The following is a 205,961-nucleotide window of genomic DNA, read 5'->3' as shown; positions in this document are numbered from 1 at the left end:
AGCAGAGTCCCGCAGCGCCAGCTGTCAGGGCTCCCCGTTGGCTGCACGCGTCCACCAAGCCTAGACGCCCTGCTCCCCACCCCCTTCCGCTCGCCCCACAAGTGCCCACCCTCTTTTTCCCTGCCTCTGATTGGCCAGAGGTTTCTTTTGTTAGCAGCTAAGAGAGCCTGCTATTGGCTAGGGAGCAATGTCCATCCGATCCTGGAGCAGCCCCCTCCCCTTTCCCCTCTTCCCAGCCCGGACCCTGGGAGCGCGAGGGGGTTTGGGGTGGGTGGGTTTTTGTGTGTGTGCGCGTGCAACCATTTGCCTCTTGCACTGGGCGCAGGGAGCGGCGGTGGGTGGGTGCGTGCGTGCAGGGGGGGGGCCCGGCTGCCTGGCCCCCAGCGAATGCAATAAACAATAATCATCATTAGAGGGGGGAGAAAGAGGCGTTTCCTTCGGAGCATGCATCCATGGGCGGACTGAGGCCGGGAGGAGGCGGCGGCGGCGGGGTCGGTGTTGCAAGAAGACCCCTTGGCAGCAGATGGGATTTGTGCCTTATTTGAGGATCTCCTGGGCAGTCCCTCTCCCCACTTGTGCTGCTGTCGGGGGGAGGGGGGGGGAAGAGAGAGGAAGTTGCATTGATTATTTTTTGCTGCTGCTTCGCTTTCCCGGATTCCCACACGCCGAGGCGGTTTTTAAATCTGGATGATTATGCATGGAAAATCGCCCCCTCCCTCTAAGGAGCCAACCCGTGCGGGCAGCCAGCTCCCCCTGAGCCTGCCTGCAATTGTGCCTTCACTTATGCGTGTGTGGGGGGAAGGGAACTGAGCTGTTTTTCTTGCTTTTGACCCCCCCCCCCCCCGCCGCTCTTTGGAGGGGAATCAGTGATCATCTGGGATTTCCACCTCCAGCGAGTCAATCCTGCCCCGACTGCTGGATTTGCTCCCCTTGCATGGGGAGAAGCGGCGAGCGGGTGAAGAACTCTCGGGCTTGGTTTTTATTATTATTTTTTTTTGAGGGAGGGGGCAGTTGCTTTGCGCCCCAGCCCGGCTTGTGTGTGCGCCTTCTACACCGTCCCTCCCCCGCTCCCTGCCTCTGGACATTGGGATGTGACCAGCTGAGGTCCAGGCGACGCTGACCCTTCGCTCCGGGGGCTCGTGATCCTGGAAGCGGGTTGAGAATATCGCCGCACAACTCGCCTTGGAGGGATTGTCAATTACCGCCCCTCCCCGCCGCCCACCCGCCCGTCAGAGACCAGAAGCCTGGGATCTAGTTTTGTTTCGCTACTAAACAAAAGTGGGGACAACTGCTTGGGGTTGCAGGGCCACAAAACCATGTCTGCTAAAGAGAACCCCTGCAGGAAATTTCAAGCCAACATTTTTAATAAAAGCAAATGTCAAAATTGCTTTAAACCTCGGGAATCCCATTTGCTCAATGATGAAGATTTAAACCAGGTGAGTCTCCTTCCGGTTTTATTCCACCCCTCCCCCTCTAAATTCACCTTGGGTTTTCAAGTGAACTGTTTTCATAACTGCACTTGGGTCAACAATGTATCTTAAGTGGGCCAGTCCGGCTTTCACGTGGACTTAATCGGTGCCGCTTTAAATGAGAGGAAATGGGATTTTTAAAAATATTCCCCCACTTTCATGGCTACATTAGGTCCCGTTACACATACGCGATTATTTGTTTTGTGATTGCTTTAAACCGCTCTCGTTTTATTTAGACCCGAGTGGGAAATACTGAAAGGCGAGAACTTGGGATGGGGGGTGTGTGTGTGTTGGGAGAGAACGATTTGAAGTTTTAAAAGGAAAAATTGAAGATCGCAGGGGAAAATAATTTGGATTTTAAAGCCTTTCTTGTAAAGTAGGGCATGGCTTTTTCTTTGCATAGCTGGAGGGGTTCCCTGAAAGGAAGGAATCTTAAAATGTAATACACAGAGGTTTCAAAGGCAAGTTCTACCAAATCAAAGTCACTCCAGGCGCCTGGGAGAGCTGCTTTCCTTCAGTAAAACCTTTGTAAACTGATGGGCGGGGTCCGTGCTGCACGCCTGTCTGCTCTGGAAGTTTTACATTTCAGTTTTCTAGGAGGTTTCTTTCCTTGCATGCCTTTCATCTGCATATTCCCGCACGATCGCTTGGAGTTAGTAGAAAACGCGTCTTAAAAGTATGCACCCAGCGCCGTTGATCCGCCCTGAATGGGGTGTGTGTGTGTGTTTTCGCGGGGCTGGGGGGTGGGGAGGAATAGGAGCGGTGATAATCTAGCAGCATTCTCCCATTTTCCCCTCCCACTGCACTAGTTCTGACATCTAGGCTTGCAATCCTATTATGGAAATGAGATCAGACATATTGCTGGCCGAGATAATGAAATCTGAAGGCTAATATGGAAAAAACGTAACTAGGAAAACGAGTGTGTGTCTATAGTGTGTGGGGGGGTGTAATTGACAGACAGTGCTTGAGCAAAGGGAAATATCCTAAAGTTTGCCCCCCCCCCCCCAGCTCTTCTCTGTTTCCACAGCTTAGCAATGTGATTCATGGGGATTTGTGACTCAGAAATGCCTGATGGCTTTGTTACTTTCGAGAAAACTGTGTGTGTGTATGCGTGTTGTCCAGCCAGGCTACTATCTACGTGGAGAGCTTGACTTTAACCCGCCTCACACAAGCCCTCTTTTGCTTTGTTGCTATTCAGTCTCCTCCACTCCCTCCCTCCCCCGCCTTGGGTGAATTTCAATGTCCATTGGAAGGTTGTCCAGGGGCCCTGCCTGCGCCCTGGATTTGACTTTATTGTGGGTGTCCTGACTTTTGTGTGTGGAGTGGGATGTGGGATTCGGGGGCTCCTTCTGGAAAAGTGGGTACAGTATGGATTGCCCAAATACTTTCAGGAGGTTTGGGAGGGGAGTGGATGATTCCCCCCCCCCACCCCCTTGTGGAGTAGGGTGTCCTGATTTTATAGGGACAGTCTCTATTTTTGGGTCTTTTTCTTATATAGGCTCCTATTACCCCGCCACCCCATCCCGATTTTTCGCATTTGCTGTCTGGTCACCCTGTGGAGTAAATTAGTTTATACTAAGTATAGCTATGAGATCTCATTCTCAGCAAGGGAGAAATAACTCCACTTTAAAGATAAGGGAAGGTGTGTGTGTGTACGAGATACACCCTTCTTTAAAGTATTTTACTTAATGATGGCCTCAGTTTCTGTGATCTTACATGTCCCCACCTCCACTCCCCCAAACTGAAGAATCTCATTCAGTGGATACATTAGCACAGACAGCTTGGTGTAGTGAAGGAAGGTTGCTGTAAGGAAGTTCCGTGTCCATGCATTCTGGCCATATGTTGGCTAGTTCTTAACGTTAAAGAGAAACTCATCTGACCAGGAGGCTTTGCTCTTGAAAAAACAGCTAAGGGCGTGTGTATGGGTAACACCAAGATGTAAACATGAATAGCTTTTTCATCTGGCCTCTGTGGTTAGGTTTTTTTGCAGTCCTGTTGGATGGTTGTTTGGGGTGTCCCAGAATCCTAAACAGTGGTTGGAATGAGACTTAATCATGCTTATGGTACTGCTGCCTTGGCAGGTCCCATTTACACTGCAGAATGGAACCCATGCTTTCCCCATATTGTACAGGGACAAAGCTGTTGCCATCATACCAATGGGCCTATAGATAGCCAGGCTAGAAAAGTCCTTTTGAGTCATCCAATCTGACCTTTTGCTGCTTGGCTTGAGGGGAAGATGAGGATACTTGGCACTGAAATGCTCACGTTTCTGATTTTATATAAAACTGTATGCGCTCGACTGTATCCATCTCCTCCATCCTCTGCATGTCATGTGTCATCTGAGATTGTAAGCTCTTTGGGACGGGGCCTGTCTCCTCCTATGTATTTGGCTAGCACTTGGCACAGTGTGGCCCATATCCTGCTCAGTGCTACAACAGGAGTTGATACTTCTCAGTATCATAGTTAAATCAAACAAACATCCAAACTAACACACTCAGAGTCCTTTACTCATAATCGTACTTAACACTTCCAGGTTCAAAGCCTGGCGCAAATGCTAAACCGTTAATCCTTGGAGTTCTACTCTCAGGTTCACGAGTTGTTTTTCTGTGTGACTCTGTGTTAGTTGAGAGTGAGCTGTTACAATTGACGGTGGCTTCACTTCTTGTCGTGCTCATTGAATGCACAGGATCTCCGCACAGCCTCTTCTAGATCTGTATCGACGTATGCAATGGACTCCTTGTTAGTTTGCAGTCGTTGTGGATGAGGTGGCTTTCCTATCTCAAGGGCTCTTTTAGACACTAGTCCGGCAAAGCACTTAAGCAGGTGCCTAACTTTTAAGCCTGTGAGCCGCCAGGCTGACTTCATTGGCTGCTCCCCCCTCGAATAAAACCTGGTAGTTTGAGTCTGTAAAGTGTCAAAGCTCCCACGCCAGGTCATGTCAAAGGGCTTAGATACAAGCTGTTCTCCCGCTTTCCCTGGCACATGTGGTGTAGTTGGGGGGGAAGCAAGAGGCGGGTGGATTTACTGAGGTCACTGTTTGGGCTGTAGCCTGTCTAGACATTGATGGTTCCTTCTGCGTCATTGCCCGTTAATGGCGTGCCTCAGAATGGAGGAAAGCCGAGTTCCGCTTCTTCTCCTCGTGCTGCTAACGGTGCTGGTGTCTTCTCTGCTGCGGTGGTGTGACTCGGGAGTGATGCTGTCGGGGCCAGTGGTGTTACTCCATATTTCCATCAGTGTAACTGAGAGCAGAATCTGACCCGTTTGATTTAAAGATACAAGTGAGTAGTTGCCCCTGACAGAGATGTCACATGGCAACTGCTGTCCATCCAGAAGAGAGCATCTGCGGTATTTTAGGACCGGAAGAAGTTCACAGGGGGCTGGCCCACAAAGCTACTTAAATAGTCCATTGTGCCAACTTCCTTTGCAGTTGGCAGTAGGTGCCCCATTCTAGGCAGCAGAGAGGCCAAGGGTTGAATGGGTTGGGAAGTCCCTGTCCTGAAAAGACCTTTGCACCCAGAGCAAGGATGTTGCTGGTGTTCTGTGTTTATATAGAGGACATCAGCTTTTCAGAACTGCCATTCTTTCTGCCACATGCAGTTAAAACCATCCTTATCACTTAAAATATTAATGGGACGGTGTCAGGACAGATTTACCCTTCAGATCAGGTTTTGTAGACAAGCTTTTTAAAACTCTAGGCCAGGAAAGATAAATGTTCCCGTGATAATTAAAATTAATTCTAACAACTCTTTGCAAGGAGAAAACATTCCTCTGCTCTAGTAGAAATCCAGATTTTGCAACATGGCACAAGAAATGATCCGTTTACTGGTCCCATCCTGCGAAGCTTTATTCACATTGCCCTTAGTTGCACGAAGAGATCTGTTGCAGTCTAGGACTGGGCTGTATCTTAAGTGCATATCCTTTGGTCTCTAGGAAGAAGGAAACCTGCTCCTGAAAATGAAATTAACTAGAAACTGACTTGGTTTTATTTGAATCTCTGTGTTCCTCTGGGCATTATTGCCTTCATCTTAATGTTTTGGATGATAGTAGACATGTGGGTTTGCCATCTGTGTGCCCCTCTGCCCATTTACTCTCCACGAACTGCCTCCGCTCAGATGATTTCTGGAATGTTGGGAAGGGGTGCAAATCTTGTTCACGCGCAGTCTTTCATTGTGCTTTTGCCCAGGTTGTTTCTATCTGTTAACCCTGTGACTCCTTAGACTGTTGGTAACTTTCTTACCTCCCTCGCGCTTGCAAAGAAGAATGTTCAAAGTGGTGGGTACCTTTAGCTCTTGGCTTTAATAATAAAAAATAACGTCAGTAAATGGGGTTGTGGTCTGGCAAGTTTATAAGGGTAGCCAGTGTTGGGGCAGGAAAACGGAGAAGCTGAGACCTCGCGGTGGTGCTGGTGACTTTGGGCGTACAGTGAGTGGGGAGATACAAGGGAAATTTAGGGTGGGATTTGGCTTAACTTTGCTTCCATTGAAGTCACTGGGAGTTTTACCAGTAGTAGGAGTACAGAATCAGGCCATGGCTGACAAGTGTAGGGATCTCTTCCTATTTGAAGACTTTGTCACACCATAAAGGGCTCAATTTTGCTTTAGTGAAAGCGCAGCTTAAGGAATTTGTCAGGGATCTCCTAGGAGATTTACGTGCCGAGCCCCACTCAACGGGAAAAACACTTGTAATCTGGTTTGGTAGAAAGTGGCCCTGTGTGCTTGTTCTCAGGGAGGATGGGTGAATAAACCCAATTTGGAGATCTGCATGCACTGGGCATTGCAGTAATGCAGAACAGCATGGGCTGTAAGTCGGATGAGACCCTAGTCTTGTTGCTCCAGACTGGCTTGGCCAGTCTTCCTCTGAGACCAGAGTTTTTTGTCTCTAACAGTCACTTGTGCAAGAAGCTGTTTTCGCTGCTCAGCTCTGGGTAGTTTTCTTCTGGCCACCAGTGGCTGTTTGTTGGGAATCCTCTCAAGTCCTGGCCATGGTTTCCCATGCAGGATACAGACTAGTGGCAAAATGAGACTGTTCACAAAAGTAATGAGAACAGAAAGGAGAGCCTTCCATGCTGTTTATACTGCACTGATCTAACCATCTGGCACTGGATCAAGGCAGCCTTCTTGCTCACTGGATGCTAGGTAGCGCGTTGTGTCCTTCTTCCTTTACCCACCCAGAGGAGCAGTGAGGCTGACTGATAGGTGCACCATTATCTAGTTTCCTCTCTGTTTTCCCTTTTTTTTTTCTTCTTGGGAAGATCTAATCTTTCCTGAAAAGCTTTAGCCCTGGAAAACAGCTCCTGCTCACTTGCTCACATTCTTGACTCCCTGACTAGCTGCATCATGCTGCAAAAATCCAGCTGTAATTGACTAATTATTAGGACCAAACAGGGGAAGAGTCTCTGAAAATGTCAAACCCGCCTCCATCAGCTGCTGCAGTGGGAAGGAACTGAGGTCTGTAGGATTCTCTTTTGGGGGCTAGAGGGAGTGGTACAATGGAGCTAGCTCTGCTTGGTTGGGGGCAGGGGGAGAGGCGTTTAGGGAAAAAGATGTAATTTCTTTTAACTTTTTTAAAGACTTTCCTTCTACCATCCTTGCCCCACAGACACAAAGCAAAAGGTCCCAGAAATGCATGCTCCACGTCAACATGCCAAACAAAATCATGCACGATTATAAGCTAGTTGCCTAGCAAAGAAGGATGGAGGGCTTCGTGGGCATTTTTGGGAGCGTGGGGAAGGCCTGTTGCGGAAATACAGATGACTGGCAGAGTCAAAGTTAGGAATAAAATGCTTTGTTGGTTGCAGTCTGCATTTCCCCTGCTGTTGGGTCCAGGGACAAGGTCAGGATTCATTCTTCAGTTGTTCTTCTGCCTGAAGTATGTCCTACCTTCTTGTCCCGCTTGAGTTCTCTGGAGAGTGAAATTCTCTTCTCACCCCATGACCAAACGTAGTGTGGGCTGCAGCCCTGCACGCTTCCCCTGCATCCTGCAGTGTTTCACCCCCTTAGCTGCAACAGAAAGGTCCGTGTGTTTTGTCTGTCCTGTGAGACTGCTTAGATGCACAACCATCCATTTGCATGTACAGTTGCCAGATGAGTGTGTGCAAAGTAGCTGAATGGTTTCTTTGTACAAACCCCTGCTTTTGGAAAATCCGCCTCCTTGCATTCATGAACTGGTTAGCTGCCTTCATTGGCCATGTGCATGTCTGTCATTGCACCATAGCTGTTGTCTGACCTCCAGAGAGGTGATCCTCCTCTCTCAGCAGGGCCCTGGTGAGATCTGTTGGATGCTCAGGGGAGTTTTTGGACGCTCCATCTCTTGGGACATTTGGAACAAGAGTGGCCAGAGCCCTGCAGTGCGCTACAGGGCAAAGCCTGGACTTGGTGTGGACTAGATGATCTAACAAACCTTTTCTGCCCATTTCCTCTGGACTGACAGGCTGAGGGAGGTGAGTAGAAGGGGCTGTTAAAGGCCACTGGTGCCCTCTCCTCTGTTGCGGTTGTCAACCAGGTAAAACAGGCCTTTAGATGGAAGCATCGAGGGGCTGTTTCAGCTCTCATTGCTGCTGGAAGGGATGGAGGGGGAGTGGTTAATTCCCCACCGTGGCACTCCGAAAGGCTCACGAAGGTGAGTACAGGTGGGAATCAGGGGCAGGTGCCCGGGGTGGAGTGTTGGGCTGTGTCAGGGCAGCTTTGGGCCGAGGACAGATTTAATCTAGCCCCTTCTTCCTCCTGGGAGCTATGAACCGCTCCTGTCTCCCTGGGTGACTGCACAGAAATAAACCAGTTTTGGAGAGGAAGCCCTTTTGTTCAGGGGTCACGGTAGCAGTGGGTCAGTGCCACCGATACCCACAGCAGAAAGGTGCTATGAGAACTTCATGTCATGTCACCTCTGCCACTGGCTCTCAATCCTGACCTGCACCCGCGGAGCTACCTGCCGTTCCTGTCCTAGGAGCCCCACACGCCTGGTCAGAGCTACCTGGTTGGTCTGCTCTTGGTCTCTCCTGTGGTGATGGCTTTTTGTGCTGTGGGGCCGCATTTGCTGCTAAGTTGAGATTCACCAAACTTGCAGTGTAGGCTGCTTGTGAATCCTGGTCTCCACAGGAAAGCAAAGCTGGGGTGTGGGCAAGAGGCGAGCAGCCGCCCGAGTTACTTCAAGTGGGGGAAGATACGAGCTTATTGACGCTAGGAGGGGGTCAGCACATAACTTTGCTTTGGGCTGTTCCTGGCCTTGAGGGAGGCTGCACTGATGCCAGGCAGGCCAAGTTCATGGCATTGATAGCACTAAGCACCCAAAATGCTGCTGGATGTCAGGACAATGCATATTTGGGGTGGAAACTAAGTCTGACTGGATCCTATTAGACCCCCAAAGCATTAGGACTCTGTGTGGGGTGGCTTATGGCTTCAGCTTTTATTCAGTGTGTCCATTATCGGCAGCAGCCAGTGGCTCTCCCAGCGACATTTCCAAGGCCTGTGTTGGGTGATATATAAGGATCTCTTTCTGCTCGGGTTGCTAGTGATGCTCCATATTAGCGCTTCCTAGGCAGAGCGGCTGCATGCTGGGGAATCTGATGGCACCCTTCAGACTTGGCTCTGCACTTCCCACCATCCCTCTCTGCCCTGGCATTTGGTGGGTGTCCAGTTAGCCCCAACAAAGGCAGCTGCTGCCAGGCAAAAGGAGTAAGTTGTAGGGGTGGGTTTGCCTAGAACCTTCTCCGGGATGAGTCCTGAATGTGGAAATACAGGCCTTTCTCTGCCCCAAACTCTCCTGATCCTGCTGTCTGCATTTCCAGAGGGAAATAATTCCAAATCCCTGTCCCCCCAAGGGTCGCCCTGGGTTCCATCTTCTGTGAGGTTTCTTGGCTACTCCCAGGCTAGAGGTGGAGTCAAGGCTTCCATCCCCTGGGAGGGGGAGAGCCCGGCCTTTGGGACCTGGAGCTTGTGCTGTGAGCGGTTGCAGGGTAGAATCTAATAGCCTGGCTCCCACAGAAAGGTGCAGGGCGCGGGGCGGGGTAAGAAGCTATTGGTATGTGACTTGGCTCCTCTTGCAGCCCGTTGAGCTGGCATCCAGAGGGCAGCCCAGAGCACGTCTGTTCCAGTCCATGCTCCCAAGAGGGCTGGGTACCTGCTGCCCTGTTGGCTCAAGCCATGTCACTGAGTGACTCTGAGGCTCCCTGGCTCGAGGACAGGCAGGAGCACATCAAACAGAGAGCAGGTGTCTGGTGCCGAAACTGCTGGGGTGGAGGGATTAGCCTACAGGACCCTGCTCACTCCCGAGGGACCTTGACCCATTCAGACTGGCAGGGCCCGAAAGAGCTGGGGAAGCTTGGGGTGGGTGCTGTATGGGGAGGAGGAACCTGTCCAATCTCTCCCCTGGCCCCCAGTGAGGGGAGGTGGCAGGCGGCATGGTAGCTCCCAATAATGAACATCCCGGAGCTGAGGCCAGCCTGGAGAGCCTTCTCTCATCCCTAAAAGACCCTGCTGATGCCTGGGTTCACCCCTCTCGCTCTGTGGGAAGATTTGCCCACTGGTGTCTAAGCAGCAGGATGGAAGCCCTGGTCCCGTCCTGCCCTGAAGTACACGTGCTGTGCGGGAGGGGTGGAGTGCATGAGTTGGTCTGAATGGGGAGCCTGTGTACTGAAACCAGCCCTAAGGAGCCCACCTCTAGGAGGTGACCTGCGGCTTCAAAGGATCCCCGGGTGGTTTCCCGTACCGTCGTGTTCCCCCATCTACAGGCCCCTTGGGAGGGTGACTTACAGTAGCATTTGGTGCATGTGCACATAGTGGGGTGTGTAGGCAGGCAGCACAGAACGTGCAGCAATAATGTGTGGCAAGCCAAGGATGGGAAGGGCCAAGTACCAGATAAAGGGGGTCAGTATAGTTAACCTGCATTTGATGGCGAGGGCTATTGAGACACAAGGCGCTGAAATGGCTTGGGCTGGGGATGGAACCTCTGGTGCACAATGTCCAATACCAGCTAGAATCCCAGAGGCAGGAGGTGGAGAATTTGCCTCCTACCCGGGACATGCGTCATGCTCTCTTACTGGATTCTGCAGGACCTTCAAGAGAGATGGGCTCTAAGCCAGCGGAGATGTCCGAGTGGCTGATTCAGGGCCCTCCTTCCTGATAGGAGGATGCGTGACATGAAGAACATTAAGTAACAACTGGTGTGTTCTTGCGAAGAGTTTGCAGAGAACCCTCTGTGCGCAGAAGGCCTGGGAGTGAAGTACAGCCTGTCTCTGCTCCATTGTTCCTTGGAGTGAGGGCTGCCCCAATCCTGACTGGCCAGCATCGCACCCAGGTTCTGTTGGGCTCGTGTGCATCCAAGAGCTGAAAATGTGGGCTCAGATCTGCCTTGTTTTGGGGTCATAATCACAGAATTCCGTGTGGCTTTCACTAGAGCCTGGGCCCAAACCACCCGGGAGGTGGGGCGGTTTCAGATCTGCCTCTCTTGTAGTGGCTTGGGGCACCTGGAACCAAAAACTGCCCAAAGAGTACAGTGTGGATGGTGGCTTGGACCCTGACAATCTGATGCCATTCCTGGCTCTGCCATGGCCTAACCAGGTGACTGTGGGTAACTGCTTTGGCTCTGTCTGCCTCCATTTCTCCAGCTAAAATGGCGTTCTCACCAATCCATGAGGAAGTGCCGGAGACGCGAGTGAAGAGTGCTAGGTTCCACTATCATTTTATTGTCTGTCTTAAAGGCCCCTGGGCCTTGATGATCCTGCTCTGTACATTGGGTCTATTCTGCAACCTGGTGAGTTACCTTTAGCTTCCGTGACAAGGAGTCCGCCTGCCTGTAGGACCTCCCTGTGCATGCTCAGACCTGAGAGGCAGAGACTGAGCCTTCCCTGTGCTTCTTTCCTGTTTTTTTTTTCTCTCTTTTCCTTCAATTGCCAAGATCAACTTAAAGTGAAAAACTCCTGCCTCAGCCCGAGACAGGCTGATTACGTCTGCCGGCAGCCTAAACAGATGACCCCACCCCAGCACGCACATGGAGCCAGGAATCTTTCTCCGTGACTAATTTGAACTTTCCCCCCCGAGCGTGCCGTGATGGGTCAGAAATGCAGCTCACGGGGAGTTCTTCATCCTTGTTTTTGCAAACGTTTAATCTCCCCAATCCCTTTGGTGTCACAGTCGATGGGGTTTTCTGACAGGTCTGTTTGGGTAGGTGGCAAACCTGGCTTGGAAATAAGGCTTGGTCAAAGTTCCAGACCTGGGAGAAGCCGTGTAGATACGCCCTGTTGTCAGACCTACTCCCGGGGGATACGGCCCTAGGAGGGTGTTCCTCCCCACAGCACCAGGATGGGAATGCTTCGGTCATATAACTCCGCCTCTACGATCTGCACCTCACAGAGCCCAAATTCACTGTAGCCAGGCACGCAGTAAGTGTTCAGCTGGTGCCAATGAAAGTCACCTCAGTGTGATGCATTTCCCTGGGGCGGTTAGACTTGTACTTTTGCGGCGCTTCCTAGTCGTGGTGGGTGGACAAAGTGGATGCCCCAGTGGCGGGTGCTGGTGGTCCAAAACCAGGCTGTTCAGCTCGTATGTCCTGATGGCGACTCTTCTTACCCCAGCTTACAAGTTCTGTTTGCTCTTAATTGGCTCTTCTATTAACATGCTGTTAGATGGCTCCAGTCATCCCTGGAGTGTGGGTGATCAGGTTGGCCCGTGTGCACCCTGCTCCTGGCCTGTCCTTCCCCCCTCACTCTGGGGAGAAGTGGAGATCTGGTGGGCTCTTGGCAACCTTTCACCTTGAAGTCACCGGTTCAGATCCACCGCAGGTCTGTTGTTCCTGGGAGTTACAAAACGCCTTCCCGCTGTGGGTGGCCCTGCGTGTAATGGGTGGGTGGGTGGGTCTCGGTCCATTTCCTAACAGACTGGCGGCTGCAGCCCGAACACCCCTGACACCCCTAGCAATCTGAGCAGAGAGGCCAAGCACGACCATGGACACCAAGTTCCCCTCTCGGACCAGCAGGAGGCTGGTCCGTAGCGGGGCTGATGCTTGTGCTGGAGTGAGGCTGGTACAGCAGTGCTGTCCATCCAGTGCCTGTGGCCAGCACAGTACCCACAGCAGCACCTCTTCAAAGCCAGTATCTGGTAGCCTCCGCCCCTCAAAGACTGCCTGTGTGGTGGGTGAGGAGTCCCCCTGCAGTGCCAGCTCCACTCCCCACCCCTCCATCCCAGCTGCATGGAAGCCCCAGGCCTCTATTCTTAGGAGCTAGTGGGGGCTGGCTGGATTCTGTCCTGGGAGCCAGTGATTCCTGCCTAGCGTCAGCGTGGCAGCTTGACAGCCTTGTGTAAACCTCGCTGGGGCCATTTCCTCCTCCTCCTCCTCTTCCTCCCCCCCCGCCCCTTGCTAACTGGCCCAGTTGGCTGGGCTGGAGGCAGCGTGTTCCTCTGATGCAACCCAGATTTGAACAGCCAAGAAAATAAAACCCAGGAGTAGGACTAACCGGCTCAGCTTGTGAGCTCTGCTCTCTGACGCTGAATTACAGGGGAAGAGGAAGCGACCTGCAAACCCCAGCGTGGGGGAATAAATGCTCTCGTTGAAGCACAGCTATTGACCTGAAGCAGGAGTGAACACAGGGATTCTCCCTGTCTTGTGCAGGTCAAACTAGATGATCACGATGGTTCCTTCTGACCTTAAAATCTCTGAAATCATGGTGCAGGTATCCGACCGGGAAGCACTGCAAGAACGGCCCCAGTTGAGGCTTGCTTATTAAGGGCCGTCTTGGGGTAGGGGCGGGGAGCAATGAGCATCTTTCTGTGAAATAAGTTCTTTGACTAAATCTGGGGTGAGCCCAGATTGGCTGAGGGGGGTGCCCCTGTCTAACCGTTGAGCCCATGGCAGAGTGCTGTGTTCCCTGCATTTTGTCCATCGGGATTGGCCCGAATTTTCAACGCCGAACGTTTGGAAAGTTCAGCTCCCGAGCTAAACAATGGGGCTCGGGCCTAGCTCTCGTTTGGCCAGGGTTTTGCCTCCTTGGCTTGTTGCGTTCTGGCCCAACTGTTGCTATTAGCAGATGGTTTAGTTTGAATTCATATTTTAATCCAGTTGCATGAAAGGAGCATGTCCTGCATCACATCTTATTGAGGCTCTTGTCCGGTCACTGAAGCTAAGCCGGGCCAGGCTGAGTCAGCGTCTGGATGGGAGACCTCTGGGGAATACCAAGGGGTTGCAGGAAGTGATGATGATCTTCCTTCTGAGTCAGTTTGCACCAGTGTCCCAGCATGTTGTTTTGAGGGTGCTGGGCTGCTGGAGACACCTTTCAAATGGATATAAAACCAAAGCCCCATTTTGCTTGTAACCATTTTTTGGAAGAATGGGGAGTGTTGGAACCAGTTGAAAAGTAATGGGGGTAATAACATTTTTCCAACTTAGTTCATTGCACAGTTTCCGTTAGATATAGTGTCCTTCATTTCCTGCCCTATAGCGGGTGCTCTCCCATCCCAGAGATGACTGCTTGTGTATCTGTACCTCCCTGACCTGAGTGTTGTTAAACAAACCATATGTTTGTAAAGTGCTTTGAGATTCTTGGGTGAAAGGTGCTAGAAGACTGCTAAATACTATTTATAGTCCCACCTACAGTGAAAGCTGCAAAGTGACCAGATTGGCCCGTGTGCCAGGGGACCACCAAAAATAGTTCACCTAAGATCAGCTAGCCTCTGCTTGGCCAAACAAACCTATTCTGGGAACCTCAGTGTTGCTGTCGAGTGGCCTTTTACACAAGGGGTTGTATAAATCCCATTACAGAACAAGAGTATTGTCAAGCTGCCGTTTGGCACTTGTGGGGTTCTTGTGAATTCCCAAGTGCGAACTGTGTTCAGAGAAAACAAACTACATGCGTAAGTCTGTGCTTCCTTCCAATGTGTTTTTTCTATCCCCTCCAGAAACCCTCCTCTTGTGTGGGAGAGTCAGGTGTCATTTATTTTAAATCGTGTTGCGGTGAGGGGATTAAAAGGTCAGAGCTGGTTTTAACTCTGAGGCCTTGTCTACACACAAACTTGCGCCAGCCTAGTTAAACTGATACAGATCCCTGTGTGGCCATTTATTTGCTTTTAAGAGTGGCTTGGTTTGGCTTAAAATAGACCTAAGGGCTTGCAGTCACCCAGAGTTCTTGTAATTCCTGCTCCTCAGTTTGGTTTAAGTCTGGGTGGGGACACTGATTTCAGGGTTTGAATGCCTTTGATTCAGTTTAGCTAGTAAGGAATTGATTTAAAATTTATATTGAAATAGGGCACTCAAAAAACAAAACCAGTGTTCCAACTCACGGATTTCACAGGCATGAATTATAGCTGATGCAGTCATTTTGCTTCCACTTACTGTGTAGACAAGTCTTAACTGATTTAAGCTAAATCAACATAAGCGTGGTTTAAACAGATTCATAGATTCATAAATATTAAGGTCAGAAGGGACCATTATGATCATCTAGTCTGACCTCCTGCACAACGCAGGCCACAGAATTTCACCCACCACTCCTGCAAAAAACCTTGCACCTATATCTGCACTATTGAAGTCCTCAAATCGTAGTTTGAAGACTTCAAGGAGCAGAGAATCCTCCAGCAAGTGACCCGTGCCCCATGCTACAGAGGAAGGCGAAAAACCTCCAGGGCCTCTTCCAATCTGCCCTGGAGGAAAATTTCTTCCCAACCCCAAATATGGCGATCATCTAAACCCTGAGCATATGGCCCTGAGCATATGGGCAAGATTCATCAGCCAGATACTACAGAAAATTCTTTCCTGGGTAACTCGGATCCCTCCCCATCTAATATCCCATCACAGGCCATTGGGCCTATTTACCATGAATATTTAATTACCAAAACCATGTTATCCCATCGTACCATCCCCTCCATAAACTTATCGAGTTTAATCTTAAAGCCACATACAGATCTTGGCTTCCACACAGCATCTTGTGCCAATTTAACTAAACCCATTTAAAATCACACCATAGGTTAAACCAGCACAAGCCCCTGTGTGGGCCCTCTGAGAGATTCTGCCATGAAATGGGAGAGGTGTGTATTAGGGGCTGGGTTTTCAGCTTTCGGGGTGGCAGTTATGAATGGGGAGGTTGGCTGTGGCCCCTTGAAACCTTTCTTTATGGCCAAGGGTGAAGGGCTTTTGAAACATCTTCCAGTTGGAACATGAGGGCCCTTATATGGGGGAAGCAGTTTATTTGTTTTATAGGGTGTTCTATGTTAGCTAATTAAAATTTCTCCCTGCACTTGCAGTTAAATGTGGTATTCTTCACTTCCTGTCCTAAACTGTTGTGTTGTGATTACTCCTGGGGGAATTCGGTGGCAAAAAAATAAATTCTGCACACAATATTTTAAAATGCTGCAAGTTTTATTTGTCAGAATAACATGACATAATCACGCCAGTTTCAATTATTTTGGTAGTTTATTTCAAAATACCTGTCAGCAAGTATGTCTATAACAATATAGACACACACAAAAATTCCCCCAGGAGTAGAGTGTTAAAGAAACCCCTGTGACAACCCAGTTTCTGCTTCTCTGCCCCCTTCCTCCCCAGAGCCCAGCTGGGGGGGGGCAGACACTCACACCCCCTTTCCCCTAGGGCCCAGCCATGGAGGCCCCCCTTGCCCATATACCTGCCCTGCCTCCAGCTGTAGGGTTGCCAACTTTCTAATTGCACAAAACTGAATACCCTTGCCCCACCCCTGGCCCTTTTTTCGAGGCCCTGCTCCCACTCACTCTACCCCTTGCTCGCTCTCCCCCATTTTCACTCACTTTCACTGGGCTGGGGCAGGGAGTTGGGGTGCAGGAGTGGGTGTGGGCTCCTGGGTGGGGCCAGAAATCAGGGGTTCAGGATGCAGGAGCAGGTTCTGGGCTGGGGGTTGGGGTGCAGGAGGGGGTGTGGGCTCCAGGAGGGAATTTGGGTCTGGGAGGGGGCTTGGGTTGGGGTGTGGGCTTTGGGAGGGAGTTTGGATGCAGAACGGGGCTCAGGGCTGGGGCAGGGGTGAGGGGTGTAGGCTCTGGGTGGGAGTTAGGATGCAGGAGGGGGTTCTGATCTGAGGCAGAGGGTTGGGGTGCAGGAGGGTGTTTGGGGTGCGGGCTCCAGCTGGGCGGCGCTTAATGCAGGGCGAAGGCAGGCTCCCTGCCTACCCTCGCTCCATGTGGCTCCCGGAAGCTGCTGGCATGTCCGGCTCCTAGGCGGAGGGGCCTGGGGCTCGGCGCGCTGCCTGTGCCTGCAGACACTGCTCCGGCAGCTCCCATTGGCTGCGGTGCTAATGCTCGGGGCAGGGGCAGCACGTAGAGTTCCTGTGGCCAACCCTGCACCTAGGAGCCAGTCATGCCTGCCGCTTCCGGGAGCCACGCGGAGCCAGGGTAGGCAGGGAGCCTGCCTTAGCCCTGCTGCACTGCCGACTGGACTCTTAGCAGCCCAGTCAGTGGTGCTGACCGGAGCTGCCAGGGTCCCTTTTCAGCCAGGCGTTCCGGTTGAAAACCGGATGCCTGCCAACCCTACCCAGCTCGGGGGACCCCTTGCCCAGATACCTGCATCCCCTCTCCGCTCCCCCCCCCAGACCCCAGCCATGCCACCCTCAGCCCAGACACCCACCCTCTACCCCCTCAGAGCCCGGGGATCCATAGGGAGAAACAGACAGATGCTCTGTACCAGGCTTGCACAGAGTTTCCTGCGCGCCACCCTCTCCTTCTCTCGGGTCGTATGGGGAACTGCAACTGCCAGGAACCCTCTAGCTTTCTCCCCCTTTCCCTGGCAATGTCCCCATAGTGGCGGCCAGCAGCACTGCATCCCATTTCTGTGGGGGAAAGGAAATTCTGCACAAAAACATTAATTTTTGCAAAATTGCGCAGTGGCGCAGAATTCCCCCAGGGGTAGTTGTGATCTACTAAGCAACTGCTGCCTTCCACCTTACAATGTCCCCTGAAAGTGGGAACAGGCGTTCACATGCCACTGTTGTAGCCAGCGTCGCAAGATATTTACTTACCAGATGCACTAAAGACTCATATGTCCCTTCATGCTTCAACCACCATTCCAAAGGACATGTGTCCATGCTAATGAGGGGTTCTACTCGATAACGATCCAAAGCAGTGCAGACCAACGCATGTTCATTTTCATCATCTGTTTCAGATGCCACCAACAGATGGTTAATTTTCTTTTTTGGTGGTTCAGGTTCTGTAGTTTCCACATCGGCATGTTGCTCTTTTAAGACTTCTGAAAGCAAGCTCTATACCTCATCCCTCAGATTTTGGAAGGCACTTCAGATTCTTAAACTTTGGGTCAAGTGCTGTAGCTATCTTTAGAAATCTCACATTGGTACCTTCTATGTGTTTTGTCAAATATGTAGTGAAAGTGTTCTTAAAATGAACAACATGTGCTGGGTCATCATCTGAGACTGCTATAACATGAAATATATGGCAGAATGCAGGTAAAACAGAGCAGGAGACATGCAATTCTCCCCCCAAAGAGTTCAGTCATAAATTTAATTAACGCATTATTCTTTTAATGAGCGTCATCAGCATGGAAGCATGTCCTCTGGAATGGTGGTCGAAGCATGAAGGGTCATATGAATGTTTAGCATATCTGGCATGTAAATATTTTGCAATACCAGCTACAAAAGTGCCATGTGAACACCTGTCCTCACTTTCAGGTGACATTGTAAATAAGAAGTCGGGAGCATTGTCTCCCATAAATGTAAACAAACTTGTTTTGTTTTAGTGATTGGCTGAACAAGAAGTAGGACTGAGTGGACTTGTAGGCTCTAAAGTTTTACTTGTTTTGTTTCTGAGTGCAGTTACTTAACCAAAAAAAAATTCTACATTTGTAAATTGCACTTTCACGATAGAGATTGCACTACAGTACTTGTATGAGGTGAATTGAAACATTCTATTTCTTTTATGATTTTTACAGTGCAAATATTTGTAATCAAAATAATAAAAAGTGAGCACTGTACACTTTGTATTCTGTGTTGTAACTGAAATCGATATATTTGAAAATGTAGAAAAAAATCCAAAAATATTTAATAGATTTCAATTAGTAGTCGGCTGTTTTAACAGCACGATTAATTTTTTTGAGTTAACCGCATGAGTTAACTGCGATTAATCGACAGCTCTATTGCAAATTTACTTAATTTCTGCCAGTGAAAGCCACGTATTGGACTGTAAAGCATAATTAGCATGCAGCGCTGCTGGGCACTGTGAAACGTCCCTCTGTGTATTGAAGTGCCCCGGTAGGGTGCAAGGTGAATCGCCATTGTCAGTGTCTCTGCTAGTGTCTGGGAGATGAACACTACTGTAGCGTTTTCTGAGCAGCCAGGCTTGGATCTCCCTAGAGCTAAGATTCCCCATTCCATAGTGCAGATCCAAGTGTCCTTTTTTCCAAGTGTGCTGTTGCTAATTTGCCTGGCTGATTGCTTTCAGTCTTCCTTCTGCTGCTATCCAAAGGCATTTGTATTTGGCGGACAGCTCTTCACCTACCTGCTCCCAATCCCGGTTCTTCCTAACTGGTTCTGTGGTTAGATCTAATGCAGTCTAGCTGCCACATAAGCAGATGTGATGCCCTGAACTCAACATCAGGACATCCCTGGGGAATGCCTGGCAAGGGGGAGAAATGGACTGGGACCACGTGTGGTGGTTTTGCTCAGGAAGCCATTCGCCTGCCAGCCTTTGTTGTTCTCTTCCCTGCTGTGTTGGTTGAAGTGAAGAAGCAGATCTAGGTGACTGCTGTGCAATCAGGTACTTCTGCCTGCGCCAATATCTCTGTCAAATCTCAGGCAGAGAGATTCTCAGGCCGGAAGGGACCATTGTGATCATCTAGTCTCCCCTCCTGTACAACACCGGCCAGAGACCGTCCCCAATATAATTCCTAGAGCAGAGCTTTTAGAAAAACATCCCATCTGGATTTAACAATGGACGGTGATGGAGAATCCACCACGACCCTTGGTAAGTTGTTCCGATGGTTAACTACCCTCACCGTTAAAAAATGTATACCTTATTTCCAGCCTGAATTTGTCCAGCTTTAACTTCCGGTAATTGGATCATGTTATAGGCGAGATAGGAATGACAGGTGGTTGGGTTAAAAAAAAAAAAATCACCCTTTTTCAAGTAGTTTTTTTTTATGGAAGAACCAGGGAGAGACTTGCAGGGCTACAGAATGGAGGCACTTACAAAATCATGGTACACCTAGCTCAGCAGTTACTGCTCTCTGTATAGAGAAGATATGAAAAGGACCGGTGTCACACCTCCTAATGCGGCTGAATGGACTGATACTACAGCTGTTCTTCTGGGCGAGGAGAGTTGTTTGACGTGGGGTACAATTCTTGCCAAATATCCGCATTCTACTGTGATAAAAGGAAAAAATTCCTGCCTTGTCATTACTATCCATCTATCTTGGGTGCTTCACTGCAGTGTCTGAGTACCTCACAATCTTCCATGTATTTACCTGCCCAACCCCGCTGTGAGTCAGGGCTGTGTTGATATCCGTTTCGCAGGTGGGCAGCTGATGCACAGAATAAGTGACTTGCTCAAAATCACACAGGAAATCTGTGGCAGAGCAAGGACTCAAACTTGGGTCTCTCAGGATCCACACCAGTGCCTGACCACTGGATAATCCTTCCTCTCTGCTACTAATGAACACTTCAGATGGGTGGAGGGTGGAAATTAAAACTCTAGCTTCCATTCTGCCACTTTATTCTTTCTGTCCGAACTGGGAGATATTCAGAAAGGAAAGTAGGCTGCTTGGTTTTGCACCCTTGTGCTCTAGCAGCCCAATCTGCAGGCAGTGTTTGGGTTGCAGAAACTTTTCCCTGTTGGTAACATGCCCTGGGTGGTCACCATGCTGGGCCGGAGGCAACAGGTGTAGAACAAATCAGAATCTCTGTCCCAAAGAGCTTGCATGTGGGAGAGGGGAGCGGAATGGGGGATGGGGGGACATGCAGTTCATAGGCTGGTTGTGGCCTAGAATTAGAACAGGTGGATCGTCAGGAGATATCTCTGGGGGAGGGTGCCTGGCAGACTGTGTAAGGAGTGGCAAGAAGGGGAGTTACGAGAGTCAAGGGCGTGGGAGGAGATTGGGAAAGAAGTGTAGGCTGGGGGTGTGGCTGTGCAGAGTTCTGCAAGTGAGGGGGCACGTTTAGTACCTGCTGTGGAAGGAGAGCGGACGCTGCAGTGACAGGACCTAAGAAGCCAGGAGACATGATTGGAAGGAGAGGTGGTTTTGGTGCCAGAGCTTTGAAGGGGCTGCAGGAAGGGGGTTCAGGAATCCAGGTATGGCCCAGGCTTCTGCTGAGGGGAGGGATGGTTTTAAGGCAAGGAGCACCGGGATTTGGTCACAGCTTGGCTGTGGGGGGAGAATTTCTAGCACTTCGGTCGAGGTTTTCAAAGTGCTTTCCAGAGCTGGGTACATGCCCCGCTTCATGAATAGGGAAAGTGATGCACAGAGGAGAAATGATTTAGGAAAGTTCTTGTCCTGCAGGGAGGGTGTCGTCTTGGCATGGCACGAGTGCCCCATCGTGCTAGGTGGTGTACGAACAAATGCGGAAGAAAACAATGGTCCTTTTCCCGACGGCTGCTGAGCACTGCCTCTGTAAGGGGGGTGGTCCTGGTAAGCTGGAGTCACAGGTAGAATCCTCAGCTGTGACTGTAGGAAAATGGGGAGGAAATTCAGGAGCTGTGTCCCAGATGTTTAATTTGAGGCTGCCCCTCAGCAGGAGAGCTCGGGAAGGCAGCGGGATGCTGCAGAGGAATGTTTTAAATTCAGCCCTGAAACCAAACTGTGCGCTTTGTTAAATTAAAAAAAATTGTATTTTGTTTTACTAAAAAAAACACAAAACAACCTCTTAAAGGGATTGTCACCTTATTTTCAGACAGTTGTGAGATCTTGTTTTCCCTGTTACAAGCAACGCCTGATGTTTAACATGCCACTGAAGGAGATTGGAGAAGCGATTATCTTTTTTTCAGCTCATTAGCAATTAAGAGGCGTCTTCATTTTGTTTCCCGTTTGCTAACTTTGCGGACTTCATGCCTTTGGCAATTTTTCCTGTCGTTTGTGTGGATTTTTCCAGAGGGGAATATATATCTATTTAAGTGTTGCAAAACCACAAAAACTCACAGGTGGCCTATGGGAGTGTTGGGCCTGAAACAGTTTAGTCTAGATTTCACGTTGATGTCACTTGAAAAGGGTTTGAACTGCCTCTTAGCTTTTTTTGGCCTAAGCTCCCCTCTGAAGGTCAGGAACTGTTAGTGCACATCAGCAGGGTCCCCGTGGACAGTTAATACGCGGCGGCAGGCTAGTGCGAGGTAGATATACACCCCACCTTGCCGTGAAGTAAATGTTTGTGTAGACAAGACCATGTTTGCTGTGTAGTGACAATGCCCTGGCCCGTTGCTCACCATGGTTCTGATGTCCACCATCTTAGTGTCCAGTAAGTCACTCATGGTCTGGGAGTAGCATATTCAGCTGGTAGGAGGGAAAGTGGGGGAAGGATGATGCAGGGGGGGGGGGGGGGGGGGGAGGGAGAATGTGTTTTGCAGCCTGACCTTTCTGGCTATTTGCTAGTGGGGTGACTGGCCTTATATGCTGGGGTTGCCTGTGATATCAGAGGCCTGGACTCTGACCCAGGAGGTCCTTTCCAGTCCTATGGTCCTAAAGGCAGTGGAACAAGGACTTCCCTTTGGCAGCGTGTAGTTCCTCCATTAAAGAAGAAAATTCTGGGAGGGGAGCTGAGATTTTCTTTTGCTGATTTCTGTGATGGTGCAGATAGTTTTTCCAGGTTTCAGAGTAGCAGCCGTGTTAGTCTGTATCCGCAAAAAGAAAAGGAGGACTTGTGGCACCTTAGAGACTGACAAATTTATTTGAGCATAAGCTTTCGTGAGCTACAGCTCACTTCATTGGAGCATCCGATGAAGTGAGCTGTAGCTCACGAAAGCTTATGCTCAAATAAATTTGTCAGTCTCTAAGGTGCCACAAGTCCTCCTTTTCTTTTTGTAGTTTTTCCAGTTATTCTTTCCCCTTCTCTTGCTGTTATTGGCTAAATGAGCCGCTTCCCGGTGTGAAATGACTAGGAGCGGCCCTCTTCTGTGCCAGGTTGCTGGATGTTGGAACTGACAGTGGAGAAGAGCGAGTTTAGGGAACGCTGTTCTGTATAGGACCTGGCCACACCGGTAAAGCGCTAACGCCGAATATTCTCTTTTGTGAATAAGAGCGAACTGTTCAGTAGAGCTTGGTTTTATCTGATTCCGGATGGGCTTCTTTGATGACTGTCTTGCATAAGAACTACGTCAGGAGAGGGTCTTTATATAGATTAGCCTACTCAGGGCCAAGGAGTGTGAATCGCAAAGCTGCTTCTGCCCTGGGTCTCCAGACAAGCAGGGTTGAGGGCGTGAAAACTTTAACGGATGTGTCCAGTGTTCCGGACGTCCTGAGGGCAAGCTGGGTCCCATCCAGAATTCTCTCTTTACCATGGACTCACCATATTGGAGGGAGTGGGTCTGTCTCCTTAAGGTGGTTTTTCGCCTTCCTCTGTAGCATGGGGCACGGGTCACTTGCTGGAGGATTCTCTGCTCCTTGAAGTCTTTAAACCACGATTTGAGGACTTCAATAGCTCAGACATAAGTGTGAGGTTTTTCGCAGGAGTGGGTTGGTGAGATTCTGTGGCCTGTGTTGTACAGGAGGTCGGACTAGATGATCCTAATGGTCCCTCCTGACCTGAGTATCTCTGAATCTATGAAAAAAAAAAAAAAGACTCCAGCTGACTGGTTCTCTTCTGCTCCCTCGTAGGCAAAGCCCATCTACGGCGGTTGGCTGCTGCTGGCACCAGAAGGGACGGACTTTGACAACCCTGTGCACCGTTCCCGGGTAAGGAAAGCAGAATCTTTCTCCTTCTACTCTAGGTGTTGTGGCAGATGAAGCATGGGATGGGGTGGAGGAGGACACATGGGAAGCACAGGGAGGTATTCCGGGAGGTTTGTTGCTCCTTCGTTATTCCAAACTCCTCTCTCCCACATATTCAGCAGTAATCCAGTCCCACTGCACGTGCCCCGGTTTGCTAGGAGATGTGTTGGCTGATGCTTGGCGTCCCAAGGAAATCAGGCCAAAGGGCAATGCCCCCTGTGCGTGGTGTAGATAGTAATGGAATAGTCTTCTGTCGGTGGGAGAGATCCAGCAGCGAATGGGTTAAGAGACCTTCCCACGTGCTAGAATCGGAAAGGTAACAGCTGTCCTGCTGGCGGCCAGCAGAATGTGTGCTGACTTTCCTTCCTTCTTTCCAGCTGCAGAGTTGTACTGAGAGCTCTAGGTACGGTCCTGAGATCGCTTCTCTAGGTAGGCGGTTGCTGTAGTTGCCAGTATGGTGCTAGGGTCTCGTGCCCGGGAAGGGAAGTGCTGTGAGTGGGACGGTGTCCAAGGCTATGTTTGTAATGTGAGCCATAATGATAAATTATTACTGAGTTGGGCTCAAGCCACAGAATCTGGATCCCAAGTATGAAACCTCCCCCCGCAGTTTAGAGGGAGTTTGGAGCGTTGGTGGGGACCCAGCTTGAATGATCATGTGTCCCTTAGTCAGCATTGTAAATCATACAGGGCAGTGCAGGGCCAAGCAAGTATCTGGCACTGATACTACAGACAAATGGCATTGATGTGGTGGCAAATGGCAACACACAGACATGAGACCTCCTAGGCTGCCCGCAAACATGTGGGGTCTTGGCAGGTGTTTGATGGAGTAGGTGGCTCATGCCCATGTCTGCCTCACCAGCCTGGAGACTCAGAGCATTCTAGTGATGCCATTCAGGAGGGTGGCAATCTTGGGGCAGGCCAATTGTAGTTGGCTAGGCACCCCACATGACTGTAAGAAAGAACCATCTTCGTGTTAGCGAGAGACAGTCCAAGTGAGATTCTCCAGCTCCCAGCTGTGTGAAGGCTGGGGATCCGGGGCTGAGACATCCCTGCTGGAGCACAGGAGGTGTGAGACTATAATTCACCTGGGAGGGTGGGGTGAGGCTGCCTGAGATCTGCATGCTGAGAATAAGGGTGGGGTGGGGGAATCTTCCAGTTTCCGTGGAACTTCTCTGGGCCCTAGGCACGCTGGATTTCCCCTAATGCTGCAGGCATAGGACATGCTTGAATAAATGCAGGGGAGGGGGAAGAGGGGGCTGACAGTCAGGTAGGCTGGGATAATGCACCCTAGACAGAGTGGAGGCTGGTGGTGGGTTTCTGGGGGAAAGAGGAGCTTTGCTGGGGGAGAGAATCACGTTTCCAGTCTAAGGGGCCGAGGTTTGCACCAGTCTCTTGCTTCTCGGCCCAGCGTCGGAGCCTCCGCTCTTCCCTTTCTCTGTACGTCTGCCTGGCACCAGCATGTGCTCCTCTAATCTTTGCCACCTCGCCTTGGAGCAAATCCTTCTGAGCCACTTCCTGTGTTATCGGAGATGCAGCTGACATAACTCGGGATCTGGCTGCAAATAACGCAGCACTTCTTTGGATGCCCATGTAAGGAAGTCAGACAGTAAATCAGCTTTAGAAAACTCAGACTGGTGTGAGCGAGGGCCTCCCGCGGAGCCCTGGCAGGGTCACCCGACGGGGAACGTGCTTTCTAGAGCCGCTGCTATCCACCCGTCCCCCCCCCATTAATGATACTGTGCCATTCTTGACAACGCCGAAAGGTAATGCATGCCAAGGTATGCTGGGCGGTGTTTGCAGGGCAAACCGCTCCCATGGCCTGATGCATGCCTGAGAGTGTGTCGGTTATAACATGGCCAGGCTGTTCCTCGGCAGGCTGCTGCGCGAGCAGGGTTGGTTTCAGGGGAACCGGGCTCCAGATGGCCAGCTAGATCGCCTTTGAAAACCAGGGCAGCGCTAGTCACCCTAGTGCTTGGCCAGAGTACATGCATGCTCTGGCAGTGTCCCCCTTCCCTAGGAGTCACCTTCCGCTCCCTGGGAACCCCATGCCGGTTCTGGTTCTGCAGCCCACCCCCCACCACGCTGGGTCCCTTCTGCTGCTGATTCGTATACGGCTGGCAGCAGAGCATCCTGAGGATGAAGAGGACGCTGGGTTGTGTGATGTGGCAGAGCTCTCCTTTTGTGGAAGGATCCAGCTCCTTTCTCCCAATGGCCAGACCTAGGAAAGGAAGCTGACTCGATCCATAGCAGTGTTCTGGCCAGCGTGAGAGGGAAAGGAGCTCTGTTTACCAGCCTTGGTGTCTTCTCTTCCAGAAATGGCAGCGCCGGTTCTTCATCCTCTACGAACATGGTCTCCTGCGCTATGCCCTGGACGAGATGGTAAGTGGCACCTCCTGGAGGTGGGCGTCCCCTGCTCCCTGTTTATTTCCCTGGTGTGCTGGCTGCCTCCTCCGTGCTGCTGAGAGGGAGGGCTGGAAACGGGCCGCAGCCCGCCCTGTGGCGGCTGTGCGAAGCCTGTGGCGGCTGGCGCACTGAGGACTGTGATCGCCGGGAGCGGCGTTGGGTATGGCTGGCATGAGGCCAGGCTTTGCCAGACAGTTGCGGAGCGTGGCAAACAGCCCTGTGCCACACAGCCTGGGGGCCTGAGGAGCAGAGTGGCTGTGCTGGGCTTTGGTGCGGGGCTGGCCTTGGCGGAAACGGGTCCCTGAGGCAGGGCCTGAAGCGTCAAGTCTAGCTTGGTCAGGGTGTATCACAGTCAGTGTCTGGCCTGGCCCTAGAGATTCCAGCCTTGGCCCCTTCAGGCCTGAAGCCATTGCTGCTGACCGGCAGGTCCCTTACTGGGTAGGAGGAGGGGCTGGCTCAAACGGGAGCTCTGCCCGTGGAGGGGAAGCGTGTGTGCCTCAGGTTCTCACAAGGGCAATGGGAAAGGGATGGTGTGCCCACCCCCCCCCATGATCCCAAATGTTGGAGGCACGTGGGAAACGTGCAGTGCCTGCCCTCCGGCTGGCGGGAGGGGAATGGGTCGCCCCAGGAGGCCTGGCCTGAGACAGCATGGCCCCGTTCCAGGGATCCTTCCTGTTCCTAGAGTCTCTTGGTTTCCTTGCTGGGTGTTTTGGGTTGTTGGAGGATTGTGGCTGTGAAGCATCAGACCCTTCTGTAGCAGTGCCCAGAAAAAGTAGGTCAGTTGGGACGTTTCCCTGCTTCTCTCTCCTTCTCAGGGACTTGGATTCCTGTGATCTGGGCGGCAGGGCTCCATTCACCATGAAAACCCGCTCTTGTGCGAGCGGAGCTGCAGCTCTGGGTCGTTTGGCCAGCTCCGGCATGATTGGCTGGGGCTGCGGCTTTTATCCTCCAGAGTTAAACAAGCCCGGGGGTTTTATGTCTCCCTGTGCTGGGCCTAGTGCTTTCCTGTTCCAAGGGGGAGGTGTTCTAGGGGGTGTGTGTGTGTGTGCGACAGGGCTGTGCAAAGGCAGGCGTGTTGGGGCGGTGTGTGCAAGTACATGCATGTCGTGGGGCCGGGTCTGGGGGAGTGTGTGAGAGGCTCAGTCACACTATGTGTCTGGGGTGGAGGGCGCCTTTTAGCTTCCCAGCTCTCCCCTGCCCCGGGGCAGAGTGGGCTGGGTGACGTGCTTTTACACGATGGCTTGTACCCAGAGGGAGCGGATCCGTGCTCTGAGCCTGCCTGTGCCCCACTTGCTGTCTGCAAACTGGGCTCTTCGCCTGACCCTGAATTGCTGCTTAGTGTTAGCTCCCAGTGGCTGCAATAGCTCTGAGCTGGCGTTTCCCTGCCCTTCTGGGGAATGGGCCTTGCATTCCACACTCCCTGCAGACACTTCACCTCCCCACCCATGGGGCGCTGTCCTTGAATGGCTTCCCTGCCAACGCCCCCTCGTTCCATGTCGGGACATCCCCAGGGCAATTATTTGCAAGAATTTGAGCCTGCATGTGAAAACAAAGGACGCAATTTCCAAAGCGAGTCTCTGTCTCGCTCTCTTTCTTTTCTCTTCTGGGGGTTGATCCAAGTCCCCTAAATAATTTACACTGCTCAGGCAGAAGCAGCAGAGCCTTGCAATACATTTTTAGTATCTCGGCAACCTGGCTGGGGTAATATGTCAGGGGGGATACAAACGGAAGGCTATGCTCTGCTGGCTTATAGAGAAGAGACCAAATCCTAGGAAGGCCCAGGAGGGAGGATTAGGGGGATGCTGGGAAACTCTCTGCTTGCTTAGTGGCTCCGCTGGCCTATTCAGAAGGCCTTTAAAAGCTGTATCGAGGCTGGTTTATTTCCATAGGCCCTGTATAGGGGTGATCCCAGTGGACTGGCGCTGCTGGTGGCAGCATGGCCTAGTGGCTATGCTGCAAGGTGTGTAGTCTCTGAATTTCTTGGTGGTGTTGGTGTCTCGAGAGCTCATGTAGGGCTGAGGGTCGCCCATGCTGGTTTCCTGGGAGCAAGATGCAGCCCCACGCTCTCTGGGATGCTTAAGAGAGTCCACGTAACTGAGGCTTCGTCTGTATTAGGGCTTCAGCTTCCGATGTTAACTGTGCTGGTGCAAACACTGTTTACACCGGCCTGGTGTAACTTGCACCAGTGCAGCCTACTCTGATTTGTACCCGTACACGTCCTGGTTTACACCGTTTGCTAAGGGTTTGCTCTGTTGCAGCTAGCTTAAGTTCTGAGTAGCTGAGTCCTGAATGAGGCTCCTTATCTGTGTGGAAGGGACAGGCCCACTCTAGCCAGCATGGTCCATCAGAGCTCACCTCTTCGGGCACTCTTCCCCATATGAGGTTTAACATGCTTGGCCTGAGATGACTGGGGTTCCCTTCCCATTGCTGTGTTAGTGGCTCTAGCCAAAGAGGAATGCTCTTTAGTCATGGGAGTTGGTTGCAACCACAGGCTGAACAAGCAGCCCTCTTTGCAAAGAGCATGGGAAACTGAGGCACAGAGGGGTGGCGTGACCTGCTCAGAGGTCACCCAGCCAGTCAGGAACAGAACTGCTGACTCCCAACTCTGTGCCCTGTCCTGACCCTTGCTGCCCCTCGCGACTGTGCAGGAGGACGGTAGGTCTGAACTCCTGCATTCAGGTGCTGAAGGGAATTGGGTGTGCAATTGCTAACTGGAAGTGCTGGTGGCCCAGGCCGCCCTATGCTGCAGGGGAACAGTGCTTGATGAAGGGCAAAGAGGTCAAACCACAATTCCCCAGGTACCTCGAGGGCTGGCAGAGCTTAAAGGGAAAAGATGGAAAAACAAACAAGTAGAAAGCGAGGGAAATGCATGTGAATGTGTGTAATAGAAGTCTGGGTCTATGGGTAAGCTGGATCCCTCTGCGCAGACCCAAGACAGCTTCCCACATGCAAGTGTCTTATCGGTTCTTTGGCTGGCTGGCTTTCCTGCTCTCTGCCAGTTCTAAAACCTCCCTCTTTGCAGGAGCAGAGGAAGGGCTAGAGGCGAAGGCGCCAACTCGGCATGAACTCCTGATCCTGCTCGTACTCTATGACGGAGTTCCTTAAAACTGACCGATGGTGCCTAATGGAATCTGCCCCAGACCCTTACTTTCAGCAGTGTGCGTAATGTCTCTTCTCTCCGGAGTGGGGTGAGCTCCAGGTCTGTGGAAGATTACTTTAGCCTTCGGATTGCTCTGCTAACGCGTCCTGAGAACGAGGATCAGCCTTGGCAGTGGACAGAGCACTGGCCTAGGGCTCCTAGGTTCTATTTCCAGCTCTGCCACTGGCCTGGTGCTTGACCTTGGACAAGTCACTTCACTCCTCTGTGCCTCAGTTTCCCCATCTGTAAAATGCAGGTGGGGATACTCCTTAGAAAAGATCTATAGTTGAAAAGCGCTCTAGAAGAGGCAGCTTTTTTATGTTGAACATTCATGTCTTGCTTGATGGCCCCAACATGGTGCGGGGGGGTGTGTCTCCCCCTGCAGTGTCTGGTCAGGCTCTGGGGCTCAGTCTTCAGTTTTAGGCTTTGCAGCAGGAGGAGCACCCCTGGGAGGTCTGTGTCCAGCATGGAAAGCTCTGATGGGGCCGGCAGTACAGCGAGCCAGTGTCAAAGGGAGCAGTAGGAGCCAAGTGGTGATTGCTCTGCCCCATGGACAGAGCGTGCTGGCTGAGTGCCTTTGGTGTGGCTAGGGCAGCATCACTTATCGTGGGGTATGAGCAGTCACAGTGCGTCCTGCTAAATGGTGGGGCCTGTAGCTGTGACTCTGTGAAGTAGACAGAGGGCTGTATTCCTCCAGGCTCTCAGCTGCCACACAGTGGGGAGAGGGGGAGCCCTATGGTGGGGGGTTCTTGATGGGAGACCTTGATTCTGGGTGAAGGGGCTGTGTCTTGCCCCACATCTGGGATGTGATGTTCCAAACCCCCTGAGGTCAGCAGAAGGAGGTAGTCCTCTCTCTTCTCCCTTGCCCTGGCTGGTTCAGAGCCCACCCTCCACCTTGTTCTGACACGTTCTGCAAAAATACCCCGCCAGCCTTTCCCAAAGAGTAACCCCTCTGCACCCTGGCTGGCATTCAGACTGATTTAAAGGTATCGCTGCTTCAATGCAAGAGCCTGTGGGTGGCTGCCCGGTGATTGCCATCCTGCCTGGTCTGAGCGTGACCGCTGGACACAGCTGTGGTGGGGAGAGCTATGGGCCAACTGCAGCTCTGCTAGGATCTCCTGCCGACTGTCTCTCTCCTCTGCTCACCTGGGTGAACAAACATGGGCAGACCTCTTGGCCTGCTGCACAGCGCCCCCTCCAGTTAATTGGAGTCTCTGCATGCACTGGTCAGGTGGGTGTTCCGGTGTGAGAGAAGGTGGTTTGAGGCTTGACTCGCAGCCTGGCTGGTGGATATTTTGCAGGGATTGTGGAGCAGAGGGACTTTCTGTCTCAGGACAAAGCCATGGCCAAGAGGAGACAAAGGAGTTATTTATCTCGTACGCCAAGGTCTAAAGGCAGGGAGGAGATGTGGAAGAAGAGGGTGATCTTTCTCCCTGTGCAGAGTATGGGAAAACCTCATGCTGAGCATCCTCTGCTTGACCCTGGGGGAGTTGTGTTTGCAGAACGGCCAGTCCCTGAACCTTTGGGATCCAATGCCAGATCTGTTAGCGCATGGACTCCGAGGAACAAGGGGACCCTGCCTCCCCTCCCCTTCCTTCTCACTCCAGTCACACCAGTGCCAAAGTGAGCTTGTTCTGAGCTGGCCCGTCCTGGAAGCTACGGGGGTTCATGTAACCCTGGAGCCCTCGTTCCAGAGGCAGATTTATCCTCCGTGGATCAGAGCTGGGTTATCTGGGAGTCAGAACATGCTGAGCTCTTGGTCTGGTTTTGTCTGTCTTGCGTGCTGGGAGGCATGTTTACAATGGGCTCAGATAATTCCTGCAAGGATTTTCTGCAGGTCGCGCTGGGTAAATCCCGTGCATCGCAGTGGAAGTTTCCATTGAGTCCCCTGCCCTGTGCAACTCATTCTTGCAGGGTATTGCCAGAAAAGGCTCTTTGCTTGGTTGCTCGGACAGTAGCTTTGTGGGGGGCGCACCGAACCCCTTTGAGTCAGATACATGGGACTGAGCGTGAAGCATCATTCCTTGGAGGCCTCTGGCTAAGCCACAGGCTGGAGCTTCTAGCTCCTTACTTAGCTCAAGAGAGACAGATTGCACGTGGGTTCCTCATTTTATTCTTTGCTGCTTTTGACAGTCACTTATTTTGCTGTGTCTCGTAGGCTGGGCTGTTTCCCCTTCCTTTATACCATAAGGCCACTAGCTCACACCTATCAGTAAAAACCGTGGTGAGGAAAATAAACTCTCCTTGTCTATGCAAGCTCTCTTGGTATTTGAGCCAGGATCCCAGGCTCATCTGGGTGGATTCTGTCTTCCCAGTAACCAGGAAAATCTGGTGTGAGCTGAAGAGGGACTGTGCAAATGGGAAATGAAGTACTAGGGCTGAAGTCCCCGATTCAGCAAAGAACATAAGCAGGTGCTTTACTGTAAGTTCTCTGCTGAATCAGAACCTGAACTGGTCCTTCTAACATACCTCTGGCTTTACTGATGCTCTGCGAGGGTTGGCTGGAGTTGCGGGGGAGGGCAAAGGGGAGAAGGCAAACAGAGAGTGGGGTCCCCAAGGAGTGCAGGTCTATCAGACTTGCTGTGGTTCTTTGGTAAGTTTCGTGTAGTCTTAGGTGATTCCCAGACTCCATCACCAGCTGTGTCCTGGAGTTCCTCTGCATGGGGAGCTACGAATGTCGCTTGGATTTTGAACCCAAGCCCCCCACCTGTGTGCAGTGAGACTGGCATGAGTGTGAGGAGGGGGCAGAATTAGCTTCCTTCATTAGTCAGGTGGGTTTTTTCCTCCTTGTTCCCCAAGGCTCGGCCAAGGCCCATCTTTTCCCTGGCTGTAGGGGAGAGGAAGGAGGAACCTCAGTCGGCAACAGTGGTTGGAGATTCCAGCTCCTCTCTCCAGCAGCCAGGCTTGGAACGGGCCCAAGCGGGAAACAAGGGCAACACAAAGGTGCTGTCTTTCATTCAGCAGAACTTGGCACAGCTCAGGGGAGCGTAGGCAAGGGGGGTTGGAAGCAGGGCCAGAATCTCAAAGGATCAGGAGTCGCTTACAAAAAAACCAAACCCACCAAAAGATGAGGTCCGTGCTCACTGGCCCCCCAAGCAGAGTAAATGATCGAAGCTGCATCAAGGCCTCCAGATGTAGCTTGTTTATAGCAGGATTGCAGCTGCACTGAGCCAGACCTGCTTGTTGCAGGGCTGAGGCAGGGAGGATGGGGGGGAGGGGTTGTTCTCCTTAGCTGCTTGGTGCTTGAGAAAGCAGAGATTGTGCTTTCCTTAGCCTCGAGGCAGATGCTCCAGGGGCAGTTGAGACTCCTGTTCTCAACCTGGAGCTATCCCCCCCCCCCGTTGCAGAAGTCATTTAGATTCCTTGATGGCCTGTGCAGATTCCCCCCTCTAAAGCCTTTCCAAGGACCGGATGCATGTGTGTGTGGGTGGTTGGGTCCTTCTAACATCCCTCGTTTCCCCTTCCTCCCCGCAAAGCGCACCCTGTAGTTAACACACGGGTGACCCGTGTACACAGGACTGGTTTGCAGCACCGCAGGCTTGTTGGCTGGGGTGATACCCTGGCGATGGTTTTGCATCCTGGCTGCAGGCACCCCGTGCATGGAGGTGGGCTAGCGTTATCAGACCTGCTCCCACTTGCCTGTTAGGACCCTTTGACTAGCCCCAGGCACTGGATTCCCGGGGTTATGGAGGGATCTGGTGAGATCCTTGGAACCCAGAGGTGCTAGCCCGGCCGTGGGAGCAACCTGCTTTGGGAGGAAGCTGATGCAATGTGGCCTCCAACCTCACCATTGAAGTATTCAGCAAATTAAGGAGCTGCCGGCTATGGAGCCGGTAACTGAGTCCAGATGAGGCTCCCGCAGGAAGGGAAAAGAACCCGAAAAGTGGGCGGCTCATTGGCAAAGAGAAGCAGATGCTTGCGGGTGATGCTGTGGTGTTGCAGCCCTGGATCGTGACATGTTCTGAGGTGCTTTGTCTCTCCTCCGCAGCAGTGACCTGGGACGGGGCTCTGGGGAGGGGGTCAGCTTCGCACATGTGCTCCGTAGAGAGAAAGATGGCTGCAAAGCCGGGGCGGGGTAGCTCTCCTCTCACATGCGTGCCATGGGAAGGTCCATGAGTTGCTGTGAAAGGTGCAGGTACTGTGGTGTTCATAACCCTCATCACTGAGAGAGCTGGTTAACTCGCTGCTGTAAAGCATTTCTCTGTTTAACCTGCTACATACCCTGTTCTCTCCTGCTTTGTTGCCTGGCCTCAGCCAGCTGCCCTTCGAGCGTCTCCCGAGCACGTGGGTAGAAACCTTGGTGGTGTGTATTGGATTCCCCTTCCTTGGCCTCCACCTGGCCCCCTCCCCCTTTGTCTGTGAGGCCAGTGCTGCTGTTTGTTTGTATTACCGCAGCCCCTGGGAGCCCTAGTCGTGGCCCTGGGCCCTGTTACGCTAGGCGCTGTACAAACCCTGAACAAAAAGATGGTCTCTGCCCCCAAGCGGCTTTCAATCAAAGTATGAGATAAGAGACAACAGATGGATACAGACAGACTCAAGGAAACAACAGGATAGTTTTGTTCAGTGAGATAGTCTCTGCTCTCAGCACACCAGCTGCCTTGCCATTGTCAAGTTTTTCATAGGCCTCCTGGCAAAGGGGAGTTTTCAGGAGGGATTTGTAGGTGGATAATGGAGGTAGCTTGATCATGCCTGTCTCCGACACCTCCAGGCCCTCCGCGTAGGGCCTAATCTGCCCCACTTTGCCCCTCGTGTGTTTTTATTATCCCCTGGGGGCTTCCTTAGCTGGACTGGCACTTAGGGGCTCCCAAGGAACGCAGCAGCTGTGGGACGAGTGGGACCCACTAGCAGCTGGACTGAGACCTCCCAAGCAGTTGCAGGACTGTATTGAGTTGTGCTAACTTGAACCTTCTAGACATGAATTTTGTGGCTTTGGCAATTTCTGCTCTTATTAGAAGTGTGGGGGGTGGAGGGGGAGGGGCGGTTGCAAGTGCGAGAGGAGCCGTTACTTACAGAAGGTGACGGCTGACCTCACGCTTGGTTTGGGGGAAAGAAGTCCCGATCGCTTTGTTTTGGATCACTCGCTTTTTGTTCTTAGGGAGCTGAGTTATTTATCCAGCCTCTTGACAGAGGAGCTTTTTGCAAAGTACACTCTTAGTGACCTTCCTGCAGCAAAGGGCACATCTGTTTCGGAGCTAGGGTCAGCTCTTAATGAGACATCGGCCTGTATTCGGAACGGCTGACCATGATCTTTGTTTTGGGGCTGGGGGTGCGAAGGGTATGGGGGGTGGAGAGCAGGTAGCGTACATGCCAGGATGTCTGCTATGGTTCTCCCACAGTTCTCAGGATGCGTTCGTTAGGCTGGGCTGCTTGTTGAAAATGTTGGTGATTTGTTCAGCTGGCACTTACCTTAGGAATCTTCTCTTTTAATCCCCTGTGTAGAGACCGAAATACCATGTGACGGCTGCCAACGGGACAGGGCGTGTGTGTTGGGGTGGGAAGGCACTGCTTTTAGAAATGGTGTTGTCTCGAGAGTACGCTCTTTGGCACTGAAGCTCTGACAACTGGCCTAGCTAGGAGGCAAAACAAGTGCAAATACTCCGCCTTGCAGCAGCGGCTGAATGTGGACAAGCTGTAATTAGACTTGACTGAAGAGGAGAATGTCTGATCCTCCAGGGGGGTGGCTGGCTGGCCCCCAATTCTTTGTCTCTTGTGAGCTCCCAACAGGGAATGGCATTGCAGTGGGACAGTGTGTGCTTGGCCTCTGCTCTCCTGCAGACCTGAGCTGGAATCACAAAGTGAAAACTGAGCCTTAATAGCCTTCTGGCCTCCTCATAACACCTACCACTGATTTCAGCATTGGTTGGCTGTGTCTGCTTAGGACGAGAATAGCACACGGCTTACGGGTCAGGGTTGGAAGGGCATTGACTTGGTTGCATGAGGGAAGCTAGCATGGTGCCTGACCTTGCTGTGCCCCACTTTGGCTGGTACTGTTGCATGTTCTTCACTTCCATCATGGGCACAACCAAAAATGAAGGCATGACTGCTCTCCTGTTTAATGAGTGGGATTGGAGATGGGGTGACATGGGCTAGTTTAAGGTGGCTCTGTTCCAGAAATGTAGTCCTGCTCCGTTTTGCACTGGTTTTGTAACATAGTCTGGTGACCACCAATGGTTGATGTGGCCATCAAAAGCCTTCCCTCTGGTGACCCAGGTCCCCAGACACAAAAGGTGTGTTTTGAGACAAGACCAGTTTGGTGCTTCACCTTTATCAAAGGGTGAATATAACTGTCAAGGTTGTAGCAAGGCTTATAGATTCCAAGGCCAGAAGGGACCATTGTGATCATCTCATCTGACTTCCGGCATAATGCAGGTCATGGAACTTCGTCAGACTAATTCCTAGAGCAGATCTGCTAGAAAAACATCCCACATTGATTTGAAAATTGGCAGTGATGGAGAATCCACCAGGATGGTTGGTAAATTATTGTTCGCTTGTGTGACGTGTCAAACATTTCACTGCAAGGGTCTAAAACTCCCATGGCTGCTGGCTCTGCGTGGCTTGAGGACCTTCTCTGATGGGTGACTGCTCTCTCTCGAAGATCTGTCAGTCTGACAGATATAACGCACGCTCCATAAGGCCCCTTCTCAGATCCGGATGTGTTTTTGTTTTATAGGATGAGTTTCATAGTGGACTTCAATAAAGCAAGAAGCCAGCATGCTGGCTGATGTAGGGTGGGCTGGCAAGGGGAGACCCAAGAGTGTGTGTGTTATCTGGGTGATTCATCGCAAATGCTCTCTCTGGCCCAGTGGACTGTCCTGTTATGGCTGTAGCTTAGTAAGTCGGGGAAGACCGTGAAACGTAGCTAAGCAATTCTGGAATCAACCCCTTGCAGCATCTCTAGCCACGTGCCATACAAAGATGAGTGCCCGAACTAGTGACCTTCTGGTTGGATTGGCTGTGTGGAATCATAATGTTTTGGGTGCTCTGATTCCTCTTGATTCATTCCCTGGCCTTCCTGCTCCAATTCTGTTACCTTTTTTTTTTTTTTTAAATGCACTCCTGAAATTTGACCAGGAATAAATTGCAACTTGTTCTTCTAGAAGTCCAGCGAGTTCAGCTGGAAAGTAAGTTGAAGGAGCCAATAGCTGTGGGATTGGAGTGGCTTTGTGGATTTGCATGCCGGCATGGCATGTAGATTTTAAAACTTCTGCCTGTCTCTCTGGTGGTTCAAGACAGTTCTGTCTCTGCGCTAAAAGGCCACCAGTTATGTAATGGTCTCATTGTTGGTGATGGGGCCACAACATGTCTTTCAAAGCATCCTCTGTCTGACCCTGTGGCTGCTGGATCTCTTGTGGCTCTGTATCAGAATGGGGCTGTTGATTTTTTTTTTTTTTATTTTAAATAAAGCCTAATTCTGGGTGTCGTGATCTACAGGTTACAAAGAGCACGCACCTGCAGATTCATAGCTGCAGGCTTTAAGTAAAATCCGCATCACCACTTGATGTGGAGTGTGCCACCAGCTTTGACCCAGGCGCACCAACCAATTCATCTCCCAGGCTTTAGCGCGGTGAACTTGAGAGGCTTCCATGGTATAATAACAGTGTCAGCATGCCAGCTGTAACCGCAGGGCAGGACTGCTCGCTGCACTGAGGTTTGGAGGGAAGAGGCTGCACACAGAAGGACGCGCTCACCTCTGGGATTGGTGTTGGTGGCACTTCTCTCTTGGTGAGACCCAAGTAATGCTCTCAGGACTTGCCTTGAGGACTGTCTTCCAAATGCAGGCCTGGACCTGGGAGGAAATGGCACCTTGCCTCCCCTGCCCCAGGCTCAGCCCTAGTTTTTGTTCCAAGCACTTCTCCTGGGCTAGACTCCAATTACGCTCTGGTTAGCTCCTGCTTGGCCTTCTTGCTGCATGGCTGTCCTCGTAGGCCGCTCTGATGACCCGTCCTGGAGCAGCTCTGAGACAGCAGGTCCAGCCTGTGGATTGCAAACCAGCTAACAAGTTCCATGCGGATTTTCCGGGCCAGGAACGGTGCTGCTGGTGCAGAGAGGATGCCGATGGGATTGAGTGAACTGTGGGAGGACGGCTGGCTGCTACTGTGGAACCGCCTCAAGGCCTGTTTGGGAAACAAGGCCTTGTGGGGAAGCCAAAATGTTCCAAGCGGGAGATGTTTGTGACTGGGCCTGGCTGCCATTGTCAGTGGAGAGGCCAAGGATGGCATGTGCATGTCGGGGCACGTAGGGCGAATTCCTCCCGCCCCATGAAGAATCCGTGCAAGGCAGGGTAAAGGAGAGCAGGCAAGGTGTGGTGTTGGGAAAGGCGCGCCCTCGTGCTGCGGACAAATTGCTGGCACTGCTCTCCAGGGCTGTCGGCACGGCCCTGCTCCAGCACCAAATACACATGATGTTGTGGAGCCCTGGAACGATGCTCTGTTGCAGTCTCTGTTTTTGGTGTGCCAAGTGACTGGTGTAGATTTAATGCTTTTGTCAGGTGATTGCTGGTGCAGCAGGGAGGCGGAGAGCATATGCTCTGTTCTGGATGAATGAGAGCGCAGCTTGGTCTCCATGCCCCAGTCAATCCTGGGACAGTACGTGCTTACTCTTCATGAGGATGACTTTCTATTTATCTTTTGGGGACAGAGACACCTGTCCTGGGGGACCTGGGCTGAGACCACTATACTTACTGCACAGGGTTCTGTGGCTTTTTGTTTAAAGCCGAACGTCGCTCTTGCAAATCACTCCAGCCATGTTGAGTGATCAGTACAAATAAAGCTTGTGCAGGTTGTGGGAAATAAAACTCAGACAGTCCCCTCCCCCTTTTTATCTCAAACTAAATCTGTTTGGTGAGCTTGCCAGCGTGGTGCTCCCAACTCCGCAGCCCTGGGTATACAGAGCTTGTTCAGACATGCAGAAATTCCTTGGTCGAAAACTTGGGCATATGCAGAGGTTGTGCTGACTTAACCACCCACCCCCATGCTGCCGCCTTCTCTTCTCGCCCCCCCCCCAACCCCTTTCTGCAGCTGCGGGAGGGAGGGGGGTTTGTTCTTGAACAATTGCTCAGTCCTGTTCCCATGCTAAAGTGGCCACAGTGATTATCCCTCAGTGTTAGCTTGCTCATGCCATTTATAAGCCTACACGCTGGGCCAGATGATGCAAAGGATGGAAACCACTAAAGATTAATCATTTTGGGGGGGGTGGGAGGGGGAAGATGGATGACTTATTGCTTGTGAATCCGGCCTCTTGGAGTGATGGGGAGATTCTGCAGGGGAAAGGAACCTCTGCAGCATCAGGAGTCTGTGTGGGTGAATCTCTCTTCCCCGGTCCCTTGGCCAGATGCTGGTGCCACTCTAAGTGGCAGCAGTTGATCATTTCCTCTGCTTTCCTCCCTAGATTAATGGTTCACTAGCACCCGCGTTCACCCCGGCTCCCTAACGCTCTTGTTTTCCTAGGGCCACAGTCCAGCCAAAATGGCTGTAGATCAGGTCCCTGCAAGCAAAGGCCTGGCTTTTGAGCTGTACGTGTGGAGGCGGTTGTCTTTCTAGGGGGCTGGTCAAACTGCAGCTGGAATGCTCTGTATGGTTTGGGGCACCATCAACTAGAGGGGCTGCAAACGGGATTAATAATCTGCAAGGATTGACCGGGAAACTCCAGGGTGGCGGGGTTTGGTTAAGTGCCCATTAAATGTGGAGCGGATAACTGGCTCCAAGTACTTGTAAGGTCTAAATAGCAGGGGAGGAGGGAGAAGAATCGTTTAGAGTGGTCCATGAAGGTGTAATTAGGAATAATGGGATGTAATTGAGCAAAGGGAAATTTAGGCTGGATATCGAATCCCCCTCAGGGAAAAGTCTGTTAGGCTGTGATTAGCCGCCCAAGAAGAGCGCCAGCGGTCCCGTTGCTTATGACATGTCAAACTAGCGAGGGCAGAGCGTTGGCCTGGAGAACAGACTGTATGGTATAGTCCGGCCCTGGCTGGGAGAGGACAGATGAGATGACCTGAGAATGCAGACAAGGGGACGAACCCCAATCCGTTTTGCAACGGCTGTCCCAGATGCAGTACTATAAACTGTTTCCTATAGGGTTTTCGACTGTCTCATAGTGTGGACTGGCCTCAGGTACGGTGACTTGCCCAAAGTCCACTGGAACCTGACACCTGTCCAGTGCTGTGTAAACACTAAACTTCCTTGTGAAATACTCTGCACACCCCAGATTAAACCTCACTGCCGTCTGCAGTGCATAGAGCACTCCTAGGGGCAGTGGGTTTAAGGGCCGTGTGTACAATCCTGTGGATGAGGTGCTGGGGTTGCCAGGCCCGCAGTGGAAATTGGTAACTAGTTACGCCAGCTCTGTGTGATTGCTGCCTATAATTAGGTGTCTAGATCTCTTTATAAATAGATCATTGCTGAATGGGAATATCATTGTAATTCCTACTGGCTTGCAAAGAGAGGAGACAAGTGATGTATGGTTCATTCCTCTTCCTCCTTCACCTGCACGGAGAGGGTGGCTAATTTCCTTACCCCTATCTGGGAAGGTGTCTGATCTGGCTGTGACGGTGCCACATGGGGAATTATTAGTTAAATTGGAAAAGATGGGGATCAATATGAAAATTGAAAGGTGGATAAGGAATTGGTTAAAGGGAAGACTACAGCTGGTCATACTGAAAGGTGAACTGTCAGGCTGGAGGGAGGTTACCAGTGGAGCCACCGATGTGATACAGCCATGAAAAAAGCGAATGCGGTCTTGGGATGCATCAGGCGAGGTATTTCCAGTAGAGATAAGGAGGTGTTAGTACCGTTATACAAGGCACTGGTGAGACCTCACCTGGAATACTGTGTGCAGTTCTGGTCTCCCATGTTTAAGAAGGATGAATTCAAACTGGAACGGGTACAGAGAAGGGCTACTAGGATGATCCGAGGAATGGAAAACCTGCCTTATGAAAGGAGACTAAAGGAGCTTGGCTTGTTTAGCCTAACCAAAAGAAGGCTGAGGGGAGATAGGATTGCTCTCTGTAAATATATCAGAGGGATAAATACCAGAGAGGGAGAGGAATTATTTAAGCTCGGTACCAATGTGGATACAAGAACAAATGGATATAAACTGGCCATCAGGAAGTTTAGACTTGAAATTAGATGAAGGTTTCTAACCATCAGAGGAGTGAAGTTCTGGAACAGCCTTCCAAGGGAAGCAGTGGGGGCAAAAGACCTATCTGGCTTCAAGATTAAACTCGATAAGTTTATAGAGGAGATGGTATGATGGGATTACATGATTTTGGCAATTAATTGATCTTTAACTATTCATGGTAAATAGGCCCAGTGGCCTGTGATGGAATGTTAGATGGGGTGGGATCTGAGTTACTATAGAAAAGTCTTTCCTGGGTATCTGGCTGGTGAATCTTGCCCACATGCTCAGGGTTCAGCTGATCGCCATATTTGGGGTCGGGAAGGAATTTTCCTCCAGGGCAGATTGGAAGAGGCCCTGGGGTTTTTTTCCTTCCTCTGTAGCATGGGGCACAGGTCACTTGCTGGAGGATTCTCTGCACCTTCAAGTCTTTAAACCATGATCTGAGGACTTCAATAGCTCAGACGTAGGTGAGAGGTTTATTGCAGGAGTGGGTGGGTGAGATTCGGTGGTCTGCATTGTGCAGGAGGTCAGACTAGATGATCATAATGGTCCCTCCTGATCTTAATATCTGTGAGTCTGTTAAAGCAGGAGACTGGGAATTGAGGCTTCTGGGTCCTGACTCTTAGTGACTTGCTACATGTTCTTGGGCAAATCATAACCTCAGTGCAGTAGCTGACTCCTCGGTCTGGTAGAGATAATACTCCCCTTTTTCACAATGCGGCTGGAGTTTATAACACACTGGGTGTGAATAGTGGCTTGCAAAGGCATGTCCTCAGTTTTTTATTCAGCCCTCTGCAGTGATGGTGACACCATCATGTTAACTGCGGTGAAGGGGGCAGGTGACATGCTTCCCTGGGGTTTCCTCCTGCCATATAAGCGTCCTTTTCTGTAGCTGCCTGGGAACCTGCTGTAGGAGAGGATTTGATTGTCAGCTTTGTCAAGGTGAGTCACCATTGTTTCGGTGGTGGATGCGTCCGTGACCTGCAGAACAAATCCAGGAGCAACAGGGGATGGGGGATGCCTTAAACTGTAAGCAGGTACCTGATATCCACTCTGGGAAGGTTCTGCTGTGAATAGCCTGTTAAGTAATGAACTGTCCATGCTTGGGCTGATGTAGATGGAGGAGGAGAGTGGGCCATGTTGCTCCGAGGAGGAATGGAACTAACATCTGGGCGTGAACTTAGTGTGGCCTGTTTGTCTCCTGTGCAATATAATTTTCTAGCTGTCCTTTAACACTGTTGCAGGGCAGGCAGTGGCCTAGAGCATGAGCTGGGAGTGGGGGGACCTGGGTTGTGTTCCTAGCTATCCCCCTTACTTGCTGTGTGACATCACATCACCACTCTTCCTGAAAATGGAATTGGGGGTGTGTGTGTGTGTGTGTGAGTGTGTGTGTGTGTAACACCTTCATTTGAGACTTCCAAGATCTTAACAAAACAGGATGTATTATCCCCATTTTACAGAAGGGTTCAGGAGATTGGAGTCTGGCACACAATAACACTCAGCTACCTCTTTGGAGCGTTGTGTGGATTAGTGATGTGCTCTGTAGATCAACCAAGCAATCGACGTGCCAGGGAGGACAATTTTGAACATGCTAACAGTTGCAGCTTCTCTTACTTCCTTTGGTCGTGAGTTTCCCAAGTTATGAGTCCTCTGCACCAACAGACCAGGCTCTGCATGGTCCTTTCTTAGCTTTGGTTTTTGTCCTCTTGGTTCCAAATCTTCCAACTTGGTAGATGCTTCTAGGGAATGTTTCACTTTCTTTCTATGCCGTTTGTCTTGATGGCTGCTTGTAGAGCATGGTCGTCATGTTTCAAGCCAGCTGTGCCCCTATTGAAGTCTCATGCAAGAAAGACTCCCACAGGAGTCCCATCTCTAGCCGTTCGTGCCCAATGAATCTGTATGCCACACTTAAAGCACAGTAGCTCAGCTTGTAAATCAGGCTGTTTTCAATAGTGCCAATATAAGTACAATCAAACCAACCTTTCTACCCATGTTTGCCGATGACCTGAAAGTGGGAGGGCAGGTTGGACACTGAAGAGCCCAGAGGGAAAAACCAGGCCAGCTCAGCGTCTGGCAGCAGTTAGGAAAGTAAATGGATCACTGGGATGGATGTATAAATAGAAGAACAGAGGCCGGCTTGGAAGAGGGAGTTCTGGCAATGATCAAAGGGCTAGCGGGGTCACATCTGGAGTCCTGCACACTGTTTGGGGCACTGTGTCACCGGAAAGAATACTGAAGAATTGGAGAAGATAAAGAGGTTAACAATGATGCTCAAGGGTTAAATACACCCTGAGAGAGACTGTAACCTATAGAGATACATAATTAATGAAAAAACAACCCTTTTATTTAGAAGAGCAGATTTAAAAATGTTACTGTAAGCCGAGCTACACTGTTAATTCTCATTATCATTCTTGTATGCATCATGATGCCTCGTCCACAATTTTTCTTTTAAGAACCCAAGAATTTGAGTTTGAGTTTTTAGATCAAAGCAGTTTTCTTCAGTCCTGGCACAGAAAGAAAACTCTTTAGAGGGGATTAAAAACAAGCCGTAAAGGTTTTAGTCTGTCCATCCTTATTTTTTCCAGACATTTCACCATCTAAACATTTCGCAGCGCCCTCCTCCCAGTCTTTTGAGGAAATACAAAGCTTGAAAGCTTTGTCCAAAAATTGCTACAACTGAGTGTCCCTTGTAAGTTGCTTTTGCCATGCAGCTTGGTTTTCCTGCTGCTTACAGTTGCCAGATCTCATACTTTCAGTTTCTGTTTAGCATAAAAGCTTTTGGCTTGACTCAAAGCATGTTTCACATTTAAAACAAGCTGAAACAAAAGGGCTTGACTGTAGTGGCTGTGAGAAAGGGTCAGATCTCTGTACGGTAATTCACTGGGCCCTCCAGGATCCCTACAACTTGGGGGCTTTTATCCACTGCCTACTTCTTGTTTCATGGCTTGCATCAGATAGACTCACTTTCTGGACTCCTAGGCTTCTCCAGTTTAATTCTCCCCTGTCCAAAAAATGGAGAATATATTCTCTCGCTTTATGCAGAGGAGGATGCTACTGTCCGGTAGTGATTTGTCACTTCAACAAGCTCTGCCTGTACTGAGCTGACTCTCTGCAACTTCCAGCCTCCATTCAAATACAGAGTAAGTAACGCAGAATAACTTAAACTATTCCAATACATTACTGGGTTCTATGTTAATAGTATCAACTCAGGGAAAAATTCCTGGTCATTATTGTGGAAAGCTCATTGAGGACCTTTGCTCAAGGGATGGTTCTTAATCCTGCCTCAGCACGGTAGAGATGGTCTAGATGACCTGCTGAAGTCCCTTTCCGCTCAACACTTTTGATTCTGTGTGCAGCAGCACTCAAAATGATCAGATACATAAGGAATGAGATGGAAAATATTATGCTATTGTACAAATCCATGTTAAGGCCTCACATGGAATAATACAATGTGCTGGCTGTTGTAGTCACCTCATCTCAAATCTTAGTCTGCAGAAGAGAAGGATGAGGGGGGATTTGATAGCTGCTTTCAACTATCTGAAAGGGGGTTCCAAAGAGGATGGATCTAGACTGTTCTCAGTGGTAGCAGATGACAGAACAAGGAGTAATGGTCTCAAGTTGCAGTGAGGGAGATCTAGGTTGGATATAAGGAAAAACTTTTTCACCCATAAGCACTGGAATGGGTTACCTAGGGAGGTGGTGGAATCTCCTTCCTTAGAGGGTTTTTAAGGCCTGGCTTGACAAAGCCCTGGCTGGGATGATTTAGTTGGGGATTGGTCCTGCTTTGAGCAGGGGGTTGGACTAGATGACGTCCTGAGGTCTCTTCCAACCCTGATATTCTATGAGTACAGCAGAAATTGACAGGTGCTGAGAATGATTAGGAGTAGTAAGAGGGGACATAAAAATATAATAATGAAGAGAAAAAGCAAATTGGGAGGATCTGTTCTCCTTGTCTCCTAACACAAGGACAAGGGTTCAATGATATTCAAAGGTGGCAAATTCAGAATAGGCAGAAGGAAATATTTTTCATGCAGTGCTTAGGTAGCCTGTGGAACTCATTGCCACAAGATGTAATTGAAACTAAGAGTTTAGCAGGATAAGAAAAGATTAGCCATTAATATGGCTAATGAGCATATCCAAAGTTGTTTATAGTAAATATTTTTTTAAACACCTTTGGACGGTTATAAGCCTTCATACCTCAGAGTGTAAGCCAATCTTTAACTATTGGGAGTTAACAGGAGACTACCCTGGAGTACGTATCTCATAACTGCTGACTGCAGGGTTCCTGGCACTTTCCTCTAAAGCATCTGGTGTTGACCGCTTTTGCAGACAGATGCTGGAATAAATGGACCACTAACCTCCTTCATTTCTGGTGATTCCTTTACCAGTCAGTGGGTAAAACTTCAGCAGCAAACAGCTATTTCAGGAAGGTAGAGCTCTAGCCCTGAAACCCAACATGACTGGATTTACTAGATGCCCATGTCACTGCAGCTGCTGTTTTCTTTATAAGCATCTGCTCTGATACTCCATCTGTATCGTGAGATTTAATTCCAGGCCCTCAGCTTTCTGTAGTCTCTTAAAGATCCATTGGAATGTAGTGCCTTGTTCATGCAGTTGATAGATTTCCACTCCATACGGCTAAATGCAGTGCCTTGTAGCTCACGAAAGCTCATGCTCAAATAAATTGGTTAGTCTCTAAGGTGCCACAAGTACTCCTTTTCTTATTGGAATGTAGTAAGTGTAGGTGAATTAATCTTAATGTTTTGGCCAAATTCTCTCTCGGACAGGTATATTTTTACTTTCTCAAATTCTCCATTTCTAGCTTCAGTTGGAAAAGTTACCCTTCACTTCCCTGCCTAACAAAAGAATTGTCTAGCATTTGAAGCACTATCTAGAAACTCAAGTATCTTACAAATTAATCTATAGGAGGAGATTTCACTGGTTTAACGGAAGACTACAGGAAAAGTCCGGAATTGGGAGAAAGCAGTTTATCTAACCACCTCCTAATTAATGGGATGCTTTGATGATTTGGCCCAGTCTTACTTCCTGAAAACAATTCAGCCTTTTGTTGTCTTCTGTATGGCAAGTTTCAAAGCAGAGACTACTGTTACAGTGGTGGGAGGAATAGCAACAGGTTAAAATAGCTGTGTTCTTATTTCCTCTTCCCTTTTAGCTTAGTAGGGAAAGTGTGTGAGCTACAATGGATATATTTTTGTTTCCATCACAAGCCTTTTTCAAGGGGACTGAATAATGATTTTGTTTGGAAAAGTGGGTCTTTGATGCACTGAATAAAGTCTTAAGGATTTTGAAAACCTGAACTTTCTAATCAGACTCCCTGGACATCAGAATAATTAAGCAGCCATTTGTTTAAAAAATTGTATATATTCTTTAAGTGGAAGAAATGAAGCCACTTATAAGGCATTTATTGCCAGTGGAAATTTCAGAGCTGGTGGTAATGGCTCAGGTAATTGGGGGGTGGGGTGTGTGTGTGCAGCTATCCTCGGGTGGCTCTTTGGGGCAAGGACTGTTGTTTACTATAAGTCTCTACAGCACTGAACACAACAAGGCACAGGCCCGGTTTTCCTCCAGGCGCTATTGCAATATAAGTGGGAGAAAGGCAGAATAAAACAAATGAGAAAACTCTGCTCCACTCCCATGCCCTCCAGCCTCTACAAGCAGACACAACTGACAAGGGGTCAAACCGGTTTCCATGAGAGAACCTGAAGTCTCCATTCCCCACCCCCAGTTGAGTAAGCAGGGTAGTGAAGATACTAGAGCAGGCTAATGCTCTAATAGAAGATATCACTTGGGCATGGCCCAGCTGTTGGTTGGTGTCTGTCTGGCTAAGGCCGAGTGATAGGAACAATAAGTGATCGTAAAGAAAAAAATGGAAAGGCTGTTTTACTGGAGTACGCTTAAGGAGGGAGAAGCAACAAAATGAATACAACGGGCACCATTCATTGCTTGTCCATTCATCAGCGACCTGCTTGCCGTGTAAAACTGGGGGGAAGCCCAGCGCTGGAGTGACTTAACCCGGCCTCGATGTTCTCCCATCCGTGCTGCAGAACAGCTGCATCAAAATGACTTTGAAAACTTCAAGGTCAGATCCTTGGGCGAAGGGGCAGATGCATGAGTGGGGAAAATGAGATTCCAAGAGGGCATTTGGCAGCTTCCCCTCTACATTGCCTCCTACTGTTCCCAGCAAGCTAAGCTCATCTGTGCAGAAACAGCCTTCTTCATTGCCTTCCAGCTCTGCTGAATCTCCGGCTACCTCTGTTTTGGAGGCTTGTAGCTGTTGATAGCGTCTGCTTCCCATTTGAAAATGGAAGCATTTAAGAAACCATGTTCACTTGGCTGGCGTGGTCCTGTCTCCTTTGGCATTGTGGGTCCTGTCTACAATGGAGAGCGCTGGGGAGTTGTAACCCCATGATAGATATCCTGGGCTGGGAAAATGGAAATTACTGTTGCAAAATGCAGTGGTCTTCAGTGATTATTCCTGAGGGAATTTTGCGCCAAAACATTTAAAATTCTGTGCACAATATTTTAGAATTCTGCAAAACTCTAAGTTTTGTCAATAAATGAATGTGGAGGCTCAAGCATGGCAGTGGGGAGCACAGGCCATGCACCCCCCTCCCTCCTCCCCAGGACACAGACTCAGCGGTAAGGCTGCACCAGACCCTGACACAGCACAAGACCTGAGCCTGCCCCAGAAACACCCCAGGCCCTGCCCGTCTGCGCTAGGTGCACCAGGTGTGGGGCAGGCAGGCTCAAGCAGGCTGGATCCAAGTATGAAAGGGCTCAGTGTGGAGAGATCCAGGTGTGGGGTGAGAGGTTCTGTGTGGGACAGTCAGGGTGCAGGCAGCTCAGTGGGGGGTCTGTGTGTGGGGATCTGGATGTACATAGGCTCATTGGGGGGGTTCCAGGTGTAGGGGCAATGGGACTCTGCAGGGGCTTCCAGGTGAATGTGCTCGCGGCTCAGTGTGGGGGGGTGTCTGGGAGCTAGGGGCTCAGTGGGGAGTCTGGGTGCAGCTAGTTGGAGGTTAGTGATGGTCGGGTCTGGATGTGGGGGCTCAGGGTGGTTTAGGGTGGTGGGGTTCATTAGGGTGGGTGTTTGAGTGCAGGGATCTCAGTGGGGGGTGGTCTGGGTGCAGGGGTGGAGGTCTGGAGGCAGAGGGTCTGGGTTCGGGGGGCTCTAGATGCAGGGGTTGAGGTTCAGTGGGGTGGGGTTCGGGTTATGGAGGGCTAGGGGGGTTCTGGGTGTACTGTGTGAGGCTTGGTGGGGATGTCTGGGTATGGGAGGTCTAGATGCAGGGTGGTTGAGTGGATGGGGGTGCAGCCCCCTGTACAGTGACCCCTACCCCCGCAAATGAGGGGGGAAGAAGCAAGAAGCAGGGCAGGATGCTGAGCTTCATGCAGCTGGGAGAGGTTTCTGCGGGTGGGTCTGACACCTTGCAGGGGAAGAGGAAGTCCTGTCCTCTGCAGCCCAGCTGAAACTAGCAGCTGATTCCAGTGAGGGTAGGAGCCACTGGCTGGGGTGTCCCCAGCCCCGGGGTGATTTACCTCTCCTCCGACAGCTCCAGCTGCCTGAAATGATTTGCCTGCCCTACTAGGGAGGGGTGCGTGACCACTCTTGCAGCTTTCCTGTCAGAAAGTCAGTTTTCTGTGGGGAAGCAAAGAAATCTGCGGGGGACATGAATTCTGCGCATGTGACGTGGTGCAGAATTCCCCCAGGAGTAAGTGATTGATCCAACAGGAGGAGGAGGGGGTGGGTTAATTGCGACGCAAACTTTATTTAAATTTAAAAGTGCCTTTCAGAGGCCACGTTTGCTCATCATTGACACTTAATGTACATAAATTGGATACATGTGACTATCTTTTGGGATGGGAAGAAAGGGAGAAGGGGGAGTGTGTGGGGGTATCCATTAGACAAACTGCTGACTAGCAGGGGTAGTGAATAGGTTGCAGCTGGCTCCTCTCAAAACCCCGTTTGTGACACTTACAACTGCTCATTTGACACAGCTATTTTTAATTTCCCTAGTGGACGGTTCACAAACCCTTCGCATCTCCCTTTCCTGTCACCCCCATTCTGCTCCTCCCCCCAACCACGCATTTTCCAACATCCTCTCCATTTCCCTTGGGTCTAGAAGGGGGGGCAGCCCCCTTTAGTTTTTTGGGAGGCTCTGGGAGTATGTGTAGGCCTTGACCATTCTGGGCCTGTGTGTGTGTACATAGAGCTGGGAAAATGGAGAGATAAATAAATACTCAATTAGGCAGGCGTCCAAGATTCGGGGAGGGGGAGGGCACAAGAGAGGGGATGTCCAAATTTTGGAATGCCTGAGAAAACTGCAGGAGCCTAAGGCAAGCTCTGAGGTTGTGGGCTTCCCACAGACTCTAAGGCCTACACTGAGCGGGGAGGGGCAGAGGCCTGGGAGCTGAACTCCATTCCCACATCAAATGTTAATAATGTGAAGCAGGAACATGTGACAAAGGAGTAGCTTCCCCCTCCGAGCCTTTGTCCTCATCCCTGAAGGAAGGGGAAAGATCCTGTCAGCTTGGGCAAAGAAAGGATCCCCTGTCACATTTATTTTCTCTTTGAGGGGAGAGAGCAGCGTTTATTGCGTTAAATACTGTGCTGGGGGGGAGGCGGGAGGATGGCAGATCTCCAGGCTGAACAAAGGCAGGGTTTGGGGTTTTTTCCCCTCCCCTTTTTCCCTTTGGAAATGCTGTCTTGCTCTCTGCTTCATTCTGAGCCTTTTAGAAATGAGATCCCTTTTTCTGCCCAGAGAGGGAGAGCACAGTGATGATGTCTGTATCATTTTATTTCCTATTCAAAGGGAGATATGCATCGGCAACATCTCAGTTTCTGAACTGATTCAATAGTTCACACGTAGTGGCTGCTGTCAGGGAAGCAGAAATGGGGAAGGCCCAGAAGCCCTTCGTGTTTGACGCTGGCGGGAGTTTGGATGCTTGGAGGTGGTAGGAAATAGAAGGTGGGATTGCAAAATGACTTCCCTGATCAAGCCACTTCCTCTGTCCCGTGTCTGTGTGATAAGTCGACTTGGTTTAAATCACTGATTTTTTTTAAAAAAATCACTGACTCCTTATGGTTCCTTTTGTAGTTTACTAATGAAAAATTTTCATTCTCGCTTTTGGATATGAAAGCCAAACTGCGTACTCTGTTCAAGCTACAGCATGGCTTGGGTTTAATAAATCACTTATTCAGAGTCTTCATTTCTGTGTTATGGTAACCATTAGTGAATGTTATATTTCTGGTTTTCCAGACATAAATTATTCATCAGATTATGTGGAAGGTAAAAGTTTCTATTAGAGTTAAAGGGACACTGTCAGGTTTAAAAACCCTGGTTTTAACACACAGATGTTTTTGCCTGCCCTATGTTTTATGAATAGGTTTGGAAGGATTAGTTTTTTTTATCAGTAAATGTTAGTAAGCATCAATTTCATGATCTGCACACAAATGGTTGTAGTCACTAGATATCTACGTGCTTGACAAATGAGGTCAATATCATTATTCCCATTTTACAGATGGCGAAACTGAGGCACAGAGGTGAAGTGACTTGCCCACGGTCACCCAGCAGGCCAGTGGCAGAGCCGTGACTAGAACTCAAGTCTCCTGAGTCCCAGTCCAGTGTGCTCTATCCACTGGGTCACACTGTCTCCCTGGTTAGATTGGAGCTGTAAGTGGCTCATGCTCCTTTTGTGGTCCAAAAATGGATCCCTGTGTTGCATATAAACCTGGCCACGCTTTGTCTCTTGTCTCTGGAGGGCCAAGTCTCTTTATAAAACTCCTGTCCCTTTAAAGGGTTACTTACTATGGTTTCTTCTGGATAAGGCCAGTGAGCTAGCGTGGGGTGAGGAGAGGGGCGTATGGGACCTGGGTGTCTCTACTCTACAGTCTGTGGGTGGGTGTGTCAAATGTGGTGTTGGTGAGTCATGTCCTCTCCAGTATCAGCAAGAATGTGTTGTCTTTTTTGGCACACATCTCTGTGTTGCCCTATATATCTGCTGCTTTTTGAAAAGGGCTCCTGGTTTTCTGTTCTGATGCTCTGTTGCTACAGATGCGCGAGCATCTGTTCCCCTGAAGCTCTTGGCATTCCCTCACCGCCCTTTAGGCTACCTGAGGGGTGTCCTGACCTGTCGGGGAGAGCACGCTCCTTCCAGCCACGCCTCCCAGAAAAGAAGTGATTTGTGAATAGTATCTGAACACTTGTGTCGATGTTTCCTAAGGAAGGTAGAAGACAGTATGCAGTGATCTCCTGGCCCGATTGTGTGTCTCAGTGAATGTGCTGAAACAGATGATGTTTTGTGGGGAGGAGGGGTGTCATTAAAGTAATTCAGCACCCTGGGTACACCATGCCCCAGGGGCACCCCTTGTCTCAGCCCCAACCCTTCACCATGGCCCTGCACCCACTCGGTGTAATGGCAGGGGCCCTTTTTATTCCCAGAAGTGGCAGCAGGTGGTCTCTACTCCCCCCAGGAGAGGTAGGGGTGGCAGCAGCCCCTCCATCACTCAGCATCTACCTGTCTGCTGCGGTATCTGCTTGGGTTGGGGGGCTGGTCTCTTCTCCCGCTGGCCCGCATGGAGTCCATGGCTGGTGGGGCCCTGGAGGGTCGCAGGTCTGGGGATGAGAACATTGATCTGACCCAATATGGCCATTCCTATGGTCCATCTAGCCCTGCATCTTGTCTTCCACCAGTGGCCAGTACCAGATGCTTCAGAGGGAGTGAACTGAACAGGGCAATTATCAGCTGATTCATCTCCGGTCATCCATTCCTAGCTTCCGGCAGTCAAAGGTTTAAGGACGCCCAGAGCATGGAGTTGTCCCTGACTATCTTGGCTTATAGCCATTGATGGACTTATCCTCCATGAATGTATCTAATTCTCTTTTTTAACCCAATTAACTTTTGGCCTTCATAACCTCTCCTGGCACTGAGTTCCACAGGTTGACTGTGCATTGTGTGAAACGCTTCCTTTCGTTTGTTTTAAATCTGCTGCCTATGAATTCCATTGGGTGACCCTGGGTTTTTGTGTTATTTGAAGGGGGGAATAACACTTTTTTTCACACTTTTCATGATTTTATAGATTTCTATCATATCCCCCCTTAGTTGTCTCTTTTCTAAATGAATAACCCCACTCTTTTTTTAATTTCTCCTTATATGGAAGTTGTTCCGTACCCATAATAAATTTTTGTTGTCCTATAATTTTTCTAGTTCTAATATATCTTTTTTGAGATGGGTTGACCGGAGCTGCACGCAGTATTCAAGGTGTGGGTGTACCATGGCTTTATATAGTGGCATTATGATACTTTCTTTCATAATTATTCCTAACATAGTTAGTTTTTTTTTTTTCAATTGCTGCTGCAGGTTGAATGAATGTTTTCAGAGAACTATCCACGGTGACTCCAAGATTTGATTCTTGAGTGGTAACAGCTAATATAGGTCCCATCATTTTATATGTATAGTTGGGATTGTTTTCCAGTGTACGTTACTTTGCGTTTATCAGCATTGAATTTCATCTGCCATTTTGTTGCCCAGTCGCTCAGTTTTGTAAGATCCCATTGAAGCTCTTCACAGTCTGCTGTGGAATTAACTATTTTGAGTAATTTTGTGTCGTCTGCCAACTTTGCCACCTCACTGTTTACCCCTTTTTCCAGATGACTTATGAATAAGTTGAACAGCACTGGTCCCAGTTCAGATCTCTGGGGAATACTGCTATTTATCTCTCTCCATTCCGCAGACTGACCATTTAGGACACAAAGGGTAGCAATATCTTTTAACCAGTTACTGATCCATGAGAGAAAAGGAGTACTTGTGGCACCGTAGAGGCTAACCAATTTATTTGAGCATAAGCTGTGGCTCACGAAAGCTCATGCTCAAATAAATTGGTTAGTCTCTAAGGTGCCACAAGTACTCCTTTTCTTTTTGCGAATCCAGACTAACACGGCTGTTACTCTGAAACCTGACCCATGAGAGGACCATCTCTTTTCAGCAAAATAAGGAGCTATGGATAAAGACCCTTTGGTGAGGGACCTTGTCAAAGACTTTCTGAAAATTCACTACATTGACTGCACCACCCTTGTCCCCATGTTACACCTTCAAAGAAGTCTAATACAGTAGAACCTCAGAGTTACGAACTGACTGGTCAACCACACACCTCATTTGGAACCAGAAGTATGCAATCAGGCAGAAACACAAAAAAATAAAAGAGCAAGTACGGTACTGTGTTAAATGTAAACTACTTTAAAACTCCCCCCCCCCCTTTTTTTTTTAAAAACAGATTTGACAAGGTAAGGAAATGGTTTCTGTGCTTGTGTCATTTAAATTAAGATGGTTAAAAGCAGCATTTTTCTTCTGCATAGTAAAGTTTCAAAGCTGTATTAAGTCAATGTTCAGTTGTAAACTTTTGAAAGAACCACCATAACATTTTTTTACAGAGTCAGGAACAACCTCACTTCTCAAGGTTTTTGTAAGTCTGAAGTACTTCTGTAGCTTGGTGTGGCATGATTTCCCTTTACAAAAGCAGTGTTGACTCTTTTTTCCCAACATATTGTGTTCGTCTGTGTGTCTGATAAATCTGTTCTTTACTGAGGCCCATTTGAGACTTATGGGGCAGTTTGCCCCTCTCGGAGTGATTTGTTTCAGGTTCTCTGCAGACTCAGGCAGAGGCTACTGTATCAGCTACACTCAAGCTATGCCTTCAAATTTATCTTTGCAACCATGAGGGCTTAAAATTTTCTTCTGGAGTGAAAGCTGCGATTGTGATGTAATCGTGATTCTGGGAGCTGGAACCCTAGATCTATGCCTTAATCTGGCCCTCTGTATGTATAATATGTGCTTCTCTGGAAGTAAACCTAATGATGTCCATTGTGAAGTGCTTTTCACCCATAGAGCTGATTAATATATCCCATACCCAGGTCTGCCCCACCCCCTGCTTTAAAGAACAAGGGATTGCATGGGACCAGATAGAAAGCACTTAGCACCATCGCAGCTAGCTTCTGGCTGTCTCCATACTGGAGGAGTGATGGCTTGTTGTGTGTTTAGCAGATGCTCTGATCTGCAGGGCCAATGCCTGCAGTGCCTGCCTGTCTCAGGGAGCTGCCTCCCAGAGCAACATTACCAGGTGTCACCTTATCGAATAGGTACCACGTGACCTGCCTTGGAGACCAAAGCTGTTGTCTTTGAGTAGTTTTAAGGCAAGTGTGTATCTGCAGGACATGTGACAAAGAGCGAGCAGCTGCCGGCAGCTCCTGGGGCTCCCCAGCCCCAGTTTAGACTCTCCCTCCTGGAGCTTCTGGTGGTCTGATGCTTCCAGCAGTTTTCATAGCATTTGCTTGCCATGGGGAGCTCTGTGGATCAAGGCATCGCGGGGGCAGGCGGAACAGGAAGGGACAAGCACACAGATTGATCTCGGATGTCCCCTCAGCATCCTGCCAAGGACAGCAGCAGCTTACATAAGATTTTCATCAGTTGTGTGGCTGCAGCTGGCGTGAAAGGGGATGGTGGGTGGGTGGGAGGAATGGGGGGAGGTGGCAGTGGGAGCAAGTACAATTTACCACCAGTAAAAATGGCATTACAGAGCCCTGGGGTGGCAGGGAGCCAAGAGATCTAGTTAGGGTTTCAGTCCCCTCTTTCACCCACTCTCCCTTTTGGGGGAGGGCTAGCAGTGGTTATGGACTGAGCAGATGTCTGCAGGATGAGGAAGCCTCACGTGCCCTGCTGGGTTGTTGCAATACGTAGGCCGATGCTGCCATGAGGAATCCACTGGCTTGGCAGGCTCACATCATAGGTCATGCATCCATTCTCGTGGATGCTGGCGGCAGAAAGGCCCTGTTGGCTCACTTCTAGTCTATTCTGCCTGCCAACTCAGGATTGTTCCCCCCGGCTGTGTCTAGGCTAGTTTTAAGTGTCTCTCTTAATTTCAACTTCCAGAGAGTCTCCAGAGAGTCTCCAGAAGTCCCTTTACTAAAGGGCCCTTCTACAAAGGCAATGCTAAGCAATGCGGGTTGCCTGGTGAGAGATCATGGGGCCTTATTTTACAATAAGGCCTGGGACTCTGTTCCCCTCAGTGCAGTTATCTGTGAACTGTCTTGACCTCTCGGGGGTGCAGGATGCAAATACTGGCTGGGTTCTTGGGTAACAGCAGGAAAATTCCAACCCGGGATACGGGGGGGTAGTTCCTGTAATTGGGACGTTACTCTTGGCCTTCGGGTAATAGACCATAATGAAGGTAACTGGTTTCCCTTGGGGCCAGTTCTCTATTGCTGTTGTCTTCCCATCAGCCAGTACTTGTTTCCGTGTGGCTTGAAGTGTATCTTTTCCCCCTCCCCATTGCCTTCCCAGCCATCTGTATGTCTCTCCAGTCCTCCTTCACTAGCCACACGTCTCTTCCTTCACCTTCCTGGCTACTCTTTGTGGCCACCTTCTTCAGCCTCCGCTCCCTAAGCAGCAGGTGCCCACTGCGTGCCGCTCCCCTGACAACTAGGGTGGTGCTGGGAAATGCGCTCAAGTGCCTTTGAGCTGGTACTAGCCCAACGCTCTCTCGCTGCCGTGGCCTTTGCCCCTGCTCTGGGGTTGGTCCCTTGGGCACGAACTAAAGATGTTTCAGACCGATTGGTACAGAAACCAGCTCCTCACTTGTCCCTCCTTCCTGCATCTGTAGACTTCCCTTGTGTGTCCTGTCAGTTGGGACTGGCAACTCCGAATGCATGGCAGTAAAACAGAGCACTGATTGTTTCAGCTCGGTTTCCATGTTGTCTCACACCCCGACAATAGCCTTGTGTGCTGGTTGGTTGTCAGCCAATTAACTTGCTCCTGGGAGCTGCCCTGTGTATTCGGATTGGCCAAAAGCATCCCATAATTGTTACTTTTATCCTGCTGCATAGTGCTGATGGGCCGAAGTTAGAAAATTCCTTCTGGACAACGTTCTTGTGTAATCGTTTGTCCTGGGTCCCCCAGAAAGGGCATAGGTTGCTACATGGAAAGACATAGGCAAGAGCAATTGTCTAGATGCTGGTTTGATTTATGCTCTGAGTAATATAAGAGTTGGAGTGGGAGTAAATGCAGGACATTGTCTACCAGCTTCTCTAGACGGTGCCAGGGAGTAACTTTGCATGTAGCCGAGTTCTTACCTCTTCTCATAATCTCCGCTGTCTTGTGTTTTTCCACTTAAGCATTATGTAAGCCTGGCACAAAAGCCCAGAAACGAACTTTTGTCGTACACTCTAATCCTGTTTAAAGTAATCGCCTGAGATAGATCCCTCCCAGTCATGCCACTGACGAGAGGAGTTGTCTTTTGTCCTGTGGAGCATCCAGCATTTAATCCTGCATGTTAGATACCGGCACCGCTCCCTTCCGCTTGATGCAATCCTGCAAGCGTGGTCCTTTAAATCAACACGTCCGCCATTGAGCCATTGTGTTACTTTGAGACATGAGAGAATGAAGATGGCTTGGAGAAAACAGGACCTAAATGTCTGTCCCAGACTCAAACTAGAACCTGGAAAAGTGTGTGTATCAGGAGAAACATTTTTTCCCCTTTGGGAGTGCCTCTTTTCTTCCCAGCTCCAGCTGGAGACCCTGATTCTGAGAGACTGGCTACATGGTATTCCCAGCCCAGCAGGAAGCACTGGAAATTTTGTAAGGCAACTGTTGGGATTAATGAGATTTCCAGCCTGATTTAGAAGAGGCAAGAGCTTTCACTTTAAGCATCTGAGCTTCTGGGACAGTATCCGAACTTCTGACCCATCGCTAATGTGCACAGATGTCGATCTTTAGATAGTTGCTTTTTTTATTTTATTTTAAAGTGAAAGTAGTACTTGTGAAAGATGGTGCACAGACAATACTTGAAACAAGACCTGATGTCCTTCAGCCAGAGGGGGCTTAAGGAATATTACTCCTGGGGGAATTCTGCACTACTGCACATGTGCAGAATTCATGTCCCCCGCAGATTTCTTTGCTTCCTTGCAGAAAAATGACTTTGACAGGGAAGCTACAAGAACAGTCAGTCACCACTCTCTAACAGTGCAGATACAGCCGGTGCAGAGGGAAATCACCACGGGGTTGGGGACACCCCAGCCAGTGGCTTCTATCCAGAGCCAGGATCAGCTGCTAGTCCCTGCTGGGCTGGAGGCAGGAGAGGAAAGAACTTCCTCTTCCCCTGCAAGGAGTGGCTGGGGCTGTGTCAGACTCACCCCTAGAAACCTCCCCCAGCTGCAGGAAGCTCAGCATCCTCCCCTGCTTCCTCCCCCCCATTGCTCTTCAGCTGTGGGGGGAGGGGTCACTGTACAGGGATCTGCTACCTCATCCGCCCAACCCCCATGCATCCAGACCTCCCATACCCAGACACACTTGCCAAGCCGCACCTGGTACATCCAGAACCCCCCTAGTCCTCCATACCTGAACCTCGACCCCTGCGTCTGGAGCCCCCCTGCACCCAGACCTCCTGCCTCTGGAACCCCACCCCTGCACCCAGACCCCCCCCCCCACAGAGCTCTCTGCACTCCAACTCTGATACCCTCACCCCCTGCACCACCCTAAGCCCCAACATCCAGACCCCCACGCCACTGACCTCCAACTAGCTGCACCCAGACCCCTCCGCTGAGCCCCAACCACCTTCACCTCGAAGCTCCTGTAGAGTCCCATTGCTCCTGCACCTGGAACCCCCCCCCCGCCCCAACGAGCCTCTGTGCATCCAGATCCCCCCACACCTAGACCGCCCCACTGAGCTGCCTACACCGATTGTCCCACAGAGAATCCTCTCACTCCACACGGTGCCTTTCCACACTTAGATCCTTCCACACTGTGCCCCTCCACACTTGGGTCCTGCCTGGTTGAGCCTGCCTGCCCCACACCTGGTGCACCTGGCACAGAGGGGCAGGGCCCCATGGTGTTTCTGGGGCAGGCCCAGACATTGTGCTGTGTCAGGGTCGGTCGCAGCCTCACTGCTAAGTCTGTGTCTCGGGGGTGGGAAGGCCGCAGGGTGATCTCCCGCCTTTGTGCAGCCAGTGGTCTCTGCTCCCCGCTGCCATGCTGGAGTCTTTGCATTTATTTGACAGATAAAACTTGCAGAATTTTAAAATTTTGAGTGAAGAATTTTTAATTTTTTGGCCCTCGGGAGTAGAATATGCAGCAGTTTGGGAGATGGGGTCAGCCCAGGGTCTCTGCTAAACCATGTGTAGTTGGTAAAGCCAACCATGTAGTAGCGGCTGCTCTTATCTTGGCAGCCTCGTGATAAAGTTCCTTTTTAGATGAGGCTTTCTGAATAACACTGAAAGCTGTTTCTTTGAGAATGGGTGGTGGCCATCCATTGTGTTCTGCTGAGGTTGCTTCACTTCTGTACCACACGGACCCACTCTGACTTCTCCACCTCTGCTCATGGGAATACAGTACTTGTTTAGTTAGCATCTCTTGACCAAAGCTCTCCAAGCACTTGGATGCCTCACACCATCGCTGTGGGATTCAGAGAGTGTGGCCTGAAGCCAATCACCACAGTGAATTGGGGGCAGAGCCAGAAGTGAAACCCCAAACTTCTGACCTGCAGCCCTCTGCTCTAAACAGGAGGTGATGCTTTGTGCTCTAAACTGATGTGATGCATTGAAGTTTGGCCACAGTGACTCTGTGCAGGCTGTCTAATTCATCTTTTCATTCCCTCTCCTCTTAGTGCACATTCCCTGCATGCTCTGTTGATGTAAGCTGCAGCCGCTTTCCTAAGCGTGTCATGGTGAGTAGGGGGATGATGTGGTACTACAATGATTGCACATTGCATCAGAATTAGGGCTGCTGATTAATCAGTTAACTCACGAGATTAACTGAAAAAAATTAATCACGATTAATCACCGTTTTAATCACATTGTTAAACAGAATACCAATTGAAATTTATTTAAAAATTTGGATGTTTTTCTACATTTTCATATATATTGTATTCTGTGTTGTAATTGAAATCAAAGTATAATTTTTTATTACAAATATTTGCACTGTAAAATGATAAACAAAAGAGTATTTTTCAGTTCACCTCATACAAGTACTGTCTTGCAGTCTTTGTCGTGAAGGTGCAACTTACAAATGTAGATTTTTTTTTTGTTACATAACTGCACTCAAAAACAAAACAGTGTAAAACTTCAGCGCCTACAAGTCCACTCAGTCCTACTTCTTGTTCAGCCAATCGCTTAGACAAACAAGTTTGTTTACATTTACAAGAGATAGTGGTGTCCTCTTCTTATTTACAATGTTACCAGAAAGTGAGGACAGGCATTCACATGGCAATTTTGTAGCCGGCATTGCAAGGTATTTACGTGCCAGGTATGCCAAACATTTGTGCGCCCCTTCATGCTTTGACCATCGCTCCAGAGGTCATGCTGATGACCCTCGTTAAAAGAATAATGTGTTAATTAAATTTTTGACCAAATTATCCCCCAAGTAGTTTAATGTCCCCTGCTGTTTTAACTGCATTCTGCCATATATTTCATGTTATTGCAGTCTTGGATGATGACCCAGCACATGTTGTTCATTTTAACAACACTTTCACTGCAGGCTTGACAAAACACAAAGAAAGTACCAATGTGAGATTTCCAAAGATAGCTACAGCACTTGATCCAAGCTTTAAGAATTTGAAGTGCCTTCCAAAATCTGAGAGGGACTTTCAGAAGTCTTAAAGAGCAATACTCTGATGCGGAAACTACATAACCCGAACCACCAAAAAAGAAAATCAACCTTCTGCTGGTGGCATGTGACTCAGATAATGAAAATGAACATCCATCGGTTCGCACTGGTTTGAATTGTTATCAAGCAGAACCCATCATCAGCATGGACACATGTCCCCTGGAATGGTGGTTGAAGCATTGAAGGGACATACGAATCTTTAGCGCATCTGGCATGTAAATATCTTGCAACGCTGGCTACAACAATGCCACGAGAACGCCTGTTCTCACTTTCAGGTGACATTGTAAACAAGAAGCGGGAAGCATTATCTCCTGCAAATGTAAACCAACTTGTTTGTCTGAGCGATTGGCTGAACAAGAAGTAGGACTGAGTGAACTTGTAGGCTCTAAAGTTTTCCATTGTTTGTTTTATTTTTGAATTTAGGTTTTTCTTGTACATAATTCTACATTTGTAAGTTCAACTTCCATGATAAAGAGATTGCACGACAGTACTTGCATTAGGTGAATTGAAAAATACTATTTATTTTGTTTTTTTACAGTGCAAATACTTGTAATCAAAAATGAATATACAGTGAGCACTGTACACTTTGTATTCTGTTTTGTAATTGAAATCCATATACTTTAGGATGTAGAAAACACCCTAAATATTTAAATGAATGGTATTCTATTGTTTAACAGTGCAATTAATCGTGATTAATTTTTTTAGTCGCTTGACAGCCCTAATGAGAATATCGTTGTGCTGAGATTCAGTATCCCTGAACACACAGCCTGGGCAATCCCTTATGAGGCCATCAGGGCTATTCCCACAACCACTAGGAGGAGTGGTAACCCTGCCTCTACCAGATCCACCCTCCTCCTACTTCATGATGTGCAGAAGCTAGCATCAAGTGTCATAAACGAAGAGCTGGGGTTACTGCGCTGTGTTCCAGAATGAGACCCTTCCATCGCTTTCTGAAGTGTGAAACAGAGCCCGTGTATCACCCCCTCAGAATGTTTAATTCAGTCCCACCCCCTCTTCTGCTAGTAGAACTTTCAGGTAAACGTGGATGTGAGGGAAAACCTTGGCTGGAAGGAAATGGCAGTATCTGCTCTACAGTCCCTTCTGCTGGGGCTCAAACTGCATGTGCTCCAGACTAACTTCGTTCAAAGGTGGCTTGGCTGGCTGGTTGCAGATAGAGCCAAACCATGAGTGAACCCACTAAGAGGCAGTTTCTACGTTTTGTTTTCAACAGAATTTGACCCAGCCTCTGCTAGCTGGTCCAACAGAGTTACCCTGAATTGGCTGAAAACTGTCTTTCAACTGGTTAGGAGAAGCTGGTCAGAATTTCCCATCAGATTTTTCTGGATCAAAGCTGGTGCTTTTAATTTATTTCCCATGGAAATTTTCATTTGGGAAAAACCTTTGTTCCATTAGAAAATGTCTGGCTTCTCGTTGAAAAAGAGGAAACTTTTTAGTGTGTGAAATGTGAAAACTGGCTTTTGTGGACAAACCAGAAAACCTCACTGATTAGAAAACCAGCCAAACGAACAGGAACCTTGCGTTTTGTTTTGTTTTTTTTAATAGTTTTGCAAAAAATAGTCACTCTTTCCCAGGTAGTTCTGCCTGTCAGTAATCATGGTGCCTGGCCTAGGTATCTGGAGGCCCAGCTGTAAACAGTACAGTTGATGGCCCATTGCAAGTGGCTCCAAACAGCTAGAACTGTGTTGGCTGTGCTGTAAGCTGTAAACTGGCTTACACTTGATTTGGAGGAGTGTGTTAGCTCTTTTCTTCCCTCCATGGAGCTTCTCAGCTGAGACACCGCTCTGGGACACCTGGGGTGTGGCGGGGGAGACGATCCACTGAAGACGCTTGGCTTCCATCCGCTATGCTTAACATGGCTCATTGCTACTTCAGCCTCAAGTTCTCTCCATCCAACCGCACCCTACAGCCCGGCCGAGCTCCCTGGCCCATTTTGTGTGGTGTTGTGCTGCCTGTGCCCTGTAATCCTTTAGGCGGTGATTTGGTTCTGGAATGCCCCTCCTCCTCCTGGGGGACTTGCGTCAGGCCGGCCTGGTGCTGGATGAAAGTCTGTCAGGTGTTTAGCGAGTGAGCTTGCCTCTGCGTCTGGGTTTTATTTCCTAAGCTGATTCTTGGTATTAAACATTATCTCATTAAAGTGCCTTTTGCATCTTTGCTTAGCAGCCTTAAGAGTTCCGAGTTGGGTAATTCCACATGCCAGATTTGTTACCGAAATCTGGCCCAAAAAGCCAAGTTCCCCATGGACTCTAAAGGCAGCCTGACCTGTGGTCTGGGGTGCTGAGAGCCATTGAACCAAACTGTAAACCCTGTATAAGATGGAAACCACTTCAAGCCAGTGGGAGTGGCAGCCCCCCTACTTCCAGCATCTCTGTCTCTGGTAAGAGCGCCTTTGTGGGCACATAGTGTAGCCTTATCCACCAGGTTGCAAGTAGAGGGTTGCCTCTAGAGCAGTGGTGGCCAAAATGCAGCCATCCTAATGCATCTCTGGCATGGAGTTCTGTGCTGTGGAGAGAGGTTTCCATGGAGCCTTCTGCACAGCAGCTGTTCTACTGGATAACAGCTGCGAGCGTTTGCTCCTGGCAGGGCTGAGATTACCCTGCTGAATCAGTTCCATGGTCTATCTAGTCTGGCTTCCCTTTGCCAGAAGCAGCCAGTTGTTATTTCAGAGGAAGGTGAGAACCCTGCCTCTGTGATTCCCTTAGTTTGTGATGTACCAGTCCGTAATGGGGAGCCCGGACAAGCTGGCAGCTGAAACGCTGGAGCATCAGGTGATCTAGGATCCTATGGATTCTCTTGTTTCCATAGGGGCAGGAGATGGGCTCTGGGACAAGACTGGGTGAACAGAGAGTTGATAACCTGTGGCAGTGAGATGTCAGTGAGAGAGCAGCAGCCCTAGGAAAACTGTGTCCCAGATCTTCTGTGTAACGAACGCGTAGCTCCCTCAGTAACTATGCTGTCCTCCCCACCAGGCGCAACACAGAGATGATCACAACATGCTTTGTCAGTGTTAAACCTCAGTAAATCTTACCCACAGGGGTGAAGGGGAGGCACAAAGAGGCAAAGTGGCTGATTTGCTCAGGGTCACAGCGAGCTAGTGGCAGAATAGAACTCAGGTCTCTCATACTCTAACCACTTGGCAGCTCAAGCCCATCTCTAGGCGGTGGGCAGGAGACAATCGTGTTGTACGAATGGGGCACAGCTGGATTGGTGATCTGTGTGGTTCGTTGTGTCCTCGGCTGACGCTGGGCGGTGGTCATGGGGTGTGGAGCGGGAAAGAGGAAGCCCCCCAAGGGCATTCCACAGCCCCTCTGAGCCGATTGCTCTGTTCAGAACTTGTGTGGCTCTCAGGAATGATTGGTTTGCTTGGCATGCTGGTGCTGAGTCCAGGGATGTTGTGCTTGTTGCTCTGGGCTGACTCCAATTATGGGTGTTAATCAGGGGCCAAATAGTTCAGATTTCCTTCTCCCATCCGCTCCATCGTGTGTGGGGATGAATATACCAGGGACAAGTCCTGACTTAGGCTCATCCAGCTCCCTAACGTGCACAGCTGTCCATAGACACATCTGGGGAGGTTTCACCCCGCCTCACTCATTTTCTTTCCCAGTCCACCTGTGACGTTATCCAATTAAAATATGACCATAGAGATCATTGTTGCAACCACTGTTATATATTTGCAGCAAATCTTGTACAAAGGTTGTCAAGTGAGGTGTCTATGAAAAGATTATGATTTGCATACAGATGGCATAATCATAACCAGCATGTATCATTTTTGTATTTGAAGTTATGAATATTGGCTCTATACCTGGATTTCAAATGTTTGCCTCTGGGGTAATGCCCACAGAGTAGTTAGCCAGCAAATCTCGGAGGGACTATTCAAATTGAGTGGCCCATCTAAAGGACACTTAACTGACAATGGACCATAGGAGACATCAATCTAAACTGAGTGAACTGTCCTACCTGCTGTCTGGAATATAGGTAATGGCTTCCTGCAATGACTGAGTGAAATTGGGCATGAACATGTGACTTGCCCATATGACTCCAAACGTTATCTGGTCACCTGCGATTCTCTACTACCTCTGCTGAGGTTTTTGTTTGAAACAATGGGTTTCCCTTCACATGGCAGAGGGTGTAAATGGCCCTGGAAACTCCTCCATTTTTCCTCTTTCCTGCCCAAGCCCCTGGGCTATGAACTTATACTAATGGGAGCATTCTAACCAAGGAATTGAGGACCTTCCAATGATTTGGAAGCAGCCAGAGACTTTTCAAGCCAGCAGTTTATTCCATCATTGCTACAAACCTGAACCAAGAACTTTGCCATTACTGTATGTATTTGATTTCTTTAATCAGTTTTAACTCACCTTTCTTTTTATGAACAAACCTTTAGATTTTTAGATACTAAAGGATGGGCATCAGCATGATTTTTGGGTAAGATCTACGTTATATATTGACATGGGTGTGTGGATGGCCCTTTGGGATCAGAAGAACCTATTATTTGATGAGACTGATTGTAAAGAACCACTCATCTCTGAATCCAGTGTTTTTGGTGGTGATAGAAGAACTGGAATGCCTTTGTTTTCTTGTTAGCCAGTATGGTGAAACAGGAGTTTACTTTTTGTGGCTGGTTTGGTGTATCCTATGGGGGATTAGCCACCAGTCTTGGGGTGTATCTGCCCTATTTCTCAGGAGTGCGTCCTAAATTGGGCATCCTCAGTTGTGACCCTCTGAGACACGGTTACGCCACCCCTTTTTGGAAGGAGCAGGTGAATCTTTTTTGCCATGAGGTTCTCAAGCCATGGGTTGTGGGCTGCAAAAGGGAAACTTTGGACAGTGCTGGTATCTCCTGGGGCCTCATGTGGACCAGACGGGCAGCCCATGGCCAGATGGGGCTGGCTCAGCTTCTGGCTGGAGTTTTCGAGAGCTACAGCTATATGGTTTCAGGACAGTTCTAGGTTACTCAAGGAGGAAGTTTAGAGGGCAGGCCGAGAAAATGCTCTCCAGTGGGGATGAATTGTGGGGCTGCCAATGGGCCCTGTCAGTCTGGCCCACTTTCTCTGTGGGTCTTGACTGGAAATTGCCCTGGGACCCGGGAGCTCAGCCTGTATTGGTCTGTAATGAGAATTCATGGTTGCTGGTGACTTACGTTCCATCCAGAGAAGAGTCTGGAGCTGGCAGTTTCATTGACTCCCTCACTATACCCATTGGGTTGGTGGGTTTGCAGGGAGTTTAGTTCCTCGTGGGCCTTTCTGAGCAGATGGGCCATTGCAGCTAGCTCAGTGTGAGGCGTGCACTTGCTGTTTGCCAAAGACTTATGCAGGTACATTTTGGGCATGCTCCCTTATCAGAGATTGGAGACTTGGGGGGCGAGGGGGGAATTTCACACCTGTCCAAGGCTTGCAGGGCTGGGTCCACTGTGGGGTCACTGAGGGGCCAGGCACCTGCCCTGCTGTTTGTTCAGGTCCTGCACTAACTAGGACCCAGGGGATTTAACCAGGGCCACAGGGTGGCTAATGTGCAGGAGCCCCCAGTTGGGAGGGTCTTGGATGCTACACCCAGCCTCCAGGGGCCCCGGCCAGTGTTGGGGCTGCCCCACTCCCACATTTGTTGTCTCAGAGCCAGCCCTGCTCAGTCACATGGTCCCTGCACAGCAGCTGGCAGAGCTGAACCAGTCAAGTGACCTCAGAGGCTGGGCGAGCTGTGCCCTACAGGGAGAGGCTGGAGCAACAGCTGGATGCTGCAGGGAGGGACTGCTGCTTTTTGGGAGGGGAGACTTTGAGGGTAAGGGGTTGGGGACAGGGACGCTGTGACTCAAGCTGTTTGGGGGACAGCCGAACCTTTAAATTGTGGTGCCCACCCCCCTCATCAACAGTTCTGTGTCTTCTCTGTTTGAGGGGTTGCATTGGAGATAGTGGGAGTTCCCTGTCCAGGTCAGTTAGCATCCCCCATGTGCACACCCCCCATCCCCGCCCCCCGCAACCGTCTGGACTTCTTGTGTCTGGATTGCTCAACGAAGTCTCTTGGTACTCCCCATGTGCCAATGGCGGGCCCTGGTGGGCGGCCACCCTGCTGAGATCAGCAGGCATAATTGGAATAGCTCCTCCTTTGCGCGACTCTGAATCACTCCGATCTGGGCCTGCATCCATCCCGTCAGAGACTGAGCCGGGGGAGGTCGGTGCTGCTGCTGTGGTGGGCCAGGTAGTGGATATTTTCCTTTTCGCTGAGCTCTCTAGTTCTCTGATGCTCTGTCTTCCCTCACCCATGGATAAGAAGCCACATCATGGGTGGTGGGTCCCGTAGGCCAAGGGAGGCTAAGCCTCCCCTAACCCAGGCCGTGGCCCTGCCCATGCTCTCCCGGGAGGGCCCCCCCTCCCCTGAAGCTGGTGGGGGCTCAGCTCCAGCTGGTGGCCAGGGACTGGGGTGGCTCAGGCCAGCCTTGGGGTTGGACCAGCGGCCTGGTGCTGGAGCCGGTGCTTGGGTCCACCGGTGACCCGGTCTCGGCATCAGGCTGGTGCTGCAGCCATCCGGTGGCCCAGGGGTCTTCTGGCCGCAAGGCAGTGGGGGCTGCTCAGGCAGAAGGGGTGGGGCCGACAGGCTAGCCTCCCTGAAGGGAGGGTTCACCTGCCGCCCATGAGCCCCATGTCTCTCTGAGGACTCAGTGGCAGGATCTGGTGGTGTTTACTAGCCGGTACAAAGTCGACTCTCCTTTTTTGTTACAAGATTTATTTATTTATTTTTCTTCTCGTTTTCTCATGTGGTTTGGGTTGCACCCAAAACAGTGACCCCTAAGCCTGCCGTGGGCGCTGTGTACCAGCAGCCATGGGGCTCTCTGACATGGGGAGCACTTGGTTCATTTTCAGTGATTTCTCAACCCTTTCTCTCCCCCTGGTAAGGTGAAGCCGGAAGGGTGCCCCCTAGTGGTGCAAGGGAACCAGACCTGTTCAGTGCGGTGAGACTGCTCGGGTTATTCAGGTCACCTTCTGCACTGGCTGGGGCATGGGGAAGCTCACCAGGTCAATTTTTATATTTGAACCAGGCAATATGAATTTAAATATCCAGACCAAATCATTTGGACCTCCCCCCCCCCCCCCAGCTGAATTTTCTTCCCCAAACTGCTATCGAGCAAGAGATCCCTGAGCTAAAGTCTCTGTCCGGGTTCAGTAACGGAGCGTGAGCTCCCTGGGCTCTTGATAGCTCGCTCATTACCATGGCAACCCACTTGCATGTTACAGATATTGTCTTCCCTTTGGACTCTGTGATTGTTATGCCTAGATCTCCTGTGCTCCTGGAGATGCCATACTGGCAGCTGTGCACAGATGGGCCTGGAATTTTTTCCCCCCTCAGCTGTTTCTGGGAGTGGAGAACATTTTGAACGTTTTTTGGTGTGTTTGATCGGCACGTCTCCGCAATGCTGGAAGCGTGGCTTGTGTAACATTGGAGTGGGCCCAGGCCAGCCTCTCCTGTGCAGTTCAGGGGAAGCCTCTGTTTCTGGCGAGCCTGTGCCTTTGGTTTAGTCCCAGTTCCCTGCTAAACTGCAAGCGCAGGTTGTGCTGTGTTGGAGCAGGTTGAATGGGAACTCAGTGAGGAGGTCAGTGTGGTCCAGTGGATGGGGTGCTGGACTGGGAATCGGGACACCTCTCTTCTATTCCTACCTCTGCCACTGACCTTCTGTGTGACCTTGGGCAAGTCACGTCACCTTTTTGTGGCTCTCTTTTTTTCCCCCTCCCACCTTCTTTCTCTTGAGACTGTAGGCAGTGTGAGGTATGGGTTGTGTGTGTGCAAAGTCTCTAGCGCAATGGGGCCCTGATTTCAGCTGGAGCATGTAGGCCCCTGTAATACCATTACTGTCAGCTACAGACTAGACTGAGACCCACTTGATATGCCCACTTGATTTGGGACCTAAGCCAGGATTGAAACCTAGCTGTCTGGAGGCAAAAGGCCAGGGACTGCGAGCTCCCTAGGCCACTCAGTTGCCTCACTGGGGAAATGTCAAATTGTGCTTTCCTTGGTGTTTCTTTCTGAGCAGCCTGCCTGGAGGAACCCTCCGTGCCCTGGCTATTTCAGAGACCTCTTGGGTCCCACTGCTGGGAAGGTGGTAAGGGGGCGAGGTGGAATCCTGCTTGGGCAGATACCTGCTCGGCCCATCCGTGTGTGTCCCCGTGGCAGCCATTTCAAATAGGGCGGCCATTTATGAAAATGCCAGGAAGTCTCCAGGTAGGTTGGTGCCTCAGGGTGTGCGTGCACATGCTTTGCTGCTCTATCTTGTAGACCATTCAGCAGGAAAGAGGTTAACTGGAGAGCAGCAGGCAAAGTGCGTGAGTCCACTTTGAGGTGGATAACAGCTGAAAGCTGTGTGCTTGACATGAGGATCTCCATATAAGGCCAAGACAGCTGCAGATGCAGCCTGTTGTAACACCCGTGGCTGAGCCCTCTTGAGAAGAATGTTCCCATCTCCAGCTGGGCTTCGTCTGTAGCCGAATGCTGTACAGTTGGGGACCTGGCTGACGCTGAAGCCCAGGCTGGCATCCAGGGATTTGGGTCATCGTTCCAGTTCTGACAGATCCTGTGAGGATTGGGGTGAAGGGAGTGTAGTGTTTGTGACGTACATTCTCCCATTTCAGAGCACTGTCCCTGTTGTACAGATGTGGGATCTGAGGCGCAGAGGTTGTCTTGCCCCAAGCCGTCGAGTTGGCTCAAGACTTGGGAATGGAGCCTGGCTCCCAGTCCTGTGCTCAGGTCGTTGCTCTGCCTGCTGGTGTGGGTCTCGCTGGAAAGGTGTTTAGCCCTGCTCGGTGTTTGGACTTGCTCTCTTGTGAAAGTGAACATGGGCTTTCCTTAAAGGGGACCCCTGGCTGGACTCGGTGCCCCCAGGTTCTCTTCTCCCCTTTCATGTCCCCACTCCCAAATGCTAACCATTAAAAATAACCCTTTTCTCCTGGAGAGGGTGAGCCGGGAATTATTTTTACTTCTGCTTTTACCTTCTCGGAAGTCTGCTGCTGGGGCCTAGTATGCAGAGACAGGCGCGCAAATAGCCAGCGTTTGCCTCTGTTCTCTAGCCCCACTCATCTGTTCACTCAGAAGCCATCGCCTTCCCACTGTTAACTTAGGCCTTGATCCTGGCATGGGCCCACACAGAAGTACCTTGCATCCATGCAGAGCAACTTGCAGGATCAGGGCTGAAATTTAACATGGGCATGTTGTTCTGTGATGGACAAGCAGCTTGGGGGTCAGAGCGGAGGACAGGCAGGCAGGACTCTGGGCTCTACTACAGATTTCCTGAGCTTGGGAGGTGAGGCCTGATCTCCCATCAAACTGGGCCACCATTTTTGCAGGCCCAACTTTGCACCAGAGTGACTTTCCCCTGCGGTTTTGTACTGGCAGTGAATTGCTGTGGGAATCGTCAATGAACAGTGAGTGTAATTCACCGCGGGTGCACTACTGTAACTGCAAAAGCAAAGGCTGGGTTTGCAATTCAGAACTTTGGTGCCTCAGTTTTCCTGTCTAAAATGAGGATAATGCCACCTCACAGAGGGTGTGAACATTCTGAATGTTTGGAGGGCATCTGGAGCTAGTGGGATGGCGGGCAATCGCTGTTGGTAAAGGCCATACCAGAACAGGCCCCGATCCGTAGTACTTCTGGATCTCCACCGTCTGATGCGCAAGTCAAGGCTCTTTGCTTGCTCCCTTACCATCCCAGGTGGGCATGGAATGGTGATACACAGGGCTGAAGGGAATGACAGAACAGCGAGGCTGCTGGGGATTTGCTCAGGGCCTCCACCTTGGCGTACCAGAGAAGACGTTGCACTTCCTCGCTGCCAGTAATAACTTACTTTTCGATAGCCTCATGTGAAGCCCAAGCAAGTTGGAGTCTGCTCATTGACTCCATTGAGCTGTGGTCAGACCCTTGGTGACTGGCTCGTTGCTGTAAATGCTAGGCTCCACACTAAAGATGTGGGATAAATTTCAGAGTATCATGCCAAATGTGCTGTGCTTGCTTCCCTGTTAAAGGGGAGGGGGCAGTGATCAGGGCACTGGCCTTGCACTTGGGAGACCTGGGTTCAATTCCCAGCTCCCCCATAGGCTCCCTGTGTGACCCTAGGCAAGTCACTTAATTTCTCTGTGCCTCAGTTTCCCCATCTGTACAATGGGGATAATAGCCCTGCTTCTGCCTCACAGGGGTGTTGAGAGGATAAATACTGTAAAAATTGCAAGGCGCTCAGATTCTGCAGTAATGCATGCCCTTAGAATGGATATAGATTTAACTCTACAGAAGGATTTAAATTCCTGGGAACAGTAGTTTAGGAGCTGCTAGCAGATGGGGGAGAGGATGTCTTAGGATGGTGCTACTGAAAGGAGAGGATAAGGGCAGGGAGCAGTGACCACATTTCATAGGCCAAATCACTTGGTTGTGGTATGGGAGAGCAGCTGCCTGTGCTCATCGCAGATGGAGAATGAGATCTGGGAGGGGCAGGGTGGCTAGCTTTAATTATGTCGGAAGGAGTGGGGAGATGGTGGTTTCCCTTCCTACTTGATGAATCTATGGGTGACAGCTACAGTCTATTCTTTTATTGAGCCAGCTAAGGTCACTTTCAAGAGGCTTTTGTCTAATGAATAAATCTAGGATGATAAGCCTGCTGGATGATCTATAAGAATGTAATAAAATCTGCCCAATAGAGAGCACTGGTTGCATTGTAGCCATATTGATAGCATTGTGTCTAGTGGCAGGCAGTATGAAGTGCTCATTAAGCCGTGCCATTGTCCTGCTGCTGATCACATGGCATCACAGAGGATTTCATTGCAAGGGCAGCAAAATGACCAATTCCTTCAACACAACTAGGTTGCAGCTATGCTATACAGAGCACAGGGTTTAGATCTTACGGGGTGGATTGAAATCACTGATTTTAATCATGAATTAAATCAGCAAGCAGGAAATCTTGATGTAAATAATCAGTTTTAATCTTGGTTTTGCATTTGTACTTTTTTTTTTTTAAATCTCTAAAAAAGAGGTGGAAAGTGGCTCATATAACTTGGTACTTCATTTTTACTAACTACTAGGGTACATTCTATCTGTACACATCTATTTAAACAATTATATAGCTTAACATGCATGTAAACAGTAAGAATCTGAATAAATACATTTTTGTTAGAAAATGGTGAATGATGCATTTCTTTACTTGATTGACTTTTTTAGTTGTGAATTGTGTCCAGATGTATTTGGATGGAAACTGGAAATTAAATTAAAATGCACAAAAACAGCATTTTAATTTTTTTTAAATAAAAACTACCTTAAATGTGCTGGGTACATAAATTTTTTTTAAAGTAAGTTTATTCAAACATACAAGTAAATTTAAATGCAAAACATGTTTTGCATTTAAAACTGATTCATTAAACAAAGGAAGCTTCTTTAGTTAGTGAATTGGACTTATTGTTCACCATGGCCTTCAGAATTTTAGAACTAGTAGATCTCATGCTCTTTCACCTTGTTTTTATTCAAAGGTTGGAGGAGGAAAGCAAACTTTACAGCTTTTTCAGCTCCCAATTGGTTTCTCAAATTTGAATGACCTAGGAACCGAACTAGTTGAACAAACTGAAATGAAGAAAGTATTCTTTCTGCACTGGCAGAAGAGGCTCCTGCTGTCAAAAGCTAGTTTAGCACATCAACAAACCCAGATTCCAAGTGCTAAGCCTGTGACTTTCACCAGTTCAGTGGTTTGGCTTTCTTTAAAATTCTAGCAACAAACATGTAGGGCTTGAATGTTGTTTTGGTATTTACTTGGTTATTTTAATAGACTGTAGTAAATTTAGGCCTTAAAATAGGTTGCATTAATCTCAAATTTAATTGTAAATCAGTTTATTTTTACAAAAATAAAAGCATTTAATTTAAATGAAAAAATAAGATTTTTTTTTTAAAAAAAAAAAGTAAATTGATTTTTATCCACCCTGCCTTCTTGCCATCAAGGTTTATGGGAGACATCCAAAAAGCCACTGCAAGGGCTTTTCGTTACTGGTGTCCTTCCACTAGAGAATTCTTTTTTTCTATTATCCTGGTGCCAGATTTATCACTCTGGGGGTTTTGGTTTTATTTCTCCTCCCCAGGCTTTGTCTGTTTCTAGTGAGTTTCTCTTGGATCTATGTTTTTTGCATAGGAGGCTGGGTTATACTCTGTTAGAAGCTCTTTAGTTCAGTTTCATAACGATATCCCCTTTTGGATAAAAGCATAGGACTTGGAGCTAAGAGATCTAGTTTCTATTTACCACTGATTTTCTGGCTTTGGGAAAGTCACTTAACCTCTCTGGGTATGTCAATGCTGAACAATAAGCTTGGGTCTGTGGGACCCAGACATGTGAATTCAGTGGGTTTGTTTACACTATAGCGTAAGACCAAGATTAATAGAACTCGAGTTAGCAGACACTGGGTTTGTTAACCTAGAGCATGAGCGTCTACACTCATTTGTAACCCCAGGTTAGGAATTGTTGAACTCCCTGCCCCAAGCTGGGTCTCCAGCATCTACACTTCATTATGTGGGCCAGAGTCCAACCACCCATATCCCAGACTTTCTAGCAGCCTCCCAGAATGTGGCCACTCTAGCCCTTCGTTCGTGGTACAGAGTGGGAAAACTTGATTGTCCAGCAGACTTGGCTTTCCAGGGGACAAAGAAAGTCAGCCCATGGAATTGAGATACTTTTGGAGGACTCCCAGAGCACAAGTCTAGTGGGCCTGCATCTACACTGCAAAGCAATAGGGCTTGAACCCTGGATCCTGGATTGACTCAGGTTGGGTCCTGGCACCCTAGATCTGAGTCCTGGGTTAGCACAATTTGTGTATAGATGGAAAGGGGGTTAGTCTTGAGCCTGAGTTCAAACCCTGGGCTCACGTTGCAGTGTAGACATATTATGTGTTTCTAAGCCCATGCTTGAGCATCCACACTGCATTGTAAACCTGACTTCACAGTTCCTGGACCCTGGACTCCTAGCTGTGCTGATGCATCTATACTGCACTGCACAGACCTCCAGACTTGGGTCTGTGGCTTGACCTGCATCCACACTGCAGAATGACAGGGTTTGGACCTGAGTCACAGAGGGACTCCCTCCTCTCCCTCCCCCCTGCAGGGTCCTGAGTGCTTGCTGATCTGACTCGTGGACAGAAGTGGGACTTGGGCTCAAAGCTGAGTCAGAACCCAGGGTTAATGTGCAGTGTAGACATAATGTCCGTGCCTTGTTTTTCCCCACTGGTAAGGTGGGGATGATACTGTCCCATAGGAATGCCGTGAGGCTTAATTAATGAGCGTAAAGGACAATGAGCTCCTCAGTTGGAAGCTGCTATAGAAAGGCAAATTAATATTATTCCTATTCCTTTCCCATCCCCTTCCTGAACGAATAGAGTCATGGAGTTTCAGGCTAGAAGTGACCACCAGATCATCTCATCTGACCTCCTGAATAGTACAGGCCACCAACAATACCTCTGCATGGAACTGCCGTGCTGCTGGAGATGCCGGATTCTAGTTGTCCTGGAAAACAGAAATCCTGATTGCTTGTGGCCATTAACGATCCTGTAGCCTCTTAATTAAGGGCTCCTAGGAGCTGGCCCCAGTGCTGTGTCCTTGCTGCAGTCCCTATGCCATGGTCACCAGCACACTGAAGTATTGCAATGGAACCTATCTGGAGTTCTCTTGAACACCACATGGGAAGTTTGGCTAGCGTAGAATATAGTGGCTCAATCACAGAGGTGTTGCAATGGCTGCCAATTTTGTTTTCAGTGACGTTCAGGGTGTTGAGTTTACATTATAAAGCCTTGCTTGGTTTGGGTACTGGGTAACATCAGAGATGGCCTCTGGTCCAGCTCACCCTCCCAGTGGGCAAGGTCAGCTGGTGCACTGTAGCTACCAGTCTCCAGGTTTGAATTCTGGAGGCAGAGTGTTAGCTGGGAGCCCTCTGCCCTGGGATTCACTTTGCCTCTTGGTCTGGCAAAGCTGGTGGTGTTGATCTGAGATCTGTGTGCTCGTTTAGGCTGGTGCTGAATTTTGTTCCTGGGCTGGAGTCTTTGGACTGACACACAAGCTAGTATCTCTTACTGGCTTAATACTGGGCATGAACCCATACTGCTTTGATGGGCACGTGCTGTGTAGGGAACCACAACCACAGCCTCGTTACCGCCGTTCCTCCTGCGTTGGGTTCACTTCCTGTCCAAAATGGCAGCGTAGCACTGGTGTTAAACAGCCACTGCTTTGTACTCCCGAGGTGGCTGCATTTCAGCAATGGCTGAACAGATGGAGCCCTTTGTATAATTTGTGGATCACTTTGCAGAGTATTGGAGATCCTTCAGGATGAGAATCTCTCTAACTTTATTTTTAATGAATATTTTATATTTGAAAATATTTGAACACTAAAATGATGTGAATTTTTCTTCCGTTTGCTCCCTCGGTTGTTTCAGCCCCATTGGAAATGTAGAGCAGAGTAAGAAACCCTCTGCCCATGATCGTTTTTAAGGAAAGCCTGTACCAGAGACACTCTCCCAGCAAAGTCGTGCAGCATTAAGGCCATCCCTCTGGTGTGAGATTGCAGTGGGTAACAAGCCTCGATTCTTCCAAGCAGAGTGGCTGGGCACTAAGGGAACCAGTGTGGCATGGGAGGTGCAGAAATGAATTTTCTGGTTCTTGGCAGAAAATAAAAAGCCCCTTTTGTTTGTTTTCAGCTCCCTCCCCTCATTGCCCCTTTTAAATGTTGTGTTCCAGATTTAATCATCCCAGGTTATGTAAGAGCGCTTGGCTGCTGCAGAGGGCTGGAACGTGTCGGAACGAATACACACAGTGCCGTGGCACCTACTCGGAGCAGATCTAGAGAACATGGCACTCAAACAATCCCCCTGTGTGCTCTTTGCTAGAGCTCCTGCTATTGCTACCATGCTCAGAGCTGTGGTGGTGTTGGCAATAGTGGCAGAAGTTCAAGGAGAAAGACCAGCGTGGGTCAGGACTAGAGCTTGACAGCCTCTGATGGCTGCTAGACAAGTGTTTTAAGCCCCAAAAGTCCCCAAAACATTCATAACCCTGTGTCCTTTCTCCCCCCCAACATCTAAAAAATGTACAGAATTCAGGGTCTGGCACAGATGAATCCTCTTTGTTTATAGGACCCCTATGCATCCTAAAGATGAACTTATCCTTGCAGGATCCCACAGAATAAACACAAAACAGTCAAGGTCTCTTCTCTTCTCTCTCCCTTCAATACCTTGCTGGCTGGCTGTGACTTCTCTCTTCCACTACGGATCTCAAAAGGGTTACTTTCTTTCCCTTCCCCCCACCCCCCAAATGGCTCTGTTTACTCGTACACTGTGAGGAAGCAAGGATTGGAAATGGGACATGAAGCATTTGGTATCCAGCCCAGTGGCCATAAGTAATTCAAAGGCCTAATTGAAATGAATTGGTGGGTCTCAATCCAGTTCCCACGGGACAGGTGCCCATGTCAACTGGTATCTATTCTGGGAGTGGTTTCTTAACACCCTTGGCAGTTTCCCTAGGGAGGCAAAGGAGAGGATAAGTTGCAGAGGCCGAACTTGGTTCCTGAGGTGCTCACTCCAGGTCAGGGCTGAGGCAGTGTAGAAGAAGCATGTGTTGGTGTTCCCCATGGTATCTGCTGTATGGGTAAGACTGGGATGTAGCCCTCCAGGGCCATCTGGACAGTGCCCTTCACCAGCGCTGAGTTCTTGGGGAAGTATCAAGCTCTGGAGAGCTGTAGGTTCGAAAGGTGGCCTACGCAAAACTTGGCTTGAGCCCCCTTGCCACAGCACTCCTTCCCCTACCCTTGCTCAGCCTCCAGCCCTGCTGTCTCCTTGTCAGTCCCTGGACATACGGAATTGTGGTCACTGCCTGTATCTCATGGTGGTCCAGTAGGGACCCAGCCTTTAGTCAGATTTCCTGTGGTGTCACATAGTGATTGGTATGGACTGTGAACTGGCAACCTCTGAATTCTGAGCGGGGCTCGTTGCTCTGCAGCTTGTGGCTTCCCAGCGAACTAAGCAGCTGTGCCAGCTGCTAAAAGCCCTTAAACGCCAGCAAGTTAAAAATCAAGGCCAGTCTGCCACGGGTTGTTTGTTGGAATTCCAGGGTCTTTCCTGGGGTGTTGGGCACTGTCCTGTGCTGCTCTCCTGGTGTTTTGAGTAGGGATAGGCAACTGGGTTTGATTCAGACTGGAGCTACACCTTGCTCCACCAGGAACCTTCCCTCCCACCGCCCCAAACGCAGACTGAGTCGTTGAGAGCTGAAGAAATTCAGGTGTGCCTCCACCCCACCCAGCTTGTTGCTGTTGTCTCAATTGACAGATCTACGAGGTCGGACTGATCCTTGAGACTGAAGCTGCAGATCTTGGGGTTTTCCACCCATCGCAAAGTGTTACCTGGTCCTCTTCCTTCAAGCGTGCATTAAAAGGGCTGCCCTTGACCACAAGCCATGCAAGTGACTTGGTGGCGACTGCAAAGGCTCCCTGATAGTGCTCTCCTTGGCAGCAGAACCAGACAAGAAGGCACCTTTCCACCCTCATCTCAGACTGCAGCTTGGGAACCCAGAAGTCCCTAAGGGGATTGTTGCTACTGAGGGATGGACTGTTCTATCTGAAGGCAGTGGGGCATCCAGGGGCAGTGCCCCCGGATGATGGTTGTGCTGGGCCAGGTCTGAACTTGGGCTGCTTTACACAGCATCTCTGCTTAAGGTTCAGCTCTGTAAGGTGTCTAATGGCTTGGCTCCGCTCCCATCGATGCAGTGGTGCAGGGCTGAGCCCGGAGTACTGTTGCAAGTCTTACTGGATCTGGACAGCGGATTAGGCTGGTTTGTAGAGAATCCTCTTTAGGCTGACCTGGTATTAGGTTGGGGTTTTTTTTGTTTTGTTTTTTTTTTTTTGGGGGGGGGGGGCAGATAGTGAAGCTGCTTTGTTTAATTTCCTGTAGAGCACAGAAATCGGAACACTTTATTCCTTTCCCGTTGGCTCTGACGTTGAACTCTTTTCTGCATTGTAGAAGATGGAACCTCATCAGGAAATGATTCAGAGCTTGCACAAGAGAGGTGGGAGGTGAGGGAGAGACAGACGTCTTCTCTCCAGTGCTGCTTGTGTGCCGTTCTCTGTGAAAGGTCTCTGGGGTCTAATCCAAGTTCACTGGGAAGACTTGATGGTGAGGTTATAGAAGTGGAAAGTCAAGCACAGTGCGTCTTGCATGTTTGGTAACCCCAGCTGGGGAGTGTATTCCATGGGCTTCGTGTTGGAATCAGAATGCATGCTGTAGGCATGTGTGTGTATAAATACTATCTGTCCTACCTAAGGGAAATGCTAATGCAATTCCTCCTTGGCTTTTACTCCAGCATCTAGATCTGCAATTGGTCATACTGTGCGCTTGCTCTCCTGCGCCCTCCCCTGGCGCCAGCATGTTATAAACCGAGAGAATGGAGGGTACCATTTTGTGCTTGCCGTTTTCACTGGATAGTGACTGTGGCTTTGCTCCCTGCCTCAGCAGAGAGGACATAGCTAAGTCTTGTCTTTCCGTCTCCCACCTCTTCAAGCTTTCTTGAGGCATAGTGCCATCGCTCCATGCAGAGACTCCTGTTCGATTGGGGCGGGGAGAGTTGCATGTGTGGAGCCGGGATTGAATCTGGCCCGGAACATACAGGATAGGAGCTGATGCTCCACCTTTCTTGTCCATCGTGGGGATGGAATGAGGAGGATCACAGGCATTGAAGCGTGAGGTGAGATTGGAGCATCAGCCTTGGCTCATGTGTGCTAGGCAGGGGCTGGACCCAAAGGCTTCCACTGACTGCAGCAGGCTTGGGATCTGGCCCTCAATGAATATTTGCATGTGTAGCTTTATATCACATGTCTGAAGGCTTAACTGACATTGCCGCCTTGTGATTGTCTCTGGCATCCCTGTGTTAACTCCTCCTCCCTGTATTGGTATTTACTTTCCTTTAAAGAATAAAAAATTTAAATGCAACTGAGCACTGCTCCAAAGGAATGTTTTTAGTATAACTGGGTGACTCCTGCTGGGAGAGGTGCTGGGTTTCAGCCGCTAGGACCCGACGATTCCCCTGCTCTGTTGTTGATACTGGAGCCCGGTTAGTGCTAGTTGTGATGGTGCAGACACCTGCCTGGTAGGAAGTGAAGGGAGACCCTCCCACAGCCCTGTGAAAAACCACCAGAGTAAAACCTTCCAGTCACTACCGGTCAAGCCCGCATCCTGCAGGTGAAATGCATGCTCTCAGGGGGCTTCAGACTCTTCCAGAATGGGCCCCACATTTGAATAGAGAGGGTTTAGTAACTACCTACCTTCCTATTCACAATCATGGCCATGGCATCCTGGTGGTAACTGCAGCATTGGCATGGACATCTAATGCATCTGCAGCTTCCTTAAGTGCAGTCTAGGAGGTGGAGATAAGGAAGCGGGGCGGCCAGCACTGTGTGACTGCCCAGCACTCTGCAGACAACCAGCAAGTGATCTGCAGTCCACAGTTCAGGAACCTCTGCGCTATCTAGAAGCTTTTCTTTCTGTACTCTACAGTACAGTCGCTAGCAATGAGCAAAGCCGCCCTGGCCCTCTCTGTGGAAAGTCAGGTTCCTGTAGAAGGTGATTTTCTGCTTGTACTGTGTGTGTGTGTTTTCCATTTTGTGGTATAAAGAAAAGGAGTACTTGTGGCACCTTAGAGACTAACCAATTTATTTGAGCATGAGCTTTCGTGACAGCTACTGCATCCGATGAAGTGAGCTGTAGCTCACGAAAGCTCATGCTCAAATAAATTGGTTAGTCTCTAAGGTGCCACAAGTACTCCTTTTCTTTTTGCGAATACAGACTAACACGGCTGTTACTCTGAAACCTGTCATTTTGTGGTATGTACACTTACATAGCTTCAGAGTGTCTCCTCTGACTCCTGGGCTACGCAGGATAAGTAACTCCTGGGTTAGACCCTTGGTGTGCCAACTTTCATCTTCTCCCAAGAGGAGGGTAAAACTCTGGGGGGAGGGTTATTGACAATTGAGAAAGGCCTGCGAGGGCTGGGTATTTTCTGGTAAGTTGTCACGTGTCTTGTGTCCCTATTTATCCTATGACAGGTTTCAGAGTAGCAGCCGTGTTAGTCTGTATCCGCAAAAAGAACAGGAGGACTTGTGGCACCTTAGAGACTAACAAATTTATTTGAGCACAAGCTTTCGTGGGCTACAGCTCACTCCATCGGATGCATAGAATGGAGCATATAGTAAGAAGATATTTATACATACAGAGAACATGAAAAGGTGGAAGTACCCATACCAACTGTAAGAGGCTAACTAATTAAGAGGAGCTATTATCAGCAGGAGGGAAAAAATGTTTTGAAGTGATAATCAAGATGGCCCATTTCAGACAGTTGACACCAAGGTGTGAGGATACTTAACATGGAGAAATAGATTCAATTAGTGTAATGACCGAGCCATTCCCAGTCTCTGTTCAAACCTAAGTTAATGGTATCTAGTTTACATGCCACAAGTCCTCCTTTTCTTTTTGCGGATACAGACTAACACGGCTGCTACTCTGAAACATATTAATTCAAGTTCAGCAGCTTCTTGTTGGAGTCTGTTTTTGAAGCTTTTCTGTCGCAAATTTGCCACCTTTAAGTCTGTCACTGAGTAATTAGAGAGGTTGAAGTATTCTCCTACCGGTTTTTGAATGTTATGATTCCTGATGTCAGATTTGTGTCAGTTTATTCTTTTCCTATGTGGTTTTCCCTTTCCTCTCTCTCCGTCGTGCGTGGGTCTGCTCTGCCAGTTGTGTGGCACAGGCATCTCCATGTTCAGCTGGACTGGCATCGGGTTAAGTAAAGCCCATTCAGGGTTCTCCTCCCTCTCAGGTCTGTTGGCTGTGCCACTGGTTTGGAGAGTCGGTGTTTCACCTCAAGGAGACTGCTTGTTCCTGACTCTCCAGGTTCCTGCCCTGGACTGGCATGGGTTGTTCCATCAGATGTTTACCTTTGCCACCTTTCGCTAAAGAGAGTCCATTTGCCTGGCTCATTCCCCCACTGCTTTCCCTTGGCGGTGTCCTGTGTTTGCCGGGACCCTGTGGATCAGATTACACAGCAGCAGTGGAAGGGCGGTGCCCATACTTGCTCAAGGTGTGTGCTTGTTTGCACTTCAGGTGCGGGAGACTGTGTGATTTCCCCCTGACCTTTGCCCTGTACCTTTTGGCTTCAGCTCCTTCGAACTGGCTGCTGATGTTTAGGGCTGGGCTGGGGGGCCAGCTGGCTGTGTGAAATCCTGCCCATGTCGGCAGAGGTTACTCACTCAGCGCTGCAAACTCCATGTTTAACAGAGCCGCTTTCCAAGCCCAAGTCCTCACTCTGGCCTCATCCATTGTAACAACATTTAGTAGGTGTGTACTTAGTTAGGTCTCTGGGGTTGCTAGCCCACTCCCATAAGAACAGCCACATTGGGTCGGACCAAAGGTCCATCCAGCCCTGTATCCTGTCTACCTACAGTGGCCAATGCCAGGTGCCCCAGAGGGAATGAACAGAACAGGCAATCTTCGAGCGATCCATGCCCTGCTGTCCAGTTGCAGCTTCTGGCAGCCAGAGGCTAGGGATACTAGAGGATGGGGTTGCATCCCTCACCATATTGGCTAATGGCCACTGATAGACCTATCCTCTGAGTTGAGTGGGATGCACTCTTACCGGTGCAATGATGGGCGAGGGGACAAACCATGCCGTACGATTGCTGTCTTTGCAGCAGCGTCCTCCCTGGGTGTTGACACAGCCTCAGCCATGCTAATCTGCCAAGCACGTATTCTGGTGAGTCTGGATATTCCCTCTCGTGACTGGCAAAGGGGAGGAAGGAATAGGAATAAAAACTGCAGGTTCCCTCCTGTCCTGTCCCCTCCAAATAAACGTGCCAGCGGTCTATTACCTGAAACTCCCCCCAGGAGACTGCAGGGGGTGTCTGCACTGCAATACAAGCCCAGGGGTGGTAGAACTTGAGTCACTGGACCCTGGGTTGGAGAACCCAGGGCTAGGGCCGCTACACTGATTACTGACCCTAGGTTGAGAGTTTTTGAACCCGGGCCCCAATCCAGGGCTCCAACATCCACCCCGCAGTACGCAGGCCTGAGTCCAGCCAACCGTATCTCGGGCTTCCTGGTGCCCTCCTGTAATGTGGCCGTTGTAGCCCTTCGTGGGAAGACTTGACTGGTCACCCCACGCGTCACGGGAAGTTTGAGCAGCCTGCCAACGCATCCTGCTGAGCTGTCACTTGGGCCCATGTGCTCCCAGCAACGTGGCGGAGCCGCCATTTGAAGGCCTTCTCTCACTTGGGCTTTCACTCTCCTTTAAGGAGGACAGAGGATAGCAGCATAAGTGAAACAGTGGCCCGGGGTGTCCTTTGTGTTGGTAAATAACCAGATTCTTCGGGAACAAGTCTGAGCCGCTCTTTCAGTTGGCCTGGCTTTGGTCCCTGGCATGATCGGGGCAGGGAGCAGGACTGAATTTACACAACAATCCAGAGGAGTGAAAGCTCAGGCTTTGCCACAGAAAAGTGAAGCGATGGTGTTTCTAGGACTCTAGCTGGAGTTTGTGAAAGTTCCCCCCCCCCCCCCATTTACAGTTACTGGAAAGCTGGGTTTTATTTTTGTATAAGACAAAAAAATCCTTTTAGGGATCGACTTCCTTGCCACATCAAATGGCAGTGCCAGCCTGTGGTTCCTGGAACATGATGTAACTGTGTACTTGGTCCGTCCATTCCCCCTTCCCCGCAGATCTCAAAGTGATTCACAAACATCAGGGCCAAGGATTTCAAAAGGGACTCGTGATTTTTAGACATCTCTGATTTTGGCTGCCTAACTTGAGGTGCCCTAGGGGGCCCTGATTCTCAGAAAGTGGTGATCCCCTGACCTTTGGAAATCAAGACCTGTTAATGTGTCTGAGGCTGAGCCCCTCCATATTGATGTATCCAGAATCACTGGTCGCTTAATAATCTTGCCTGGAGTCTTGTATGTTCTGTCCCTTCCCCCTCCATTTTGTCTGTCTTGTTTAGTATTATTTGTATTGCTGTAGCGCCTAGCATGGACCTGGGCTTCATTGTGCTAGCTGCTGTATAAACGCAGAACGAGGAGGGCAGGGACCGTCTCTTATCCTGTGTTTGTACAGCACCTTGCACAGTGGTTCTTGGTTGACCCTTAGGCTCTATCATAATATATACAGTTAAGTCCCTCAGCGTTTTTGTGAGGTAGGGAAACATTTTCCACATTTTACATCTGGATAAACTTAGGACAGTGGGGTTAAGTAACTTGCCCAAGGTCACAGTTAGTCTGTGGCAGAGTTGGGACCAGATTCCCAGGAATCCTGATTCCCAACCCCTTGCGCTAAGCACTAGTCCATGCTTCCTCACTTATTATTTTTTTAACTGCATAGGCAGCTCTTGAAGATGCTTCAGTGGTAACTGTGTTCGTTTCCATGGCAAAGCACACTACAATGGTTGCCAAAAATAATTCTCCTTGCCAGCCTCACCATCTGCAGGAGGAAGTGTCAGAGAAGCTGGTTTGGATGCTTTCTCTGTGCCCTCTTTCTCTTCGTCTCCACAGTATTTGAAACATGTAGGCCTCTGTTCCGCTCACCTTGCTATTTTCACAGCAAGGGTTTAAGCAGTGCTAGGGAGAGGGATACGGGGAGCAAGGAAGGGGTTGAAGGCCGGCCCAAATGGAGGCTGGTGCTGAGATCAGTCCATTGTAGAGCCATTTTGGGAACACTCCTTGTTGCAGTGTGCCGGTGGTCCCAGTGTCTGGCCGGGGGAGGACTCTGTGGGCCAAGGCAGGCTTTTCATGAGCAGCTAACTCAGGTTAGCTGACCTGAGAATATTAGGCCTCCAGCCTCTGCTGCTGTGGGTCCTAGAGGAAGTGGGGTTTCAAAGGGCTCTGTGTGAGAGGGCTGCTGCCAGTTGAAGCAGCTGGAGGCGGTGATGGGAGTGAAGGAGTGGGAGAGACGGGGAGCCCATGCTGGAGGTGACACTGTAATCGGATGAGAAGGAATGACTGCTCCAGATGGACCTGTCAGCTTCAATGAGCGCAGCCGACACACCTCTCCCACTCCCTGTCTCACTTTCTCTCTGCTTCTTCTTTTCCTCTCCCCCTTGTCTGATCCCCTTCCACGGTCTTTTGCTTTCCCCTTCCTGGCTTGGATCCTCTCTGGCTTTTGCAAGTAACCCCAGGGCCTTAGGCTGGGTACTGCCTATTAAAGGGTCAGTTGCCCGCTTCCTTGTGCCCTTGTTTTGAGGCCAGCGTTTGCCGATTAGAGGGGGAGGCACTAGGCCTTTGCAGCCTGCGTGAAAGGGAGAAGGCAGAGCTGGAACCTTAAGTTACGTTTATACTTGTGGCGGCGTGCAGAGTTCAGGCACTATATATGTGTGGCTGCATGCAGCAGTGAAAGGCTCTAGCAGCAGGGAAGGTTTCTGGCAGGAGGGGAGCTGCAGGAGCCTCTCCCTGCTGCCAGAGCCTTTCACTGCAGCAGGAAAAGGCTCTGTCAGTGGGATGCTACGCTGCTGAAATAGCAGTGTGAACGTGGGAGGCAGAGCTCGGACATGTACATACCCTGCACGGCTCTCTACCCTGGGGGTTTGGGCATGTAGGCCGCTTTGCTCATCCAAGTCAAGTCCACTGCTGTTTCTACCCAGTCTGGCTGGGTGTGCGATGTCTGCACTCTACATGCTGGTGGCAAGTGTACCCCGAGGCTTGGACTGTCCTGCAGCAAGGGGTGTCATGGGGCAACCATGCGCCTCGCTGTGGATTGCAGTGCCCTCCATGTAGCGCACATTTTATGTCTAGAGCCTGGTTCAAACCCAACCCTTTCTCTGTGGATTGAGGATGAATTGACTCCACTCCCATCGCTGGATCAGAGTCCATCCCAAAGACTATTACAAAAGTGCATGCATAAAATCCTCCCCTGCCCACAAGGACATGCAGGATCCTGCCGTCTCCGTCTCTGGGGAGCGTAGCAAAGGGGTGCTGACGCTACCGACCTTTTCCCTGGCCTCTGGCCCTGGACGTGGCGGCTGCTGCTGCTGTGGACTCCTCCTCTCCTGGATCAGTGGGGGAGAATATGCTCCGGGAATCGAAAGAGGGGAACAGAGTGGCACTTCTCCTGTGCCCTGCAGCCCTTGAACAAAGAAGACGCCAGCCGTGATGTAACAGGGCCAGATTCTCAGTGTTTTTCTGCTGAAGTCGGGAGAGGAATTCCGATATACACCACCTGTCCCGTAGGCTACGTCCGCACTATGATCTAGTGTAGCTGCGATAGCACGGGCAATGGAACCATGGCTTAGCTGCACCGAGTACAAACCTGCTTGAAACCGGTGGGTATGTCCTTGATGCAGGTAAGCCATCCCTGCGCTGCTGCCACTCATACGACCATGACTACGCAGCTGTTTGTTCTCTCACTAGCTTGAGGAGGGGTAGCACGAATATGTGCTGGGAATCACACCCCCAGCTCATAGTGTAGACGGAGCCTGAGTCATCGCTGGGCACTGCTAGCACCTTTATTGTCCCTGGCTCTCAAAGCACTTCCCAAAGATTGAAATGCATTATTCCTGTTTCACAGTTGGGGAAACTGAGGCCAAGTGGCCGCCCACGGCCGCACAGTATGTCAGTGGCAGAAGTGAATGTAGATTCTTGGTCTCCTGAACTCCCAGCCTCCCACTCTGGTGACTGAGTCGCACTCTCTCCCACCCCTTGTAGAAATCATTTCCACAGGTTGGGTTTCTCTGCGGCCTGAGGAGAAGGCCTGCGTGTTTCACAGCGCCTGCATGCTCCTGCATCTGCCTGGCCTTCCTGTGCCATGGCCTTGCAGGTGTTGGAGAGCCCAGGGCAGTGGAAATTCCCCTCTCTCCCCACCCCCTAGCACAGGCCGCTGTCTCTTTGATAATCTTCCCAGGTGACGACTGTATCTTCAGTGTCTCTCAGATAGTAGGGAACTGAATTCCTTCCATCCCCCTGCTTCTCCCCACACGTGTAAGAGCGACTCGGGCACCTGCTTAGACAGCCGTGGCAGATTAATGTGGGGCCTCGAGGCCGGCAGGCGCAGATGCCGGCAAACTCGATGTTTCATTAACTTTAATGGGAAAATCCTACAGAGTGTGTGCTTAGGCTTGGCTGGCTGCCCGCCCAGCCAGATGAAAAAGCAGATTCCTCCTCCCCCTCCCCGGACAAGGGTCAGGTCCGGAGCAGCGTGACGTTAGCCCTTGTGTCTGTGTAAGAAAAACAACACAAAATGGAGCAAGACCGGGAGCGCAATCATGGCCATAAAGATGGGGCATGACGTGAGAGCGCTCTTCCTGGTGGAGGAGAGATCCCTTCACTTCTCTAGCCCAAGTGCTGACACTGCAATTAAACAGCCCCTTAGCCCATCCCCGGTGGGCCTGAGTCAGCTGGCATGGGTCAGGCGTGGGTTTTTAAATGCAGCGAAGTCCTATCCCATGTGCCTTGAGCATCAGCTGGGGGCATTGTGGAAAGCTGGAGCCTAGCTTGGCTTGCTGGCAGCCATGCTACAGCGCTTTCTGCACTGTACTGTATTAGCTACCCCGTGGAGGGATTTGCTCACACATGACCGCACCCAGCAGTTCGACCAAGGCTACCCTGTGGTGTAGCCCGTGTGTCAACTGTGTTCTTGAGCCCTGTTAAAGCTTTGGGGCAAGATTTTTCAGTGGTGCTTTTCAGCGCCTCAATTTTTGGGTGCCTAGCTTGAGAGGAGCGTGCTGAGCTCCTCTGAAAAGGAGGCCCCTTCGTAAAGGGATTTAAGTTGAGCGCCCAAAATCTTTGATTCCTTCTGATGATTTTTGGCCTTGGATTCTAGCAGGGCTGACTCCCAGTTCAGGAACAAGGTTAAAACACCGGGGTGGTGCTGTTTGTACACTGCAAGACCACACTGTGTGTTAAAGTCAGGAACCAGATCTCTTGACTATACAGGTCCTAACAGTGTAGACCATAGACTAGTCCTGTTCCTGCTCATCCCGAGCCCCCACTTCAAGTAGTTAATGCTCAGCGTGTTGTGGCCTTCAGTTAAAATAGCACCGTTTTACAGGGTAGCCTTCAGACCATGTTCCACAAGGTCCCGTCTGGGCTGGTCCGGGAATCATGCTAGCGACAGCTGCCTGGGTTCTGATCCCAGAGCCGGGCTGGCCAAGCTGCAGGAAGTCAGAACCAGAAGCATCTGCTCAGAGCTGGGACTCTGCTCTGTCTGCGCTTGTGTGTGATGGTTATTTTGCCTGCCATTTCTTTTCTATTTTTGTAGCGTGGGGGCATGTCAGCCCTTGCAGCTGCTGTTTCCTCCTGCAGTTTGTTTGGAGTTGGAATTGTTAGGCCGTTTTTGATGGGGTGCCTGGGTATGTAATGTTTGTCCTACCAGCTGCTCAGGCTGTGCTGCAGGGAAGGTCTTCTGTAACCCCCGGAGCAGGGGCCTGATGTCTCTTACGAATGATAGTCTTGCAGGAATACCTCGATACCAAGGCTCGTAACTCTTCTTGCCATTGAGAGCAAGTTACCAATTTTTTTGCTTGGCTTTTCCCCTGGTCCTGGGGGCAGGCGTGCATGGAGACAGGGGCCTGTCCCTCTACCAAAGCAAATGGTGGTGGAGGATTGGAGGCAGCCAGACTGGGAGAGGTGTTGGGAAGGCTGGTAGTGAGGGCAGGGTGTGGGAGCCTGGGGGTATGTGGAGTTATTGGGTGGACGTAGGAGCTGTGGCAGGTCAGAGCAATAAATGGAACAGTATTTGGGACAGCCCATGGAACTCTGTTTGAATGCCTCTTAGATCTTTGGGGCGGTGAGCATTGATGTAAACACCAGGCAAAGCGGAGAGTTGATTCTTCTAGCAGGTTCCCCCAGCCCTGGGTGGTTGCGGAATCTACCTGGCTGGAGGTAGCACTTCCTGTGGGTCGTGGAGGGGAAGGGCTGCCTGTCCAGAATGGGAGCTGGGACTGTACACGGCGGGCTCTGCGAACTGTCAGAGACCAAGGGGCTTAAGTGAAGCTTAGCCTTGGGCAAAGGGCGGTGGGATAGCAAAGTCTGGAGCAGAGTTACGGATGGCACAGTCAGCTGGACTCCTGAGCTTGTGAATGAATAGATGTGTGGAGAGTGCCGGGTTCTATGCTGCTGGGTGGGGGTGGGATGGCTACCAGGTGGCGTTCGGCTCCTCCTTTTAAAACCTGCCTCCTTCTGTTCCAGCCCACGACCCTCCCACAGGGCACCATCAACATGAACCAGTGCACGGATGTTGTGGATGGGGAGAGCCGGACGGGGCAGAAGTTCTCCCTGTGCATCCTGACCCCCGAGAAGGAGCACTTCATCCGAGCTGAGAACAAGGAGATCATCAGTGGGTGAGTCAAGGCCCTGGGATCTACCTTCCCGGAGGTCATGTGGGGTTCTCTGCTTAGGTTTGCAGCACAGGGGTGGCACCGGAGAACGAGAGGGCTGGACAGCTCAAGCGACTTGTGATATGGCACCTCTTGCTTTGTCTGAATCCCGCTCAGTCGGGTAGTGTCTTTTGTCCTCCCACAGCTATTTCTGTGGCAGGTCTCCACCCAGTTCCTAGGTGGTGGGTGTTCACAAAACCCAAGCAGCTGTCATGTTTATCCCCCTTCCACTGGAGTTCAACAGAGATGCCCAGGGGTGGAAAGCCGTGAAAACTATGCCAGCCCAAGCCTCACCCTAACATGTGCTCCTGCCATGCCAGGGTGGAGGCAAATGGATGGGGGTGGTGAAGGAAAGCTCTCATTGTTACTGAGACATGGAGCACGGTGGCAAAGTCTTTCAAAGCGTCCCTCAGTGTCAGTTATTCCCCCATTTCTGCCGTGGGGTGATACCACCCCTTGATGTGGCCCTTGGCTGGGAGTGAAGATGCACTGCTGCCCTCTGCTGGACGTATGCCAGCCCAGCCCATGTCGTCTTCTGTTCCTCTCTGCTGGATTTTCCATTCTTTGAGGCCCATGCTTTAGAGAGGGGGGTTCCCAATGCATTCTTGGTGCTTCGTGTTTCATGGGCATCTGACTGTTGAAGGTACCGCTGCCACCAGTTCCAACAGTTGAGTCTCCTGAGGGTTAAAATGCTTTAGTCTAAAGTCACTGGGCTCAGGGCAGGGGTAAGAGGGTGAACTTTAATGGCCTGAGAGATACAGGAGGTCAGAGCAGATGTTCTAAAGGTCCCCGCTGGCCATAAACGCTATGAAGTTGTTATGGGTGCACATCACTCATTGCACAGCCCAGTGCCCACAGGACGATTTGCAAGAGGGGTCGGTCATGCAACGTCAGAACAGAGATAAGTCCGTGATAGTGGCAGATCTCATCTCTGCGTCCAAGCTATAGTATGGTACTAAATAGGCCTCATAAACTAACCCAGCTTTGTGTCTTCCTTGTTCTTGTAAAAGCAGCGGGTCAGATGCTGCCTTCAGTTGCCTCACTGAACCCGAGGGTTGTAACCGAGGGCAGAATTTGGCCCCAGTGTGTTCTGGTTTGAGCAGCATGTGCAGTTGTGTGTAGCTGCTGGTCTACAGAAATTGCTCTGTTCCAGAATTCTGCCTTGCTCTGCACAGTACCTGCCTTTTGGCTCTGATCAGTGTCTGATACAGGATGTGGGGAGGGAAGTGAGGCCGGAACCTGTTTTGGGAAGGGGATGGATTCTGTGGTCTGAGCTCCAATTCTACATTTTCCAGGAAGCCCGAGCGATGGTTAGGAGTGTGTGTGCAGCCCGTACCTGGGCCATCTGCCAGCATCAATGTCAGTGTTTGACCATTTGGTGCTTGGTTGGCAGGGCAGCTCTGCGATGTGCATATATTTAATGATGGGTATTATGAGGGTGATAAACCTCTAATATCAGAGAGGCTCTAATTGCATTGGTGCCTCCTGAATCCAGCTGGCAGCCAAGCCCTGCCACTCTCCAGTGTGATGCTCTGCAAGAGGCTGTGGGGCTGGGTGGAAAGCAAAGCCCACCTTTATCACTATTGTGCTCGTTGGCGTTGGAAGCCAAAACAGTCCAGCTAGCCAAGTTCAACAGTGAGCACAGGGGCTGTGCTGGCATATTGTGCGCTGCACATCTGGACCAGATGGGCATAAACACATACTCTGGGGAAGAAACTGGAAGGATTACACTGAGACTGAAAATATACTGGCAACTGCTTGCTAATGGTTGGATTTGATTATACCATGGGCTGCTTGTAATTCCCCCTTAACAGCAGACATTTATCTTCCACTGACTTTTGCCCTTTCCCACTTGGCTAGTTTTCCTCTTCTCTCTCCTCTCCTGTCCCCAGATCCCCACAGGTCTGGCACTTGTAATAGAGCGGCGTGACTGCCCGTAGGGGACTGACTGACTGCATGAGAATCATGCATGACTTCAGCAGGGATATGATCAGTGATGGAGCATTTAAGTCCTGAAGTTGGGAGTGCACCCTTCTGGGCTCTTCTCCAGCACATTCTGAAACTCAGACACCTGCCTTTGGAAAATCAGGTCCGTTTAAGATGTCTCTGGTGGTACCCCAGAATTGAGACACCCAGAGTCTCTAGTTACTTTTGAAAATTTTGGTCAGATGGTTGATTTTTTTGTGTTGTTTCCCTTTGATGTACATCTTACCTATTGACATACTGCAGGAAGGAGGCTTATGGAAGGGGAGAATTTTTAAACACACTGTAGCATTTGCAAAGTGCTTTGAAAATGGAACTGGCTCACAGCGCTTGGGAAGTGATGATGTCCCTGGTCTGTCTCGTCAGTGGATTGTATCTTTGTGGTAACAAATACTGGCCATTTACAAGACCAGTCAAGAAGCTGGTAGGGATGAAGGTGCGGGGAGTCGGGAAGGGACAGGAGCCTGGAAAGGGGTAGATTAGGGAAGGATCGGCACTAAGGAGGAGGCATGTTGCTATAGTCTGTGCTTATACCGCAGTATCCTGATCTATGACCCAGCTGGCTAGTCCCCCTCATGAACATGTCATTAATAACTGCAGCGCTTGGAGTAGTCGTCATCGTCAGCATCGTGGCAGATCCCAAAGGGACATCTCTATCGATGTCCTTAGGAGGTGTGGCTGAATATTTAGTTGATGTCCGTCACTGGCGATCTCACCGTACCATTGAAGCTTTTGGCGACCACATGATTGTCAGCTGTGTAGCAGCAGTCCTTGCTTTGGAATTCGTTGGTCTTCCGTCCTAAAAATATGCACATACCAAGCAAGCCACCAAAACCAAACTAGTGCTGATGGAGGCAGTTGAAGATATTTGGAACTAAACCCAGCATCACTGCTCTTGTCCTGATTACTTAATATACCTTCTATTCCTCTGTTATACCTGATGAAAATGACGAGAATCAAAAACCTCAATCTGTCACTCTTCAGCCTTCTTCAGTGCCCATGTTTCACTGCTGAACAACCAGGAGAGGTAGTTTAACCACGGTTTTATAGGTCCGGAGCTGAGTAGCAAACTTGTTGTCATGGTGGCCCCACAGATGCCACTGAAGGGCCTGAAACATGGCAACAGCTGCTAGTATATGAGTGTCCACCTCTTTCGAGAGTCCTCCAGCACTTCCCAAGTATTTCAGCAAGTGGCAATGTCCTGTTTGGGCAGGTTAATGCTGAGCTGGTTGTAATCTGGAGTTGGAGGCTGGCTGCGGGCCAGGCTCTTACTGCTTTTCAACTTCAGAGCACTTCAGCATCCATTTAATATGCCCCCTGGCTTTCCTCATTTCTTTTCTTGCTTCTTAATTGCTGGATGGCTTCTCTCTCCTATTTCTATGCAGGGATTGAGAGAAGGTGGCACCTCCCATCAGAAAACCAGTGTCACTGGGCATTCAAATCCGAGAGTCCCTTCTCTGGGTTCCCATCACAGACTGTGCGGCTGTCTTGAAAAATGTTGGTCTGAAGACCTTTATAGCACTAAATGCAATAATCCAATTCTGTAGAATGCACCTTCAATCAGATGGAACTTGTGAGCCGTGCGGTGGCTTTCCATGGAGCCCCCTATTGCAACGTTAAAGGGAGCCCTTGTGGATAGCAAAGTTTTCCTGACCCGTGGGTCTAACGCAGAGAGAACGGAACGTGCCCGATCAGCCTTGCCACCATTTGTGTGGCTTGTTCACTGCTTGCTCTTTGCTCAGATCTGAGAGTAGAACTAAATTGATCTGTTTCAATTTCTTGATAGCATGTTTGTTTCTCATACTCTAGCACCCAGCTGCAGGGACTGACCCTGCCAGGAAATCTTTGAAGGGACCCATCCCTTAAATCAGACTTCTGTCTGATAATGTTATACCTTCTGCTGTGACAGGTGACCGCCCGAGGAAAGTCCCTGTGACAGAAAGGGGTTAGAGAAATCAGGTTGGCTTTGTGAATTTGACAGCCCATGGCATAGTCTGTTTTGCTCTTCTCTGCCCCTCCCACCCCCACTATGTTTAGTTCCCTCTGTTGCTTCTATGTGGTGTCTCCATTCCTCATGCTTTTTCGCAGGCTGCCCACAAAGTTCTGATCAATACAATTTGTGGCAATCACATGGACGCCTGCCTGCTAGGAGACGGTGTGAGACCCGCTAAAGGTTCACGTTAGGCCACTGAATACCTAACGTCTGGGAGCAGTTCATAGTCACTGGGTTGCAGGGGATTTGTTGTTAGATTTCATGGTCTTTCTATTAATTATGTTGTTTTTAAACACCCCCTCTACCCCTGAATGTTGGGTCTAATGATTCTGAACCATGCTTCCCTCTAGCAGTTCCACAGCTGGGCACCGTCTCGTCTCCAGGGAACTGTTGCCTGGCACATTTTCCCCCCGCTCCCTCCCCTCATGTTTTACTTTCCTGTGTTGTTCTTATCATCCCAGCTGGGTAGCTCTCTCTGCTCGTCCTTTGTGGGAAGGAAATGGAAAAGATTTGGTTGATCACTTTCTCCTGTAATTGGATCGCTTGCTGCCAGGCTTCCAGCAGAGCAATTGGCCTTAAGAGGAAAACTAAAATGAAATAACTCTTCTCTCCTATGCCTGCTGCTGATGCTCAGTTGCTTAGAAACACTGAAAGTTGGGCTGCTAAATAGAGAGAATTCCTTGTATGTTTCCCCATCTTCAGGCCTGGGATGAATGCTCCCTCTCCCCTAGTGGGGTGAGACGGAAAGGTAAGCTCAGGTTTATTCTGATTGAATAGGGAGGCTGAGTCTCTACTGAGCTGCTGAGCAAGGCAACTGAGAGCCAACAGGGTCAGCTGTCTTCTCATGGTGAGACTCGGGCATGGGAGAACCATGCCAGTACAGTGCTGCACCTGGAGATCTTTCCTTGTCCCTGTTGCTGTCTCCTCTCCTGGGCTGCTTCCCTTTACCTGTGCAGAGGCGGTGCTCTGTACCTCCTTCATCTAGTGCTCCACCAGTAATCACTGCTCTGCCCCTCCCCATTGCCAAAAGTATCCCCTCCCTCACACCCAATCCAAATCAAGCTCACGGTACTGCCAAGCCCATGCTAGAGCCACCATCCAATCCCATAGTTATAACTTCCCCTCTATGCATTGGCTCCTTCAAGTGTAAGCTCCCTGGGACAGGACCCTCGCCTGGCATGCTGATGCTGTGCTAGCAGACATTAGCAGAGCAAACGGAGCTGGTTAAGAGCAGAGTTGTCATCCCAGGGGAAATATCAGTGACTTGGAATTCATTTTTGTTCTGTATCAGAATAGCAAGTTGAAAGAGCGAAAAGTCTCCTACTACGCAAGTTTCCAAGAAGTTCTTCGAGGTGGAAATGTTGGAACAAAAATTGTTGATGCTTTTTTTCTATCGTAATGAAACAATTTGACATTAACAACATTTTTGATTTTGATTCTCTGCTAGGTAAATTTAATCCAAATTGGCATTGATCCTGCCTCAGCAAACTCTGATTCTGACAAAACTGCATTTTCTGACGGGACAGGAAAGCTTTTCACATGAAAGAACTCAACCAGCTCTTTTAGCAAACAGAAGAGCCCAGATTGTCTCCCCTCTTCTCTTCCTTTCCTCCCCTCCCACGGTTTGCTCTCTACACTTGCTGTGTTATATCTCGGTAGGACAAAGACCTTGTACCTTGGCATCTTGCAAGCCTCTTGGTTGTTTCCATAGCATTGGGGGCGTGCACTTTGCACACCGTAAGGAATAACTGGATCTCAGACTGGGCTTGGGATCTCTTGTTTATCTTGCGCTATGGACTCTTACGTTTCTCTCAACCCTGAGTCCTTCCTGCCCCTCCCAAACCAGGAAGCTCTGAAGGCTGCAGTCAGCCAGGAGCTGTGCTGGCTGCTTGTTTTTAGGGGGCCCCCTCCAGCTGTAGAACTGAGATGCTGAGGAGCCTGCCTCGAATCCCCTCCCTGGCCATATGGAAGATGAGATGATGTGTTGGGGATGCCAAGAATGAACAGCTGGGAGGGCAATAGTCAGCAGCGCTACCATATCCTCTCCTCTGGCAGAGTCCCAGAGGGGAAGGGGGCACAATTCTATGGATGGCCTATGTGTAAAATGATTTCTCCCTTCCCCCCTCCTGTTTTTTCCATCCCCACTTCACTGGTGCCAGGCCTTGCTCTCAAACCTTCCTCCAAAGAAACTCTGATTTCCCTGCCCCAGTGAGCTTTCTTCCTGCCAGAGGGAGCAGCCAATGGGATTTCTGTTCCCAGCACCAAATGGGGCTCCCAGTAGAGAGGGGCTGATGCTTTGATTTTTAATTAAGATTGGGACTCGCTTCCTGAGGCTGGGGAGTGACAGGAATTTGGGAGGCTGGGATCTCTTCTTACAGGAGGAGGTGCTGATGAGTGCCAGCAAGGCCCTTGGATGAGCCAGTAGTGTCCTGTGTTTGGTGGAGTGGGAGGCTAATCAGCAGCCTTGTCTGCACTAAAATCTTGAAGCCATAATCCAGGTGGCACCATAGTTAGATGTCTGTCCTTTGTCTGCACTTGTGCTCCCGGGCGGGCTGGCTGGCAGGTGCTCCTGGGCTGGCTGGCAGGTCAGCAGGGAAGAACGGGGCTCTTCCTTGTTGTGGGGGAGGCGGTGGTGTTCTCACTTCTATAAACCTCTGACTGATCATGTAATGATCAGTTCGGAAGCTGAAGGAGACCGAAAGTGAGAGGCAGAGGGGAGTGAGCAGAGTGTCCCTGGGCCCGTTGTACAGCGCTCGCTCCTGCTTCACCCGCTCTGGGTCTCCAGCTAACATCTGCTCCACTGGAGGTTCCTTCTCTCCCCTGTGTGGTGATATTGACTGGATACAGGTGGGGATCTCCCCCTGAGCTCTGCTTTCCGACTCTTCCCTTGCCCTATGGCATCATGGGACACCAGCCTCCCCCTTCCTCCCAACTCCCCTTGGGGTCTGTTTCTCCCACTTGGTTATGCCCTACGATGTTACAGACACTTTCATGCTTCCCCCAAGACTCTCCTGCTGTGCTTGGTCATGCCCTGAAGCATTGGCAAAAATGTTTTCCCCTCCCTTCTTCCCCTGATCCCTGTGCTGTGCCCAGTCACGCAGTTGATACTGGTATCTCCTGATTTCCCCTTTCTCCCATGCTCCACTATCCAGCTCTGCCTTCCATTACTCTACCCCACTCTGCTCCCTGCGGGTAGTGCTAAGAGACCAGCATGCTGCAAAGCAAAGTGGGGCTGGTTTCTTGTGCATCTTATTTTGAAACTCTGCGTTTGCCTCCAACCATGGCATTAATCATCCCACTTGGTTTCAAGCCATGGTAGTTTTCTTTTGCAATTGCAGCACTCTGCTAAGATTCCCGTATTCAGAGAGTTGTCTTACGTCCATTGCGTGCTTCTGATATTTATTGCCTCACCAAAACCCACTTGATGTGGTTGTCCCAAAACTTGTGCGACAGCTGCGCGCACACACTCAACCCCGGGGGGGGGGGGGGGGGGGGGGAGGAAATTAGGTGAAGCGAAGCACGAAACATCTGGAGCAGCCATTGGATCCTGATTGCAACCAGGTTGATTGAGATGTATGGGCTGCTTATCTGGACGTGACAAGAGCCAGTAAAGGAATCCACAATACAACTGACTCATGGCAAGGGCTGGCCTTTTTAATGCTGAATTTCCTTTCTGTTTGTTTTGTGGATTACTCTACAATAAAATGCAGTGGGAGCATGGAGTTAACATTTGCATTGCTGAAAGCGGAAGTCAGACAGCCCTGTCTAGCAGATACATTCCTGTAGGTTGGTCTGTGAGGTTTCCCTGATGCATCCCGGTCCTGTCCTACAGTCTCTTCTTTTCCTTCCCTTCCCTCCCTCCCCCCCGTATCTTTCCTGTCTTTCCCCTCTCTTGAGAAGGGACTGTGCCAAATGGTTTGTGTTTTTTTTCCGATGAGGCCAAACCTTCACTTGAAGAACTAGGATGAGACCCAGCAAACTCATTTTGCCTGTGACCTCAATGCTGGTTCCTTTTGGGGTTGGCAACGCAGCTCTATTGGAGGGGCTGTAATTCAAAACTAAGAGACAAGGGTGGCAGGTGGGGCCGTGTGGTCCTGGAATTCTGTGCTGCACTTCATGTCTTTTGAGTTGCTATGTAGCTTTGTGTGGCTGGGTCTCTTCCGCCCCACCCCAACCCCAACCTTTGCAAAAAGAGCTCTTCCTTCTCAGGCTGTGGTTACTGTCTATTGGGAAGATGCAGAACTTCTGGGTATTGTTCGCTATGTTGTCCCTAATGAGCTCCGAGAAGTTGAGATTCTGCGCGTACCAAGTTCCTGCTCGGAGGGAGCTTTTATGGTCAAGTTATAAACCCCTGAAAATATGGGTTAGTAATGGAAATGCTGACGCCACCCAAGCTCTGATGACATTCACTGCATTGCTGGAAGGCAGTGGAGAGGTTGCTTGCAGAGTAATATGGCTTCAGAATACAGCATCCAACCGGTAACGTGGTCAAACCCACCTATGAGCTGGAACGAGCTATCATGCTCTGCTCTTCATGGAGGGAAGAGTGGGTGAGGGAAGAATGGGTATTCTGTGCATCCAGGATGGGGACACTTGTATTAATTTAGATGGACTATATGGGCCCAAAGAGGCAAAGGTGTTAACATGACCAGGTCCCTGTCCAACATTAAACAGTGGTTGTTTATGAGGTTCAGTATACAAGACCTCAGCCTGCTTAGTACTGTGGCAAACACATCATTGAAAATCTTTTTTTAACCTGTTACTGAAGATACAGGAAAGAAGGAAAAACAGTTAAAGCCTTTGAAATTTGGAGTATGAAGGTTTCATTTTAGCAATGTCCCTTGTTCCCTTTCCCGTTAGCTGTGGAAAGCCTTTGGAAGGAATTATTTTGACAGTCTCTTAGATGGTAAAAACTGCCCTTTTGGGGAAAGGAGAAAGGGATTTGAGCTGGGCTCGAGCTGTTGGTCTGATCCCATTTCCTAAAAGACACGAGACAAACATGCATGAGAGGAGAGAGAAGAACAGCAAGGAGAGAAAATTCAGCTTCTGTCTCTGGCGTTGACTTTCGCTTGCAATCGCACAGCACAGAGTCTTCTATTCACACTGAGGCCTGGCAAACTGAGATCAGCACTGGGCTGTTTAGAGCATTGCTTTTAGCTGGCTCTTTGGTCACAGGCTGATAGCAGTATTGAAGATTATCCAGTTGTGGCTGACTAAGCCTGACTCTTATTAGACAGAAGGCGGAAGGAGAGAGATCGGAAGAAGAAATAAGATGGGGGAGGAAAAGGACCCACAAGAGGACAGGGGCTGGAACAACCAAATCTCACATCCTGGGTGGTGGTTGGGATTTAGCCAGAGCCAGTGAAGATGGCAATGTCATCTGGGTCCCTCTCTTGGTCTGATGTGGTCAGAACATCTTTCAGGATGATAAAGATCCAGCAGCAGTGGATCCCAGGGTAGCAGGAGATGGTGGGAGTGACAGCCAGGAATGATGGTGAAGCTCACTCCTTCCTGTTCTCTTGTCTTTGTCAGCCGGCATCTGTGTCTTCTAATGTTTCTCCCCAAAAGCTTTTCTGTGAAGCCCCCACTGATTGGTGGAACAGCCCATTCCCTCGTTATCTTGTCCACCAATTAGGCCTCGTTTCCAACGCACCAGTTTTGGATGCCATGACACCTTGATTTCCAGTCCTGCACTTTTCCTGTTTACCAGGCATGATCTTAACACAGTCTTTGAGTTATATCAGTGGGTCTTTCCGTTTGGATTCGTTCAGTCTTTGTCTCCCTGTTCTACCTATTTCCATCAGCATTTGTTTTAGGTGGTTATGAACTTTCACTGACTCCTTACAGTTGAGCTCACAATCGGAATGAATTTGTGGGCTCAGTTATTACAATGTAGAGTCATTGATTGTATAGCCGGAAGGGATCACTGTGGTCACCTGGTCTGCTCTCCTGTATAACACGGGCCCTAAAACTTCCCAGAGTTAATTCCTGTTCGAACTAGAGCCTAGATTTTCTAACTGGAGGGCGTGCCCCTTGCTTATCAGGAGGGTGCGGGTAAAACAGAACCTTCCCGCATCCTCGCTGCTTTCCAGGAAGCAGAAGCTGGTTGAGACAGTGCCTCTCTGGAGGCAGGTGCAGCGGCAGCAGCTGGCACACAAGGGAAGCGAGTTCTGGCGTGGGTCGTGGGTGGGAGGATTTGGATTTGGAGAGCGAGCCTACTTCTGCAGTACCTGTTACTCCCCCCCTCTCCCCCAGCACATGCAGGGTGTGTGTGTGTGGGGGGGAATGCTGGGCCGGTGGCAGTGGTGCAGGGACCCGAGTCCAGGCGACGGTAGCAGCAGCAGCATGGAGGAAGCAGCTGGAGCCAGTGAGTGGAGTCAGCAGGCACAGCCCAGTAGGGATTGCAGCCCAGCTGTGGGGGAAGAGGGGCTTGCTAGGGGCCCAGACTGGAAGAGGGGGGTGGGGGAGGGTAAAGCAATGAGGGGATGAGGGAGGATCAATTGGGGGGCACACACTGGGACACAAATCTCTGAAGGGGAGTGCAGTAAAAAAAGTTTGGGAACCTGCACCTGATTTCCCGTCTGAATTTGTCTAGCTTTAGCTTCCAGCCATTGGATCACGTTATACCTTGTCTGCTACCTTGAAGAACCCTCCATCAAATTCTTAGAGACTGTGATCAAGTCACTCCTTAACCAAGGACCGCCAGGTGTCCACATGTATTGGCATAGATCCATGGCACCCAGTGGTATTGCGTTCTGGACTCTAAGCCGAGTTGGGGTGAAGTTGGGGGTGTTCTGTGCTATCCCCAAACCTATTTTCTGGGCTCCCCCACATCCTTTTACAATAGCAGCTAAGTATAAAGGGTTATTACACTAGGAGCTGAGAGTTCAGACAGCATCTTCCATGACCCTGTGCCCAGCCGAGAGGGGGCAAACTAAAGCAATGCAGATCTAAAAGCCAAGTGCCTCTCTGGCCAGCCCAATGACTGGGAATCCAGAGGACACTGAGTTCTGTTGGGAGCGAGCTCTTTCCCGGGCTGTCCAGCCAGTGCCTTTCCCCTGTTGCTGCCCGTCTTGCTCCTTGGGGAGGACCTTACTGTAGTTCTCTGTTTGTTTGCAGGTGGCTGGAGATGTTGATCGTCTACCCGAGGACAAACAAGCAGAATCAGAAGAAGAAGAGGAAGGTAGAGCCACCAACCCCGCAGGTAACCCCAGGCAGTGACCCCCTGTCATTCACTATGACCCAGAGTTCTCTCCAGGGGCTGGATCCCTTGGGACTAGAGTGGAGAGCCAGGAATGGTCTGTCTCCTCACATTGGCTCTCTCCCAGGGCCCCTGCTGGTCTCCAAGGAAGGGTGGGAACATGTGTCTTGTTAGCCCAGTTGAGATGAGAAATGGGCTTCTGGCCCTTTAAAACGCTCTTGTTCCTGGGTGTGCAGAGCGGTAAAATGGAGGAGCCAGTGCAGCAACGATGGTGTGAATTAATTTCCGGATGCCACTTTCCGAGCTCACTGCTCCTCCCCCAGTTTTGAAGATGAAAGTGCTGTATTAGTGCTCATTAGCCTGGCTCTAAAACTCCCTGCAGCAGCCAGTGCTACAGCAGCTGCATTAAACCCCTGGTCGTCCCCCTCCCCATCTGGTTTCTCAGATCTGACTGAGTTACTTTCCCAGAAAGCAAGAAGGATGCATCTTCCCTGCTTTTCCCCTTTCCTCCCAGGCCTGGTTCCCTCTGTGCATGCTGGTTGAACTGCAAGGGGATGTGCAGGGTTGTTTATATGAGAAGAGTCTACAGCCAGGAGTAGGGCTGGAAGTGCTTAGGTTTAGGTGGGTGCATAAGGAAGAGGGTGTGGCATGGTGGGAAGCTCGCCACTTCTCCAGCTACCTTCTCTAACACACAGGCCAGCCACACAGACAATTACAAAGCTTTGAACAGTATCTTTTGGGCTTGGGGGGCATGTGTGCAGAGGGGGAGGGAGGATGGGAAGAGGAGGAAGCGATCCTGGATGTTCACAGCCCTCATAGGGCCCGGGAAGAAATTCCACAGGGCTTCAGTTTCCCTGCATGAGATGACCCTGGAGATAACTAGAATGAAAGGAAAATAATGAAGGCCAGGGCTGAGCTGGGAGTTTTGGGGGCTGGAGCTGTGCTCTCCAGGGACCCAGCGACAGCTCTGCGCTTGCTTTGACTATAAATGGTAAAAGCTGGGGCTGCCCATGACCCACTCATTCCTGCCCGTGTCTCCCAAATGGACGGAGTCTGGGAGAAACCCACAGGTTCGGAATCCCACCCCTCGGCTGGAATAATCTCTCCTCTCTGGGGCTGCAAACAGCCTTGGCTCATGTGAGTGTGTGTCCTGGAGCTGCTGGCCAGCAGGACAGAGGTGGTTGGACTGGAGGAATTCACCCAGCAGGCCTGGGCACTCACAGATAGTTACCTGTGAGCCATTTGTTTTCTCCTGGGATTCCCATATAAGGGTCAGATCTGGGCACCTGAGGAGAGTGGGGTGTGGCTTCACATGGAACACCTGTGGATTGCCCCCAGCAGCCAGGAGTGAGAGGCAGCAGAGCTCTGGCTTCCTCAGGTCCCACCCTAGGCCCTCTGAGGGGAACAGGGTGGGAGGAAGAAGGGGAAGGGGATCAACTCTTTACATAGATTATCTGTGGCCAGTTCTTCCCCTCTGCCTCCCTTCTGGAAGACACTCCTACACCTGATGCTGGGTCATCTGAGCAGCCCCCTGGAGTGTGGTGAGGACTTGGAACTGGCCCCAGGAAGCCTTGTGGGGAAATGTTGGCTCCCGAGTGCCATGGATGTGGTGATGCTATGCTGACACCCGTTCTGTCCTGGGGGCTTTCCCCTCTCCCGTCATCAGTGAGAACCACCAGCTCAACAGAGATGCTGACCTCTAACCTCCCAGCCGTGAACCCAACCCCGGACCCCTTTGTGGGGACTTGAACTGGAAGCATTGATGCCCCAGTGTGTTGCTTTCAGGGCATTCTGGGAAATCTCATCTGGTTGTGCAGGGGCTGTGGCCCAGAAGCTCCCTGCACATTGGGGGCTGGGGGGAAGAAAGGGAATGGTGTTGACTGTGGAAATGTTACCCAGCATAAACCCGGCTCCCAGAGCTGCCGGCTTTTGAGAGGGGGAAAAATGCAGCCAGAATAACATCATTTTGGGTTACGTTTCATCACCATGGCAACTGCTTGGAAACTGTACAGGATCTGAGCTCCTGAGCACCAAATAAGGCAAGTGGCTCTGGAGAGGATGCACCCTGCCCACGTGGAGGCGGTGCAGAAGCCCCGGCTCCCTGGAGGACTGAGCCTGGCTGCCCAGGTGTCCCCAAGGATGGGGCGTGGGGGGCCCAGTGGGGGCGCAACCTTGTGTCTCGCTGCCTTAGGCACAAGCTCAGGGGCTTAGTATGGGAATAGAGAATACCTCTATCACCTGCAGCAAAATGCCAAAGTACAGACCCTCCTGCCTCAATGCCAGCACTGGGTGTGTAGTCCGGGCCAGGTCCCCTGATGGGGCCAGGTTTGTACTTCAGCTGCCTCTGTACTGAGAGCTCACGGTGGATGAGCTCATGTTTTCTATTTATTTCTCTGCTTCAGCTCCCTGGCCCTTGGCTGCTCTCGGAGGTCTTCCCCCAGGCCTCCATGGAATCCCGATTGCTGTCACAGTTGTCCTCTGTTAGCTGGTCTCTTCCTCTCCTCTTAGGTTTCATGGAGGAAGGCTGTGTCATGCCGCTCCAGCACCCCACTTATCCCTTTGCAGGAGCTCTCAGTGCCCTGAGAATGATCCTCTTGTCTCTCTTCTAACTCTGCTCCATCAGAGCTGGTGTAATGCTTCCCCCTACTACCTCCCACCCCGCTGCTCTCCACAACAGCCTTTCTTTCTTGAAGGCAGTGAGGTATTGAGCTTGTGTATTTCTGTCCACTCTTATGCCATGTCCTAGTATGTGAAGGTAACTGCCCAGAAAACACTGCCGCATGCCACTCAGGGGGTTGGGCTCGGAGGGTGGCACAGAGGTTAATACCCACAATTCAACAGCATCACTTGTACTCCATTCAAGCCAGGCCCCCCAGCAGTAAGATCAGTTGGGGCACTTTGCTCTTAGATCAGCTGAATAAGGGCTCCATCCTGCGTGGTGCTGAGCACCTCCCCGTCACCGAGAATGGGAGTCCAGGACGTTGTCCAGATTGGCCCTTGAAGGGTTTAGTAGGAATAATTAGACACAGCAAGACCAATTAATAAACCTCTCCCACCCTTCATCTTGCAAATCTCTCCACGTTCCTTAAGCAGCCCTTGTCTCTGCTTGAATTGAGCACAGAGGTCGTTTTGGGTTTCCACTCCATGGCGTGTCTTAACTGGAAGGCAGCATTGTAACAAAGGGCCAGCACCCACGGGGCTGAGACTAGCAACTGATCAAACAAGAATCTTCTCTTTCCTCACCCCAGACCTTCCCCCAAATCTTTAGAAAGGAGCATGGAATCTATTTATGATGTAACTTCCACTTTCCAGACAGCCCTTTGCCCTGCTGGGTCCTAGACAGAAGCAGCTGCCACCCCAGAACTCTCTCCCTCAGACTTCCAGTTCCTGCTCTTTGATGCTGGCGGCTCAGCTGGGTTGGACAGCTCAGAGGAGCATCTGAATTCCTGAGCGCTTCTTTGAAGTCAGCATCTGAGTTGGCACTGTCCTAGAGTTGAGTGCATTTGGCCTAGGTCCGCGTCTGTCCCAAAGCTTTGAGGGATGTCTGTAAGGAATTCAACAAGCACTGTTTGAGACTGTGCCATACCTCTGTCTGCTCCTTAAATGTACTATCCGGCTGACAGGGGGACAGTGCCCAGCTCGAAGGCCAGATGTGGCCTGTTGAGTGCTAGCCCTTGGGACTATCAGCTGTCATAGGAACATAGGAAAGTGGATCAGATATGAGTACCCTCTAGTCCAGTGTGTCTTAACAGTGGCCAGCTTCAGAGGGAAGGTGTGAAAACCCTGCATAGCAGCACGAGAGCAATGTTGCTTAACGGCGGGCTCCTGCCACGGGGGAACTCAGACCACGTGTGGCTTCTCTGAACCTTTCCCTAAGGGGACGAGCACAGGGCCCGTATTTGGGTTGGAGGTGCCTCTTAAAATTTTTATTCTAAAAAATGTATGGAAATGTGCAGCCCATAGGCTCAGGCCAGCTGCCTGCATGGCCTCTTTATACTGGAACATTTGTGGGCCCTGTGTCATGGATCCACAGGACTGGTGCTATGACCCCAGCTTTGGAGCAGTCTCAAGGAGCACCCCTTCAGTGAGCCAGACCCCCTAGGGGTCTCACTCTTCCTTCTGGGCAAGCCACATGGCTTCACCGCCTCCTTAGGCTGGGCCTCTGGTCCTTCAGCCCTCCTGCTTCACACCGTGAGCTCCATTCAGTGAGTCCAACTGAGGCAGACCCCTGAGGGAAACTTGTACAATCTTAGGAGCAATGCACCTCCGCCGTCCGCATCTGTAGCAACACTCAGCCGGCGTTGTCAGACAGTTTGTCACCTGGAACACAGCATAGGAAGACCTTGTTAGCACAGAGAAAAGAAATACTTGTGGCTTAGAGACTAACAAATTTATTAGAGCATAAGCTTTCGTGGGCTACAGCCCACTTCATATATGTCTATGCATCCGATGAAGTGAGCTGTAGCTCATGAAAGCATATGCTCTAATAAATTTGTTAGTCTCTAAGGTGCCACAAGTACTCCTGTTCTTTTTGCGGATACAGACTACAGACTAACACGGCTGCTACTCTGAAAAGAGAAAAGAAAGTTACAGTGTAGTCCATCCTGGTCAGCACACAGCCCAAAGCCTTGTCCCTCTGACCTCCCTTTGCCTCAGTCCAGATGTGTCCCCAGCCGACTGCTTCCTGCAGCCAAATTAACTTCCACCTCACACTCCTCCCCCTGTTGTTCCTGAGCTGGGGAGATGTGGCTTAGTGGGCTGTGGAGAGGAAGGGAAATCCATATCTCTGTGGGTCATTGGTTGCTAGGTGTCCATGTACGGGCAATTGGATTTGCCATTGTCTTTTCAAGAGCTCCATTAATATGGGGCCCAAGCCCCAGACAGCTAGGTGCCTGTGCTTTATGCTGCCCAGAGAGCAAACAGACCTCCCCTCCCCCCAAAACTAGGTAACTCTGCAGCACATAGGGGACATCGAGGCACACGCAGGCTTCATAAAAATATTACAAAAGATTCCCACTTAGTCACATCCTGTACGGTATTCTGCTCTACAGAAGAGCAAACCAGTTGCTGTGCAGCAGATGCTTAAAGCTGGGTCACTGGGTGATGCAGGCGAAACCTCAAAGCCAGGAAGCTCAGTGAGGAAACTGGGAGCTTTCCATCATAATCAAGGGCTGGAATGGAAGGCAGGAAACTCCATGTGTATCTGTTGCTACAGAGATTTTGTTTGCCAGAACAGCTCCGGCAGGATAGCGTTAAGCACCAGCCAGAGTGGGACTTTTTATCTTTACCTTCACGCATTCCTCACCAACTCTACCCGCTTCCCCATCTGCTTTCCTCCTTGTGTCAAATACAAAGCAGCCACAGCTTCCAGTTCTTTCTCCTTCTCCCCAGAGCAGCCTGGAAATGAACTGATCCCAACCTCACGCTCCGGCCATGCAGCACCGGAGTGGTTCGAGCCACCATGCCAGAAGCTGTCACCACAAACTCAGTGCAGCTTGTTAAAGGGGATGGAGAGACGGTTACCAGAAAAGAAAGGGCTTCTATTGAACTTGGCTGCCTGTCAGGCCTCTCTCCTTCTGCAGGAAAAGAGCCTTTTGAAAACAAAAAAATACCCCTAATCCAGCAGCAAATATTGTCTGCAGCAGCACTGGCTGCTGTGATCACTTTCATGATCTGTTTTCCTTTTACCTGCAAACACTTCTAGGTGGCTGGGAAACATCATTGATTTTTAAGCCGGAGGGGACCACTGTGATGATCTAGTCTGGCCTCCTGCATAGCACAGGCCATAGGAATTTAGCTCTGGTCTTCTCACACCAGCTGCTGCTGGCCTTGGAGTAAAGTGGCATGAGCCCTTCCATGGAAAACTGATTTCAGCTCTTGTTCTCATGGCTTCATCTAATTGTGAAAATTCTCATCTCCGCTCTTCCCCAGCCAGAAACCATATCAAGTCAGGGGTCAGTGCATGGCGCTGTTAAATATAGTGTTTTTTCTTAGCATGTGAGCACTTTTTTAATCTTGGAAGGAAATGCAGGCAAGTGGCTAGTTTTCTGCTGTTTTTCTGGGGGGGTGACGAGCAGCAAGGGTCCTTGCTCTCTGCTTTAATGTCTCTAACTGGAGTCAGTTCTTGGTGCAGAATTGCTCCCTGGAAACGAGGACATTGGTATTTGGGCAGAGATCCCTGAAAGAAGGGATTGGGCTCCGTGCTATTTGTTGTCACCACTGTTCCAGGACTTCTGTTTCTGTGCTGCGCTGATTTCAGCTCCCACTGAAAGCTGGTCTCCAAGGCCCAGGCATCTGCTACAACTCAGCAAAGGGGTGACATTATAATACAAAATTTAAACAGCTAAAGAAATGGAAAGAAGCCACCTTGCCTACTTGCCTGGGCAGTGCTGCTTTGCTCAGCTGTGTCCTTCTCAATCTCTCTTTCTCTCTCTCTCTGGATATATATGTGTGTACCTATTCATTAATACACATAGATGGACTAAAGTTTCAAAGGAGATTAGTAACTTTGGGTGCCCAGTTGGAGACATCTTAAAGGACCTTCAGAAGATGGTTAAATATTCACTCTCCGAAAATAACCCATTAAAATATCTCCGGGGAGGTATCTAAAAATTGAGGCACTTGCTAGTCATCCTTGAAAATGTGGGCATATGCGTGTATTGATGTATTTATAATATATTCGTGTGAGAGCAGAGACCAGATTCTTTTCTATATTTAAAATCACCAGAGCATCTAAGGGCCTGAGCCTACAAACACACATATTTCTTCTTAATAACACACACAATCCTGTTGACTTCAGTGGGATAACTCTCAGCAGCAAGCACTGTGCTTGGGGAGCCAGTGAGTTATAGGTTTACAGCCCATTGTGCCTAATACAATAGTTAAGATTCACCTTGATTTGCCCATCCTGTGTCAAGTGGTCAAGAGACATTGTGAAGGGCTGTCACAATTTTTTTAAATATTATTTCTGGCTGTGGTTAATTTATCATTGGTTTGTTCTGATAAGTACTCAGGGACTCTAAGAAAAATTCTAAAAAATTCCCTAATTAATAGAATTGAACTTTACGCCAGTTGTGAACGTCTCCATCCCTTCTCATGCATTAACCTGCTAAACTGTCCTTTCTTCATCATGAACTAAGTCAGTGGACTGGGCTTCCTGTTGCAAGGATATTGAGTAAAATGGCAGCTGTTGCTGATTTATGTTAGGGCCAGTCATACTTGGAGATGCATTTAAAATAACTGGTATTTCCTAAATTGTATTTTAAATTGTGTTAAATATCTCTTCTCTTTTTAAAGTAAATGTCCATTTAGCCATCTCAGGCATTAAGGCATTCCATTTTTTCTTTATTTGTGGCTCGTTGCAAACCAGACCAGATAAATGATTTAATTCAGCTGTTGAACAATAGGGAATGAATTTCTCTAGGTTTAATTCTTTTTTGAAGCCATTGCACAAAAATGTTTTCTGATGTAAACAAATTCAGTTTATTGGCTGGCAAATGAAAGCAGAGGAGAGAGGCGTAGGGGTCACGGGACCTATGTTAACGGCAGCGGGGGTTTAAGAGCTGGACTGTCAGTGGCAGGAGACTGAGGGAAATAAGTGTGTGTAAGTGTGTACACGGCGGGAAGGGGATTTGCTTTAGAGAGTGAGTGTGTGTGTGTGTGTGTGTGTACACATGGAGGGAAAGAGAGTTTGTTTCTTGGCTGGAGGCAGAAGGCTAGGGTAGGGATTGTGGGGGATATCAGATTTATTGATATAGGAGGGCAGAAGGCCTTGAAGTGAAAAACAAAATGGAAGACCTCTTGGCTCTATGTAGGATTGCTGTGACTGGGGCGATTCCAGTATACCTCCTAAATAACAGCTCCTCTGTTTCCAAAATGAAAGGCCCATGGACAGAATTTCCTGTCTAACTGCAAGTACTGAACTCAGTTCCCAGAGGTTAGGGAGGCTCCAGGGCCTCAGCTCAGGTGAGGAGAGTAGCTTTGTTACCTCTTTCTTTTTAAGCTCTCGGGAGATTGTCCCCTTGCTCAGTGTTCAGTGCATGTTTTTAAACATGATCGTGAAAGGGGATGGAGCTGAGTGGGAAGGTTCTGGGCCCACACAGGGTCTATCTAATGGCAACTCCACAGAAACCATCTAAATGTTGAGGTCCTAGGCAGAATGCTGCCTTTACAGAAAAAAAGTTTTGCTTATGATGTAACGGGAGAAAAATCCATTTGAGAGACTGGCGCATGGAGGAGGTTCCAGAGTGACGCTGTCAGCCAGCAATGGGGCTGCATCAGAGGGCCAGAAATTCTTATTCCCTTTGTTGTAACTTTGAGCCATAAACGATAAATCAATCTGCTGACGTGGGCTGGGCCAGGTTATCAGGTGGACCAGGCAGAAGAGGGAGGGAACAACTGCAAGGTCAAGAAGCTAAGCTTCAGGTGTTAATAAACATCGCTTCACACCTCTTCAGCGCTCATTCAGTAATAACTGCGTCCCTGCTGTGCTTGTCAATACATCAGTCAAAGCCCTACACCCGCTGTGCTGCAGTGACAGCATGCAGGTGAGAAGGGCTCAGATGTGCCCCGCTGCTGACAGTCAGAAGCCCTTCCGAATACTGACTTAGCCCATATGCCACCAGCTGGGGGGTCTGTGGCTTGTTGGTAGAAATGGACAGCACCTTGCAAAAGTGAAGGTGAGGAGCTGCTGTTTAAAAATGGGTATAGGCCAGAGGAAAAAGGCATGTGACATTTCCACCTGCAGCCCTGTCTCTGGGCTCCCAGGCAGTAATGCTGGGAAGCCGCTAATCTCTCTCTCAGCAGGAAGTGTGGCTTGGGGCTGGTAGCCTGGCAGGAAATAGCTGGAAAACCAGGCTAGAGGGTGGGACTTGTATTAGCTGAAAAATAACCCTTTTTCTAACTGTAAAATATACTCAAGTGGGGGGATGGGTGCAACTCAGGTGTTCCTCCCACCCCCTTAATGTATTATCTGCTTTCTAGTCACATAAAGCCCTTCTTTGTCTAAACCGGAGGAGCCCCGGAGGTAGACTGTGCTCGTTGTTTCTAGCCAGGGAATTTGTCAGGTAATAGTCTCCTTCTTGCAAATGGAACCTTGTTGAAATGTGACTCGGTGGGCTCTAGAAGTCCTGTCTCTAAGAAGGTCTTCTGGGCAGAAGTTCAATGCACATGGAGCCTTGGCTCAAGGCCATTCTCCACATCCACTGTTGATGGACTGGGCGAGGGCAGCTTTGCCAAATTGTAGGCACGTTTGTCTGAGAGCTCTCGCTCTTGGCCGTACTTCCCAAGATCCAGGGCCTGGCTGGGCTTCAAAGCCTCCCTTCTTGGCGAGGTTCACTTCTCTCTCAGGTGCTGACAGTTTGTGAAACGTTGCTTTGAGGGGAAAGCCACGCTCAAGGCCGAAGAATGCAGAGTTCGATGCGGCTTTCCACTTGAAGTGGTGTCCAGGGCCAGCTGTTCCCTGCCATCCCAATGGAAATGATTTGCAGCTGAAGTTGATCTTTCCGGTCCTCAGAAGATGAGAGAGAGAGAGGTGGCATGGGGGGTAGATGTGTACGTTTCTTGGGTGTGAGGATGCTTCAGAGTAAACGTTTGTGGTGGGGTCAAAGCAGGTAGCCCATATGTTAAATGTCACAGAATATAAATCCATTGATGGTTTTTAGAATGCATGTTCAATGCCTTGGTTGGCCAGAATATCCCATCTCCACCTTCTGCCCCAGAGGTGGTTCCATTGCTGGATTTCTGTGTGTGTAGTTGTGATCCTCGGGGAAGAAAGTGTTTTTATAATAATAATCTTGTAAGATCCTCCACCAACAACGAGAGATCTTAGACATCTCCTGCCATGTAAGTGTTTATAATGCCTATTGGGCTGTACTGAGGTGGTTCGGTGGCAACTGATAGCACTGACCTTTCACAAGCATTCTTGTCCTTGATTGGGTCAAAATGAAGTGAGTTTGCTAGGCCTCAGTAGCCCCTCAAGGAAGCTGATCCCCATAGATTAGAGAAAGATCACGCTGAAATAGAATCCATCTCAAATGCGTGTGCTGTGCTCATTGGTCTGGTGACAGCATGCCTCAGATGCACCAGACCTATAGCACGCCTACTTGGGAAAGGGCCAGCAGCAGGCATCACAGTCAGGCCTGGCGTGTGTTGGCCGAGCTTTAGGGCTCGGTTAATTCATGGTTTCATGAGCGCGAACTTTACACAAACGAACAGTTAAAAGCTCTGGTATTGTGCTGCGTCCTGTCTGCCGAGCTGGGAGGGGCAGTTCCTCCTGGAAAACAAAGCACAGCACAGCAAAGAGGCCCCTACCATGTATATCTGCCTCGTCTCAGGGTCAGTAGGCTTCCTTCATTTGTGAGCTTACCTTTGCTCTGGTTCTTTCTCCAGCTGGACGGAGAGGGAGATATGGGCCATTTTTGGATCCCTCCCTCGGAAGAGCATATTAAAGACATTTCCTTTTTCTTTGTAAGAGCGGTGCTTAGCTGCCTTGCTTAAGGAAGCCCTGAATTAGCCTGTCCCATTTGGGAGAAGCACTTAGACCTGCCAGCATTTGAAATATATAAATCAGATCATTCAGGGAAGGGAAATACACACACCCCTTTGTAAGTGTATTGAAATGCCATGTGGTCTAAGAGCTTGAGGTAACGTGGTCCATGTGTCTCTAGATAAGGACTTACCTGCCTATGGTAAATCGGGATGACTGGCGCTAGGACGTAGAGAACGTGCAGTGATACCGAGTGTCTTTCCTGTTCTCTTCAGGAACCTGGCCCCGCTAAGGTGGCTGTGACCAGTAGCAACATTCCTAATGCAGAGAAGGTCCCCACTACCAAGTCCACACTCTGGCAAGAAGAAATGAGGGGCAAAGATCAACTGGATGGGAGCAGTAGCATCAGCCCAGCCCAGAGCCCCATACAGAGCCAGGCCATGCTTGCCAGCTCCTTGAAGGAACCTATGTTGGAAAGTAAAGAAGGTAAGGACCAGAGGGATGCTGGCACTGGTTTCTGTTCTCCTCTAGCCTCGTAGCATTCGATACCTGATTGTGGGGAGCTTTCTTCTTCACCCTGAGGTTGTGCTGTGTAGTGACTGGAGCAGGGTCTGGGAGATGAAACTCCTATGGTTTGATGCTCAGAAACTGCTGAGTACCTGCAACTTCAGGAGGTCCATGGGAGCAGTGAGCAATGTCACTTCCTGGGTCTGCCACAGCCCCAAGAGATTGTTGGTCAAATCACCCCAAAAGCTTCTGTGCGTTAACTTACCCCTCTGAAAGGTGGATCTAATTAATACCTTACCTACCTCACAGGGATGTTGTGAAGCCTACTGTTTAAGTGCTTTGATATCCTTTGATGGAAGGTGCTTTCAAAGTGCAAAATGCTATTATTAATGGCCGATTAACCCCAAGTTGTTACTAGGACTGGAAGGTTTTCCTGCAGCAGTTTGAGTTTATTACACAGATGTCTTAACTGCAGTGGTGTGGCTCTCTTAACGGGACCTCGTCAAAAAGTTTGGTCTAAACTTGCTTTTATTTAAAAACATGAATTGAAATGGTTTCTTGTCTTTGTGTATTATGGTTTGTTTGTTTTTTTTTTTTTTTTTTTTACAAATGTAACAGTTCCCCTACTGGTTTGGAAACCCAACTACCTGTTAGTATCTAAGATCCCACAACTGCCGTAGAGAAACAGAAGGAAACTGCACTGTTGATGTTGAAAGTGATATTATTTACATTGAGGCAGTGCCTGGGTAGGCACAGTCATGGACTAGGGCTGATTTCATTGTCCTGAACTGAGTGAAGTGCAAAATAAGGAAGAAACTGACATAAGTAGTGAAAAGAAAACTAGAATCCGCCCCCCCATTTTTAATGTTTTAATCTAATGGGAATGGCTCAGCGCATTGTCAGCCTACAAAGATCTGAACACTTGCGGCATTCCCTAGGGTGGTACCTGGGGGGGGGGAGGTGGGGGAGAGAAGGAGGAGATAACTGTAAATAATGGGATGAAATTAAGAAAGGGGGGAAATCTGGATAAAATACTGGAAGGCAGAGGCAAGGAGGATGGGATGACCTCACAGGTCTTTCCCACCTCTAACGGGTGCGATTCCAAGGCAAGGAAATTTCCTTTGAAATAAATGAGCTTTTGAACATTGATCGTCCCCCTTTATACTAGCCTCTGAGTGATTCCCAAACTTTTCACTATGACAGCCCACCAACTGCATTTTGTCTTAATTTGCAACCCACCCAGGGTCCTAATGCATGGGGAGCAGGGAGGCAAAATCAGAGGTCAGCTTCCCTGCCCCATGAATGGGGCACCGACCACCCACAGCAGCCCTCTCAGCCCAGTTCCATGGGACAGGAGCACTCACTGCAGGATGAGTGTGGGGTGGGCTTGCTATCCAACCCCTCCCCTTTCCCCCCCGCCCTCTCGGTGGTCTCCCCTCTGGACTGGGCCCGTGACTTATCAAGAGCTTTCCAGTGGGTTGCAGCCTACCCTTTGGGATATAGTGCCCTAATGGAGACAGAGAGGCACTTGCCTACAGTTGGTCCTGTTTTATTGCCAGGCACTGGGGCGCTGCTTCCTCCTCCCAACCCTATATCAGGGCAGCTGTTTACATTTTGTCTCCTTTGATTAGTCCATGAAAGCCTCTGGAGTCTGCTGTATTGTTCTAAATGAAACAATAGAGGCCTGGACTTTCTTCCTGCTTTGTATTATGTGTTCCCCTTGGATAAATCGGGGGTGGAGGGGAAAGCTGAGTTTGTTGCATGTTCTGAGAGGCTAGCTAAAGCGATTGCTTTCCTCCTTGCTCTCTTGGGATTAGCTAATGGAAGAAGACTGCTCCCTTTGCGTCTCTCTGATTTAGCTGGTGTCAGCAAAGCCCTGTTTTTGATGAATCAATAGGCTTTTGCCCTTGACACCTTGGGATGTGGCGATTGGGCAAGAGGGAGAGAGAGAGAGAGAGAGTGTGTGTGTGACCGCCACAGATGCTGCTTTTCATTTACTTGTTTTTCGGTTGGAGAAAACAGTAACTTACCATCCAGCTTATGATCTTCAGAATGGATGGGAAAGTCGCTGCTGGATGTAGACCTCTCTGCTGCCTCTCCTTCTTCCCTGCACGTGTGTGTGTATCCATACACACCTACCAACCAACCAGCAAGTCAAGTCTGCCTGGAACAAACGATTTTCTCCACATTCCAAACTTACACATGGAGAATCTTCTAGAGGCCAACAATTCAGGAAGTGCAGTGGTGATTAGATGCAGACTGTTTTGGCCCTTGAAAACAAGTGCTCGTGCACAATTTTGTGGTGGTGTGAATGCAAAATGGGAATTGTTCTTTGTGCCCTCTGTAGCAAGAAGCTTCAGTGTGGAGGGATTCCCCTTTCCTTAATGCCTTTGTCTGTGCTGGCATGGAGGCTGGTGGTCACTAACTCACTCTGGCAAAAGGATGCATACAGCTCTTTTTCATCTCACTCAAATGGAGGGCCTGACACCCGAATTGCAATGAGGCCTTAATGCTCTCCTAGCTCCCCATTTTTTCTGGGGAGGAAGAAATGAAAAGCTGTTGATGGAGCCACGCTTCCTCCAGCTGTTAACACACCTTCCTCTCTCTTGTTCCCCTCTCCTGACCACCTCCCTTTACTGGAATCAGACACCACCAAAGTTAATTTTACTTGTGATTAGGAAATGCATTGGTGTTTGCTGGCTGAACCTCTGAGCTTCCTTCTAATATATACAGGTACAACTTGTTGAGAAGCCTCCTCTGTATGTCTTAACAAAACACCCGCTCTTCCCTGTTCTTGTGTCCCTCCTCCAAGGCTCTGTGGAGACAGACTGGGTCAGATCATTGCGTGCTTGGACACAGAAATAAGGGGGGACTTTATTGGCCCTTCTGCAGTATGACTGCTCCTGACCAGATGCGACAAGCTGGCTGGGCACCTGATAGCATTCTGCTAGCTACATTCCCACCTGTTGCCGAAGTCTCTGTTGTCATTGTCCAGTTTTTCCCTCTGTAAATAAGTCAAAAGCACCCATCCCACCTTATGTCTATTGGAGCTTTGCATGTGGCACCTATAGTAGGCTGCTCAGTAATCCAAGTGTGAAATGCTGATGATTGGTGTGTCCTAGTCCACCTCCTAGCAGGTCAGTCTCCACATCACAAAAAACCTGTTCTTATCATCACCCTTTCTGGCAGTTCTGGGCACAGAAGCCAAAGATGCAATGGATCCTGAAACTGGACTTCCGGTTTCCCTCCAGAGGTGGGTCTTCCAGGTCAGGTTTGTGTCTGGGTCCATAGGCACTGTAATGCTGGAAAATCCTATGTGGATGTTTCCCGTTCTGTGGAGGCAAGGCAGTTTGTGTTAAAATCCCCTTTTATACAAATGGAGGGGAGGCAAAATCAAGTTTGGAACCAAGCGTAGTAACCTCCACCCAACTCCTTCCCCTTGTTTTCTGTTCCGTTTCTTAGATGAGAGCTCCATGAATGGCGACCGGATAGACTGTGGGCGGAAGGCACGTGTTGAGAGCGGTTACTTTTCCTTGGAGAAGACCAAGCAAGACTCGAAGTTGGAAGAGCAGCAGCTGCCACCTCCACCATCCCCTCCCAGCCCCAGCACCCCGAACAACAGGTACAGTTACCCCAAATCACCCTTCCAGGAGCACAGCCACCCCTTTCCTTCCCCAGGTACCAGCTCAAACAACCGAATGGTTTCCAGCTACTCACTGAACTCCCTGGATTCAAAGAGTACTTACCCTACGTGCAAGGACTTCAGCAGCAGAGACGGGGGAAGGGGAGCTGAAAGAAAGAACCACTCCCTTTCCTTCAAAGCCAGTCGGCAGTACGCCACCCTGGCCGATGTTCCCAAGGCCATTAGGATCAGTAACCGGGAGGCCTTCCAGGTGGAGAGGAAACGGCTGGAGCAGAGGACCCGGGCCCGCAGCCCTGGAAGGGAAGAGGTGGCCCGGCTCTTTGGCAACGAGAGAAGGTAAGGGGCCAGTGGCTGTTCTGTTTCTTAACTCATTTGACCATGACCACATGGTGGTGCTTGCTCTGTTAGTAAATCAGCGGGTGCTGGGACTGACGGCCCTTCATAGCCCATTGTAGAGGAAATGATTTATTTGGACGATTATAGTCCTGAGCCCTCCTCTCTTAAACCAGGTACTTAACTGGTGATCGTCTCTCCTCCTTTGAATCTATTAAATGGACTGGGAGGGAATCCTGATTGAGCCATGCCACTTTTTATGGATCCGATGGTGTGGGGTCATCCATGCTTAACAGCTCTCTCTTGTCGCCCATCCCCAGCCGAAGATATTTGAGCGAACTCCCAGCTGCCCAAAGTGGGGGGCATTGAGCCAGTGCAAAGCAATGCCTCAAATTTGTACCCAGGCCATCTTTCTGAGTCTCTGTTATTTTCCAGGCTCCCCTTTACTCTCAATTTCATATACAGGTCATTCCTGTAGCCACCGGGAAGCGCTCCTGATGTGGGCATAGCTAGGATATCCACTCAATGTTGACCAGCAAAGGATGTGATCCCCACCAGTGCTGTGTTAGCACAGGTTACCGATGGTTCTCGGCAGATCCTTCTCTTGGGGTAGTAGGCTGGACCTTCCTCCAGTAAGCTGCCATGTGATGCTCCGTAGTACCTCCCTTCTCCTCCTCCACCCTACCTCAAGTGGCAGCTGGCACCATTAATTAGAGTATTTCTATAAACTGTGTTGGGGCCATGTATGTTATGCAATCGTCTGATGAGCTCAGAGAGAGGTTTCAAAGTGTCACAGTGTTAATCTTGGAAAGAGAGGAGTTGGCTGCCACTGATGCAGAACTGAGTGGGTGGCAAAACAGCTTAGTGGAGAAGGCTTTGCGTCCTGTGCACACGCTCAGTTTTTCTGGGTTTAAGGAGGCCCAGTGGGGAGGAAGGATAGATTTAACTTGCTCTGAAAAAGCCCCATTTATGTGATGACTGTAGAGTAAGCCATGAGATAAGGGCACTGGGCTAGAGGGCTGATTGTCAGTCTGATTTGCTTGCACTTGGGTTCCTGTAGGCATGTTCGCTCAAGCACTTGTGGTTTGCTTTTCACATCCCCTGGAGGACTGTTTTCACGCTGGCCCACAATTAATACAGGCATGAAGCTGCACTGCAAAGCACAGCCGCTGCTATTGCACAAGCAACACCGCTTTGCACTTGTGCGTGTTCCACTTCAGTTAGATTTGCAACTGAACCATATTTGTGTCTAACCTGTGCTCACCCAAGCAGTGTGTAGCTTCGCTGCCTGGCTGCAATCTTGGGTGGAGGACGAGACTCAAAGACAGCAATATCTTGGCTTTCTCCTCCCACCTGAGGATATAGTCCTTTCTGTGTCTGGCAGAAAAGATGCCGTGCTTGCCTTCTGGGGACCCCATCCTGTTACACTGGGTGGAGAAAGAACAGTATTTCTTGGTTTGTGAATTGAGTGTGTAACATGTCACCTGCTGGTGGCTGGCTTATAGCAGTGGCTCTCAACCTTCCCAGACTACTGTACCCCTTTAAGGAGTCTGATTTGTCTTGCGTACCCCCAAGTTTCACTTCACTTAAACTACTTGCTTACAAAATCAGACATAAAACACAAAAGTGTCACAGCACACTATTACTGCAAGACGTCTTACTTTCTCATTTTTACCATATAATTATAAAATACACTGATTGGAATATAAATACGATGCTTACATTTCAGTTATAATTTATTGAGCAGTATAAACAAGTCATTGTATGAAATTTTAGTTGGTACTGACTTCGTTAGTGCTTTTTGTGTAGCCTGTTGTAAAACTAGGCAAATAGCTAGATGATTTGGTGTACCCCCTGGAAGACCTCAGCGTACCCCCAGGGGTACATGTACCCCTGGTTGGCTTACAGAATATTAAAAGGTCTACCACTACTGCCAGCTTAATAGTTCAGGTACTAGAGGCTTGTGTGTTCTTCTGGAGCTGAAACTCCTGAGTCCTAGCCCCAGTGTGATGCTGCATAGCTGAAAGCAGTGATGTGTATGCAACTCCTGGATTCAATAGCTTTTTAGAGTGGTTACTTCTGAACAGCTAGTAGTGCCATTTGGGGCGCTGGTGTGCAAATGTGTGTTCAAACTGGGGCATAGGGAGAGGGCATGGAATATCTGATGAGGGAGACAGGCATACAGATACCTGGGAAAAGAAGGATCTCAGAGCTTCTGCTAGATATTGTCCTTTTTTATTTCATCCCTGCTGCTTTCTGGTTGGTGGGATGGGTTCCTCCTCCTCCCAGAGGCTACTGCACCCAGCCCCTTTTTTTTTCCCCTGGGCTCCTGAGGCTATTATACAGCAGCAGGAGATTGGATTTTATTGCTGTGTCAACATTGGTGAAAACTCTATGTTATGTCTAATCAATTTATTGCCTTTATTTGAAGCGACTTTACTCTGCCTAGCGCGTGGGGGCAGATGAATGTCTCCTGTGCTCTTGCTTTTATTTATGTATTTTAAAAAAACATGCTTTAATAAACTCTCATCAGCACAATGACAGTGACAAGGGTGGGTGTCTTTTGTCTGATTTCTGAGGCTGCCGGGAAAAGATTTAAAATAAACAAGTCTTTTGCATTGTCGCTCATTGTAATTCAGGGGCAGGTGGGCTAATGTCCTGTCAAGCCAGCCTACATTTTGTCATTACGCAGATTGTGACAATAGCTCACTCAGAAGGGCTTTCTGTGATCAACCTTCCCCACACACTCCTCCCAATGTCCCTACAATTGTTTCCCTTTCCTCCCTGCCTCCTGCCTGCAGTCAGGGGGCTGGGAGAGGGGTTGAGGGTGGAATTGTCAGCACCAACAGAGAAGGGTTGTGTTTGAGCACAATGAGGCAGCAGCTTTCCCTCCTCCCCTCTCTTTTATTTAAAGAGACATTCTCCAGTGGTGTAGGCCCCAAATCTTGTGTGCTTAAAAAGTTTTACCTACCCTTCTATAAAGAGAAGCATCTTCATGATTTGAGAAGAGGTGGGTTTCTGAGAGGGGGAGGGGAAGGTGATGGCACACTCTGACAGGGCAGTGTGGGAATGATCTCTTTTCATCAGTGTGTGAAGTCAGCTATAAATAGAGTGAAACTGGCAAGTTTCTAGTTTCACAGTTGAGGGGGGGAAAGTAAAATAAATATAAACAAACACCATAAATGGTCATGGATGGGGAGTAGGTGTTTAAAATGCTCCAAGCTTTAATGATCTAAGATGATGATAGTGACAGATAATTATTCCAAAATATTCAACTTGACAGTTTCCTCCCACAAAGATGGCAGATAAATGCCTGTGAGAATTAAAGGCGTGTGTTTCCCAAACTAGTTGTTAGGATTAGTGATGATCTGTCCCCCAAAAGCAGGAGAGAAAGGGAGTTATTCCCTTCTCAACAGCACAGCCCTTTCTGGCCATGTCTGGGGCTGGGAACAGGGCCTCCTTCAGTCCTCCTTGGCCAGAAAGGTATTGTTTGGGAAGTGCATGGACACTGACAGGAGAGAAGAAAGGGGTTCCAAGAGGGTTATGCGGAGAAGTGGTAGTTGGGAGGAATACAAGTGTAATCCAGGGTTTTGAAAGAGAGTGCTGCTAGTTATAAATGACCTTCGTCTCAGCTAGAGGTGATCTGGGTGATGTGGGCGGGAGAGGTCACATTTTCCCTGAGCCAGGGAACTTCAGTGTTTCAAATGTTCAGGTGGACTTGGTGGAGAGAGCTGGTTTAACACTGGACTCAAAAATTAACATTTCCCGACTCTCTGCTTGGCTTGGCTGCTTTTTAATTTGATTTACTTAGTTTACACGTTTTTCTCTGCATTGAATCTGGGCCCTTTGAGATTGAGCATTTGTGAAACTTCACTTCTCAGACTGCAGGTGCCAGTTTTTCTTTAGTGCTTCAGAGCATTCTGAATGATCCTGTCCAGTAACTTTCTAACAGGTACTCCATCTCATTTTATGCTGGGAATTTACCTAGAATTATTCAACCCTCATGCAGACCCCAGTGAACTGCATCTCTTTGTCAAGCAGTGAAACCAAATAAATTTGCTAATCGTCTGTCAGTATTTTCAGCTTTTCCTCCCCTACTTCCACCAATGCACTCCAAAGCTATATCTACACTAGAGACCTTACAGCAGGACAGCTGCACTGCTTTAAGATCTCTCGTGTAGCCACTCTAAGCCAACGGCCCCATCAACATAATTAAACCACCTCCAAGGAGCAGCGGTAGCTTTGTCAGTATGTCACACCCCTCAACCACAAAAGTGTTGCCGACATAAATGGTAGTGTAGACATGGCCTAAATTATTGCATGAGGATTGAACCTCCAGACAGAAGAGCACTATACACTGATTTCCAGTAGCCCTAGTTAGGGCAGCCTCTTCTCTTAGTAGTCCTGTTTTAAAGACGCTTACTCCTTTTTTTTTTTTTTTTTTTTTTTTTTTAATTTTAAGAGATCCTATATTAGTAATATAATCATAGGGAATGTTCAGGACTGTGTTTTAAAAGAATCCTATTGATTGTTCAGACCTAAATTTTAACCTCTGATTCATAGGTGCTGGAACTAGGAGTTCTGGGGGGGCCGCTGCACCCCTTGGCTTGAAGTAGTTTCCATCATATACAAGTTTTACAGTTTGATTCAATGGCTCTCAGCACCCCAACTATACAAATTGTTCCAGTACCCCTGCTCTGACCCCTTTACAATTTTCTGTGGGGAGGGTCTGCCATATTCTAAATCTCTTCTTTATGAACATCTAAAGTGAACCCACCTTTTCTGAGAAACTTTCAACAACACTATTTTGGTGTGTCTCACATAGTCTGTGTTTGAGCTCCCCTTGCTGGTCTGCAGTGATAAATTTGGTGTTCAATGCTGTGTCTACATCTCTGCACAGTCCAGCTTGCATTGCCAGTAAACAAAGAGAGAAGAGGAAGTGAATTCAAAGCCCACAAGCTTGTTTCTTTAGCGCTGGAGTCATAGTAAAATGGAAATTATATGAATACAACAGTCATTTGTCCCTGGTGCAGGCAACAGCCTGGGTCTGAGTCAAGTGCGTAGTGTGGGTTGTGGCTTTTGTTGTTCTACATTCCTTTAGCTGAGTTCTGGGTGGATTTGGTAGCGCTTTTACTCAGTGTTGTTGGAATAGGAGCCCTTGTGGAGATGCTGTGCCCACAGACGCCGAAAAGGCTAGCTGAGTAATAAATATAGCCCAAGTGTCCTCCCCAACCAGGCACAGGAATATGGGTGTCTCTCTGGAAACCAGATACAGGACTGACTGAGAACAAAAAGGGTTTCAAGACAATGGTAGGGAATAAGCCAGGGGTCAGCATACACTGAAATGTTGTGTTATATGCAAGTGTTTGTGTGTTACCGACCTCTCACAATGAATCCTTCACCCTCAAACCCAGATCTCTGCTGGGTCAGATGATAGATATGTGCAAGCAGGGCAGCCTCACCCAGTCCCCTTTGCCAGGTGCCGTGAGGCTCCATTCACCTTGGAAGAGGAAGACTGGGCTCTCCATAAGATTTCACAACTCCTTTCTTCGTCCAGTGTCTCCCCTCCCTGACCCGAGTTCTCTTAGCTACCAGGGAACCCTCAGCCGCCCGGGGCGCTCCGCCCAACACCCTCCTCAGCCGCCCGGGGCGCTCCGCCCGACACCCTCCTCAGCCGCCGCCGTGGCATTCCACCTAATGATGCCTGTTCCCTATTCCCAGCTGCCACGGATTCTTCAGGCCTTGCTGTTCCACCACCTGACAGCTCCTTGAACAACTTTTGTGTGATGGTTCCTAAGGCGTTTCCCCACAAGTGACACATGCAGTCCATCACCCCCTGCTCCCTCAAATACAGTCTGTTTTACAAGCTCTTTGGAAACTGTTTAACCAGCTGGAGAAAGGAAATGACCCTTACTCACATTGCCTCCTGAGCTTCCTTATTTATTTCAGCCTCTGCCCTTACTGACGCCAAGCAAGGAGCCTAGAGAGGGAACATGACCAGCTCCAGGTGGTAATATCTTAATTTATGCCCTGGATGAGGTGCTCCTGTAGGGGTTTGTCAACAAATGCAGGATTTATGATGGGCAATTTTTGATATAGCAAAAATCTTACTGCCATCTAGTGAGAGAAGGCTTAAAGGTAACTGGAATTCAGATGTGATGACTAACCACACAAGCTCTGCTCCTTGGGTTACCACAGTATCTTCTGAAACCGTGATGTGGGCACTGCTTGTCTGTAGCTGGGAGTTTCATGTGGCATTCACTCTCTGTATCGTGCGTGTCATGTTAGTAATGATAGCACATTCCACTGCTACTCAGTGCTGATCTCTGCAGAGCTTTGAGGCCCTCTGATTGATTGGTGTTTGCCCATGCTTGCTTATAACCTGCAGGGTTTTAAAGGAGATTCTTCTTACTGAGGCCTGGTCTGCAGTATAGAGTTAGGTTGACGTAAGGCACTTACGTTGACCTAATTGTGTCAGTGTCCACACTACAGCCTTGCTCCCACCAACGTAAGTGCTCTCCTACACTGATATCATAACTCCAACCTTCACAAGAGGCGTAGGGCTTATGTCGGTGTAGTTAGGGTGACGCAGTGTCCCTGTAGACACAGTGGGTTACTTACATGGTCTGTTGGCTGTCGTTCTTTTCAATTTCATGGCTTCCTGCTGGAGTGTGAAATTGACAAGAAAGCCCGGCTCACAGCTCAGGCTGTCACCTGGGGATGGGTGAGGGGCTCCCCACTCCCAGCTGGGCTGCCGACCGGGCTCCCTGGCTGCACCGAGGCTCACGGCTCCCTGCAGGGAACCCGGCAGCTCTCCGGCTTCAAGCGCAGAGCAGGGAGCCAAGAGCCCAGGGGGGTCAGCCTAGCTCCTGGCGGGGAGCTGCACATGGAGCTGAGAGCTCGGGCTCTCGGCCCCCCACGCTGCCCCTCGTAAGTTGGTGGAAGCACTCCTGGTGAGGATGTGCACCACCAGCAGTTGTGTGGACATGAACCACCACAGTAGTTACTGTGGTGGCTGTAAGTTGACCTAATATAGGTTGGCTAAAGTTGGTAGTGTAGACATGACCCATGTCCTAAATTCTACCCTCCTCTGATTACAGGAATTGGGACCTGCTATGGAATCATAGTTACATGTTTGCTGAAATATTTCTCCCTATTTTCAATAAATCACAGAGCTGCCCTGAAATTGCAGACAAATTGTACTGATGGATTTCTCTCAGACACCTTCTCTGTGTCTTTGAGTCTTAGAAGTGAGTGTTGTCCCCCTGCAACCCCAATGCATTACACCTTTGCTTTGTAAACAGAGGTTACTCACTCCTTCTTTTCATTTTATTTATTTTTTTCCTTGTAACAGTCCTCTAATGTTGTGCATCCCTTGGGGTAATTCCCTTTCCTGTCTCTCTGAAACACTCTTACAATCTCTCATGCAGCTAAATAATAAATGAATACAACAAAACTCTTCCCCATCAAAGAAAATCATTTTAATTATAGATTTTGTTGTCAGTCTTTGTAGCTCCCCCTTTACTTTAACTCAATTCTGTGGCTTGTGTTCAGTGGCCTGGAGCAGATTAATAGCTTGCATGGAAGATGAGCTCCCTAGGACTAGCTTAAGAGTTGAGAGAGTACTGAATGACACCACATCTCTTTAAATACTTCATATCTTCTTTGAAGTTTGGAGCCGATGTTCGTAGGGGCAGGTTCTCTCTCAGGTGCCCATGTGTAGCTGTCATCCGCATGGGATAACAGAGAATGGATTAATCTCAGCTCTCTCACACACTCACCGTGTCTTTGTCAGCCACTGCAATACCTGTCTTGAAATATTTAACCAATGGAGGGAGCAATCTAATGATGATAACACTGGGTGCTTTGATTTGGTTGCTATGATTCTCCTTCCCCCCACCTTTGGTAATGAATTCTTGGGATGATTTTGCTTTGATTTATTTATATAGAGAGATATAGATATATATTTCCTTTTCTGTTCATTCATTTTCCAGCCTTGTTTTCTTCCAGGTCTTGTTGCTCTCCACCTCCTCCTCCTGTGTTGCTGTGTGACGTGTCCTTTATTCCGCCTGCTTCGCTACCATCTCATCTCAATCTCAAGCCGTAGACAACTCGATGGTGCAGCCCCTTTCATGAGAAATCAACTTGCTTTTGGTTTTTTGGTTTTGTTTTTAATTTTCTTCAGAACTTCACCTGAAAGGGAAGAGACAGTGTTAATTTATGGGTCTCTTATTCCATGCTAAACTGAGTCCGAGAGAGAAGGCTGGGCTGGTGAAAGGGGCACTGTTGGGTTAAAAATCAAGTATGCAAAGAAATTCCCCTTACCTGTTTTACTAAAGATTAGGCCCCAATCCTGCAGGCTGCATTGTATGAGTGTACCTCTGCACCTATGTGGGGCTTTAATTGGTCTCTACAAGGGCGCAGGGTTCTAGCCTGCAGCTTTCAGGATTGGGGCCTTAGATGGTTCAAATGGAGTGAGCTATTTCTAAAATTTGATTGATTTAAAAGACTGTCCTTACTGATGTTGTCTACGTTTTGCACTTTCTTTATCTTTTCCAGTGAATGCAGACCTAGTAAACTCTTGTTTCTAGTTGATTTCGCTGTCTGGTTCTTATGGTCTAGTTCTGTGCTGCATTGTTGGGATTGCAAACACCGCAAGAGAAAGTTTATGTTTAAGCCATATTTTACTTTATGAAATTTGGTAAAAATTTGTAAAACCCTAACTGACCTCACAATTTCCCTTTTAAGAGAAGAATGGAAAATATTTTTGGTAACTGAACAACTTATTTCTCCTGAATTGGCTGCTGTTTGATGATGCGTTTTTGGTTTTTTTGTTTTTTAAATACATATGTTGGAGATGAACATGAGCTAAACTCAGATTCAAACACTTCTAAACCTTATGATTAAGAATTTAAGCCCAATTTGGATCCAGATATTGTGATGTGGCCTCATCTTTCCAATGCATTGAACTTTTAGCAAGGTTCAAAATCAGGGTCCAAATTTTGCAGCTTGGGCTCCTCTGTTGCATGTGCTAGTGATGGGTGAATCTCTAAAAAGGTTCCTAGTCTCAGATAAAAGCCCAGAGATTGAGCCTTATCTGAACCTCTTGGCTGTACAAAATTGTTCTAAAAAATCTCTCACTACCAGGCCTCTTTGAGAATTCCAGTAGTTCCCGTTATGGGGTCGGGCATGACATACTAGCGTGCTGCTGATCCCAGCTGCAAAAGTGGGCAGTTCTCCCAACCTCAGAAGGCTTGTGGTTTGGGCTTAGGGAGATGTTTTGGGTTGGTTCCTTGCCCATCCCCCTCAAAATATAAATATATATATATATATATATATATATATATATATATATATATATATATATATATATATAAAAAAATAAAATAAGAGTTGTCCCCTCTCTGCTATTAGAGCAAGGGGTGACCAGTGTCTTGTATGAGAGGCTCTGCTGCTTAGTACTGCAGTTGAAGATTGGTCAGTGTTGCAGCAAATAACCTCCTTCCATACAGGATATGCAGAGTGGTTTAGACAAAGAGGACCCTTTTGAAATGACCAGTATGCCATGTTACTGCAGTAATAGCTTTTGATGTTTGCAGACAAGGACAGGAGCAGCACTCTGATGACCAATGCACTAACCCTACAAAAATGTACACATGCACTTAATTTATGCATTGTGAATAGTCCTACTAAAAGTGTATGTGATTACTCACAGAGCATAGCATTAAGCATGTGGGTGAATCTTTGCAGGGTCAGGGCCCTACTGTTTATATTGGGGCTACCAGAAAATATCCTTTTTCCTTTGTACTCTGAGAATGTTCCTCTCTACATCTGTAAACGTTCTCAGGGCAACGCTGGTCTACGGGTTGGTTTGCTACAGTGTTGGATAGTGAAGGGATGAACACAGAACCAAAGATGCCGAATGGGGAAGGCTCATTGGGAAAAATAGTTATTGCTGGTTTAGAAAATGTTTTCAAGATTAAAAATAATGTGCCAGGGCAGGAAAGCTCTGTGGCACAATCCACTAGCCATTGTGAATTGGGGAGGAGATCATTGAGACCCTGTTGCATTAAATCATGTGCAAATATTAGGGGGTGGAGAAGAAGGGCAAACAGACCCTACTAATAATATTAAAAATAACTTTGTGTGGAGGTGGAACATACTTGGAGCTCAGAAGCTGTGAAAGGTCAGATTTTCCATATGAAATCTGCTACCTCTGGCTGAGTGTGTATCAGAGACCAGAAGAGCCCCTTTTCTATCGTACATGACCAGCAAAGAGTTCATCCCAGTTTGATCTGACACAAGCAGTTAGTTCTCCTAGGCTGGAAGTCAAGCGTTCTGTAATCTTTTTCTTATGGCTTCAGAGCCTGCAGGTAAAGTCCTGCCTGTCTAGCTGAGACCTGTTCTTTGACTTGAATCCCCCATGTTTTCCAGCATGTCGGGGAACTTGAACAAAAAGGCGTGAATGCACAGCCTTCGAGAGGAGTAGTTTTTCAGAGTTCTGTAGGATGTAACCCTTGTTGCCGCTACCCTGGGAGAGCCTCTTGCTCTATGGGATTCTGTAGTGACTCGCAAAACAATCGCTGCTTTGCGTTAAACAGGCACCGGTTTCCTCTCTCTCTCTCTGTTCCAGGCGGTCCCAGGTAATTGAAAAATTTGAGGCATTAGATATAGAGAATGCAGAGCATATGGAAACCAATGCGTCCGCAGGCCCCTCCCTTTCCAGCGAGACACGTCAGGGCAGGAGTGAGAAGAGGGTTTTCCCCAGGAAACGGGTAAGCCTTTCGTTTCTCTCTGAGGTAGGATGAAGGCACCTGCCTGTGTTCTTGGAGGATGTGGTTTTGGCTGGCAGCTTATATTTAGTGCTCTTCCTAGTACAGCTAGGATTGTCCTTGACTTCAGGTCCTAACTGGCAATTTCTGTGCATGGAGCACAGAATCTAGAGGTCTTGGGACAGAGGGCGCATGTACCACAGCGGGCAGGCCGCGAGCACGAGTGAGCAGCGCTGATTTGCCACTCACTGCTCAGTCTCCTTGCTTCGGTGGTGGGATCAGAACAGAAGACAAATCACCTTTCTCTCTCTCTTCCTCCGGGGTAGGAAAGGGAGGCATCAGATCTGGCATAGAAAAAACACAGCAGATGACATGAAGTATTAATAAAAAGAAGTTAACTAATAGAAGTATGTGATCTTGAAAATCTTGTAGCCTAAAGTGAGTTTAGACGTACTGGAGCCAGTCTAATGCCTCGGACTCTGTGTCCAGAAGGGCCAGATGCTTCTAAAAGCACACAAAGAAAAGTATGGTGTGAGCTCATTAATTTTAATTGTGGAGTCTAAGAAACGTACACCACTGGGTCTTTGACATTGTGAGAGATGGGAGTTGATGTTTTGTGTTGATGTTGCGGTAATCTGGGCTAATTCTGTTTTCAGGACTTCACCTCTGAAACTGCAGCAGTAGGATCCATCCTGGAAGTCTCAGCTTCCCCTTTGTCTCCACACCGTAGAGCAAAATCACTGGATAGAAGATCCACTGAGTCCTCCATGACGGTGAGACCAAAAGGTTTTTTTCATTCAATACTGGCATGTGGGAATGAAGACATTGGCATGGCGTTCTTGGTTGAATGGAAACGCTCCATCTCTTTCAGCTGTTAGCCTTGTGAGAGCTCCTCTGCCATTGCTCTCAACCCCCACGGTGGACTAGGGGCCAAGTCCAGATCTGGTGTAAACAGCTGCAATTCAATTTACTTGAACCCAATCTGAATTTGGCCCAGAGTATGTTAGAAGCTAGACCCGGAAAAAAGAGAGCCTATAATTTATCTAGTCCATCTCCCTGCCAGGGCAGTGGAGAGGCAGAGACTTGGAGGAGGGGTTCGTTTTCCTAAGAGCATTGAGCAGATGCAAGAGCTGATCTGGGAACTGGCTCCTCATTTCCCTATTTGGCAAACAATTTTTCTGTGTAATAGTCAGTTACCTGAATGTTATGGTTTGCCATACAGGTGCCATGTGCTTAAGGTGACAAATCAGCCCAACCATTACCAGAAAGGAACACTCCCTTCTTTTGTTTTCACATACTGTCATTCCCATCTGAGGTGGCTTACTCAGACCATTTCAGCAGGTTAATACAATTTCCTGGGTCCCATTCAGTGCTCCAGAATCAGATCAATTGCAAGTTCACCACTCCCATGCAGTCAGATAACAACACCTCAGACTTGGTGTATTAAGAAAAATTAACAAATGAACACTGAAGTATTCTTAAAATCTTTACTTTGTGTATTTATGCAAAGTAGACATCAGTGGAAGAAAGCTTGAGAGGAAAGTTTGGAAACTGAAATCCGTAGCTTCCTTCCACTTGCAATCAACAATGTTAAAGATGGGCAGTAATACACAAAGCTTTCCCAGAAGTTCTATTACTTCTACTTTGCTGTGAAATAACACAACCCCCTTATGTTTAAAGTAGCTTCACAGGCCTGCATTCCTTGACAACAGAGGTCTTTATTTAGCAATGTGAGCACAGCATAGTTTTAGAAATAATGATTTTTGCAACACAAAATTTTGGTAAGGCTTTGTATTTCTCTGTGATTCAAATGCCAACCAGACTTAAACAAGGTAAGCAGAACAAAATGAGATAACTTCAAGCAGTGCTCTCCTCCCATCTACTCAGTGTTGTATGCTAGTGGGTGGTATAAATGTGCATGCAGCTCTGTGCATAAGACCCTGAGCCATTCTAAATAAGTGCTACATGTTTGTCTGCAAACAGCTTTTGTTCGAGCTTTGTGTACAGACACGCACGCCCACCCAGCACGCGCTCACACACAAAGCATTGCATTTATATATCAGTTTTTATTGTAGGATTTGTACATCTACAAAAGCTCTTTATTTTTATGCCGTTAGCGCTGTTCCCAAGTTACTTAGTATTTGCGCAATTCAAGAAGTGTGACTTTGTGTTAACCATTTAGTTAAGGCAAGGAATTACGTAGTCCAATTAGCAGGATATGCACTATTTCCCTGCACCCCTTTTCCCTTTATTTTGCAACTCCTGCTGTTAAAGTAACAGAAGTTGAACAATTCTGTTACCAACCTCATTCACTCACTTGTTTTTCTCCCCCTGTTTTATAACTTTGTGATTCCAAGTTTCCCCTGAAGACTTGGCTAGTCCTATGGGACTGGGACATTTATTATCAGGCAAGTCTTTCTTCTCAGACACAGGCTAAGGGTTGCATTCACCCACTTCACCTTTGTTGTCAGGATTTCTTTGGTTTGTGGAGGATCATTCATGTGTGGATGAAGCACTGGGGTCGAGTCCTTGGGTCCCTCTCAGGTCCATATTTTGTCTGTCTCTTTGTCCCCCAGTCTGTGTGCATCCCTCTGTTTGACCTGGTCATCATGGACCTTCTAGTTCCACCAAGTTGTTAGTTCCAGCATCTGGCTCTTCTCAAGCTCTGGCTCTAGTTCCTTGTACAAAGGCACTGATCCCCCTCATCACATGTCTGTGCATGGCATACAGCAAACACTAGGTGCGGTGACAGATTTGCCTAAGGGTATGTCTACCCTGCAGCTGGGAGTGAGCCTCCTAGCCCAGGGTGACAGACGCACATTAGCTCCGCTCAAGCTGGCATGCTAAAATTTAGCAGCATTATGACATAGGCGACCGCTCAGGCTGGCTGCCAGGGTCAGCCCACCCAACCGCCTGGGTCTGAGCTCAGGTGACTAGCCTAAGCTGCTCTGCCCGTGCCACAACACCCATGCTGGTATTTTTTAGCATGCTAGCTTGAGCCAAGCTAGTGCTTGTCTGTTCATTTGGCTGGAGGCTCGCTACCAGCTGACGGTTAAAAAGCTCTGTTGTCTTCTGTCGTTCTGGGTCAATGTTTCAATGAAACCCCTTCTTCTGCCTTGAAATATGGTTCTGTTACTGATGAGGCAACTTAACAGCATCTTCTTGCTACTGTGGCTTTTAAATCCTTAGTTTCACTAAGTTTAAACTAAGAGCTCTAGTGGACTTTGAAGGTTTGCTAAGCAGGGATCTAATTCTGCTTTAATAGAAGATTGTTCCCCAGGGATGTCATTTGTCATGGTGCAGGGTGGCAGTTGCCACCCCCACCCCCCCCAACCCCAGACTTTTCATAGCTCTGTATGCTCCATCCAACGTTTCTGGATATAATATAATCACACACAGCGTTCTAGAAGCTGACAGAACTTTGCCCCTCCCAGAATTTTTCTGTAATGATGACCCTGCCCTTCCTTTACAATTTTTTTCAGCAAGTAAGTATTCTGCCCTCGAAAGTCTGTAACATCTTCACTAGTTCTGCTTTCCTCTGCAAAATGCTTGGCTGGGAACAAATGAACGTGGATCCAAAATACAGTTTCTTCGTAGCAGTACAGAGCTCTCCAACTCTCCATGGGTGATCATGAAGCTCTTTTCTGTAGTCTTTGCCTGCAGAGGGGCTGTGGCTCACCAGGACCACTGGTGGTATGATCAGAACATCGCCTTCTCTCACAAGAGAATCCGGGCTCTTTCATTAGGTTAACCAATCATAAAATAAAGATGCTGCAGCTCGCATAACTTAGTGAGCTTGGTTTCTGGAAGCTCTGGATACTCAGCACAGTCTCTTACCTGTGCCCAATCCATGCAGCATTCAAGGCTGCCTTTTCAACAGGGATTATCTGTTAGGGTCCAGTGGGCATATCCCACCTGGTCATGCTATTGCAAATGCAGGGTGGTCCTGGCCATTGGTGAATCTCTTTGCTGTCTCCTCTTCGGATTCTGTAGTGTTTCTGGAGCAGTGTTCGGGTATTATTCCCCTGGTTTTTGTGATGCTGAACTGGGTATCCTTCCGCTTAAGGACATTGAGGGACAAACTGGATTTAACAGATTTCTGTTTAGATTTCCTTTCCCCTGTGTTCACGGCTTCCTTTGCCATTGCCAATAGATTTGTGCTGGTTCATTTAAACCTGGCTTCTCTCCTCCTCCTCCTCCGCTCCCAGCTGCATCTCTGACTTGATCCTGCTGTGAGGTTTCAAAGCCGCAATGCTTGGCATCCGTCACTTTCATGACAACAGGTTGTGATGTCCTAAAAACAGGATTATATCTTGCCTGCAGGCTGAAGCTGAAGGAGGAGCTGATCAGCGAGGGAGGGAAAATACTTCCACCACCTACATTAACATGCAATAAACAGGATGCGAAATAAGAAACTTTCAGCTCACCCCTGTGTGGAAAAGTCCCCTCTTCAGAGTTAAAGGCTGTTCTTTTAGGTGCAGCCTACTATTAAATCCACTTATAAGGAAATCTGACCAGGGTTCCATATAGGGTTATGAGATGCTGGTACTCCCTTCATGCAAACCTCTAGGGTATTTCATGGCCTCGTAAATAGGAACTCGGCCATATGTTGATACGCACTGTACCACGTGATTGCCAGCTGCCAGCCATGCCAAGCAGAGTTTATAAATAGAGGCAGAGAAGCAGGGAGTGGGGGCAAGGAGGCTTTGTGGATGGAAGACTAATGAAGAGCCACAAGGATAAGGTAGGCCTGGGCTTTCTGATTGTGCCAGCAGACTCCAGGGTTTGGTACCTAAGAGCTAATGGGGCGGGGGGGGGAAGAGCAGGGCCCTTAGAACCTGGCTTGCTTTGGAGAAAAATCTCCTTCCCCGTCACACCAGTGAAAGCTGCGAAGTCCATGGATGTCGCTCCCCAAGTCTCGAAGGATGAAAAGCTCGTGTGCAACGCCTGGAGTTGAGCAGTAATATGGCACCCTGGTATGCACAAGGAAGGCAACACTCTGCCTCTCCCTGCCTCCCGGGGGCATATCGGGGACCACAGCTGGCACCACTTCGGTGTGAAACAATGGAGAAACCCAGCACGATGTTCTGGATAAATAGGCTGGTCTCCATGTCGGCGGCATCTTCTCTCCCCTCATCCCCCCAGTCATCCTGCTCCAGTAGCATAGACTAACTGTATGGGGTCTGGCCAGCGTGAAGCAAAAGCTGGATCTTGGGTGATGGGAGGGGGTGGAAGTGGAACTTCTTGAGCAGGTTTCCGCTGGCTGTGTGTGGCTGCTGTCGGGGAAACTTGCACTTTGCTGAACTTTGCCCTTGCCCGCAATCTCTGCCTACCCAGCCAGCGCAAGGACCAGCATAGATACCGCCGCAACTTTCTTTTTACACTTTAGTGGCAAAAGTCCAAAGAATCCTTGAGCAGGAGGCACCTGGCTCCTGCTATTCTAGCCACGGGGCTGTTTTCTTGCTTACGGGAACCTTAGAATTATAGAAGATTAGGGTTGGCAGAGACCTCAGGAGTTCATCTAGTCCAATGCCCTGCTCAAAGCAGGACCAACCCCAACTAAATCATCCCAGCCAGGGCTTTGTCAAGCCGGGCCTTAAAAACTTTATCTGATTGGATTGCCAAACCTGAAACTGAAGCCTGATTGGACCCCGCTAGCTGGTCAGTGTCTGCGATGATGCTGAGCTTTGCACAACTAGTCTCCATTTGGAGACCTCCCATCTGCTTGCTTTTCCCCTGGAGAGCTGATGAATTTCCATCTGTCTCACATCTGATTCCCACCCTCTCCTGGCCAGTTTCCTTGGCTTATTTTTTTGCTCTCTGTTTTGATGACTCCTCCCTGCCCAGGCACTGCTGCACTCAGTCTTGTACGCTTTGGGTGCCTTGGAGGAGGAAGTAGGACAGCTGTGCAGTCACCATTAAAACACCTGGCTAGTCAGTGGCTCCTTGTGCTGCTGTATGTCTGAGGAATTGGGGAACAGAGAATAACTTCTCCAGCCAGCAAGCTTGGGAACTTGACAGCTTTTCCTTACCTCTCTTCTTACTAGCTGTTCTTTGTTATGAAGGGGACTCTGTAAGAAATGGCAGCAGGGCATGTGGGTTCCCCTGCAAAATACCTTCTGCATGACCGTGGCTGCCCAGGTGATACCTAATCTCTGAAACACCAAGGCCTTGTTTGCAGCAGCCTCTTTCATCTTGTCTAGACAGGCTGGGTTAAAAAGCCAGCAGCCTTGCCTACCCCAGCGTTCCCACTGTTGCTCCCTCTGGACCTCCCCAGCCTGGGGGGGAATCCAAGTCGCCGTGGGGCAGGCGGGGAGAATCCCCCATATCTCTCCAGCGTCCGCGGGCGGGGGCATCCCCCGGAGCTCCCTAGTCCCTGTGGGTTAAAGGGACCCCCCAGAGCAGGTAGCAGGGGAACCCTTGCAGCTCCCCGGCCTGGGGAAGAATCCCCCCCGCATCTCCCCAGCCGCAGCAGCTCCCACCCAGTGGGCAGGGCCACAGTTCCCAGCCACAGCAGGGCAGGGTGCTGGACACTCCTCCCTCCCCATTTTGTCATAGACATTTTTAGTAAAAGTCAGGGACAGGTCACGGCTTTTGTGAATTTTTGTTTATTACATGTGACCTGTCCATGACTTTTACTAAAAATGTCCATGACAAAATCATAGCCTTAATTATATTGTATAAATCATTGCTGAGGGATTTCTCCATGGTAGAGTTGGAAGCCAGCACTTCATCTGAATCCTCGAAAAGATCTAAATGTCTCCTTCTTTCCTCTCTTTGCAGCCTGACCTGCTGAACTTCAAGAAGGGATGGCTGACGAAGCAATACGAGGATGGACAGGTAAGTCTAGTGGGACATGCTCTTTCTCAGCCACCATCTTGGATGCTGTGGTCAGTCAGCATTTGTATGTAACCAGGCATTTGCCCACCTGTAACATGGCCTCCTTGGGGAGAGGACTGTCCCTTTTCCCTGTGGCCTGGCACAGTGCAGTTGTCTGTCTGCGTTTGTGCACATGGCGCTGTGGCTACACCCAGAAACCAAATAAATGGCCAAGGGGTGCAGCTGTGTGGCTGCTCATTTGTGAGCAGGACAGATTCTTCGTTAAAGATGAACTCAAAAGGCTTTCCACCCTGTCCAGCCCCTGGGACAGGACTCAAGATTTCCCCCCGTCAGAGCTGGTGCATTTTCAGCTTCCTACCTTGCCGTAGAACTATGAGGGCCTGAACTCCTGATCTGAACAGGTTAATAAGGGAAAAGGTATGGGTGTTGGGGGGGGGAGTGTGTGTGTGTGTGTGAGAGTGAGAGAGAGAGAGAGACACACACGTTTCAGGCTCCTAAGATGATTCGTGTGCAGTGCTCAGCATTTATATAGCGCTTTCCACCTTCCCACAGTAACAAACTTGTACCGCCCCTGCAAGGTAGATCTGTATTTGCCCTGTTTTACACCTGGGGGGAGGCATCTTGGCAGAGCAGTGTGCAGGGAGAAGTCGGTCAAATCTATAGCCTGGCACAGGCCAGGCAGCCATTGCTAGGTGAGCTCTACCTATCTCCCCACCATCACCACATAAGCAGGGCCTACTTGGGGCAGGAATGGCTGGCATTCTGCATTGCAGAGGATTCAGGCCCCTGCATCTGAATGTCATTTAACAGGTTTCTAGGGAGTTGAGGTCAGCGGGGGTTGCACCATTGGTTCTCTTGGCCTCATCTCCCTTGTGGTCACAGCCACCTCTTCAGAATCACTAATCAGGTGCAGAACATGCGCCCTCAGAATCATGGGAACAATGAGAGAGAGAGCAATTAGATTAAATCAGAATGTCTCCATTAAGGCACTAATGGAAGCACCAGCTTCCCACCTTCCTCTCCTTCCGTCCCTCAGGGGTTGTGGTTAAGTGCTCAGCTCCCACAGCCTTAAAGGCTGGCAGATGATACTGGGTTGTGACTGAGCTCATGTTACTATTTATAAATAATCCCCTCCCTTGATTTTCCCTCTGTCTTCCCCCTGCCCCCACTCCCTCCCCAGCCGGGGAGGCTGGGGGAGTGATGTGGACTGTGTAAGCTGGGGCTAGGGTACAGATTCTGAAGCTTGGGGAATTGGTGGGGAGTCCATCCTCTCCTCAAAGTGCCGCTGCCATCAGGAAAACGACGGACTGTAAAAATGATGTCAAGTTTGTTCATTGCTTTTCTGCACATCCAGTGCATTCAGTTTAGCAGTGCTCTCCTGCCTGCCACCATTGCATCTCAGTCTGCTGCGTGAAGATCCAAGCTCTGCCCTTTCTATTAATCCCCAGCACTACAGACTGGAATCATAATTTAGTCAGCTCTTTTTTTTTTTTTGGGCGGGGAGGGAGACTACAAATCGAGCTATGAGATCCAGGTTTGGCTGGGTTCAGTTCTCATCAGAAAATGTCTCTTTCCATTCAAACAGGGCTGGAAATACTAGTGCATGTAACTGAAAGGCAACACTTACAAGGGAAAGCATAGAACTGTTTGATCTGGTTCTCTTAGATGGGGGAACTGGACTCTCTCTGACAGCAAGTCAAGGAAATTAATATGGTTATTAAACCCTGATTTTTAGCTACAACACTTCGAATGAAGTGCTAGGATGTGAGTTCTGAAAGAAATGCCTTTCTGTATCCATCTTTTGTCTCTTGTCTCATGGATCATTGGTCTGACCCAGTATGGCCATTTTTATGTTACTCTTAGAAGCTGGGACTGATTGAAAGGGGGTGGACCACTTGATAAATTACCCTGTTCTGTTCATTCCCTCTGGGGCACCTGGCATTGGCCACTGTCAGAAGACAGGATGCTGGGCTAGATGGACCATTGGTCTGACCCAGTGTGGCTGTTCTCATGTTCTTATGTAAAGTGTAAGCTCTTTGGAGCTGTCCATTTGTTCAAGCTTTGTGAAGTAGCTAATGCAGTGGGGCCCATGGTTCATGACTAGGGCTCCTAAGCGGTACAGTAATATAAATAATAATAGCAGTACGTTACTTTAAATGGACAAAAACAAGGGGCAAATATTTGGAAATTATTGTGAGTTTTTTGCTCTTAACACAATAGAGGTAATGTGAAGGACCCTTGCAAACACAGTGGGGAGGGATCCAAATAACTGTGATACTAACTACATGCAAAATGCAAGGTCTAGCTACATTGCTGCTCTCAAGGATTGTGGTGGCCTCTGAAACAGACAGGGAGTGCCACTAGAGGGGTCACATACAACCTAGTTAAGGGAAAACCACCCAATTCCTATCTGCTTCAGAAATAAACAGGAATGTTATCTGTCCAAATTCATAAATCATGAAGAACACGTCCTTCTGAGCCTAAGAATGCAGTCATTAAACATGGTGTCTTGTCAGTAAACTGCAAAGGAAGGACTCTGAAGGTCCAAGGAATGCAACATATTTGTGATGACTTTTCTGGTCATGGCCACGTGTTATCATTGAGTGATGGTGGAGCCTTTGCAGCTCAAACTGTTGTTGGCTCAACAAACATCGCCACTCAGACAGGAGAGGATCCTATAGGTGGAAGCCATGTTCTTGACTCACCTCAGCAGCCCTCTCCCTCTCATTGATTTTTCTACTGGCTTTCAGCTGTGAGAGGTTGAGTGCCCCACCAGAGCACAGAGCGGGTCGTTGCAGTCTGCCCAGCTGTTTATACAACAGAGGGGGGTGGTCAACGGTTCTACCTTTACCTTAGTGAGCTGTGAGGTGATACCGCAGCCGCCCCAGGCGTGGGAAAGGAACAGCTTGTTAAAGGGCCTGCCTTGTTTGTTTCCTAGTGGAAGAAACACTGGTTTGTGCTGACGGATCAGAGCCTGAGATACTACAGGGATTCCGTGGCAGAGGAGGTAGGTGTCTCTTTCCTCAGAATTTAAACCCTATTCATTGCAGACTCTGGTAAGTCCTAAATGACTTCAGCATTGCTCCTACAATTCTCCATATGAACACAGCTGTGTCCTGGGTGGGAGTTCAGGTTCCTGTTTGGATTTGTGTTTGTGCCTCGCAAGTGAGCTAGAAGAGCAGAAAGCCTGGGGGTGCATTTGAAGTTAATTGGATGCTTCCAGCAACAAGAGCATCCCCAGCAGTGCACATTCTCAAGCTCCCAGTCCTCAGGGATTCAATGAGAGGCAGAGCTTGGTGCAACCCCAGATCAAAGCCACGTCTCTTCCTGAACAGGAGTTTGATCACTCTTTATCCCAACTCTGCAGGCCCTTTGATGGCGTGGAGCATCCATGTTAATATGTCTGTATGGGCTTTACTATGTATCTTGCCGTAAGTCCTTGATGCTGAGAACGAGACTGCTGACCTTGTGGTGAAGTTTCCTAAGTGGCTTCTTGTTAGATGTTGCTTTTGAACATGGGTGCGCACACTTTTAGTGTGCAACGATCCCTACAGTTTTCCTCTCTCTCGTTCCCTAGGCAGCTGATTTGGATGGAGAAATTGATTTGTCTACATGCTATGATGTCACCGAATATCCAGTTCAGCGGAACTATGGCTTCCAGATCCATGTAAGAATGCTTTGGGGAACGGGAACACTGCTATGGGGAGCAGTTGGAGAGAGGGTGGCAGACGTTTCCTTATCCCAACAGACTCCGTGGTCCATCTCCAGCAGTCACCAATGCTGGATGGATCAGAGGCAAATGAAACCACTCTTATAACGCATCACTGTGGATACTATCCGATGGGAAGGGAAATGTCTTCCTGACTCCCCTCACATGGTGACCAGCTTGTGCCTTGAAGCATGTGATTGGCTAGTCATTGGTTCATGTTTTGATCAATAGTTGCTGGTAAGAAATGGGGGTGGGAGAAAGGAGTGGATTTAATGGTTCTCTCCCAAATACCCAATGAAAATGTTCTTAAGGACTTGAGTGATACACATTTGGCAAACTCAGGGCTTGTCTACACGGTACCACACTATGACCTAGATTTCTAGTCTCTGCACTGAGGGATGAAGAGTGAGGCTGGGGAGCGAGTCCTGGCAACCCCTTGAAGGGAAGGAAAGTGCTGCCCAATAGAATCAGCCATGTTGACCTGCTCCTCCTCTTTGCCTAGACTAAAGAAGGGGAATTCACCCTGTCTGCCATGACCTCTGGGATTCGACGAAACTGGATCCAGACAATCATGAAGCACGTTCGCCCCACAGCTGCTCCAGATGTGACCAGGTAAAGAACTAGGAAAAGAACAATGCCCATCTCTCCCATTTTACCCATTCCCCTCTATCCTCTCACTTGCTGTCCAGAAATACCCACCCCCTTTCTGACTCTTTCTGGTCCCTCCCACTCAGTGTTCTGGCTATTCCCATTCTCTAGGCTTAGGCTGGACACCGTTTGCTCTCCTGCTGTTTATGCAGTGGCACAAGATGCATAGAACCAAAGTTCCTCCTCTTTTGCACACTGATGTGCAACCATCTGCAGAAGGGAGCGTTCCTCCAGCTTGCATCTGCTAAAGATCATTTGCACACCCACCTGCCTCACCTAGAGGCACGCACCTGTATTCATGGTCACTCTTAGATGTGTGTGCAACCCCTGGTTTGGGGTTGGTTATATTGGGTTTCCCATTTCCTCTTTTCAGCAAGATCAGCCTGTCACCTCAGCAAATGCCAATTTTTAAATTAAAAGCTGAATTTGCTTGAACCCAATTTTAGTCTGTGCTCAGTGAGAAGCATTTCTTCTCTGACCTTCTAGATAGCTGCAACAACTTCTTCCCCTTCATGTAAGATACAGGATGGCCTTCATCCAATTGGAAAGCTTTTGGTACAAGAGGAAGGCACCCACAAATTTCATATAATACCTGCTGTCAGACCTTGCAGCTGTGGGTAAAGTGGGCTTTACTTTCTCTCAACTAAAAATTATCGTAGTTCGGCACTGCATCAAGCCACACACACATCCTGATCCCTGGGTTCATTCACTACACAACAGCCAGCCAGGAAGATGCACCCACACAATTAACCCCTTTTCTCTTATGCGTACTCAACTGGCAGCAAGTGAATTTGTGCCTGATTCCCCCAGCATCAGTGGAAGAGTTCTCTCCACCCAGTGCTGTCTATCCAGAGATGTTCCATGATCTCTTTCCCCTCTCCCACTCAAATACCCCCTCACCCCTGACAGGGCTGGCTGGTGGATCTCTCATGGCTCTCTGGGAATCCTCCTCTTTCCTCACTCCTGCATATGTTTGATTTCCATGCATTCCCAGGAAAAACTTCTCTTTGAAACTATCGGTGCTGAAGCCCAGGTTGGAAAACTGTGTTCTCTCCTGTATTAACATTCTGTGGTTTGTATCTCTTGTGAGTCACTGCATGCTCCCCGTTTTCTGCACTCCAGATAGAAAGTCCTGAAGTTTTCATTCATTTTTAAAATTAAAATGAGAGAGAAGGGAAGAAGCAACCTGGTCTTGATACTTGATTTCCACACAATGGTATCTTCCGATGTGCGTAGTTACGAAGATGGACAAGACCAAGTAAATTAGAGGGGACAGTTAAACCTCTAAGGATTTGTGTAAATTCCTGTTTTGTCAAGTTAGCAAAAATAAATCTAGGTCAATTGCAATAGTTTTAATTTAGCTTATTTCAGAATTTTTGTGCAATGAGTGAATTTGGTCAGTGATGTGGATTGGAACTATTTGAGCATGTGCCTCCGCAACTAAGCTGGAACTACCAAATGTAGAGAGAACCATTGCCCTGTAAATATGATCTCCGGATCCCAGGAGTGCACTTAACGTCCTCGTGTATGCGCCCATGCACTGGGTGCCCCAGCCCGTCTTGGTGCGTGTTGTTAACGTTCTCAAATGGTTGGGAGGCGGGAGTTCTGTGAGGCTGAGACCCAGAGCACAGGAGGTTTGCAGGGCTAAGGGCTTGCAAGTGCTTTACCCTGCAGTGCTAGTAGTGATGATCTATATCCCACTTCGGGGTGTCAAGGGGTCGGAGCAGTTTAGTCTTCATGGTCAGTTCAGCATATGGTAAATCTGCTGAAAGGGGCCCCAAGGTGACCATCTGGGATGGTGGTTTTGCTGATGTCAGCATCTCTCCACTAGGGGCTGGATTGATCCCCCCAAATTCACTTTAATTCCCTTTTAACATCTGTTTGTTTGCCCTGTGTTATGTCTCCTGAAATTCAATAAGTCAAATATATGTGTTTTTAAACTACAGTATAATTAATATTTGCATTGTGGTAGCACCTATGAGCCTCAGTCATGGGCCAGGACCCCATTGTGCTGGGACCGGTATAAAACCAGAACAAAAAGATGGTCCCTGCACCAAAGAGCTCACAGTCTAACTGCAAACACTTTAGTTGGGTCAGAATAATCACCACCGGAAAAATAAAGTAACAACAATGAATGTGCTCAGCACAGCAAGTGGGTCCTTCTTTACCTGCTAAATCTATCCACCTCCTACTTGGGCTCAGTCTCCAAGCCAGCTCTAGCTGCAATTGCCTGCCAATTTCATACCATTTTTGAACTCTTCCACACCCTGTTCCTGACCTAAAAGGAGCAGTAACCAGACATTCCCCACAGCTATTAAAAAGCACCCTCCACCCCACCCTCTTGGCCAGTGATTGCCTTTCCAGAGCAAATGAGAGCTGAGGTAACTCATTTGAGCAGAAGGAGAAAAATGGGTTGAAGGTGGAAAATAGTCAAGTAGTATTAATGGCAATGTGTGGGCTGTTGGGCACATCCAAGACTTCCTTTTTATCTTCTAGGTCAGTGTCACTGCATCCTCCTCAGTTCATTTCTAAATGCTATTCATATGACGTGACATGTAATCTGTGCCCCTCTGAAGTGTGCAGAGGGGAAGCAAGTCGGTAACAGATATGACAACAGGGCATTCTTGACTCATTTTGAGAAGTCTGGGGTCAGAGCTGTATCATTTCAGTCTTCCGACAATGGCTCGGAGTCCAGGGATTCTTTTTGCTCTCAACCTCCGGTCTGTTTTAAGACAATGTCTCTTTACTATTAACTTGTGTAAAATGCTGTTTTAACCAGTTAACCAGATTGACTTCCTGGCTGTACGTTTGCTTTGGAGACATCTAGCCTCAAGCATGAGGGTCGAAAGTACCTCTGAACGCGAATAGTGCAGTTTCATCATGGTGCAGTATGGAAGTTTCTTTTGTTAGCTGCAGTGGACAGTACTGAAGAGTGTCTCTCCAGGCTGGTTTTCAAAGACAAACCTGAAACTTCAAGAGTTTCTTAAAACTAAGCCCACCTGAGCCTGTAGTTTCATTGTGGGTGAAAGTGCATCGGAAGATACTAGCATAGGAACCAGGCAGAGTCATTCCCTTGCGTTGCATTCTTTGGAAATGTGCATATATGGGTTTTGGTGGGGCACAGGTAGAGAGGAACCTTTTTGTTGTAAATGCTCCAAGGAAATCCTCTGCTGTTATACCCACTCTAAAGGGTGGCAGTCTTCATGCATGTAACTTCAGTGTTAGGATACCGCTGTAATTTTAGTTGGCTGCAGTGAACGCCCCATACGAGGGCTTTATGGCTCTCTTCACTGCATCTTCGTAGGAAGCTAAGTAGCTTGACACATCAAAGCTTGCTGAACACAAATGTACTTAGCTAAGCTAAGGACAAATGTGGGGGTGCTGTCCCTTTAAGGGGCAAGATCCGGGCAGAGGAAGGAGGGGCTGGTCAAGCTGAAGGTGAATTCAACAGCACGGGTGCAATTACTGGGAAATGGCACTACGGGAGGCTCTGTTACCAGCAGGGTTTTGAGTGATGCCTCCCGGACCATCCGGGCCAGAATTATCCTGTCGGAATCACATTCCATGGAGTTGGCTTATTGCCATTTTATTTGTTTTAATTCTAATCTGCATGCACAAGGCTGGCATGTATGCATTTCTATTGAATAATCCAGGACTTTATTATAGGTTGTCCGTAGAAGCTTGGACATACGTTTCCTTTCCCTACTAACTTTACCCTTTCCTGCTTGACAAGTATACATCTCCCCCATCCCACTCCCCTCTAACTCGGCACTAGAGGGCCATTGCTTCCTTTGATTTACTTTCTTGTTTGAGCATTCGGCATCATCAGTGACCTTTGCAGTAGCATGCACAGCTCTTGTGCTGCTGCTAGCCCAGCGGGGGAAGCATAAGAGCACATGGTCTCAGAGTCCAGGACTACAGTGTTGATCACAATTCTAGGGGGCAGTGTTTTCAGTCCAGAAAGTGGCATGGAGAAGTTCTTGGGTGAGCCTTTGCCAAGCTCGGAAAAACCTGAAAGGTGTTACCAAAGCCCTCCCAGATGGTCATGTGCTTCTCTGTGCTTCCTCTTCTGTCACTGCTGAATCTCCACCTCCTTCTCCATGCCTTTCTGAAGCTACATCCCAGAATCACTGTGATGGTGACCAGTTGCAATATTGCAATGAACACATGCCTGTGGCTCATTAAATGAATTGGGTGGAAGGATCATGATGGTTAGAAAGAGGGCTTCACGGAGGGATGGGGTGAGGACTGGATGGCTCCGAAGGGATGTACTGTTCAAAGTCTGCCCGTGGGGTTAATGATTATAAAGTTAGCACTTGAGGGCTGCTGTTTGGCCTCTGTCCTGTTCCTAGTGGACAAGTGCCCACATCCCAGTACTGCCATTGGCCACTTTGTTGGCGGCCTCAGCAGAGGCCAAGTCCCGAGTGAGCAGCATAGAGAGAACTCTTGTTGCTAGCAGGGTGTGTTTGAAGGGGGAGTGGGCCTCCCAAGCCAGCGGCACAATGGCGAGGGGACAGTGTGGGGAAGTTTGCACTGTTACCCTATGCTGCCCCACTCTGTTGAGAAACTAAAGGGCTTTGCGTCCTCGGGCTGCCAGCTGGCACCTTCCATCAGCACTAAATTCATACACAGAGTTCAAGGGAAAAGGAGAGCAGTAGCTCCTGGCCAAAGTCCAGATACCATGAGGAGCTTCAATGATGGTGGGAGAGGGATGCCCAGGAACACACATGGCATTTCAATGGGCTTCGGTCATCTCCCTGTAGCAGTAGCTCCTTCGGCATAAGTGCAATCATGGGCTGCATCTCTGTAGTGGGCTGAGGGATGTTTTCTTTCCTCCTCTGTCGTAACAGCTCCTTGCCAGAAGAGAAAAGCAAAACCAGCTCTTCTTTTGAGACTTGTCCAAAGCCAAGTGAGAAGCAGGACTCGGACCAAGCTGAGGTGGATCCTGAGCAGAAACGGAGCCGTGCCCGGGAGCGCAGGAGAGAGGGGCGCTCCAAAACCTTTGACTGGGCCGAGTTCCGCCCCATTCAGCAAGCCTTGGCGCAGGAGAGAGCCCTCGCTGCAGAGTCCTCGAAGAGCGGCTCCACGGCCTTTCCCAGGGAACCCAGCGCTCCGGACGCAGACCCCGGGGAGCTGGAACGGGAGCGGGCTCGGCGGAGAGAGGAGAGACGCAAGCGCTTTGAGATGATCGATGCTGTTGATGGGGCAGGCCCAGATGACATGTTGAGGATGGAGGTGGACAGGATCCCAGGCCTGCCCATCGCAGGGGAGGCGAAGCCACAGAATGTCCATGTGGAGATCGAGCAGCGATGGCACCAGGTGGAGACGACCCCACTACGTGAGGAGAAACAAATCCCCATCATGCCCCTGCACCTGGCCCAACCAGATGACCGAGACGACGGGATCCACAAGCAGCAGCTAACCTCACTGCTGGAGAAGGAGGTAAAATGAGAGGAGGAGGGAGCAAGTCAGGGCTTTGGCTCCAAGGGGCTGCTTGAGCTGCCTCAGCCTGTGTGGTGATGGGCCTTCACGTTACACCAAAGTGGGTAGCAGCTGGACAGTTCAGTCACAGGCTGAATTTATTGCTGCATTAAGAGCAAAGGGGATAAGTGGACACAATAGGGCCCCTTTGGGGAAATACAGGGACCAGGCCCATGACCTGGCATTTCCCATTTTCTTCCGATTTGATTGGCTCTTCCCTACTTCTACATCTCCTGGAAGGACAGTTATTGCAATGGGGGTCCTTTGGCATCTTTTTCTAGTCAAGTCAGGCCAGAGGCTGTAGTGGTTGTTTATTAACAAGCCTTCCACTGTGATCTGAGCCCAGTTCAAGTATATTAATGCTGTCTGAAATCAGGCTTCAACTTCTGAACCTATAATTGTGAGTGTGATTTTGTGTGCACATGTGCGCACAACAGCTCTGCCGACCTGCACACCTTGTAAGTGTGCAAAGCTGGTTCTGCTTGTCTGTCACGCACAATGAGCAATCTCATGTTGTTGGAAACCAGAAAGAAAGTTGATGCCATAAATGAGCTAGGAAAGGAGGGGTAGGAAGCTCAACTTGCTTGGAAGAGGCCCAAGTCTGGCATAACATGGGTTGGTTGCTGCAGGTCAGAATGAAGGTGCATTAGCAGAGCTGTGGTTGGGGGAAGGAGAGCTTGCCTGGGTTATGCCTGGCTCCTGCCAGTGCTGTTAGTCCCTCATTTCAGCGAACTTCAAAAATTAAACAAATTCATAACGTTGGGGTTTTCTGTGTTTGGTCTGAGAGGGGGGGTGTTGTCAAATTAAATAAAGCCCAAATCTCAGCAGGAAGAGAGGAGATCGCTCCATGCTAAATGCTTTTGAACCACTTCCTTCCGTGCTTCTTCAACCACCCCTTTGGGTTCTGTCTTTGTCCATTTCCAACAGTTGGAGCAGAGCCAGAAGGAGGCATCAGACCTCCTTGAGCAGAACCGGGTCCTGCAGGGCCAGCTGAAGGTGGCACTGGGCCGGGAGCAGAGTGCCAGGGAAGGCTACGTGTTGCAGGTAGGAGAGTGAGAGAGGGAGAAATCTCCATCTTTCGCTGCAACTGCAAACCTGTTGGGCTTCAGTCCAGGGTGCTCATGAGTGCATCCAGCGTGGAGCAGAAATGTGCAAACCCTATTGTGCCCCAAGAGACTTTGGCCCCTCTTAAATGCTGCCATCATCGTTTCCCGGCTTCATAAAGAGCATTTCTTTAATAATTCCTTTACTGTTCCAATGGTCTGGGTTCTGGTGGAGAGGAACTCGTCCCCCTAGGGCATTCATATCTGTGTAGAGACAGAAGATATGATGGCCAGCAAGGTTTCACTAAAGGAAAATGAGCCCCAGAGGCATAGTGGAAACAACCTTGACAAAGTTCACTTTGATATCAGTGTCGATGCGTGCACACACCCCCATCTCCTGTCCTGTGCATTCAGGGCTGTGAATTCTGCTCTGGCCACCTGACCTTTCTTATGGACTTCTGTGGTGGCTTTTGGCTGTATTAAAGGCTGGTGGCTCTGAAAGGCCTGGAATTGTGCTTTGGGGTGGTTAGGAAAGGAGAGAGGAGCAGCTACTCTCTTCCTCTCCACTCTTTTATAGGCTCTTAGATATAGCAAAGAAGACTCCTGCCGTGCCCCAAAAGAAGGGGCAAAGCTTATGGAGCTGCAGCAGGCTGGCTCAGCAAGAATTTCTTCTTGTTCTCTGGTCTAGGTAGCATTTCAGCTGCTGACTTTTACATGGTCAAACCTGCTGTGGAACAAGGTTGCTAGTGGCTGTGCTAGGGGCAGGAGGGGTGGAGGGGCTGGGTTTGGCATCCAAGGCTATGCCCACTTCCTGGGCTAGAAGCACTGGGGAGGTAGCATGCTTAGCCCAAGGGAGGCAAGAAGCACCATGTGTGCTCAGTCAGTCACCCCGCTGGAGGAGGAAGATTGATCTGTTAGTATTTGTATGGTGGGACGGCCCAGAGGCCCCAGTCAGGATCCAAGGTCCCCCATGCTGTATGAACATATAGGACCATACAGTCCCTGCCCCAGGAGCTTACAATCCAAGCAGTGTTTGTCCGGGAGGATGGAGTCACAGTCTGGGATTTCTGGGGAGGGAGGAATTCCCTAGGTTCTGAAATGAGAGCGGAGATTCTTCCAAGAGGAAACAAAATGGGCCTAGCAAAGTAGCCAGCTATGCTGCAGAGGAAGCACCCTAAGCTTCCAAGAGGGAAGAGCTTCTCTTAACCTGCTGCTGCCAGCTCTCTGCCAGACTGGGGAGTTCTACCTAGCCCCCTTAAATTGGAAGACTAGCTGGCAAGAAAAAGGGCTTGTGAGGGTGGAGAGGGATGAAGGTCTTGGATGGGCTGACCCAGGGGGAGGGGAGAAGAAAGCTAGACAATTCCTGTGTTTGTTAGCAAATTCCAAAATGTTCATTGGACTTGCCACTTCATGATCTGCAGCTGTAGCTTCATGTTCTTAGACTGTGTTTGATATTCTGTTATGGCAGCAACTCATGTTGGCTACAGGCCCTGGGCAGGATCCCAGATTTCCATAACAACAGACCAACTGCGGCTTCCCTAGGGTGAAGGCATCTTGCCACCCTTAAACTGGAGCCCAGCAAAAAGTAGACTAGCACAAAATTGGCTACCAAAACCTGCTCCACCATGCTTGACATTCTGAGTTGGCCTTAGTGCCTTTGAAGTTAGGAATAAGAGCAAGAATCAAAGTACCTAGTAGGTGGGCGCAAATCAGCTCTCATACAATACCAACCAACCCACTTTTTCATCTAAAACTAAATTGAATCTTGTTGAGAGTCTGAGAATGTCTGTCTTCCCCCTCCCCACCTTTGATGGCTGCCTTTGCATTTCCTAATTCTGGTAGACAAATTCCAGAGCTAAAATTCCATGTGAGAATTGAGTATTTCTAGTCCAGCAAGAAACCATTAGTATCTGAGAGAGGGATCCTGTTCCCTGTTAACCATCAGAACAATTTACCAAGGGTCACGGTAGATGCTCCATCACTGGCAATTTTTAAATCACGATTGGCTGTTCTTCTTAAAGTTATGCTCTGGAATTATATTAGAGACGTTCTCTGGCCTGTGATGTACAGGAGGTCAGACAAGAAGATTGCAGACCTTCTGGCCTTGGAATTTATGAATCTTTGAGAGTTCCAGCACTACTCTGCAGACCCAGAAAGTCTGGATAAACTTTAGGGTACTTACCTGAACAGAGTTTCTGTATTTTTGTGAGGTCTTGCCCACTCCCAGTCCTTATCCTTTTACAGATCCCTTTCATGGGCATTAACACTGTTGGTTCTGGCAGCAAACACTCTGCACATTTCTTAATAATAACAACGCTGCTGGACAAGAATTGGTACTGACGCATGCACCTTGCACTGAAGCCGGTTTTGAGCTCTTGTAACCCCTCTGACGTATCTTGCTGTTAAGCTTAGTCACAACTGAAATATCTTGACCCCTTTGAATTCTAACAGGGGGTAAAGCACTAGTGCTCACTCTTTCTCTTTTACATACCTGGGATGTCTTCCAGCTCTGGTGAGGGAGGGGGTCACTTTACTAACCTGCCCTGGGTGGATATTCTTGCATGTTTTTGGTGTTAAGCATGACTTTAATGTAACATAACTGAGTGTCACATCTGTGGGCTTTCCCTACCAGCAAACAGAGTACAGCAAGGCGGGCCAAATTCCTAGGCTTAACGCTGTGCTTCTCTTGCCTTTTCCTGTTTGTGTATTTCTTTTAAAGATATATAATTTCTGTCGACTTATGCATGACTCTCTTTGTGAGTTTTCTCTTTGCATGCTACACTGCTTTGGTTTGAATCTCACAAAGGTTTGTTTGTTTTTATTTTACGTTCTCATCGTACCTGTTTTTCCCTTTCACTTGTCTTCTTTTACAGGTAGAGAGATTAGATCCTCCCCACTCTTAAGATTTAGTAATAATAATCTTTTTTAAAAGATGAGCAGCCAGATGAAGAAGCCTGTTTAGCCATTACAGAAATGACATCACTATGGCAGCCATCTCCTCTTCCTGTGGCTTGGCAGGAAGTGATGTCATTTACTTTCAACCTCACTTCCTGTTGTTGTTTTTGTTCTGAAGGACTTTGTTATCTGGAATTGTGCACTTTTTGTTTCACAACAAACTAAAACAAACAAACACACCAAATTGAGCAGCTCCTCTCTCCCCAACCTGTTCCTTTCCCTCCCTGTCATCCTCACTCCCTTCCAGTCTTTCATCTCTGTTTTATTTTACTAGTGTTTCCTTTTCCATTGTTTTGGTTTTGTTTGACTTGTTTCTCATAGACTGTTACCTTAGAGATGTTTCAATGTTACCATCTGTATTTTCTGTTAATCAGAAGCAGATATTGCCCCCTTTAAAAAAAACAAAACAAAAAAAGGTGGTTTAAAAGAAAAATTGAACCAAGAACAGAAACCTTCCAAAATTGGAGCATATGGGTAGCAGCCAAAACAATCCAAGGAGCTTTCCCATGGTCAGACCTGGCCAAAGGTGTGACACTCAGAACTGGGACCCAAGTATTACTAATCTAGTATTTAATCAATTTTTTTAAGACCGAGGTGGCAGCCTCACCATCGGGTGCCTGGCAGAGGCTCCATAAAGTCAATCAAGACCTCCAAAGTGAGCTGGAAGCCCAGTGCCAGCGTCAGGAGCTGATCAATCAGCAGATCCAGTCACTGAAACGTAGCTATGGTGAGGCAAAGGATGTGATCCGGCATCATGAAGCCGAGATTCAGAGCCTGCAGGCAAGGCTCAGTAATGCTGCGGCTGAGCTGTCCATCAAAGAGCAAACTCTGGCCAAGCTGAAGAGTGACTTAAAGAGTGAGAAGGAGAAAGCCAAAGAGCAGCTGGAGGAGTGGCAGCACAGTGAGACCACTCTGAGCTCCCAGTTAAAAGCCAGTGAGCAAAAGCTGAAGAGTGCAGAGGCGCTGCTGCTGGAAAAGACACAGGAGCTGAGGGATCTTGAAATGCAACAGGCATTGCAAAGGGACCACCAGAAGGAAGTGCAGAGGCTCCAGGACAGGATTGTAGACCTGAGCAGGCAGCTGAACGCTAGTGAACAGGCTCGGATCCTAATGGAGGAGAAGTTGCAGAAGAATTATGAGGCTTTGTTGGAAAGCTGTGAGAAGGAAAAGCAGGTTTTAATACGGAGTCTGAAGGAGGTGGAGGATAAGGCCAGCGAGTACGAGAATCAGCTTCAAAACAATGAGCAGCAGATGGAAATTCTTCAGAAAGAGAAACTGAATGCAAAATTTGAAGGCAGCGAGATTGTCCACCAGCTAGAGGAGCAACTGGAGATGAAGGAAGCCAGCATCCAGAAGCTTGCTGAGGACATCAAGGAACTTGAAGGGGAGAGAGATCAGATCAGATGTAGGTTCCAAGAGCTGATGAATCAGGTTGAAGAGTCAGATAACGAAGTTGCCAAGCTGCAATCAAAGTTGAAAATGGAGGAGACCAACTATGATAAGCTGGAGCAATTGTACGAGAAAGTATCAGATCAGTTCCAGAGCGTGCAGAAGGTGCTGGAAGAAAAAGAGGAAGAGCTGAGACACGTTAAGGAAATGCACTTGAGAATGGTTGAAAAGAAAGATCAAGACCTCAATGAGGCTTTGGTTAAAATGGCTGCTTTGGGCAGCAGTTTAGAGGAAACAGAAGTAAGGTTACAGGCCAAAGAAGAGGTTTTAAAGAAGTTAGCTAATGTGGACTCAGTACCGTGTGCTAAAGATATGGAGGACTTCTGCACTAATCTTGAGGCTGCTGAAAGTCACATTCCAGACATGCCAGCTCCTGAGGGGCTTCCAGGTTTGAATTATGCACTAAAGGAGGAGGTTGCTGAACGTCCTGAGACCAGCCAGAGTCTGGCTGGTGAGCATACCATGTTGAATGCCGAAGAACTTAGGTCTCTGTTGAAGTCTACCAAGTGTCAAGACAGAGAGCCACAGCAGAAAGCCTTAGTGAAGCCTGATATAGGAACCCTAGGTGCCAAAAGGCAAAGAATCCGCTTCTCAAACATCCAGTGCCAAAAATACATCCATTCAGATGGGTCGGAGAAAAATTGGACTAGTAGCACATCTTCAGACACAAGCCAGGACAGATCACTGTCCGAGGAAAGCATGTCATCAGAACCAGTTCTTGGTTACCCAGCCTCAGGAACCAGTGACTCTGAGACTTACCTCTCAATCATCCATTCCCTGGAAACCAAACTTTACATCACAGAGGAAAAGCTCAAAGATGTGTCGATGAAGCTTGAAAGCCAGCAAGGTCATAACCAGGAAACTCTGATAGCCCTCCACCATCAGTGGGCCAGCACAGAGTCCCAGCTTAGGGAACAGCTCCAAGCTAGCTTATCTGAAGTTGGTGCTCTGGTTTCACAGCTGGAAAATGAGAGACAGGAAAAGTTCAGAATGATAAAAAATCATGTCAATGAGCTGGGAGACTTCCAAGTGAAAAATGATCAAACCCTGATCTGCTTAGAAAAATGCAGAGAACAGCTAAGGGCTTTACCCAAATCTGACCAGGAGAAAGAGAGAGATTTGTTTCTTACCACTCTGTCCAGCATGGAAACCACCTTGTCAAATGCAGTCCAGGTCTTGCAAGGGACACCCATCGCCTCTGATTATCAGCAGAGCGAAAGCTGTGTGGCTCAAACTCCACCTGCTGAAGGGAGTTTGCAGGAGGAACAGACACTCATTTCCCAGCAGCAGCAAGTTGAAATGTCTGATGGAGACCAGTTAAGATTGCTTTCTGAGAGGATAGCATTTGAAGCCTCCCTGATTAACCAAATAGCAGAATCTTTGAAAAATGCAAGCTCAGAGATTTCCCAGATTCTCAGAGAGATTCATGGGACAGCTGAGGTGGTTTTTTTAGAGCCGGCAAATGTGTCACATACAGCAATTGCCTTGGCCAACATCTTATCTAAGAAGCTGCTACTGGAAGGTGAATTTTGGAGCCAGGTGGAAGAACTGAGAAAGCACTTGGGCACCAGAGAAGAGGAGGTAGAAAGCAAAACAGAAGCAGCTAGTTTTAGTTTTCCCCAATGCCTTGTCCAAACAGTAGCAGATGCTACATTGATCAGGGCAGAACTTGGTTTTGTGGCACAGAAGATGCGAGAGTCTTTTCATCAGAGGTTAAAAACAATTGAAGAAGACCTCCACAATACCAAAACAGCTCTCCAGCAACATAAATGCATGTTAGAGGAAATCATCAAAGCATATAGGACCTCTGAATTTGACAGGGTTATGCATCAAATTTCTGAAGCACTTGAAATCCAAAAAGATGCTTCAGAAAGAACCCAAACCTCTTGGGATAGGAGTCACCTCAAGGTAATGCCATGTCAAGATTCAGCCAAGATGATACAGGCCCATGGTTTGCCAGACCATAGTAGTGAAGCTCTTGTTGCCATTCAAGAAGACCTTGCCCAACAACTCAAAGAAAAAGCAAATGTTCTTAAAGAAATATCTGTTGCCTTACTATCCTTGTCCCCTGAGGAAGCCATACGCGATTGCCAGAAGCTGCTAAAAATTTCTCAGTGTCTTTCATGTCATACATGCATGGGAGATCTTGAGCGCTATTCATCATTGTTAGTTCAAGATGCAATTATCCAGGCTCAGGTTTGTTATGGAGCTTTCAAAGTTAAACTCAAGTATGAAAGGGAGCTAAAATTTTACAAAGAGTCCTTGCAAAACATGGATGCTCTGTGTCAAGAGCGTGTAAAGACAGTGTCTGCCCTTCGTGAGGAGTACGAAGACCTGCTTCGAAAGCAGCAGAGTGAATATGCCGAGATGATAGCCATCATTGAAAGGGAGAATGTAGACCTTAAGGCAAAAGTCTCTCAGCTGGACAATCAGCGGAGGCTCTTGGAGGAAGAAGAGCACAAACACAGCAAAAACTTATTTGAGTTACAAGGCAGGTATGAGGAGGAGATGCAAAATGTGATTGAGCAGTTGACTAGGACAGAGGACACTCTGAAGGCAGAGAGAACAGAGGGCCTAAATCAACTTGATGCCATCATCCGAGATAAGCAAAACATGGAAAGGTATCACCTTGAGCAAATGCAAATGTTGGAGGACAAGTTCCAGGCCAACATAAAGGAACTGCAAATCATCCACAATGAGGAACTGCATACTTTGCAGGAGCATTACAACCAGAACCTGCTGCGCTTACAAGAAACACTAGACAATTACCAGAGGCAGCACCCAGAAGCCTTGCCTTCCAAAGGGTCTGAAACCAGTGACGGGAATGAATGGGCAACAGATCAGCCCAAGGGCGGGATGCTGGTCTCCGAGAGCGAGTTAAACTCCATGCACGGTTTGAGAGAGCGCATTCAAGAGCTGGAAGCCCAAATGAATGCCATGAGGGACGAGCTGGAGAACAAGCACGTGGAGGGGAATGCTTCAGCACTGAGGGAAAAATATCAGAAAGACTTTGAGAACCTGAAGGTTTTGAATACATTTAATTTTACCCCATAACCCTTCCTTCCTATCAATGCAATGTTCCAGTTTGTTCGGAGGCCCTTCTCGTACATATGGTTCCCCACACAGGGACAACACTCCCCATAAGACCTAAGACAGTTAAGAGAAACCAAACCAATTAAAATGACCTGTAAAGTCTCTCTCAACGCACGTTAGTTTTCTCCATGCTTCCCTTCTCTGTGCTGGGATGCATTCTAAATGTGTTGCTTAGTGCTTCTAGTCCCTTGTACCTGGCTGTTTTAAAAAGGCTCAGCACAATGAGAGAGAATTATTTGATTGGGAACGGTGGCAGAGGCTGCTGGTGATTTAGTGGTGGGAGTCGGGGTCAAAAATGGCTGTAATAATGTCACGCTGCAACCAAGCCTCCTCCAAACACGAACATTGCAGTGTTTTCCTCATGGCTGAGTCATACATTCTGTGCAAAGCAGCTTCCCAGAGCTCTTTCCTGGTCTGATCAAACTTCAAGCCCAGCTCCCTTGCCTTCAGAGCCCTAATGCAAAATGTAAATGTATACTCTCAAAACGTATGTTTGTGGGAGGAGGGGAGAATCTGTCTGGTTAAGAGGACAAGTTTTATAGACAAAAATTAATACTAATCTCGGCTCTATGTGGCTAACAGGGAAATCCAGTGTTGCTGCTTTTTCCAGCAGTTCTTTACGTGACAAACAGTGCACAGTTGTTGGAGCCCGGAAGTAGGTGCAGAAACAAAGTTTGAAGGAACAGGAGCAATGGCCACAAAATGCATTTACACACGATGCTCCACCATTCAGGGCTGGCTATCAAAGCAGCACCTGGCATTACAGCTTCTAAAGACTGTTGTTTTTTGAACTTGAGACCATTTCCAGCTGGGAGCTGGTTCTGTAGCAGTGAAATATGGAGTTGCTAACAGCGCTCGAGCTGATTTCCAGGTTGAATATGGAGCGCAGGTACCAAAAGGTCAGCCAATCCAGACTGCAAGCAAGGACCCAGGGTTCATGGGCAGAGAAGCAAGTCAGACAGAGGTGCTTGCAAGGGAGCAATAATACTTCAGAGTCAGCAGAGAGATTTTAAAGTGACGAGAGAGCCTGAGTCTAGCAGGAGCATTATTGAACCGTGCAATCTGCAAGGCTTGGAAGTAAGGGATGGGGCTAGGGTTTATGCCAGTTTCTGGATACATAAAATTTTTAGCCTGGGAAGAATGGTAAATCTACCCAAGTTCCTCTTCCTTTTCCTGAGACAAACCCCTCATTCGGCAGGAGGTGCTGGATAGATTGGAGCGTTAAGGACAGGAACCGCATTTCTTAAACACACAGGTCCTAGGATATCTGTTGCTGTGACTTCCACAGACAGCTCCAAACTCCAGTTACTCTTTGAGAGGAAAATCCCTTCCTAAACTCTTACCCAACTTCTCCCTCAGCCCAGTCACTGCCACGGTTACTCTGTCCTTGAAAACTAAAAAGACCTTGGAATCAGTGTCCCGGGAAACATGCCATTTTCCAAATAGGGTCCAAGAGGAAGAGTGTTCTTGCTTTATAAACAATTCCCTTTATTGTGCATCCCACAGTGGCCTTTTTGCTGCTTCCAAACTCGCTCGAAAAGCCATTAGACCTCACTGCCTCAGCTGTTTTCAAACTGAGACTCCCTATTGGAGACTGCTGGAAACCTGCAGTTTGCCAGATGGCAAAACAATGGAGCAGTAACCTTTGGCAGACCTGTGCTGAGGAAGGACAGAGAGAGATCTCTAGATCTCCCTCCGTCTCGCCTTCCCTCACTTGTATGAACTGAGGGGACAGAAACAAAAATATCAAATTAATCTTGGTTACTAGGAAGCTAACCCAGGCACTTTCCAAAACTCTCTTTAATATGCACATTAAAATAGCATTAAAATACTTTTCTCCTTTCTTTTGCATACTCTGGAACTTAACGACCCTCACTAATTTCTCGGATTTACAGCAATGCGTTTACAATAAACTAAATACTGTACCTACCAACCAATGTTATTAAGAAGCACTTGCCAATTTTCCTCCCTGTGTTATGCCTGTAGATAAGAATCCTAGCATAACAAAGCTACCTCACCCTGATGCTCAGTCAGCCAAGTCCAGATAGGTTATGGCACTGGGTTATTAGCAAGAAACAAGGTTGAGAAAAGGAAAAATGCCTCAGGATAAAAAAGCAAGTCAAAGAATAAAATCCAGACCTAGAATTCACACTGATCACATAGCATTAGACGATAAACAGGGGACTCTTAAGAATAAGAATCAGTAGGGCTCAGTGGGTAACGCTCTCACCTCTGGAGTCACATGTTAAGTCCTACATGAGGACTTAGGCTCATAACTAGTGCTGATGCTACAGGATACGCTCAGCAGGTGCTGTATTGATACAGGAGCCATTAAACTTTAGCCACTGAAGACAATCCAGGTTAAGGTTTAAGCTCCTCTGGTCAGTGCTGTCATTCAGTAAACCAGACTCTGATGACCCAGGCTGTATATCTGAGTGCATAGAGCAGAGAGAAACTGGCAATGCAGGGTTGGATTTGTGGGGTAGAAGTTGCAGGGGGGTCAGTTCACAACCCTTAAATTCTACTTTGGATTCATTCTGACCTCAAACTTAACTGAAACAGTTAAGTTTCTGTGGCTCCCACCAAACACACTGGTGTAAAATCAAGCAGAGCTCCAGTGAGGTCAAGGTAGCTGAATGACACCAGTCTCAAACTGGCATAAATAGGAGGAGAATCTGACCCGTGACTCAAACCCCGTTTGCCAAGAGGTTCATGAAGTATGATGGGACCATTTGGCTAGTTTAGCTCTAGTGTCAGGTTTGTAACACAGCCCTGAATACAGGCACGTTTCAGAACTCACTAGCAGAGTTTTCATCACCAAGCTTTGTCTACATAGGTCCTGCCCAGGATCTGATGCACTTTGAAGCTCCTGGAATCTCAGTTGCATTCTCTCCTGCTTGGTTTCCTGGAGTATGGGTCTGGCAAATGCATTTGTTGCTGTGTGGAGAACTGAAACTAATTCCCAGTTGCTTTGCCTTCTGATTCGTTTTCAGAGCTCTCTTCCCAAGTGGGGTGCCAGGAGGAGCAGATTAGAGGAGCTGGCTGGCTTCTGAAATGGAAGGGAAATCTTTGAGCCAGGGTGGGCCTACAAAGTGACCTACTGAGAGCGGAAATAGGGCTGGCTCCTGCACGGGGGAGCCAAGTACTGCATGTGTTATTTCTTCTGTAGCTGATGGCCTGGCACGGGGAATATGGCACCTTCATGAAATAAAGAAAAATCTAAGCAGGAGCCATGCAACTCATGACTCAGCCATCTGTGCTCTGTGGGAGCTGGTGGGTAGAGATGCTGAGGATCAGGGCTGTCGGCTTCTCCCCTGACCCGACAAACGCAGGAAAGAGGCCGTGTAGATTGGAGTTTGGTTGCTGTGATGGACAAGCACAGGGAGGCTCCATGGCTACAGCCCTAACATGTGGGTTGTGGTGCTGTTGGATCTCACCAGGGCCTGGTCAGCAGTTGGCTGGTGCTCCTAAGAGCAGCACCTATGTTCTGCAGAGGAAAATGCTGGTGATGCAGTGGGTGAAGGCCTGCCCTCCGAGTCAGTACAGAATCGAGGTTCTGGTGCTGGGATGCAGGAGGTGCCATCATTTAGATGAGAGCCAAAATTCAAGACCTCACTGTTTGTGATTATTATAAATCCCATAACACTTTCCCCAAGAGATGGCCCCATTGTCCCAGCCTTACTCCAACTCTGGTAACTAATTCTAGCACCCTGAATTCCTCACAGTTTCAACTGAATGTGGTATTCGTTCATCTTCACCTCCTGTCCTAAACTATAATACAGTGTTGCTGTTAAACAGCTACATTCCACCCTAGAGGTGGCTGCATTTCCGTGGTGGTTGCATGCCCCTTCTGTAGCCTGCACTGGAGATTAGGGGTTTGAAAAGAGACTTGAAAGCACAAATTTAATTGCTTTTGAAAGTGAGGAACTGGTAATCTGGTAAGAGCCCATCATGTTGCAACTCCAGCCTATGCAAACTCGCCAGTAATCCCTTTCTCTTCCCAAATAGATCATTGTCACTGCAGCTCAAACATGCCCTGCAGCCGTTGTCCTGGACCTCGCACGTGGCCCTGCTAATGGCTCTCCAACATACCAACTGGTACTCCAGCCCTGGGCCCCTACACGCCCCTGCCAAGGCATCTGAGTCTTGGCCTGCAGAACACCCTTGCGCTTGCCATCACGTGCCACTGCTTTACAGAGGCTGTCACTCAGGCTGAGCATCAGAAGTTTGGGATGGGAGAACGTGGGAAAGATTCCTGGAGTTCAGTAGATTTGCTGGAGGCTGCTGTTCTGGGTGTGCAAAGTTGTCCCTCGTGCAGAGAGCAATGAGTGGTACAAAGGAGGTAAAGGGGTTTGAGGGGAGTGTGAGGAACTAGGTGGGGGCTAGGAGGGAATGAACTCCAGCGCAGGCTGGGGGAGATGGTGCAGGACCTGAAGGGTGAGAGCAAGGCTCTGGAAGTAGATGCAGTAGAAGACAGGAAGCTCCCAAAGGGACGGTAGGGATGCATCCTATTACATACATTTTCCTTCCCCCATTTAGGGCCTAATGCCAACCCCACTGAAGTCCATGCTAGTCTTTCCATTCACTCCAGTGGGCTTTGGATCAGGCCCTTAGAGCAATCTCGAAAATGGAACTCTCTCCCCCCCCCCCCCCACCACCCTTGGACAGCTGTTGGGCCACTCCTTGCCTAATAGAGTTAGAGATGGCAAAGACCCCCTAGATCTGCCAGTCCCTGTCCCCTGGCTAGGGCAGGGCTAGTCCCTACTACGCGCTTACTTATCCATTGTCTGTGTGTCCATTTGCTGGCTGATCCACATTGTGTTCCCCTCTCAGGCTGTTGGGGCAGTGTGTGTGTTCACTGCAGGCACCTTGCCTGAGAGGGCATCGCTCCAGACCATGTTAGGAAGGTAAATTCCAGCTCCCCTTCCATTTTGCAGGCGACATGTGAACGAGGGTTCGCTGCCATGGAAGAGACACATCAGAAGAAGATTGAGGATCTGCAGAGGCAGCACCAGCGGGAACTGGAGAAACTGCGGGAGGAGAAAGATCGCCTGCTAGCAGAAGAAACAGCCGCTACTATCTCGGGTAAGGGCCCAGCAGAGCAGTTGCTCCACTCGTGTGTGACCTGAGGGGGAGGGGAAGGTTCCCTCAGCTGTGTGCATGAGGAAGGGGCGTATGGATGGAGCACTCACCGCAAGGCAGGGTGGACAGAAAGTGTTGCACAATCAGTGAAGAGCCCAGGGGCTAGTTTCCAGTCTGACAGTGGGAGATCAGGGTGGGTGGAGGGAGCACGGGCTGTGGAGTATAATTGCGGGAGGGTGCGAGGTCTCTGGGGCACAGTTGGGTGAGGGGCGAGGGCAGATGGGGCAGGGTTTCAGGGTGGGAGGGGGTGATTGATGGAGAGCCACCTCCCATCTCTTGTCCTGTTCTGATGTTCCTCTCCTTGGCGATAATGTAGCCCAGCCAGTTTTTCGCTCCATCTGAGGGAGGCGTTACTTACTGCTGGGGCTAATTTATTACCGATTCCACAGTGACTTCATTCTTCAGTGCCCAGGAGAATTTAAAATGCCCAAGCCCAGGCCTTGTGCATTCAGAGTCCCATAACTCAAAAAATAAACTGAATCAGGCAATTGTTGAACGTCTATTAAAAAGCAAGATTTGCAGAAGCCCTTTCACTGCTTTATGGCCATTGGCATGTAATAAAGTGATTGTGAAGCAGGGAAATTACTCACCAAGGTGACTCACATTTTGGGGGAAGGTGGGGGGGGGGACTTTGGACCAAGTGGTAAATGCATCACCTCCTGCAGAGCATTAATCCTCTTTCTGTCCTGTGCAGCCATCGAAGCCATGAAGAACGCCCACCGCGAGGAGCTGGAGAGGGAGCTGGAGAAGACCCAGCGCTCCCAGATCAGCAGCGTCAACTCGGATATTGAGGCCCTCAGGAAGCAGTACTTGTATGTTTCTCTCCCCCCCCCCCCTTTGCCTCCCCCCGCCTTCACGTTGCACTATGTGCTGCTAATGCTCTAAATTAGCTTGACTCACAGGGCACATTTTTACTCCCTTTGGAAGTGAGGCACTGAGAGAGACCTGTTGTTATAGAGGGTGATGTGGAAGCTCCACTCAGTGCCCCTCCATCCTAACCTGTGCCCTGCCCCGGACCTCCACACCACTCTGCTAGTGCTCCTCAATCCTGACCTGCAGCCCCCTGCCATCCCTGTTGTAGGCTCCCAGAAATCTTTAAATTTTCCGTCTCCAGATACCTGTATCTGCAGCATTCTCTGTGTTACAGTTAACGTAGCGTGCAGATGCATGGTGGTGTTTTCCCTGCCGCTGGAACTTTGTTATTGCTCAATCAAATCTGTTCGCACAAGGCAAAAGCACTAGCCTTCAGTGAGGACCAAATCTGTGTTAGTAGGGGAGTTGGAGGAACAACTAAGCTGCTTTAGCAGGCTTCCTGCCCATGTATAACACATCTGTGCTCAACCCTGTCCACCCACACATACTCTTTCCATCTAAGCTGAGAACAAGCACGGTAGCTTTCAGCCCAAAGAGTAATTTTTAAGTGATCAAAGGAAGTGCCTGAAAGGTTGACGTCCCTCCATTGCAGGTGCCTGAGGTCCCTTCTGGTGCAGGGGCAGGGGTTTCAGGAGAGAAGGAGGCTAGCTGGCCACCTGGTATTCTTCCAAAAGCAGAGTGTCTCCCTCACCCCCCAAGCAGATGTCCTGCTAACCCTGGGCTGTGAGGTGCCCCCTTAATCGGTGGAAAGCTGTGTACACGACCCCGGCCCCAGCCCATCTGTTTCTTGGCTTGGCCCCTCTGCAGGGAGGAGCTGCAGTCGGTCCAGCGGGAACTGGAAGTCCTTTCGGAGCAGTACTCCCAGAAGTGCTTGGAGAACGCTCACTTGGCCCAGGCCCTGGAGGCTGAGAGGCAGGCCCTCCGCCAGTGCCAGCGAGAAAACCAGGAGCTCAACGCACACAATCAGGTGAGGCACCAGCTGCCCCAGAGCTCCTTGCCTGGCCACTCAGGTTTCAGTGGGATTTTCTGGGGCAGTGGGTGGCTTCTCCCATGGGAAGAGAAGTTGGAGGCAAAGCCAGCCAGCTGAACTCCACTGGCTGTACCTGCTCTGCTGTCCTGGCCCTAGGTAATAACATTAAAGCAATGCTAAAAGCAAGCTAGCACCATGGTAGCCCTCAGGACTTGCACGGTGTCTGCATTCCTCCAGCTGTCTCCCCATGCATTCAGCCCCATCTGAACTATACAGCATTGCATAGGGGGAGCCCCACAGAGGGAGCCTTGCAAGGCAACTGGGGACAAAGCCACCCACTGCAGCATTGGATTGGGAAATCTTGTATCCCCTCTGCACACTCAGTGACTCTCTCCTCTTCCCAGGAGCTGAATAACCGCCTGGCTGTGGAGATCACACGGTTACGGACCGGGGAGGGAGGGGGAGAGGCTGCTGGCTCGCCTCTCACGCAGGGCAAGGATGCCTATGAGTTAGAGGTAAGTGCCCTGCCCCCTTTACTACTAGCATATGGAGAGGACAGGGAGGTAGCCACAGAGAAGCTGGTCTCTGATGACCAACAGGATTGCAGATGGTCCCAGCTGTAGATGGGCAAGGAGCACCACGTAGTGTAGGCCCTGACCCCCACCTGGTTAATGAGTGCATCCAGGGCACAGCCCGGGTGCTCACAAGAAAATGGCCTGGCAGTGGGCTAGGAAGAGGGGAGAATGGTGGTCAGAATTATGGTAAAACCACACACGGTGTAGTCTGAGAATGAGACTGAGCCAGCAACTGCTGGATTCTAATCCCACTTCTTCCTCTGGTTCCTCTGCTAGCCTTAGAAACATCATCTAACTTCTACCCTCAATTTTCCAGCCCTAATGTGGGGATAATGCTTATGATGCATTGGGGCTCGGTTTTGATAGAGGCACGTGAAATGTGTTGATGTGAGCATGTGCGAGCGCACCTCATTGTCAGCGCAGACCCCAGGCTCAGCTTTCTCTCCACAAGTGGGCACCGTCTTTGAACTGCCCCAAAGAACAGTCTGGTCTGAACTATCATAGAATCACAGGACTGGAAGGGACCTCAAGAGGTCATCTAGTCCAGTTCCCAGCACTCAAGGCAGGACTAAGTATTATCTAGACCATCCCTGACAGGTGTTTGTCTAACCTACTCTTAAAAATCCCCAATGATGGAGATTCCACAGCCTCCCTAGTCCATTTATTCTGGTGCTTAACCACTCTGACAGTTAGGAAGTTCTAAACCGCCCTTGCTGCAATTTAAGCCCATTGCTTCTTGTCCTGTCCTCAGAAGTTAAAGAGAACAATTTTTCTCCCTCCTCCTTGTAACAACCTTTTCTGTACTTGACAACTGTTATGTTCACTCTGTCTTCTTTTCTCCAGACTAAACAAACCCAATTTTTTCAATCTTCCCTCATAGGTCTTGTTTTCTAGACCTTTAATCATTTTTGTTGCTTTTCTCTGGACTTTCTCCAATTTGTCTATATCTTTCCTGAAATGTGGCTCCCAGAACTGGACACAATACTCTGGCTGAGGTCTAATCAGTGCGGAGTAGAGCCGAAGAATTACTACTTGTGTCTTGCTTATAACACTCCTGCTAATACATCCCAGAATGATGTTTGCTTTTTTTTGCAACCGTGTTAACACTGTTGACTCATATTTAGCTTGTGATCCACTATGACCCCCAGATCCCTTTCCGCAGTACTCCTTCCTAGGCAATCATTTCCCATTTTGTATACGTGCAAACTGATTGTTCCTTCCAAAGTGGAGTACTTTGCATTTGTCCATATTGAATTTCATCCTATTTACTTCAGATCATTTCTCCAGTTTGTCCAGACCATTTTGAATTTTAATCCTATCCTCCAAAGCACTTGCAACCCCTCCCAGCTTGGTATCGTCCGCAAACTTTATAAGTATACTCTCTATGCCATTATCTAAATCATTGATGAAGATATTGAATAGAACTGGATGCAGAACTGATCCCCATGGGACCCCACTTGTTATGCCCTTTAAGCTTGACTGTGAACTACTGATAACTACTCTTTGGGAACAGTTTTTTCCAACCAGTTTTGCACCCACCCAATAGTAACTCCATCTAAGTTGTATTTCCCCGGTTTGTTTATGAGAAGATCATGTGAGACAGTATCAAAAGCCTTACTAAAGTCAAGCTATACCACACCTACTGCTTCCCTCCCATCCACAAGGCTTGTTATGCTGTCAAAGAAAGCTAGGTTGGTTTGACACGATTTGTTCTTAGCAAATCCATGCTGATTGTTACTTATGACCTTCTTACTCAGTTATTACCTGGCCAGGCTCAATGGGTTCCTCATTACACCTGAAGGTGTGGCTTGCTGTCTCTCTCTAGAGTGTGTGTGTGTGTGTGTGTGCTCGCTCCCGTGTTACTGAGTGAAAATGCCTCGTCCCTTTTACCGTACAGGTCCTATTGCGGGTCAAGGAATCAGAAATCCAGTACCTGAAGCAGGAGATCAGCTCCCTCAAGGATGAGTTGCAAACGGCACTGAGGGTAATGTCTGGGGCAGGGCATCTCTGAACGTGCACAGAGGGAGCCCTCTGTCCTGTATGGGTTTGCTCATTTTCAGGGGGGCTAACTAACTTATTTTAAGAGTTGAATCAGCATTTAAACATTGATCTGCCTTAATTAACACAGCCACTTACTGTTTGTGCATTATCGTCTTTGTGCTGCAAATGAAGCATCTGGTAGCATCAAACCAGGATTCGCTTTGGTCTCTTCCTGGAAAGACGTTACCTTAAATGTTTTTGTCCTGATTTTCTGTGACCTCAGATTTTAAAGGCCCGGTGTTACAAACACACAAACCCTGCGAATTAGCCGATCACCATTGCTTTAGGTGGTTAATTTGCCAAGGCAAGTTCTCAGCGTTTTAATTCCATGCCATTTCCCTGATGTAACAGAAAGCCACAAACAATAAATTCTGTAAATGAGCTGGTGTACATGTGCAGCACTTCTCTCTACTGGATGGAATCTGAACTGCCCAGCTGTGTCTTCTAGATCCTAAAAAGCTGTTAGCCAAAGGAAATTCTCCTTTAGCACAGGTGGATTGGCAGTAAGTGTGCGTTTACCAGGATGATCTGAGTTCTCCCCTGCTGTCCCCAAGAAGCTCTCTGTGGGAGTGCTGAGAGTTCCTGGGTCTGTCCCAGAATACCGTTTCCTGTGTTGCTGGGGTTTGCCACATCACCCTCAATTAAGCACACACAAACTTTCTGGTTCCGTATGTCTGTCTCACTCTGTGACAACCCTGCGGGTTTTCCTTGTTCCTTTCCCAGGATAAGAAATATGCCAGTGACAAGTACAAAGACATTTATACGGAGTTGAGCATCGTGAAGGCCAAGGCAGATTGCGACATCAGCAGGTTGAAAGAGCAGCTGAAGGCAGCCACAGAAGCACTGGGCGAGAAATCCCCCGAGAATACCACTGTGTCGGGATATGGTCAGTCCCTCTGCCGTGCTGAGCAGCCTCGTTCCCTGCCCCAACACATGGAGCAGGTGGTAACAGCTCTAGTGTGATGGAGCCTAGAGGAGCGAGGGCAGGTCGTGGTAGGGTCCTGCAGGAGCTCCAATATATCCACTGTGAATACTGGGGGATTCAAACAAACAGGGCTGTATTCCTCCCTCCTGTCGCACCACTTCATTTATTGGAGTAACACCAGGGAGGAAGATGGCCCAGGTTGTGCGCAAGGTGAAACTGGAGCATGGGCTGCCTGGCTCAGATTGTTCATAAGGTTGGGAGCTGTTCACCTCCAGGTGGTCTGGTGAAATGTGGCCCAGGTTGGTAGTGATTAGAAGATACCTTCTACAAGAGCTGTTGGGTGGCCTGTCAGAGTTGGCATGCAGGGCAGGATCTCAGTCTAGTTCCTTAACAGGCAGGTGTCCTCATTGCAATCTCTTTCCCATTCCAGACTCTCCCTGTTCCCCATCCCCTTGCAGAGGCCAAGGATTGAATGTGCCTGGAGCCTGAACTCCCCTCTCACCCTTAGTGGTGTTTCCCCCTTCCAGCTTAGGGATGGGAAGCTTCCACTGGGTCTTTAGAAATCACCTGTGCCCCAGTCACCCAGAGATGTCACTTGCATCCTGGGGCCTCTTGCCTCACGCAGTAACTGGGTGAGAGGCCATGTTTCGCTTGTGCTGTCCCTGTGGCTCTGTAGGGCCCTGCCTGCCCTCTTCTGAGTCACCTTCAGGGAAGCTTTGCCCAGACTGAGCCTGCACCGCTCCCTGGCAGCATTGCCCCACTGCTGACCGACATGTCCCCAGCCTCTGCTCTCCCTTGTGAGAGGGTCAGGACTCTGTAACCATAGGGCTGTAAGCAGCAGGCTCACGCTGCTCCCTTTGCTCTCCCCAGATATCATGAAATCAAAAAGCAACCCCGACTTCTTGAAGAAAGACAGATCCAGTGTTAGCAGGCAACTAAGGAATATCAGGTCAAAGGTGAGTGTGTTTCTCTCTGCCCAGGTGATGCAAATGCCCCACATAGCTCTCTAGTGGGGGTTTCTGGGAAGACTGCCCAAGGAACAGAGGAAACTGAGGCTGATTGGCAGGGAGATGAGGCAGGAGGATTTTCCCATCCTTACTGCTGGTCTTTGTGTTTGCACCAGGCCATTGGAAGACCAGTTACATGGGTATAGTGGCAAGTCAGCCTCAACCCCCTCCCACTCACAACACGATTGCAGGAGAGTGGTCATGATGGGGTTAATTGAGTTACCCGGAGTATTATGGGATGGCATCATGCTCTCCTCTGCCCCCTTACTTCCTATTCAGTCAGTGGGTGTTTCCCTCCCCCCCCCCCCCCCCCCCCCCACAATAAAGCAGCAAGTTCCCAGCCTGCACTGCTCTGTAGAGACTTGTTTTTGTTGCAGTGAGTGGTCTCTTTGCAGAGCTGGTCCCCTGGCCTCTTCCAGAGGCCCTGTGCTGCTGCAGTCTAGGTGTGACACTGACATGCATAGCTACTGGAGCTGCTGTCTGAAAAGAGAGAGGGAGTTTGCCCTGATTCTCAGGCATTTCCCAGGAGGATCCCCTCTGGCACTTACTCCCCATTTTTGTGGTGAGGTTTGGCAGTGCAGTAACTGGTGTAAGCGTGCTTAGATACCACTGTGATGGGTACCTTGACGATAATACAGTGTAATTCACTGCAGCCTCTTTAGTCTGTATGGGGAACGGGGCTAGTTCTCACCTAACATTTTCTTTTACCTGGGGAGATTGGGGCTGATGGACCAGTGGTTCTCAGTGCTTTAAAGCCTGGCCATGCTGTACTTGTTGCACATCCCAAATCCAGTTATTGCGGTCACATGTCCCCAGTGTTGGCCTGCCAGCTGTCGGGATTCCACCCTTCAGGGCATTAATCCTCTCCATGGGGCCACAGGCACGCTGCTTGAATGAGAAGGGCAAAAGAGAACTTCTCCAATCAGCCTAGGCTGAGTGTACTGGGCAATCACACAGAAGAGCTCTCTCAGCATAGACCTCTCTCTCACTACTGATATTGAGCACCTCGTGCGGATATTGGGCTGCTGTAGACAGAGTGAGAAGCCAGGCCAAGCATTTTAAAGCTCCATCCTCTCCTAACAGGGGGAGCCAAGGCTCACTGCCCAAGCATTCCAAGGCTGCCATTTCAACCGGTGGTGGTGACTAAGCTGCTAGAATGAAATGTACAGGTGCCCCCGCTGTGGACACTATACAGGCTTGCACATGCAAAAACCCTGTGCTTGTGCACGCTAGGCCCAGTGTGTGTGCACGGATCCCCCTCTCATATGTGCAGGGAGTGCCTTTGCATACCGAAAGGTGCAGCTGAGGTGACTCGTTTGCAAACCAGCTCTTGAGGGTCTGATGATCAGTTTCCCTTCCCCACTTCACCTCAGTTTGCGTATTTTGTCATCCCCTCTGTGTCTGTGTCCATGTTTATTTGGTGTGCTTGGGGGAGGGAGGAAGAGGGCAGTATGGAAGGTGCAGATGAGCACACTGTCTGCTTGTCCCGCTAAGGAGGGGACGGAGGGGCTGGGGCTGTGGAACCATCAATGCAATTAGGATTTATGTGCTTCTTGTTTTCTGTTTGTTTTTTTTCTTTATTTTGCTTTTTCCTCTGACAGTCCGTTATTGAGCAGGTCTCATGGGATAACTGAAATGAACCAGAGTCCAGGTTCCCTGTCACGTAGGTAACCACACCAGCACCCACCAAACAATGCAGCTCCCCGAGGGGGCGGCGGCCCACTTTGCATGTCCTGCTCACTCCTCCATGGCAAACGAGAACCTTCTCTTAATTATTGATTTGAAATTGCTCTTCGGGGTGGGGGAGCAGATTATCCTAAAACAAAATCAACCAGTGTCACTCTTCCCTGGGGAATTTGGCTTTCTCTCCCACCCACTCTCCCCCACCCTCCCTGGCACGGAGATCCGTCACTGGGAGGGTGTGCGCACCTCTTGGGCACACTGTGTCGGGGGTGTGGGACACTGAGTGTGCATGCTTAATGACTGTGCATGCCTCACACTAAACTCACTTCGACATGCAGCCCTTGCAGGAAGAAGGGAACCTGGGTTTCAGTCGTGTCAGGCTGGGGCTGGGCGAAGTCTGGGAACTCTCCCTTAGCACTGAAGAGCAGCTAAAAGTGACGGAAAGGAGGAGGCCAGTGGATCTACCCTGGCCTGTGTTTACGTTACCCATCACTGCCACTTCCTTAAACGAACCGTACGTGAGCACAGGAGTTTCCTAAGGCGGAGCATCCTCTTCCTCCCGCTGCCCAGTGGTTGTGATACTAGAGTTCATCACCTCATTAACAACTGTCCTATCACAGACACTGCCTTGTGGCTTCCAAAATCGTCTGGTAGTAGGAGGCAGCTGATGACAGAGGGGGCTGTTCCAATTATCTTGGGTAACCAGCAGCAACAGGAAAGTGGGATAGTCCCTGGGAGGAAATGGGATTGGTTTCCAGTGGGGTTAATGGGAGAGGGTTTGAAAAGGCTGATCAAGGAATTCTGGGGGCTGGTGGAAATTTTTAAATGAGAGTGTCTTTATTACAAACTGAACTCTGCACTAAGGTATCAGGATAAGTGATCTCAGAGACTCCCTTACTGAGTGAGGGGTTTGCTCAGCTTTCTACTCTTGGCAGTACAGTCTAATGCAGTATGGTGTCTTGATCTATAAAGAGAAGAGAGAATTCAAAGGTCCAAGTTGGAATTTAAAGGGACTCTGTTAATTTGAATAGGCTCAATATTTGACCTACTTTCTGATAGTCAGTAGGTAGAGACCATCCTGAATTTTGAGTTTCTTTTCTGTCAGCTAAAAAGAGAGCAAAAACACTATTTAAACTGGTGTAAAAATCCCAGTTCCTGCTTTCCATTGATAATGGATTTACGTTTCTCTCAGTCTGAACAGTGAAACCAGTAGAAATGCAATGGTCACTGTAGTGTCTTCACAATATCACAGCCATCCTATCCACACTGGGTTTTGCAACCTCAACCTCCCACAATAGCCACTTGTTAACCAAAACTTGGCTTTGGGGCCTACATGACTTAACATTGTCCTTTTAGTCTTCTGATACGACAACCAAGGGACTTAAAAGAAAATGGGAACATTGCAGCCAGCTACCTGACAGGATCTGTGTATAAAGCTCCGTGTCTTGCAGAGCTGCCGTGTGTTGTTTTGTAGAGCAAGTATCAGACGCTGATGTTATTGTGCAGAGGATGTAAAGTGAACTGCCTCACAGATGACTCTGCTGCCTGCAAATTGCCAAACACGATGGCCGATTGGCTGCCTGTTTTTGATCAGCTGGGCACATCCTGTCTCAGAGCAGGGAAAGCAATCGTCACCCCCCTGAGATGGCAGCAGGTTTTATGGTCTGCACCTATGCAGTGCACAGACATTGCATGCTTGATCCTGGGAAAGCAGTCTGCTGAGGTGGAGTATCCATTAGCCCCCCTCAGCCCCATGGCATCAGCCTTGAGATGGGACGTAGTGCACCTATGGCCTTGACCTAGTGTCTGTGGTCAGGTCTGCTCCGTACCAAATGCAGTAAGCATGGGGATTCCACCATACGATTGCGGGGTGGGGATTAGCAGTAAATCATGCAGCCACCTGTGTCCTTCTCCCTCAGATTCCATGTGGGCTGGAGGGGCCTGACTCCCAAATGACAGTGTTGAGGGCTAGATAGATGGAAGTTGCTTTCACTTCTGAGTCTTTCACTTCTGAAGACATGGGTTTAAAATCTGGATTGGGTCATGAGTTTGGTCCCCTGCTAGAAACTATAGGAAACATGTAATGAGATCCACAGTCCAGCTCAGGGGCTTACTTGGCAGTGTGTGCTTGAAAAAGGTCCCCAGCCTAGGTTAACTGAGGGTAGAGTGAGATTGTCACTCAGAGTTGTGCGGACAAATGTTTGGACCCACAACCACCCAAAATGGACTCTTAATGAGCCCTGAAGGAGAACCAGTGTGCTGGTCCCTCTGAGCGCTGTAGCAATTGCTGTCAGCAGAACCAAGGTGTGCTGCTTTGGCTCTTCTGAAAGCCAAGGGCCTGTTCCTAAAGCTGCCCTGGTGCTCTGTATACTGCAAGCTGCAGGGATCGTTGTCACAGTCAAGCTAATCACGCTTGCAATCTCGCGTGCCTCTCATTTGTTTCTGAAGTTAGTCACCTAGTTAATTTCCAATCGCGCGCTCTAGGTGTGATTCACCAATAATAACATTCCATAATAGTCTGTTCTCTCGAGCATGTTCCACTAATCTCTCCTTCAGGGGGGCGTTTGCTCTCCTACCCACATTTCCTTTGCCTGAGCATCTGCCCCATCCTCCCGTTGGCTGCTGTCGCCGCCTCCTCCTTCAGTGTTTGACGCTGTCCCTCTCTTGTCTCTCCCAGAGTCTGAAGGAAGGCCTGACCGTGCAAGAACGCTTGAAGCTCTTTGAATCCAGGGACTTGAAGAAAGACTAGTTCTCCCCCTTCAGCTTGAACATGCGCACCTCCCAGCTTGCGATCGCACGGCACGAGCACCGCGTGTTCCTAGTTCCTTATGATCTTCTGTGCTGTTGTTCGTCTCGATGCTCCCAATCAGACTGAGTGCGGTTGGCGGTTCTTCCTGCCCCTGGCACCTTGACTCCACACCTCCTTTCCCTGCACCGCAAGATGCTTCAGAGACTCTGCTAGGGAGAGGAGGGGATGGAGTTCTGCCCCCTTTGGCTCCTTCCTTCAGTGTAAACCATTACACTAAGTGTCAGTATTAAGGCTCAGCAGCCTATCGATAAGCTAGCTCTGTCATACCGACTGCTTTGGTTTAGAAATGGCCTGGCTGGCAAAGGCCAGACCCAGCTCTACTGCTGTTTGAGTGACCCAGTGCTCAGTCACAAGCTGTGAGTCAGTCCTCTGAGCTTGCGTTCCTTGCACCTCTGGGAAAAAGCCTGTGGTCAAAACATCAGGAAAGGCAGGTCAGTCTGTGTCGGAAGCAGCCCAGTCCGTCAGGTGTGTGCGTGGGTCACAGCACCAACAGCCCGCTAGCTGCTGGAGAAAAACGAGGGGAGTCTGCTGGGAGAGTGGCTAGGGTCTGGGCTCCGTTCTCCCAACCCAGAGCCCCAGCAGGCCTCGGCCTTGGCTTGTTTTCAGTCTGTTACAGCCAGAGTGTTACAGATGTTTGTTAAACACAGATTTCAACAAAATCTTTCCCTAAGGCCCATCTGCCCCCTCTCCTTTCTTCCTATCATGCCTGTGCCCTGAGTAATGTATTCCAGGGCCCGAGCTGCAGGGCCTGTCTACGCAAATCCAGCCCAGCTACAGCCAGTCCCCTCCAGCCACTCTCTCCCTCTTTGCATCAACAACTGTGTGCGTGAGAGCTTCCCTTTCCCAGTCTGAGAAGGGATACTGAGCGGAAGACAGAGCCTGCGCTGGCTGTGAACATACACACACAGCTCAGTCCAAAGACTGCTCCCTTTTCATCCGCTCCTTTCACCAGCCCACAGCTCCAATTTTCATACTTTTATCTATGGCTACATTTTGCTTTTCTCCGAAATAAGAGTCTCAAAGCTCGCCTGTTCTGCAGACCATCCGTATTGCAGCTTCCCAGGACATCTTCCTGCCGGCTCCCAGCTCGGGGATGAGGATCACTCTTAAAAGTCTGTTTAGCAACACTGCGCAGCGTGAGGCCAATGGAGTGAAGTAAAAGTGAGTGAGGGAACTGAGGGAACCCAGCCGTGGAGGTGCAGCATTAAACCAGTGTCGCTTAGCAAAGGGGAGGGGAAAGAATCTCTCATCCTGTTAGCCCTCATGCAGCTCTGCAGTGGCCATGGTGGCTTATTCGCCATGCTGGCAACAGCATCCACATGCTTTCTCCCCTGTACGCCTCCTTGGTTCTGTGCCCTGCGCTGCCAATTGACAAGACAACTCCTGCCTCAACTCTGGGACTAGGGCCTGTTCCAACACAAACGGTTTCTAACCGAGCTTGGCTGTCTAGTGTGGATAGGCCTAAATCACATTGGACTGTGCCCTTGACTCTCTAGGGAGCTAGGCTACTGCCTCTCTCAAATTGTGTCTAAACATGGCTCCTCGCTAGCTGTGCTTGTGTGGCCAGCTTGGTTAAGGGGAAGTGCCCCTCATGAGCCCTGCCCAGCGCTCTGACGCCCTCTGCCCCAGGAATGCTCAGTGTAGTCTGGAAGGCTTTGTTTACAAAGGGCCATTTGGAGCCCCCTCGTGCAGAGTGGCGGCCATGCCTGATCCTGGTAGCATGCAAGACCAATGTGGGAGTTTCTAGCCTGCTTTGACAGTGGTTAGACAATCCAAAGAACACACCTGACTTTACTAGGTGACTGGAACCATTGGCTAAAGCTGGTTTGAAACTAATTTCTGGTCTCCCATCGGCCACCCATATTGCCACGTTCCCCAAGGATCTCCCGCCTTGCCAAGATGGCTGTCGCCAGCTTGGGACTTGGGTGATTCTCAGCAGGCCTCTTAGCTCTGCCTTCCTGGTGAGAGGAGCTGCTTGTGTATCCCACAGATACCCAAAAAACACATTGAGTTCTCAGCTTAGTTGGTGGCTGGGGGCTGTTTAAATAAGTCCCATCACCACCCCAACCCTGCCTTCAGATTCCACCCTGAGCTGCATTGCTGAAACCCCTCACACTAGTGACTCTATTGGTGAAGCTAAGTAATGGGTCCCCCCCAAACGCCAGCGGCCATGGCATGGGCCTGCCTTCCAGCCAAGGACACCTAGATGTGACTCCCACCCTCAGTGTTCTTTAATCAGCCGGAGGGGACACTGTATAGGCAGAGGAGGCATTCCCTCTCTGCCCCCAAATTCTCATCCACTCTGCAGAGCTTGAGCATGTTGCTGCTGTTAGATTCTGCTCATTCTGTTCTTGGAAGATGTCAAAGCTCTCTGCCTGATTCAGCTTCCGCTTATCCCTGTAGCTCCATTGGCTTCAATGCGGTTCCTCATTCTCACCACCATGAGATCAAAACCAGGCCCAGGATGAACCCTTGGGGGCCAAACTCTGATGGAGCTGGAGGAGGGGTTCCCATGGGAAAGTGAGACTTCAGTGGGAGCTACAAGCAGCCAAGGGCAATGTGGTCTTTGGGTTGAACTCTGGAGCCCCACAAGCTGTGAGGGGACCTGTCTCACAGGCCAGTGGGGATGTTTGTGCTGTGACACGGGTTGGATCTGGCTCTAGATACTGCCGGGGAGGGTTTGCTTGCCTGCTGTGTTCCCTATACTGTATATGTCCCTCCACATGCAGCAGAGGTCTTCAGACGTCACCTAAGAGACCCAGCTTTCTCCGTCTCTGACCTTTCCTGGTCTTCTCACATCAGCAATCACCAGAAGAGAACATCCCTTTGTTCTTATGCTCCGTCCCTGCCTGGTCAGGGTGGAGGGTGTCTGCCCTCTGCTAGCTTCCCAACCCTGAATTCTCCCTTCAGATTGTGGAGCCTATGGGACACAGGTACGGGTAGCATGAAGTCCTTCAGCGTTGGGATTTCTCCTCCCTCACCTCACAAGAGTCCACTGGAATGTGACATTTCCAGTGAAGACACACCCCAGCCTGTGCTTCCTTGGAGTCCGGTGAGGGCTTCTTACTGCTAAACCATCTGAGCAAAGTGTGTTCTGTTCTCCTGTTGGAAAAGCCACTTATCTCCCTCTTCCTCCGGCCATCTGGGCTCTGAGCTTCTTGCTACCCAACAAGCTAATTGCTGCTGCTTTGTGCACTTCCTTTGGTTATGATCAGTTACTTTCAGGGTGAGAAATGAAGATCACCCACCTTTTCTCCATTTAGAGTTGTATGCCAGTGGGATGGAGGCTACAGGATGGTGCTGTAGATAACCATGGCCTGATGCCCTTTGTGGTACTGCTTCATTGCACTGAGCCTCAAAGGGATCCTGGTAATGATGCTCCCAGGGGGTTGAAGCCATCTTTTTTCTGCTGTGCACTTCCCCACTCCAGCCACTCTTTTTTTGAGGCTCAGTGTCTCTTTGCTTGGACCAGGAACTCTGTGAGTTACTGGGATCTTATTTTTCTTTTTTTACCTCTGTGTCTGTCCAGATCCTGATTTCATAATGGTAGAGAAGGATCATTAGAGGAGGAAGTGTCTGGTGTAACCACACAGATGTAGATACCACTGGATGATGCTATGAGGAGCTGGCTTGGAGGAAGGGTTGCAGCATGCTGATGGACAGCTTGGCAATGGTTTTGGCCATTCATATGGCAGAGGTGAAGAGGGAAAACTGTGGTTGAAGTGAGGACTGTCTTTTTCATCTTTTGACCCAGACGGTGTATGTGGGTGAGGACATGAGAAAAGGCACTGTGGTATGTTTTCAAAGTGGAAGCACTTAGGTAGTAGCTAGTGTAAAAGGAGAGCAGGGAGAGAGGCATGTAAAGCAGTGGAATAGCAAGCCACATAAAAAGAGGTGGTATTAAAGAAATGGCAGATCCAGTGGGTTGGTCTGAACGGCTTTCTGCCTGTGCTCCAGTCCCATAATTATCCTGTAAAGATGCAACTTGGGGAGCAGGAGGGCTTGTTCAGGTTTGTCCTTGTGATATACAGGGTCCCAAGGACTGAGGCAGAGAAGAAAACTGCTTAGAGGAAGAGAATCTTTTATTTGATGGGTTTCTTAGCCCATTTTCCTTTCTCATGTGCACATACCCCAAGCAAAAGGCTGTAATTAGGGAAGCTTTGAGTAGCCTATGTAAATTTCTTCTCTTGAGGAGATGTGCATAGTTCTGCAAAAGTCCTGGGACCTCAATATGATGGATGAGACATTGGCAGTAACAGACTTTAAGCAAGATGTTTGTTCAAGCTAGCTGGTATTTTTTTCTTTAAGGCTGGTATATCTTTAGTTCCTACCTTACTGCAAACTCATCATCCTGTGACCTCCATCTTACTTGGTCAGTGGATCAGCTTAAAAGAATTTGCTTCAAGATGTGCCAGGACTAATGGATCAGCAGAATCTGAACTTGTGGGAGCGGATCTGTCAGTGCAGGTTTGCAAGCACTGGGGATCTTTGGATAATGCATCTTGGCCCACATTTCTGGACCTACATACTGCCCCTAAAAGCTAACTGGACACGCAGTTTCACTGGGATGAAATGGAGCTGCAGATACCGGCTGTAGCCAAAACAAAAATCTAGTGTTACAAGAAATGAGCTCCTCTGGAGAGGACATACACACCGTGCATGAAGGGGTGATTGGGACCACCCTTTGGTGTATATTTTTAAAGCTTCTAAGAACCTCTAACAGGCCAAATAAGTGTTGTTTTGCTGAACTTGCTGTTCTAAAATATTATTTAACACCTAAACAAAGGGTCTCGTACAACTATTTGTTATATACTGTCCCTTGTAAGAGCAGGTGCGTTCTGAAGCAGACACCTCTCCAAAGCGGGACTTAGGCTTTGTTTTTAATGTTTTTCTGTTGTGCACAGGGTATGCGCTCTAAAGTCAGTTGTTCCAGAAGGCGGAAGAGCAGCTGGCTCTCTGCCCATCTGTGCAGCTTCTCCATCCCATCAGACTGCAGCGCTCCCAAATGGAATCAACATTGCAATAACTGATCCTTCCAGAGGTCAAGAACAAAAAAGCTGTGGCACAAACACGCACTTGTTTTCTCTGATGTGCTGGCAGATGCCTCATTGCTGTTTCTCCCTGTAGTTTTGATGGGCACCTACCTGAGCTGGGAGGAGCCTCATCAAAGTATTAGGCAGTGTGTTCACCTCCACTCCACCCCAGTAAACACCGCGATCTACCACAGGTTTAAAAAAAAAAAAAAAATGGCAAAAGTCTTAGCTGAGTGCAAGGTTCTGTGTTTCACCCCAGTTCTGCCTTCTGCTTCAGGCTTCATCTTTCTCCATGAGGCTAGAAATCAGTGTTTCTCAGATTGAACTGACGAGGAGGGTGGGGGGCATAGCAAGAGAACCCCTCCCCCCCGCCAGCCCCTTTGCCCAACACACTTTCTGATTCCATCTGCATCTTCCATTGTGTATGTGAGAGACAGCAGAGCATTTTCCAATTCACTTTTCCTCTGCCTGTGTTCCAGGCACCCTCCACATACAACAAGGCAAATTGGCATGGTAGCTGTCTCGCTTGCAGTGCTCCTAAAGGGCACAGTATATACAGTGTGTGAATATATATACGTTGCAAGCAGCTGCATTTTATATGGTCCTACATGATGAAAAGTACCAGAATGTGAGGTCTAATAAAACCAAGTTCAAAATAGCCGTAGAAACATATACATCTAATTGCTTCCAAAGTTTTGTCTTTTGTGGAGAATTTTTCAGCCATTTTTTTCCTTCTGGAAACAATTAGATTTAAGTTCTTTTTAACTGTGATTGATCTCCCCCCATTCCTCCCCCCATCCATCCATCTAAGAGAGGGAGCAATTTTTTTTTCCGTTTGCTTCAAAAGCAGAATTTGTGCTTATGTGCAAAACACAACAAGGCTATTTTTCTGTAACCGGTTGAATGGAGTGCATTTAAGCAGTCCTAAGCATTGTAAAATGTGTCACTTTTGTAATGACTATATATTTGATTGGAATTCCACTAGACCTTTGCATTTTTGTGCTTCATATACAGTACTTAGTTTGTTGTGAACACTAAAGCACATGCACGCTCAGTGTAGCTTGCCTTTACTTTGTAATTTTTTCCATTTTTTTAAAAAAAAAAAAGCTTTGTTATTCTCTTTAAAATAATTTAAAACCTGTATAGTATTCAAAGCACGCAATGTAAATATTTATTACTCAGAAGTTAGCGGAGGGTTTTTGTGTGTGTGTGTGTGTGACTAAGTTCTGTTTTTTTGGTTTTCTTTTTTAGGTTTTCTTTTTTAATCTTGTTCTAATACAGATGTCTCTTTTGGGGTTGGAAGAGATTTGCGTGTAAGATGTTGAACCTACCCTGTGTCCTCTTATTAGAATGTTTTTTGATGACTGTTATAAATATCTTTTAAAATTCTCTGACCTGTACCTTTAGCTTTGAAGATACCTGTCCAAAGAATGTGTCCAGTCTGTTTGAGAACTGTTAATCCTAAAGCGCTATAAATTGTTTTTCCATTGAGAATTCAGTAATCTTGTATTTGATAGTGGCATTAACACCCTGTGAATGTGCAAAATTGCTATCTATATATAGAAGTAGTAACTACTGTGTGACTAGAGCATACACAGATATCCTTGCATGGTAACTTAGGACTGTTGCAGTGAGTGAACTAAGGTTCCAGGATCTTAGGGCCTAGTATATAATTGTGTAACTCACTTATGCATCAGCATTGAAGCTACTCTGTAAGGCTACATGGAATTTACAAGGGAACTGTCTCCTAGCTGTGCAGTTACATAGTGTACAACAGCATGGAAGTTTACTGTAACTTACAATGATATGTAAGTAACTGTTTAAAATATAACTTTCAATACATCGTAGTTACTACTGAGTTGCACTTATGATGTGATCCCTACCACTGTAATACAGAGCATTTCTTAAAAGTGGCTGCAGAAATATTGTTGCGTGACTGGGGAAGGACACTGAAGAGCCATGGGGGCTGAAAACAAAGCTGTCAGCTCTAGTGGTTTAACTTGCCTCAGCCTGCACTTTAAGAGACTACTAGAGGAGAACGAGGGGGCAGGAGGCATTAGCAGAAACCTGACTTGCCTTTGAATTGGTACCAACAGCACTAGCCCTCCTGGCCACTGACATTAGTTTAGTGCAATCACAAGCAATTATTTCATCACCCTTCCTGTCTACCCTACACCATGAATGTGTGCTGGATGGTGAAGGATCACTGACTCTTTGTTCTAATTTAGAGAGAACAAAGTGTGTTGTAAAATACTAAAGACTTTGACATGTAGCAAACAGATGAGGATTCTTAGTCTTTGATCCACATACACCCTTTTGGGACCTGGAATTTTGGGTTGACTTGAGATTTTAAACTTTGGGGGTAGGGGGCAAGAGGGAAACTGTATGTATTTGAATGATAACTCTGTGAAGTGACAATAGACACCCAAGTATTGATGGTCAATCTTCCTCACTTCACACCACCAACCCAGTCAGAATTGAGGGACTGCCTTAGCTCCGTCCTGTCTTATGCATGCCTTCAATCAGTGGCCTCAGTCAAGAGAGATGGGTTCCCGATTGAAATGCACGCACCCTCCACTACCAGCTGAGTTTCAAGAGCTTCAGTCCCTGGTGGAGATGGAAATAGAAATCAAGATTTAATTGTGGTTTATGGTGAACACCCAAGAGTCAACCACAATGTCTCCAGTTCCTGTGATGATGAAGACAGAGAGAGCCACCTGTCCAACCTGCCTGCATGGTGTTAATGGCAGCAGATCAAACCTAGAAGATTGTGTAACTTACTTCCTGGGTTGCTACTGTGGTGGTGAGACTTGTGCACCAGCCTCAGAACTAGCATGAAACAGGGGTGGTGACCAGGGAGAAGTGGCAGCTGTGTTCCAAACCCATTGGGCTGCAGGTCTGAATGGTGTGCATAAGGGGAGGGTTCCACACACCTCACCCAGCAATGGAGTGACGTGTCCTGATCCATTTCCTCTTGCAAAGGTGAATGCACATGCATTTTGTGGCCCCCTGTGATACTGAGTCTGAGTGGAGTCTTTTTTCTCTCTTCTTCCCCCCACCCCCTTTGCTTTTATTTCAGTGCTTTTATTTAAAAAAAAAAAAGAAAAAAAAAAAGCCACTGTTCACTGTAATAGAAGCATCACTTTGGTCACAATATTTATTCCTTACAAATCCTGTGTGACATGCTAGGTTCCCATGGATGTAGCTGATCATTTTTATTTTGTAAATATAATTACTTAACTTTACATAAACTATATCGTAATAAACTATTTTTGCACCACCCTTTGCATGCTGTGTAGTGAGGTGCTTGTTTGGACATGGTCATCTATGTGGAAAGGAGATGCAGGCTTTCGAGGCAGCCACTTAATACAGTCCTACCACCGTCCGCATTTTCTTTGATACACATTGCTGTTCAAAGCATTGTGAAGCTAATACTCCTGACTGTTGCAGTGGAAGACTGCCCACAGCTGGTATAGCATGGATATTTGCAGTGGCAGATTCCTTCCAGACCTTTGCCAGTGTACCTAGCCTGATCTAGAGGGACCGTACTAAGGGTAAGTGGGTAGACTAATCTCTGTTTGCTTTTACTGGTTGGGGCCTCTGGCCTAAGGCTTTCCATAAGTGGCAAATGGGGGTTTTGAGAGCTAGAGCCTATGGGGCCCATCAAACTCTTTTCACACTGTTCACCTGTAGTGATAACTACCATACAAAAAATTCCTTGAACCATTATGCAGCAGGAAGAGCTTGGAGAAATTGTCTGGATTTGCTGAAATGTGGTGGTGTTAATAGTGCTAATCACTATACAGATTATAACAGGACATTGGCAACACACTAGTGGGACTTTTAGCGGTACAGGCTTCAAGCACTTTATCTATTTTACAAAGATTAAGCCATTTTTAACCAGACATGGGGAAACAGACAACCCATGGGCTTGTAAGAGTCTGCATCAAAACTGACTCACTGTTTGTGCCACAAATTTAACCTACCTTAAAGTATGAGGGCAAGGTTAATTTCCCAGAATATTCAGAATAGCCAATTACATTTGCATAACATGACCCCTCTGCTGACAACATCATAGCTATTAAGTTCTATTCTGAAAGCTATGTTTTCTGTTAATTACTGGTATGGTAATAAGGCTCTTAAGCCCAATGTAAACTGAAGTTGTGGTAAGTGTGGAATAACATATTTAACTGTGAGAAATAAAAATAGCCACAGTAACTTGAAGAGACAAGAAGAGGGCCAATTACCCAGGAAAACAGTTTTTACAACTAATAAGTCACACCACAGCTTGAACTGTATGTGGCAAAGGCTGTTACTGGGCCCGTAAGACTCAATGTGTTACAAACTTTACGCTGCAGTTAGTTTTACAATCAAACCTTCATGACAGCACTGTGGCATAAGGACATGAACCCTCTTACATTCCAGGTCACTGTTTCAAGTGTACAGGCAGATATGTCCAAAACAAATTGGTGTGTTCCATTCTTATTCCATGTCAACACCACAAGAACTCTCATTAAGAGCCAGGGATATAATGGTTATGGAAACTGAACTAACCTCTTAAACTCTGAGAGGAGAATCAGGGACACTAAGCAGGGGAGAGCTTACTCATGCATGGGTATAACAGCTTCTGTTGCCTGTCACATAGCATTTTCAAGGGCAGTAACCTAGTTTCTACTAGATATGAAATGGCGTCATTTTCAGGAAGTCAAGAATCTACCCTGACCTCTGAATTCCATTTAGGAGACTCCCACCATAAATAGAAAAGGGAGGTAGATGATTTTAAAAGCCCACTTCCCAAGAGAACATGGACATCATGACACCTAGTATCTGCAAGAAAAGGCAGGGAAGGCTTGCACAGGGGCGAACTTGTCCCAGCTAGAAAGCTGCCAATTCATCCTGAAGATTAAAATGGGAAAGGTGGTGTCCAATATTCTCTATTGCCAAGCCAAGTTGGGCAATCGATATGGATGGCGTTATGCTGCTTTTCTTGTATATGAACAGATCAAGCAGCCTATTCTCTATGTGCACTGGGGTTTCCTTTTGCAGCTCCTTTCCATGAGAGGCAGCAAATCTGCTACAGTCAGTTTCTCAACATTTTGCACTCCAAGTATTTCTCTCATACTGCTGGGCTGTTACAATGGCCAGTCCGTACTTGTTTTTCTGCAGATTGCCATACCTGCTCTCCAGCCCCATCAGGGCACTTTTTCTATTATGCTGCAGCTACTGAGAAAGTGAACTGACTAGAAGGAGGCTAATCAACATTCAAAATAAATTTTAAAATTCCTGACTTCTCAATCAAGTTTTCCATAACAAACCTCATCTTACCTATTTTAAAGGTTAAATGTCTAATATACTTTCCCCTTCTAATAAACTAACATACCCAGTTCAGTCCCTGGGTGAATTATAGCTTTGTGCAGAGCCCCTTACCCAATTCTTTTAGAACTAGTGATGAGGAACATTTTCACTCTTATACTGCCATGCATGAAATAAATGAGTCGTTTCCCAGCATGGTATGATCAGCCATACCAGAAACAGTATATATCATTCTGTAATGTCACTAGGGGAAACCAGTAAGTGACTATTTCACTGTCAAAATATCCAGTACTCTTAAACATTCCAAACATTGCCTTCTTCCAGTGTTATCTTTTGAGCTCCAGCACATCAGCTGCAACGTGCTGGCCCTTCTACTATACCACTACTTACCAAGAAGTTTAGAGTGATGCACTTAATTTAGTACACAGTGAGCTTTTCACTGAAGAGTAGAGAACTCTTCACCCTTGTATGATGCTATAGTCCTTGTAGCTATAACAAAATTAAATACAAAGAAGCTTGCTAGAAAAATGCTATTTGTCAAGGACCCTTCCAGCTCCAAAAAGCTGCTGTCATTTCTGTTCCTTTTTGTTGGGGAAAAATGTATAATTAGCTGGATTGTACTCTTCCCAAATCCTTTCAAACTCTGCCAGGAATGGCTCCACATACTCCGCATCCTCCACAATCAGCACGTTCTCACGGTTGTTCTGGATAGCTTGAGTGGTCCAGTTGAGGGAACCAGTGATGAGCATCTTTTTGTCCACAATAGCAAATTTGTGATGCATGTAGCCACTCTCCTGGTCGTGACGCACCTGAATCCCTGCAAAACAAGGAGAACCTTTTCAATGCTTCCTCTTCAAGGTAAAAAGCTTTCTTATGACCAAAAGCTACACTGCATTAATAACAGGTTTCAGAGTAACAGCCGTGTTAGTCTGTATTCGCAAAAAGAAAAGGAGTACTTGTGGCACCTTAGAGACTAACCAATTTATTTGAGCATAAGCTTTCGTGAGCTACAGCTCACTTCATCGGACGCATACTGTGGAAAGTATAGAAGATCTTTTTATACATACAAAGCATGAAAAAATGGGTGTTTACCACTACAAAAGGTTTTCTCTCCCCCCACCCCACTCTCCTGCTGGTAATAGCTTATCTAAAGTGATCACTCTCCTTACAATGTGTATGATAATCAAGGTGGGCCATTTCCAGCACAAATCCAGGGTTTAACAAGAACGTCGGGGGGGGGGGGGGGGGGAGGAAAAAACAAGGGGAAATAGGTTACCTTGCATAATGACTTAGCCACTCCCAGTCTCTAATCAAGCCTAAGTCATTATGCAAGGTAACCTGTAGCTCACGAAAGCTCATGCTCAAATAAATTGGTTAGTCTCTAAGGTGCCACAAGTACTCCTTTTCTTTTTGCGAATACAGACTAACACGGCTGTTCCTCTGAAACCTACACTTTCCACAGTCTGCGTCCGATGAAGTTAGCTGTAGCTCACGAAAGCTTATGCTCAAATAAATTGGTTAGTCTCTAAGGTGCCCCAAGTCCTCCTTTTCTTCTTACTGCATTCATTTGAGAACCTAATGCCCTTAACCAAAAAAACAGCACCAACAACCATCAGCGTGAGTGTTTGCTGCCATTCCTCACCACACCAACACCAGGAGAGGGAAACCCTGAGCCTTGTGGTCATCTTGCCACATGTCCGTCCCTTGTGTCAATAGGTGTTTGCTTCTCTACCAACAGTCTGCGAGGACACGGAGCTTGGCTAAGCTTGTCCCAGTGTCCTGCCTCTTCTAACAAACAGGCCACAGGGGAGACCAGGTGGGGGGCTCATAGGGGTCCACGTGGCTGCACCTAGCCCCTAGGGATCACCTAGTCCCTCCCATCTTCCTCAGGGCTCAGCCAGGCCCCCACAAGGGCTGCCCTCTGTCAGTCCTTCCCCCGGCACATACACCATCCCCACAGTTCCTCCATGGGGTCCCAGCTCCTTCAGCCCCACCTGCTCCCAGCACCGTCCCTTAGCTCCCCTTCCGCCTCCTCCATCCCTGACCCTCTTCCCCCCCCTGCCCTGACCTCCCTCTTCCCTTCCGCCCCTCACCCGCCTGCCGCAGGCGGCCGACCTGCGAGCCGCTGAGCGCCATGTAGTCGGCGTCGGTGACGAGGCGCACGCGCACGCCCCGGCGGTGCAGCAGCTGCACGGCGCGGCCCAGCTGCGGGCTGGAGAAGGCGAAGAGGCAGAGCTCCAGGGAGCGGCGCGCCGAGAGCAGGCGGCGCAGCAGGCGGGCGAGCGGGCTGTCGCCGTGCGGCAGCGGGCAGGGGCAGGGCGCGGGGCGCGGCTCGCCCAGCAGCGCCGCGGTGCAGGTGACCGGCGACGGGAAGAAGAGCACCTCGCGCCGCGGGGCCCGGCGCCGCCGCCACCCGCGCACCAGCAGCGCCAGCCCGAGCGCCAGGGCCGCGCCGCCCGCCCAGCGCCATGGCAACGCCTCGAGGCCCGGCCACATGGCTCGCGCGCCCGCTCCGGGCCGCGTGCCGGGGTCACGTGAGCGGCGCAGGGGCGGGGTCTCAGTAGCGCGAGGATCCGAGTACGCGAAGTCGGCGGGTCACGTGCCACGGTGGGAGGAAGGGGTTTGCCGCGCATGTGCGAGACCGACCGTCCGAACTCATAGCGGCGGATCCCTGATCAGTCACCCCCATCCCCGGGCGCGCGCGCTGCCCAGCCCCTCCCCCCAACTGCCGCGAGGCGTTCTCTGCCCGCCCGCCTCGCCTCAGCGTTTCGCTACTCCTGCGGGGGGGAGAGTGGGGCTGGCTAGGGGGCAGGGCTGAAGAAAGGGGGGGTGAGCCTGGGAGGGGTCGTGGGGCTGGCTAGGGGACAGGGCTGAAGAAAGGGGGGGGTGAGCCGGGGGGGCTCGTGGGGCTGGCTAGGGGACAGGGCTGAAGAAAGGGGGGGTGAGCCTGGGGGGGGTCGTGGGGCTGGCTAGGGGGTAGGGCTGAAGAAAGGGAGGGTGAGCCTGGGGGGGGGGTCGTGGGGCTGGCTAGGGCTGAAGAAAGGGAGGGTGAGCCTGGGGGGGTCGTGGGGCTGGGTAGGGCTGAAGAAAGGGGGGGTGAGCCTGGGGGGGGGTCGTGGGGCTGGCTAGGGGGTAGGGCTGAAGAAAGGGAGGGTGAGCCTGGGGGGGGTCATGGGGCTGGGTAGGGCTGAAGAAAGGGGGGGTGAACCTGGGGGGGGGTCATGGGGCTGGCTAGGGGGTAGAGCTGAAGAAAGGGGAGGTGAGCCTGGGGGGGCTCGTGGGGCTGGCTAGGGGGCAGGGCTGAAGAAAGGGGGGGGTCGTGGGGCTGGCTAGGGGACAGGGCTGAAGAAAGGGGGGGTGAGCCTGGGGGGGGTCGTGGGGCTGGCTAGGGGGTAGGGCTGAAGAAAGGGAGGGTGAGCCTGGGGGGGTCATGGGGCTGGGTAGGGCTGAAGAAAGGGGGGGTGAGCCTGGGGGGGGTCGTGGGGCTGGCTAGGGGGTAGGGCTGAAGAAAGGGAGAGTGAGCCTGGGGGGGGTCATGGGGCTGGGTAGGGCTGAAGAAAGGGGGGGTGAAGCTGGGGGGGGTCATGGGGCTGGCTAGGGGGTAGAGCTGAAGAAAGGGGAGGTGAGCCTGGGGGGGCTCGTGGGGCTGGCTAGGGGGCAGGGCTGAAGAAGGGGGAAGGCTGGCTGTGCAGGGGATGTTTGTCTAGGAGCCCATCTGAGTAGGGAGAGTCCTTGGGGGCCCCTCTGATGGCCTTGTGCCAGTGGTGGGGCCCTGAGAGCTGCTGGGCATGTCGTGAGCTGTGATTGCTGCCCAGGTGGCTGAGCACAGCACACCTGCTGTTGTTACCCCGTCACCCACCCTGACCCACTTGTCCCGTCCACCTGTTACAGCTTGTCTTTTGGGTACCTCTACACTGCAAGTGCGGGTGTGATTGTAGCACAGGCAGCCATGTGTTAGCTTTAATCTAGCTTGCGTAGGTAACAATAGCAGTGAAGGTGTGCCAGGTGTGGTACATACTTGGATTGCTGGCCCACACTGGAGTCCATGCCACTGTGTTTTCATTGCCATTGTTACACCAAACCATGGTACAGTTACACCTTAATTTGCAGTGTAGACATACTTTCTGATGGTAAGCTCTTTGGATCAATGGTTTTCATTTACTAGAGTTGTACAGTGCCCAACACAATGTGCGGGATGGGGGGGGGTCAGTTAGCCTCTAGGTAAATAGCACCACTGCCTTTGATCTCTATGCCTATAACTTATAATCACTTGAAATCTATCTCTGGAGTTAATAAATCTGTTTTATATTTTACCTAAAACAGCGTGTTTTGGGTTGAAGTGCTTAGAGAATCTCAGCTCAGGCTAACAAGGGTTGTTGCATGTCCACTAACCTTTGTTGGAGTGGTGAACTAATCAATGAGCATGCACTGTCCAAGGGCGTCTTGAGCAGTGTATTGCTGGGGTGACACCTCTCTCTGTATGCCATGAGTGGCTGAGTGTGGATCTCCACATGCTGATGGCTGAGTGATCACAGCACCTGGAGGGGTTTTCTGCTTGTCCCTGGCTGAGCATTGTGACAGATGGCCCAGGCTGGAGAGTTAAGGGTGCACAGTGGTCCAACAGTTCCAGGAGGCTTGGGGCTGCAGCTGGGAGGTGCGTCTGGGGCTGGGACAGGGCCAGAGCCATGGCCAGGATCTGGGGCTGGGGTTGGGGCCTGGAGCAGGGCTGCAGTGAGTGCCAGCAGCTGGGTGTGGGGCAGGGGCAGGGGCAGGGTTGGGTAGCAGTTCCTCCCTGCTAGGGTTGGCAGGTGTCCAGTTTTCAACCGCAACACCTGGGTCAAAAAGGGACCCTGGCAGCTCCCGTCGGCATCGCCAACTGGGCCGGTAAAAGTCCAGTCAACAGCACAGCCTAGGCTAAGGCAGGCTCCCTACCTGCCTGGGCTCCGCACTGCTTCCAGAAGTGGCCACTAGGTCCCTGTGGTCCCTAGACACTAGGGCAGCCAGGGAGGCGCAGCACGCTGCCCTCACCCCTAGGGCTGGCTCTGCAGCTCCCATTGGCCAGGAACTGCAACAAATGGGAGCTGTGGGGAGGGCGGGGGGGTCGGCTGCACCTGTGGGCACAAAGGCAGCATGCACTGTGCATAGCCACTTGCCCACCAGTGCACCTACAGCCCACTGAGACCTTGCGGCCGCTACCTTGGAGCTGCAGTAAACGCCACCTGGACGCCTCACCCGTTCCTGCATCCCAACCCCCTGCCCCAGCCCAGAGTCTCCTACCACAAACTCCCTCCCGGAACCTGCACCCCCCCCCAACAAACACCCTGCCCCACTCCAGAGCCCACACTCCCAGCTGCAGCCCAGCCCTCAGCCCAGTGGAAGTGAGTGAGGGTAGGGAAGAGCAAGCGGAAAGAGGGGAGATGGAGCGAGCGGGGCAGGGGGAGGGGCCTCAGAGAAGGGGCAGGGTAGGGGTGTTTGGTTTTGAGTGATTAGAAAGTTGGCACCCTACCCCCCACCCTCTGTAGGGGCTGGCCTGGGCCCATTGTGCCCCCTCCGTGAACATACCTCCTCACTTCCCCCTCCCCCCCCATTTGGGTACCTCTATCTAGCTAACCCCCTTCCTGCAACCTGAGCTACTCCCCCAGCCCACACACAGCCCCAGTTCAGTGGTCCCCAAACTTTTGAGGATTGTGCCGCCTCAACTTTCTGTGCCCTGCACCCCCTTGGCCCCCAGAGTCATGGCCCGGAGTGGTGCTGCAGCTCCGAGAGGTTGGGGGAGTGGACAACACCAAGGGGTCCAAGGCTGGGGCTGCAGTTGGAGGTGGGGCTGAGGCCAGGAGCAGGGGCCAGGGCTGGTGGCAGGGGCTGGCGCTGAGGCTGGGGGCAGGGCAGGTCTGGGTGGAACTCCCTCGCCACCCTCTGTGGGGGCTGGCATGGGCCCGCCCCCAAATGTTATGCCTTGCCCGCGGAGAGTTGGGGGGGAAACGTGCCACACAGTTTGGAGACCTCTACCTAGTTACCCAGCACGCCCCTGGCACACAGCCCCTAGCTACCTCTCTTCCAGTCCCATGCACCCTGAGCTACCCCACTGCCCATGCACAGCCTCTAGCTACCCCCCTGCAGCCCTGCTCCTTGCACTTGAGCTACCCCCTGCTCGCACACAGCCCCTAGCTACTCCTCCCTGCCCAGAGCAATCCCCCCTGCCCTTAACCCCTCCCTGCACCGAGCTACCCTCTTGCCTGGGCCCAGTCACTAGATACCCCCTCCCTGTACCCTGAGATACTCCCCTGGCCCACACACATCTGCTCTGCGCCTGCCACCCTGAGATACTCACCATGCCGCACAGAGCTCCTAGCTACCCTCCCTCCCTGCACCGAGCTACCCCCTGCCAGCCACACAAAGCCCCTATCTACTCTTCTCCTGTCACCCCCTGTGCTGCACACAGCCCCTAGCTGCCCCCCCCTGCACCCTGAGCTACACCCCTCACTATGCACAGCTCCTAGAGACCCCCTTGCCTGCACCCCCCCATTATAATTTTTGGGTGTGCCCTCTCCCACCTCAGACAGACTGGGTGGCCTGCTGAGGTAATCAGGGGCAGAGGTGTTGTTCTCCCGGCAGCCAAAGCCTGAAGCCCCAGCACTCTGCAGGGCTAAAGCCCTGACTCCCCTCTCCCTTCCCCCGGCTTTGGAGAACATCAGTTAGAGGGAGAGGACTGGTGAAAGATGTCAATCATGGCACTGGTTCCCTCCCGCATTAGTCAATTAACTCAGGCTAAAAACAATGTGTTGATTTCCGCTATAGCTTCAGTAAGACCAGCAGGCCTAGAGCTGCAAGAACATTGCTTATGTGAAAATTCTTGCATTTTCTGCATGTTTATGGTGAACCTTGAAGTTAATCAAGCTGGGCAGTTTCTGAAATAACAGGATAATGGTCTCTCCCCTGGGTTGTGTGCACACTGGCTGTGTCAGCTTCCTGGGATGGCTGTGCACAGTCAAGAACCTCTGAGCTGACAAATCAGTTGTTTGGGATTAAAGCCAATTCGGAATAACTGTTTCTTACAAACAAGAAGCAGAATCTAAGAAACAAAAAGATGTATAACGTTCTGCAGTCCAAACCCTGGGAACCAGTGCAAGAGAAGTCCCGTGGTTAAATTGCTGCTCTTGTGTCCAGTCCAGTTTTAAAATACTTAAACACCAAGACAAATCAGGTGCTCTCCATTTTACAAAAATAGCTCTGATTGAGCTTTAATTCTTGTTGCGATTTTTACAGACGTTATTGACAAAAATACCCATGGACTAAATATACATAAAAACAAAACCTGCAGACAGGTCTGAATATCAGCTCTGGTTCTTGTTAAAATGCGAACACGTTAGGTCAAGGGGATTACAACTCGCTTCCTTTGCCTTTTTTATTTGTAATTTCTATAGTCCTGTCAAGCTTTCCAACAATAACCTAGGATAAAATTAGAAATACAGTAATTCCTTTACAGTAAGATGTTCACTAAGAGCCAAAGTCAGTAGCTAAAAGATGCACAGATGGTGCTGCTCTTCTGGTGCATGCTCTCCTTGCCATGGTATTGGCAGACTATTAGGACTTCAAATTGGCTACTTCAGGGTTTCACAGTGAGGGAGAGTCTGTAGACTGGCTGTTTCCTGCTTAACCACACACCGAGCTGGAACTTCAGGATACAGAGAGCAGTGGAGCACTTCTGAGGGTAGGAGAAAGGTAAGAAGAGCTTGTCCAGGATAAAGTACCCTCTGTGCTTGAAGACTTACATCCTTAAGCAAAAAACAAAAAGGAACTTCGCCTACACATCATCATTCAGTGTGTGCTCTGAGACGATCCCTGTGTCACTTACAATTTTGGACAGTAGCAGATTTCTGGACCAAACCTAAAGTGTAGTTTTAAAGTTAGGATATTAAGAAGATGGAATGACATAAATCAAATCAGACTCCTCCTGCAATTCTCGGTTGTAGCATAAGTCATGAAGTTCTTCAGATCCAGACAAATCTACTGAGCACGAAGTGGTTTTAGAAAGTAATGATAGGAGTGATCCATAACTAAGGTTAGAATGTAGTAACCCCACTCACATGGCCTAAGATTTTTTCTTGCTTCTTTGCTCCTCTAACCTATGGAGATGTTAAGTGGGACCTACAGAGATATTATGTACAAACGGTTTATTTGTCTCGAGAGTCCCAAGCATCAAGATGTCTATTTATGGCAACATCCAAGATAAAGTCCAGAGTTGCAGGAGTTCTACTGTCACCCCGTTTGTGTTAAGGCTGGCACAAGGGCACTGACTGGTTTACTCTGATTCCTTGAGTTACACTGAATTAGATTCAGTTTGCAGGCTAGGTTCAGAGTGGAGTTGGAGTCCAGAGCCCTACCGGGAGGCAGACAGCAGCCCTAACTGCATGCACTCTGAGGAGCACTGTCTCACAGCAATTCAAAAGACTAAAACTAGAACTCTTAGAGTTAGTCTGAGGGCAGAAAGAGGTTCAATGGTGTTTCACTATTCACATGATGCACATGCTGAAGGCTCAACGAAACTCTCTCGGTTCTTTGCATGTATTGGAAGGCAGCAGGTGAGACTAGGCATTCCCGGTTAGTTCCGAGACTCTGAAGAGGTTGGGCTGCGGACTGTCGACATCAGGTGCGACTTGTATGTTTTGCTCAGGCCAGTCATCCAGAACTTGAGGAGCTTGACATTGTCTTCCTCAGCTGCCCCCAGAATGCTCAGCAGTTTTTGAGTGTCCTCCTTGGGTCGACTGTCCACTTTGGTGAATTTAAAGAGGACCTTCACTTTACTGCAGAAACAAAAAATTCCTGTCACTAGAGATGCATTAGGACACATTATGTTTGAGATACAGGCATAGGAAGCACTGCAAGTTTCTCTTTCGTACCCAATATCCTATTCTGTGCAACAAGATGCAAATAAAGCATCAAAAGGAACATCCCAAAGGAGCTCCTCTTGTGCTCAGAGGTTTGGAAAAAGGAACTGGACATAATTATTAGCCACTTCCAGCCCTGATAATATTTAGCAGTTCTGAATTTTCCCTTGGTCTCCTTTCCCATTTTAGCCTTTATGCCTTCGTCCATTCCACGCTGCACACTTGGAAGAGCCTCCCACAGAATGTGCACATCCAACTCCCTCCTAGCTTTCAAATCAAGCTAAAACCACACTAGTGCCATGAATTATTTCACCCAATAGTTCAGTCTTCCATTGTAACCACTTGTGCCTTTACATGCAGCCCCGGTGGACAGCACTATGTTATCTGTTTGGCAGTTACCTGCTTGTAGATCTTAGTGGACATTCACAGCCCAATATACATTTGCAAAGTGCTCTGAAGATGGAGACAGCTCTTGAATCCTCCTGACACTTTTGTGAGGTAAGCAAGATTTGTCATGTAGACAAGCATTACAAATGGGGAGATTGAGGCACAGAGGTTAAAAGAGATTTGCCCAAGGCCACGGAGGGAGCTGGTATCAAAGCTAGGATTAGAACTAGGGCTCAGATCACCAGATCATACTGCTCTCCAGAGAGCGGGGCTCAAAACTAACGTCAAAGGTCAACTGGCTACTAACTGGTCCTGTATAGAGTGATGAATATGTAAATTGGTTATCCCACCAGTGCCTTCAGAAAACCCTTTGGAAAATCCTGATGGGATTAAATTAACAAATATCTAAAGCTGTTTCACAGAAACCAAAGCAGTTGCCTCTTACTTCATCCACTCCTCCTTCAGGCAGACAAGGCACTGATCCACAACGTCTACAGAAAGGTTCTGGTTAGTCAGAGCAGCTTCGATCTTGTTCAGGATAGTAGGGCCAACTGCAAGCACAGGGAGAAGGGTTACAAGAGGAACAACACGGGAACTACAGATTGCCTTTATCAGCAGTTAACATGGGATGCCGACGCTTGTGTAAGGCTCAGTAGACTACAGCTGTACATATGCTAGTAGGATCCTCCAACCATAGCTGGGGACCTGCAGCAGCTTCTGGAATGCAGTAAGATCTTCTTCTGCAGTGCGTGAGAAGTCCCTGTTTTAGCTCTCTTACACCCACGTCCTTAAAGGGGTGGTGAGAGGAGAGAGGGGAATCAGTCTTGTGCCTCCTCTTAGAGCCTATGAAAATATCTCTTCTAAATTAAAAACGGACTGCTCTGAAAACACTGAATGCGCTGTCTACATCGGTGCCTTGGGGTCACACCCAGTCCACATGACTGGGCCCACTTGGAAAGCGTCGTTTGTAGGTAAAATTAAGCTCTCAGCATGGGAGCATCGGACACATTTTTTTAAACCAGGTAAAGCTGAATTTAGTCCTTGTAGTTCAGTCCCAGGAAGTCAGTATCAGACACTGGAGCGAGATAATGTTATCCTTATTATCTGGCTGACTAGCAGATTAGACTGCACTCACCTGAGGTCAGGGAACTGAGATGTTTCAGAGCACAGAGTGTTCAACATGGACCAGGAAGGTATCTCCCTAGATACATTATTGTAGGCCAGGTGAGAGTGTCTAATATTCTTCAGAGAAGAGGAAGAATCTTCTATAAATCTGCTGAGTTGTATGGCAAATCCTATATAATTAACAGCATTTCAACAGCCTGCTTATCTAGAGAATACCAAGGTCTCTAAGACCATATTTGTGTACTGACGTGGCCTTGCATACAGACTTTCTTAGCGGCCAGAACACAAGAATAAGCCCACACAGCCAAATGCTGATGAATGAATGCTAACAGCTACAGACAGAGATTCTATTCCGGCCACAGCTGCATAGGCCTCTCCTGACAGAGTTCCATCTTTCCAAAGTACCCACCTCGGTCTGCTGCCACAGGGCTCCCACTGGTGACCACAAACTCGTACTTGCTGAGGGGCTGCTCATCATCAAACAGGACCGGGTAGAGGCTGCACCGGGTGGCAGTGCGGACTTCCACAAGGACAGCAAATTCTAGAGTGATGATAAACCCCCCAGCACATTAAAAAACCAACAATCTCTATGAAAAATAATATATCAAAATGTGTAAACTCTGTGCTTCAGAAGGGCTAATTTCCCCAGAGTGGAGGGAAACTGTGAGCGAAATTGATCAGGAGAAAAAGTTTAGACTGAGAAAATGTGAATGAAAATTGGGAGTTGAGAAGAACGTATTAGACGGCCAAAAAAATATGATTCCACATTGAAGAAAGGGGACAACTTTGGCTAAAAGCCCATTTGGTTCACTGACAAAGTGAAGGCAGCAATTAGAAATATAACAAATCGAAAAAGGGGAATCTAAACGGCAATCAATATAAATTAGAAATTATGAAATGTAAAAAAGCTAAAGACATCGAGGGGAAATATAGCTGGCAGGGCTAAGGACAATAAGAAGTTTTTAAACTATATTAGGAACAAAAGAAATCCTTTCAATGGTATAAGCCCATGACTAGATGGAAATGGTAAAATTGTTAATGATGCAGAAAAGGCAGAAGCATTCAATACATATTTCTGTTTTGTATTCGGAAAGAAGCAGGATGATATACTCGCATCATATGGGGATGATAAAGTACTTTCCTGTCCATTAGTAACAAAGGAGGATGTTAAACACCTACTTAGGGAAAGCATTTTCAAAATCAGCAGGTCCAGATAACTTGCACCTATGAGTCCTAAAAGAACTGGCTGGGGAGATCTCTGGCTTGCTGATGTTAACTTAATAAATCTTGGAAATATAATAGCAACCACCTGCGCCCCTGCTGTAAAAGTTTTACTATAAATGAATTCCTAACACCCAGCTCTGGCCAAGACTTTACTATCTAACATCTACAACGTTCTCCATCTAAACCATTTGCTCACTAAGGCTCTGATCAAACTTCCACTGGAGGCCAATGGAAAGACTCCATTTGACTTGAGTGGGAATTGGATTGGGCCCATACTGTTGCTGTATTTGTTTAGGATCCCCATTCAGAAAGGCTGACATAGCCCTCAGATGGACAAAGTTTAAAACACCTCTAGGTTAATGTCTCACACAAATCCGCCACACACAGCAGATGGTCACAGACTTGTATGTGTGCATATAAACTGAGTGCCGCTCTGGCAGGCTGCAGTGTTTGCTCCATATACAGCAGTATTAGCCTCTTATTAACCAAGAACTGGGATTTCTAGTCATTGAGCCCACTGCAAGCAATGATCACGCAATGTCCCTCAGCAACAGAATGGGTAAGGTCACCTGGAAAACAGCATAAAGGGGCACTGGTTCTAGCTCATTCAAGGATGCTGGGCTTTAGTTGCCAACTCTGCCTTCATAAGGTATTTTCTTTAACATGGGCAACAGGGAGAGGAGCTGGTTCAGGAGCAGGCTCTTACCAGATGACAGTATGTGGGGTGGGATATGCACATGGGGGCTGAGCCCCAGGAAGTTACACCGATATGCCTCCTCATAGCGGTCACTGTAGGGGATAATCCGAACACAGCCTACAGGCAGCATGGTCTGCGGAAGGAAACAAACATGGCAAGAGAAGCTTTAAAACTAAATAGATATGGGCCCCATTCACGTCCAAGTTTCTGTCTCACTTGTCAGGCTAGTGGCACCTCGGATGGCTGCTAAGGCAGCTTGCACTGACTCTGGGAGACGAAAGTACCTCACTTGGCTTGAAAGACTCCCTTTGGTCAATACGATGCGGAGCAGGGAATCACTCCCAAGCCTTCCTTGGCTTAGAGACTTAAAGGCTGCAATATGGAGCCTTCAAAGGGGAAAAAGTCTCCTAGAAACCCTTGGAATAAGAGAGGTCGTACCCTCTTTTTCAGTTCTACTCGGTGATGTTTTCTCCACTGCTCAGAAGAAGTCTGATTATTTCGGTTCTCTTGCTGCTGGTTGTTACACAATAGCAAGACACTAATTATCGCAGACCCCACATAAACGATAGAGGTGTTGGGGTTTTTTAATGTAAGGTTTTGGTAACAAAACAGCATTTTTTGTTTTAAACTCTAATAGAATTCAGAGCACATTCCCCACCAGATTATATTTTAAGAGGCAGGTCAATTTGAGGGCCTAAACTATTAAACAACTATGCAAGAAGATGCAACAGGGAGATGAAGAAACAAGTTCTTACCCGTAGGATGTCAAAGGCAGACTGGACGAGATCTGCATCTCGTGCTTTCCAGATGACCTGGTTCCCCATTAATACATGCCATGCCAGCATACGGAAAGCTGATGCCCCCAGGACCTGAAACAAGATAATCCAGAGTTTACTTGGATATTTTACTACTTTCCTTCACCATTTTAGTCCACCACAAGCATGTTTGCAAAGTAGCCTTCCTGCCATGTTACTGATTACCTATTGGAAATGCTAGTGAACTATTACCATTAAGTCTGTCTGCATACAGCACAAGTTTAAATACGTATTTTAGCATTGGTGAAAGATGCCAGACTGACCGCCTGTTGGGGCTCTTGTATTAATTTAGATGGAATATATGGGCTCAAAGAGTTAAAGGTGTTAATATGACTCTGTCTCTGTCCAACATTAAACAGTTGGAAACAAGGTTCAGGGTTTGGTAATACAGAGACCTCAGCCTGCTTAATGCCATACCAAACACACGATTAAAAGTCATTTTTAACCTTTGTTAAAGATACAGAAAAGAAGGAAAATAGTTAAAGGACTTGAAATGTAAAGTGTTAAGTAAGGTTTATTTTAATAACATCCATGTTCTCTTTCACTGCAAAGAGCCTTTAGAAGGGGAAAAAAACCCTTGTTTGACAGTCTTTCAGATAGTATTAAAGATGGTGATAACTGTCTTTTGCGTGGGGTGGGGGGAAGGAGAGAGAGAGAGAGAAAAAGTTCGTTGAAATGGGCTGGAGTTGTTATTGCTGTTGTCAAAGTCTCCTTTTGTTTCCTATATGACAAAACAAGATGGAAAGACGAGACCACCACAGCTAGAAAATGCAGCTTCTGTCTCTGGTGTTGACTTTCACTTGCAACCTCACTGCTGGAAAACAACAGGGACAGCACACAGTCTTATCAGCCACTCGGAGACCTGGAAAACTGGTACCAGCATCGGACTGTTTGCTTCTATTTGCCTTTTTGGTCACAGGCTGATAGCAGTATTGCAGTCTTAGCTGGGCTTTTATTAAACTGAATGCAAAAGGAGAGGGATAGGAAAGAAAAGAAATGAGATGAGGAAGGAAAAAGGACACACAAGGAGTGAGTGGAGAAAAAGTCTCACACCCCAAGGGGTGTTTGGGAGTCAGCTGGAACCAGTGGAAGGGATTATGGCTTCTGCGTTCCTCTCTCTGGCCCACTCTGGCCAGATCTTTTGGGACCAGAACACCGATGGCCCAGTGGTGTTACGGTAGATCCGGGGATCCCAGGAGACGGTGGCAGCCATGCTGGTAAAACTGACTGTAGTGGTAGTTGTCAGACAGCTTTTTCTTCTGCTAATTTCCCCCCAAACATCTTTCTTTTTAAGAGCTCCAAAGAAGCAATGGGTGGAACAGCCAATCCCCTCATTATTTTGTTCATCTATTAGGACTAATTTCTGACACACCAATTTTGGTCCATTGATTTCTGCTCCCACACTTTGCCAGGCACATTTTAACACAGTCCCTGAATTATATCAGTCAGCCTTTTGGTTTGGACTGAGTCTCCCTTTTGCCCCTTTTCCCACCAACATTTGGTGTTATAGGTTATTGAAACGTTTTATAAACTTTCACTCACTTTTTGCTGTTGCACTCACAGTTAGGGTCAATTTATAGGCCCAACCATCACAGCAGGACTTCAGCTCTGTCTCAGAGCAAGCACAAGAGCGCATACTTCCCTGCCAACATTTCTGTCCACAACCTAGGATTGAATTCAGTTCTAACCACTGGTAAGAGAACAGCTCAGTTCCCAGGGACATTCATTCACTCCTTGGTCTCTCAGCTGAGGCTGCCAACAAGTGGGCCAGTCCATTCCAACTGCACTGGTGGTTTGGGTAAGACAGACAATTGCTCATTTGGAACGGGACTGAGACCTAACACTTCATACAGGCCAAACTGCCAATACATGACAACAACTTTCAGTCACTACTGACCTGTGATGTGTTCATACTACTGGTCCGGGGATGAAAATGCCTAACTCCCATTACCACTGCCCTGTTTGCCAACTTTGACAGGTGTGGAGAACTGTACATTAATCTACAAACAATATTCATACCATTGTAAGTGACCTGATCAGTGAACTAAAGTTTCTGGACAACTATGGAGGGTTATTAGAATTTTTCTACGAAGGATTGATCTACCTTAAGAGGGGGCTGTGGAAACACAAACAGGAAAGCCCCACAATAGTCCTAGACAAGCAGCACTAAGCACATGCCTGGAAGACAAAGGGCCAAGCTGTGAGCTTTGAGGATCCTGTCCCCGAGTTGTGAGCCTTGTCTTGCCAGTCTGGGAGGCTAGAGACAAACAGTCTAAAACATTCAAGAGGCTCACTCAGGGAGACAGGCTGACAGACAGAGACTCGTGGGGCAGGGGGATCTAAAGAAATCAGGCCTTCCCAGATTCAGGGAAACCTTAGGGGAAAGCTAGACATACCTACAGTCTGCTTTATAATTTTTCAGAGGGGTTTTCTCTTAAATGCTTTTGTTTTAACTAAAGAATACTTTGCTCTAAAGAGGTTGGTTTGTCGCTGTATTAAACCACTGTCATGGCTCTCAGAGGGAACAGAAGTGCAGGGGCTGGACATAAATCAGGCCTGCTGAGGTAAATCATAGCTGACACATAGGGGACTGCAACTCAGGGCCTGATCTGTGAGACAATTGTGCAATTCCTCCCTGAAAGACAAGAGACCTAGAGTGGGCGCACTCAGACCAAGAGGAGTTAGAGATGCAGTTCACCTTATAATCGTGACACCCACACACCCCATGCTTCAGATGCCAGATGGTTTTCAAGTTCTTTGCTGACTCCTCTTTGAGCAGCACTGCTGACATTCAGAGGTAGGTGAAAGAGGTACCAGGAAAGAAAAACTGAATTTAGACCCCAGGAGAAAAACGTGTGTGTGTAAAACACAAAACATGGCAGTAAGTAGCCATTCTCTTCTGAATAAAGGCTTTGCCGGCACATAGGTCAGAAAGCACCCAGCCAAAGGCTCCAGTCCTCTTTTCCTACCTGTCTCATGTGCCTGAGGGACCGGAAGACGGATAGCCTTCTGGGAGCTACATTCCAGGTGCTGCCATCGGACATCAGAGATGCGTCCGTTGGGCATTTAGTTAGCTCCCGCCCTTCTACAACATCAGGCTGGGCAGAAGGCTTCTCTTCTTCTCCCTCTGAGCCATCCCAGCCTTCTGACTCTTCTTTCAGATCTCCAAGAGAAGAGAAAGATCATTTGTTATGTTCCCTCCAGATACAACAACTGCCCCAGAGCTCAACTTCTGATCATCATCTAGTATCGTTTCACACTTGACTCACTATGGCCAATTTTGGGAGGGAGGGGAGAAATGGGTGGGCCTTTACATGACGGTAGTATTTGCAGCTTACTATGTAAGCTATGGTAATAAGTAATCAAAACTCATGCTTCAGGGCATAAAATGACCACCAGAGAGTCAGGAAGTAAGTTTTCACCCAGATAGAACACTGCACAATTGGCCAAATACACTCTGGAGCTTTCTGTATCCTTCCTTTGAAGGGACCAGCTGCTCCTTGAGGCAGGCTATGCAGATACTCGAGTAGATGGACTGATGAACTAATTCAATGTGGGAAATCCATGTTTCTATATATTTAGGAAGTCTGTGAAATAGTAAGAAAGGGGAAAAGTCTCATGTCATGCAATAATAACCTCTCTTGGCCATCCAGACACAGTGTGAGGTACATCCCAGCTAAAAGGTACAGATATCATGGAAATGCGAGGCCAATATGCAAATAATGAATGCACACAGGGAGACCTTAAACCTCCACAGGTCCTAGTTTCACATCAGATTTCTTTCCACATGGGAGGACATGAGTCATTAGGCAAGTTGTATCACAGGATGACAGAGGCAAACAGTACTTATACTGGGGATGTAATGAGCAGATGTTCACAGTTTCCCCATTCAAAGCATTCTGAAATGCTCTCCCTGCTCTAGAAGCTTGGAGACTCACCTGCAAGCTTTTCCATCTGAACTAGGGTGTCCTCTGTGGGAGCTCCCTCCAGAAGCTTCTCAGTGAGTCGGCTGCCACAGGCTTTCAAAAGCCTGGTGAAGTGGGGAGTGAGAGGGGAGGGAAAAAAAAAAAAACAGCATTCATCAAGCCTACTTGCTGGGGGCAGACCTGCCAGCATGCAACCTGGCTGAGTAAGCTTACCAAGAATCAGGCTGTCACTGAGATGTGGCTCATTTGAGCAACCCTTCAATTCCCCATGTTGTAACTACTAAAACTTTTCACTGCGGACTGGGACACCCAATGGCATTGGAAAGAAAGGCTGCAGTAACATACTATTACACCCCTCCTAAAAAAATCCCAAACCAGCTCATCTCCAAGAGTACGCCACTCTTCACAGCACTTCTCCAGAGGAGTCTGATGTCCGAGTCTGGCATTGGCATAGCATGCTGTGAAATTTCACTAACACACGCCCATTTGGCAGGGTAAAACATCTTATGCTCTACAAGGTACAGTACAAGGTACCAGGGCATGGCAGAGTTAGACTGTTCAACACAGAGTTACTACTGTCACAAGTTAGGTGCAGGGTGGGGTGGGATAAAAGAGCTCTATTTCCTCCTTGCACTTTTGTCTGATGCTTTGCAGAGCCCCTCCCTCTAGATCAGACAGGCTGATCACCATGGTTCCTACCGCAGCCCGTCAGTGCTGCTCCTGAGTCGGCTGGAATGTCTGCTGTAGAGCGATAGGAAAAGCAAGGGACCAAGCAGGCTGCTGCATCAGCGTGCCCAGTCCCTGCTAACTCAGGGACTTGGGGATAGAGCCCCACATAATACTGGAATACAAACAACTTAGATGCTCCCTACTATTCTAGGATGCTGGGAAATGTCTCTGTTATTCCAACAGGTGGCATAGGCCCCAGAGACACAGAGGGCATTACCAAGCAAAGGAGGTGTGCAGACACGCCCACAGGTTCTCATCGTTGGTCAGCGACGTTAGAGAACGGGCGGCATTACCATTCCTCTGGTGCAAAAAGGGGGTGAAGGCCGTATTCATGCGCTGGGCTCGCTGCGGGCACCCATACTGCTCAGCTTCAAACACCTGAGTTACAAAATAAAGACAGTTAGAGACATTTTTTATTAAATATGACACAGTAGAACAACTAGGCAGATGCACCTTGTAACGCAGAATAAAACACTATTTCCCATCAGCTACAGAATCAAGCTGGCAATTCTTGTTCCATTGCTCTGTGCCTCTTTTCCCACCAGAAGGATGGACAAATTGAAAATTTTCCCCTTAGATCCAGGAAAGATGGAGAAAGAATGACATTATTACAGACAAGACTTGATTGGGCTGGTATATGGCAGTTTGCCACACTGGCACCTCTCTCAAGCTGCTATTTGATTCTCCAGAATCTCAGCTTTAAAAGAAAGAAAAAAATGGAAAAAAATAAAAAGTAAGTCTCTACCATTTATGGTTGTGAAGAAACCTCAAAACAGAGTGAAACGGATGCAGAAATGACTAAGTATGCAGAGACTGGGGATACAATTTTCAAAAGCACCTTGTCCCACTGATTTTCAATGGGACTTAGGCACTTTTGAAAGTTGGACTTGGGAGCCTAAAGCACCTAAGTGATTTAGAAAATTTACTATAGCTCTGAGGGGTGTGAACTGCCCCATTCATTTCCAAGAGGTGTTATCTCAGATACCCAGCGATGACAGGTATCGTTAACATTTACATTATTTCACTCCTCATGTGAGAAAGAGAGAAGAGCAGATCTGCCCAATTTCCTGTGGGAGACACCACACTTTGGTGCCACAAGTGGGTGGCATTTGGGAGCTATTTTCCCCGCCCCAATCTGGAAGCAGCCAAGCCCAAGAAACCTAGCAGAGCCTCTAGGCACAGTTAAGCCCCACCAAGAAGGAACCAAGCGGAGTTTGAGTGCTGCACAATCATATTTTGAACATCTGCACAGTCTACCATGAGTGGCCCTCATTCCAATGTCTCACATGGGGCGAGTTTATTTTGTGGGCAGAGCTTGGAGGTATACCACAATTCCTCCCTCCCCCCTCCCACAGTTCAATCCCTGCTTACAGGCAACAAAAGAGATGGGATGGAGAAGATGTCTTTCTTCCCTCCTGAGGCATCCACAGCATGGGTCCATCCCTATGTGCCCCTTAATCCCAATATCACCACCTAAATTTCCCTTAAAGCTCTAGCTTCATACATTACTCTTTACTTCTCTCCCAAACTGTTGAACACGCCCATCCCACTTAACCTTCTTTCTCTCACCCGTATTTGTGTTCTCTCTCGAGCAGACCCACCTTGAGTGCTTTTCCCTGAAGCTCATCAATGATGCCTCGGATCTTCCCCAGCAGGAAAGGCCAGGAGTTTATGAGATAGATCCGGTCCATCATAATAGTGATGATGCTGTACCAGCGCTGGAAGCCACGTGCCAGGCTGTCTTTGATGAAGAAGGTGTGGCTGAACACAAAGCCATGCTGTTCATCCCCAAAGAAGATAGGGCCTTCACGTCCCGGGCAGACCTGGTGGGAAATGGAATGTTGGAACACATTGAAGAGCTCGACGTAGTTTCAGTTAAGTGATGTGCTCAGCCAAGCAGAGCTTTCTTACTTGTTAGGATATTGCCTGCTGAGGCATGGGCAGCCCTTTCAGGAGTGCCACCCAACACAGAAAGTCTGATAGACGGAGCCAAACATCTCCGCTGCTGCCCCATGTACCTGGCACATCCTTCAGGTTAACTGGAACTTAAGAATGCCTCTGTATTCTGCTACAGAAAAATTGATGAAGTGAGCTGGGGCAATCTCAACTTCTGTAAGGCTTGCCCTCCTTTTGTACGAGGCTGTACTTTATCAGTCCACAAAGGTCAAAACCGACATTTACCAATATGAAGCAACAGCCTGAAACATTACCATCGAGGTGGCTTATTTTGGAAATAAATAAGTAAAATAAATAGGGGCAAATACAAGAAAGCGAAAACACAGCTCTGAGATCACAAGTGCCTTTGCTTCAGGTGAAGAGTAGGCATCCCAAAGTTAGCAAAGGTTCTCTCCAGTAACAGATCAGATGAGAGAGGGACAAGGTGGGTGAGGTAATCTCTCTTACTGGACCAACTTCTATGGGTGAAAGTGACAAGCCTTCAAACTACACCAGTGGTCTCTAACCTTTTTACGCCCAAGAGCACTTTTGAATCTTAAGGGCAACCCAGGATCTACCGAAAGCCCTACCCCACTCACTCCATCTCCCCCCACCCCGCCCCCGTTGCTCGTGCTCCCCCACCCTCACTCACTTTCACCGGGCTGGGGCGGGGGTTTGGGGAGGAGGTGCAGGCTCTGGGCTGGGGCCAAGGGGTTTGCAGTGTGGGAGGGAGCTCTGGGCTGAGCCTGGAGCAGAGTGTTGGGGTGCAGGAGGGGGTATGGGGTACTGGCTCTGGGAGGGGGCACCGGGCTGGGGCAGAGTGTGGGGGTGATGTCAGCCCCCTCCACAGCCACAGGAAGGGGTTGGAGACGGAAGGCAAGGCAAGACACTCGGTCTCAGTATTTGGCAGAAATTTTTAAAAGTGACTGCAAAAGAAAAAATGCTGGACTCTGCCCTTTCTGATGCACAAAGAAGGCCTGAAAGGGTTTATATAAAGTTTCAGTCATTTCAGAGCTATGATGAATTAATTTTTAATTTTCATTGTCTGATCACCTCAAATGCTCTCTAGCGTAAGTGTTTTAGCATCCATGGTAACTAATCTGTTCCACCTTTATATCTAGCTGTGACACTTTTGAGTACCTTTCCCAGACCTGAAAGAGAGCTCTGTGTAGTTCACTGGTCACCAACCGATCACGATCGACTGGTCAGACCTAGAGGATCTCCCAGTTGATTGCGATCTCCGGCGGCGCAGCGTGGCTGCTGCTAAGGCAGACTCCTTACCTACCCCGGCCCTACGCCGCTCCCGGAAGAGGCCAGCGCAGACCCAGGGCAACGGGTGTGGGAGGTAGGGGTCTCCCTCCACACGCTGCTCCTGCCTGCAAGCACCGCCCCTGCAGCTCCCATTGGCCGGAAGAGCTGCAGGGGCGGTGCTTGCAGAGAGGAGCAGCGCACAGAGCCACGTGCCTCCTGCCCACCCCCCAGGGGCCATGGGGCACGTTGGCCCCTTCCAGGAGCAGTGTGGGGCCGGGGTAGGCAGGGAGCCTGCATTAGCCTCGCTGTGCCACCAGAGGTAAGTGCTGCCTGGCGGGAGGCCGCACTCCAACCCTCACCCCTGAGCCTCCTTCTGGAGTCAGCACCCCAAACCCCCTCCTGCACCCCGAACCCTGCTCTAAGCCCCCTCCCAGAGCAAGCACCCCAAACCCCTTCCTGCACCCCAGTCCTCAGCCCCCTCCCAGAGTCTATACACAGATTTTCTTCCTGCATTTCATATCACTTACCTCACAACTTAGGCTGCGGACACAGGCCTGACGCACAATGCTAAACAGCTGCGGATGGTTTGGGTGCTGGTGGCTGACATATTTGATTGATGTCTCTGTGTCATGGCTGACATATCCAGGGTGTCCTGCTGCAAGAGAGCGGCAACCCTGACCACAGAAAGAAAAGGAAAATCCTATAGTAAAGTAGGACACAACTATCTAATGTACTTATATGTAGGCCTCATTACCATAGCACCGGAATGACTGACAATCTTCAGCATAGATATCCTCACCGCACCTCGGGGAGATCGGAAAGTATTTACAGACCGGGAACTGAGGCACCAAGAGGCTGAGTGACTCACTCATGGTCAGGAAGTCTGTGGCACAGCCGGGACTTGAATCCAGCTCTCCCAAGTCCTAACCACTGGACCATCCTTCCTTTCCTACAACCTCTTTCACAACTCCCTCCCTCACTGGATTTTGTATTTGATGTTGGCTACACCACTGGCCAAATACAGCTAATGGTGGAAGCAACCATGAATCCACTGACATACTGAAATCCGTCACCACTTGAGAGACACAAAGCACACTAGGAATAGCTTCATAAGAAAGGTACTAAAAGTTAAGTGGAAGAGCACCCCTGGGGACGGACGGATGGACAGACACATGGGTGAATACATTTTCCCTACAATTTGAACTAGATACAGAATTTTTTCCATTTCCTGGTTTAATACTTTTGCGTAAACGTTGCTGCTGTTAATCCATGGTCAGGCTTTAGCTACAGAGATGGCCGCACGTCAGTGGTGGGCAAAACAATTCTGATCTAATCTAGAGTTTAGGAGGGTTTCGGGATCCTTTGTTGTCACTGACACAGTGCAAGTATAAGCCATTTTCTGTGCACTATTTTTTCTCCCAAACCGTAACATGGCCCTTCACTGAGAATCCCAAAGCCCATTAGTTCAGCAAAAGACACAGGGTGGCCACACACACACCTCACACATATCTGACTTCTTTGGCCCCGGGCTACTAGAGTCCACACTAGTGCCTTCCGCTGGGCTGTGTGAGCGGATCCTGCTGCTCATCTGAATGCCACCTTCTTCGTCTTCTGCTTGCTCACTTTGCCCAGGGCTGCCTCCATTCCCTGCGCCTTGAGGAAGCGGCGAATGCAGCACCTCTGTACAAAAGAGGGTGCGAGGGCCATGGAGCTCACAGAAATGACAGAGGGCAACGATGGCGTTCATAGCGATAGCTTAGCCGGCTCCTCCGCTCCCCTGCAGGTGCGGGAGGAAGGACCCAACATCAGTCTAACAAACAGAAACCAAAACATCCCCCCATTCCGATCAGAACCAGCCCTGATCTTTCCACTCGGGAGACGCTCGGAGTCAGGTTCAGCTCTGCGGCCAGGTCACTTCTGAAGGGGTCATGCAGACTACAAGTCACAGATCTCAGTTGGGCCCTTTTCTCGCTAGGCAAGTGGGCGAGTCTAGTGCAGGGTTCTCAGGCCTGGGCACTGGGAAGGTCCAAGGCAGTGGAGGGTCCAATCCAGGGGGGCTTCCCCATGCTGCCCCCTGCCTCAACCCGCACCTGCAGGGACACTTCTAAGGACGAGAGGGGAGATCAGCTCCCCCACCCCACCCGACTTTTGTGTCACAGGAACAAGTCTGGGCTACTCATGGGGTACCTGTTCCCTAGCCTGACCCCCAACTCCCCACCTGGGGGCACCTCTCTGCCCCCTGCTGGGACCTGGCCTGACCTACCCATGGCGGGACCTGCCCCCCCCCAGAACCTGCCTGACACCTGTCTGCCCCCGCTAGGACCTGGCCCATGGGGACACCTGCCCCCCAGCAGAGACTTGGCCCGATTTCCCCCCCCGCGGGGACACCTGCCCCCCCCAGAAGAGACCTGGCCCTATCCCCCAATCCCCGGGACACCCGTCCCCCACCCAGCAGAGACCTGGCCCGATCCCCCCCACCCACAGGGACACCTGCCCCCCGAGCAGAGGCCTGGCCCGACCCGCCCCCCCACGGGGACACCTGCCCTCCCAGCAGAAACCTGGCCCGATCCCGCCCCCCCCAGGACACCTGCCCCCCCAGCAGAGACCTGACCCGATTTCCCCCCCCCAGGACACCTGCCCCCCTGAGCAGAGGCCTGGTCCGATCCCCCCCCCCCCAGGACACCTGTCCCCCCAGCAGAAACCTGGCCCGATCCCCCCCACCCACGGGGACACCTGCCCCCCGAGCAGAGGCCTGGCCCGACCCGCCCCCCCACGGGGACACCTGCCCTCCCAGCAGAGACCTGGCCCGATCCCCCCCCCAGGACACCTGCCCCCCCAGCAGAGACCTGGCCCGATCCCCCCCCCAGGACACCTGCCCCCCCAGCAGAAACCTGGCCCGATCCTGCCCCCCACGGGGACACCTACCCTCCCAGCAGAGACCTGGCCCGATCCCCCTCCAGGACACCTGCATCCCCAGCACAGACCTGGCCCGATCCCCCCCCCCACGGGGACACCTGCCCTCCCAGCAGAGACCTGGCCCGATCCCCCCCCACGGGGACACCTGCCCTCCCAGCAGAGACCTGGCCCGATCCCGCCCCCCCAGGACACCTGCCCCCCCAGCAGAGACCTGGCCCGATCTCCCCCCCCAGGACACCTGCCCCCCCAGCAGAGACCTGGCCCAATCCCGCCCCCCCAGGACACCTGCCCCCCCAGCAGAGACCTGGCCCGATTCCCCCCCCCCCACGGGGACACCTGCCCCCCCAGCAGAGACCTGGCCCGATCCCCCCCCCACGGGGACACCTGCCCCCCCAGCAGAGACCTGGCCCGATCCCCCCCCCCACGGGGACACCTGTCCCCCCCAGCAGAGACCTGGCCCGATCCCCCCCCACGGGGACACCTGCCCCCCCAGCAGAGACCTGGCCCGATCCCCCCCCCCACGGGGACACCTGCCCCCCCAGCAGAGACCTGGCCCGATCCCCCCCCCCACGGGGACACCTGCCCCCACCAGCAGAGACCTGGCCCGATCCCCCCCCCCCCACGGGGACACCTGCCCCCACCAGCAGAGACCTGGCCCGATCCCCCCCCCCCCACGGGGACACCTGCCCCCCCAGCAGAGACCTGGCCCGATCCCCCCCCCCCCACGGGGACACCTGCCCCCACCAGCTAGGACCGGACCGGACCCGGCCCGACTCCCTCCCCGCGGCACTGGTGGGGAGGCTCCGGCCTGGCCCCCCCCGCCCGGAGACCCCCAGCGGGGGGAGGGGTCTGGACACTCACCCGGCAGCTTCTCCGAGACCCCTCCCGTCCCGTGCCTCTGGGCGCCTGACACTGACTGACGGCCCGAACCAACACCACCCCGCGGGGGGGGAGATCCCGCTGCCTGGCCTGCACCAGGCGCGCTCGCCCGGCTGGAAGCGAGGTCGGCAGTGGGAGCGGGGCGGCGCGGACAGACTGTGGCACTTCTCGGTCTCCTTCCTGCTCCCGTGTTTCCAGCCACGGCCCCTCTCTTCTCCCCCCCAGCACAGGTCAGTGGTTCAGTCCGAGGCCATCCCGACTCACAGGCAGTGGTCTGAACCATTTCTTCGGTCGGGGGGTGGGATCTGTGGAGCCAGGGCCCTGTGTCTTTTAGCGCCAGCGGGGCAGAGCGAAGTCGGGGGCTGAGCCAGCCAAGGACCGGGCTGGGGTGAGGAAGCAATAGCCGAGCTCTGGCTCTTAGATAGCGCTGCCCCCCAGCAGCGAGAAGATGGTACACTCCGCCAGGGCTGGCCTGGGATACACAACTCGTGCGTGTGGGAGGGGCTGCGCTGGGCGGGGCTCGGGGCGGGGCCAATCCCAGGGTTGCCCAGAGGGGGGCGCTGTGCAGCTCAGTCTGGGAGCTCCTGGGTGCAATGCTGGGGCCAGGTTGGGGTTGGGGTTGGGGAAATGTAATTTGATTGGTGAAAATCTAGAGACTCATAGTGCCCATGGTGTCACCTGCTGCTGCAGGATGCAAGGGATCCGCTCCCCCTCCCGGCTCTGGGGCCTCCTGGTTGGAAGAGTGGTGCTACGGGAGGGTCCAAGGCAGTGGAGGGTCCAACCCAGGGGCACTGGGAAGGCTGAAGAAATGGGTGAAGACAAATGGGGGTATCCTGGCCCACGAACAACGGGGTACCCGCCCTGCCCAACCTAGAACAGTTGTGTACAAACAATCACGAAAGTGTCTTTTAAAAAAAACATTTTTTTTAAACGTTATACTTTGACCCAGGCACCTCAAAGATGCAGCCCTCACACAGTTAAAGGGTGACTGTTGACCAGCTGTATTTGTTAAGGCACAGAACGTGGTACCTGGTTAATTTTCGGAATGTTACAGGTTACTGTAAATGGAAGGAGTATTTCAAGTTGATTTCCCATCGTTAAGGCTAGGATTTAGTCATGGGTATTTTTAGTAAAAGCCATGGACAGGTCACAGGCAATAAACAAAAATTTACAGCCTGTGACCTGTCCATGACTTATAGTATAAATACCCTGGCTAAATTTTGGGGGACCACTGCTGGAGGGGAGCTGGGGGGGGCACTGCTCGGAGGAGCGCCCTGTTCAGGGGGCATTCTGGGGGGCTGCTGCTCAGGAGTGGGGGGGGCTGGGCCAGTAGCAGCAGCCGCTCCGGCAGGCCCCAGGACCGCTGCTGGGGGAGAGGGGCACCAGGGCCAGTGTGGCACCAACTGCCAGGGATCACCCGCTGGTGGGAGCTGCCAAGCTGTGGTTGCTCCCACCAGCACTCGGGACCACTGCGCAGGGTGTCCCCAGGGCCAGCTGCATGGGGCTGACATGAAAATTATCTTGCATGCCATCAATGCAACAGAGAGAGATGCTACTGAGCTCTGGATTTGTGCATAAGACAAGCTGTTCTAATGCTGTCTGTGAGATTTTACCCAATTCAATTCTGTTTTTGTGGCTGCTGCTGGGGAACAGAATCACTGTCCATTCCAGAGACGTGTTGCTATCACTCAGACCATTGAAAGCCACTGCACTGCAAGATACCCATGCCTCTTCAAGCTGTGATACTACTGGAAGGTTGGCTGGAAAGACCAAATAATCTTACTGGAAGGCATTCATATGCCAAATTTACCATTTGAAGACCAAGATTGTGACACTTGCAGAAGTATGTTGGTCAATATTTTCCAAGCAGCAGACAAATGGAGAAAAATTGTCAAGGGGTACCTTTTCACTTGCTATCAAGGAGGCAATTTATCAAGCAATGGAATGGCTCCAGGATGATCAAGTGCATCCAAAACTAAACCTCTGCTATTGGGCATGGATGTGTCTTGGAGAACGTACTGATTTCACCAGTTACATATGAAATACTATTCACTCCTACATCAGTCCCACAATGCTTGTGCCAAAGACCAGATGCTCACCTTTCCAGCAGCCTGCCTTATTGGAGATGTGTGAGTGTGGGATGGATAAGGAGCAGTGTGACATGTCTAACAGTGGTGCCCTTGAGAGAGAGGACACTGATATTCATCTATTTGATCTTGTCTTTAGATGATACTCTCAGCACCTTTCCTAGACCTGAAGAGGTCTGTGTAAGTTCAAAAGCTTGTCTCTCTTACCAGCAGAAATTGGTCCAATAGAAGATATTACCACACCCACCTTGTGTCTCTAATATCCTCGGACTGACATGGCTACATCATAGCCTTGACATGTAGAAGTTAATGCAAACCTCCCTAGGATTATCAAAGATCAGTGGTTTGTTTGTTTTTTTTTAATATAAGCAATGCATCCCTGTGTTAAACTATAATTAAAAACAGTTTATTTTAAAACATTTTCTCAAATATATATCTACATAATTGATCTAGCCTTGTCATGTTTGGTGCCATCGCGTTTGTGGGAGGAGGGCTTTTGAACAATACGATGTCCTCAGAAACCCAACTGAAGGACCTGGAAATGGGAGGGGTGGGGTGCAAAGAGCAAGTCCCCTCGTCTTGCTGCAGCTGGCGACACCACTGAAATTATGATTTTCTAGACGGTTTTGAACCAAATGACACTCCCCGTACCTGTCAATCACTACCTTGCCCATGGGATGAGATTTTACTACATTGTGCACCCAGCCAAATGCTCCCATTGAAGATTATGCAACATAGGCTAGTGCTGATAACCAATGTTCCAAGCCTTTACATATAAAACCACCACATAAGACTTCACATATGCTAAACATAGAAATTTGCATTCTGGTTCGGCTCTGAGGTCCATCAAATTCAGCATCTTGCCTCCAACAGTGGCCTGCTCCAGACGTTTGAGAGGAAGGCGTAGGAATTCCCTCCAACCCCCATAGGCAAATGCCCGTGCACCAAGCATCTTCCATTTCTACAAGAGATGCAGCATGAACTTTGCGCCTTTGCCAATCACTATACAAACTCCTGACTAAAGCACAATGCATTGGAAGATGTATAGTGTCACTCTAGACAGCATTACAGCTCCTGGACAGGGTTAACATTGCTAAAAAATGTGGAGGAAAACCCCAAAAAGCTGTAATGTAGCCAATTCGAAGCCTCAGCTAACATCTCACTATTATAGGGCAGGCGTAGTATATGTAAGACAAACTTAAAAGAGTTACACTTCTGTTTGTGATCTTTATTTTTCAATACTACATTTAAACAACTTCTCAGGACTAACCTTCTCAGCCATTCTGGCCATGCAGCAAACCACATTTCTTAAGTTATACAGATAACCTATGACAACACAAGAAATGAGTCACAATTGTACCCTACTAAAAGGAGGGGAGAGGTGTGCAGAAAGCAGCAATTTTGGTCAGGCAGCAGCACCTGGAGCAATGGCAAGTATACTGTGTGTGTGAAAAGCTCAGTGACCTGGTTATGCTGCAGTGCTCCTTAAAAATGGCACTAATATTACAGGAAGATATCCAGAAGCAACTTCTGGCCCTTTCTCAACTATTTCAGCCTCTGTTAAACATCTGAATGAAAGGCCCCACCCTGTGGCTAGAAACTGTAGCTGCAAGTTGTTTTAAGGAAGGGTATAGCTTACCCTCAACAAATTGAAGTACAGTTGCAAACTAGATGCACCAAAGTATGTATTAGGTTTATTTCACTGTACATGCATCTAATAGTTTGTGGATGCATCTTGTGGGCACTTATGACATGAAGATTGGGGCCACAGGATTTTTGAGATTTTAAATTCAGTTGAGCATAGCACGCAATGTTAAGTTTAAGCATGTGTTTTCCCCTAAAATAGTATTTAAATCCAGAAGGCTTAAGTGGTGGCAAAGCTTCCAGTCCCTCACTGGGGTCTGAACTGTTCTGCACCTTTCAATGACCAGGTCAGATGAAAGCAATGCAAGGAGTTAATTTGTTGAAAACCTACAAAACGTTATTTGCAACAGTCCCAGAAGATGTACAGATGCTAGAACTGAGTCACCCTAGCCTGTTGCCACTCTTGTCCTACTTCAGCCCTTCCAACTGCCCCTGTCTTGGGGCACTATGGCTCATGTTAGATGGTAAGCACTAATGAGCTGGGATCTTGATTACAATTTTCAAAGCCAACTAGAGGATTCATCCACACAACTTCTGTCAATTCTCATTGGAACCGTGTGGCTAAACCTGCCAGCTGGCTTTGAATATCTCAACCCATCTTTTAAAGATTTAGAACACTAGAATACTGTAGCATAAAACAAGGACTATATAACTTGGAAATTTTATAGGTGTGTTTACACCACCCTTTAAACTTGTTCATGTTGCTTATTTGACCAGCATGAAGACAAAAAATGCAAATTATACAACTGTTAACAAGCAGCTGTATCAAATCAACTGCATGACTAACACTAGTTTGCTCAGTGGTACTATATTAAGCTAAGTAGTTTGTTGACAGTTATTTGAGACAAGTCCACAAAAGCACAAATAGGAACAGTTTAAAATTGGGCAGTTGAACTATCACTTAGATGAAGGTTGATGGGGGTTTTTAAACTATTAAAATGCTTTGGTTATATTCACTTCCTATGCCATGTTTTTAATGATTCTTCTATGTGAAAGGGGGCCTTTTCATATGTTTGTATAAGCTGTAGTTTGTGGTTAGTCATCTTATGTATCTGTTGTGTGGTGGCTGCACATAATGAAGGACTCTTTCACAACCCAGCTTCTCACTTGAACCTGCAGTGCTACCAATCTTTTATTTAAGATATTTCTAGAGCACCAAACAGGATGGCACATTCAGCATTTAAAATCGCTGCAGGATTAAACAGGAGAGAAGGTTGGGAAGGAGCAAGGCCCAGATTTGTAAACGTATTTAGGTGTAGCAGTGTTCAATTTAGAAGCCCAAATCCCATTTGGATTCAAGTGCATAAAGCCCTTTTCAAAATGAGATGTAGGCTCCTCACTCAGTTTAGGCATTGCAAGGCTGACCGCCATCATGTCCAAGTGTCTTTAAAAATCTGAGTCTAAGACTTAAAATCACAAATCTTTACTAATTACAAGTGTGGCAAGGCAACGTATGAAACAAGGACTTGCTGTAAGGTTAGGTGTGAAAGCTGCCTTCAGTATAGAAGCTGTTCTATGATGGGAAGCAGCACATCCAAGGATATGTCTACACTGGAAAAGAATATACCCTGCTGCAGTGAGTCTCAGGGCCCAGGTATAGAGTCTGGGTCCCATGCTAAGAATAGCTGTGCAGATGTTCTGGCTTGGGCCGTTGAAACCTGCTAAGGGGGGTGGATTTCACAGCTCAAGCTGGAACCTCTAGACAGCTATTTTTAGCTCAGTAGCATGAGCCCGAACCTTTAGACCTGGGCTCTGAGATTCGCTGTTGTAGGGTCTGTTTGTGTTTTTGTTTGCTTTTGGCTGGGTAGACATGCAAAATAACGGAGCAAGCTATTTGGGGTAACAGTTTTAAACAACACTCATACACCAGCCACAGACGAGCTTGGGCATCATTTTTCCTTTTACTGGAGAGGGCATCTCTCTGTCAAAGGCGGCTCTGCTAGATTTAGAGCTCTTTAAAAGCAGTTCCCAATATCAGCGTTAGAAGCACAGCTGCTCCATAGCCCCACAGTAGTCTCGCATGGAAGCGGGCCTTCAGTGGTGCTCAGCACTCAGCAGCTCCCACAGAGATACCTAAGTGGGCACTGTGGGATGCTGAGCAATTCTGAAAAATCTGACTCAGGGACATGTTTATGTCTGACAGCAGGAGGGCAGCAGTGACAGAAACTGTTTCAAAAGTGCTCTCTTAACAGTGAGAAGCTTCAGATATACAAAAACTGCAAAACTAACAGCCAACCTGTTGATTCAATGGGTAAACTACTTAAATAATTCAACAAAGCATCTATGGTTGAAATGAATCCTTGGATTTCACACTGAAGAACACTATTCCAGCATACATTACCTCCATATGACAAATCTGCTTTTATATTAGTAGTGTATTAAAAGTGCCACAGAGAGGTAAGCCTCAAGAGTAGCTCTATAGTACCTTCTGTACTTAAACTGAATTCACATACAGCCAAGTTCCAGGCTGTTTTAAAAGCGCCTTTATGTCAGGCTATGTAGTCTTGAGCCACTAGAGTTCTTTTCAATGCAAACTGGACTTCACCTTCGTCTTGCCCCACAAAATCCAGGTTTTAAAGATACCCTTTTGTTTAGCTCTAGAAATTTTCATCCGATTGCAAGAATATTCCATTAATATTGAAGGACATTAATCCTACCACTAGTGTTTAAATTACTCCCATAAAATAAGTAGTTGTCATATATAGAGGACCCTACAGCCTTTTGCACTCTACAGCAGAGCCAGCTAATGCCACATTCTAATTCCATACCAGCACTGGAATGCTTTGGTAATATTCTCAGCCTTTTGGGATGAAGAGGGTTTATATTTAATCACTTAATAGACAGCTGGATTGGGTAGGGACAGAATGTAAGTTTACAAAAATTGTTACTCTTAAATAA

General features: G+C 49.1%; 3 protein-coding genes and 1 long non-coding RNA gene across 14 annotated transcripts; 2 read left to right on the top strand and 2 right to left on the bottom strand.

Moving 5' to 3' along the window:
* The first annotated feature begins 304 nt into the window (after window positions 1-304).
* MPRIP (myosin phosphatase Rho interacting protein) lies at window positions 305-171,094 on the top strand. Of its 10 annotated transcripts, none has more exons than XM_048866053.2 (26): window positions 305-1,436; window positions 23,220-23,297; window positions 25,647-25,712; window positions 85,867-86,018; window positions 97,150-97,234; window positions 107,993-108,203; window positions 111,687-112,203; window positions 122,834-122,975; window positions 123,629-123,745; window positions 129,756-129,812; window positions 132,751-132,819; window positions 133,390-133,479; window positions 134,024-134,133; window positions 135,164-135,202; window positions 139,020-139,611; window positions 140,578-140,694; window positions 144,237-148,121; window positions 153,128-153,275; window positions 154,027-154,144; window positions 155,013-155,172; window positions 155,580-155,690; window positions 157,648-157,734; window positions 158,514-158,676; window positions 159,586-159,671; window positions 161,324-161,385; window positions 164,083-171,094. In XM_048866053.2, the coding sequence occupies exons 1-25, from the start codon at window positions 1,317-1,319 to the stop codon at window positions 161,354-161,356; spliced, it is 7,353 nt and encodes a 2,450-aa protein (XP_048722010.1). In that variant the 5' UTR covers window positions 305-1,316; the 3' UTR covers window positions 161,357-161,385; window positions 164,083-171,094. The 10 variants fall into 10 exon arrangements, with proteins under 10 accessions (XP_048722010.1, XP_048722011.1, XP_048722008.1 ...); XM_048866054.2 differs by having other exon boundaries at window positions 161,324-161,389; XM_048866051.2 differs by lacking the exon at window positions 161,324-161,385.
* A 1,284-nt stretch (window positions 171,095-172,378) lies between these two features.
* On the bottom strand, window positions 172,379-177,146 carry PLD6 (phospholipase D family member 6). The gene is made up of 2 exons (XM_048866063.2): window positions 176,654-177,146; window positions 172,379-175,377 (listed from the first exon to the last, which is right to left on the bottom strand). The coding sequence occupies exons 1-2, from the start codon at window positions 177,054-177,056 to the stop codon at window positions 175,130-175,132; spliced, it is 651 nt and encodes a 216-aa protein (XP_048722020.2). The 5' UTR covers window positions 177,057-177,146; the 3' UTR covers window positions 172,379-175,129.
* A 4,624-nt stretch (window positions 177,147-181,770) lies between these two features.
* On the bottom strand, window positions 181,771-199,443 carry FLCN (folliculin). 2 transcript variants are annotated; one of them, XM_048868337.2, is made up of 12 exons: window positions 199,315-199,443; window positions 197,036-197,314; window positions 196,065-196,211; window positions 193,953-194,174; window positions 192,569-192,729; window positions 191,635-191,726; window positions 190,666-190,859; window positions 187,637-187,750; window positions 186,891-187,014; window positions 185,370-185,501; window positions 184,281-184,386; window positions 181,771-183,364 (listed from the first exon to the last, which is right to left on the bottom strand). In XM_048868337.2, exons 2-12 carry the CDS (start codon window positions 197,282-197,284, stop codon window positions 183,163-183,165), a joined length of 1,743 nt encoding a protein of 580 aa, XP_048724294.1. In that variant the 5' UTR covers window positions 197,285-197,314; window positions 199,315-199,443; the 3' UTR covers window positions 181,771-183,162. The 2 variants fall into 2 exon arrangements, with proteins under 2 accessions (XP_048724294.1, XP_048724295.1); XM_048868338.2 differs by lacking the exon at window positions 199,315-199,443 and adding an exon at window positions 199,198-199,266.
* Window positions 199,444-199,476: 33 nt separating this feature from the next.
* On the top strand, window positions 199,477-201,867 carry LOC125644410 (uncharacterized). Its single transcript, XR_007358996.2, has 2 exons — window positions 199,477-199,562; window positions 200,986-201,867. It is a non-coding gene; the product is annotated as an uncharacterized LOC125644410 (long non-coding RNA).
* The last annotated feature ends 4,094 nt before the right edge of the window (window positions 201,868-205,961 follow it).

This window comes from Caretta caretta, chromosome 10, assembly GCF_965140235.1.
Source record: "Caretta caretta isolate rCarCar2 chromosome 10, rCarCar1.hap1, whole genome shotgun sequence".
NCBI lineage: Eukaryota > Metazoa > Chordata > Testudines > Cheloniidae > Caretta > Caretta caretta.
This window is presented reverse-complemented; position numbering and strand designations above follow the sequence as displayed.

Excerpts from the sequence above, each read along its gene's own strand:
- FLCN (XM_048868337.2), bottom strand. The coding sequence starts at position 197,284 with ATGAACGCCATCGTTGCCCTCTGTCATTTCTGTGAGCTCCATGGCCCT. Across the intron at positions 187,751-190,665 it reads CCCTCAGGCACATGAGACAG|GTCCTGGGGGCATCAGCTTT; the intron begins GTAGGAAAAGAG and ends ATCTTGTTTCAG. Across the intron at positions 184,387-185,369 it reads CCCTGTGGCAGCAGACCGAG|TTGGCCCTACTATCCTGAAC; the intron begins GTGGGTACTTTG and ends CTGTGCTTGCAG.
- MPRIP (XM_048866051.2), top strand. The coding sequence starts at position 1,317 with ATGTCTGCTAAAGAGAACCCCTGCAGGAAATTTCAAGCCAACATTTTT. Across the intron at positions 122,976-123,628 it reads GGGTTTTCCCCAGGAAACGG|GACTTCACCTCTGAAACTGC; the intron begins GTAAGCCTTTCG and ends TTCTGTTTTCAG. Across the intron at positions 148,122-153,127 it reads AAGACTTTGAGAACCTGAAG|GCGACATGTGAACGAGGGTT; the intron begins GTTTTGAATACA and ends TCCATTTTGCAG.
- PLD6 (XM_048866063.2), bottom strand. The coding sequence starts at position 177,056 with ATGTGGCCGGGCCTCGAGGCGTTGCCATGGCGCTGGGCGGGCGGCGCG. Across the intron at positions 175,378-176,653 it reads CGGCCGCCTGCGGCAGGCGG|GGATTCAGGTGCGTCACGAC; the intron begins GTGAGGGGCGGA and ends CTTGTTTTGCAG.